Source organism: Momordica charantia, assembly GCF_013281855.1.
Source record: "Momordica charantia cultivar OHB3-1 chromosome 9 unlocalized genomic scaffold, Mcharantia_2.0 BLBB01000009.1, whole genome shotgun sequence".
NCBI classification, from domain to species: domain Eukaryota; kingdom Viridiplantae; phylum Streptophyta; class Magnoliopsida; order Cucurbitales; family Cucurbitaceae; genus Momordica; species Momordica charantia.
Window position 1 is genome coordinate 5,659,527 of NW_028275167.1, and position 284,505 is coordinate 5,944,031.

Genomic DNA, 284,505 nt, shown 5'->3' on the forward strand with positions numbered 1-284,505 from the left:
AAATCTAAACTTCAAGAGAACGCTCAACTATTTTATGGGTTGAAATTGTGCTGTCGTATGCTTTTTTTTTTCTGGATAATTTAGTCATATGCTTGATAAATAGGCTATTTATATTAGATAGTATTTTCAACCTATGTAAGTTTTTTAAACTAAAACCTACGGATTTCCCAATTACAAATCACCAAATCTACTAAACTAATCATAAATTAATTAAATTTAGATTTCTTGGGCTCATTTTATTTTCACAGCCCATCCTATAGATTATTGGAACTAAAAACTCAAATATTTAATTTAAAATATTAATTTAATATATAAATATATTACATTTAAAGCATAGCGCATCTAGTGTAGTGGTATCATAGTACCCTCCCACGGTACTGACCGGGGTTCGATTCCCCGGATGCGCAATTTATATTTTTTTTTGCCTAATATGCTTTTTTCTTCTTCCTAAATTCTATTTTAGTTTTTCTTTTTGTTATAAAAAATATTAAATATTTGCCTTTTGTAAAATTAAAAAAGAAACAGAAAAGTTATATTTAGTATTATACAAAATACGATAAAATAGAAAGGTAGATAAATAAATCACCAACAAATTATTTTCTCTATTTTTCTTATTTTGTAATTTTTTTACCAGAATTTAAAGATCACTATATATATATATTTTTTTAATTTTTTTTTTCAATATGTTCATTTATATTTTCGACCTTCTCTTTTAATTTTTCCAATAGCTTCATTCTTCAAAATTGGACTAACATTTACATTGGTCTTTTCGACAAAAAACATCAATAATGGTGAAGAAATGAATAATTTATTATTTTATTTATTTCTTTTGTTTTCAATTAATGTGATAATGTCTATATATACTAATTCTCTTACAAAATAATAATAATAATGGATGAATTGAAAGCTACATGTATACTTCTTGGTTGGAGGTGTATGTCAATTACTGCTGAACAATCAGATAAATATCATTGTATTACATTTATTGTTATATTTTAAAGTATATTCTTCCCTAATGGAAATAGTGGTAATTTAAGGCAAACATTAACATTAATGATTAAATGATAATATTTTCCTAAATAATTAAACAAATATAATAACTAATCAATATACTTATTGTTATTTAATTTTTAGATCGTTGTTCTTTGAATTTTCTTGAGTATATTATTTTTCAAGGTTTAAAGATTTAGGTTAGACTTTAAAATTTGGGGTTTATGGGTTTTATTTATTTAAGAGTCTAGAATTTAGGATTTATGGTTTAAGATTTTATTTATTTATTTATTAAAAATATATGAATATGGGTAGCTGTTAATTTCCATATGGGCTCCATCCCAACCTCTAACAAATATGCAAATATTAAAGTTTTTAGACATTTTAATAGTTAGATGCTTAAAAAGGTTTAATTGTGTTGTTATTCAAATAAAAAAAACTAAAGTAAATTCCTATTCTCATATATTATTCTAAAAAAATAAAAAGAAAAAAAAAAGAAACGAAAATGACCGTATTAAAGATGGTGCTATTTTTATTTTTATTTTTTTTAGCATCAAGATGGTGCTAACTACAAACAAAGTAAATTGAAACTTTGTTAACTATTCGTTAAAATATGGTGCATATTACCTATAAAAGCATGTGTAATTATTTTATTAGTCCATATTAAAATCAAGTTTTTGTAACTTGAATATAAATCCTAACTAAAAAGTCATGAGTTTGAACCTCTATTTCCACATATTATTATATTAAAAAGAACGTTTTTGTGTAGTAAGATGGTTCATGAGATCTAATAAAATATATAGAGACTAAATTAAAATATTTTTAATTATAAAGATCAAATTAAAACTAAATTAAACTAGAATAATAGGAACGAATTTGTAATTTTAAACTTTGAATTATTAAAATTGAATTAAATATCTTTGTTGTTTATGTACATAATAAATTATATTAATAATAACACAATGCAGTTTATTTGTTGGTAGCGCATCTGGTGTAGTGGTATCATAGTACCCTCCCACGGTACTGACCGGGGTTCGATTCCCCGGATGCGCAATTTATATTTTTTATATAAAAAGATGACGACTACTATAATATACGTTAAATTATTTTATAAAAGTTATTTGACCAAATTGTTTAAATTAATGTTAAATATATGTTTTAATTCCTATTATTTTTATATTCTTTTTAATTAGGCCACATTATTTTAAATTTTTTTTATTTAGTTAAGCTAGCAGGGGATTGACTGTATCGTTGTGTGACATGACAGATAAGAAAGAAAGTTAAAAAAAAAAAAAAGGATGGCGAGATGAAGAAACCGCTATAAAATATATGACAAATAATTCTGACTTAAAATTTCTTTCATCAATTCATCTGATACCATATTAAACATTGAGAGGTAAATAAAACTTGCATACTTTCATCATTCATAATAGTCCGTATAAACTTGTATTTGTATTTATATACATGATGTTACAATCTATAATGTATAATTTTCTGATTAATTCTTTTGGATATAAGCTTTAATTCAAGGGCTTGAGCTGGTTCTTGAATCAATAAGGTTAGATTCCTTCAACTTCCTCCTTTTTGAAGGATTTTTTAAGTCTTCGGCTTTGAGATTGTTGAAGAATTTTTTAAGTCTTCGGCTTGTTGATGAAGTTCTTAGGCTTGTAGCTTGATGAAGTTTTTCAGCTTGTAGCTTGTGAAGTTCTTTGGCTTGTTAAAGTTTTTCAGCTATGTAGCTTGTTAAAGTTTTTCGGTTTGTAGCTTGTGAAGTTCTTCTGCTTATAGCTTGTGAAGTTCTTCTACTTGTAGCTTGATGAAGTCTTTGGCTTGCTAGGTAAATTCGCAGTTTGATGAAGTCTTCAACTTGTTGTTTGACAAAGTTCTTCAGTTGGTAGCTTGACGAGGAGAAGAGTCTTCAATTCTGAATGCTCTGAGAGCTCTAAATCTCCAGTTCTTCTGGCTCATTCTGAATCCTTTGGTGGGTCTTATATGGGTCATGAGCAATTAGTCGATGGGTCCGAGTCGTCCAAATCTCCTTATGAGTTGACAGCTCAATTAGTCGATGTCATCGGATGACCATAAGAAAGACACGTGGCATAATTTGATTTGTCGATTTTAAAATTAATTTATGACACGTGTGATTTTATGATCGATCATAAATATAATTTTAAATTGTGACGTGATATTTATTAATGGTCAAACTTTTACCTTCAACAAACACATTCTTGTACTTTAATCATTATATATGTATATATAGATGGTTACCTTTTAAATATTTTAACTAAATTTCTTAAACTATACATAAAAGTGGTTATGAGTAGAGGTTTATTTAAGTTTTTGAAAAATTGAATCGGTTGATCGAAATCGAACAAACCGATGTCAGTCCACAATCTCCTTGTTTAAGTCATTAATGCCATGAGATTCTCCATGTCCTCTTCAAGATCCAGCTGAGTCAATGCATGAAAACTTTTTGTTTAGCACGACTTTCACTATCAATGAGGATGCTACAAGGGATGGGTTTAATAGTGCACCGAGCATAGAAGAGGTTGTCTCTTTGCTCTCTCAAGGTGTCTTGCTTTGGTTGCGCTGTAGGAGCTCTGAGCCTGTGTGCTTATCTCTGCATGAACCTACATGCCAAACCCAACCTCGCACCTCAATTCACTAGCTTGTTTTCCTGTTTCTCAAAGATTTACTCCTTCGAGTCGTATCGACCCCTAACCTTTGTACCTAGGGTCTCGACACTTCTCTAACTTACTCTTTCGAGTCGATCGGTTTAGACCATTATTCGATCTAGGTCGATTTTTCACTAATTAGTTAGTTGGATAAGTCAAAAAGAAGAAAAATTTGATAGACTTACCAGTTATTAATTAAAAACAAAAATTTGTTACATAATATCGTTTGTCGTGCACGCTTTCCTCTAACATTAATGCTTAGAGGTTTTGAGAAAACGAGCATGGCTACTTGATTTCTCAAATCACTCAATCAATTAGAGACACAACTAACAAACTTTTTCTCTCTCCTCTCCCATTCGCTTGAATCCCCTCTCGTTAGTGGCGGATCCAGATTTTAATGTCAAGGGTACAACATCCATATAAACGTTATGGAATAAAGTTTATCCTATATGTTGTCAATATATATCGAATTTTATCCTGAACTTTAAATTTTTATCAAATTGTACCTTAAACTTGGAATTTATACAAAAACTAGATAAGATTATTTGGTTTTTTTATCGTGAACTTTAAATTTTTATCAAATTGTACCTTAAACTTGGAATTTATACAAAAACTAGATAAGATTATTTGGTTTTTTTATCGTTAATTTATAAGTTTTTGGTAGAGTTACATAAAATTCCACATGTTGTACGCGTCAAAATTCGAAGCCAAGATTCGAGGGTCATTGGAGGCTAGAGGAACGTGCACGTTAGCCAACGAACCAAACATCAATTTCTCATTAAAACAATACAAGCAGAACTGTTTTTACCTGCTTCCCCAACAAGTTTTTTAAAATATGACTACTGTTGAATCAATATTGAAATGTTTATTAAAAAAAATAAATTAAATTAAAATTGTTTTATAAACAAATAATTTTTTCAATCGAAATACAGCACATCTAGTGTAGTGGTATCTTATTACCCTCCCACGGTACTGACCGGGATTCGATTCCCCGGATGTGCAATTTTTGTTTATTTTTTCTTCTCAAATTCTATTTTAGTTTTTCTTTTTTTTAATAAAAAAATAGTAATATTTGCCTTTTGTAAAATTAAAAAAGAAACATAAAGTTATATTTAGTATTAATTTATCTTTTTTATAAAGTTAAAGGTTTGAAAATTTAAGGGTATTATTGAAATTTACCCTAAAATTTAGGGACATTTGGTATAATATAACCTATTTTGTATGATATAAATTTTGTGTTAGCTTCTGGGGATGTGAGATCGATGAGCTATGCTTATGTTGGCCTATATAATCTCAAATTATTAACTATTCATTAAAGATGGTGCATGTTATGTTGAGAGTATGTGTTAATGTTGAATGATAAAATTTGGTCAATTTATTAAGTGTCACGTCATTATTTTTCAATTATATTTAGGACTAATAACAAATTTACATGTGTATTAAAATTAATTTTAAAAGTGTCAAATCAAATTATACAATGTGTCTTTCTTAGGACTGTCCAATGACATCGACTAATTGGACCCCATGTGAAGATTTGACTCATACCCATTAAGGTCATAAGGAGAAGACTCATATAAGATCCACTAAGACTTTATAAATAGAAGATGTCGCATTTTATTTGTAGCATTAAGAAGGATTGAAGGGGATTTAGATTCAAGGCTCTCGGAGCATGCACAAGCATTTAGAATCATCTACAAGCAACAAGTTGAAGACTTCATTAAGCTACGAGCTAGAGAACTTTATCTACCGTAAGCTAAAAACTTTATCAAGCTACATAATCGATGAATTTCGTCAAGCAACAAACCAGAGACTCCATTAAGTTGCGCAACCGAAGAACTTTCATCAAGCTGCATAGCTGAAAACTCCATCAAGCTACACAGTCAAAGAACTTCATAAAGCTACAAGCCTAAGAACTTCATCAAAGTTGTTAGTTGAAGAACTTCATCAAACTGCATAGTCGAAGACTTCATCAAGTTGCATAAGCGAAGTCTTAAAGCCAGATACCCAAAGATCCTTCAACAAGCAAGAAGCAAAAGATGCTAACATTATTAATTCGAGAACAAGGCTCATCAACCTTCAAATCAAAGTTCACATCCTAGAGAGAACATAAGAGAATTATATATTAGAGGTTGTAACACTTACCTACATAAATACAAATCAAATTCATTAAATTCGAGTTTTACTTCTCAGAAATTCCTCCGAACAATTACTTTTTATTAATCTATACTAAAATCAAGTTTGAAAAGAAAAATAGATTACATAGAAATAGAAAACTCCTAATATTTTCAATATAATAGTAACATGTATGATGTAACTGCAGAATGGTTAATAGAGTTCACTCAAATCATATATATTAAATTGAAACTTTTAAAACCGTAAATTAAAAATGATCACAAGATAGAAGCTTTTAAAACCATCCAAGTGAAAATAAAACTCAGCTTAAATAACACAAATCAAATTTGTAATTGAAATTAAATTATTAAATTATTAAAATTAAAACTTTTTATTCCATAAATAGCATTCATCATTCTCACTTATGTGCACGGCGCATCTAGTGTTGTGGTATCATAGTACCCTTCCACGGATTTCCTTGAATGCGCAGATTCTTTTTATTAATTATTTAGATATTAATTATTATCTTTACCTATTATATTGTTTTTAATAATTTCTTTTTTTTTTTGGTTGGAAATTGTTGACTTTGATAACAGAGTTCCACACTATAAAATAAAGTTATGAATATGATTGCCTACTTTGGGTTTCTTGGGTTAACATATCATTGAGTTTTTGCTGTATGTGGGTATAGTTTCGAACTTTTGAAGTATTTTAAGAGAAAAATTAAGTACGATCTCACATCATTTTTAGTACGATGTGGTAAGAATGGATGTTAAAATATAGGGTACGAGGATTTAGAACTCAGACTAAAAAGAAATAGTAGATGCAATTGGTAAGAATGGATGTTAAAATATCGGGTTGAGAATTTAGAACTTGAACTAAAAAAAATAGTAGATGCAATTCAAATTTTAGTAACACTGGAGATTATGGAATTGGGTCGTGTTCTACACTATGTAAGTGAAAAGTGGCACAAAGCAATTAATTAAATATACTTAACTTGATTAATTATACCCTTTTATGTTGATTGATGTTAATTTTACATCCGAAAATATGCCACGTGTAAATCAACAACCATTAATTAAAGACATAAATCATTAAGGACAAAAAAGGACAAAGAAAAAAAAAACCCACATAAGATTCCAGACAAAAAATTGTCAATTAATCGAGGTCTCTTTGATAATTGTAAAAACGAACATAGCTCAACAGTAATTAACACATCCTTCCAACCAAGAGGTTGTGAGTTCGAATTTTCTCCCCAACATATTGTACTAAACAAAACAAAGTTGCTTTGAGGCTTCTCAAATTGAATTCTCACTTTTATTTTTACTTATTTTCCTTTAAATCTATCTCTCTTATTTCTCTTTTCTTCTTATTTTTTTTTCTTTTATCTTTCTTTTCTTCTACATTCTAGTTCTTATACAAAGAAAATTTTCAATTTATCTATACAAAATAACATAGAATCACAAATACTATGATACTTTTCTTTCTTAAAAAATTGACATATTAATATAAATAAAATTTTCAAACTTAGGGACATCAAACCTGCTTGAGATAAGAATCACAAATTATATAAAAATAACAAAAGAATTGCCGCAATCTAAACATAGCTCAATTGACACCTATTTCAGCCCAAATTGTCTCGAACTCAACCTCTACCCCACATGTTGTACTAAAAAACGTGCTCAACCTCCAGCATCCATCAAAAACCAAAAAAAAAAAAAAATTATGATTCTATTGATCGAAATCGAAGTAGTCAGAGGCGTTGGTTGTTTGCTAAAACCAATGCCAACCGACATGCACCCCTAATATGTACTAAAAATAAAAGGTTCATATCTGTATCGATAAGAAGAAAACCAACTTCACATTTAACGTTCATAACATAATATGAAGAATTTCCAAGCAGATTCAATTACCTGCAAACCAATTCTACGCAAGATGGTGACAGTTCTAAAAACAACAGTGAATTAAAAGACAAAATCTCAAATCATATCATCAAATTCAGAACCACACAACCACCAATTTTTGATACATGTGATACACAGCAAGTGACAAACAGAACTCTCACAACACAAAAAAAAGACAGACCAGAGAACACAGCCTTTTATTCAAGTTCTGATGATATGGCGATCACCCATCTAGTGAAGAAACTCACCTCCCAAGGGCAAGGCTCTATTGGGTGCGCAGAGCAAGCACCTTGGCCCAAGCTGGCCTGGCCATGATATCAGCCACCCAGGCATTGACATGGGGGCGAGCTTCGAACAGTTTCTTGGACCGTGTCCCCATCAAGTAGTCTAAAGTAGGGAGATGGTGCAGGTCAGCCAAAGTGAAGGACTCACCAGCCAAGTACTTGGACTGAGGCAGCTTCTTTCATAGATATCAAGAACTTTGCCTAACTCAGCTTCACCTTTCTCAGCCACAGCAGCATCTGCCTCACCCAAACCCAACATTGGCTTTAAGCAGAGCTCCCAAATCACTTTCATGGCTGCTTGGTCCAAATGGTGGCTCTCCACCTCAACCCACGTTAATATGGCCACCATTTTCTTGGGGTCTTGGGAAATCAATTGGGTTCCATTAGTAGCATAAGTTGTCGAGATGTACTGCGTGATTGCCCTGGATTCTACACACAGGCAAATTATCAAACGCCTTGTGTGAAAAGACAAACTAAAGACAAACTACCACGATTTCTCTAGAAATTTAAAGTAGAGGCAAACAAATTTTTTACCAAAAAGCGAGAAATCTCCATCTTGGAACCCAGGAATTTGACCAAACGGCTGCCAAATCAACCACCAACCAATCAGGCATCGAGTGAAAACCCCACGAAAATAAGCTAGGGCATTGGAAGTTTCAAACTTACATTGAGTGAGAGGAAGGGCTCTTTCTTATGTTCCTCTTCGTGCATTTTGACATTAACGAACTGGAATTGAAGCTCCTTCTCGTACAGACAAGCTAGAACCCTGCAGGTGGCTGTGGAAATGGGGATTCTGTGGACTTTGATGCTGCTCGCCATTGATTCCAACAAGAGAGTATTTACATATACGAACACAGTTCCCTCATAGTGAAAGAAGTAATGAAAGGCAAGCCCTCGATGAAACTACCTTTGTTGTTGTCTGTATAGCTTTCTGGAGCAGAGATCTAAATCATTGAAAATGTGGCAGTTTCTGTATTCACAAAATTCAATCTACGACTTTGAAAACGATTCATAAACATCTTCCAACCTCTTGAAGCTCAACAGAACTCGACCCCGAATCCTTCTTCAGTCCTCTCTCTCTCATAATATCTCTCACTTCCTCAACCTCACCCCATCTCCCCATCTCTGCAAGAATATTAGACAACACAACATAATATGCACCATTCTCTGGCTCCATTTCAACAAGCTTCCTTGCTGCAAACTCGCTCACTTCCAAGCTTCCATTAGCCCTGCCACCAGCTAACAAAGACCCCCACATTGCTTTTGTGGCATCAAAGGGCATATCTTTTATCAACACAAAAGCCTCCTCAATACACCCTGAACGCGCCAAGAGATCTACCATACACGAAAAATGTTTGATTCCGGGAGAAAACCCATAGCTCCCATCGACCAAGGCTCGAAAGATCTCCCTGCCCTTGTTGACCAATCCGGAGTGGCTACAAGCACAAAGCACTGCCACTAATGTCACTTCATCAGCCTCAACTCCTTCTTCATCCATTCTCTTAAACCAGGCAATGGCCTCTTCTCCACTCTTGGCCAAAGCTAGCCCTTTAATGAGTGCATTCCAAGTAAATACATTCTTCTCTTTCATGGCCTGAAAAACAACCAACCCCTCCTTGATTCTCCCACACTTCCCATACATATCAATCAGAGAAGTCCCCAAAATCACATCCACTTCCCACCCTCTCCTCTTCACAAACTCGTGTATCCAAACACCCATTTCAATGGCTCCATAGCCTGCACACGCAGCCAACGCATTCACCATCGTCACGCAGTTCGGTTCGACACCCGCATATTGCATGTGCTCAAACGCAACCAAAGCGTCATCAAACATCAACCCACCTCGGTACCCCATAATCAGAACAGTCCAAGACACAACATCTCTCTGGGGCATTTCGTCGAACACCTTCCTACAGAGCCCCATTCTCCCACACGACGCATAAACATCCATCAATGAGTTCTGCACATAAACATCAGAAACAAAACCCCATTTCACAACATGGGTGTGAACAGATTGCCCACCCACAAGGTCGTTAAAGTCAGACAAGGACTTGAGAAGGAAAGGGAAGGTGTAGTTGTTGGGAAGAATCGAGTTTCTGTTCATGTGGGCGTATATTGAAAGAGGGGTGTGGGGGATTTTGGAGTGAGAGAAAGCTCTGATCAGGGAATTAAAGACGAAGACGTGGGGATTGGGGAAATGGGTGAAGAAGAGGAGAGCCGAATCGAGAAGTCGAAGGAAGTGGCAGGCGTTTATGAAGTGGTGGGCTATGGCGGTGCTGGAATGGAGGTTTTGAAGGATGAGTTGCGATTGAATTTGGGGGATGTGAATTGGGGAAAGAGAAGCGGCAAGAAGAGAGAGGATTCTGTTTGATTGAGCCCACAATTGTGCGGCAGAAGGTTTCATGGCCATGGCTCCACTGCTCGATTCTACATAGACGAAAAAGTCTTTCTTAAAAGTTAAAACCAACCCTACAGGTGCATTTTGGAACCCAGGAATTTGACCAAACGGCTGCAAAATCAACCAACCAACCAAACCAGGCATCGAGTGAAAACCCCACAAAAATTAACGCAAGCTAGGGCATCGAAAGTTTCAAACTTACATTGAGTGAGAGGAAGGGCTCTTTCTTATGTTCCTCTTCGTGCATTTTGACATTAACGAGCTCGAATTGAAGCTCCTTCTCGTACAGACAAGCTAGAACCCTACAGGTGGCTGTGGAAATGGGGATTCCGTGGACTTTGATGCTGCTCGCCATTGATTCCGACAAGAGAGTATTTACAGATACGAACACAGTTCCCTCATAGTGAAAGAAGTAATGAAAGGCAAGTCCTCGGTCAAACTACCACAAGAGGGCAATAGCAGTAAATTAAACACCAATTGCATGATAAAGTGCAATTCAGATCCAACCACAAGTACAATCAAAGCAAAAGCTTGTGAAAATTGGTCCCCCCTCCCCTCAATACCTAGAAATGAATTTTGACGCATCTTGGTTCGATGATCAAAATTAGGGAGCGCTCGGATGGGTGGTTCGTCACGTCGGCAACATCACTGTAAGGGAAAAGAAAAGTATCAAATACCTAGAAGCCTTAGCAATCTTGGAGGGATTAATAAGCATCAACAACAAAGGCCATCACTCCAAGAATTAGAACTTTTCCCAACGCTATAAAACGTTGGGAAAAGAGCAAAAAAGTGTTGGGAGTAGTTTCTCCCGACATTAAATATTCGTGGGTAAAGAAGTCTGCAAAAGTGTGTTGGGAAAGCACATTGCCAACGTTTTTTAAAAAACGTTGGCAGAACCATACTTTTTCCGACCTTCAAAAAACGTTGGTAGGGCTGACTTTCTGCCAACTTTTTCTAAACATCGGCAGATCACGTTGGCAGATGGAAACTTATTCCAATGTTTTAGAGAAATGTTAGAAAAGTTGCTGAAGTGATGAAAACGTTGGCAGAAGTTTCAATCTGCCAACGTTTTTCAAAATGTTGGCAAAAGTTTTCATCTGCCAATGTTTTCCAAAATGTTGGCATATCTACTATTCTCCCAATGTTTTGAAAAATGTCGGCAGATCTACTATTCTGCCAAGTGCCAACATTTTGCAAACGTCAATATATTTATAGTTTTACCGACGTTTTTATAAAAAAGGTTGGCAATATATATTTAATTTTTTTCTAAAATAAAATGCACTAATTTCAATCTCGACATTTTTGGGATACCTGATTTGAAAGTCAAATACCAAAATATTAAATACCAAAATATCGAATACCAAAATATATCAAGTACCAAAATATATTAAATACCAAAATATCATTCAGGTTCACATATTTCAAAAGTTTTTGGATTTACACGTTCAATATGTTTCAAAAGCTACATAAACCTAAGTAGAAGTTTCATGCATTTCAAAAACTCTACATGACAACACTTCATAGTAGCCAAATCCAAAGAACCTGAAAAATATAGTTTATGTAAGCACAAAGTACTTATAAGCCAAAATAATCACCACTTTATATATATATGTGAAAATAAAAGCTCGATAAAAACATAAAACATGGCTAAGAGAGAGAAATTCCGCACCCACCAACATAAAACATAAAACATAGCTAACAAAAACAAATTTCGCACCAACAAACATATAACATAAAACATAGCTAACAAAAATCACATTTCTCACCACAACCACAACGACAAACAAAATTAAAAATAATTAACCCCATAAAAATCCTCCCCTAAAGACACAATAATTACAATGCTTAATAGAGGCTACAATAAGTACACAAACCACCTCCCCTCAATGCTCGTAGCTTGCGAAGGCTACAATAGCTTTGTGTGTTCACACCAAACCATCACAAGCAGCTTTAGAAAAGATATATAAGACCATATAAAAGAAACCAAAACATAACACAAAACTAAATATAGAAATCATAACTATTAAGTACACAAACCATAAAATTGCATAGGAAAATGTCATTCTCAAACTCATGTAAGATTCTATAATTGATGGTACTAAGAGAATAAGAATCATTCATTTTCCTTCTATTTTTCGATAACATCATGAATGCCACCTCTTTGTTGCCTTCAATTTTTTCTGTAAATGATTGTGGCAAATGAACTGATAGATAACTTTCAAAGCGTTTTTTCTTCAACACCCCATTACTCAACAACCATCTCTCTCAAACTACAGTCTTATAATTTTCCTAAAACCTCCTTCTATTTATCTATTTTATCATGTTGGTCCTCCCCAGAAGCTTTATCTGGCGGTAGTGTCTATGACCATAAGGGGGTTGGGGTTGTTGATTGGAAAGGAACTGAAGCAATGGAATATAAGGGATATTTTATAACTTTATATACGGACTATGAAATGGAGGAAAGTAAATAATTGGCAGAATATTTGATGCTTGTTATAATTAATGCTGTTAAACACTTCTATCCATAAACTACGAGTGACATCAAGTGAATTTGTTGCTTTACCAAGATCTTCTATGATAGTAACTGCCTTCAAAGTAAATTTTCTACTGCTTCCATTTTCGTTTCTGCTGTCTTTCCTCCCTTTCTTATTCTAGTGATGTGTAGAGAGGTTGAGCTACTCAGCTTTACGTTGAGTTCCTTGTTAATAATCTTTTGATGAACATTTATTGTTGACTTGCAGAAAAGTCAGGCACAAAAATGTTGTACAGTTTATAGGTGCATGTACCAAGCCCCCAAGTATGTGCATTGCAACAAGTAAATCAAGCAAAGAGTTCATTATTATCTATTATAACCCTATTGGACAAAATAAACTAATACACATTATCTCTTTGGATTAATTTGGAAGTCATTTTTCTATTTCTTTACTTCAGAATTTATGTCTGGCAGTAGTATCTATGACCATAGTACCCTTGAAAACTTTTTTTTTCTAATAGATATCAGTTTCCTATAAAGGAAAGTCATTCTAAAATTTATAAAATCTCAGGACATCAAGCGGCCCTTTTGCTTTTAGTTACTTTTTTGGGAAATTGTTTAGTGAAAATATAATTCTTAATTAATGTCTAAATATTAAATTAGTTTTTGATCTTGAGCGTCATTCATATAGCATTAACTTTAGAATCAATTAATTTCATATATTCCTTATTGGGATATGTTCAACAGAAGTCTTGTCTGCTTCCATCATGGCTTTATTTCATTGTGTTTCTCTTGCATTGCAGGCAAATACACTTCACTTACATCAGTAAAGACAAAATATCAGAATGACAATAACCTCCTAATGTGCTCTCTTAACAAAACCAACCACTGACTAACATGAATTCTCAATCCCCAATTTCCAATACTGATCACTAACTAACGGAATCCAAATTCAGGAATTCGTACAATAATGAATTCGAATTCACTGATTTCAATTTTGAGACTTTCAATTGGGGAATTCAAACACTAATTTCCAGTAGAAATTTCAATAAGCACCATCTATCTAGGATTTAAATCCCGAATACAATTTACCATTTCGATGCATAAAAAAAAGGTAAACTGATGTGCTAGGTTTAACAGCACTTCCAATTCATAAATGCACAATAGAATAGCCAAGCAGAAGAAATACAGACGAAAATTTTCAATGCCGAATCCCAAAACTCACATCTTTCACCACCAAAATCGACATTTACACAATTTCTAACTTCAACATGGAAATTGAGCAACCAGTGAAGCAAACATTTTGAAGAATTAGAAGAAAATTATAAGAGATTGGAAAGAGCAGAGTGTTTGGCATACCTTGGAAGAAGTAAAAGAAGTTCGAAGAGGCTGAGGACGGTGAGCAACGTTGCAGAGACTCTGAAACGTCCAGAAACGATGCGGCGGCGGCAGTGGTTTCTGCGGGATGCGGCGACGGCGGCGACTTTGGTGGGGAGCGACCACAGTGGGATGAAGGAAGAGAGGGAAAAATCGACGGGTGGAGTCGCGGATTGAAATTTGTTTAAACAAAATAAGATTGCGCTGAAAACCACCAAGGAGATTATTATTATTATTATTATTATTATTATATTTTTGGAATTCTAAAACAAATTAGTTTGAAAACTATTTTATTTTTCTATTATATAATTTAAAAATTAGGCTTGTTTGCTCAAAAAAAATTATTTGCTATGTTTTTCAAATACATTTGAAATTTTAGTGAAATTTTAGAAATAAAAATAAGTTCTTGAATATTACTTTTTTCATTTTCTTAATTTAGTTTTGATTTAAAAAAGTTATTGAAGAATTATTAACCACAAATGTGAAAGTAATAGTTATAAGATTAATTTTAAGACGGTAAAAATAAAAAATGTAATAGTTATCAAACAAGTTATTAATAATATAATAATTTTTTTATAGTTTCACACCATACGTACACCTAACATTATTTATTTATAAAAAAAAAATTTTGAATTAATAAATTGGTACATTGATAAAAATAAATCTTAATAAAATGCTACAAGGGGTAACTCTTATTATTATAAGTATTCAAAAAATTGATGAATGTTACGGCGATTTTCAAAGTTTTGTTTTTTAAAATATAATTATTTTCAAAACTAATTTTTAAAATACTTTAAATTTCAAAATTATTTTAAAAATAATAGCCCCAACGTTTTTATAAAAAAACGTTTGGATAAGATTATTTATTGAAACATTTTTAATAAAGCATTAGGATATTTTATGTTATCCCAGCCTTTTTACAAAAACGTTGGGATAAAATTAATTCTCTCAATGTTTTTAGTAAAACGTGGGGATAAGTGACCTTCACCTAAGGAGGGATCTTTGCCCCACGTTCTAATTAAAACGTAGGAATATTTAGTGCATAATTTTGGTATGTTTGAACTTATCAACCCATATTTCCAACGTTTGTTTGCAAAACGTCAGAAGAAATAACATATATATCGACGGTTTTTATAAAACGATGGGGGAACTCATGACGTTTTATTAAAAATGTTACGAAACATAAAAACGTTAGGAATAAGTGATCTTCTCCCAATGTTTTTGTAAAAATGTGGAGAAAAGAAATATGTAGTGCGTAATTTTTGTATGTTTAAACTTATCAATTCATATTCCCAACGTTTGTTGCAAAACGTTAGAGGAAATAACATATATATCGACGCTTTTAATAAAACGATGGACGAATTTATCTCAACGTTTTTGTAAAATCGTTGGTATAAGATTATTTCTCGCAACTTTTTTAATAAAACGTTGGGATACAGTATATTTTTCTAACTTTAGGATAAAATTACTTCTCTCAAAGTTTTTAATAAAAGATGGGGATAAGTGATATTCTCCCATCGTTTATTAAAAAACGTCGGCAAAACTCATAATTGTCCCCATAATTTTATTTTCGTCGGGAGAAACTGACTTCTACCGACGACTTTTTTAACTTTGAAACAAATTTCGTTGGGAAAGCAATAAATTATTGTAGTGCGACCTTGGCCAATGAAGGCCTGGCGAGGATGTCGACCACCCAAGCATTGACTTTGGGCTGCGCCTCGCTTCTTCGTCGGCGTCATCAACAGGTAGCAGATGTTGGACATGTGGTGCAGCCAAGCTGAACTGGTCGCCACCCAAGTACTTGGATTTCCCCAGCTGTTTCTCGTAGATGTCTAGAACTTTGCCCAGCTTCCATTCGTGCTCCGCCACCACCGTCGGATCTGTCTCGCCGTACTCGAATATGGGCTTCACCATATCCTCTTACAACAGTGCCACTGTCGGTGGGTCGTAGTTGAAAGGATCGGATCCCGCAGTAGAAGCGTGCAAACATGTGTGCTTCGATCTTGTTTTAGAATTTCAACAAAGAAAAGACATAAGTACGAGTAAGAAGGAAGTTGGTGATACATACCTTTGAAGACACCTCTTCAATGTAGACACCAACGCCACCAAAAAGTCTTCCTCGCTATCCTGTAGATATTAATAACTCAGTTTGTGAGAACCGTCTTATAATTGGAAGAGAAACCGAAAGATCGAGAGAGAGAATTTCTCGTTGGAGTTTCGGAAACTCAACAACCAAGAGTCGGGAGGAAAGGGGTGGGTGGATGTGATTTTGGGACTTCTCTGATTGATATGTATGGGTAGTGTGTGAGAATCAAGGAGGGGTTGGTTGTTTTCCAGGCAATGAAAGAGACTAATGTCTTTACTTGGAATGCACTCATTAAAGGGCTAGCTTTGGCCAAGAGTGGAGAGGAGGTCATTGCCTGGTTTAAGAGAAGTGATGAAGAAGGATTTGAGGCTGATGAACTGACATTAGTGGCAGTGCTTTGTGCTTGTAGCCACTCCAGATTGGTGGACAAGGGCAGGGAGATCTTTCGAGCCTTGGTCGATGGGAGCTACGGGTTTTCTCCCGAAATCAAACATTATTCATGTATGGTAGATCTCTTGGCACGTTCAGGGTGTATTGAGGAAGCTTTTGTGTTGATAAAAGATGTCCTTTGATGCTACCAAAGCAATGTGGGGGTCTTTGTTAGTTGGTGGTAGGGCTAATGGGAGCTTGGAAGTGAGCGAGTTTGCAGCAAGGAAGCTTGTTGAAATCGAGCCAGAGAATGGTGCATATTATGTTGTGTTGTCTAATATTCTTGCAGAGATGGGGTGAGGTTGAGGAAGTGAGAGGTATTATGAGAGAGACGACTGAAGAAGGATTGAGGTTGGAAGATGTTTATGAATCGTTTTCGAAGTCGTCGATTGAATTTTGTGAATACAGAAACTGCCACATTTTCAATGATATAGATCTCTGCTCCATAAAACTATACAGACAACAACAAAGGTAATTTGATCGAGGGTTTGCCTTTCATTACTTCTTTCACTATGAAGAAACTGTATTCGCATATGTAAATACTCTTTTACCTGATTTAGCTTCTTATTTCAAATTAGTCTTACTCATATTTATTTTCTTGAGCATAACTCAATAAATTATAACATTAATAACTTTCTTGGTAGATAAGAGTTCGGATCTTCGCCCCAGTACCATGCTAAAGAAAATATAGTTTTTTTTTTTTGTTTTTGCATATAAAAATTAGAAAAAAACAATTGGTCTCTCTGTGGCATCTCTCTGTTTTGTTGAAACGTCAAACCCTTTCATATATTGTAACCAAAATCTCCCAAAAGCTTTCAATGAGTTGACATGGTAAAACCGTCAGATAGATTGACTTTTTCTTAGCTGTTAAAATAAACCATATTTTTCAAAACACTGGATAAAAAATAAAATAAAATAAAGGAAAAAAATGCCAAAGCTGATCTCACATAAAACCATAACTGAATAGACAAAAAGTTTAGAAAATGAAGACTTTCGGTCAAGCATAACTTAACAATTTGGCGGGTTTGTTTTATTAGGAGGGCAGATGCACGGAAATGTCTAAAATTTTAAACCTTCGGAATTTCAGATAATCGCGTTTGTATTATAAAAAAATTTACAAAAATGTTTAGAAATATTTATATTTAAAATTAACTATTGTAAATTAAATTTCCAATTTTAATTAGGTTGATGCTTTATAATAACATAAAATAAGCAATCACACAAAAACGGAGTACAAATATATATATATATATATATATATATATATATATATTCAAATCTGATAATATTACGAGGTGACACTAAAAATAGACATCATTTATTCTCATGAAAATATGATAACATTATCATACAGTTATATTTGATTTCCAGACATCTGAACCTATGAGTATCTTTTAAAACCTTGAACCAAATGTTCTCTATGTATTTTACTAAACTCAATTCAATTCTAGTTTCAAGAAGTACTAATTTAAACTTCAATCACATATGCTCCTAGAATATGGCCCTTCGAGCTTTCTATTTGATTGTCATTTTAGTATAACATGTGGGGATGAATGATCGAATTTACAACTTCTTTGTTGGAAATATATGCCAATTACCATTGAGTTATGCTCGTTTTTGGCTAATTTATCTATAACATGAAATTTATAACCTCTATAAATGAAATGGTTATGTTGGTTTTTGTCAAAGTTGAAGAAAATTAGATTAAGTTACTGTTATGGTTCCAACCCATCGAATTCCTTTGATTTGACTAATTTCTTCATTTTTCAATTTTAGCTTTCGCTCATAAAGTTTACAATTTTTGTCGATATATGAATTAATAATTATTACTTGCAATTTTAATTAAATTTATTTACTTATTTATTATTAAAATTATAATTAATTAATTTTCCAATTCGGTTAATATATTTTATTAAAAAGTTAATAAATTTTAGAAGATCGATTAAAGATAAAATATATAATGTAGCAATGTAAAATATTAATGATAAAATATTGTAGCAACTTAGAGAGTAGTGATAAATTATTGTAGTAACTGCGTGAGCGGAATAGTATTTAGTGTAACAAATTTGGGTTTATAAAATTAAACATGGATTTGTATTAATAAATCATACTCTTCGTTTTGAAAACAGGGAAACAAGCACCCACAAATTGACTCGGTACTCACCAACCTTATTAAAAAAGGAAAAAAAAAAGTTTTTTTTTTGAGAAAACCCTCCATTCATTAAACCTATGATTAATTATATAATAATTTCGAGTGTTCTTCTTTGAAACCGTAGTAGGTGGGAATCGGGCCACAATTCACGTTTCCATTAAAGAATTTCTTATGTAACCAAAACCAAATTCGTTCTTCTGTCTCAACTACCGCCACCCATCGCTCAGATTCGTTCCCCCGTCTCTTTTTCTGTATAAATTCGCACCATTTCCAATCTCTGTTACAATCTTCGCCATCAATCCATCAATTTCTTGTCGGTGTCAATGGCGAGCAGCATCAAAGTCCACGGAATCCCCATTTCCACAGCCACCTGTAGGGTTCTAGCTTGTCTGTACGAGAAGGAGCTTCAATTCGAGCTCGTTAATGTCAAAATGCACGAAGAGGAACATAAGAAAGAGCCCTTTCTCTCACTCAATGTAAGTTTGAAACTTTCGATGCCCTAGCTTGCGTTAATTTTCGTGTGGTTTTCACTTTGGTTGGTTGGTTGGTTGATTTGGCAGCCGTTTGGTCAAATTCCTGGGTTCCAAGATGGAGATTTCTCGCTTTTTGGTAAAAATTTATTTGTCTCTTACTTTAAATTTCTAGAGAAATCGTGGTTGTTTGTCTTTGCACACAAGGTGTTTGATAATTTGCCTGTGTGTAGAATCCAGGGCAATCACGCAGTACATCTCGGCAAATTATGCTACTAATGGAACCCAATTGATTTCCCAAGACCCCAAGAAAATGGGGGCCATATTAACGTGGGTTGAGGTGGAGAGCCACCATTTTGACCAAGCAGCCATGAAAGTGATTTGGGAGCTCTGCTTAAAGCCAATGTTGGGTTTGGGTGAGGCAGATGCTGCTGTGGCTGAGAAAGGTGAAGCTGAGTTAGGCAAAGTTCTTGATATCTATGAGAAGAAGCTGGCTCAGTCCACGTACTTGGCTGGTGAGTCCTTCACTTTGGCTGACCTGCACCATCTCCCTACTTTAGACTACTTGATGGGGACACGGTCCAAGAAACTGTTCGAAGCTCGCCCCCATGTCAATGCCTGGGTGGCTGATATCATGGCCAGGCCAGCTTGGGCCAAGGTGCTTGCTCTGCGCACCCAATAGAGCCTGCCCTTGGCATGGCAGGTGAGTTCTTCACTAGATGGGTGATGATCATATATTCAAAACTTGAATAAAAGGCTGTGTTCTCTGGTCTGTCTTTTTCGTTTTGTGAGAGCTCTGTTTGTCACTTGCTGTGTATCACATGTATCAAGGATTGGTGGTTGTGTAGTTCTGAATTTGATGCTATGAATTGGGATTTTGTCTATTAATTCACTGTTGTTTTTAGAACTGTCACCATCTTGCGTAGAATTGGTTTGCAGGTAATTGAATCTGCTTGGAAATTATGCATATTATGTTATGAACGTTAAATGTGAAGTTGGTTTTCTTCTTATGCATATAGATATGAACCTTTTATTTTTGGTCCATATTAGGGGTGCACATCGGTTGGTTGGTGTCGGTTTTAGCATAAAACCAGCATCACTGACTTTGATTTCGGTCGATAGAATCATAATTTTGTGTGTGTGTGTGGTTTTTGATGGATGCTGGAGGTTGAACACGTTTATTTCCCTTGTTATGACTTATGTTTTATAATTTTCTTTCTTTTTGTTTTTCGAGTACAAATATGTTGGACGGAGATTTGAACTCAGACCTTTAAGGTGAAAATGGATGGGTTATTATATCAAGTAGGCTGATGTCCCCTAAATTTGAAAATTTTATTTATATAAATATGTTAATTTTTTAAAAAAGAAAAATATCATAGAATTTGTGCTTGTATGTTATTAATTATAGAAAATTGAAAATTTTAATTATATAAAAATTTCAATTTATACATATACATTTAGCATCTCTTTGGTGTAATTGTTGCAGACAATTTCAATGTGTGTGTTTTTTTTTTAATTTATATGTTGTGATTACATAAAGGTAATGTCTTTTTTTATAAATTATAGTCCCAATATATTTTTTCTTCTTTCTCTATGAATCATCAAATTTTTATAATTCAACTGTTTTTATTTTATATATTTTTAATTTAGTTTTCATAATATGAAAAATTGTAAATAACAATTATGATGTATTAAAATAATAATTTAAATAATTTATGAATTTTGAGACTGTTAAATTGGGAACGATTTCTAAATTTTAAGTGAAGCTTCCTGAAATCTCAAGCCTCGATTCGTCACTGAAGATTAAGAGATAAGAGTGGGAGAGTTAAAAGAAAATAATTAAAGGAAAAAATTGTAGGAAAGAGAGAACTATAATGGAGAAAAAAATAAAGATGAAGAAAAAGAAGGAGAAAAGAGAAACGAGGGAGAGAGATTTGAAGGAAAATGAGGTAAAAATAAAAGTGGGAATTCACGTGGAGGGAAAGCAAAATTCTTTTATATACAACCTACAAACAACCCTCAATTCTCATAATTTTACTAGAAATAAACCTCAAAGAGACCTTAATTAATGGATTAATTCACATTTTTCGTTCTTAAACTGAGAATAATCTTTCCATCGTTAAGGGCTAATGCTTTGGAATCTGATGTGGTTTTTTTTTTTTTTTGTCTTTTTCGTTTTTATGATTTATGTGGCATATTTTTAGATGTAAAATTAACATCAATCAACATAAAGGATATAATTAATCAAATTAAAGATATTGAACTAATTCCGTAATCTCCGGTTTAACTAAGATCATCTGTTCTAAAAAGCAAAAGTTTGAATCTTCAACTTCAACCTCACGCTATTACATCACATATGACAAAAACTCAATATTATGAACTAAATGATATATTAACCCAAGAAAACCAAAATTAAGGCAATCATATTCATAACTTTATTTTATAGATATGGAACTTTGTTATCGAAGTCAACAATTTCCAAAAAAACAAAAACAAAAAAGAACAAACTACTCCAAGAACACCGAAGCTTAAGCTAAAATAACCAAAGGATTTATTTCTTAATTCTTACCACTAAGCCCACAGCAAAACAAAAACCAAATCACTCACTTCTGGCTTTGGTTGCGCAGAGCAACAACCTTGGCCCACGAAGGCCTGGCGAGGATGTCGGCCACCCAAGCGTTAACTTTAGGCCGCGCCTCGTACAGCTTCTTCGTCGGCGTCATCAGCAAGTAGCAGATGTTGGGCATGTGGTGCAGATCCGCCAGGCTGAACTGGTCGCCACCCAAGAACTTGGATTTCCCCAGCTGTTTCTCGTAGATGTCCAGAACTTTGCCCAGCTTCCCTTCGTGCTCCGCCACCACCGCCGGATCTGTCTCGCCGTACCCGAATATTGGCTTCACCAGATACTCGTACGATAGCGCCACCGCCGGTGGGTCGTAGTGGTGGCCCTCCACTTCCACCCACGTTGACACCAGCGCCGCTTTCTTTGGGTCGTCGGGTACCAACTTGGTTCCCTTCCCGCCGAAGTTGCGGACCAGGTATTGAGTGATGGCCCTCGATTCTGCAGAGGAATTTTGTCAAACACCTTGAATGCAGTAGAGCTTATTTCGGAATTTTATCAAACACCTTGTGGGCGAACAACATTTTGATAGCGGAAATTTATCAAACATCTTGTGCGCAAACAATATTTTGAGAGTGTAATGGAAGGGTAATTACCGAAAATCGTTAGATCTCCGTGTTGAAACCCGGGAACTTGCCCAAACGGCTGCAGAAATTCAATCAAAACGCATTCAGAAAAAGGAAAATCGACAACATCATCAATCGTGCCATGATTTCCGACTACTTACGTTGATGGAGAGGAAGGGCTCCTGCTTATGTTCGCCCTTTTTCATGTCTACATTAACGAGCTCGTATTCGAGCTCCATTTCGTAGAGACAAGCGAGAACCCTCGCTGTAGCTGTGGAAACGGGGCTTCCAACGACTTTGAGGGCCGCCATTCGGAACAAGATCGATCGGAAGAGTAAGATTGCAGAATTGAGGAGAAATTGAGATGGGTTTGCGGGAGAAGAATTGGCGGAAGGTACTTAGGATTCGTCGTTGGTGAAGCTTGATCGAAGTGTGAAATCGAGATGAACGCGCATTAATGGAGGTCGCTTTCAGATTCAACTTGTGATGAACTGTGGAAATGGCGGAGCAGAAACTTTAGCCAAGTCTTGAGGGGACTTTGTCAACCACATAAAATCATTCTTTTTGGGGACATTAGCAATTAATGTGGGTTGAATTACTATTTTAATTTCTTTGCTAAGTTGGGGTTAAATCTTTTTAAATGTGCCGGTTTCATCCCGGTTAAATTATAATTATAAGTTTAGTTCAAGTCTCTAATTTTGAAAAAATTAAGTCCGTGAAATTTTAACCTTGTTAGTTCAACATGTATTCTTGAGTCTCGAATCTCCACTTTTACACTTTGAATTAAACAATAAAAGAAAAGTGATTCGGTCTAGGTGAGGACGTATCTCTATCTTGATCGGTGTTAAAAGATTAATAGTTCATTTAAAAAAAAAAGAATTATCTTTTTGTAGTTCTCTTTTTTGTCAAACATTTAAACCTTTTAAAGTTTTCAAAAAGAAAAGGTAAGTTTTTGAACTTTTAATGTTATACCTTATATTTGGATAATGTTCGAATCTCTACCCTGGTATATTTTTTAACTCAAAAATAGAATAAAATAAAATGAGCTGCTAAACTTTGAAGTCAATTCGAGCATAAATAGATAGGACACCTTTATTATGATCCTAAAAAGTAGATGGTTTTATCTCCCATTTTACAACTATTGACCTAACTTTTAATTTTATGTGTAATGCCCAAGTCCAGGATTCGGAATTCGAATTTGGCCCTGATCTAGAGTCTAGGACGTTACAAATGGTAGCAGAGCGAAAACTCCACCATTACGTTGTGATTTGGGGACGAACCAAGCGTGGGCATGTGACGCTCGAGTAACGAGAAGAATTCTGAGATCATGGAAAGAATAATCAATAAATACTTAAAAAATTAATAGTCACTACTTATACTAACAAAATGCACCTTCCTTTTCGGTAACTCGATCGTAAGAATTTCAAAGTTAAATGTGTTTGACTTGGAGCAATCTCCAGTTAGGTGGGATAATCTACACTCTTCCAAGTAGTTCAGAACTATACGGTGATGTAGCCAGATCACAGCGGATGTAGAGGAATGCCACGATAATTAGGGTGAGTCTAGATTTCGAATCCTTGGCCTGGAGCGTTTCATTATGTCTAATGTTCTAACCTATTATGTCTCTTTTTATATAAATTATGGAAATTTACAAAAATTTAATTTTGTATTAAATAAATCACTTTTTTTTAAAAAAAATAAAAGTTGAGTCAGACATTTTCTTTTTAATGAATCCATAGAACTTGGAAATAAATAAATTAAAATGAAAAGCTAACATATGAACTTTCGAAAAAAGTTTCAACCTAGTTTAGTGTCCAATACTAACTTTTGATTTTAATAAGTAATTTGTTAAACTTGGGATCAGATTAAGAAGTCTAAATTTATATATTCTGCATTTTGTTTGTACAAAATAATAAATGATAAAAAAAAAAATTTGAGTTCGTCCAAGCTGATTGTGATTCGTGGGTTAAATTTATGATTTGTAAAAATATTCTTTCAATTTTTTTTTTTTTAAGTTTACAAGATTTGCAAATCATTAATATTTAAGATTAGCAAACCCACATCCTATAATATATTAAAAAAAACTGCCATCTTTGGAAAACTTCTTCTTTTTCTTCTTTTTTTTTCATATTTTTTCCCTTTTTAAATTTTAAATTTTCAAAACGTTTCATTTATAATTAATTACCATGAATTATATTTATTGTAAATCATAGATAAATGTGATTTAAAAGTTTAAGAATATAAAATTTATTTATATAAATTAATTAAATAACTATTACTTTAAAGTTTAATTGTATTATTATTTAATTGTCTACCTGTGAAAAATAGTAATAATAATTGTGTTTGTTGCCATTTTTAGTAAATAAGGGTTTGTCTAGCAATTTTTAGTAAATTATAGAGCTGGTTTATGTAGCAATTGTATGAACCGTTTTTTTTTCTATGTGTATTTTTGGCGGTAGGTCACTTGGTTCTTCCATCAGATTATTTTAAGTAGGTACAAATTCATCTGAACACTCACAAATATCAAAAATAAAAAGAATCGTTAATTTTATTTTTCTCAATATTATATGAAAATGCACGTAGCATCAAACCAAGTTTTAAAGTTGGTTAAAAAACACATTTGGTCCTTGTGCTTTCACTAATGTAACAATCTAGTCACTGAACTCCAGTTTGTAATGATTTAGTCCTCTAAAATAACAATTTAGTTCCTGAACTTTAACTTATAACGATTTAACCCCTGTAGTTTAAAATTTTTAACAATTCAGTCCCTATCGTAAAATTTTTTTATTAAAATTAAGTGTCAAATTTTATCATATAACAATTTAATATTTCTAATTCATAAACATATTTGGTCTCTCTTTAGTTTATCAATCTATACATACAATAAACTTAGCAAAAAAAAAAAATTAGATAAGGATTAAATCGTTACCAACTTTAAAATACAAGGACTAAATTGTTATATATTAAAGTTCAAGGACTAAATTATTATCAATTTGAAAGTGCATGGACTAAATCGTTACAAACTAAAGTTCAAGGACTAAATTGTTACTAAATATAGAGACTAAAATTATTTTAAAATACTAAAACGAGTATAGTTCATGATAATTGACATACATCTCAAGACTCTGAGTTGGATCCTTCTTAGCTGTTATACTAAGAAAACTATTTTGAAATGAGTATCAAGAGCAACAATGATAAATATTAAAGTTGATTTGACTCATGATTGTTTGTATTATCATTTTTTTTTCTTCTTTTTGATATCTTTAATAATAGCTTTTTAGAGAATATAATAGTGCTTTTTTAATTTTCTAGATTCTCTTTAACTTTTTTTCTCACTTCACTAAATTTGTGTAATATCTAATTTCTCTATTTGCCCATTTTTGTAATATCATTTTTTCTCCATATTCACTCACTCTCTCTCTCTCTCTAAAAGATTAGGTTGATTTCATATCTTTATGGGGCCACAAAGGTGTATAAATTTATGGGATTGAGTTATCTAATACCATGGTTAAGTTAAATTTCTCATTTAGTCAACTTTAAACTTTTTTTTTAATTTCTTTAAATTGTGTTTCTTAAATTTAAAATTAATATTTTTCTCTAAATATAAGAGAGAGACTGCACTATATAACATTAAATTAATATGGAAATACATATATATGTTATTTTCTTTGGATCAATCCCTTTTTAATGACTTAATTTCTTCGTTCAAGATTAGGCTACTAAACAAAAACTAATCCCTCTGGAGATATTCATTACAATATTATTAAGAATAAAATAACAGACATCACAATAATGATTCAGTCTGTGAAGACATACTCCACTCATAGATGTTAAAATCTCTTACTAGTCAATATTAACAGAGAGGTGAGATGTCAACATGAGTATAGTTCAGAGATAATTGGTATATATTTCTTCCTTCGAATCGAAGGTTCGATTCTCATATCTCAAAGATGTGAGGTTTATTCTTTTACAAGATACTTCAAACCCCTCAATTTTCGAGAGAAAACTTGGTTAAAGGAAATAGAGATTCTAATTACACCACCCAAGAACTTAACCTATATATATATATAAATAAATAAATTACGAATGTGGAACAAAATATTCTTAGTTTTAAAAACAATGTCTAAATTGTCGGTCTTATTTTTAATTGAAATTATCCACTCTCACATTGGTTTTCTCCTATATATAAGAGGTTTTTTTTAATATATTTGTTTAAGCATCGGAGCCCATGTGACTGAAGTCACATCGATTTAGGCCTGCTCGATTTTGCAGGTATCCGACCCCGTGATCATCAAGTTTGGTATGTATTTGGTGAGAACCAAGGAAGCCAAAATCAGAGCAGTAACAACAACATATTCTACCACATACAAAATCACATCAACGTATCAAACACCGTCTTATAAGTCAAGAAAACCCAACCCACTAAAAAATAATCATAAGCATCACAATTTCAAATCAACAAAAACACACTTAACCATTGAAAAAATAACAATAATAATTGAACCCCAAAGAAGAAAAAAAAATTACAATCAATCATTCGTAATCTCTTGCAGAAGTCGTCATGTCGTGGGCGACCTTGAGAAACGCGGCGCGAGACGATATGTCGTCCCACCAGACCCTAACGCGCGGCCGACCGTAAACGAGGGCGGCCCACGGCGTCTTCCTGAAGTGGAACGTGTAAGGAAGATGATGGAGATCGGCCAAAGTGTAAGAGTGGCCGGCCAGGTAGTTGGTGGCGCCTAGGCGCTGCTCGTAGACGTCAAGCACGGCGCCTAGGCGCCAGAGGTTTTGGTCGATGAGGGGCTGGTCCGGGTCGCGGCCGTGGAGGTGGGCGGCGAAGAACTGGTGGACGATGGGACTTATTGCACGGCTGTAACGGTGGGATTTGACCTCGAGCCAGAGCTTGACAATGGCGGCTTCTTTCGGGGTCCGGTCCGGCCGGTGGAGGAGCATATCGGGCCCGGTTCCTTGTACTTGTCCGGATGTGATTGCTCTTGATTCTGTAGGTGTTCATAACAAAGTCAAAACAAGTTACAAGTTTCCTATTTTTTAACAAACTTTTTATTTTGTTTTTTTGTACTCTAACGAGGTTTATAGGATATTTTTCGATTCGGGCATAATTAACATTCACGACTTTGCTTTTGATTTCATTTAAAAAATCTATACCAACTAGTATATACGCACTGTCTTCATACATGTACATACGTAAGCTATCCCTTTGAACGCAATTTTAGAAGTGGTGAGACACACTTCTTATTTCGAAGATCTACACGAGTATCTTAGAAAGATTTCAGGTGTGAGTTTCTAGGATTGAAGAAATATTTTGCATAGAGAGAACAGAATGATCTAAAGATTTTTCGATTTTCATATTTCAAATGTTAGCTTTGAAATTTTTTTTAGAAACATAGATTTATGTTTTCACGTTGAATGTAATATTTAAGGATTACATGATGATCGAGGTGGTTGAACCAGAAGCGTCCATTGACTAAGCAAACACAACTTTAAAATTTGAAAACTTATTAGAAATTTTTTGTATTATTGAGATTAGAGAATTAAATAAATATGATCTCAAAAAGTGAAGGGAACAAACTTATAATTTGAGGGGTAGAGGGAGAGAGAGAAAGAGAGATACCAAAGAGTAGATCACCATCCTCTGGGGTTGGAATTGACAAAAGGCTGAACAAGAAACAAAGTCAAAATTAATATAAAAATCAATCGTATTTGGGCAAAACCATTATAATTCCTTTTGAAGGAAAAAGAAACAGCCATTATAGTTCATTTTTTATTAAAAAAAAAAAAGAATTCTCGTTCTTGTGCAAACAAAATAAATTAATGAGCATTAAAAAATTATTGATACCTACACTCACTCATTGTCCACCACTAACATTATTTTTAATTTATAAAATATTTTATTTTTACATTTTTAATTTTAACAAAATAAAGGGGTTATAAATTATAATATGAAATATTATATTTATTGAAGTTTTTATGTTTTATGATATAATTCTACATTTTAAAGCTTAAAATCTCCATATTTATCGGGATCATTTCATCCAGTAGATCTAAAAACAAGAAATACAATCGAGGGTGGAAAAAGTTAAATAAACTAAAATAAATCTAATTCATCCGTAATTGACATCTACTAATTCTGACGTGGAAAGTTCAAACTCGTGGTGTCGGAAAGAAAAATACGAAGGGAGAAAATGGGAGAGAGAGACATTCTTAGCCAAAAATGGAGGTTTCTTGTGTGGGTCAGCGAAGAGGTCGACATGGAGAAGGTGGAAGGGAACTTGCTTTTCATGGAGGCAGATCAATACGCTACTGGTGCTGGTCGAAATCGCCATTCCGAACACCTTCATCGTCGCCATGGAATGGAGACCAACAAATTAGGGCTTTTCTCCTAATTTATATAAAATTTCTGGGGGTTGAGGCCGGCAAGTTGACGCCTATGTGAAAACGAGAGGAAGAAGAAGACGCCAATTTGATGATTCAACTTATCAAATATAAAATTAAACATAACAGAGACTTACTTTAAAAAATTTTAAAATACAGATATTAAATACTTAAAAATTTAGGACGTTTTTGTTTTATAAAAGAGTCGGAACTTTGCTCCCATATATTCCAGGTACCCACACTTGCCTCAGGATTCTAATATGCATGAGTTTTTAAAACTATGTAGTCTGAGTTATAACAAGGATATTAAATTTTCAATAAGGGATAAATAAGCACTTTCCGAGTATTCAAAACAAAAAAAATAAAAAAACCCATAAACTTTGCCTTTTGTTGGAAAAATATCTCGTTTAAAAAGTTTCCAATTGAACACAAAGCTGATATCATCCTAATTTTGCCCTAAAAAAATCAACCAAACTCGCTTGTCTATCCCGACACTCGTTTTAAAAATGATATTTTCTCCCACATTTCTTCTCTTTAGAAACTTAATCAAAGCAAACTTCAGCACTAATTGTCACGTCATTCCAAATTTAGCCACGAGTCAAGGACACTATTGAAACTTTGAGAGATAGGGGCATTTTAAACAAAGGGCGAAGTAAAAAAGCATTTTGGGTAACTTTCCCTTCAGACTTTTCTTAAAAGAATCTAAACTTAAATAGTAAACTTTAGTCATGCATCATATGCAGTCAACGCCAACTCAATTTCATAAGGAAAGTTCAGGAAGCTGATATTACACTCATTCAAATGCTGTTATATTCACAATGAATTTATCTCAAGTGGTTTCTACGAGTCATCTTTCTTCTCCTTCACCTTTTAGAAGTATAGCCCCTGTAGTGTTTACAAGGCAAATACAGAAAGAGCAATTATATACAAACATGAGTACCGATAGTAGCATTCTTTTCCTTTTTTTTTTTTTTTCTTTTTCTTGTTTTTCGACGAACATAGGCCAATCTGTACACATACATAGATCTATTTACAACATGCTTTAAGCACACAGGAAAAGAACATACACGTGACATAACCGAAATTAGTGAGAATATTCGGCTAGAAGGCTTCCTCAGGCATTAGAAAGTTGTGATATTCGAGCTGTGTCATCTCTCCTCCTGTCGCTGGATCAAATTGGCATCTATAGAAGCTGCATACAATAAGAAAATGACACATGAGGGAGTAAAATAAAATGCATCGAACAAGTTTAGGCAGTCTAGCATACACCCTTACAACTAGAAAGCAAGTGATGAAGATTTGAGAGGGAAAAAATGAGCCATAACAGGGAAGAATTGAGGGGGAGTCATCAAGGATACCAGAATGATCGATTAAGATAATGCTAAGACTTCGAGAGAGATTTACATCTAATGGAAGCTTTCACAATTTATGATAATGCTAATGAAAAGATGCCCCAGGGGCCAGTCCGATTGGCAAGGGCTTGGGATCTCCAAGTCAAACTAACTTAGAGGGGTCTCAAGTTCAAATCTTCCAGTGAGGAGCTTAATACCAAAAACCCTTGATGACTCTCGGGTGTCGGGTCCAGACCTTGGGGCAGGTGCGCGTGCCACTAGATATAGGGAGTAAAACTCCTAACTCTCAATTATCAAAGGGGGAAAAAAAAAGATATGCTAGTGAAAAGGTAATGTAGGAAGGACAAATGGATTCGAGTTAAACGGCAAAAGAATTATCCATTTCCAGCCTATGCAAATAAACATCTCAAAATTAGCTAGATATTTATCTGGTAACATAAAATTTGAATAAACAGGTAGTTAGGTTTTCCAAGCAATCCTCATCTTAATTGTTATTATGAAAAATAATCAACAATTTAAAGAGATGCTATCGACTAAGTTTCACCATTCCCATCCGATGACAACTTACCTTCCATCCATTCCAAGGATTACCACTGTATTCTTCTGGTGACCAAAAGCAACAACATACTGGGAGCCTTCATGCAAACGAAACTGAGCAACAGACCACTCTGACTTGAAATACTTTGGCAACACACCTGCAGATGCAAGACAAAATTAGATCCAGAGGCAAAAAAAGATATCAGACATTAGTTTCCATAACTAAGCTAAGCTGCAAAATAACAGGGATAATGGCAATCAGCAGGTTCTCCAAACTCTTTCCTTTAATGTAGAATTTCTGGTCTTATTCTGCCAGGAATTATTGAAAGAGATATGAAAAATACAAAGTACAAGCATTCTTTTCTAGAGGGTGCCAGTGAAATGGCGTTATGTTTTTCAATTCTCATTTTTCTTTATTATCATAGGAAAGGTTCAAGTTCAATTACCTTTGATGAAGGAAAATGAGGAGCCAGTTGGTGCAACAGAAAGAGAAGAATCATTCTGAGACATATCATTTCCAAGAGATCCAGAATTGACTTTAAGGCTGAATACATGGACGGTTCCCTTGTCACTGGAGACTGCCAGCCATTGGGCAGTCGATGAAAAGGCCAAACTGTAGATCTCCGCTCTATCTGCGCCTCTCCTTACCTATGCATCATACCCCAGATAACACAAAGAAAATTCATGGCCATGTTAAGTACTTCATAAAAGACCACGAACAATTGATTGTTACAAACTCAAGAATCAGATTGCAGATTATGAAACATCATTGTCATAACAAACCCAGAAGAATTAACTTCAATTCAAGACGATTAAACACACCTCTTGAAGCAGATTTCCATCAAATGTGTTGAATATCCGAACCAGAGTTCCCTTGCTGCTCGCCGTGGCAAGCAACTGCCCATTGGTCGTAAGCGCAAAGCAAGCAATCCTCGAGTCGTGGGCCATTATGAACTTGGTCCGTCGAGAGGCGTAATGCTCAACCCTAACCTGCCCCTTCTGCAGTCCGGGGCAAACGAGCACAAGCGACGTACTCAACTGGGAAACCGCACAAAGCCCCTTAGGGTTCGCAATAGTTTCGATCTGATGCAGCAGCTTCAAGTCCGCAAAATTGTAAACGAAAACCTTCTGCTCCAAAATCACAATAATCCGGTCCCTCTGCAGCCGCACACCACGAACAACAGAGCGAAACGACAGCTCCCCAATGCATCGGCTCTGATGGTCGTCCCAAATCATGACCTTATTAGGCGGGTATTGAGGGTCAGGCCCACCGCCAACAAGGGCCAAGATATTGCACCGGAAAAGCATCTCCACGACGCCAACGCCGCCCCCGCGATCGAAATCCCTCCTGAAAATCTCGCGGAACGGATCGCAGTTGTAGATCCGAAAGCCCCGGTCAGTGCCCGCAGCAAAGCAGCCATGATCTTGATTGAAGGAGAGATGGAGCAGCGAGGGCAGCGACGCGAGCGAGTCGCCCGGCGCCGGCAGAACGGTCTGAACCTTGGGCTCCGGGGGCTCGGCCGATGAAACGGAATCGGAATCGAAGCGGTCGGAGTTCTCCGGAAGCGGGGGGTTGGGATTAGGGCTTGGGTTTGGGTTGGGCCATGGAGGGGAGGGGAAGGCGGAGAGGGTCTCCATGGGAGGGGGAAATTCGAGGAATTGGGGATTTCAATTTACAGATGAAAACGAAGCGAAGAACACGAACAAAATTGGAGCTTCGAGTAATGGGGGATGGGGGAGAGAGGAGTTACGGATTTGGGTTCGGGATTGAGAAATGCTTCGGGAAGGAAGATGGGGGTAGTTTCGTCATTTCGTGACGCCTGTTGATTCCGCCATTATTCGGCGAGTGAGGGACACGTATTTGGACGCGACGTAATTAGCTTTCTCCCCAAGCGATGCTGAGTTAATCGTCAATCTGTCGGCTTCCTATTCTAAACTACAAGGGCAATTTTGTAAAATCACGTCGAATTTTAAAATTGTGTTTATTTAGTCTCCCGATCAAAAAATGTCGATGTCGATAAATAATTCTGTAAAAATTAGAGAAATTAAAAAATGGTAAAAAAATTAATATTTTTCTATTTTAAAAAAGTTAAAAATGGAATATTAATATTATGTATATATTAGTGATAGGTTGTTCTGTCGACTTTTTTATAGTGTTATGGAAATGTCGATTTACTCTTCATGTCGATGTCAAAACCAATGATACATAAAAATATTGATGTGTCGATGGATATTTAATATATTGTGTTTCTACCACTAACTTGATAGTTTAATGTTTACTATACTAACGTGAACCTAGCTCAATAGTAATTGACACCTATCTCTGATCAAGAAATTAGGTAAGATTGGAATGAATTAATAGTTGAATTAGAATTTTAAGTATGTATTAAAAAAATTTAAAGTAAGTAGACATAATATTGAAATCTATTATAAATTTTTTAGAGTATATAAACAAGACACAATTATAACATTTAAGAACAAGTTTATAATTTAACTTAAAATTTTATTTACTGTAAACGTTAAAGAAAAATAGGGTAAACTACTCAAACTACCTCTAAATTTTATTTAGTAAATAAAATTATGTTACGGCTAAATCCCAAACTTTAATAGTAAAAATCAAACTCTCGAAATTATGTTATTGCAAAAACTAGTTTCTTAATCATTCAATTGGTGACCTTTCCGCTCTATTTTTAATCAATTTTAGTTCTTTTTACTTTGATTTACCTAAAATTAACTTGAAAACGTCATTTGTGTATGAGTTTTAATCTCTCAAAACCCTTATCCATATGTGTAAGAACTAAAAAAAATTAACCTTAAAATAAGTTTTTTTTTTTGGAAAAAAAAATAATTTTCAAAACAACTTGAGTTTTCCCTTATGTTTAGAAAGATCTTAGGATTGTATTAACAAAATTAATGATAATAATATCATACTTTTAATTTGGTGGTGCAAGCCCTAATGATCACACACCAACAAAAGCACATACATTAAAACTTTAGTACACAAAAACTAGCATGAAAAAAAAAATTATTGGTTTAAACATCACTCCTTATTTAAAGGGAAAAAAAGAATCTATTATTGTTTTAAAAGTCACAAATCATGAATATTTATTTTAATTTCCACCATTTGCTTAAGAATGAACAAACGATCATTCGATCCAAAAGCTTAAGCTAATAGGTTAGGTAAATTTAATTCATTTTTCTCAACACTCCCCTTCACTTGTGCGTGAAACAATGCAGGGTTCGAATACAGGACCTCCCGCTCTGATACCATATTAAGGATGGATAAACCATCAGTCAATCCAAAAACTTAAGCTAATGTGGAAATCAATAATAAAATGGGGAGAAGACGATTATTATGATTTTCACTTGTTGGGTCTTGATGTAATTTTCCAAACCCACAAGCGAGCGAGTGTTAGATATCCATAAATGAATTAAATTTACCAAACTCATCAGCATAAGCTTTTGGATTGAATGGTTGTTTATTCCTCCTTAATACATTTTTACTAGTTAATTAACTACATTTTTCATCAAAAGGATGGAGAAATAACTCTCTTCCAAATTTTCATAGTATTTGATTAAATATCTAGAGTGTTTTTGAAAATTCTAAGAATATTCTTTTTTTTTTCAATTAATTAATGCTTTTTTTTCAAAGGGGCCTAATAAAAGGTGTTTCTTCTTAAAAAAAAAGAAAAACCTTTTCAAAAACCATTTCATCTTGCTTCTAAAATGAGTGGTTAGCTTATAAACATTTTGATTAAAATAATTAGATAATAAACAATTTGTTAAGTACATAAAAAGATTAACAAGAAAACAAAAAGTAAATAAAACAAAAGAAACATCCAACATCACCCATTATGAGAAATTGGGAGTTGTCTTTGAAACTGATGTTGCTTCGATGGAAAGAGTTTATTTAGACAGCTTCTCAATTAGATGATTCAAAGTATATTTTTATAAAATACGTAAGGTTTAATAATAAATAAAAACCACCTCTACGAAAATTAGATTCATCTAAAAACATTTATTTAAAAGTTGATTTATCTTGAAGCGGTTGACAGTGAATCACGATGATTGGATAGATGTAGAATCACTTTTAACGGCTAAAGATAGGCCGAACTTACCTTAAATATTTTAATTTTACTTCAAGTATTTAGACATGCTTTTGATCTTAAATTCATCTATTGTACATCTTTTTCTAACGACTTTGTAAATTCTTTGCCTTGGCTTGAATCGTCCATATGCGAAGGTCGTCTGTGTTGTTACGAGACTCTCGATAGATTATATCTAATAATCTTGATAATGATCAGGACCCTTATATCTAAAATTCAAAAACTTCAAAAGGATGATAAAGGCCTAACTCGAGGATAAATTTAAAGTGGATTTACCTGGATAATCAATATTAGAAAGTAAAGAAAAGTTACTTTGAACTCGTGATTATAGTCACTCTACAAGAGTTACTTATAATTACACTATTTGAATGATTCTAACATATCAGATCTAAACACAAGATAACATAAAAGCGAATATGGTGCTCTCGACAATAACTAGATAAACTCTCTTTCATCAATCAAATATGATTTATATTTGCAAAACAACTAACAAAGCTTTATACAGCATCCAAAATATAACTTAAAAATTAGCCAATAAGATTGATTTAATTAAATGTGTAACTTAGAAAATTTGAATGTCATCCTGGACCACTAGCTAAGAACGTAAAATGTCAATACCAGCATTACACAACTTGTTAATGAATATATCTCCAATCAAGAGGTCGTGGTTTTGTTGATGTAGAGATCTAATCTCATAACGGACAAACCGACCTATTAGAGAGCGAGGTATGTCAAGGAAGACCTGCATAAAGATAGTAGACACTTTCCAACATTCTAGTCAGTATTAGTCCAACCTATCACTCTGAAGATGAGGAACCAGAATTGTCTACATGTGTACGAAGTGGATCTCTGTATTTATAGGAGTAGGTTGATGTGTCCCACTTAGCACGAGGTTATAACTATCCCATGATTTGTGACGCGTTGGTGGAAAGACGGTTGAAAAGTCGTTTTGCGAAGGCCGAGGTACTCCATGGTCAAGCTATCAATTAAAGCAAAGGTATTGCTCTTCAAAAAATGGGTATGAGGCTCCGTATCTTCAGTCCATGGTCAACTATTCTAATTGGTCCACGTGTCACATCGTTTTTCATCACCTGAAACGTTCGAATCTCCACTCACATGTTTTTATACTAATAATAATACAAAAAAAGTAATCAATGGAATGATCTTGAAATTGAGAATTATCATAAAATTGCATTGTAACAACGTCCTTGTATAATTCAAATATAAAACTCTAACTAGAACATTGCTCAACTTGTTAAAATAATTTTGAATTTAACTAATCTTAAAGGAGACTTTGAGCTTCTTAAATAAGTTAGGTAGTATTTAACGATTCTCATCTTTGTAATTCGGCTACAAATAACTCTCCCTTTATATCACTAATGTTTTCTCTAAATTTCAATTAATTCATTGTATTATAATACGTTTACCATAAGTTAATCTAACATTCAATAACAAAAAATGTATATTTACACAGTGTTAAAACACGAGGGATTAAATTAAATTTTTTTCAAATAAAATAGACTAAGTTGAAAAAACACTTAAACATGACTAAAACATATATTTAGTTTTATTATTATTCTACATGGTTCAACAAAGGACAAAAACCTCTTCAAAACATTTGACTCTAAAGTACTTTACAAATACTTCTTAACAAAATCATTTAAGAAATCAAAAACACTTTCATATTATTCTCAAACATGTTAATCTTGAAGGAAAAATGTTTGTTCCAAATCTTACTTAATTCCTATATTTATCCTAATATTATCTTAAACTTACTTAATTAATAGTTATATTAAAGAGATAGTTGCAAATATCTCAAAAATATTTAGTAAAATTAGGAAAATAACAACCACATTTAGTTTTGAACGTCTGTGTACCTCTTGGTTGGAGGTACATGTGGAGGTACATGTCAATTACCGATGGGGGTGGGGATTCGAACTCATGAACTTTTGATCAGAGATAGATATTTTAACCAGTTATGTTCGTCAGAGATAGATATTTTAATCAGTTATGTTCAGTTTGACCAATTAATATATATTAATATTGGCCAATTAATATATATTAACATTTCAAATTAATTATTGGCCAATTAATTAAGTTTTTTTTTTGAAAGACAAATTCCATATCAACCCTCTAATAAATCATTTACCATACTCGAACAAAACATGAATGTCTCGTTCTCCTATGAACCAATCGTTTATAGAAAAAGAAATAAATTAAAAAATTTAACAAATTGGAAAAATTTAATAGAATATATAATCGACACAAAATTATTGTTACTAGTCACAGATTTTTTTATTCAATATCACATATATGGCAGATTGGCTATCACAATTTAATCATCGAGAGCTTTTGCACATTACCATTTCTTTTTTTGTTGAATTATAAAAATATTCACTGAAATTTGATGATATATCATTTTATATAAATTTTTTATTTTGTCATTTGAACTTCAAAATTTAAAATTTTAATAGATTTTTGCTGAATGAAAAAAAAAATATATAGAGTGGCATATGCTAAACCAAAATAGGATCACAATTTAAAATTCAATGAAATAATTAAAATTTTTTAAATTTTCTAGATGAATAGACAACATTCATTTCATATTTAAGTTTTTGGAAAAAATAAAAAAATAATAACCTACCATCAATTATTCTTGTAAAATTGAACCTAGGCTCAGACAAATGTCAATATTTTTTAGAAGTTCTGTTTTGTTGGGTTTAAAAAAAGAGCGTAAACAAAGTCCCACATTAGCTAGATAAGAAACTCTACGTTGATTTGAGGCATTTTGGTTGAAACCAAAGTAAAGTAGGGAGGACTATATCCAAAGCGGACAATATCATATCATTGTGGAGATATATGAGGTGTTTGGGGTACCGTTGTCCTAAAAAAGTGGTATTGGAGCCATGATCTAAATCCTAGCTGTGTTAGTGAAATCATCGAGTGTCGAACAAATAAGTGGTCAGTTTCAGAAGGCATAGTAATAGTGTAATTCGTGGGTATGCTCTATCAAGATCTGACAACAACCTTGGATAAGAGCAAAACTCTCATTCCTGTCCGATAGTAGACATATGAGTGACTACTTGAGGGGAAGGAAGGTGGTACTTTGTTCGATAGAGGATTGTTGAGTTTGTACAAAGAGTGCAAATAAAGTCGCACATTGGCTAGGGAAGAGACATTAGTTTGAGGTCTTTTTGGGTAAAATCAAAAGCAAGGCAGTGAGGGTTATGCCCAAAACATACAATATCATACTATTGTGGAGATTCTTGTGGTACTTGGAGTACAATTGTTCTTAACGCCGTTGCATCCACCCACCAATTATATATTAAAAAAAAGGACAAAAACCTTCCAAAACTCACTAAGTTTAATGAAAGCCAAGTTTCACACAGGGTTGAGCTCAGTCAAGGTTCAAAATCAACAATGGAATAAATCTCCCAAAATTTATAAATTTCACAAAATTCTAGTTGAAGTATTGTATTCCTTTGAAGTCCCATCAATTTTATTAAACCCATGTTTTAAAATTGATGGATATACACCAGCAACTTTACTAGTTAGAAAGGGAAATGAATGTCACGACACCGATCCATTTTTAACATGTTAATAATACTTCATATTAAAAATAGTTGAGAACTTGAAGTGAAATTTTTTATTTACCTTTTTTAGGGAAATAAGGGTCGAAATAAAAAAGGCATTATTTTATTTTATACAAAAAATGCATCTTAAGTGATTAGGCGGAGACAAGATTCAAACATATGGTCTTCAAGTTATTGGTCTAAAGGGTCGACCAATTCCTCTACCTCGCTTTCCACCTTATCTTTCTTTCATTATTCCTAACCTTGGAGTTGCATGGCCGGTCTCCAACACATGCTTGGTAAGTTATGCTAGCTCAACTAGTCGACACATATATTTTCAATTAAAATATTAGAAGTTCGACTCCTCACTCCCACATGAGATTTATCTCCATTGAAGGTTCAACGCAATGCAATTGAAAGTGTAAAATAAAAATTAAGACGACATTATTGAGTTTGTAGGAAAAATTTGATCATTTTCCTCGAATTCATTTTTTAAAAGATAACACATCATAATATAATCAGGGTATTCAATTTTCGTTGACATATCGACATTTTTATGTGTCTATGGTTCGACATTAACATTAAAAAAAAATTATTAACATAGACATAATATTAATATTAATCACTTTTAATTTATTTAAAATTAATGAAATGTCTATTTATTAATTTAAATATTTTTATAACATTTCAAAAAATATATATACATGGATATTCGACATTTCCGTCCCATCGACATTTAACATTTTCCCAAAAAAAACTCTACGGCCCACGAAGCCCAAAATAAATGTCAAGCTTACCAGGCACGCAAATCAAACCCACCCCCTCATCATCAATCTAAAGCCGTGGATCCGAATCGTCAACGTCCAATCAGTGGGGTCCGCTCCCAGCCCTGACAGAGCTTACCCTAGTCTCGGCTACACCCAATTATTACTCTCCACGAAACCCCGCGCAATTTGAATTGGAGTTCTGCAAACGACGCCAAAAAAAAAAAAAAAAAAAACCCTCCAAAATCCCCTTTATTTATTTACTTTTTAAATATTCTTTCCGTTCAAGATCATATATATATATATATATATATAAATTATTCAGAGCAGAGGAAGAAGAGAGGTTCCAGATTGATGAGAAGAAAATAAAAAACCCTAAGATCGACGATGAGGAAGAAGATGAAAGCGACATTGACGAGGCATTTGCAGGTTCAGTTGGGCCAGGTATCGCTCGTTCCTCTCAATCTCCACCACTCATCTTCCGCCGCCGCATCTGAAGCACCGCCCATGGCCGACGTCGACGCTTCCGACGCTCTGCCTTCATCGTCTCCGCGTGCCGTTGCTGCTCCCGATCATCCTAACTTGGAGGACAGAGATTTCATTCTTAGCCAGGACTTCTTCTGGTAGGTTCTTCTTTAAATTCCTTTTTCGTTTACGAGTATTTGGTTGAGCTCAATAGCATTGCGAAGTGGAAGTCATTTCTTGTGATTATGTAGTACATGCTTAATTTCTATTATTTTTCGTTTATCAGTTAATTTGAGCTGAATAGCTGATGTTTATTTGTCGGCTCACCGTCGTTTAAGTTGCTTAATAGCTACGAGATAGAAGTCATTCCCCGTTCAAAATAAACTCAATATACAGGATAGGTAGCGTAGATGATTTTCTAATCGTTTAACACTGTCTAGAAATTACTGTGCTTGTTGACATTGAGATTGTGGTATGCATTACTGCTAAAGGATAGCTCGCGAGATCGAAGGCTGCACTGTGACTGGCTGAATTACTATTTTTGGCGTTTAACTTTGGGTTGTGGATGTTTATTGCAGCACCCCTGATTATATAACCCCGGACAATCAAAATCTGTTGAATGGTGTGGATTGCAACAAGGTGAGCAGTTAATGGGGAAAGCTATCCAGGCCAAAAAACAAGGGTTTTTTTCAGAATAAAAAGCCAATTCCCTAATTTTTCTGGGTGTCTTGTCTTGGCAGGAAAACATTCCTTGCCCCAAATCTCCAGAGAAGATTACTACTGTTAAAACCAAGAGAAAAATACATGGTACGTTGGTAACAGTGTGGATCTTAAACTTTTATCTGACTGAGCTAATTAACCATTGAGTGCTACTGATAGAAGAGAATAGTGATCAGAGGATCACGATCACATGCATTACACTGATTTGCTATGTATCTTGGATTAATTCAGGGGCATGCACTCAATTGTAATCATGCTGAAGCTGAACTTTTCAAATCAATAATGTATATAGTTAATCATTTACATCAAATGTTGATTGGTGCTGAGTCATTTGTCAATGTGGAATATAAGATATACATTGGTCTGAAATCAAAATTTGACATCCACATATTTCTATTCAATATTAGCGATATTTGTTGTTAAGTGATATAACATAATTCTTTTCTTCATTTAATATCCTTGTTGTCACAGACAGTGTTTTGGTACATCCTCTGAGCCCAAGCTTGTCTGGCCGTCAAGAAGTAGTGGAGCTTGGAAATGACACTTTTGAAACAGATGATGTGGATATGGAGAAAGAGACAATGGCAATGCCGAAGAAACAAAACTATGTTTCTCAATCTGCAGTTGCTCTACGTTGTCGAGTTATGCCTCCTCCTTGCATGAAGAACCCATACTTGAAAGATGCTTCAGACATAGGTGTAGACCCATTTGGTAATCAACGAACTAAATGTGCAGGTACAATCCAAATAATAGATTATCTTTTGAAATCATCTTTTGTTATGGTAATGGATTTCTTTTCTGCTGTGGGAATTAGTTTCTTGGTTTCAATTTTGTATAGGATTTTTTCCCGCACTGTTTAGTGGAGATGGCCTTTCAAGATATCATACTGATTTCCAGGAGATAAAGGTATCCAGAAACATCTGCTTAGTTTGCAAGCTTCTGTAGATAGCGATTGAGATTTTGTATTCATATTTCTGGCTGTCAAATTTTGTAGTTAACCTCATTTAATTTCCAGCAAATAGGGACTGGAAATTTTAGCCGTGTCTTCAAAGTATTAAAGAGAATTGATGGTTGCTTGTACGCTGTCAAACAAAGCACAAGGCAGTTGCATCAAGACATAGAAAGGTTAATTATTTTACTGTTTGTGTCTGTAACCTGTATACGTTCAACGTATAAACACCGGGAAATGTGTATTATATTAGAAGTTTCTCCTTCCCTTTGCAGGAGAAGAGCTGTGATGGAAGTTCAAGCTTTGGCAGCTTTGGGTTAGTAAATTTATTTAGATATGATTTTGTTTTTGTTTTACTATATTATTGTAATTATTATGTTTTCTCTGGAGCAACTTTTATCTTTTCTTGATTGTTCTCTGTTGAACATGTAGGATCTCATGAAAACATTGTTGGATACTACTCATCATGGTATGAAAATGAGCAACTCTACATTCAAATGGAGCTCTGTGATTGTAGCTTGTCCATTGGCAGGTATTCTCACCCATTCTCTGAGACAGATGCGCTGAGAGCCTTGCATCAAGTGAGTTTCTGTCCTATCCTGAATTTTTATTTACTTTTACACTTGATTGGCTGCTTTGAAGAGTAAATTTAGTTATCTCTGGAATTTATTTGATATGTTACTTTTAAGTAAACTTTCCACTTGAGAAGTAATGATCGGGAATGCTTGGTGTAAATTATCTACTAATGTTCTATCTTAATCCATTTAAATCCCTATGTGGCTTTAATATTTGATATAGTATCATCTTTTCAAGTTTTAGAACTCGGGATTTTTTAAATTTCTGTTTCTTTGCTGACAAAAAAACTGTGAACAGATTTCAAAAGCATTGCTGTTTGTGCACGAGAAAGGAATAGCTCATTTAGATGTGAAACCTGACAATATTTATGTCAAAGATGGTTTCTATAAACTTGGTGATTTTGGATGTGCAACTCTTCTTGATAATAGCCTACCAATTGAGGAGGGCGATGCACGCTATATGCCTCAAGAAATTCTAAATGATAGATATGATTATCTTGACAAAGTTGATATATTCTCCTTGGGAGCTTCTATTTATGAGATTGTGAGAGGATCGACATTGACAGAAGCACATTTCATGAATCTTAAGGAGGGAAAATTGCCACTTCTTCCTGGTCATTCATTGCAATTTCAAAACTTAATCAGGGTATGTACGAGTACTGAATACTTATGTTTTTCTTTTGTTCTCTCCTTATTTTCGTTCCCACATATTTTACATTTCATTAGAATGTAAGATTTTATTATGCTGATGTCTCCAAATTATGTGAGCCTATGATGTGTATATATTTGGATGACAAATGTTCTTTTCATTTTTCAATCTTTTTCAGATTTCTTTTTCTGCAAATAACAGTATGTTTTCCAGAAGGAATATTTGATTGATTGTTTGAACCGTCTTAATATACAATTCTATGTTGTGGTTTTGAAAGATGAGATAAATAAACTTGACGTATGCCTATCAGAATTAACTAATTTTAGATTTTCTTTTAGCTGTCTATTCTACGTTTATATACTGCTAGCTTGTTGCTTCCATCCACTCCTTTATTGGTAGGAATATTTTTGTTGAGAATCTGATTTCAGAAGTTCAGCATAATTCCAAGTTTCTCTGTTTGTTCGAGCTCTTAATCAGTAAGCCTTTTTTTGAGTGCGATAACATATGGGGTGGGGATTTGAACCTTTCTCCTTTTGATTGAGGATATATACTTTAATCAGTTGAGCTATACTCAAGTTGGTTCTTTAAGTAGTAAACTTTATACTTTAAAGTCTGTAAGGGCTCTTGGAACTAGCTTTGGAAGGGTGATATCTTCCCGAAGATTACTAGAGTGGGTCATGAACACAATGCAAAGGAAGTAAATCTCAATATAGAAAATGTTTGTATCTGAACAGGAAAAACTTATCTCTGATTTGAATATTGGATGTCAGATTGACTTTGTATGACCATGAGAAAATTTTCACTATTTACCACATTACTTTGTATGACCATACACTTTCCACCTTTTATGATTAATCGATAACTCCAACAGGCCATGGTGGATCCCGACCCTGTACGACGACCTTCAGCAAGGGAAATTCTTGAGAATCCCATATTTGACAAGGTCAGAAGTAATCCAAAAGCCTAGGTCAATCTTGGTGTCATTTTGTTGTTTCATCCTTGTAACAGGTAACCCTTGTATCTGCAATCCACTTGATATCAGCCTGCTATTTTGTAAGATTTCATTCACCACTTTACAAGTTCATGCACCAAAATTTTGCCTCTACCATGGTGCAAATTTTGTAAATCCTCTATAATGTTGTATTATAAACTAGTAAACGCAAAATTAATGAAGCTCTTTTCATTTTTGAATATATGAAACTCACTCTCATTCTATGAACATCTAAATATAATTAAACATCTTGATCTTAGACTTTCTATTTTTCTCCATGTTTACCAAATTTAGTGGAAATAATGCCAATCAGAAAGGTCTAAGGGATGATTTTATTTTCTTTCTTGTATTATTTCTTTAAGATTGTTCAATTTGTTGCTACAAAAGCAAAGATATTGATAATTAAGAATACGATCCAACTGTGTTTGCTTGTGTCAAAAATGGCAAGAATAAATGGTTTCACACTTGTAGAATTTCTTGACAGAATATATGTTGAAATGAACCATTTTGCCCTTTATTTTTCTTCTTCGATGAAAATTTGTTTGCCTAACTTTTGACAAATTTGGTCGGTTTTATGGCTCGAAAGGAGTCTCTTTTTTTATGTTATTGTTAGAATTAACTACGGTTTGATGGCTGAGGAAGAGGAAATTATTAAGTGGAGTGAGATGCAGAAACTAAATACAAGTCTCGAAAGACTAACCAGTTTACCTTGAAATAGTCTCTAATTTTCCTGTGTTTAAAGATTAATTACGTAATTGACGTAGCAAAATTTTCGTATGTCCATGGATTCATTTACATGAGGAGTGAATCGACATTTTAATATTATCGAAAAAAAGTTGACAAAATATGAAAAACATCAATAAAATATATTTTGAGAAACAAAAACAGTTACCAAAGGGTTATGTTTCTCGAAACGAGATTTAGAACAATTTGTAACACATGTTTTGAATATCTCATTATTTTGCTAACATGAACATCACTCTAGCACGATTAAGACATATTGCTTCTTCATTAGAGGTCAGCGATTCAATCTCCCATCTTCACATTTTGTTGAATTAAAAAAGAAAAAGAAAAAGAACGTCTTATTATTTTAAGGTTTAAAATTTGCCCATGTGAGCTTTGCTTAGCTTAGCGATTCGTGTATCTTTCTCCTTCTAATGGTCGATATTCAATCTTCTATTTCCATCTTTGTTGTACTAAAAAAAAGTTTTAAAATTTGAATAATATTTAATTGAAATGTTACACTGTATCCATTATCTTTGGAATGTTCCTTATAAAATTTTATATATTTTTTTTTGTAAAGAAATTAGAAACCTACCGTTCTCGAAAGGTAAATTAAAAAACGTAAAATAAATTTGAAAATGACAACAATATTTAAATTAAACATGTTCGAATATTCCCTTGTGCAAACTTTGAAAATAACAACTTTCAAACATGTTCCAATCCCACGTGCAAGATGATTTTTTATTTTTTTCCCCTTCAGAAAGACTTTATACTCTTATAATGTGATAAATTTGTTTATGCTAAATTTTAATCATTCAAGAAGGACCTGAGAACTTGCAAACAGAGAAAAAAACCCTGACGTTCAAGTCGGTGAATCTTCGAGCTATTAGTTTGAGGACGAGCAATCAAAGTTTGTCTTTATATTTATAGACATGGATTGGTGGGCCTCACTTGTCATCCACTTAAAACGCCACAAGATTCGTGAGATTTGTAGGCGTGGTAGGTTGGTGGTTGAAGAGCGGTTTCAATATTATACCATAAGCTCAAAACTAAGTATCCCAACAAAATTTATTACTTATTAATCATTGAAAAGTTTTCTAATCTCACTCCCGTGCTTGTCAAATCTTTCTAATCATTGTAATCTAAATAAATAATAATAATGATATAACTTAAGTTTTTTTTCTCAAATAAAATCTCAATAAACTACGGAAGAATGGAAAGAGACAACACATACGTAAAAGAAGCATAATTTCAATTGAACGACATCGACAATATCTTTTTTCTTTCTTTTTCTATTACACCATGTCGAGGTAGGATGAGAGTTTGAATACATGACTTTTTGTCTGAGATATATGTCATAATCAGTTGAGCCAGACTCGAGTTGACAACACTATCTTTTCTTATGAGTTATATTATGAGTTATAGATTATAATATTTTCTATGATATTATAAAAAATATACAAACATTATTAATGACTAAGTTCAACGGGTCGTTTTTTTGTAACTTGTGGTCGATATTGAAGGGTTTGAAAGTCAAGATTTTGGAAAAGGAAGAAAAGAAAAAGGCAAAAGACTCCAAAGTTTTGGAAACAAAATTTGATCATTCTTTTGAACCAAACTCCAAAAAGACCAAACATTTTCATCAAATTCTCTTCAACTCCTCCAATGGTTTTGGGTATCATTTATATTGCTTGGGAATAATACTTTTTAAAATTATTATTATTTTTTATAATTATCATAGTTTTTGAAAATATTATATAAACTACAATAGTTTTTATCTAGAAATTAAAACCTTTTTTTTTGTGTGTGTATCAATTGTAAGAAAAAGAAATGTAAAAATGATGAGAAAGAGGACCATATGATCATAATTTTAGAACCGTAAAATCGTCTTACACAATTTCTCTCCATAATTAGTCAAACTTTTAAGTTGACTTGCCATTTATAAATAAAAAAAACATTAATTATTTAAAATATAGGACAAAATATAGGATAAATAAAGAATTTAACCATATTTTTCTTATCAATCATCCAAGTACAACATTTATTACCTTCTTCTAGTTTAAGATTCCATCCCCACTTTTAGAAATATATTCGTAATTGGTTATAAATAAAAAAAAGACATATACCAATAATTATTATATATATCTAATTTTTATTTCGATTGGGTCACTGGCAATCAACACATAAATGAGTGGTTGTCTGAGTTTCTCGACCTGGTATCCTGCACCTCGTATTCATGATACCTACATTCAACTATGTTCCAGAAACATGGTCGTCGAAGCACGCGCAGTGTGCTTCTTTCATGACATGCTCTGGTCTTAAGGTGTCTTCCGGTGATCTAGTGTTAGTTAAAAAGTTATGTCCGTCCTGGACATTCGCAATGTCATTTTCCACGCTTTTTTCGTCCATTTTACTAAAACATCAATTAATTTATTTATGTAATAAATTTTAAAATTTTTTTTTAGTAAACAACATCAAAAGAAATAATATTCTGGTCCTAATTCCAGTTAAATAACCCGGACCGAAAGGAAAAAAAAAAACCAAAAAACCAATTTTTCTCGAACCATTTTGTTTTTCATCTATAAATAACACCAGAATTAAAATCAACCCCATACCCTGAAAACTTCCTCTTCCTCTTCCTTTCTCTCTCTCCAAAGATTGAAAAATGGCTGCAGAAGTAGAAATACATAATCACCAACCCATCAGCAACAGCCCCAAGAAGAACCTTTCATGGCCGAAACTACGCCGTTTCGACTCTCTAGACATCGAGGCCACCAACCTCCATCGCTCCTCCAAGGTACTCAAATTAAAAAAAAAGTTTTATCAAATAATAATAAAAAGAAAAAAAAAATTTTAGAATTTGAAATTATAGTATTGTATTATTGTAGGCGGCGGTGGGGTGGTGGGTGACGCTGCAGCTGGCGTTTCAGAGCATCGGAATAGTGTACGGAGACATTGGAACGTCGCCGTTGTACGTGTTTCCGAGCAGTTTTCCGGCGGGGATAAAGCACGACGACGACGTTTTGGGGGTTCTCTCGTTGATTTATTATACTCTCACCTTCATTCCTCTGCTTAAGTATGTCTTCATCGTCTTGCAGGCCAACGACAATGGCGACGGTACGCTAATTTCATTTTTTTATTTATTTTTTCTTCAAATAATTAATTCACCGTAAATGTCATATTTTCTTCTTTCATTTATGTTTCTATTTTAAAATACATATAATAATTATATGTTATTTATGTAAATTTATGGTAATTTAAGCAAAATTTAAACGTGGAACCAAAATATCTCCTATTTTACATTTTAAATTCTATAATTTTGGAAGGAAGAGCAAATTCAATATATATATTTTTTAATTTCTGAAAAATGGGTCAATTATCCAATTCTATTTTACATGATTTTTTATAGTTAGAATAGTTCATGTAGTTTAACTTTATTTAATTTATTTTAATAATTAATAGTCTATGTACTCTCAAAACGTTGGTTTGAATTTTTATCTTTAAAAAGTTATTATTTTAATTTATCCCTTAATTTAATTTTTATTCCCAATCTATATCAGTAACTATGACTTTATATTAAATGATCTCTATTATGTGTAGAATTTGTATTAAAATTTTAAAAATAGAGATTAAAATGATAATTTTTAAAAATACAAATACTAAAATAAATATATTAAAAATATGTGTGCTATATTTGAAAAAATATATATATTTATTATATGCTATTTCTGTTTTTGTGTGGAAAGAATTACCATATTTAATGTTGCCAACATAAATGAGTCTGTCCTGTACTAAACGTGAACAGTTTGAATTCCAAGGCTTTGGACCAAATTTTTTTCACCCTTTTACCCATGGACGCCTCTACAAATTCTCAAATATAATAAATTAATAAAAACATTAAATCAATTTTCACCTCATCCTCCTTCAAAAAAAAAAAAAAGTAGTTTGAATTCTTAAAATTTTCAAAATGTTCGATTTATTTAATGTGAAGTATGATGATTTGAATCTCTAACTTCAGAAAAATGAGTAGATACCTTAATCACCAAGTTTAGGTATAATTGTTTTTCTAGTAGGTATATGTTAATTATTGCTGAGCTATGCTGGCTTTGGCGGTTTAGGTTTAGTTGTTTTTAAACTTCTTTAAAATTATTTTAGTTATTTAGATTCATTTAGAAATTTGATATCTAATCTACTACTTACTACTTATTTAGGTGAGTATTTATATATATGATTTTGATTCTACTTTCAATATTTTTTTTTCTAAACAAAATCAATCAGGATTTTAAAATAGACCTAATTAATGGATAACTTGAGAATTAAAATTTTTAGGACGAAAAGATTATACATATATAAAGTTATACCATTTTGCATTTAGCTCCAAAACTAAGTTGAAAGATAAAAAATGAAATAAACACTAAAGTCAAATTGAAATTATAATATAGGTTATTGAAGTGGTTTATAATTCTTTTAACACTATTAATGATGGAGATCATTAAAAAATTAAAACTTTAGAAGTATACAACAAAAGGTGTACATAATTAATAGTGCTTCAAAAATCGATATATCAATTAACAATTATCAATTATTAAAAAAAATTCAATAAATTTCTTATTGGTAAGACTGGTCAAGAGTATTGGTAATCAAGCAGTCCACCTTGCAGTCCACGTGGCGTGCATGCAGTCTAGATGTGTCTAATTGACCTCTTTCTCTTTCTTCACAATTAAAATTCGAAAGAGAAAATACTTTTATTTTTCTCCGTTAATGATAATATTTTCTCTTTATATCTTTCTATAAATTAGAAAAATCCTTATATTTCCCTTCCTTATTAATTTGAAATATATGATAATTATCGTTTGACATATATATTTTTTTATTTTATTTTTTTGTTTCTGGTCGGATTTTTTCCTCCTTTTTAATAAAAAGAAATATACATGTGGTAATTATTTTCTATTATTTTTAACCTTTTTTTTTAAGAAAGAGAAACGTATTTGACCCCTCTTTCTTATTTCTCCTTTTCTCATATTTTAAATTAAAAAACGAAAAACTTTTTTATATTAAAGATTCAAATTTTTTAATCTCATATTTATTTTTTTAATGTTTTTATACATGTATTTTATAAGTCAAGAATGTAAAAATAAAGCTTTTATTTTATATTTTAAAAAAATTGAAAACGAGAACAAGAAAGTAGAAACATACAACTAGGAACCTTTGGTAATATTTTCGTTTCTTATTTCAAATTTTATTAAGAAAACTAAGCATTTAACAACTATTTATAAAATTATATTGAAATTCTGGAAACCAGCAAAAACAAGTTACTAGACGGCCCTACATTCTTTTTGTTTACCAAACATCTTCACAAGTTTGAAAATATTTCTTACTAAAATTGATGAACAAGATAAATCGTATTTCTCAAAACATTAGAAAATAGAAACAAGAAACGAGAAACGAGAATATTACCAAACAAGCTCTTGTATAACGTTAGAAAGTATATAAGAGCAAATATATAATTCAACGTTTTTTTCTTTCTTTTTTGGGATTTTGAAATACATAGGAGGAACGTTTGCACTGTATTCTCTACTTTGCCGATATGCAAGAATAGGGCTAATACCTAGCCAACAGGCCGAGGATCGAGAGGTTTCTAACTACCGGTTGGAGACTCCGAACAACCGGATGCGGCGGGCGTCGAAGTTAAAGTCACAGCTCGAGAACAGTCGCTTCGCCAAGCTCTTCTTACTGTTTGCCACCATGCTCGGAACTTCTATGGTCATTGGCGATGGCATTCTCACTCCTTGCATTTCTGGTAAATTAATAACTGTTTTATAATATTTAATACAAGGATAAAATTTAGGTGAATTTTGACTTATAGTTCAAGAACGAATGTATAAAATAAAATAAATAACCGCTAATTTTTTAATAGTGGTAAGTAACAACCAAGTAGTTTTATTTTTACCAAAATTAGAAATTACTTTCATTTTTTGTTTTGTGTTTTTCAAATTGATGTGGGTCAATATTTTTGTTTGAAAAATAAAATAAAATATAGGATATTTGGAAATTAGAAAAGGTTGCTTCCCAGTCCCAACAAAATTCAAAACAGCTCTTTCTGACCAATTGATGCCCCTTTTTTTTTCTTTTTCTTTTTGTTTCTGTTTCTTTTTCAAAGAATTGATGTCATGTTTATAAAATACTTTTGTTTTTTTCCCCAGTATATTCGGAGTCTAATTTTTATTTTTTATATAGAAGAATGAATACATCAACTTGAATTTTTTTCAAATATCATATTTTTATAAAAATATTGGTTAATTTTTCCTACCTACTAGAAGTCTAATTTCTTATTGTCATATAAAAATCAATTTTTTTATTACTTTGCAAATTTTAATTAGAATAAAAGCCTGTGATTAATTTTGTCTTAATAGTACCTAAAAAGTCTAGGAAAATACTGGTACCTACGAAGTTAAATTCTAAACTTGTAAACAAAAATTCAACTTTTTTCTTTTTCAACGTGTTGAAATAGGGTACTAGTTCAATAATCGAATTTCCAATACAAGATGAGAACGATCTTGGAATTGGTAAGGAACAATCTCACAAGTCATAGCTATAAGTTTGTAAGTCATGTCACCGAATCGAATAAAATGGTATAATTTTTGGAAATTTTCCCCAAGTCCAAAATTAGAGGGACACAATTTGTTTAATTTATTGCAAATTAAAGGGGTAATTTGCAAGAATCTTAAGATTCTCATGGATTTTTTTTTTTTATTTTAAGTTTCATTACAAATTCCATTTCCTCCTTTAAGAGAGTAGGTGGAGTGTCAATATCATTAGTTAGTCAATTGCTCAGACCTTTGGAATTATTTTGCAGCAAATTTTGACCCAAAAAAAAAACAGAAGAAGTAGAATTGGCAATAAGTGTAAATATGAAAGAGTTTTGTCATTTTATGCAATTAAATTTTTGTAAATTAATTATTGCAGTTTTATCAGCTGTTGGAGGTATTAAGAGAGCTGCATCTTCAATAACACAAGGTATGCAATTATACCCATTTTAATTTAATTTCAATTTGGTAGTTTTAAAAGTTCCATTATTATTTTTTATTGTTTGCTTTTTTTTTCTTTTCCTTTTAACATGTTTATTGTTTGCATAAAACTTACCAGATGTTTTTGTTGTTAATAAAAAATATTAAATAATACTTTATTATGTACAAATATGAAAGAAGTTTGGTAAATTTTAATTTAAAGGTTGGATAAACCTTTTAAAAGTATCGAGACCACTTGATATTAGAGTAAATTATAACATTTTTTGAACTCAAAATTAGTTTTTAGTCCTTTTTCAGTTTTAAAAATTTTAATTAGAGTTTCGAAATTGTAATATAGTAGCTAAAATTTTTCCAATTTTCTTCAATTTTGTTTTTCGAAAATGTGTCTATTATTACCATACAGATATTTTTTATTTAGGAGGTCAAATTAATCAAACTTTTCTATGAATTGAAGACCAAATTATTCCTTTAAAAAAACAAAAAAAAAACAAAAAAAAAAAGACAAAAATATTTACGTAAGTCTAATCTTAATTCTTAACAAGATCTTTTTTTTTTAATACTTCTTGAAGAGAGAAAATTTACTATTAATAGTTGTGTTATTCTATTTTGACTCACATCCAATGGGAATCTTTCATTAAATACAAACAAAAATGTCAATCAATTTAATGATTTGATTAATCTTAGTAAATAATGGGTCCCATTTTATCCCTTTTGGTCTTTTTATTTATTAAATGCAGTCATACTTCGAAATATAATTTGAGAATTAAATTAATTAGAGTAAAGTAGATGCACTTAAATAATTAATACTCTTAATTTTTAATTTTTAATTTTTATTCTTTTACAAATTAAGATTCTTACGTTTACGAGTAGTGTAATGTTTTCATTTTTCTTTTCTATATTTCTACGTATATATATGCCATATTATTATTATTTTTTATTCCATGTTTTCAAAAGCATTCTCAAAATTATTTTATAAATTAGTTAAGTATTAAAAAATATTGAAAACAAAACAAGCCTCCATTTTTAAAAACAAAAACTAATTAAAACGTCTTAAGTTCTTAGTTCCACTTTATAATATTCTGATAAAATAACTAAAATTTCAACCATAGGGTGTAAAACTAAAAAAGAGAAATAAAGAGTAACCAAGAATATTTTCATATTTGTTCTCTTCCAAACAACTGAAAATAAGAAACACGAAATCGAAGAAACAAAAAATGAGAACATTACCGGTGACCAAACGAGCTGTATACCGAAACCGAAAACGGGTTTCCAAAATCACTACTAAATTTTTTTTCGGTTTCCCAAAATCACTACGAAATTTTGATGGGAAAGTTTGAAAATTTGTGAAACAGATACAATTGTGGGGATATCAGCAGGGATCTTGGTGTGCCTTTTCATGGCTCAAAGATTTGGAACAGACAAAGTTGGGTACACTTTTGCCCCAATTATATGCATTTGGTTCAGTTTCATAGCTGCAATTGGCTTCTATAATTTTGTGAAGTTTGATCCCTCAGTCATCAGAGCTGTAAACCCTAAATACATAATTCAATATTTCACAAGAAACAAGACCCAAGCTTGGATTTCTCTTGGTGGAATTGTTCTCTCCATAACAGGTAAATTAATTAACCCTTTAGTATTTGTTAATCTATTTTTGTTTAGGCATTATTGTGTTCATTTTATCCCTTTTATATTTAAAAAATTTTCAATCGAGTCCCCAATTTCGAGTTAGTAACAGTGCCTATGTGACAGGAGGTTTTAAAAGATTATGCTTGTTTTGTCACAAAATATTATATATATATATATATATATATATTTTGAATTTTGAATATGTTTTTAAAATGTTGATACGAAACTAAGGGAATATGTATACAGGTGGAAGCTTAATGATGGTAAGAGGGTTAATATTCAAACACAGAAAACCAAAACAAAATGATTATCGAACGAGGCCTACAAGTAGTTTAAATTATATTAGAATAATTTTTATAAATTGGCACCCCTCGAGATGGATGTAGTGTCAAAGAAATGAGGCTTGTGGTATTACCAACTATCAGGTTTTGTGTTCGAGTTGTACACTGGTCACTTAACGCATTAGTTATTATAGAGATCCATTGAGGGTAAGCCACACGGCATTAATCCTGAGCAATCACTTTTTTTTTTTTTTTTTTTTTTGAAAAAAATGGCAGGGACAGAAGCATTATTTGCTGATGTTGGGCATTTCACAGTGAGATCAATACAAATAAGTATGTGTTGTGTTACGTACCCAGCATTATTGCTTGCTTACACAGGACAGGCCTCCTTCCTTCGTGCCCACATTCATGATGTTGGAGACACCTTCTTCAAATCCATTCCAGGTTAAAACTCAACTCTATTATCTTAATTTTATTGTGGGATTATGTTTCGAGAAAAATCGAGATTTTGTGTAGTTCATGTTCGATTTGGGTCGAGAAATGAGACGTTGTTGAAACCCGAGTTAGGTAATCTCGATTCGTGGTGTTTTTTTTTTAGATTGAAAAACATTGGCCGCTTTGGGTCAGTAAGAACATCTTGTAGTCCAACCAACCCAATCTACGAACACCCTTATCATGACACTGACACTAGACGAGATGCCTAAATTCAACATCAACTTAAAAGGGGAAGAAAGAAATAATTAAAAATTCTGATATCTCTCATAATTTGATATTAGAAGGCAATGTTTAGAAATAAAATTAAATTTGGCATTGGTGATCATGATGATGCAGGTCCTTTGTACTGGCCAATGTTTGTGGTGGCTGTACTATCAGCCATTATAGCAAGCCAAGCTATGATTTCAGGGACATTCTCGGTAATTCAGCAATCTCTTTCACTTGGGTGTTTCCCAAGAGTCAAAATTGTGCATACCTCTGCCAAATATGAGGGCCAAGTTTACATCCCTGAAGTTAACTTTCTCCTCATGCTTGCTTGTTTGGCTGTCACTATAGGCTTCAAGGAGACTGAGAAGATAGGCAATGCTTATGGTAACTAACACTCTCTCGTAACTTTATTGGTAAGCTTTTGAGTTCATAAGTAATTTATGGACGGATCTTTCATCTTTGTCCAGGTATAGCTGTCGTGTTCGTAATGACTCTTACATCCTCGTTCTTAGTACTGATCATGATCATGATATGGAAAACCCACATGGTTTTGATAATCTTTTACGTTGTTGTCATTGGTTCTGTGGAGCTTTTGTACTTGAGTTCAGTTCTTTACAAGTTTGACCAAGGTGGATACCTTCCGCTGGCTTTTGCCTTTGCACTTATGGCCATAATGTACACTTGGAACTCTGTGTACAGGAAAAAGTACTACTACGAGCTTGAAAACAAGATCTCTTCTGAACAACTCAAGGAAATTGTTTCGAGTGCGAAGCCTTGTGGGGTTACAGGGCTTGCCATTTTCTACTCTGAGCTTGTGCAAGGGATTCCCCCCATTTTCAAGCTTTACATGGCCAATGTGCCTGCCCTTCATCAGGTCCTCATCTTCGTCTCGATCAAATGGTTGCCTATAAGCAAGGTCTCATCCGAAGAGCGGTTTCTGTTTCGTCGAGTCGAGCCGAGAGAACTTAATATTTTTCGATGCGTTGTGCGATATGGCTACACGGACGGCCGCAACGAGCGAGAGTCGTTCGAGAGGAGTTTGGTGGAAAGATTGAAGGGTTTTTTGAGGGATGATATTTGGGGTTGTTCCAACGTGGATGATGAGGAGGAAGATGAGAATGGGGTCGAGGAAGAGAACCAAAAAATTAGAGAAGTGGCATTGAAGAGAGACATTGAGGAAGTGGATAAGGCATGGGAAAACGGCGTCGTTCACTTGGTTGGAGAAAGTGAAATTGTTGCTAGGGAAGGATCCAACATTTGGAAGAGGGTTTTGATAGACTATGCTTACAATTTCTTGAAGAACAATTTGAGACAAAGTGACAAAGTTTTTGACATTCCTAACAAAAATTTGCTCAAAGTGGGAATGACATATGAGCTTTAGGTAAAATGGGTTTGATCAATTGGCATATATTGTGTATTTAAAGAGTAGAAAAGCTTTACATTTTGTAAGATGCAAGCAAAATGATGATTAAATAAATGAGTAATTTAAAGCTTACTGGTACAAGATCTTATATATATTTTGTCTCAATTGATCCCTTTTATGATTCATGTTGCTCCTTCCGGCCTTATTAATAATAGAGATGTTTGCCAAAACGAACATAGCTCAGTTGTAATTGACATATACTTCTAAGCAACAGGTTGTGAGTTATACTTTTGATCCATGTAATTTCCTTGAAGTAACGATTTAGTCCTTGAATTTTTTTTTGTAACGATTTAGTCCTTGTATTTTTCAATGGATAACAATTTAGTCCTTATCGTGAAAAATCTCATCAAAATTATATATCGATTTATATTATGTAACGACTCAATTTTTGTAGGTATAAACACTTTTGATTAGGTATATAAGAAATCCCACTAAATCTTAAAACCATTTTCATAATGACGATTTTTAAGATTGCAAGGATGCAAACAAAGTATCATATTGGCTAGGGAATTAAGGAAGTGACTTTTGGTATATAGGTGAGAAAAATTATCTCCACTGTTATAAAGATATTTTGGATGAAATCAAAAGCAAATCATTAAGATGATGCTCAAAGTAAATAATATCATACTATTATGAAGTACTTGAAAATACTGGATACGAGAGAAGAAAAAAACAACCTTAAAGGTTAAAAATATAAGGGCTAGATTAATATAAATAATATATAGCCTATAAATATTAAATTTTTTTTTATTTCAATTTAAGAAAAGGATGGGAGCGCTTACAAATTAGATAGATAGGTCTCTTACTTGCAAAATAAAATGTTCACAAGACAAAAGAAAAGGAAAAAAAAAAAGCTTTCACACAAATTAAAAAGAAAAAAAGAAGAAGAAGATATTTTTAGTACTTATGCATCATTGAATTGGGCAAAAATTGAACTAAAGAGTTGAAAATTTAAAGTCTTTGGCAGATCAAGTTGAGTCTAAAAGCAGCTCCCAATGGGACTAATATCACACTTCTTTTACACATTATAAGGCCAACACCAAGCTCCATTTTTTATTTGAAAATTTTGTTTTTCTTCCCTAGAAAACTTAGTAAAATTGAAGAAAAATAAAAAGGAAATACATTAATAATTATGATTATATATATATATATATACTTTTTTACATATAACTAATATTTTTCTTTGTGAATTATGGATTATTTATAATTGATTCAATATTATTAATACCCAACAAAGGAAAAAGGGGAATTACTACATTTAAATTTGTCAATCCATTTTATAAGTCAAGAAAAAAAAGAGTACAAAAATTTAAAGAAATTATTCATTATGGATGATGAAAATTGTGGAGGAAAACAAAAAAAAAAGTATTCAATATCATAAAAGTAATACTAAAAGTAATACTAAGTATATTTAATTCCTATTCTTATTTAGTTGGTCACGATCCCAACCAATTAAAAATATCATTTTTTAGTACAATAAATATAAAAGATAGAGAATTGGACAGTCAACTTAGGTAATTAATATCTTATATTCTCAACAGAAAGAATATTAAAATATCTTACTACAAATTTTGGAGCCGAGCCAAAAAATAATTATAATAAAAAAAAAATTTCCTTTGAAAAAAAAAATTATAATTGAGCGTATAATTGTGAAGAGGTGAGACCTGGGAGGATAAAGAAACAAAAACATCGTATTCACGGTGGGAACAGAGCGATCGCTATTGGCTGCGAGTCAAACGTATTATGTCGTGGCAGTACGTAATTGGGCATTGATTTATGACTTTTGCACTGTAGGGTGGAATTATCTTAGTATTCGCGGAGGGAGAGTCAAGGAAAGAAGCTTCCCTCTTGGTGTTGGAAAATTTCGAGTATCAAACAAGCACGTGCCCCAGATGACTTTCTCTCGAGGAAAAAAAAAATAATAATAATGATACCACTCTACAAGTATATATATAGAAAATATATATATTTTTTTTAATTTAAAAAAATTGTATTGGTGATGCAATAATGAGGTGATAAAAGAGGATTTTAATGGTAAACTATGTCGTCTCGAGAGTCTTAAAATTATGTTGTGTGTGGTTTATTAAAGAAACGATTGTATGATGCATAACAAGCACCGTGAAATTTATAAACTAATTAAGTTAAAGAGAACCATCAACAAATTAATGATGATTTAAATTAAAAGTTTTGTTTGTGCAACAAAAGCCAATCAAGGTCAAACTCGACCAAAGCTGGTTGATTGAGAAGAGTTTGTGTGTTGTTTGGCGAGGAAGGACTTGCACAAGAGAAATAAAAGTTCAACCTTAATATAAAACTGAGTTAGAATATGAAACCTGATGTGAGAGTGAAGTACTCTATGTATTCATAGATTGGGATATCTGACTGACGGTTGAGCATGTCGTGTTGAAGATCGGCCACATGTTATGGGAAGACTGGCTAAAAGACCTTGTGATCTTTCTTTGTCCTCCACGTGGCAAAGCTATTTTTATCCTCAAACAAACTTTTGTTTTAGAATAATATTTTTGGTTACCAAGTAGTGAAAAAAATTTACATTCTAACTTCTTTTAATGTAACATGGGAGATGGAGATTCGAACTCACGAACTTCTAATCAAATACCTTAATCTATTGAACTAAGTTTAGGTTAATTAGAAAAAGAAAGAACATTTGTTTATGAAATATTATCCCGTCACGATCGAAAATGAAATTAAGATTTAAAATAAAGTTCGTTATTTAAGAAAAACAAATTAAGAGGTCGGGTTCAAAATTTTATTAGGATTGAGTTTGTGTTATCTAAGATTAAAAATTAGATAAATTTCACTCTAGAACATATTTAAAATGTCATTATTTTTTATTTTTTTTCAAATATTGTACAAGTATGACCTTTTTTTGTATTGTTTTTTACTTAACTTTCTTTTTTTTTACACTATATTTAGAAATATTTTTTTAATATTGTGTTATTTCTATAAAAGCTTAATTGAAAATTTAATACATTAAAGATACAATCGAGAATTATCCCATATATTTTCGAGATCATTTAGTATATTTAGCTATCTCACATTTTGGTAGATGTCAAAAAAGAAAAAAAATTGAGACTGATGGAATCAAACTTAATTTTATGCTATCGATTTTTATTGAAATTAATGAATTTTGGGAGATTTTTTTCATTACTTCGTTGAAATTAGCTAGTGAGCGGATATAATAAAATTCTATCAAAAAATTAAAAATACAATACTAATTCAAGTTTAAGATTTAATTTGAGTAATTGAATACAAATTAATTAGTCTCCATCGTTGAATTCAAATAGGAAAATATAAATTTCCTTCTAAAATATATATAAAAAAAGGTTCATTTTATTTATTCACAGTCTGATGTCTTTTTCGTAAATAAGCTGTTTTTTCATGGGAGCACGCCACTCCAAATAAGTCAACTAAAGGCGGAATTTAATTGCCTTCAATTTTCAATTCTTCGATTTTTTTTATTATTATTATTATGTTTTTTGGGAAAACTTTTCAATTCTTCTATTGAAAAATTATAAAATGAGACCACTAAAATGCAGCTTGTCCATTCGAAAATCTTCATATTTTTAATAACTATTATAATTCCTCTCTCATAAATTTAATGGTGTGAAATTATCAATTTTATTACGACGATTTCTTCCAATAATTTTTCTTTTCAATGGTCTGATTTCCCAACTAAATCTAACCCACAGGTTTAGATTTTAAGTTTTTAATTTCTACGACTTGATATTCTTTTAGACGTTTGACATTGATATTGGAAAGAATTTTAATTGTGATAAAAAATATTAATAAAATATCAAGCATACGAATAATATTAATAAATCTGAGAAATTGAGAGGGAGTGAGAAGTTTTTGTTATTTTAATTTAAGACAAATGGTTTAGACATTAAGTGGAAATCACTGCTAAATTTATATTATAATACAAAATGAAAAGTTAGAAATTTATGTTATTAGATTAAGATTAAAAATGGGATGATATATGTGATCTAAGTTCAACTTGTTAATATATATGTTAATAAATTTTTCTCTTGTGATTCCATTCTTCATGCTAATATTATGAAAAGAAAATTGGGATAACGTTTTTTTAAAAAATATTTCTAAGCACGTTGTGAAATATTATTTATAAATTTAAAATATATTTTGATGTAGTTAAGAACGATTTAATTATTGCAAATATTATGTCATACAATAAATCAATTTAGGGTAATTGAGTTCTATTAAGATGATTTGAATATAACTCAATTACTTTAAGACAAGAATTATAGTTTAAAAGTTCGAATCGCCATATCTATAACTCTATTTTGATAATGTTTCATTTTTAATTTTACGCTTTAAAAAGTTATGCTAACTCTCTCATCATTCTTTCCATATATTTTTTTTACAATTTTTAAAGATGTATTTAAATTCTTAACAAAATTTCACTAAAAAAAACCTGTTGGATTTATTTTTCAAAATTTGGCTTATATTTCAAAAATTATATAATTAAAATAGTGTTTATAAACTTAATTAAAAAAAAACCACAAAAGATTATCAAATGGGTAGCATTTGTAAATGTTAGGCTTTTAAAAAAATATAAATGAGCCATATGCATGGGTATACTATCCCATGTAACTGGCAAAACATAAATTGTCGTTACATGAAAGTTGAGTGTCTCGATAAGAAAGCATTTTAAGGTGATCATGTAATCTTAAGACGAGTTATCAATCACATGGGTATCTGAATATAAGAATGACTCTCTTGTTTTTACACTTGGAAGGTAAGATTCACTTACAAGTTATCAGACACTTTCGTAGAAACTACAACTTAGGTTCTACCCGTGGGATGATGATTGGCAATGACATTATCACATTCGAGGTACTTCGCAACGCTTTAGTCATGTCCGAGATTTTTTACCTCGTCCTTCTCTTCCTAACATTTCCTCTTGCCCGTGGAGGGCCTTATTAAAAACTAACATAAATAGTCAAATTTTACTCATTTATTCTCTCAATCTCATAGTTAATTTCAAAAGAAATGCATATATACAATAGGATTATTGTAATAAAATTCAGTCCAAAAGATTCCTTCAAAGAAAAAAAAATATTTTATCTAGAGTCTTGAAAAAAAAAAAAGGAAAAAAGACTAAAAACAGTTCCAATTTTTCTCCAAAACAATTGGACGTTCGTGACAACTCCATATTAGACAAAAGTTAATCATGAAACGGAAAGAAAAAATTAAAAAGCAAATTATATAATCGTATTCTTATTTATATCTGTAATATAATTAACAAAAAACCAATTTAATGAATTCAAAAAACAAAAGAAAAAAGAAAAGTGCGGCAGAGTGGGGCCCACGCATCTGCGAGAAAAATATCTTCTCCTTCTTCCTCCTCCACGCCTCTCCAGCAAATCCCTATAAATACCCAATTCCGACTCCCGGACTTTCCCGGGTCAGCCCGAAAACCGAAACTCCATTTTCCCCCCCTCTCTAATCTCTCTCTCTTCTCCGATAATGGAAGTCGATCGGACGGCCGAGAACGCTCACGAGAGCTCCGACGAATCGAGCCAGAATCTCGGAGAAACGAAGATCTCCGAACGGAGGCTCCGGCGGTACGATTCTCTCGACGTGGAATCCCGCGCCATCCCCGGCGGCGGCCACCAGGTATATCTTGGTTCTCTTCCTCTTGCCTCGATTGAGAGGGCTTTTGTGTAATTTCGGTTGTTCCGGCAGGCGGCTGCGGCGGCGACGGCGAGTTGGGGAGTGATTCTGCATCTGGCGTTCCAGAGCATCGGAATCGTGTACGGCGACATCGGAACGTCGCCACTTTACGTGTTCGCGAGTACGTTCACGGACGGAATCAAGCACGACGACGACGTTTTGGGCGTTCTGTCGTTGATTCTCTACACGCTTACCTTAATCCCTCTGCTTAAGTACGTCTTCTTCGTCTTGCAGGCCAACGACAACGGCGAAGGTAAATTAATTTTGTCTATTTACCTTTAATACTTCTAAAATTTTAAAACTTTTTTAGAACTTTTATTTTTTTTATTTGGTTTATTTTGATTCCAATGTTTATTTATTATTATTATTATTATTATTTTTGAAAACATTCAAAAATGTTTATTTTAGTTTATATAACTTCAAATTTTATTAGCATGGGAATCGTAAGAGATGATTGAACTCAGAGTCGTCATTTGATTGGATATATATGTTAATTACAGTCGAGTGATGATCGCTTTGACAAACTTTTATTTATTTTTAGTTCATATTACAAAATTTTAACACAAATTTTATATCATTGAAAATTTAAATCTAGTAATGAAATTACCGTAGTAAAAACAAAATTGAAAATGAAATAACTAATCATTTTTAGAAGTACCATTGCCAAAAGTAGAGAAATAAAAATGAAAAATACAACCACTAAAATATACATTTTGAATTGAATCAAAATTAACAAAAGCAAGCAAAAAAAAAAAAAAATATATATATATATATAGACCAAAATAGTATTTAATTTTTCTTTTTGTTTGGTCTATAAAATTTGGTGTAGAAATAAAAAAGATGAGATTTGGGGGTGATTGAATTTTTTGATTTTGATGAATGAGTGAAGGTGGGACGTTTGCTCTATACTCTCTGCTATGCCGGTATGCAAAAATCGGGCTGATTCCGAGCGAGCAAGTGGAAGATGCGGAGGTTTCAAATTTTCAGGTGGAGCTGCCGAGCAACCGCCTCCGAATGGCGTCGTGCTTGAAGTCGAAGCTCGAGAACAGTCGCCCCGCCAAGTTTTTCTTGCTCTTCGCCACCATGCTTGGCACCTCCATGGTCATCGGCGACGGTGTCCTCACTCCTTCCATCTCAGGTATACCACTTTCTTTACTTGGGTGAGTTCTACGCATAATAACTAAATTCCGTCTTTTTATATCTATCACTTAAAACTTTAAGTTGATACGTTAATATATTGTGTAATATCTTTCCTTATAAATAATGTAGAATTAGTAACATCGGACCCATCAAATAAATGTCAAACTGCTACCATGTGGGGAGGGAGAGTTTAATTTAATCCCATATTAATTCTTTGTTTGATACCATTGAGGTAATACTAGACTTAAACCATGACAACTTAACGCATAATTTTAATTAGTCATTCAATGATTGAATATTCCCCTTATAGTATTATTATTGATTATATATATAAAGTCAATTAATTATTTGATTTTTTTTACGATGAAAAATATTCTTAACTGCTGAATATTATTATATCCATATAGAATGATTTAGATTTAAAGGCACAATGGTCAGAATGGGACATTAATTCCTATATCATAGGACGAGGAAAATAAAGCATTATTATTTGAAGTTGAGTTATTGGGGAGACAAAAATTAGGTTACAAATTTATGGCACCAAGTCGTGGGAAAGGAAACTAGGTGGAAAATACCTATTTAAAAAGGTTTTTATCTTTAACTCAAAAAAAAAGGGAAGAAAAAAGGGTTTTGCCTTAGAAATTCATTGAGAAAGAAAGTGCAAAAGAGACAAAGAAAAAAAGAAAAAAAAAACTCTAAAAATTCAATTTTGATGGCAGTTTTGTCGGCTGTGGGAGGAATCAAGAATGCTACCTCGACTATGACACAAGGTAATTTTTCAATTCTTTTTTCCTTTCTTTCATCTTTTTAAAATAAGGCTTTGGAATATAAAAAATAAATACGAGCAATTATATTTATGAATTAATGATATTTTAATTGCCAAACTTTAGTTGGTTGGTTTTATATGGTCATTGTAAATGGCTCTCTATCTTAATATATAAATCAGCAAACAACTTATTTTATTATAATTTTGTTTTATTTAAGATAATTGTTTTTTTTATAAAATTTTTCTTTAAAATTATTTCAAAAAAAAATTTCCCCGAAATTTAGCTTATATATATATATATATATAGAAACAAATAATAATAAAGCGACCTTGTTTTCTAATAATAGAAAACTAGAGAGAAAATTTCTCCTCAAAATGGGGCATAAATAATTTTATTTAATTTTGACAAATATTTAATGAAGTAGGGTTATATTTGAACTTTGGACCAAAAATATTTTAGAAAATGTCTACTTTTCCTTTATTATTATTATTATTATTATTTTGAAAATAAATGTCATTGATTGTGATTTCTAGGTTTTTTGGACACTTTTTCTGATAGATGATTGATATTTATACTTTTGTCAGGTCCCAGGAAACTTTTAGTATTAAAATTTTATCAATATATCAATACTTTCCTTAACATGTTCACGTGTTCAATATTTACCTAAAAGATGAATTTACATTTCTATTATATAGTAAAAATTTGACAAAATATAAAAAATTTCGTTAAAAATAGACACAATATTAATACTAAAATTTTTAACATTTTGTAATTTAGACACTTCTCGAATTTCTAGAATTTCTATTTTATTTTTTTGACACCTTATCTATTTTTTTTGGATATTTTTATAAAATTGAGACCTCAACATTTCAATAATACGAACATTTAAAACCTGAACTTAAAATAGAGAAAAAATTTAGTGATATTTTGAAATTTAATTTTTTTTAGATATTTGTCACAGAATATTTGACTTGTTTGTTGAAAGCACAGTAATTTTAATTTATAGTTCTTGGTTTGTGTTTTGTTTTTTGTTTGTTTTTTTTTTATTTGGCAGACAAAATAGTGTGGATATCAGCAGCAATATTGGTTTTCCTGTTCATGGTGCAAAGATTTGGAACCCATAAAGTTGGATACTCCTTTGCTCCCATTATTTGCATTTGGTTTGCATTTATTGGTGGCATTGGCTTCTATAACTTTTTGAAATTTGATCCTTCTGTCATCAAAGCTGTAAATCCTAAATACATTTTTGACTACTTCAAAAGAAACAAAAAGGATGCTTGGATCTCTCTCGGTGGCGTCGTTCTCGCCATTACAGGTAAATTTCTAGTACTATCGTGGTTACTATCTATTTTATTATTTGATTTAGCGAATTTTACATGTTCTTTGAAGATTAGTAGTCGATGTGGTTGAAAATTAAATTTGAATTATGACTAAAATTTTGAATATATGATGAAAAAATAGGGACCGAAGCTCTATTTGCCGATGTGGGCCACTTCACAGTGATGTCTATAAGACTAAGTATGTGCTGTGTGGCATACCCCGCCCTTGTTTCTGCCTACGTTGGCCAAGCCGCCTTCCTCGGCACGCACTCCGATCTTGTCTCCGACACCTTCTTCAGCTCTATTCCAGGTAACTTATTAAATTACTACTAAATCTAAAAGTATAATAAGTTGATAGATACGATATATTTAATCATTTATTCATATTCTCAAGAATCATTTTTCACTTCAGCGCTTGCCATAACTGACTTACCATTTTCGTTGCTGCAGGTCCTCTGTATTGGCCCATGTTCGTGGTGGCCGTGCTCGCTGCCATCGTCGCCAGTCAAGCCATGATCTCCGGCACCTTCTCCATCATACAACAGTCCCTATCCTATGGCTGCTTCCCTAGAGTCAAAGTAGTTCACACCTCTTCCAAGTATGAAGGCCAAGTTTACATCCCTGAAGTTAACTACCTTCTCATGTTTGCTTGCCTTGGAGTCACTCTAGGGTTCAAAGACACGACGAGGATCGGGAATGCCTATGGTAATATATTTCGTCGATTCTTTCATTTTCTACTGTGTCAATATTGATTGAAGAGAAAAGTAAGAATTCAAACCTCCGACTCTTGAGGCCCAGAGGAGACAATCAGAATTTAGTTTTTCACTAATGAAATTCATATAAATTAGTTTTATTCTCATAGACCTAACACTACTTTTGCTTTTTACAGGCATTGCAGTGGTGTTTGTAATGGCACTCACTTCAAGTTTCCTAGTACTCATCATGATCATGATATGGAAATCTCACATACTTGTCATAATCTCCTATGTCCTTACCATTGGCTTGTTGGAGCTTCTATATCTAAGTTCAGTGCTCTACAAGTTTGATCAAGGGGGCTACCTTCCTTTAGCTTTTGCTGGGTTTTTGATGACAATAATGTACATTTGGAATGATGTCCATAGAAGAAAATATTACTATGAACTTGAGCACAAGATTTCCCCTCAAGAGCTCAAGGACATTGCATCTCACACAACCCTCAATCGTGTCCCTGGCCTAGCCTTGTTCTACTCCGAGCTCGTCCAAGGCATTCCCCCGATCTTTAAGCATTATCTAGCCAACGTGCCCGCTCTCCAAAGGGTCCTCGTATTTGTGTCCTTCAAGTCCCTCCCGATAAGCAAAATCCCAATGGAAGAGAGGTTTTTGTTTCGACGAGTTGAGCCTGACGAGCTCAATGTGTTTCGATGTGTAGTTCGATATGGTTACAGAGATGTCGTCCACGAGCACGAGCCATTTGAGAGGGTACTAGTGGAGCGATTGAAAAGGTTTATAGCGGAGGAGGCGTGGTCGTTGCACGACGAAGAAGGAATGGAGGAGAAGAGGAAGAGAATGGAGGAAGAGATAGAGGTGGTGGATAAAGCTTGGAGAGATGGGATTGTGCACTTGATTGGACAAAATGAGGTTGTGGCAAGCAAAAAGTCAGGGTTACCAAAGAGGGCTTTGATCAATTATGCTTATAATGCATTGAGAAGAAACTTGAGACAAAATGAAGAGGTCTTTTATATCCCTCGCAAGCGTATGCTCAAAGTGGGAATGACTTATGAGCTTTAGGATTTTGTCTTCGAGAAATTATTCAAAGTGATTAGTATAATGTGCTCGTCTTTTCTTTATTTTTTGTACTTTTTTTAGTTCAATTGATGTGGAGTAGGATATTGAACCTTTCGATCAGAAAAAAGTAATAGAGGTCTTATCCACTCAATTATGAATGGGTGGATTGCTTGTTTTTATGTAAAACATTATGTAATGACAATCTATCCACATCTTGTTATCTACTCATCTTGCTTTTCTTCATCATGTACAAATTGAGAAGTTCTAAAGATATACAAAAAGTTGTATGAAATATGTATGTTGAGATGTATATTATCTCAAATTTCTTTGTGTTGAAGTTAGTGCACAATGTTTTCCACTCCCTCATTTTCTATGTAATTGTGATTTTGTGAGCAATATTAATATTTTAAAAATGGAAAAAATGAATAATTTTTCCCATCAAAATATAGCTAATAATTAAAATACATTAGTTAAACCTTTTAATCAGATGCACACCTTATGATAGAATATGATTCTACAATGATGAAGTTCTAGTCTAGCAGTACGACACACAACCCTCGAATTTCTACAACGAACTAGCTAGGGGGAGTACAAGACTTATAGTAGTAGGTCACGGGTGCAATGGCACCCACCCTATTTTCATCTCGAAAAACTACCCCAAGCCGCTTCCATATCACACGCAGCATCAGTGTTGATCTTGAATATCCAGAAGTTGATGGGTGTCATCTAACTTCTTTGCTCACGGATCGAAATAATGACAGGACTAACGGTACTGTTGATACATAATTTTAGCCTATAAGAATTACCAAATTTGTATCAATATTCTATAATAAAAAGGATTCGATAAAACTTACAAAATATGAAGATTACACACCGATATAGTGCTAGGCACACACACTATGTTGCCTAAGTCAAAATCGGTATTTTATATGAATGGTACCAAAGTGTAAGGTTCTATAGTGGCCTTTTATTCCATTTTTATAGAGAATAAATCTTAAGGATATTGGATATCTTTTCCTAAAATCTCCTCGATCTTTTCTCTTTTAGAACAACTCTCTTTTCATATATAGTTGAGCTTTCTAGACTTTCTTCTTTGGATCTGTCGAACTTTGGCATTCTATGGACCGTAATTGAGATCAAGATTCGAACTAAGCTGCTCAGCCTCAGGCTAGCATCGAGGCGCCAAGCTCGAGCTCTAAGGTAGCGCTTGGGACATGGTTTTGGCCAAGCCGACCAACATTCAAGCAGGTCGGGTTATTGGCTGGCCGAGCTGACAGCCAGCCAATTCTGGTTAGCTTCAACGTTGGCCTAGCCGACCAAGGCTGGCCAGCTACATGACTTGGACGAGCTGACCAAAGCTAGTCGGCTACAAGGCTTGGCCAAGTTGACCTGGTGAGCTACAAGGTCTACCCAACTGACCAGCCAACAAAAGGCTGGTTGCCATGGTCGGCTCGACCATGGCTAGCAGGTTGACTCTTGACCAAGTTGACCTTAATTCTTGGTTCTTGGATCGAGATCGCTTCTTCGATCTGGGTCTTTGAGTTCTCAAGCGTCTGTTTGATGTTCAAACTTGGTTTGTCGGAGTTTGATCCATCATTCTTAGTTTTGTTTTACTCCACCCATAAGCGACAAATTTGTAATAAAAAAAAATTATAGGTACAAATGCTACATAGAAATACATTGAATTTATACCAACTCTAATATCCCAAAAATTTCACCTATAGAGATAGCTGCTCCAAAACAAAAGACAGTAACCAACAGAGACCAAATAATTTAAAATACCAATTTTTTCTTCAGATTCAAATCTTTCACCTTTTACATAAAAAGAACAATAAAATGGAGACAGCAAAAAAACAACATGGTTTATTATGTCACCCAAAGAAAGAAAAGCAGGTGTGCTAGGTGTCACATGGAGAACTCAAAGCTGCACATGGCTTTCTTCCTAATTTCTCTATAATCTATGCATTGGGAATTAAGAGGCATATTAAAAAAACATGGCTTCTAAGCCAAAGTTGGCAGAAAAATTAAAACTTTACATATATATATATATATATATATTTGACAATAAAGGGCTCCCATTGAAGCTAACCCAATATATGGACATGGTGAAATATGGGATTAAAAAAAGAATTGTGTTTTTGAATGAATTAGTACATGTGTGAGAACTTGTGAGAACATCTAGGTTTTCTATCCCCTATGTCTTATTTCTTGTCTCCCTTGTTGTTGGATTTGAAGGGTGATTGGTAATTTTTATAATGTCCAAGGAGTTTGGACAAAGAATAATATATATGTATTTATGTGATTTTATATTTTTATTTTCAATTGGGGTTAGATTAGTTTAAGTGGTTAATTAGACTCTTCAATCTCCCACTTTTGTCCGAGTTACTCGTGGTAAGAATTAAACATAAATTAATTGGTAAAACATTAATAATGTCTCTAGGTGTGAATTCTGACCGTCCTCATTGGCTATGCTCAAGTTAGCTTCACCATCTCTAGGGTCATTCCTATAATTAACTTTCGGATTTATTATGACTTTTAAACTTTGCATATACAATTTCATTTTGGACTCATACGGTTAAATTTCTGTGGCGAGTACATCTAACTGAAATCCAATGTGATAATACATTAATTTGTAACTCTTCTTTTTTAAGGTACATTAATTTGTAACTAATTAAGAGTATCGAATTTGAAAACAAATGACTAAAAATTTATGCATTGTAGCAAGCGGTAATATAAATATATTTATGAAAATATAGATTATTTTAAGTATAAGTACCAAAATTAAATAGTTGTAAAAGTTGAGGAGAAAAAATAGAATGCAATTTTTAATCTTATTAATTAGATCTTCAAATCTTTGCACAACAAATCAATTGTATGTGTACAATCAAACTACAAAAGAATAGTTGATTTAGCAATTCTATAAAGTCCAAAGACTTCCACCATGAATAAATCTATATTATTAAATTTAATGTAGAGCTATAACAAATCAAAAATCACTCGTTATGATCATTGTTACATCTGCATCATATATTGGACCTAAAAATTTAAGCTATTTAAATCATGGGAGAAATTTAATCTTCATTCTTTCACACACACATATTATTTATTATTATTATAAATTTAAGAAATGCTATCCCCCTCCCAACAATTGTCGCAATACCCTCTGGTGCAACGCTGTGGGTTCTATACCGTGATCAATTTGATTGGAAATGAACAATAGAATCTTCACAGATGTTTGTAAGACTTTCAATCATCTTCGAGATGATATTATTATTCTAGCTTCCTCTTGGATATCCAAATCCAAGTTTTTTTCTTTTTTTTTTTTAATTAATTATGATATACCTTCCATTTCTCTAAATTGGAGTGCTTTCATTTATCCTTCCCTGTTTTGTATGTTTCTCACGTATCTAATGAAATGGTTCGGTATTTTTTTTAAAAAAATTCATTAGGAAGTACATGAGGAATATACAAAAGGGAGGCTAAATGACCCAAGCGGATATAAGTAATTGGTAATTGGCATATATCTCCAACCAAGAGCTTATTAGTTCGATCCCGGACCCCAACTTAAAAAAAGCTAAATAAAAGTGCTCAAAGATAGCAGAAATTAATCATAATTAAAAAAGGGAGGTTTTGTAGGACCAATTTGATGCTAAAAACTTTGATATCGGCCTCTCAAAGATGAGTGAATGTCAAATCACGATTATCTGAGAGAATACCGCAAAATACCAAAGAGTAGAGCGGCTGGAATTCGCTGAATAAAAAATAGTATTGGATATGAAAGAATCGATCAAGTCAGGGAGGGCAAATTTTCTTCCATTGAATCAAGAAGGGTCTTTAATTGGCATAGAAAACTTGAAATTTTCTTAGGAAACAAACAGAAAATCACAATAATGGGGAAGCTGTGAGAAATGGTTATATAATTAATTATTTTATCATTTTACATACTCTTCAAGGGGAAGACCCATCTGTTTTTTCATTCAAAAAAAGAAAATTTCATACCTTAAAACCCACATGCAATGAAGAAGAAAAAAAAGAAAACAAATTCAAGTAACAGAGAGATCATTAATTAGTAGTATCATCCAATTATACATCTCAAACCAAACCCTAAAAGTCCAAAAAGTTTAATTTTGGTTTCACACATCAACCAAATCTCAAGATAACTCACAATAATAGTTCATTCAAAGACAATACCCACAAAAACATATTTTTTTTCAGTCAGAAAATTAAAACAACATTCCCCAATTTCCCCATTTGAGCTGATCTTGGCTTCTCATCTCAAAAAACCCATTCAAGAAAGTCAAAAAAGAAAAAAAAAATTCATAACCCAATTGAAAAAAGAGAGAGATAAAGAGGACAGTTTCATCTTTTCATCTTTTTTTTTTTTGTTTTTGATCTTTCAGACTAAAATTAGTCTCTTCAAAATCTCTCTCATACATCAAGATTAGAACTATTGCAGCATCCCTTATTCTGTTGAGCTCTCTCCCCTTCCATCTCTCTATACCTAACCAAATACCTCCTCAAAGGCTCCGCGTAATCGTCGAAACCGAGCGTCGCCAAGGCCGAGCAGATGTCGTCGCCGTTCACCGTCTTCCTCTTCTCCTTATGGCACTTATCGGACGCCTCGCCGGTGACAAAGCTGATGAACTCTGACACACATTCCTGCATAGTTTCTTTGGCTTCTTTGGAGATTTTGGCATTTGGAGGAAGAATTTGCTTCATTATCCTCCCCACATTCGCTATCGGAAGTAGCCGATCTTGCTCCTTCACAACCCCGTCGCCGCCGGTGAAATCATACTTGAATTCTTCTACTCTCTCTGATTTCTCTGTGTTATCATCCATCTATCTATGGAAAGAAGACAGGGAAGAAGAAAAAAAAGTTGGAAAAAGAAAAAAAAAAGAGGCTTTTTCTATCCTCTAAAACGTAGACACGTTGCCCTTCCCTTTCAAGTGTCCCCAACTTGTCTCTCCCACTTATATATATTGATGATGTCTATGGTTAAAAAAAAAATTTAAATCAAATCTTGATCAAAATCTTTAATCGGGTTCGATTTTACTAGTAGAGTTATCACTACAAGGTATTTAAATTGTCTTTTTCTATTAGAATACCATCGATTTTCGGTTTCTTACAGTTTAGATCGTTTAGATTAAGATGATTTGTCCCTTTTAGGTTTAGGGTTTTGTTTGTATATTTATTTTGTATTGTATTGTTTTTGTTTTCTTTTTAATGAATTCTTGAGAATGTGATTGTGTGTTTGTTAAGTATGCTTTCCTTCCATTTATAAGGACAGTTTAGAACTATTTGTAAAATATTAAAGAATAAACTATTGCTTTAAAACTTAGGGAATCAAATAGAATCTTAATTCAATCACTAGGGACTGAACTGTAATTTATGTTAAAGTGGCCCATAATGTGACCATCCACATATAATCTTCTTCATGAAGAGCTCTCTAACTTTGTCTTCTCTCTTTTACCTATATGATGTGTTCAATCTTTTAATTTTTACACTTTGCTTTATCTTTAGACAAGATTAAATCCTCGATTTATTTCTGACTTTTTTCCCGAGTCGAAGAACTTTGTATGTTAGGATGTTTCTAAAAATATTGGGTCATATTTGAAAACGATGTGGTTTATTGACAATTTAGTTAGTTGGTTTATGAACCATTTCTTTTGTTTAATTTGTTCCGGAAACAAAATTTTGAAAACTATTTTTCATAAGAAGTATATATATTAAAATTTTTTTAAAATTTGGAAACTGAATGCGCATAGAATCTCAAATTCAAGAGTATCAAAATTAAAAGACTTCCTTAACTTATAACTAATAATATTATATTAAACTAACTACTACCCCTCAATAATTCAAATTCATTTGCGAACCTAGCTTAGTGTAGTGGTGATTGACACCTATCTATCTCCAATCATGAGTTTAAATCTTTCACCTCACTTATACTAAATAATAATAATAATAATAATAATAATCCAAGATCGTTCTATATTTTACCAGAGAAACTTACCATAACAAAGAAAATTATTCAATATGGCATCACCCTCGTAACCGTTAAATGTATAGATTTTTTTTTTAATTTCTCTCATACATCTAGAAGTATATAAATGTGATAGTGATTCAAATTGTGGCAGTCATATTGAATAAAAATGAGCCATAATCGATAGCGGATAGGGGTACAATAATTTTGGGACAAGTGTCGGCATAGTTAGGTTTTGATTCTCTCTCTCCTCTCTCTCTCTCTCCAAATATTTGGAAATGCTTTGTAGGGTTTGGCTGACCTCAAAAGCATATAAAGGCTATGGGGAAACTTCTCAATTATACAAGTGTTGTTTGAATATGGTCCCCCCATCCTTTGTTCCGTAAGGCAATAATAATCTCTCTCAATTAACTTTTAATTTTAAACTAATTAATGATGCATTGTTATTATTAATTTTTTTTATAAATTTGTGGACTCAAAGTTATGCACGTGTTATTGTACCACAAACACTACCAAATTTAGGCCTAAAAAGAACCAATTTTGATTCTATATTATAAAAAATTGGATTACCTACACCATGCCCACTACTTCTAGGGTTTGGTTTCTTTTCTTTCTTTTTTGTAAAGAAAACTTCAATTATATTACAATTTCTTATATATATATATATGAATTTCCCTTTGTAGATAAACATTCAAACATACCTATATAATATTACATTTTTTTAATGTTCAATTGATCTTATTATAAAATCTTTGCTATACTTAAAATTTTAGTAAATTTAGTATAAAGAACATGTGGGCTATTATATGCATGAAATAGAAAAGAAATAATATTTTATAAACACATTTAAACTTGCATTAGTTTCTAATATCGGTAATAAAATCAGTATATGTATATAACTATATATTTATGGTTAATCCTGAATCTGACTCAAGAAAGGATAAGTTCGAGTATGTCTGAGCTTGCAGAGTGAGTTTGGTGAATAAAGATCTGCCCAAAGAAAATAAATTACTTCAACGTTTAAGTTAGTAAAATGTCGATTTAAGATCGTCTCAAGCTGAGGTTCATATTGCATACATTGGGGTTATAATGGTGTCAATATTTATAGGATGTCAAGTGATGGTAATGTTCGATCGTTCTCTTATGTTGTCGGGAAATTCGTTACATAGCTGCAGGTTGTCGAGTCTCTGACCTTAGCGGCATGGCGTTATTTTCGACTAATGGAGACTAGAACGAGCTTACACATCACTTTTGGTCGAGTTTCAAAGATCGCCGAGATTCTAAGGGAAAGATTTAGCATATATGGATCTTTTCCTAACTCTCTACGTGGTCAGTCACATTTTACCTCCCAAAAAATTATCACATTTACAGCCTGTTAAATGCATGAGAAGAAACTCTTTTTTTTTTCCTTTGCATATATTTATGGGGAGAGAAATTTTCATAAAATTAAACATTTAAAGCAAATTTTAATATGATTTTGGCATGATATATCTTAGTGAAAATTAAACATTGGCATTCCCAAAAGAAGTTTGGCCTTTTTGATGACTTATATTATTGTGAGTAAAATATAATAATATATATATTCTAAAAGGGTTTTTTATCTATAATCTATATTGTTGATAGGTGCTTAGGAATGTATTAGGTTTCCCCATGAACAATTTAAAATTATATATTTCTAGTGCTTTCATGAATGGATTAGATTTCCCAATGGATCAGATCAATTCTGTTAGTCATGTTCTCTAATTTGGTTGGAAAGAAACAATCGATTTGTTTTGAAGAAATCTCGTTCTTTTAATTTATGATGATATTAAAGTCTTGACATCAATTTGGTCCTCAAAATTCCATTCTTTTTGTAATTAATTATAATATATCTATTATTTCACGACTGCTTTTATATATAGTCTTCTTCTTTTATAGGTTCCTCACATATCTTTTCAATAAAATTATTTTCCTTTTAAAGAAAACAGAGTATTAAAATATACATATATATATTTTTTACGAAGTTTAAAACTTAATAAAAAGGTTAAAATGCTGACAAAATTTGTCATCATAAAAAGATTTAAGTATTACTTTTCACTTCTTTTAACTAATATATGAAATTGAGAAATGAAATATAGATCAAGAGTGGAATTTATTTTCACCTTCGAGTGTTGGTGCAGTGGCAAGAGGCTTAATTAAGATCTAGGTTCGAGTCTTCCTGTGTAAGTAAAAAAAAACAGAGTGGAATCTATTTATTTATGGTTACTAATGCAATAAAATTAGGAAACCAAACAGCCATTTTTCTAGTTTTTGTTATATTACATATTTCAAGATCCACGTTTCTATATTATCGCAAAAAAATCAACAAATTATAATTAGTGGACATAATATTCATATTAATAATTTTTAACTTTATTAAAAAATGAAAAGTTGCACCACTTTTTAAACCTATTAAACACAACATCTAAAATGAAAACATACGTTAGAAATTTTTTAAGTTTATAACCCTCACAATTCAAGCACAAAACTTTAAATTTAACCCCAAAAACAACAATATATAAGACATTAAGAACCAATTAAATTTGTCTTTTGGATAAAAAAACAAAAACAAAACTTATGTTTTCTTTTGGGAAAAAAAAAAAAGAAAAGAAATAAATAAAACCATGCGATTATCCACATGAAAATTTCATAAAACTTCGAGCCACACGTAAATACAAACATACAACTGTCAAGCGAGTATAACTCAGCGGTAATTGACATATATCTCCAACCATTAAATTGTGAGAGATCCGGTCTCTCACTAACTCGACCATCCCTTTATTTAAATATATATATATTAGGTAAAATACATGTAATTAAGAATCTCTCAAAAGGCAGAGAAAATTTAAAAAAATCTTTTAAAGGGAGGCCCCCACTTTTAGTAATTGTATTTATGTTTGCTGTCATGAATTATTTTATTAATAACGACAGACAGTGTCGGCTGAAATGACATTTAACTACAACAGCAACATAAGATTCTGAAACATTTTTTAATTAAACCACATAATAATTAAATATCCTTTTATCTTTTATCTTTAATTATGTAACAAAGGGACAATAAAATTGCTATATTGGGCAGTTGAACTGAAACTGAAACTGAAACATTCTTCTGTCCGTACACATGATTTTAATCAACAGCAAAAAAATAGTAATAATATAAATAGCCAATCCCAACTTCAAATGAATAAGAAATTTATTACCATTTAAAAAAAATTGATGGTTCGATCTCTTATGGTCCCGTCTCACAATTATTGAATTAAAAAAAATCAACGAAAAGGAAAAAAATATATATTGGACATATATATAACATATTATGTTAATTTATAAATTCAATTCTTGAATTTTAATGATGTTGCGTATTTAGTTTAAGTTGAATGAAATGAGGTATTGTAATATTATTAACTAAATAATAATGTCATATATATCTATGAAAAAAAAAGGTTGGTTGCTTTGAATTTGATATAATAGATAGATTAATTAAGTATACGTTTTAGTTCATAATACTTGAGTATTAGTTTAATTTGGTCCCTATTATTTAAAAAGTTCCAATTTAGATAGTGATATTTTACCATTCTGCAAAAATCTGAGAAGTCATCCAAATATAAATGAACAAATCCATTGAATAATAAAAATTTTGAAGTTCAATAAGATCAATTCAAACATTAATTTCATCATGAATTTTTTTTTTATGACTTTGTATTTTGAAAGAACAAAAGAAAAAAAGAAAAAAAAATCAATTGTGAAATTAGATGTGGCATTTCAATTGCTAAATAAAAACTTCTTAATTAAGAGATTCTTATTAGGTCTCAACTTGATTTTTTGTGGATCAAGGTTTGACTTGCATCCAAAAGTCTTTTTTTTTTTTTTGGCAAAAGGAAAGCACAATTAATTAGAAATATAAAATTAAGTTGGTGGGGAGCATACTTTTAGACATCACTACACTCAAAGTTGGGATAAAGTTAATCTCTTTTTCCTTTTCCTTCTTCTTTTTCTCTTTTACACAAAACCCTTTCCATTTTTAATTCAATGGAATGAATTGAATTGCTTTTTTTTCCCACTTTAACAATTATTTTTTTTTATAATTAATTTCATCTCTTCCCTCTGTTGTGCCAATCTTTTTCTTTGATATAAAGGGCAAAGATACATTTTAAAAGTTGAAAAAAAAAATAGTAGTTTAAAAAACTATGTTTTTCTCGAAAATTTGATTAAGATTTCAATAAATATTTTCGAAAAGTAGAAAACCAAAAATATTGATAATAATTTATTAGTCTAATATTTGTATAATTTAAAATGTCCAACAAAAACTAAAACTAAAATTGTTATCGAATACTGTACTATTCAAAATCTATAATATAATTATTGATCGAACCTATAAATAACAAAGGCTCCAACTTTAACCTAGTACAACTAGTTAAGTTGTAAAATATATATCTCGATCAAAGAAATTTTCGAATCTCAACTCTACGTGTTGTTGAATTAGAAAAAAATACTTGAAAAGTAAACCTATAGGTAAAATGCATTATGTAAATGTTTTAACTACTAATATTTATTTCTTTCAAAGAATTTGTAATGGATTGCCGTAATATAAATTTAAAGAATTCGTTTTTAAATATTTACGAGAATAACATATTTTGAATTTTTATAATGTTAATATTTATTGTTTTTTAGTTGCTTAGTTATATGTTATTTTTGCAATACAATATGGTGTGAAGGTGGAGATTCGAGCTGACGAATTGTGTTGAGCTTCATATTACTGATTAATTAAATTTAAATATCATTGAGATTTTCATGATTGTTTTATTTTTTTAATCATTTTTATTATTTCTTGAAATGCAACCTCTATTCTCAATTGAAAATGAGAAACTCCCAAAATATGGACCAAGACTTCTAGGGCCCAACTTTTCTGCTGATTTGGAGCTAAAGCCTACTAAGATTTGAGGTGAGCCCACTCATTATCATTATCGGATGTTATCAAAGTAAATTTATTATTTTTGAGCAATTTTTAAAGAGATAATGTATTGGATAAGCTATTTTGCAAACTTATTTTCACAAATGTTCCCATGTTTACAAATTTTACAGTCTTAGGTTTTTGGATTTAAAAATTTTTTCAAATGCCAAATTTGACCTTATTTATGACATTTATATTTATTATAATTTGTCTTTTATTTAAATGCAAAAGATTAATATTCCAAATTTAATTTTGTAAACATTGTGGGACTTAAATCAATTATTCTCATAATTCCCTAATTTACTCAATATATTCTACTAAAGAATGAAATTTATTACATAGAAATAATTTATTAAATTATTTATTTGCACTTATATAGAAATATATATATATATAAACTATATCTGACTACCTTTTCGGCTATATGTAAATATAAACTATATCCGACTACATTTTCAGTTATATGTAAATATAAACTATATCCGGCTATAAACTTAAGCAACATACACTTAACAATGGTGATATAAACTATAATCATTATAACATACACTTATATAAAGATATAACCTATAAAGTATATACGACTATATCCATCTACAATTAACAAAGAAAGCAAATAACCTACAAACCTTCCGGTCGGCGACTAGACAATGGTCGGGATAAACGGAGGGCTGGAATGATCGATGGGCGGCCGGCGACAAAAAAGAAACCTCAGGATAAACAGACGGAAACAATGGACGAGCGGCTGGAGACGAAGGAGAACCTAGACGGAGTTTCGACGACGAAGAAGAACGGAGACAGCAGCCGGTGACGAAGGAACGCAGACGACAACCATAGACGAATGAATGGACGGAAGCAGAACGATAGAAGAAGAAGAAAAGTCGGAGGAATGAGGTTTTCGAATTTTTTCAATAATGGAGGATTTTGAGGATTTGATATTTTTCACTTTTGGAAGGTCAAATTAGGCAAAATTTAAGGGATTTAAAATGTAACCTCCCAAGTAGCCAATTTTGTATTTTTAAAATTAATTAATATTGAGGTGAGATACAAAAAGATATATTAGTAAATTGGGTGATGTGTACCATCCTAAATGAGGTTGTTTCATGACAAAAGTGTAAATTTTATACCATTCAATCTTTTCATGTAATTATAGTTTCTAAATAAACTATCAATATACTGATCCCATTTTTAAATGTTGACGTTGATGTTGATAAAAATGTTGACATCTCAATTTTAGAGAAATGTTGATGGAAATATTGATGTCCATATATTTATGAATAAAAAAATTCATAACAAATAAATAATTGATTATGTATATATTAGTAATATTTTGTTGATTCGATACGAAATGTCGATTCACCTCTCATATCAATGTCGAACCTATTGGCATGTAAATTTGTCGCTGAAAATATCGATATGTCGATAGAAATTTAATACCCCGCATATTTGAATACTCACTTTCTCCCTCTTTAGGAATATATTTAGTAAACTAATAGTGGTTGGCAACTAAATATTTAGTATAATCTAAAATAATATTAATTAATTTATTAATTTTTGTTATAAATTTTGTATAATTATTATTTTACAATATTATATCTTTTATAATTATATTATATTTTAAATATTTAAATTTTAACAAAAATAAAATAGGTTTATAACATGAAATATTATATTTATCAAAGTTTTTATCTTTTTTTTTTTAATAATTTTGCATTTAAACTTTCAAGTTAAATATCTGAAAACACTAAAAAAATATAAACGTTGTTTCAAGAGTTTCTCTTCCTCTTTTATTTACTTGTGCTTAATGTTTTTTGATTATACTATAGATGTAATGCATGAAATAAATATATGAACGTAAGAATAAAGAGACTTTGATACTCAAATTTGAATTTGCAACAACTACAAATGAAATACAAAGCAATAGGAAAATTCTATTTAGACTGATGGAGTTTTGTAGAGAATAGCTCTATCAAAACAAAAGTTAGTAAATTTCTACCATTATTATGATATTCCAATCTGATTGGGTACTATAAATAGAGCGGGGATTTGATCCGCAGAAGCAATATAGAATTTATTTGTATTTTTTTAACGACATGGAACTTTTTCGTGGATTCTACGGTTCAAAAATAAAATTACAAAAATTTCCTATAGACACATCTTATAGAGATAAGATACCCTATTTAGATAATAGTAATCATTTATGTTCTCGGATTTCACAATTTCTACTATTTAGATCACAGAATCGAAAGAAATTTTAAAAAATAAATCTACCAAACGTGGCTATATGTAGGTATCTATCTATCTATATATATATATATATATATATATATATTATTTATTTTCTTTTTACTCCAAAGACATATTTACTTAATCTATTTGAAAATAATAAAACAAAATTCGAAGAGCCAATCAAACATGCCCTAAATTTCTTCACTCATTAAATTGGTATCCACGTGATCACCACTAGGGATGTCCAGAAACGAAGGAACCAAATGGAATCGAGCCAAACGGGCTAGTTCGGTCTTTCTTCAAAAAAAAAAAAAAAAGAAAAAGAAAGAAAATTTACAATTCTGATCTAGATTGATCTTTGGTTCAGATAAAAATAAAATGTCGAATTCATGAACATATAAAAATATCGATGAAACTATTGACATGTTGATCGAAATTTAATATCCCTGCACACGCGTATATATGATAACTTCAAAATAATTGTAGCATAATTCTCAGGAGAGACCACCAATTCTTTTATGTATATTAAGATTAATAAAATATATAAAAATTGGCCAAAGGAACACCTTTATTTGTCTTTTATATTGATTTCATCTAAGATATTCCTTAGCTTATGTCGATTAGCAAGTGGGAAATTTATTAGAGAATTAATTAAGAGTACACTAATACCAATTAATTAATACAATTATTTTTCTCTCTCTATGATAAAGAAATTTGTTGGACAATTGTGTTTGTCATCATCAAATATATCGAAAATTGCCGTTTATTACTAAGCTTTATATCTATGACTAATTCCATAATGTTCTTTATGTTCTAATTCTTGTCTCATTTGCTGTTTTTTAATTTCTAATACCTTTGCTGATTGTTGCTCCCCTTTTAGCTAGTGGCAACTAATACAGTGTGTAAGAAAAATTTATATAAAAAAAAAAAACTCGATAATCCAAAAATTCGACCGACGTTTGAGATTTTGATAATGTGAAGACGATAAAAATGATTATGGAAAAATTTTATCTATTTTAATGAGGTCTGTTCGTAGAATCCGGTTAACGAAAGACTTTTGAGATTGAGTTTTTTAAGAAGTAAATTTAAATTTCACCATCCTTTTTCGTGTTTATACAATTGAAATATATCGAACACTAATTTACTTCGGATCGTAGGTGACAGAATTATTATTTTAATAGTCACGGCCAACCTCAAAGTAACCCTAGATTAGAATAAGTTTAATTAAATTCAGATGAATTTAAATAAATTGAATCGTTATGAATGGTCTATCAATTCATAGATTTGTTTAATTAAAATTAATTTGAGTTCACCCGAATCAATCTAAATTTTATTATTAATTAAAAAGTATCCATTTTATTTAGGATGAAATTACAGATGCATAATGCATGTATATATTTTAATTTTATTGCATTCAATTATTTTAAAAGATTATTTTACTTTCCAATCGTAATTTCTTAAAACTATTTCTCTCTCTCTCTCTTTTTGGAAAGGATAATTTCTTTAAACTATTTCGAATATGATTTTAAGTAAAAATAAACTTTGACATTCCACAACTTTTTTTTTTTTTTTGTGAAAATAAGTAAATAGAAACTTCTATTTTAATTTTTTAAATGAAAATTTGAATGACACATCAACCATGTGCCGTAATGAAACCAATCCAAATATTTCTCAATTAAGTTGGATTGGGACTAATTTATAAACCTACTAAATTTAGTTAATCATCAAAATGTCTATTAATAGCCATCTAAAAATTTTCAAATTATTTTTTATTAAGTTAAATGGAATACAAAATCTAGTATATCAAATAGCAATATACGAAATAGGTTTTTTGAGATACTAAATACATCGTAGAATATAAAATTCTAGAAATCAAATTTAGAAAATTGAACATCTTTTTAGTTGTAAATGCATATTGACATATTTTTGGGAAGGTCCACTCTCAAAATTCATAATAACAAAAATATAAAATACCTTGAATAATACCATAAAAATTAAAAATACAAGAGGATATATAAATTCTTGAATTGCTCGGTAATTACCTTTCTTGAAATTGAAATTTTTATTCCACACCTTATATTTATTGAACTTAAAAAAAATTTAGGTACATGATTTCATTTGTACCGCATCATTATTATTAAAATTGTTATACTTATAGGCAAAAAATCTCAAATGTTTTTCTGCAACCACATGGATAATTAGTTCAAAGAAAAAGTAATCCAAATGTAATAATATATGAATCTATATATATATATATATGTGATTAAAAAAAAGGAGTAGCTACACAATAGACATTGGTGTATTTCTAATATCCAATAAAACACTAGTTTGGTGAATGCTTTTAAAATATGAAAAATTCACCTTTTTTTCAAATTTAGCCATAAATTTAAATAAGTGATAAAAAAAATCAATACCCTTAATTAATAGATTAATCTCAAAAAAAAAAAAAAAATTGAGTTCATCGAGTGGACAATCGAACCAATCTTTGAGATGGTATTTAGTGCCGTATCAATTTTCCTTGAAGATGATTTATTGATTTGGTTTACAAATTATTTGATATTTAGTTTTGAGAAGGGTATTAAATATTTCACATTATTATTACCTCATTCAAATTTAAAGTTGAATAGAATAGAATGAAATTAAAAGTTCAAAATTAATATTGACTCGCTCAAAATTTTTGCCTAATAAATAAGGCCAAAGCAAACACCAACAACAGCATCCAACGTTTGACAAGTTTTATTTACATCTTCCCTTTGTTTCATGGGATCAGAAATGAAGGAGAAATTCTCTCCTTTTTGTCTTCCTCTTACCAAAACACATCCCTTGTTTTGTGTTTTGAGCTGAAAAAAAAACCAAGTTCCTTAAATTTAGTGTGTGGGGAACACCAAAAACAAAGAAATTAAGAAAAAAAGAGAGAAATAAATCAGACAAAACATAATTATTCTTGATCTCTCTTTTGTTTGTTTGTTTTGTTTTTATTTATGGGAATCTCAAACATTACAGGTGAAAAAGAAGAACATCATGGGAACTTGTCTTCCGGAAACAGTGTGGAAGGAGAAGAACAAGAAGTTGAGCAAAACAAACACCATGATCAGCTCCTCAATCACTTCCTCTATGGCTCTCCCAATGGAGATGATGATCAAACCAACAGCCATATTGGCTCAACTTCTTCACTTCAACAACAAAGAGTTAAGAAGAAGCGGAATCTCCCCGGCACTCCAGGCAAATTCCGCTCACCCGCCCTTCTTCTTTGTCGTTGAGAGTAGTAGTATATGTCAAAACGATTAAGGTTTAATTAAGTTTATGTAGGAGGTTCGTTTGGTAACATTATTGTTTCTTGTTTTAATGACCCCATTGTAGATCCAAATGCTGAAGTGATTGCTTTATCACCCACAACCCTAATGGCGACAAATAGGTTTGTGTGTGAGATATGCAACAAGGGGTTTCAGAGGGATCAAAACCTTCAATTGCACAGGAGAGGGCACAACCTGCCGTGGAAACTCCGGCAAAGAACCAACGACGGGGAAGTGAAGAAACGGGTGTACGTGTGCCCCGAACCGACGTGTGTTCATCACAACCCGGCTCGAGCGCTCGGGGATCTTACGGGGATTAAGAAGCATTTTAGCAGAAAACATGGGGAGAAGAAATGGAAGTGTGAGAAATGCTCCAAGAAGTATGCAGTTCAGTCTGATTGGAAGGCTCATCAAAAGACTTGTGGCACTAGAGAGTACAAATGTGACTGTGGAACTCTCTTTTCCAGGTTAATTTTAAAACTCTCCCATGCATCTTATGCAAATTGAAAACATACCAGCATATTCTCGTAACGATTTTGTTTTTAGTTTTCTGTTTTAAAATTTTAGCTTAGATTTTGGGAATGATTTTCAAAAGTTAATAACGAGACAACTGAACAATACGTATGGATGAATATGCGGTTGTAAGCTTAATTTCAAAAATAAAATATATTATCAAATGGAATCTGAATTTTCTAGGTTAAACTTTCCTTTTTCTTTTACCTCTTTGAACTTATACCAATTGAATTTTAATCACTAGCTCTCTCACTTAATGCTAATTTTGTTAAAATGGTAGTGAAATTTTAGTTCAATAATTTTTACATTTATGTGTTTTATGCTCTCTGTGGTGACAAAAAGTCAAAATTATTTCAATACTTGAGATGTAAGAGCTATTTTAAAGACACTAAAGGTTGAAATTCTCCCACCTCTATCTTCTTGTCAAAAAAAGTATAGGACTGAATAATAGTAATTTCAATATATGATGGTCAATTTAAACGTGGTTTAACTGAGTTAAGGTATATATATATCCTCAATGAAAAGGTAAAAAGTTTGAATTCTCACCTTCACAAGTTCTTGAACTAAAAATAAATAAATTACTATCCACGACTTGCGATTTAAAAATTTTTTTTACTATCCACGATACCAAAAATTTTCAAAAGGTAGATTATAAAACAAGTAATAACCTAACAAACTCACTTTTTTTTTTTTTTACACCACAAACTCACTTCCTAGCAACCAAAACAACAAAAGCAAGAAAATAAATTAAATACGTATTTTCAAATATAGAAAAAAGTGGGTCGAGAAAAATAAATATATAAATACCTCATATATTTTCCTCATGTCATTTATTTATTTATTTTTACAGAAGGGACAGCTTCATCACACACAGGGCTTTCTGTGATGCATTAACAGAAGAAAACAACAAACTAAAACAAGGAGTAGTTGTCAACAGTACTATAGAACCAATCTCAGTCTCCATTCCTCCAAAACTCTCTCAATTTGGCAAATCAATGATGCCTGAATTCAACCTCTACGACCACAAAAATCCTCTCAAATCCCTCCCTTGGCAACTCGACAACTCAAACCCGTTCCCCGCCCCGGTCGCCGCTACTGCCTCGGGAGGCTTGTTCATGGCTGGACCCGGAAGCAGCAACTCCTCCTCTTTCTCAAGCCTTCAGCTCAGTTCCGCTGCCGCTTCTCGTTTCAGCTACCTTCATGACAGCAAAAATAGCTGCTTTCAGGTAAGCCGAAGCAAAGTGGAAGGAAGGAGAGGAAGAGAATTGCACCCTTAGTTTGTTTTTAGATTAGAAAAAGTTATGAGTTTTGATCTTTAGGATTTTATCTATTTAGTTTTTAAGCTTTAAAAAGTTTTTAATAAGTCTAATTAACTTTCGAGGTTGTATATGTTAATTTGATGGTATCTTAAAAAGTTTTTAAGAGGTCCCCTGACAACTCTACTTGATTTTTTAACTTATTAGTCGAGTTGAGGGGTATACTTAAAACCTTTTAAGATATAAAAATTAAATAAGTAAAATCCTAAAAGTTCAAGCGAACCATACTTAATACTTTCATAGGTATAAAGTTGGAATATAAGAGTTTGATCTTCATTATCAAAGTTTCTAGATTTGCTCTTTCCTTCAGGTTTCTGGGTCGGGCACGGCAGCGCTTGTAACATCAGCCACCGCCTTGTTGCAGAAAGCTGCACAGATCGGTGCCACTGCAAGCTCCATAGGTGGTTTGAACTCACCATTGGAAGTGCAACATTCTGATCAACAAGACATGGTAGGGATCGATATGGGAATGTATGGACATATGATGACGACGAAAGAACAAGATAATTGTAGTAGTAGCAACTCGAGCTTTCTCGTCCATGAAAAGGGTCAGTGGTCGGTATCGAGGTTCTCCGATGGTGACGTCAGTGGCGAGAGTCCCATGATGACTCTGGATTTGTTGGGAGAAGGAGGGTGGAGGTTGAGACAGTTGCAGGAAGATCAAAATCGCCACCACCACCGTCAGACCATGCCGATTATGAAGCATTTTGAGCTACAAAACTTTGATCATGGAGATCCAAATGTTGACAAATCCATATTTGAGTTCTAAGTGAGAGTATTTCAGGTATATGAAGAGCTAAGTTTGGATACAAAGAAAGCTTAGATTTTGTTCTTGAGTTCCACCTTTTTAGTTTCCTATGTTAGTTTTTAGGTTTTGGTAGGTGAACTCGTTTTAGTTTTGTTTTAGATAAGAGACACATGTGTACTTAATTTATCTATCTACCTTCTCTTTGCTTCAATAATTACGAGATAGGGTTAAACCCGTCAACCTTTGAGAAAATAATAGATTTTAGATTGGCACTCATCTACATACTTAATACCACATTTTTGCACATGATTGAAACTCAAATTTTCAACTTATTCTCGAATGGGTGGAGTTTTTATATGTCTTAGCAAAACTATTGCTTTGCAATTATTAGAAGATAGACGATTGTTTGGCTATCTAACTAGGCTGTTTTATCTAGAGCCAAAGTCATATATGAAAACATCTAACGTTGATATTTCAGATTTCCTTTTTATTAAACATTTAATAGTTATGAGAGAAAGAACCACAATGTAAATTGAATAAGTTTTCAATCGAGAGAAATGGAGTGTGATACTTGAAGGATGGCGGAAGGTTTTGGAGCAGCTGGGAGGAAGATTTAAAAATTCTCAAATACTAATGAGTATCTATTCCTACCTTATATATTTTTTTGAATAGAGAAAGAAAAGAGAATATATTTTTTTTCTTTTTTTAATAGAAAATAAATACTCGTAAGCTTTTTAGTCCAATATATACCTATGTATTATTCAAAATTAAAAAGGACAATAATTGATGGAGGGAAGGAAGTAACTTTTGGAGGGAAATTATCTAGAGAGAGTCTTCTTATTAAAAATAAAATAAAATAAAAATATATAGAGAGAGAGAGATTGGGCCTTGTAAAAGTTAGGTTGAGGCCCAAACATCCAAAACGCACCGTTTCGAATCCGACTCGAAAACCCTAACCCTAAACCTTCACTATAAATACACCTTAATACCTCATATTATATCGTCAGCACGAGGTCTCTCTTCTTCTTCTTCTTCTCCTCTTTCTCTCTGAATTATAGCATTTTTTTTCGCAGTTAGGGTTTTTTGAGTTTTCGAGTTTTTGAGATTTGGAGGCAATGATGTCGAAATCTACCTATTTTCTGAAGGAAGTTCATCTTTCCGTGATTATGAAATCACCAATTGATCCTTCTGAGCCCTAAACTCTCTTTAACTTTTTTTCAGAAATTTATGAATGCTCATAGTTAACCATTTTCGTCGTGCGTTTAGCCAAAGGAGTTATTGAGGTGATGATCCTCTTTTCTGAATCTATGCTTGTTGACTTCAAAATTCAGACTACAATTATCTGATCAATGGCTCCATAAATATCCGTTATCCTTTTTCTCATCTGAAAGTTCCGTGGAATTTCTTGTTTGCCACATGTTCTTGAAAAGAGTGGAATCTGATTTCTGGTTTAATTGTTTTTTTTCAGAATTTCCTAAACTCTGTATTTATCTGTCATTGTTTCCGAATTTCTGATTATCAGAAAGAGTTTCAATTTGTTAAATCTGATTTCCTGTGAAATTAACTTCTTCACGTTTTAATATTGTCAAATGATTTCTTCAAAGATCTTCTCGTTCTTATTTTATTAACACTAATTAATTTAAATTATTCAAAATATTTAAATAAAATTTACAATTAATAAAACAATACTAAAATTTTACCTAAATTATAATAAATATGTATGTATTAAATTTTTATAGTAATAAATTAATAGGTTGAAAATGATTAATTTTTTTAAATACATTTCTTTTAAAAAATATTAAGATGTATGGTTTAATAAAATCAACTATTTGGATCCATTATTTATAACATATTTACTATTAAAACATAATTACTTAATGATTTTAATATTTTAACTTTATACATGTAAATTAATGAATTATTGAAAGTTAATTTTGATTAATTTTAAAATTTTATACGCAGATATAACATCATCTAAAAGTGAATTTTAAAAACCTGCGTTAGTGACAAATGTTGGTAGTCTTTGAGAATCTTTTAAAACTATTTTCTAAAAGATAATTATCAAAATTGAGAATTTTTGAAATTCTGTAATCAAATAGAAACTTATTGAATTTACCAAATATTTTCTTTACATTTTTATTAAATTTGATTAGTTGTTAATCAAATATTTACCATAACATAAAATTTTGAGCTACTTTTTGAGACCTTCAACCAAACTCTCTTTCTCATAGGAGAGATTCCAAGAAAAAATCTATAGGTAATGGGGTCAAATGATGTCACCCCCAATAAAAATTTAGCTATGAAACATGAGAAGTCTAATAAAAAGTCGCATTTTAAAATTTTGCCTGGTGGCTTAGCTGTGGAATTCTATGCCCCAAACGCAGCTGAATGCTAACATGAACTATGTTTGAGGCTGCCTTCAGGATCTGCATCTCTGCTACTCTTGCTACTTCCATTGCATTTCTGAGGACACAACACAACACAACACGTTTGCTTGGAGAATCAACAACGACAGACCAAACTAAGCAGTTTAAGGTTTGTCGGGTTTGAGAGTTTTACCGAACTAGCAAGTCGGGAGGCATGGAGACCTCGATTTCTAGCAGAATCTTGCCTTGCAACAAGTGGGGTGTAATGCGTTCAACAACCATTTTCTGAAACACGTTCAAAGAGAAATATGCTAATCAGTCAAATGAACAAAAGTTTCAGCTCAGAACGTTTACGGAATTCACCTCAGGAAATTGTGACTGGATGATTCTGGAAATCATGGATTCAATTTTCTTCTCGTTCAGCAGGGTATCTGTACTCTGATTTAAAGTTCCGATCGAGCCTTCTTGCCAGTCCGATAAACTGTGTTGGAAATGTGAAATTGAGGGATCTACAGGTGATCATTATTAGTGATGAGGAAAAAGGAAACGTTCCGATTCTGGAAATCGTTCAACTAGAACATGTGTGATGATCTGCAAGGAAAATGAACTGAGCAATGTACCTATATGTATAAAAACTTCAGATACTTCAGGATGTGATGTGTGAATCTTTCGACGAGCATTTTCACCTATACAATGAGCAGCACTGACACTCAGAAAAGGATCAACCTGCAAGCAAAAGCAAAGTATAAAACCGATGTCCATCAACCACATTTAGTAGTGAAATACTTGTAATTCAATCAGAGGTCGAACCTCAATATGCACATCGAGATACAAAGAAGAACCAGCTCTCCTTCCTCTAAGGCGATGGCAGCCCTAAAGATGGTTTTTCGACATCAGCAGGATCACAGAGACTTGTTTTCATAATGAACAAGACAGGAAAGCATGGAAATGGAGGCCAACACCATAAACTTTCAACTCCCCTCTCCCAATAACCAGACACCCAGAAGTCAAAATTCTATTTTACACATCATCTTTAAAGTTAACAGATAACACAAAACTTATAATAATTACCATGACACCCTCAACTTGCAGTATTGTTCGTCTGACAGGCTCTATCTGATCTGCTGGAATTGCAGCATCCACTAATTCCAAGATGCTAAAATTTATTACGAAGAACATTAGAAATATAGAAACCAAGAAAACGATTATGCATAAATTCTCTTCAACTAGTAACTGAAACAGTGGATTGAAGTTTATGGACAATAATAAATTCTGGAAACAAATTCATTATCCCACTGCAGTTTTACTTGGAACTATTCAATGTTTTGTTACAGTCATATTATTAGACATCACATTAGCAATTCCTAAAAAAAATAATCAATGTGATGCAGATCTGAAATAAAAATGAAAATTGAGTATTGTTTTCGTGACCCGTGTTTCTGACTAAAATGTATTACACACCTTTGGTGTCCACTTCCAAGTCCAGCCTTCAGAATCATGCCCGAGACAACGAGTCCAGCTAAGGGATCTAGAAACTTCACCCCGAGAATAGAACCTCCTGAAATAAAAATCATTGATCCCTGCCAGAGGAGCTGGAAGTATGCAGACTAGACTACTAGATAGCTTAATGCTGACTACAAGGACCAGAGTTCCTCACCAACGCCAATGAGCGCAACTACTGATGATATAGCATCAGCCCGATGATGCCATGCATTTGCTTTCATGAGTCCGCTACCTTGTTTTTCCCCAGCTCGCTTTGTTATCCAATAAAGCCTATCAGGGGTCAAGACGAGAACCAATTATCATAGTGTGGCAGCAAACTGCCAAAATAATGACCATTCTATTGTCTAGTTAAGGATGCAAGACATTAGCATATTTTCAAAGTTCGGCTGAATGGGAAGCATTATGACTATCAAAAGTACAAGATTGGATACAGCACTCATCTAAGATGCTTACTAATTAACTTGAGGTTTTCTAAACTATAAACTAATAAGGTAGCATAACAGGGAAACATGGTCAATGAACGAGCATTTCAAAGTGCTCCAGTTCTTAACAGAGTGAAACACGGGCAAGTACCCTTACCCTTCTTTGATAGATATTGATACAAGAGTCATATTCAAGGCTAGAATAGGATGGTCCATGTCGATCCCGTGATGATGTCCACCATGGCTATGGTTATGCAAATCATCATGTCCCAACGGCTGATTAACTATTTCAGGAGCAGCTGACAGCAAGCCCTGCTTACAAGGAAAAAAAGGAGGCTTAGTTGGCTACGACACGAAATTCGGATCCAAAACTTTTACCATGTAAACAAAATTTCCACAAGTTACAATGTGAAATTCCTCAAATCCTAATAACACCAGGATTATGTGAAAATGGAAGAGGGATTAGATTCTGAAGATTCAGATAACATCTGTATTACTCTGAGTTCAATTAGGAGCAAAATGGATAATCAAGCATACCAGTAAAAGTTCTGAAGCATGCCAAGCAATGCCACCAGCAGTTGCTAAAAGCATGCAAGAGATTCCAAGGGCTCCCAGAGTCTCAAATTTACCATGTCCTGAGAATATATGGCAGAGAAGGAGTTGTAAAATAATAGTATTTCAAAGCGAGAGAAAGCACGACATTAGCATCTCAGACAAACAATATCATTTTGACAATGTTATTTTTAACTGGAAATGCAGAGTAGGAGTAAAACCATCCTGAACACCTAGCTTTTTAGGTATACCAAGTATATACTAGATGGTAAGGAAATTCCCTGTATTAACTATTAACAACTAAATCTGTTTAAAATATGAGTTCGATCAGGATTGAACACAATACGAATCATTAAAAAGTCCACTCTCATGATTCATATGTTTTATAAACCCAAGAATCAGAAATATTTCAATATGAAGATAGTAGTAAACACACGCAAATGATTTTCTAAATGTCATATAAAAGCGCATCATTCTCCTTGGTTCAAATTTAAAGTGCTGAGCCTCATAAGTCTTACAATTGAAATGAACATAAACCCAAAGGATAGTTTAAAGAGATAGTTTAACATTTGTTGTCAATGGTCATATTTTTCTCACGGATTTGTAAACTAGATGTATAATCAACATGAGTTGATAACTTAAAGAAAAAAAAATGTTTTTCTACATGATACAAAACCATTAAGCTGAGAATTCATAATATAGGGAGAGAAAAATGGAGTAGCATGTAGGTACAAATCAAGAGTGACCATATGGGTGCTCCTTGTCTTTAGGAGCTTTTGCAGCTTTAAACGACCATAAAGCGATGCCACTAAGAACCTGTAGCGTACAAGAATAAGGCAAGTAATTGTCAAATATCGTTGGATTCAAGAAAAAATTAGGAAACCAAACACAATAAGTAGAAAAACAAAAGGCACAATCTATTCAATTCATCTTTAGAATGAGCAGAATTTCAAATGTTGTTAAAAGCTGAACTCGATTGAGGGATCAGGGCAGCAGCTTCAAGAACTCAACCAAGAAGACAACTTAAGAAATCAAAAGTTTCAGATAAAAATTACCACATCAGACACTGAATGAGCCGCATCGGCGATGATGGCTGTGCTTCCTGACAAATAACCCGTCACAGCCTTCCCCGCAGCCAAGGCAATGTCAGCGCCGAGACCCAGCTTGAATATACTCTCGCCCTCTTCGCCGAATCGATGGTGGTCGTCGTGGCGGTGGGCGTGGCCCAAATGCCACCGTCTGGAGATTCTGTTCTTCGGATCGTCGTAGATTCCCAATAGTGAGTTCTGGGGTTGAAGATTGAGGGATTGGATTGGCGGAATTGAATGAAATTCCTGGTGGGTTGCGGAGGAAAGCCTGGTGTAGAAGGATTGAAGTATTGGGTTGAGACGGTAGAATCTGTACCTCATTTTAATGGAGTTTGATGGGGAAGTGGTGGATTTTTTGATTAACAGAAACTAAGAGATTTATGAAGTTTGGTGTTTGATTTCTGAATCGCGAGAGTTGAAGGTGAAGAGAGAACAAACACTGCGTAGAACGGCAATGAAGCACCGATTCTGTACAAAATTAAAGATTCCCCAGTTGAGATTTGAGAACCTTCTCCCTGCACCGATCATGCAGTTTTTTTTTCTTTTTTTTTTTAATTTGGAAAAAGATGTTTTTAACCTTAATTCAGGTGTATTAATTTTAATAATACTCAGTTTTCACTCCATTAAATATTAGAAAATGTTTACCCAATCAAGTATATCTCAATGATGATTGACATGTATCTTCAACCAAAAGTTCGTAAATTCGATCTCCATTACATGTTATACTCAAATATATATTAGAACATGTGGTAATTACCGCTAAGCTAAACTCATGAATTTCAACAATGGTCCTAAGGATTAAAAATTAACATAACTCAGATTAAAACATCTATATTTGACATGAATTCGAATGAAAAGTTTATACATTACATTGAATGTTTAGGAAGACGACTATTCTTTGAAGTTTCAAGTTTTTAACAAAAACCCCCAATTTATTGTTATGGTTAGAAATAAAGGCAAGGCCACTGCGAAGTACAAACTCAAAATGACTCAGTGGCTCTCAACCAGCAGAAGGTAATATGATATGAAAATTATGCCCAAAGTAATTGGATCGAAAATGGGAAAATCACCTCAGCTCAGCACTCATTTTGAAGACAGAATAACACTAACAATAATTGATATAAAAATTTAAAAAGAAAAAATGAGAATCCTCCCCCCTACAAACCCAAGCTCCTCAAACTAAATTTTACAGGTCAAAAGCCAAAGCCCTCCCACCCCACAAAAAGAAACAAGAAACAGAAGAAGAAGAAGATGGATACTCCTGGTAGCAAGGAAGCCGCTGTGAAATTGTGTTATTTTTCACCTTTGGGGGAGCCTTGGAAGTATAAAACTTGCAATACAGAACACCAATCTCAACCCATTCTCACAGAGGGAGCCACATTTTCCAATGATTTTGAATCCATTTGTGAGTTCTTCGTCTTACTGAAACAATTTCACAATTTGTTTGTTTGTTTGTTTCTATCAATATTGCCGATCACGCCACCTTCTGCTGCTGTTGTTTCCTCCATGTCTGTTTTGCTCTCTATATCCATAAGGACTCCTCTGGCTCTGGCTGTGTCTGTGCTGCTCAGCAGGCCCATAGCTTCGTCCAGAGTTTATTCTGGGCTCTGAGAAGCTTTTATCTGGCCTGCTGTACTCCTGTGGCTGTGGCTGTGGCCTTACTGGACTGTTCTCTGGACTCCATGATTCAAATTCATTTCTCCCCCATGAAGGACCTCCAACCAATTTTCTCTCATTGTTTTGGTGGGAACCCGTATCCTGCTGCCTTGGTCTCCAGGAACCTAAGCTTGGGGCGGATTTTTCGATATTTACTCGAGTTTGATGCAGATGCTCTGATTGAAATGGCTGTAATTGCTGTAGTTGTGACTGCCTTTGCTGCTGCATCGGATTCAGCAGCATTCGTGTAGGGGTCGGGGAAGGAGGCGATTGGAATGGGATTGATATTACTCTTTCTGGTGTGTTGGATGAAAAAGATACAGGTTTTGCAACATTCCCACCTTCAATCCGCACTGAAGAGGGAGCTGCTACTGTAGATTGATTAGCCAAGGGTATGTTGGTGATGGGAAAGCTCCTCAATGCGGAGGCTGTTTCCGAGTTGAGTAATTGAACGCCGGGGAAGTTTGCAACAATGCCCTGGTGGTGAGAGTGAACGAGGTGATGGGGTTGGAGCCCGTCGATCGGAGTTTGAGGAAGTGAAAGTTGAGGAACTGATGAAGGAAGCTGATGGGACAATGGTGGCATAGCTGCGAGCTGTTGGTTTGCTGGAATTCGCGACACTGCAATGCTTGAAGTATCGACGGGCGGGGAAGCAAGCGCACCTCTGCTGCTTTCTGAAATGGAATCTCGCTGTGAAAAAGGATTCTTGAACACTGCTGGTTTCCATCCACTCTGTAAGTTTAAGGGAGAAAAAACCATCATCAGCAAATACACAATTTCCAAATAATTTTTACTATGTTCACATTCGCAATGTTTAATATGTTAATGGAGGAAATCACTGCTGTGGAGTGGGAAACTCAGAAGGAAGTTTCTCAAAAGTTTAATCGTGTGGTACCCAATTTATCATGAAAATAAGAGGTGGAGAAAGACCCAACAACTAATATTGATGTGACTCGCAGCCATATACGCACAGGGGAGGAGTTGAAATTTATACTGGACCAGAAAACTATAAATAAACAAAAGAGGTGCTATTTGCTCCCCAAATTTGATTTGATGAAACGGAGAATAATCTGGTTAAGCACAAAATATAAGCAACATTTTTGCATGTACTTGTGCGACAGCAGCAAAATGAGCCTAAGTCACGCACCGTTCCAGCATTGCTTGAAGGAGTTGGAGATGGAAGAGAGACTTCAACTTTCTCCCCCGTCTTCTCCATCCTGTTTACGCCAACACCTACGCTGCTGCCGCCGCCCATATTAGCTGCCCCACCTGCTTTGATCATATCCAACAGTTTTACTGTATCCTCTGCAGGCAAATTACCAGCTTGGCCAGAAGTGAGGGCATAAACTAAATCCGGGTTTTTCAGGAGTACAGCAAGCAACTCAAGATCTGGTTCAGCTGCAGTTGGCTTCAGATCTTGAGATGAAGTCATTTCTGATGGAACAGCAGTGTCAACTGCATGGTTACGAACCTCTGTTTCTGAAGTCTCATTATCAGGCAATTGCTCAGTCAGAATTTCAGGAGTCAAAGAGTCGTCATAGTCCATCTCCAGGTCCCATGGCTCCTTGGGATTTGATGGTATGTCATGGATGGTCTGGTACAAAGTCTCCTTCTCTCTAGAGTTCCTATTTTTTTGGAATCCAGCTTCTTTACTGTTCTCGCCAGCACCAACGCTCCAAAGATCATTCAGTTTCATTTCTGCATATAGAAATAAATAAGGCTATCTGTGAAATTATAGGCAGGATAGATATAAAGCCAAAGGAAAACTAGAAACTTCCCATTGATTGCAATCACAACAAAACCGGTAAATTGAAATCTCTTCAAATAACACAATTCAGTTGATTCGCTTTAACTTTTTCACTAAACAGCTAAAAGAGTGGTTCATTTCATTGATGGTTTGTTAACTGACAGAATGCTCTTCTGCAGATAAAACAGCCGTCACTCAGATTTAATGTCAATATGTTTCGCATCTGTAACTGCTGTTGGAGTTCAACAGCAGCAACATTGTGTGTGAGTTGAGGCCACTTCACAGGTTTCGCCGTATGAGTTTTAGCTTTTGACAGAGTCAAAACCACAACTCTATTTTGGAATTCTTCTCGCTTCTTTGACTGCTCAATTCATTCGGTTTGGTCCCACTTTGAATAGGATACACATATACACCTCAGATCCACATAAGACAGTTCAAAATGAAGTACAAGCTATGCTTCAATCACACTACATTTCAAGTTTAAGGAAGGAAACTAAAGCAGTCGATTATGAACACAGTTCTCTGTAACAAGAAAATATGATTGCTTTATTCCAAATTTTCATTATTGTTATTTTCCTTTGAGATTAATCAGCTGATTGTTGAAGATGCCATGGCCAAGATCTAGGGAAACAAGTGCCGTTAAAGATTGATTTTCAAGACTTCCATCAACGTGTAACAGAATTTTACTGGACCACCATAGCTAGTAGATTTGGCTACAATATACCTTCAATCCAACACAAACAAAACCCCAACACCAACCAAACTTGCAGTACTAAATCTGTGCCTGTTACAGAGAAGCATTTAGACCATTGTACTCAAAGGCCTGAAACATTTAGACAAGTCACAGCTAAGAGATCTCATAAGATGAGATCCTGATCTACTTGATAAAAGTGATGGGCATGTATATTTATTCGCCACTCTACCATCAAAACAATAAAGCAGCCCTTTTTTCCCTTTTGCCATCTCCTTTAGGTCGTTCTTTGTAACAAAAGAAGAAAAATTGTAGACTCTCAAAAAATTAAATGAATAAATAAACTTTCCATCACAGAAAAAACTAGTTACAATGTTCTGCAGTCAAGGACCAGCAGCAGCAGTGTTCTCAAACACAAAATAAGGAAGATATGTCCAAAATGCTACATTAACTTTTGTATTGAAACAGTTCTCCAGAACCAAATGCTACCAACTCAAAACAGATAAATAGAGAGTCAGCTCTTTCAAGAAGTCTTTGCAATAGCTTTTCTTTATTAAGATTTCGACCACCGTATTGGAAATCTGGTCTGCCCATTTGAAAGCCGTTCAAAGAAAGGTGCAAGTGCAAGTATATCAAGTGAGGGTAGAGTGACTTGTGTAAACGCCCTTATATAATTTCAGCCAGGAACAAAAAAAGGAACCAAAATGAAAATCTGCATGCATTATAATTGGTTTTTTATTTCCTTTTCGTACCATTAGCTAGCATCTGTCATCTAAATCTTACAGAATGAAGAACGTGATGTCACATGTCTATTAGTTCAATTCATACGTGTATGACTGATGGATATCCCCCTGGACAGGTAATCAAATAGCAAATTTTTTAACTTGAACGAAAACTTCAAAACAGATTGGCACCAAAAAGAAACGTCCGTAATACATGGGTCTAAAAATTCAAATAAAAAGTGCAAAATACAGAATCTATATCCAATTTATAGGAAACAGTGAAGCCTTCTTTAATTTAAACGTACTAATAGTATATAGGAAAAGGTAATGAGGCCTTTCTCTTCCATCGATCAAGGATAAGTATTTCCTGGGAAATTATTTGGGAGTTATTTATAAAATGTATATTTGAATAAATTGCCTCCAGCATACCCTTATCTATTTCCAGAAAATGATATTCCATCGTGTTCCATATCATATTGTGTTCATGGACACAGAAATTACATCAACACATGCTATGGTTCGCTAAGATCCTATCATTGAAACAAGAATAATACTCCATTTAATCATAGAACTTAAATTTTTAGCATTATATACAACACTAAGTGATAAAAACTAATCATATGAAATTTATATTCTACATAATTATGCGGACGACTTCTTTTTTTAAAAAAGCAACAAATTAGGTGCCTCTACAAAAAAATTTGAAATCGTCTTAGGAAAGAATAAAACAGCTCCAAACAAAATTTTACACAGATGTAGATTGCAAAGAGACTGATTCGGAGTATAGCAATTTCTCCATAAGGCCCTAAGACTTTGTGCAGACTATCTATCTATGATTATTACCATATATATATACCCGCGAGAACAATTAGGTCACCTACTCGTCTGTGAACCTACAAGGAGGAACCCAGATAACTCCACAACGTAGGTACTTAGTATTTGTTTGAAATAATCTTCGACTTTCATTTATATCAAGGCGCTGAGATATGGAACATTATTCCTCTTGTACAAGAAGACATGGACAATATTAAAATAATACCTTTAATTTGCTCGAGTGTTGGGAGACTTGAAGTAGCCAATTTACCCATAAGTGAGAGAATAGGAGGCTCTAACTTCTATAAATTACTAGACTTTTTAGCTTGGGTATCCTCGTTTATTTTGTAGGACATTTGGATTTCATTGTCATCATTGTTAAGCAATGTCTGTTGAGTGTCGAGGAGGGAGTCATTTCAATAGGTGGATTTCTAAGATGGTTTTCAATGGTATTTACAGTAGCCCATGAAATTCTGTTTTCCAAAATTTGACTTTTCGTTAACTTCATAAAATTCTCAGTTGGGGTAGGAGCTTTGTGAATCTTTGGGACGGTCACTGAGTCAACATTCGTCTTTTCAATCTTTATGCCTTTGTCTCTTACATATACGATTACTTGTAGAGTGAGAAAATTGAAAAGCTTTAAAATTTGTTTAAAAAAAAGCCTTTTTTTAAGAAAAGAATATATATTGTAATGAACACATCCAAATCGTGTCTAGTTTTCTGGAAAACAGCGTGTTACAGTGTTTTATGTTGTGTTTATATACCGAGTCGACAGATGTACTTTCTTAATAAGTGGCATCTCCAACTTTTTTTGATTCAATCATGCTCCATGTCCCAACTATCGTTTGAAAACTAAATATATAGTATTAAAGGAAGTGTAGGGTGTTAAAGAAAATGAACCTGGTGGCATCCGCCATTGGATCTGGACCCTCTTACATTTCTCCCCCAGCGAATCCTTGAACTCCACTTCAACCTTCGAATGAAGCGGGGTTTCGACCTTATTACTGCTTTTTGGAGGGGGCACCAAAGCTTTTCTCTGGTCCTCTAATTTGAGACTTAGAGAGATTTTAGATGCTGGAGACGAGGCACCGGAAACTAAATGTAATGGTTTATTTACATTCTCAGACTTCACATCCGAACGTCCATTTGGCGAACCAGCCTTCCCATACTTGCTTTGCATGAATTGTGCTCGCATTTTTGCTTTCTGAATATCATCAGTAGACATTGGCCGACCTTGACTCGCAGGAGAAGCTCTTGGAGCCTGCGAGTTTCTGCCCGCAACTTTCTGTCCTGGCTGCTCTACCATCTGAACTTTTCTGCGTTCTCTGAATCCTATAACCAGCTAAGGAAATTAACTTTAAACTTTCCGTTTGCCAAAATGGCATCATCAATGCAAAAACATTATAAGTTAAGAAAGGAAATGTTCTGTATCGGTACATCCAGGATTCCTCTGGAAAAATAAAACAGCGCAAGTAAGAAAATTCAAGCACATGTAAAAATATAAAATGGAGGTAAAGTGATATTTCATTGAATTTGTCAAAAAAAATACAACAAAGGAAAACCCTAAAACAGAATTACTAAAAACCCATTAATGACCCACATGAGGGGAACATTACACCCCTTCATGTCTAAAACCAATCAATCACCCAGAAGAGGGTGGATTTCTGGAAACAAATTGAAGAAGAAGCTTTGAGGAAATTGGAGAAGTGGAAGAATTTCAATTTCTCAAATGGAGGACGCCTGGCTTTGGCCAATCCACCGATGCAGTAACTTCTATTCCCCCAACTGGCCAACTCATTAAATGTCTTTTATTCCTATTCCAAGGAAGATTGTGTTGAAACTTTAAAAGAAAGTCGAGGGACTTTACTCGGGTTGGAGGAAAAGAAGAAAATATTAGCCTTCTTAGTTAACTGGGGAGTGGTATCTTTGCCGTTCAGAAAAGGTGGCTTTGGAATTGGCAACTAGAAAAAGAGATTAAAAGATAAGTCTACAAAATAGTTCTTGAAAAAAACATCCAAACAGCCCTTTTATCTTTCTGTGGTTCTTTCAATTGAAATTTTACGCTACAGATATCATAACAATTTCAAGTGTCCTGGGTCTCTGATGAAGCGGCTAGAAGCAATATTTAACAGATACCGTATAGTCAAAGATTAAGGGAAAGACAGATTTTGCGGGTCAACACTATAAAAGCTATTGCTTGGGGACTTTTTTTTTTTAATTTGAAAAGAAACTATTTCATTGATAAGATGAAATAAGAATACAAAAGGGGGTCCCATGAGTGGGCTACAAAAAGGCTCTACCATTAGATAAGAGAGGCAAAACTATACTGTTGAAAAAGTGGGGAACATTTACACCAAGAGAGAACCCAAAAAAGGCTATAGATTCAAATAAATGATCGAATTTGGATGGAAATAAACTAGCAAATTTTCAAAAGAAAGCAACAGGGTTGGGAAGAAGGCTCTAGTTAGCTAAAGTTTCATTCTGTTTTCTTTCTAAATCATTCTCTAATTATACTCCTTTTGTAACCAATTCTACTTGGAGGCCTTTTTGGTAAAGGTCGAGTAAGAACTCTGGTTATTCAAATTGGCTTAAGTTTGTTTAGGGGATGGTCTCCTTCACATCTATAGTTCGGTTTGAAATTTCTGGATTTAGTTTCCTCTTTGGTATTAACCGTTTTACTATGTTTCACATACAACCAGTCGTTGAACCTATTACCAATCTTAATGAAAAGGTTCCGTCATTAACAAGGAAACCTGCACTCCGATTATATTCTGATTGGCCAACTTAAAAGATCAAAGGCATAAATATGTAAAAACATCATATTGCATGTTCCAAGGATACTGGATGAAGATAAACTTAGGACATTCTTCCGATTCAAATCATCCGAAGAGGCCGGCAAAAGTTTCAATGCGTGATTAGATTCCAATTTCCTAAAAGGAAAAGAAGACAATCGTTAGCCAGCAGAAAATAATAATTTGAATTGAACTTCAAGGTTACTTGACCAAATCCATACCTCGTATTATCTACATTTACATTCGGAGAAACAAAATTTTCCTGTACGCAAGAAAAGTTGTTGAAATTCCAAAGCATGATAAGGTTTTAATAAAATTAAATCATGATAGCACAAATAACTTACAGGCATATCAATATTCGACTTCCATGATTCTTCACACATAAAGTCACCAATACTGCAAAAAAATATGAGAAAATAATGAGAAATTTTTTTCTAATTTCCACGAACGCATAGATAAGTTAAAGATATACACTTGCCTCTGTTTCAGAATCATCTCTGTTTGTGAATTGGTCAAAAGTTTCATGCCATTGGGTTTCTTTAATGCTTGAGATCTCGTCAACAATTTGCTCCATCTTGACAATAAAAACCTTGCCCTGTTTGATATGTCTGATCTTCAAGTCAGAAAATGAGACTCAAAAAATTTCACAGGAGCAAGCGCAAACATATATTATGAAGCTCATGGATTTTAGAAAATCTCCATATGAAGCAAAATTATCATAAGATACCTAATTCATTAGCAACTAAAAAAATGGCAATATAGCTATAAATATTTCTAAACAAATTCCTCGGTTTCCTACAAAAAAATAAATAATGATAATAAATAGGTTACAAATGCAATAAACGAGAAAATGGTCACACAAAGTAATTTATGATGCATGTATGGAACAACTAAGAAAACAAGTATCTGCATTGAGGAGAAAAAAGTAATTAACATGCACATAAAGGTGCCAATTGGAGTGTTTTAATGTAAGATCCTTGGCCACTTGAGAGAATCACTTGTCCTCCCTCTTGGATTCTTCCATTTTCTAAATGAAAATTGTTCCTTTTCCACACACACACACACATAATACACAACCTCATGTTTATTTGTGTGAGGATTCAAATTCAACAAAATAGAGACAGTAACTGAAAGAAAATCTAAAGGTAGTTCATAAAATCTCTCCCAACAGAGAGCAGAGGTGAGATAGCACACAAAAGCAACACCACACGACAAAATCATACCTGAATTTCTGTAAAATCGCAAGTTATTAACACTTTGAAGTATCGCTGAAATATGTACAGGAAGAGCCTTATGTAAAGGCAAATGACAAAAAACCTGCAAAATAATAACATAAATCAATTCTTTATAATGCAAGGGTTCTTCATTTAAATACAAAACCCCTCAACCTCTCCATGGTCACTGGGGTAGAAGCTAGTAATAAATTTTATAAATAAGATCTACTAACTGACCAAGATGCATTGAAACATTGAAATGTGGAATTATTGGTTTTTTATAATCAAAAGGAATGAAAATACAAAATGGTTGTACAGAAACTTAAATGAAGGATCCGAGATGCAAGAACCATCAAAAGATATTTACAAGCAATAATTTTTTGTTTTTTAACGAGAAACAACTTTTCATTGATAGATGAAAAGATACAAAGTGTTCATGGAAACAACCCCAAAAGGAGAAAAGCAAAAACCAACTACCATCCAAACAAACAAAAAAGCCAAAACATCAGCCCCGAAAAGAAAAAAGACCAAAAACAAACCAAAAAACCAACAAACTAACCAGAGAGACAACGTTAGCTTAACAAAGCCTAACAAAAGAACAGCAAACCAAAACCTTAAAAAAAAAATGTGAAACATAGCTAAGAATAAAGCGTCGTCTTGGAAATAGAAGCCAAGCTTTGTCTTCGTGTTTGATAGGAACAAAAGTAATGCACACTTTACTTGGTAAAATAACATTGTTGAACACTTGAACAATGAGATAATTTAGAAATAAACAAGCATAAGATTATGTCCAATTCCAAAGTTAGTTCTACTTTTACATACATCACCAGCAACAAAATAGATAAATAAAGCTAAATGAAGATGACATGAGTCAGCCAAAAACTTCGCAATGTGGACCAAATGGATAAAATGTGTGCTGCATGTTAGACAAAATACTTCCCGAATAGGAGTCCACAAATGAGTTCCACATACCTCAAGGACTACATGAAGGAGACTTGTTTGTTCTTCAACAGCAGCTTGACTTAACCAAGTCGCTAAAATAATTGCACCACCTTTAGTCAAGAACCTAACACAATGCAAACGAATAGCAGGATGAAGAAGAGGAAGTGGATATCAAAAAAGAAGGAAAAATAAAAAAATAAAGACTCCAAGACCAAATGAGTAATTTGAATAATACCAACATAGTACTGAAGAATTTTGTATCTGCAAGATCCATTCCATCAATTTAACCTGACCAGAAAACGTTTCTTCTTTCTGCATCAAACTAAATATAGTTTGAACAAAATGCCTATCTATACCATCTATGCCAAATAGATCACTATCCTGTGTTGAACAGGATGGTCCATTATCAACATTACTGGGTTCAATAGTGTTTAAAGGAACTGGTGTATCAACATTTAAAGGAACTGGAGCTTCAGAGTTCAACGGAATTGGTGCATCAGAGTTAAAAGGAACCACTGCATCAGAGTTCAAGGGAACTGCATCAATTGGTATTCCGGGATCACTGTTAGTAGCAATCCCTCCAACTTCAAGTTCTTTGCAAGAATTAGATTGGATGGATTTTTCTCGTGACAAACGGACTATTTTCCTCACCCTTGAACGTTGGCTATTAAAAAAATCACGAACCTATCAACCAGCAAACACAGAATATAAACGACCAAAAAACAATCAATTGTAAAATCATATGCAATTAAAAAAAAATCCAAGAACACAGAAGTGACAGCATGAAATAGAGAAACAAGTAATCAAACTGCTAAAGGGTCTCAATAAAGCTTCTCCGCCAATGCCAAGGGTTGGCTTAGAGGTCAAAATCCTAAGATACAAAAATAAGATCTCCTGCACTTATAACCTCTTTGGAGGTCTAACAATTTTTTTTTTTTTTACACAAACCGCTTTCCATTAAGAGATATGGAAGTGCAAAAAGCAAGGAACCATACAAAAACACAGATACAATTAAAACCAAATTACAAGAACTAGAAGCACATCAATTGTTGATGATTAAAAATAAGGGACAGTCACTAATCAATTATATTGGACCAACAACAAAATATTAGATACTTACAATTTTCTTAGGAACCAAATATTATACAGTTGAACATTAATGGTTGTTTCAATATCAGGTGAACAAATAAATGTTGGCGTGTTTCTAATAAATGAGTTCCCCACTACGACGAACTCCTATGAGATTCTCTCCGACAGGAATTCCACTTAGCTTGGTGCTTCCTTCCCATTTTCGGTGTCATTAGCCCTTGAGCAGTAGCTCTTAATTATTCACCTTTTTCAAGTAAAATTTCTCTGGAAAATGCAGCCAAATGGAAATGTACCCCACTACAACAAACACCTATAAGATTCTCTCCTACAGAAATTCCATTTAGCTTGGTGCTTCCTTCCCATTTTCGATGTCAGCCCTTGAGCAATAGCTCCTGATTATTCACCTTTTTCAAGGAAAAATTCTCTGGAAAATGCTACCAAAGGGATTTCATGGGAGGTGTGGATGGTAGAAAACAACAGAATCTTCAAAAACATCTTTAGATATAATAGAGAAGGATGGTTACAGTTCATTTTGTAGCTCTCTCAAATTTCATTTCTTATCAATGCCAACTGAAGGAACTTCTGTAATCTCCTAGATTCTTTTGGGTTGATTTATTATCACCTACCATGATATTGTCGAGGTTGTTTCTTATCCAAAAAACGAAACCATATAAAACCAATCAAAACAAAAAATTGGGATTACAATTTGGCACTTGATTAAAAGACACGATTTAAAGAAAATACGAACAATCAAAAACATGAAGCATATAGAACCTGTGTTACTTTGACACCAAATAAGGCACTGATCTCTCGGGATTCTTTCTTACTAAGTGCATCTTTAATAGAAAAAACAGTTTGCATATATTTTACAGCCTTGGGGTTGAGCAGGTCTCGGGGTCTTTTTCCTGAAAATGGAAAACAGAACTGAGTAAATATGATAAAACTATAATGATAAAGAAACTTGATCGTGGTGATACTGTAATATTCGTATAATTAACAGATTTCTTATTATATGAGTGAGTAAAAAACATCTTTGCAAAGTAAACAATAATACAGAGCCAGGAGTTACCAATTGTAATTGACAGAGCACCAGCAGCCTGCATGGACAAAAAAAAAAGCATGCAAGTCAATTATCAAATAAATTTATCATGCACCTAAAAAATGACCATGAAACCTTTAAGTTGTAAAGAATCATTACCATGTCAAAATGCATTGTGGGAGAACTAAAAGATAAAATGAAAAGACTAGGCAAGGTATATCTTGAGCTAATAAATGGCAAATATCTAGAAAGGAACCTTTACTTGACCAATGCAGGACCTATTTATATTAATTATAAGCCAATAAAAGTACATGAAACTCATAATGTCATCCTAAACTCAAAATGACAAAAAAGTGGCAGTGGAAATTAAAAACCCTGGATCATAGAATATAGGTAGGCTTTGAAAAAAAAAAATCATTAACAAAATATAAGGAGATTTGTGACAACATGTCCAATATCAATAAAATAGAAATACAATACTGAAGTTTTCACAGTTGAAGAGTAATGAATGCGATGTATTTTCAGTGAAGTCTTTAATTCAACTTTATATATCAGCATCAAGAGGCATGCAGATAATATTAACCAAGTAAGTCAGAGGTGCATTCAGTTTTGGAACTCTCACCAACAGCAAATATTACATTACAAGACACCTTCCAATCTAGGTCAATCAAAAAAGGGTATGATTTTCACAAAAAAAATATATTTGTATAGAGCACTCCAACAAGAAGCAGTAACATGTACAATATCACAAAGACTGTCAAGAATTCCCATTGTCTTGAAAGACTCTTTGCTAACCAAAGAGGCCATAAAAAAGCTTTAATGTCACACTTCCAGAGGAAGCTTAGCTTTTCCTTTCAACCACCAACGGGAGAGCGCTTCAAAAATCCCATCTTCTATAGAAAATACATAATACTCATACAGATTCAATAAACAGTGTCCGCGCACTCAACTATTTGGCTAATATTCTGAAAACTTGCCAACAAACCCTCCTATCCATCATGTCACCATAAATTGTTAACATCACCTGATAACTGATGAGTTAGAAACCAATAACAAATCAAACATAGACATACATGCCATTCTTTGGCTAGGACGAACGTGACCAATTACGTATATCCCAGAAAGTACGAGCGTATAGGAGTCAATAAACCTTAAGTTGAAAACACAACACATACAACTAAACTTCTCAATCTACTCCAAAATTCACTTTTCTATTTCGTTGCACGAAAAAACTACGATTGCACAGACAGAAATATACAAGATTTCATAATCATTATACCCGCCAAAAAAAAAAAAAAACCATTCGGCGTCCCTGTAAACTGCATCAAATTTCAAGGTTAAATTGAATATAAACAAAAAACGCACCATCTCTTGAGAGAGCGGGTTAACGCCAGTGAGTCTGCACTGGGTGACGACAATTCTCTGCAACTGATCGACCTGGGAGCGGAAAAGATCCTTTTGCGAGTCCAAGAAGTTCTGGAACGACTCGACGGAAGTCCCAATCTCCAAATTGGAGAAATCATCCTTCAAAACCTCCATTTTCGACCTGAAAGCCCGGATTTCTGAATCGAAATTCAACAAAAATAAGCATTAAAAACCACGGAGCGAAGGATAAACTGGCGCTTGAGGCAATAAATTAGGGCCTGGAACGAAACGGGGTAAGAAAGCGTTTGGTAATAAGAGAGCTGATCGAGAGAGAGAGAGAGGATTGCGAATGCTTACTATACTAACGGAGCAGCAAATTACAGCCCAAAATCTCACACGTGGGAACTACCCACACGCTTGTACATATTTTCGCGCCCTTTTTTTTGTCCAGATCCAATTTCATGAGTCAAAATCTTTTAAAAACCTAGGTTTTAGTTTTAGGTTAAATTCAATATCTTGACATGGGAAGTTCTAAAGTTAGTCTAGAGCTTAACGCTATTGTTTCTTGTTTTTATTTTTTTTATTTTCAATAAAAAAATTGAATTACATGTTCCAACGTACATGAATTTAAATATGATAAAATAATCTTTTTTACTTATGTTTTTGAGCAAATTGGAAATGAAAACAAAATAAGAAATTTGTTTTAGTTGTTCCTAAAATTTATATACAATTTTGGGAATTGTCCAAAAAAACGCTAGATTTTTTAAGAAAATTAGAAACGAGAAACAATAAATGGAAACGTTATCAAACAAATCCCTATTTTCTTGTTTCTCACTTTGAATTTTATTTATAAGTTTAAGTATTGGACAGTTATGTTTCTTGTTTCTCACTTTTTGTTTCTCGTTCCCGTTTCCAATTTATTCTGTTGGAGGTGATTTTCAGCGTCACGCATGGCATATCTCGATTGGATTAACAAACACACATGGCCCATCCCAAGGCCAAGTGTACTTGCCTTGGTATTAAACTTTGATAGAGAGCCGACGTCATCAAAGACTGAGCCTATCAAGATTCTTTTGGTACTGTTCCCATTCTATGGTCACACCAACCTGGTTCTACTCGACTCGGTCTTATATTCTGACATACTCCGTGATAGCACGTCGTGATTCACGACAACTTTAAAGAGTCGTTGAGGCCTTGTCGGGAACCTTGTCGAAGTCCCCACTTATATATAGATATCATTTACTCTAATTTCAAGTACGCGTATACAGTAATTTTCTCTAAATACTACTCGGATTCTTCTTGACTTAGGCGTCAGAGTATTTTCTGTCTTGTAGGTCCCCCTCTAGCTCGTCTCCAGGTCATCTTCCAGTCTGAGCCAGTGTTCGCGGGTTTGGTCATTTATGTGATCAAACATATTCTAACATAAATAAAATAAATAAACAAGAGCAATAAACGAAAACGTTAACAAGAATGACGATGGTTCGCGCTTTTGTATATATGTTATGACGGAGTGTAAAATGTAAGCATACGAGCTCTTTATGTAGAGGGCTATGGTGGCACGTAATCTATACGTGCTCTTTATGTAGAGTATTGGGCCAAGCTTAAAAATCACTCAAGGATGGGCCGAACTACTAATTAAATGTATAAATTAAATTAAGGTTAAAAAACACATTTGGTCCCTGCACTTTCACTAAAGTGACAATTTAGTTCCTGTTATTTAAAATTTGTAACAATTTAGTCCTTATTGTAAACTTTTTAATTAAAATTAAGTGTCAAATTTTATCATATAACAATTTAATATTTCTAATTGATAATCATATTTGGTCCCTCTTTAGTTTATCAATCCATACATATAAGAATAACAAAACGAATTTCACGATAAGAACTAAATCGTTACCAACTTTAAATTATAAGGACTAAATTGTTACATATTAAAGTTAATGGACTAAATTGTTATCAATTTGAAAGTACATGGACTAAATCATTACAAACTAAAGTTTAGAGACTAGATTATTATTTTAGTGAAGTAGAGGGACTAAAAATATTTTTTAACCTTTATCGTGGTAAATTGTTTTATTTTCCAAATAAATAAATCCCCAATTCCTACTTTTAGTGAAAAGTAAATTGTAAGAGATCCAAGACTTAGTCATCTAGTTCTAAGTATTTTAAACATTTTTAATCTAATTCAAAAGGCTTCCTAAATGATTAACGTTTACCTAATAACAATTTCTTTTGGTAAAGAACAATCTAGCATAAACATCTTACATAAATATGCATTCAACAATTAAAAGGCAAGTTTACTACAATCAAATGCAATCTCAAACATACCTTTGATCTATCAAATAATAATTAAAATAATAAAATAACAATAATAATAATATAAAAAATAGAGCTGCAATTAGAGTAAACACCGAGACAAAAGCAATACTTGAAGAAAAGATAATAAAAACAAATCATCGTACATCTCAATTACATCTAATAATGACAATAAGATTACATTCAAATCAAAAGATGAATTCCCTCCACCTTCTGGTACAAAATACTTCGTTCTCCTATCCTCAATCACCATCCTCAAGATAAATATTGTAAATCTATAAACAAAAAAAAGGACCTAATTTAACATTTATTTACATAGTATCAATTATTTGCACATTATTATGTCCACAAGTATGCAAAAGTATCATGAAACAAATGGTACCAACAAAAATTCTACAACACAAAGCTAATCTTCATATGAACTGTGGTGTTTGATGTGCAGAGTGGACAAGCATGCAACAAAGGATCAAATTAGGAAAAATGTGAAGCACAGACTATCTTGTACCACCAAATTATTGCAGTCAAGAGCTGGTGTTGTGCTCCAAATTGAATGTATGCAGCTGAGTGAACTTACTGTTTGGAAATACTATAGCCAACCAGCTCGGACAGCTGCAGTAGAATCTCGACTCTAGGCCAACTGTATTACCATCTACAGTTCATCATTATCAGTCTAAGTAATTTTTTTTATATTCGTGAGTATCCGGGCCAGTTTACGCGCACCTTGACTAATTTAACGGAGCAACCGCCTGACCCTACAACATTTGGTGTCGAAAAACACAAAGGAATTACTAATTCCAACGTAGGTGGTCATCATGGCCATCATGGGATTTTAGGCTCGAGGTATCCGAAGAAAGATTATTTATTGCCTTTTCAAGAAAATAGACTGGGTAGTCTTCAATTTCTTCACGATGTTTAGTTGGGTCTAGACATATGCTATAAAAGAAAAGGTGGCTAGAAATACACAAACATGAGTTATTTGGGTGAATGCTAAAAGAGTACTATGAAAAATAGGTCAAAAGTTGCTTAACAAGCCATAATGGTATCTGACGAGGGAAGCTATACTAACAAAAAGTAATTGTTGGAACTAGTTGCGACAATAATGTGGTTTATTTGCCATAAATCGGTAGCTTAAAAACAGTACACATTTATACGAATAGTTTGAGTGAATGTTAGAATTTGTCCTCGAAAAAGGGATCAATGATCTTTACGGGCCTAATGGTTCCCTTCAAAAAAAGTTAAACTAACCGATGCTTAACCAATAACTAAAGGATGTTAGTTTCGAAAAGAAAAAGACAAACAAAGAAGTAACTATTAGTACTTATTTCAGACCAACCAAAATATCGAACCAACAACCATTCTTTTTTAGGTTACTAGAACATAAAGGCAACAAGTATTTTAAGAAAACCATCCTTTCAAAGCAACAAACATTTTTGGACAACCATCATTTCGAGATCACAAAAAATTTGAGGCAACTATTGGTCATATATTTCAAAGAATAGCCAACATATCGTGACAATCATTGGTGCTTTATCTCGAGGCAACCAATAGTTAAGGACAACCGACAGATCAAGTCAACCATTGGTCCTGAATTTAGAGGAACCATTATTTAGGAACAATCGACATATTAAGGCAACCATTAACCCTATATTTTAAGGCAACCAATACTAACGGGCGAGCAACATATTAAGACAACTATTTTGAGACGACCATCATTTCGAATCAACAAACATTTTTAGACAACCATCATTTCGAGATCACAAGAATTTTGAGGAAACTATTGATCATATATTTCAAGTTAACCAATATTTAGGGACAAGGGGCAGAATCGAATGATTGCAATCTCGACAATGAGACAAAGCCAACGTATGATGACAATCATTGATGTTTTATCTCAAGGCAACCGTGTTTAAACAACCGACAAATCAAGGCAGCCATTAGTCCTACAAGAAGAACCAATATTTAGGGACAATCGACATATTAAGGCAACCAATATTAAAAGGCATGCAACACATTAAGGCAACTATTTTGAGACAACCATCATTTCGAAGCAACAAATATTTTTGGACAACCATCATTACGAGATCACAAAAATTTTAAGGTAACTATTCAAGGTCAACCAATATTTAGGGACAAGAAGGGACAAAATCGAATGATTGTGATCTTGACAATGAGACAAAGCCAACATATCGTGACAACCATTGGTGCTCTATCTTGAGATAGTCAATTTTTAGGGACAGCCGACAAATCAAGGCAACCATTGGTCCTACATTTAGAGGAACCAATATTCAGGGACAATTGACACATTAAGGCAACCAATACTAAGAGACAAGCAACATATTAAAGAAACTATTGTGAGACAACCATCATTTCGAGATCACAAAAATTTTGAGGCAACTATTGGTCATATATTTCAAGGTCAACCAATATTTAGGAACAAGTAGGGGTGGAATCGAATGATTGTAATCTCGACAATGAGACAAAACCAACATATTGTGACAATCATTGGTGTTTTATCTCAAGGCAACCGATATTTAGGGACAACTGACAAATCAAGGCACCCATTGGTCCTACATTTAGAGGAACCAATATTTAGGGACAATCGACGTATCAAGGCAACCAATGCTAAGGGACAAGCAACATATTAAAGCAACTATTTTGAGGAAGGTACATCGCAGATGGTAGATGTCTACCAACATGTTTTCAAGGTGTAGAAGTATGCTACCCTTTCTAAAAATTTTATGAATAGTTCCTTGCTAATTACCCGACGATTTTAGGCTCGAGGTATTCAAAGAGGGATTATTTATTGCCTTCTCAAGAAAATGGGCTGGATACTCTTGAATCTTCTTCATACTGTTTAGTTAGGTCTACACATGTGGCTAGAAATGCACATACATGAGTTATTTGGGCGAATGCTAAAATTGTACCGTGAGAAATATGTCAAAACTTGCTTCAGCCCAATGGGTATCTTACGGGGGAAACTATACTAACAAAATTAAGGATGCAAGTATAGCACAATAAAAGCTAACAAGAAAGTAATAGTTGGAACTAGTTGTCATAATATTGCAGCTTATTTGCCATGAATTGGTTGCTTAAAAAGAGCACATTTATACGAATAGTTTGAGTGAATGTTAGAAATGTACTTGAAAAAGGGATCAAGGATCTTTACTGAGACCTAATGGGTTCCCTTCGAGAGTATATTAGTTTCGAAAAAAAGGACTAACAAAGAAGTAACTATTATTACCTATTTCAAGCCAACCAAAATATCAAACAATCCATTCTTTTTCAGATAGCTATCACATCAAGGCAACAAATATTTTGAGACAATCATCATTTCGAGCAACAAACATTTTTGGACGACCATCATTTCGAAATCAAAAAAATTTTGAGGCAACTATTAGTCATATATTTCAAGGTCAACCAATATTTAGGGACAACCAACAAATTGTGACAATCATTGGTGCTTTATTTTGAGGCAACCAATAGTTAGGAACAATTGACAAATCAAGGCAACCGTTGATCATTTAGAAGAACCAATATTTAGGGACAATCGACATATTGAGACAACTACTAATCCTATATTTTAAGGCAATTAATACCATGGGACGACTGACAAGCAACATATTAAGGCAACCATTGATCATTTATTTCGAAGAAATCAAAATTTTAAGACAACCATATTTTTTTGGAGCAATTGTCACTTTAAGGCAACCGATTGGGACAATCGTCATATCGAGGAAACAATTATCTTGTGACAACCATCATTTTTAGGCAACATGTTAAAACTAACTTCTATTATTTATATTCAAAGAGGAGTTACAATATGGTCAAACCCGCCAACTTTCTTAAACTTACTTACTTGATTGTTTGTGTTGGGTTGGGCTCATTTATCTTCTATAAACTAGACCATCTCCATCATCTTCTTAAACATATTAGATCTTTTTAAACATGTTGAATCACCATAGAATTCAAAAGTTCCAGCTGATGTGTTAAGGTAAATATGAAAGGAAAACTAAATACCTTTTATTTTTTATCAATGAGAGAGGGAGAAAATTCATTTTTAGTTTTCCTTCCCTACAAAATGCATTTTTATCAATGAGAGGGGGAGAAAGAGTGGGTAAAGAGAGAAAAAGAAACCTTGATGTCCTTTCCTAGCCTGACCTTCGCTTCTACAGCTATATTTTAAGTGAGTCTAGATTGGTTCTTTTATTTATATAAAAAATAATCATACAACAATTAAACTTAAAGAAATCATAGAGAGATTGGGAAAGAGTACCTGAAGTCGAGAGAAAGATGGAAGGATACAAGTTCCTTTCTTTTAAACTTCTGTACGTATTTGCTATATGTATTTTGTTTTCAATCACTACAAAATGTATTTTTATCAGTGGGAGAGGGAAAACGAGTGAGTCTAGAGAGAGAAACAACCCTAGATGTCTTTTCCTAGCTTACTCTCCCTTCCATATATAGCTATTTTGGGTAAGTCTGAATTGGTTTCTTTATTTACGTAAAAAATAATCATACAACAATTGAAATTTATTTTTTTGAACAATCATTCAACAATTAAACAAGAAGAAAAGAGAGGGATTTAGAAAAATTAGTACCCAGTTGAGAGAGAGAGATGGAAGTGATTATAACTTCCCTTTTCTTTTCAACTTTTGTATGTATTTTCCATATGTATTCTGTTTTCCATCCCTACAAAACACATTTTTATTTGCGAGAGAGTGAGAAAGAGTGAGTAAAGAGAGAAACAAACCTCGATGTCCTTTCCTAGCATGACCCTCTCTTCCATAGCTATATTTTGGGTGAGTCTGAATTGGTTCTTTTATTTACCAAAAAAATAATCATACAACAATTAAACTTGAAGAAAAGAGATTGCGAAAGAGTACCTGAAGTAGATAGAGGAAGAAGATCGAGAGAGAGAAATGGAAGGAATACAACTTCCTTTCTTTTCAACTTCTGCACGTATTAGATATATGTATTCTAATTTCCATCCCTACAAAATTAATTTTTATCACGAGGGAGAAAGAGTGACTAGAGGGAGAGAAACAACTCTTGATGTCCTTTCCTAGTTTGACCTTTTTCCCATAGCTATATTTTGGATGAGTCTTGATTGGTCCTTTTATTTACATAAAAATAAAATCATACAAGAATTATACTTGAAAAAAAGAAGAGAGATTGAGAAAGAGTACCTAAAAGTCGAGTGAAAAAGAAGATCGAGAGAGAGAGAGATGGAAGGATTACAACTTCCTTTCTCTTCAACTTCTGTACGTATTTGTTATATTTATTTTGTTTCCATCCCTACCAAAATGCATTTTTATCGGTGAGAGAGGGAGAAAGAGTGAGTAGAGAGAAAAAAAAAACTTTGATGTCCTTTCCTAGCCTGACCTTTCCTTCCATAACTAACTATATTATGGGTGAGTCTCGATTGGTTCTTTTATTGACCTAAAATATAATCATACAACAATTAAACATGAAGAAAATAGAGAGGGATTGAGAAATAGTACCTGAAGTCAAGAGAGGAAGAAGACCGAGAGATAGATATGGAAGGATTACAACTTTCTTTCTTTTCAACTTTTATACGTATTTGCTATACGTATTGCATTTTCCATGCCTACGAAATGCTTTTTTATTAGTGAGAGAGGGAGAAAGTGCAAGTAGAGAGAGAGAACAAACCTTGATGTTCTTTCTTAGCCTGAACCTCCCTTCCATAGCTATATTTTGGGTGAGTCTGGACTTTGGAGTTGGTTCTTTTATTTACCTAAAAACAATCATGCAACAATTAAACATAAAGAAAAGAGATAGGGTTTGAGAAAGAGTACCTAAAGTTGAGAGAAGAAGAAGATTGAGAAAGAGAGAGATGAAAGGATTACAACTTCCTTTCTTTTCAACTTCTGTGCATATTTACTACATCTATTCTGTTTTTCATTCTTACAAAATGTATTTTTATCAATGAGAGAGGGAGAAAGGGTGAGTAGAGAGAGAGAAACAAACCTTGATGTCCTTTCCTAGCCTGACCCTCCCTTCTACAATTATATTTTGGATGTCTGGATTGGTTCTTTTATTTACCTAAAAAATAATCATACAACAATAAAACTTAAGAAAAAGAGAGAGGGATTGAGAAAGAGTACCTGAAGTCGAGAGAGAGATGGAAGGATTACAACTTCCTTTCTCTTCAACTTCTGTACGTATTTGCTTTATGTATTCTATTTTAGTATTTTTCATCCCTGCAAAATGCATTTTTATCGGTGAGTGAGGGAGAAAGTGCAAGTAGAGAGAGAGAAACAAACCCTTATGTTCTTTCCTAGTCTGACCCTCTCTTCCATAGCTATATTTTGGGTGAGTTTGGATTTGGTTCTTTTATTTACCTAAAAAGTAATCATACATTAATTAAACTTCAAAAAATGAGAGGGATCGAGAAAGAGTACGTGAAGTTGAAGGGGGAAGAAGATTGAGAGAGGTAGATGGAAGATAACAACTTTTCTTTTCACATTCACCTTCACCACCTGTAAATAAACCCTTATGTACGTATTGGCTATGGTGAGTAAAGAGAGAGAAACAAACATTGATGTCCTTTTCCAACACGACCCTCCCTTCCACTGCTAGATTTCGGGTGAGTCTGGAGCCTTGAAAAAATCATATGATAATGACTCTTTCTAGCATCATCCATCAATGTTTGACCCAAAGACCTGAAATAGAATTACATGCATGTTTCTTCCCAAAAAAAAAAAAGGAAAAAAGAAAAATGGAGCAAAACTAATGCAATGCACACACCCTTGGCTAGTAAGCATGTACCTGGAAGTTATTGATAACTAATTATAGCTTGCTTCTTACCTGTACATGATGCAAACCTAAAGGTACAACAATTAAAAAGTAAGCTAAAGTTATCTTACCTATCTCCAAATAGTAGAGACTTGAATTATCTTACCTATCTCCAAATAGTAGAGACTTGAATTATATCGTTCTTATTGAGCTGATAGTCAATTCAACAACATATGCACTCAAAAGCTATAACCTAGAGTTTTCAACAACCAGTACCTAGGGAATCAAAAGTAAAAAATCCATGTTAGTCTATTTTTGCTCATTTTGTTCACTGGATTTTCTTTTGGTATTCTCTGTATATATTCTTTCATTTAACTTAATGAGAGCAAAGCAACATGCTTACCATCGGTTTCCTACTCCACCTCGTCTCCATACAATATTTTTCAATCCAGCTGAGGGGTTATTATAGAGCTAAGAATATAACAGGATAATGCTGATAGAACTTTGTAACTAACAGATGATTATGTATAGCAAGAAATTAACTTAAAACATAGCAGGGTACCTAAATTATCATCTAGAGCATCATTCATTGACTGTTAGAGAAGCATAGAAATGTAAGTTGACACAATATTAAAGGAAGAACAAAGATAGAGCTGAATATAGAATCTCTTTCTCAAATATGTATTTCAATCGTCAAACCGATGTGCATTTTTTATTTCGTAGATGCTATAAATGTATAATGTATTCATTCGTACCTTGTGAATTTCTAAAATATCGCCCCAGCTTTGCGAAGCTCAACCATGTACAATGAAGGAGCAACCTGAAAAATCTGGAGACTTTTTAAGACAACTAATATCGTTTCCCATTATTTGTTTACTTGACAGGCATTAAGAAGACGATGGGGCAAAGTGAATAGGAGCACCTCTGTTGCCACTGATAAATGACCTTTACGTTCAATTTTTCCCCCTTGGAGCTTCATCTATGATAGACAAGATATACATTTTAAGTCAAAAAACAGTTTGGTAAGCTACGGATGATTCTATAAAGATTCAAATTATTTGGCCTTAAATAGTTGATACCTTCATCTAATAGCTAAACTCTACCTTCCATAAATTTTAATAAAAAAATACAAACCTTGAAGTTGTTATCTTCAACATCAAAACCCAAAGGAACTGCAGTCTTCCCAATCTTGGAAATGAGAAACGATCTCATCTGCACCGGCTAACGTTAACCCATGGCCGGCCCTTTGGAATTGATCCCTCTTTTAAAAACCAGCCATCATTCTTTAAGGGAGGAGACAGTAATTACTGGCAATTACTTCTCTCCAAAGCACTTCCTTTTCCATCAAGACTCTCCTGCCCCACTTAGTTAATATGGCAGTGTTTTTAACCTCCAAGCTCCCCACCCCTTCTCCTCCTAAGCTGGTCGGGAACATAGCCACTTCCTAGCAGATCGGGTTCGGCCTCCTCCTTCCTCTCCCCCTCTCCAGAAAAAAACCTCTAATAATCCTCTCCAACCATTTAATGATTTGAACAAGGGATTTAGAAAGTGACAAATAATAGAGCGGGATGCTAGTGAGTACTGAATTTATTAATGTCAATCTCCCCCCTCTAGAGAGAAGAGTGGATTTCCAGCTAGCCAATTTCCTAGCAACCTTCTCCACCACAAACTCCCAAAAAACAACAGAGTTTTAGGTCTTCCACCCAGGCCAGAGGCATGCCAACATAAGATAAAGGCCCAGGGCCAACCTTGCAGCCTCACCTCAAAGCCATGGACTAACCTTCCTCTTCTTACACATTCAGCCCAGTCACCACGGATTTTTCCAAATTAATTTTTCATGCCTGAAATTACCTTAAAACAAGATATCATCTCCTTAAGGTTGGCAAGCATCTCCCCCTTATCTGCTGAAAGATCAACATGTCGTTTGCAAACTGGAGATGGTTAACATGTGTTTCATGGGCCACCACTTTAAAGCCTCTCAAACACCCTTCACTGATTCCTTTTTCCAACATTCTACTTAACACGTTAGCAACTAGAACAAACAGAAACGGTGCCAGGGGACCTCCTTGCCAAGGCCTCTTTAAACTTTCCTCTTGGCCTTCCATTAGTTAGTATTGAAAATGAAGTATCTGATACACAAACATTTATCCATGAAATCTATTTTTTCCCGAAACCTTTTTTATAAAGTACTTTGAGGAAATCCCAATCAATCATATCGCATGCCTTCTCAAAGTCTAACTTGAGGACCCACCCTCTTTTCTTCTTTATCAAGTACTCATCTACTAAGTAATTAGCAATAAAAATGGGGTCCAGGATCTGCCTTCCTTGGACAAAAGTCGCTTGGTACTGATTGATTGTCATGTCATCACCTCTTTTAATCTTCTAGCCAGAACTTCAGCCACCAACTTGTAAATGCTTGTGACTAAGCTAATAGGTCTGAGCAACCTTGAAGCTTTCTTTGGGATAAGGCACAAGTAAGATTCATTCACACATGAGTTTAGGATGCCTCTTTGAAAAAGTCTTAGAACACCTCAAATATGTCTTCTTTGATGATGTTCCTTTCTTTGTAAAAAATTCTCCTATGAACCCATCCGGGCCAAGATACTTATTTGCTCCCAACTCGTTCACTACCTCTTTTATCTCTTCTTCAGCAAAGGGAGTTTCCAAATTTTGGCTGAAATCTTGTGAGATAGGCTTCCAATCAAGATTTGAGGGCGAAATCTTCTACCCTTGTTCTTGGAATACAACTTATTAAAAAAAAGATATGAATTCCTCAATAATCTCATCTTCCTCTGGAAGACTCCCTCCATCCACATTTTGGATTTCAGTGATCAAATTCTTTTTAGCTCTGGCACTAACATGCCCGTGAAAGAATTTAAAGTTGGAATCTCCTTCGACTAACACACTATCGAGCCAACCATTTGACATATTGACCAAACCATTGCTCGTTTATTTTGAGGCAACCAATATGTAAAGACAACCGACATATCGAGCCAACCATTGCTCTTATATTTCGAGGCAACCAATACTTAGGGTCAATATTGATTGCCTCAGAATAAATGACCAGTTTAGGGACAATTCCAAAATTCCCGCCTGCACCTTCCACTTCCCTCCTTTGACTATGGCCGAGAAGCGAAGCGATCCTGATTCTGAGTTCTTTGTCGACCATAATGACTGTGGCGACAACGACATTAAGCTCAGAAAAAACACGAAAAATCATAGCAACAGCTGTTACAACGGTAGAGATGACGCTGCGAACGGCCTCGAAGGTTGGAGCTCCACCTTTACTTCTCAACAATGGCCTTATTGAGAGACAACAGATTCTTATATAATCATAGCTTCACAAAATTTTGGAATGTTTTGTAGTCCAAGTTTATTGCAACCAAGCTTTCAGAATCATAGTACAAGTAGTCTAGACATGGACGCAAAGGCTTCTTTATTATCTTATTTTGGTGGAGCTGGTCAAAATGAGGATTTGGATAAGATCTCAAGAACGCAATCATTAAGGTTAGAGAGAGCCTCCTTTTCTAAGCAACTGACCGGTGAATTACCTATTGGTCACGGTTGTAGCTTCACACAAACTATCTTCAATGGAATTAATGTATTCGCTGGAGTAGGACTTCTCTCTACACCATATACTATAAAAGAAGCTGGGTGGGCTAATTTGGGAGTACTAGTTTTTCTGCCATTGTGTGTTGTTATACAGTCTCACTTATGAGGTACTGCTTCAAGAAGAGAGAGGGAGTCGAACATACCCAGAATTAGGAGAAGCTGCCAATGGAAAATTTGGACATCTTTTTGTCTCCATCATTTTATATGTGGAATTATATAGTTATTGTGATGAATTTATCTAGGTAGGAGACGGTCTAACCAAATTATTCTTGAAGCATCGTTGAGTGAGGGTGGTATCCAGTTAGACTCTATGCATCCTTTTGGAATTTTAACTACATCGATCATTTTGCCCACTATTTGCCTAATAGATCTCCGTGTGATCTCATAGTTGTCAGCTGGTGAGGTCCTTGCAACCATCGTAATAGTCCTGTGCATAATTTTTCTCGGTGCATAATTTTTCTTGGTACAATTGGAAGCATAGGGTTTCATCAAACTGGTCAAGTTGTAAATTGGAAGGGTATTCCTTTTTTCTACACAGTTGCTAGGTTCTCTTGAAATTCCACAGCATTCAAATAGAATAAGGCAATTAGAAGACTGAAATTGATCTTGTTGTAGTTTTACTTAACTACACTATACCACACAAATGAACATGCGGAATGTAGAGTTGAAGAATGCACCATGTTTAGCCTTGTTCTAAGAGTGTGCTTGTGCATGCTCTGGTTTATGCTTGTACTTGTAATCGTGATGAAACAAAGGCCCTCTCAATCTGTGGTAGGAGCTCGAAATTTTCCTGCAACGACTAGCCAATGTTGTGGGCCTCTTCCAGTGGCATGTCTCCAGGCAGAACAATGTCGACCTTGACAAAGTAGTGAGACCCAAATGTCGGACTGTGTCAAGCATCTGATGGCCTTGTGATGGTTCCAACATAGGTAGGTCAGTTTCAGCAGATACTCGGGGGCAACTGATCTTCCGACAAGGGAGTTCACGTTTTCCAATACTATCATCGACAAGGTGATAATGGTGTATAAAGCTAAATAATTGCTCCAAGAGGGTCCATCCAGCCATTTATATAATTGGCGAGGAGTGCGGGGACAAGGCTGATAGCATTGGTGACCACATCAAAGAAATGATCTTGTGCATACACTTTGATTATCTCATTGGTGAAAGCGCAGGCAGCAATAAACAACAAAGAGTAATTGCAATGAACAACAAAGAGTAATTTCAAATTTTCACCAAAGTAACTGAAAGCAAAATACCACAACCCGTCACTCTTGCTCCTTGGTTAACTTGAAATCAATATCATCTGATAATAGAGTTTGAGTTGACTCCAAAATTATCTGTAATCCAAGAGTTGCCATGACAGAGGCAAAAACAAGAATACCCAAAAGCTGCATACGTTCTTTCCCAACGGGATACTAGTACGAGTTTGGTGTTTGCATGGAAAATGCAGAAACCATAGGATGAAAGCAGATAAAAGAACAAGAAGGGAATCCAGTGTGAATGAAATTATAGCTAGGGATCCACTTCTGACAGATGCATAGCTTTAGCTGCAAACAAAACCATATTGACAACATTTGATATTCTGATGCAAATGTTTCACTCTTAGCTAACTTTTCACGTTCTTCCTTCAACATTCCAGCATCTCATTAAATCTCTCAAGCATTTCTACCCGCTGTTGATAGTACTCAGCCACGTAATCTTCAGGACTCAAAACACTAGCCAAGGCAATCATGGAGACCACAAGGTAGTAGTTTCCTCTCCTTGTGCTCTGGAGACAACTGAAAGCTATCGAAGTTCAAGCACCAATCGCCAGCGCTAGACTGCAGCAAGACGTGCTCTCCTCGTCCTTCTCGAGGGAAACAACAGGCTGCACCATTTATGCAATTGGTGCGTACAAATTTTGCAAGGGACCAATAATATGCTTCATTTTGTGTGTTCTTTTCTTTTCTTTTTTTTTTTGGTGGGGTTTGCAGTCGTGGGATTTTGTTGGACCAAAATTCGTTATCCCATATATCTTTGAAACATGCCAAAACACGCTGTTACCTCTAAAGTTGCAGTGCCGACAACAGTTTCACCAATGTTGATGAATCCATTGGCAAGAAGTATAGAGGAGCTACTACCACCTAGAATTTTAGATAACCACTGGTGTTTCATTCTTCTAAGAACAACACTAGAACACCACTTTTGTTTCTTCTACTGCATAGCTTTCCCTCTGCCCTTTTTTGGTCTTGTGATGACTTTAATTGACTCATTTCTAAGCATACTCGTGGTGGTAATAATATCAACAATGTGTTTTTTAAAAATCATGGGAAGGGAAGCTACAAAGCACGACCCTCTATACATATTCTTCTTTGTCAGAGATTCCAAGAGTTATTTATTGTATAATTCATGTCTGCAACCCTTTGGCATCAAACTTTTGGCTTTCGATATTGTATGTCATCATCTTTATTTGTATGCTTAACTAATACTTAAGGACAGCCATTGATCCTATATTTCGAGACAACCAACATTTCGAAGCAATCATTGCTCCTTTATTGTGAGGCAATCAATATTTAGGAACAACTTACGTAACGATGGCAATCATTGGTCCAATTACTTCGAGAGAACTAATAGTTAGGGACTACCGTTAAGGCAACCATTTGTTCCTTTTTTTGAGGCAACTAATATTTAAGGACAACCGACATGTTAAGACAACTTGGTACAATTATTTCGAGGGAACCAATATTTAGGTTCATTTGAACTATCGACACAACCATTGCTCGTTTATTTTGAGGCAACACCAATGTGTAGGACAACCAACTTACAAGGCAACCATTGGTCGTTAATTTCGAGGCAACCAATATTTCGGGACAACTGACATATCGAGGAAACTACTGGTTCGATTATTTTTATGAAACCAATATTTAGGATTATTAGACATCGACACAACCGTTGTCATTTATTTTGAGGCGACCAATATGTAGGGACAACCGACATGTCGAGGAAATTATTCCTCTTATATTTCGAGGCAACCAATATTTAGGGACAACCGACTTATCGAGACAACCATTGGTCTTTTATTTCGGGGCAACCAATATTTAGGAACAACCGACTTATTGAGGCAACTATTGGTCCGATTATTTCAAAGGAACCAATATTTAGGTTCATCTGACATATTGATGTAATGATTGCTTGTTTATTTTGACCCAACCAATATGTAGGGACAACCGACATGTCGAGGAAATCATTCCTCTTATATTTCGAGGCAACCAATATTTAGGGACAACCGACTTATCGAGACAACCGTTAGTCTTTTATTTCGGGACAATTAATATTTAGGGACAACCGACTTATTGAGGCAACTATTGGTCCGATTATTTCAAAGGAACCAATATTTAGGTTCATCTGACGTATTGATGCAATGATTGCTTGTTTATTATGAGCCAACCAATATATAGGGACAATCGACATGTCGAGGAAATCATTCCTCTTATATTTCGAGGCAACCAATATTTAGGGACAACTGACTTATCGAGATAACCATTAGTCTTTTATTTCGGGACAACCAACATTTAGAGACAACAAACTTATTGAGGCAAGTATTGATCCGATTATTTCAAAGGAACCAATATTTAGGTTCATCTGACATATTGATGCAATGATTGCTTTTCTTTTTTTAGCCAACCAATATGCAGGGACAAAGTCGAGGAAATCATTCCTCTTATATTTTGAGGCAACCAATGTTTAGGGACAACCAACTTATCGAGACAACCATTAGTCTTTTATTTCGGGACAACCGACTTATTGAGGCAACTATTGGTCCGATTATTTCAAAGGAACCAATATTTAGGTTCATCTGACATATTGATGCAATGATTGCTTGTTTATTGTGAGCCAACCAATATGCAGGGACAACCGACATGTCGAGGAAATCATTCCTCTTATATTTCGAGGCAACCAATATTTAGGGACAACCAACTTATCGAGACAACCATTAGTCTTTTATTTCGGGACAACCAATATTTAGGGACAACCGACTTATTGAGGCAACTATTGGTCCGATTATTTCAAAGGAACCAATATTTAGGTTCATCTGACATATTGATGCAATGATTGCTTGTTTATTGTGAGCCAACCAATATGCAGGGACAACCGACATGTCGAGGAAATCATTCCTCTTATATTTCAAGGCAACCAATATTTAGGGACAACCAACTTATCGAGACAACCATTAGTCTTTTATTTCGGGACAACCAATATTTAGGGACAACCGACTTATTGAGGCAACTATTGGTCCGATTATTTCAAAGGAACCAATATTTAGGTTCATCTGACATATTGATGCAATGATTGCTTGTTTATTTTGAACCAACCAATATGTAGGGACAACCGACATGTCGAGCCAACCTCTAAATCATAACCAACCACCTCTTACTGAAACTAGCGAGTAATTAGAGTATGCTGAAAGGTTTATCGAAAACATTCACCCATCCACGATTCCATAAAATATCTCAAAATGGCAATAAAAATTGAAGTAAAAACAGTCAGCACCATCATGTCCATCAATCAAAAAATAATTTGTAAGTTGATTTATTGATTTGGTTACTTTGCAACAAATCCAACAGGATGTAAGGGACACCAAAACGAAAATCCACCAGTTTCTTGTCCTGGGCAAAATCAATTCCAACGTTGCTCTCAGAATCCAACAATGCATGACCAAAACACGCATTCTAAATTCGAAACAAGATATTCGACTACCAAATTTGAAATTACCAAAGAGAGCCATGTTATTCTACCACCAATGTATAACAAATCATGAGATCGTTTGAAAGAAAGACGCCTTGAAAATAAAAGAACAAAAACTCGATTGAGGACAATTAACGAATAGACCCCATCAACAATTTGCCGATCGATAAACCCTACCGAATTAAACTTAAATCCATCAACAGAATCACGATGCCTTCAAATATTCTCTATATCCCCCGTTCGAACTTCTTATGCAATCACTCAGAAATCAACCAAACAAAGATAGGAGAATTGACGAACTGCACCCCAATATGTATCAAGAAGCGCAACAATAAGAGTGAATGGGGGAAAAGTACCTTCAAAAACAGAAGATCGCGGGGTGAAAAACCCTAGGGGTAGGAGTCGAGCGCCGAGGATCAATGAGGAGTCGGATCGAAATCGGAATCGGAAAAAGAAGAAGAAAAGGGATGAGACTGGGAGAGAAGAAGCGAGACGCAAACCCTAATCTTCTCCACTTTCCCTGATCTGATCGTTATTTAGGCTCTCACTTTCTCTCGATTTTCCAATTTTGCCCTCAAATTTCCCGCGCATTGCAAAGTTGAAAGTTCCCCGTACGCTCCACTGGACAAAGTCGTTTATCTTTTAGTTTTATTTTGGAAAAAGGAAAATATTTTGTAAAATATCTGATCGTGGTGAGAATAAGATTATTCTAATTAAGTATCTCTTAATAGTCATTAATAAGGGACAACTTCTTCCTCACTATCGTTACAACTAAAATAGATAAATATAAAAAAAAATTTAAATAATGAGTTTTCGAATATTAATGGTATTAAAAAGTTAAATAAAACAGTAAAATAAAGTTTAATTCTCTAAATATAAATATAAATATTTTTAATTGACCTCTGAAATAATTTTATAGTTGATAATTTATATGCATTAAAAATTAATAATATTTAATAAATATCTCCTATCCTTATAATACATATTCATGTTTACAAAATATATAAATGATGTATTTATAACAAAGATATTAATAGTAAATATAATATTAATTCATTGCAACATCTTTCTTGATGATATAGAGAAGTATATTGAAGTTAGGAGCATAAAAATTTTCATTATTATGTGTCATTTTTTAATTTAATTTTTTAAGTAAAACTCTTCAACATCATATAATATTTAAATATATAAATAAAATATTAGATAAAACATGGAAATGTATAACACGATATATTTTTTAAGGAAACAAAAACGTTGTTTTATAAAATTATTTTATATAAGTTATAAATAAAAAAACAAGAAATATGAAACGTAAAGAAGACCGTTACTGATTGCTCCCGATTATCGGACTTGATTTAAAATTTAAACCCTTTTTTGAATTTTCTAGGACCGACAATCGAAATGTCATTCGTATTTTATGTTGGAAAGGCCCTCATTTATCATGGGTGGTAAGTCGGATAATAAAAAGATAAATTAGCTCCAAAATTAGATTTAGTAATTAACTATGCAAATCATTAAATGGGCGGTCGAATTAAAAGTAGGGCTAGTAAGCTGGTTTAAATCGTAAAGGTGTATATATATATATATTTGAGATTTCGAAGTTTTATTTCTAGTTTGTTCCTTTAAATTTTTAGAATTATAAATATATTATTTATACAGGTCAAAACTTTCCCCGGTTAAATGATTATTCTCTAATTCTCATACTTCATACTGTTGTTTTTATTTTTATTTTTATAATCTATAATAGTATCTCAAATTTTAATTTTACCATTAGCCAATTTACCTGAGAAAAAAAATGTCTAACTTAAACCTAAGCAACTGACTAATAAAATATAAAGAAAAATATATTTATGGTTCCTGAGGTTTCGAGTAGGTGTCAATTTGTTCACTAAAGTTTCAAAATGAATAATTTTGGTCATTGAGATTTAAATAGGTATCTATTTGGTCTCTTAAGTTTTAAAATAGACATTTTTGGTCCCTAAAGTTTGAAAAATATTATAAATAATAATTTTGTAACATTTGAATGAGGTGACAAGTTAATAGATAACTGGATTTTTATAACTTGTTATTTTATATGAGATGTAAGGAAAAAATTAATTTTTATCTAATTTTATTATCCATGTAGCATTTTCTTTTTTTCTCCCCCTCTTTTTCCTTGTTCTTTCACCTTGTAGCCACCGACCGCTGGTGGTGCTGCCGCAGTCCCTCATCGCCCACTAGAGAGCTCTCCCCACTACCCACCATCGACTTCGTCGGAGAGCTCTCCCCTTTTCTCTCCTGGATGGCGAGGGTAAGCTCTCTCCGATGCCCATCGCCTGCTGTCGCTTTCGTCAAAGAGAGAGGGGGAGAGCTCTCTCCCCTTGCAACGAAGAGGGAAGTGCTCTCCAACGAGCGATGACGAAGTGCGGCAATGACGATGACGTTGGTCGGTGGGAAGAAGGTGAAGGAGAATAAAGAAGAAGAAATAAAATGGCACCTAAGATAACATATTATATAAAAATCTATTTTTTTACACCTCGTCTAAAAATATAATTTAGAATAATACAATCACCTATTCATTTGCCACATCATTGGACCAATCTTATAGAGCTTGAGCAAAAAAAAAAAAAAAAGCAATATGTTGTACATTTACGTATTTATATATTATCACACCATTTAAGATACAAATTCGTGGAGATGTATTTTCAAATTATATTCACAACCAAGAATATCGATTTATTTTTTACTGTAAGTACCCTTCTATATTCCTCATAATTATCACTCTTATCCCTTACCAATTTTTATCTTTTTTACCAAATATTCATAAGTTTCAAATTTACTCTCAAAGATATCAAATTTTGACTAAATCAAAGATTAAATGGTTCAATTCACCATCCTCGTATTGTTGACTAAAACAGACGTAATTAAAATTAAATTAATAACATAACTTTAGACATTAAATATATATTTCAACGAATGGATATTTGAATGTTAAATATCTACCTCACTTCATCTAATTACAAAAATTAACTCAACTACCCCTACTCAATTTTAATAAATTACACAAAATGTCGAGAAATTAAGTTCCAACACAACACATCTTTCTTACTCTCATTGTCAAGCATAATAAATAAGTAATCCCCACCAACCCGAACATAACTTAATCGATAAACATTACCCCCTAAAAATCAGAGGTTCAAATCTCACACTATTTTACTCTTGAAAACAGTTCATTATAAATTCTCCCTGTTTGGAAGAAAATAATGGATAAACATAAAAATTTTATTGACCATGATGATAATAATTGTTAGATAATGAATCAAATACCTATAAACAAAATTTTTTTTTTTTTTTTTTTTTTGCATTTTTCTTTGGGTGGGGGAGGGAGTTTACATTCAACCCTCAATGGCCATCATATCTTTTATTTTGTTAGAAGTTAGAACAACTAACTACACAAACATAGAGAGAAAAAAGGGCAGTGAAAAGCCTGCTGCTAAGTACAGCCATCTCCAACGACAACAAAAACCTGCAACCTGCATTGAGAGATATCAATCAGCACTACCAAATAACCGACCTTATATACACGCAAATGAAACGTTTTTCGTGTACAGTCACTTCCGCTACATTGTTCATTTGATACATCAGTTACTCCCGACTCCCAATTGAAAGTTCAAAGACCCACTAAAACTAATACAAGTATGATGGCCAACGGACACAACTCTAAAAGTTATGAACTTGATAGTTACTAACCAAACTAATAATTTGAACTATTTTATTGAAAAACAAAAGCCGCCCGAAAAGACTGCAGCCAAAGTAGATTACAGAGAATTACATATTTATACACCGGATTCCTAAAAGAAAGAATCGTATTGTTAGTTCAAGGGAAGGGAACCATTAAACATAGTCAAATTTCACACACCTCATCCCAAGAACTTTCTACCACTAAAAGCGTCCTCCTATTTCTCTCCCGCCAAATATCGTTTAGAACAAAAGAAACCGAATTGCATAAAAGCTCTTCCTTTTTCATAGAAAGGTGGACACAACAAAACTTCCAAAGAGAAGAGCAACTGCTGTCTAAAATCTCTCGAGGGTGTTGATTATATGGAGTTTGAGGTAATCCCATTGGAATTTGTGAATAAAATTTTTTCCATAAAAAAAAAATAGAGCCACAGCTTTTGTGGGAGGGTTGCTCTATATGAAAGGATAAATATGTCCTTTACGAAAGGTATAACTCTAGGTAAATATGTAACTATTTGAATGGCAATAGGTGGTTCTTTTCCAGTATTGAACATAGAAAAAATCCTCTCTCAACCTTCTCCTCTTTTGTTCTCGCTACGATTGCTCAAATACTAATGTTTGTTAATGCATTCATAGGTTAGTAATTTGTCCTATACTAGAATACAATGGTTCATCACCCCTTGAGCACCACAGAGGAACAAAATTGTCCAAAAAAATACTTCTATTGGGTTTGATTAGGTTTTGGATTAATCAAGTTATTGTTTTTAAATTTCTCCTCATTTTGCCCTAACAAATCCTTCCTACTAGTACTTCTACTACCTTTCAATTTTTCAAGCTCCAGCTTCAACAGCCAACAGTATAGACGAATCTTAAGGTATGGTTATTTAGGACAAGGTTAATTCTCTTTAAGGGCTTTGGAGGCTTCAATTCCTCTTTAGTTTCTAAGACTTCTTATTCTTTAGTCCAGATCTAACGTACACAAAAGTTCTTGGAAAGTTAAAAAAAAATCTTTCCACCCTCCATGTACGCAAAAAGTCCTTCGGGTACGCAAAGAGGTTTCATTTACCCATTTGTAATTTTGCAGATTTTGCAATTTCCCCAACACACACACCCACCCCCTTATTTTTGGTTCTCTCTAACCATAAGAGTCATCACACCTAGTTTCTTCAAAAAACATATCGGTTCTCAGACCGTTTAACAGCCTCTGAAGACACTCAGCTATCCGTAAAATTGTGACCAGTTGAATAGAGATAGAAGAAACAATCCTTCCTCTTTCCTCTAACTGAACTTTCAGCGAAAAAAGAATTTCCAAGAGATTCCGAGTGCAGTTCTTTTATCCTGGTGGATACCCCCCGGCCCCAAATTTTTGCAAGCCCTGACAGAGAGAATCATTAACTTTTTTGTTGTTCCAACTTTCAAACCAAAAGAAATTCAAAAATATCCTAAAGCGTCTAGTAACTTAGGGAAAAAAACTCAAACAAAAAACGTGCCTATTACAGAATTGAACCATGAACTTCCAGCTAAATGTAAGAAAGAGGGAGGGACTGTTAGGAACTATTGAGGGCCCAAATAGACAGTCCTAATGGTTGAGGGGCCAATTAGAAACTTTTTAAAGTACTAGAAATAAATAGACACGAAGTTAAGGGAGTTATTTGAACCAATATATTGATAAAAGCAAGAAGCTTAAGCATCAACATGAATTAGTAAGAAAGATAAAATTACCATGATTACTGCATGTTCCAGCTCATTGTGTAGGATGATAACTTCATAAGCTCCCCTCGTCCCCATCACTTTTTTCCATTCTTCTCTAGAAAAGAACTTTTTGCATTCTACCGAGTTCAATAACTTGTGCATGGAAATGTACAGAAACTGCCAAACAACAATGAAAAAGAAGATATACACTTTTGAAGCCAACATAAAAGAAAAACAAAATCAAAGTGTCCACAGCTCTACAAACCTGGAGTAAATTAACTCAAACGACATCGGTGCTGGGAGTAATACGCACGTACTTGACGCTATTATTACAATGTATCATATTATTTATTTATTCCACTCCATAACATAACAGGAAAAAAAAAACCTGCAATAGGCAGAAAAACAAAATCAGCATCTGAATATGAAGCAAAAAGTAAATAAGATTAATGTGGTTGATTATATTACCAAGTTCATAACCTTTCTTCACCCCCTTCCCTGGCATGCAAACACAAAAACTGATTGCAGAAGGATTACAAAGATCACCGGATACTTGCATGTATCGTCCTTTTAGATTAGCATGACCCGAGTTCAAGAATGACACACAAATCAAGAAACGAACATTAAGGTGTCTTCGAATCAATACGTCAGACAAACAAGAACTCCTTCTGTGGAAAACGGAGCCCCTACAGGCTCCAGCATCAGAACTCAAAATTCTCCCACAATGATCTCCAGTTCTTTTTATACATTTGACAGGATCATGACCTTGGATCACAAGTATTCCAGGTACATGTCTCGGAAGAACATCCATATACAAAAGCCTCTGCAGCGGATCATGCTTTCCTCAATTAGAGTCCTAAGTTTAAAATAAATGGCAAAGTAGTTTTACCCTGCCAACAGTGTTATATTCACCTAGCACCAGGACAACGATGTACAGAGAGATCCACTAAAGGCTGTAACCATGCTATCAACAGGGTTTTCGTGTAGTGAGGCTGGCCACTTCTCCTTCCCTCATCAATGCTTCTCAAAGCAATATACCAACAAGATGAGTCCCAAGTCGAAATTCATTTCTATAGTCTGCTCAGTTTTTTCAACGGCTAATAGCCTCCATTGCAATCCGTACTAGACCCAGTAGGCCTTCTACATCATGAAAGTTAAAATCAAGAGCCGTTTTTATGCAAGAGATACCCTCCCTATTGGTTGTTCCTCCCAAGCTTGCATTTGCAGCTGCAAACGCAATTCGCGATTTTCTTGATGCTTCCATGGCAGAATTTACATCCTGCGCCTGTAAATTACCGTTGTTGAAATCTTAATGCTCATACTATGTCGCTCAAGAAATGAATTGACTATTTCTAGCATGTAATGAAACGTGCTAAATATCGTTCAATAAAAAATGAAGAGATATGTAGGAAAAAGAAATTCCTTTTCAGTGACTATATGTGGTAATTTTTAATACCACCCTCCTTCAAAAGTGCACATTAACCCTATAAGCCCGCACAGCCCATTGAGAAAGATATGATTCTCTGATTTAATCTAAATATCCAGTATAAAATCTAAAGTATACATACATAGTTAAGCAACCGTGAAAAATTGGGACGGTGTTTAGGAGCAATGACATGGGACCCAGTAGCTTGGCTTGAACCGACACCCTTAGAAGGAGCAACTTTGTCGGCTGTGGTGGCGTTATTTAAGTTATCAACATCAGAGGCAGATGATGGAGATTCCCCTGATAAAAATGTATCACAAAACAAATATGAATAATGTTATTCGAGGCTTCTACACCTTTTAAAACAAGAGGAAGAACTCATAGTCATGATTAACAAAATCTAGTCTGTTGTTATACTGAAGCATTAGACCGAATTCTTTTTTTAGTAATGAAACATTAGACTGAATTCTGAAACACAGCGCAACACTCTTAACCATCATTTGGAGTATATTTTCTGTTCTAAACCGTTAAAATGATGGCACCAAATCTTAAGCAGGAAAGAAAATAGCAAAAGAAATAAATTTCCTCTGCACACTTTTAGTGAGTACCACCACACCTAAAAGGAAGCAGACTTTCATTCCATTTAATGACAAAAATCTAATTCGGTTCTCAAAAAAAAAAAAAAAAAAAAATCTAATTCAGCAACTCCACATTTTTAATTTAGTATTAATAAATAGGTCTTTACAAAAATAAAGTGAAAAATATGAGAACCCAACCATGAAAGATAGGAACTTTCAGAAAAATTAACAAATGGCGTGAGCATGTTTTAACTTTCAAATGTTCTGAGCGTCCAGAAATGTGATTATTATAAACAAATGAGAGGGAACTCTCTCTTTTCAACATATCTTTCCTCAGACAAAAGACTTTATGTACTTTGTCTGTTCATCCTTATTACCAGAAGGAGCCATTTGCAGAGCTGACTGCAACTCATGCCGATCTCTGATTGCATTGTTATGTGAAGAATAAATCACCTTCATGTATGCTACTTCCATGCATTTGTATGCCAAAGCAGCCGCAGCCATGTCTTTGATTTTCTCATATTCATGAGCACAAAACCTACAGATATTGAAAATTTTAGGCTTTGAATGTAAATTCAGAGCATCAAACAAAATAAAAGCAGCATACCGTTACCCCCTCATTTCCCTAATAAAAGAAGAGAAAAAATTGCAGGGAAGTGTAGGATAAGAAATCCCTATAAAGAAACTATACCATGACTTCCACCTCTTCATGTATTCACCATTCTCAACACAGTCAAAAGAACTCCTAAAATCTTTCATAATTGAAGCCCAAACTATTATGCATATACCTTTCCCACTAAGCATCTTAGCAAACTGGCTACGTACCAGTGATGCAAAGATCATTACATTTCCTTTAGAAAGTATAAGATGCATATCTCTGCCAATATTGTTTTATGATGGCAATCCATCCGGCAGCAGAAACCAGAAGATTGATATAATTTGCTCCACAAAAGGAAAAGGGGAATAATGAGAGATTAATAAGTGGGACACTTTATTTCAGAAAGTGGAGTGTTTTGTATATTGGTCACGTCGTATTCCAGATGCCAAGGTTTGGAAATTTAGATGCTTTGGGTACCTTACCGTGCAAATCCTTCGTCAACTACTTCGAAGTGGAACTATTAGCTTACCTAAAGCCATTTCCATCTAATTTCCAAAACCAAGACCCCCTCAAATCAGAGCAACCCTCTGTCTTGGAAAGACACATGGATCAATGATGAGCCTTTATGCCACACTTACCCTCTCCTTTTTGCTCTACATACCAGGAAACTTGGTCATGTTCGGGATTTCTGGTATTTAGAACCAATTCTTGGGATCTAAGCTATCATAGAAACTTCAAGGATGCAGAGATTGTTGAGCTGGCAGCTCTCCTACACTGCCTTTCCTCACAGAGGCCTTCACCGAATAGGGACTCCATTGCTTGGAGATTGGCATCCCATGGATCATGCACCATCAGTTCTCTCATCAAAGACCTCCAAAGTAACAACTCATCATCTCCCCCTCCAGATTTGTACAAAGCCATTTGGAAGGACTCCTACCCAAAGAAGATTAAATTCTTCCTTTGGGAAACTAGACTACAAGCTCTAACTACACACGACAAACTACAGCGACGTATGCCTTCTGTGGCCTTATCTCCACATCGGTGTCCTCTTTGCAAACAGCACAGTGAATCCATTGGGCATGTTTTCCTCACTTGCCCCTACACAACAGCCCTTTGGAACAAAATTTTATCCCTCTTTGGATGGTCGGTCGCCTCCCCACATATATGTCACTCCTGCTTGCTTTGACTCTTGCTGGCCATCCTTTTAGGAAACAAAAAGCTAGCCTTTGGAGCCACTTCATACAGGCTCTTCTATGGACTACATGGACTGAATAGAACCGCCGAATCTTTCAAGCATTGGAATGCACTCCACATGCCACTTTTGAATCCATTGTATTTTTGGTCATTACTTGGTGTAATTGCTCCCCCTCTTTCACTCTTATAGCTTCACCTCCATGTTATCAAATTGGAGAGCCTTTTTGTAACCCTCTTGTGGGTCTTCATTCTTTTTTGTACTCCTCCTCTTTTTCATCATATCAAAGAAATTGTTTCATTTCAAAAAAAATAAAAAATAAAAAATTTTCCTTGCTCTTTTGGGACCGAGGCAGGATATTGACAGAAAAGGAATCCAGCCACCACTTTTTGTGCTCATGGACAATAAGAATGGCAGAATATCTCTTTTTCAGCGGCCAGTCTTCTACCTATACTTGATCGTCCTTGTCCCGGATGTTTGATTTCAGGTTTACATCCAATATGCAGGGTTCAACAATCCCACGTAGGGATGTTAGAATCTGCACCCAACCCAACCTTGTGATAGTAATTGAGTCATCTATTCATTCAGGTTACGTGTGTGCATATATTATATCAAGAAAATTAATAATTCGAAGTCTTAAATTGATTGTAAAGTTTTATGAAGAGTAAAGAAGTCCAAGAAGTTAAATGAAACAACACATAAACTCAATACTTGTATCCCCAGTAAAAAATATCATTTCTTAAATTAATGAATTTTAATTGGTTTGGGCTAACGAAAAGTGAAAACTATTTTTTATTTAGATAACTGCAGACTAAGAAGAGTCAAACAAGTTCAATTTATTTGAACCAAAATCAACCCAAAAAGAATTATTGACTGTCAATTATTATGAGTTGCATTTTCTTCTTAACACTCCTAGTTCCATGCTCAATTATACTCAGTGATGGCCACCTTTGGTTGGCAAAGCCAACATCTTACGGATTAAAATATGATCTAGTCTAGGCCACATGTTCAGGAGTTCTGGTTCGTAGTAAATATAAACAAAAATCCTGGACTAGGTTACTCTCAAGCTGCTGGCTGCTAGATGGAGTTATTTGGCAAATAGTTTTGCAGTTACTCCCTTTTTTGATTAATGGCAATTGCAAGCCTTTTTGCAATTTCCTTTTAACTTTTAATGTAATGTTTGGGAAGATGTCTTGCTCCTCCTCTTAACCTCGGTACATACTTCTTCTCAAAGAAACAGAAGTAAATAATTAAGGACTTCTCCTGCTCCTGTATTCAGAGTACTATTGAGGTAGAAGCAAGGAGAAGGGTTTCTCCCTTTACTCCTAATGCTCACTGTAACTGATATCCCCAATGCCACCAACGAACAAAATAAAGCATTTCATCAAGAACATGAAAAAGAGTCCAGGGATTAAATATTCTTTTCCCCTAAACCAGGATTTAAAGATGTTGCATAACTACTAGCAGGAGACAAAAACACAAGCATCCCTATTTCGACTTACTCGCATAGTTTTGCAGTGCTACTATATATTTGCATTGATTGAATAATCTCACTATGTTTGGCAGCCTCGTTGTTGGACGGCTCAAGCAAAGAGGCTCCATAGAGAAACTTCAAAGCTGCTTGGAAATAAAACCCAATGCTCTCAAGATTGGACCCAGAATTCTGAGAAATTAAAAGAGTTAGAATACAAAGAACAGGAAAACCAAAACCAGATCGATAATATAAGAATTTAAAGACCTTAAAACGGTCGGCAAGATGTTTTAAATCTTTAGCTTCTTTCATAGCTTTGGTAGCAGCCTGGTTGGAGGAATCCCTTCTAGCTGGACTTGGCGCATCATTGGGCACCCGCCCATTGGGGGTGGAATGTCTTGAGCCATTGGTCTGAGTTTCCTTTTGACGATTCTTAATATGCTTTTTCCCCTTTGAAGCGTCATTGCTTTCTGAAGCATCTAATTGCAAAATATCAGTTGCATTTCCTTTTCCACCCCCTGCTGAAGGGGGGTAATGCGGCATTTGATTTCGAAATTCTCCTGAAGTTGGTAATGGTACCGGTGTACTTTTTCCAGAAACTTTTTCCAATTGATCATTTTTCTGAAAAAGGGACCTCTTTGAAGCAGTACCATTGCAATCCTGCTGCTGATTCTTCCTCGCAGACAAAACCATAATCTCTTTGGAAGTGCTATCTACCATAGATTCTGGACCTTCATGCCTGACAAAATTTGATTCACTATCTCTTTTACCCCTCTCAATGGACAGTTTTCCTGAACCATCCTTTCTTCCATCTCCAGATTTGATCCTATGATTTTCCTGCACCCTGTGTTTACCATTCTTAACCTTCAAATCCGAATGAGGAGGAGACCTTCCTCGCAAATCATTATGGGAATAAGGAACTTTGTCCTTATCCATGCCCATTTCTGGACAGTAGCCCCCACTCCTGTCCTTCAACTGTGAAGATAAATCCTTTCCACATTTAACTGGATATGTCTCATTACCCCTATATCGCATTTCAGTTGGTCTATCTTCATTCTGAACTTGTTCTAGACCCCATGGTTTACAAGGATGCTGATGATCAGTTCCTGAATTGCCAAGACTACCATTTGGGAGGTCGCAATTTGGGGCATCAGAAGCAGACTTCTCCTTTGCTTTAGCCTTTTTTCCTGACATATTACTAGCCTCTTTGTTCAACGTATCAATCAAGGGGGACTTTGAAGGCCTATGATGGGCCAGAACAGACTTCTTCTTGCTACCAGTCCCAGAGCGATCGCTACCACCATCATCTTCTCCATCTGAGCATCTCGTACGACCAGCATCCAGAAAATCCTTACCATCCCTAGATGACCGCAAATGCTTATCTCGGTTAGGGATTCTCATCGGCAATGAAGAAACAGATTCTACTGGTGATCCTTTCATCTCCTGGAGGCTGGATTTAGTTTTATGCGAACCAGATATCTTGGAAGAACTTGAAGTGGCTACAAGAGAAGGCTGTATCACTCCTAAATCCCTTTTCAAAGAATCGGCACCATCCAAACTACGATGAGAAAGAGAGCTGCCAACATCTTGTCCAAGTGGCCAATTCTTAGAATGGGAGCCTTTTTTATCTTTTCTAGCACTGGATTCTTTACCTGGAGGCTTAGATGGCTTAGCCTTTTTCTCGTTCCTATGGTCATTGTCACTCAACTCCGTAACAGGACCTCTCTTTTGCGGGAGATGGCCATAACCATTGAGGGACCCAGTATTGATTTGAATATCTGGGGATGCTTTAACTTTTTTCTTCTTTGAATTGCTTTTGGTACTACCATTTCCTCCTCCCAGGGAATCATCATCCAAGGCACCCAGCAGTTTGTTTTCTTTTTTATCATTGGGTACTCGGTGGGTAACATCCATGTTATATTTTGAGTCCTTAGAAGAATGGTCAATATTTTTATACTTATTATTCCCACCTGATGCAGAAGGAAATCCAATGTTCAAGTTTGGGCCAACCCTCACAACAGACCCACTGTGCACTGATATCTGGTCTTCATCAATCAAATCCAGACCATCAGTTCTGACTTTCTTAGAAGGTCTAGGGTAATCTTGTTCTTTATCTTTTCTGTGTTTAGTCTTTAAAATCTTGGTAGCACCTGTGCAAATTATTTATCCAAAAGTGAGATTCCAAATGTCAAGTAAGTAGAGCAACAGAACTCAGCGATAAAAAGAATAAAGAAACCCGTACCCCCATCAGATAAGATATCAACAGATTCCTGCTTCTCTTTGTGCTTATGCCTGTGCTTCTCCACAGGCATATCACCGGCCTTATTTAAATGCCGAAAATTAGCTTCATCTCCAATAGGCAACTGGTTCACGTCATCTAAACTCCTGCTTTTCATGGTTCCTTCATTCTTCTTTGAGTTTGATAGCTGAGGGGCATCCCCTTTAAGTGTTGTAATCGGTCTCTCTTTTCCTCCATGCTTCTTCTTTCCACCACCAGGCACAGCATGAAAATCATAATGACGATAATTTTGCTCAGATTGCCGAGCATTAGCCACTCCTGGCACAACTCCACTCAGGTTACTGCAAATATTACCCTCAGGAACAGCAGGCACTAGGTACCTTGCCCTTAAAGCATTTGTTGTCTCCTCCTCACTAAAACCACATTGGTTCATTCCAGGCCTACAGATTTCATAAAGAAAATAACTTTCAGAGAGAGGCAAATAACTATCTTTCTGGCATATAAACTCTATTAATAGGTTAAAGGTCATATAGATAATAGATCTAATATAGTAACCCTCTTTAAACATTTTTCCGTAATAGACAAGAATTGCAGCTAGATTCGAACTTACAGCCAGTCAAGCATGCTGCAAAGCCACTTCTCAGGTAGGTCAGCAGGATTTGTGCCCAATGGAAGAAGCCGCCATGTTTGACACCTGTCACAACAAACCCAGTCCTCTTGTGCAGATACATTATCCCCTGCAGCAGGAGCAGCAGATACTGTCCCACTTGCAAGGTTCATGACTACTGGAAATGCTTTTGGTGCCAATGACTTGCTAGTTTTCTCAACAGCTAATCTCTCCTTTGATGAAGGAACAGCAGGTGTTGGTTTTTCAAATACATCAGAGTGATTTAGTTGGCCCTCAAAAGGAACCTCTGATGTATCTAATAGATTATCGTCGTCTTCCAATTCTCCAAAGAACTCTAGGTACCTATCCTTAGATTTTCTGAAGTCCTTCGGTGGCTTGTGGTCTTCAATTTCAGGTCTGGTTGAAATATTGTCTGCTTTATTAATACTCTTAGTTTTGGAACCTGAGGAGCCAGACTTCATACTACGTTTTGATACTTCTCCATTGGGCATACAGTCAGCTGGACCAAACTTCGACTTCTTTTTTCCCTCAATTGAAGGATCCTTTCCTGAAGTATATTTCATGTTATTATGGACGTGTAGAGCGTTTTTATGACTGGCATTACGCTTGAGAGGATCTATTTGATCACCATTTGAAGTATTCTTCCCCTTTGAGCAGGCTTCAACCAAGTCAATAGTTTTCTCCCTCTTGCTTTCCCCAGATTTTTTTGCAGAAGCTGAAATATCGTCAAAAATATTGGCTTTCTTTAGCTCCCTAACCTTTCCAGATGAACCATTAGTTTGCTTCTCATCCTCTATAGTAAATGGAGGCTCTACTAGGCCCTCTTCCAGTTGATCAAAAGAATGCCTGCCCCTCGCCACAACTTTATCTGCCTCCATAAATGTTTCAGATGGCCTATTCATACTCTTTGTAGTCTCACCTGCAATGGTATATGAATTTCCTAGAATTGGAAGCTTCAACGCATTAGAAACAAGCTCCTCACAAGCTACTGTATCAACTTCTGAATTCTTTTTTGATGTATTTGGGCCATTCATAAAATCCTTTCTATTCGTGTTCTTTGATTCGGACAAGAAGCCATTTACATCTTTTGACATTTTCTTCTCAACTGACATTTGAGAACCTTTCAAAGAAGACCCCCCTGCCAACTGGCGATCCTGATTGTACTGTTGGACACGAATAGATTTGTTATCTCTTGCAGGCTTCCCCATCTGAGTTAGATGAATAAGATCATCAGGTAGAGGTGACAGCAAGAGACCTCCATGAACTGGAAATGATGTCATCATCTGCTCCACGAATTAATTGCATTTTGATCACTGAGGCACATTATAGCAGTAAAGAAAAGAAATACGGTAAACAGAGGAGGAGAAACTATGAGCAAGTTCTAGCAGATAAATTACCTGAAGAATGCTAGTTGGAGATTCAAACGGGCCATCCTGAAGCTCACGAGAGATCCCTTCACTTTCTGAGGGGCTGTCATCTAATGATGAAGATGGAGAAACATCTAGGCCAAGACCACTATAGATTGCATCATTTTTTCTTGTCGACAGGCTATCAGAACCCACTTTAATTCGCACCTTCAGCGATTTTTGGTCCGAAGAAGTAGTAGATTTATTCTTCACACATCCATAAGCAGAAGCAAGCTCTTCAACATGCTGGAAAGGCATGCATACTTCTTGCTTGGACGATTCATTCAGATTCGGACCTTTGATTATGGGCAGTGATGTAGAACTAGTAGAAGGGGGTCCAGGTCTTACTGACTGAGGTGTAGTCGAAGAAACAACAGAGTTATTATGGCCAGCCTGCGTCGGAACACGTCTTTGATACTCAATAAGGCCATCATTCATGACAACATTAAAAACTGGCCTCTCAAAAGTTATCAAAAAAGAAAGAAAGAAAGAAAATAAATTTACCTCCTGTTGAAAATTATTGGGAGATCTGGACGTGCTGCAATTATGACCTTTTGGTGGAGTCCTTGTATGAGACCAAACTGGAGACCGTTGATAGGAAGGCAAAAATGAACCATATCCACCAAATTTTGCCCCTGTAGTAAGCATATTAGCCTCCAAATTTTTACTACAGAAAAGAAAACTAAAGCTAATGTATCACAGGAACAAAGAAATGCCATCTTTCTACTTTATTTCAACTTACCTAAATTTTCTGCAGAGACTCCACCTTCAAAATCTTTCTGGAAGTGTCCCAGAACATGTTGAAGTTTCACGTCCTAAAGATCAAGCAGTTAAAATACCCTCAAACACATATAATAGACATTAAAAGACATATTGAGATCTTGGTCGAAGTGGCATGGTAAAAAAAAAGATTATCTATCCGGGGGATGAGTTAAACGTGACTAATGTTATTGTCTGATAAGGAATGATCATTATACTAAACCCATTGCCTTACAATCACAGCAAATAAATTCATTGCATCAACAACAATTTCTTAAGCATCGCATAGCATACATATTCTAGAATGTCCACTCAACTTCTCAGGTAACTATAACCCATTAAGGTATTAACTTCAGGACTTAACTTCCAATTCAATTAAGAGATCCAACACAGAAAGAATTTTTCCCTATACACGAAGAAATAACAGTCAAAATTCTTCCTTTGCCATGAATGGATCAAGTGGCCGGGAAGAGCTCCTTGGATCATTTGCTACCACTGACAAAGAGGACAGCAACCCATACTTAAATTACATCTCCTAAAAACAATCATTCTTCCCTGACATTTTTCTCTCATTCACTTTGGCCTAACTGTAACTATGAGCTGAAAACACATTGACTACAGAAGCATTAAAAAAGAAAAGAACAACTTTTTTAGAACTTAGAGCTAAAGACATAATAAAACCCAGAATTCCATAGTATCTCAGACTGGATCTAATTCACCACAAGAGGTCAAATCGAGAATCTAGAAGCTGCAATAGAAAAACAAGAAACACAGAAGGCTTACGATGTAGGAGAGAGCAACATCAGGGTCAATATTTGAATCAAAATCTTCATTGTTCTGGTAGGAGCAAGCTTCTCCTTCTTCAAGCTCAGTATCTTCCATCTCTCTCCTGGCACCGCCTAGCCCTATTTCCTTCCTCGCATCCCTACCCCCCACAGAAATCATTGAAAAACCATTCCAAAAAAGGAAAAAAAAAATAGAGGAAGAAGAACAGAAAACGAAGAACAAGTCCAACCTTTCGCAGCTACCTTAAAACCAAACCTCCGTCGCCCCCACCAACAAAATCCAAACCCAAATCTTCCCCAAACCCATCTTCCAGAACTAAAAACCCACAAAAACCCAATAAGGATTTTCCCCAAAAACACTACCAATCCCACCCGATCACGGATTTAGAATCAAATACCACACCGGGAATTAAACTACTACGCAAATTCTGGGGAGACCCAGAAAGAAACAAAAGAGAAAAGAATTAAAAACTGTTGTTCTTGGAAAATAAATCACCGATCTCCAGCGCAAGCAGGGTTCGATCTCTGTTGAGTTAACTCGAAATTCATTAATTGCGGATTTCGATTCTATAGCTGGAATTGCCAAGCAAAAACAATTCCCCCACCCTCTCTCTCTCTCTCTCTCTCTCTCTCTTCTCTCTCCCCGGTTTTTGGGTGTGAACAGCAGCCGGGTTTTGTTTTTATTTTTATTTTTCCTTGCTCTCTCTCTCTCTCTCTCTCTCTCTCTCTCTCTCTCTCTCTCTCTCTCTCTCTCTCTCTCTCTCTCTCTCTCTCTCTCTCTTCCTTCTCTCGCTCTGTCAAAAGAAAATTGTAAAAATTTTTAGTTCAACTCGTATACCAGAGGACGGAGGAAAGCAACAATTTTTATTGGATTTTTCTTTTGGGTTTTTTTTTGGTGAATTATCGATTTAGATTCCATTGTCTCTGCCAAATGGTCATCTGAGTTAAATTTTGAAGTAAATGTTACATCACGAGCTTAATAAGATTCATATCATGAACAACCTTCGATCTACACGTGTGTTCTTCATCTCCTCCTCCTTATTCTTTTTTTTTTAATTGGATTTTTTATTTGCTTTTTCCATAATTGTTTGAAAAATGAAAGATTTATTGAAAAGTTTTTAGGACCGTTTTGGTATGAATCTAAATTTATTGATTTAAATAGATTTAGTGAATATCATTTCACATATTTGTATTTAAAAGTAGATTTAGTGAAAATTCTAAAATTTGTTTTTTATTTTAAATTTGAAACTTAAAAATACATCATTATATTAAAATATAATATATTATTTGGTATTTTAAATTCATTCCATTTTTTCTGTTAAATAAGTAAAACATAATAATTATAACTTATATAATATTGTAAAATAATAATTATTATAAAACGTATGAAATATATATTATTAATTTTTTAGAAATAACATATATGTTAACAAATTAATTAATACTATTTTAAATTAGATTAAATATTTATCTGCAATTAGGTTGGTTTACCTATATATTACTAAATAAAAACTGAATAGTGATTCCATTTCCAAAACTTGTAACCAAACATATATTCAATAACATTATAAATTAAATATAACTTATATAATCATAATTAGTCTCAAGTCCTTAAAAACTACATCATGACAACAGCATAGCATCGTCACACACTCAACGTCATTAAGAGCATGTTAACTTTAGATGGAGATGCCTCATACTTGCACGCCTATGTTCGACCACGTACCTATCAGCATCGCCAGTTACCCACCAGTCCCTACCACTCGTGCCCCCTGTCGCGCATGCCTTACAACCCCGCACACAATGCCTATCGTCGCACACCCACACACCCATGCGACCCACCCTTGTCGCCTCACCCACCTGAACGCTTCCACCCCTTTGTGTTTGTTTATTACCCGAGTGAAACAAAATAAGGAAAATATTTTTCTTAATTTATTCTTAGTTTTATTCAATTTATATTTATTTTGAAAATTATTCATTTAATTTTAGGCAAGTAGTATTTTTTGAATTTCATGAAAGATCTTCTGAATTTTATTTTACGTTTTAAATTTAAGAAATAATTGTCATGGTTTGACGAGCAAGTTGTTGAATTTATGAACAATTTTACATTATTTTTATTCATAGATTTTAGGATTATTTTATTTTATAAAATCCTTAGCCTATAAATCTGCCGCTTGTAGTCTTTTGAAGATAGATTATTGAAGTAGATTTTCGAATAGAGAGAAGTTTCCCTCCAACTTTGGTCGAAGTTAGGGTGCATTATTACTGAACATGCTCGTTTAATTGGTCACCCAAACTCGTGGCGAAACAGCATAGTAAGTATTATATCTACTCGTCGTTTTGACTGTAAAGATAATTCATCTAACACTTTCCTTTCAAGTTGAACCAATTATAAGATTGGATTTAAGTAGCTATAGGATTGAGAAGTGCATACGCATTAGTTGTTGCATATGAATGACTCTATTTTTCATTGAATCTCTTAAATTTATGTTTTCAGACCATCAACAAAATATGCTATTAGTTTTTTTTTTTTTTTTATAACCAACCTGTGTCTTTTTTCATTGATTCAAAGTTTCAAACAATACCTTTGGATGTAGGCGCAAATTAGTTAGTTTAATTACTGTATTAAATAAATATAAAAGTTTTACGATGAATTTATATAAATAATATAAAATAAACATCTATCTTTAAATAGAGCATAAAGTATAAAAATTCTACGAAATATGACAATCTACATAAAAGTGAATATAAAATACACTAAGACTTCGTTTACTTACCTAGAATCATAATCGAAATGAATCAGAATGAAAATCAATTGGAATGGAAGGTTGTCCTTTTTTGTTATTTATAAAAAATCATTTGATGTTGTTTACTAAAACTGTCTGAAACCGAAATAGGAAATAGGAATCAAATATATAACAATTGCTAACAGGGGTGTTAAAAAAAATCGACAACTCGAATAATTCGAACAATCCAAGCAGGGTCAACCCAACCAACTCGTTGGACTGGGTTGAATAAAGGCTCAGTTTGGATTATGTTACAATTTATCTAAATTGAGCAATTTGGTTCGGTTCGTGGGCTAAACAAAAAATTGCAGTTCAACCAAATCGAACTGAAGAATGCGTCTAAATGTGTAGTGGTTGATTCTTCTTCTTCTTTTTTCACGTGTCTAAATGTCACTCGGGCAAACACGTGGTGTTATTTTAACTTAAACTTCTTTTGTTAAAGAAAATTTTATAAAATACGAAATTAATATCTCATTAAAAAAAATTAATCATGAACCAAATAATAACAAACCAATAAAATAATATTAAAGCGAGGATAATTCAGCAATAATGGACATATATCTCCTATCAATAAATTTATAGACAAAATAAATGTTTTGTAATAGATTTTAGCACGAGAACTCATTACAATTAATAGTATTTTAATTAATTTTACACATCACTTTCAGTTATTGATAAAATAGATGCTTCTATGGAAGATTTTTTTTTTCTCCTACGTTTTTTTTAGCAAGTTAATTTTTTTTTAAGATTAAAATTTAAACATAGTTTTTAACCATTGCTATTTTTTTTTTTAATGTTATTACTATCCCTACTAATGCATTTGAAGTTTGGGTCAAATTTGAAAAAATGAAAATATTAAGCTTATAAAGAATAATTTTACCTTCCTCGTTTTGCTATCAAATTTTTAAAAATATTTTTATAATCTAAAAAAATTTTGAAAACTAATATATGTAGCTTGAGGAATTTTTTTTTTTTTTTCATTTTGAAATTTGGCCAAGAGTTTATGTATTTCTTAAAATAAAAAGGTATACTAAATAAATTGTGAAAAAATAAGCCTGATTTTAAGAAATAGAAAAGTGAGACAATATTATTAAAAGCCAACTATTTTAGTTTTAAAAACTTACCTTACATTTTGAAAATATTTTTAAAAGGTAGATAACAAAACAAAAGGTAATATTTATAAACTAAAATTAAAAAAAAACATAAAATAAAAAACAAAATGACAACCAAGTGGGCTTAGTTTGGGTATAATCACAATTATTTTCAATACGTATACAAAATACCACAATCTTGTAATTTAGTCATGGTTGTAAAATTCACTAGGTAACAATTTAATCATATTAAATAAACTATTGAACGTTATCGTTTCTAATTTTGGAGACTACATTTAAGAGAAAACACGACCTTTATTAATACTTCAAACATCATGTAATTTTATACGATTATAAAAGACACGTTCTACGTCAATATTAATTGAAGCTTTTTCAATGGGTTATCTTATGATTGACAATAAATATGAAACATGTATGCATATTAATTAATTACATAAGTAGTTGTCAATTGGATGATGATAATCATTTATAGGTGAACAAAATTGGTAATACTTGATTTGGTGTGAAAAGTCAGGTTTGCCCCCGCCCATATGGTTTTTGTTTTCCTGTGGGTTTTGTGTTTGCTGCCACTTGCCTTTGTTTCTATTTGGCTTGATCCCACACGACTACCACGTGGATCATGATAACCATAAAATTAAAAAAAAAAAAAGAAAAATTAATTAAATAAATAAAAGAGATATATATGTAGATAATTATTATGAAGAATTACAATTTCAGCCTAAGGCTTGTATTTATTTATTTTTTGTCTGATAAGGTTTATATTTGATTTTTTAGAAATGTGTAAATAATATTTAGAAAGAGAGAGAAATATAAGTCTTTAGTAACAATTTTTTATTATTTTAATTTTTAATATAGCTCAAACGATAATTGACATATATCTCAAATCAAGAGATCTCGAGTTTCATCCCCATCCATGTACTTTACTAAAAAAACAAAAATTTAAAAAATGTATATTGAAAATTTTATTGATTTATATATCTAATTTTTTTAAAAAATAATTAAAGTATTATATTAACGACTTACTAAATGCATATTAAATATTTAAAAACTAAGTATGATACTAAAATATACACCTGTCAATTATAAAAATTTAGGAGAGAGAAAAAAAAAACCTACAAAGTCATCGTATATTTCGGTGACAAACCAAGAGAGGGACAATTGTCCCCTCATTTTTTATTTGCTCCACCCTTGGTGACACGTTTGGGTAATACTAAAGTTTTCAAAATATAAAAACTAAATCGAAATTAAAATAAAAACACACTTTTTTTTTTAAATTTGATTGACATTGATAGGTGTTGATGCAGGACGAGGTGAAGGAATGTTACTGATTCGAGGTGGATGTCCAATTACTCGAGGTAGTGAATTGCAATCAGATCATTGCACCAATGTGGTATTCGACCACATATAATTTGAAACTTAAGTTAGTACTTTAGTTCGAGGTGGTGGCAAGCCAAACTTAGTTAGGTTGCGTAAAAATTACGTATCTTTATGATGAGTGAATTCCGCCTTTTATAGAGGAACTTTGTGAAATGTTGCGCTACTATTATGACGCTCTATGCCTAGTGTTAAGCAAATTCTACACCGATACATCCACATTTTTAGGTTGGTGTTAAGTTGAGCTTCTGCTGAATCTGTCAGACATTACTCCACTTGACCCATCTCATCCCCAACTTATTCGAGATGAGGTTTAAACAGTATTTTCGGATCAGAGGAATCACATGGCAAGCTCTAATTCCACCTCCAACAATAGTTATAATTGGAAAATTACAATGGTATAATTTGCAAATTACCTCAATTATTTAATTAGATACTAAAGTGATTGAAATATATATATATATATATTTATACTTTTCAATGTGTAAAGAAAAGTTGAAGACTTTAACCGTTGGTAAGTTGGACCAACATTCATAGCATATGCTTATGTCATGTCTACAAACTGAAAAATAAATTAATTTTACCTTTTTTTTTCTTTTTTAGAAAAGTTTTGATGGTAAAGTTGTTATTATCCGGAAAATGAGGGCTAAATCACATGCATCGGTCTAATCAGGAACTTCCAGAATCATAACAGCATATACTGAGGCGAGGATATTAATTGAACACGTGACAAATAGGAATATATTTATTATATTTTATGATTTTTAATTTTCCTGAAAAAATAGACCCTATTTTCTTAAAAGTAATTCTAAAACTTGGTTTTTAATATTTTAAATTTCCCAATTTAATCCCAAGGTTTTTGAACTTTAAAATGTATCTCATTCATCAATAAATTTTTAATTCTATATCTAATAGGTTCATCAACTTTAAAAATTGTGTACTAGGTCACTAAACTTTATATTTTGTGTCTAATATATTATTTAACTTCCAGTTTTATATCTAATAGATATTTGGCAACTAATTGACATTTTTCAAAATTCTTGAACTTATTAGACATAAAATTGAAAGTTTAAAGTCATATTAGACAATTTCACTAGTTTTTAAAATGTCGAAAAAGATGCATAATAGACACAAAATTAAAAATTAATAAGTTTAGATACTTTTTAAATTTTGAAGATCTATTGAACACAAACCTGAAGATTATTAGGAGACTAAATTTGTAAAGTTTTAAGTCAAAACATTATCATTCCGTACAAAATTTGTTTAAAAAAAAATTGACGTAACATTAAATCATTGTTTTATTAACATATTTTGACATATCGACATTCTAATAGTGATCACATGAACCAACCAGTATAGTTCAACAATAATTGGCAGATATGTCAAACCAAGAAGTTGTGAGTTTGATCCCCAATAGATATATTTTTTCATTTGCAAGGACTTAATTGAAATTTTTAATATATTATGAACTTAATAGATCATTTTACAGGGTTGAGGATAAAATTTAGTTAACCAAAATAATAGACACCATTTTATATTTCATATGTTAAGCCATTTTTAGACTTTTAAATCTTCAGTTATAGCTATTTATATTTTGCATAAAAACTTATTTTAATTTCTGTCATTATTTTTTATAAATTATTTATCCTAATTTAGTATAGGGACATATGAATGTGGACAAGCATTTCAAAGTTCAAACCACGTGGTGTAGGGTGCCAAATATGAGAACAAATTCCAATTTTATTAATTGATTAACAAAATATTAATAATTACAAAAAAAAAGAGACTAAACAAAATATTAAAACAGAATAAAAGATTAAAGAGAAAAATATATATTTTTTCTTTGAAAAATTTAAAAATAAAAATTTTTTATTTTTATTTTTTTAACATAATGAAAAGATTTAAATCTATCAATTAGTTTTTGTTTTCATTGAGTGCTGCAAGAAGACAAATATTGGATAGATAAGCAACCAAAAAGGTATTTTTCAATTTTAATAACACATTTCTCATTTTATATGGTATAAGCAGTTTGGTTATTTGGATATTCCAAATTTATCCATAATTTATATTTGAGTTTTTGCATCAATGGCAGGTATTATACATAGAAATGATGATGGGGAGATTATGCTTGCTTACCTCTAGCAAGATTTTTTAATATATAGTTGATATTGATGCGATGGAGTTTGGTGGTTAGAGAGAGTGATTGTGGGTGAAGAAGCTTGCTTTGGTGATATGCTGGTCGAAAGGGACTTGATTCGGGTTGCCAACTAATTGACAAAGAAGGCAAGTGAGCAATGAGAAGTTGAGACGATAATCTAATAAAAACTATTGAGAGGTTTCATTGTTTAAAAGTTGCTTATTTGTTACCATTGTTATGAAAATTATCTTGCACATGCAACGACAAGATAAAAATGGAGAAACGAAACCAAAGAATATTTATGGAAGAGATTTAATCTCGTCTCCAGTTGATCTATGAAGGTAAAATAATGCATGCAGTGGAAAGTGAGTTGGATGGTAGAGATTTGAAAAGTTAATGCAACCAAGCGTGCTTTAGCAGTTTAGTAGCTTATTTTGTTTTGGGTATAAAATGTTACGAGTTCCAATATTATAATTTCTACCTACTACTTATCCTTCGGGTAGTAATGAAGAATCTACCGAAATCGATTAAAACATTCAAACTCTTTTGAATTGTGATTTATATGTCATAAGAAATAGAGCTCAAATTCATTTGACCCAGGAAAAGGTAGAAAAAAGGTGATAAAGGAGGTTTATGCATTCTGATAATTGATAATAGAACACTAATTCTATATTTTGATGAGAGAGGTAATGGACAAACACGTGGTGTAAGTATGGAGGCCAGAAGCTTCACTGTGTTTGCCTGCACAATGTCCCACATCGGTAAATATTACGTACCTTAACTTCATTATAAGGAACTAGGAATGTAATCGTGACTGCCGGGCCAAATGGCCTGTAACCCAAATGGGGGCATTATCCAGGTGGTAATATATTGTGGATTATTCGGGCCTGGGCCTCAAACATATTCGTGAGCAGCGCAGTTTGTTAAGCCGACCTAACCGAGTATCCAGGTGCTGGGCCGAACCTGGAAGGCCCAGGTTTGGTTTCTTGGCACGGTTACTGTCTTAACCAGAGCAGTTGCTGGCCTCGGTTACACCGTGCTTAACTGCTGTGCTGGTTCGTCAAATTCAATAATTAGGGTGGCCCCGGTCAAACTTTTTTCCTTCTTTTTTAGGAAATTGTTTTCCAAAATTTAAGATAACATTATGCTTTTTTTTTTTTTCCTCCTCTTTCATCTCATTTCTTCTGTGTGTTTTTCCAATATTTAGTTTAAATTTTTAAAATTATATGCTTCCTTTTTCAAAGTTTTTCACTCTCTCTCTCATCTCATTTCTTCTATTTGTTTTTCCAAAATTTAAGCTAAAATTTAAAAATTATGTTTCCCCCCTCAATTTTAGTATGTTTTTTAAACTCTCTCATTTCTACTATGTGTTTTTCCAGAATTTAAGTTGAATTTGTCTCTCAATTCTTTTGGAAATTGGTTTTAATCTAATTTTAAGTTCCAGACTTTAAATGACATTTTAATCAAAATTTAAAATATAATAACAAAAAATTAAAAATTAAATCACAATCTTGTTAAAAAAAAATATCATATCTTAATTAAATTTCGCAATATTAATAAAATAATAATATAAAAAATGAAATAAAATTAAAATTAAAAAGATAAAAAGGTTGAAGTCCAATAAAAAAGATGTACACGCGATTTTCACTTAGTCACCTGCCACATAAAATATTTACGTTTGCACATACTTTTGAATTTAATTTAAATATTTAAATTACATTTGTTTTTGTTATTATTTTTAAACTAGATTATATTAAAACTTTGTCCGAAATTCTCTTCTAAAACATAATTCCATAACTCATTTCATGAAACAACTACATCAGACCTTTATTTTCCAACTAATTATTACAAATATTATAAAAAAAATCCACCAACCCTCATCACAGAAAGAATCCAACTCATCATTTGCCAATCATCAAGATATTGAACAAACAAAATAATAATAATAATAATAAATAAATCACTTTCAATGATTGGCTCAGAATTTATTTTTAAGCTCCTTCAAATTGATCTCGCAGCTGTTCATATTTTTTAAGCTCAGCCAATGAGAGTGAGGGAGAGAGTTCTTTTAAGACCTGAGAATAAGTAAAAAGCCATTAAAATACCATTTATATATAGGAATAGAAACATTCACCATTCTCTCCCAAATAACAAAGACTAACTAATAATAGAAAAAAGATGATTAAATTTGCATAATGAAAGATTAAAAGTAGGTTGGCTAATTCTAAGCAAAAGTTGAAGTTATACTACCCCGAACTTTCAAACTTTATGTTTTTGTTAAATTTACCTACTAAATTTTACAAATCACAAACCTACCTACAAAATTGAGGTTCATATTGAATAGGAAATCATGCAACACTTTCTTTTCTGAAGATGAGATGAGGAGAAAAACAGCCTACGGATAAAAGAAAGAAACATAAAGAAGTACCTCCACGAAATCACCATATTCAACTATAACAGCATCATCTTGGTCATCCAAAGAAGAACTTGAATCTGAACTTATAACCTTGAAGAAAGCAACAAAAAGTAGAAAGTGTCTTAATTTTTCTCTCCACTTGCAGCCTCAGCAACTGCAGTCTATAAGCAGCGATTACACATTTATACAGACAAAAGCATTTATTCTTTTTTACAACAAACCATTATAGAAGTAACCTAGATTTTTGTTTAGGAAAAGTAACCTAGAATTTATGTACACAAGTCAAGACTGACCTTGCGTTTAGCAGCATGGAACCAAGCATCAGCACACAAGGCATACATGTCTGCACCAGTGAAGTTTGGAGGGCATTTTTTGGCAATAGACAGAAGAGAGATGTTCTCATCCAATTTAAATTTCCGAGTGAGTGCCTTGAGAACTCTAGAAAAAATAACCAAATTAAATATTGGACGGAGATCAGTTTTATTCATATAGTCAAATGCATGAATGTAAACTAACCGTTCCCTGTAGGATGCCTCAGAGTTCACTCCAACATAGAGCAATTTATCAAATCGACCGGGACGCAGAAGTGCGGGGTCAATCAGATCAGGTCTATTACTTGCTCCAATGATAAAGAGATCCTAATAAAGCATTAATCATAAAAATCTGAGAAAAGTTTCTTTTAATATATTGTTTTCTTAAAAGTATTGAAAAGTAAAATGATTGTAGAACTATAAATCAATTAGAATAAGATACCTGGCTTGAGTCGTTAAGGCCATCTATCTCCGCAAGCATCTATGATTTACAAAAGATGTCATCATGTTAAAAAAAACCCATAACTACTAAGTGCAGAACTATCTCCCAAACACATGGTCAAATTATCACCTGAGAAACTACTCTGTCCATAACACCCCCAGAATCTCCAGATACCCCTCGAGCAGGAGCAAGCGAATCAAGTTCATCAAAAAAGATTACACATGGCCGTGCAGACCTAGCCTGCAATGTATGCATAATTACAAAATGGAGTGAAATATTATGCTCCCAAAGTCAAGCTGCAATGTTACAGAAAATAGTTATGTTTTTCATTTTCCTCCCTGGAGAATATTTACTGAAACGAAAAGAATAGCTAACCTTCTGGAAAATGTCTCTAACGTTCTTTTCTGACTCTCCAATGTACATGTTGATTAGTTCAGGTCCTTTGACACTCAGAAAGTTTAAGGAACACTCAGTAGCGACAGCTTTGGCCAAAAGAGTCTAAAGAATTTTGAGTGACAAAATTGTGTGAGTAATTTGGTATCTTAACAGGAAAATGGAAAAATAATGAAACCACTGTCAACTGACAGACCAGAACATACCTTTCCAGTCCCAGGAGGACCATACAAAAGGACACCAGAGCGCTTGCGCAAACCTGATGAGAATAGATCCTTGTGCAACAGAGGTAACTGTAAAAATACATTAGAGGTTAATCAGAACAAGTAACAGTATAGTTGACAAGATGCATAATTTAAAACAATTTATCATCCACATAACAACAGCGACATGTGATCATTTACAAGTACTATCCAGTTAAGGTTCTTAGCCACATGTGATTCCCCAAGCCTGAAGTAAGTTCATGCAAACATATACTATAAACATTTATATTTCTGGCAGGTTGCAAAAGTTGCTTGCCAAATTATTAACCATGCCTTGGTTAATTAGAGAAGTAACCTAAAGAGCAAGTATAAATTGTAGTCTTACGGAGAATCAAAATGTCCCACCTGAACTGTATCCATAATCGATTTCTTCACGTCTTCAAGTCCCCCAACGTCTTCCCATTTCACATTTGGAACCTATAGGAAATAACAAGATCTCAACAACTTTTTTGAACACAATCAGGTAGGAGAAGACAAAAGCGTGTACATTGACTACTAATTCAGGAACCAATGGAAGGGAAACAAGCCGTACTCCAATATGGAAACCAACATACTCCCCTAGTTTACCTTTGGAGCACCCAATGCTGATGCATTTCTTTTTTTGGACCGATCCAATGACAGGTTGAAATCCTCTTTTTCCATTATAAGAGGATTTTCTTCACAGGATTTATCAGTAAGTATTCGTGATCTAAGTCGACTTTCGAATGTTTCATCCGCGACTTTATTACTCTGAGGATTGATCTTAGTCAATAAGTTTGCACCAGCATCAGCTATCAAAGCATGAAGATCCCGCGGCATAAAGCCTGATGTCTGTGAAGCAATTTCCTTTATGAAATCCTCCACATTAGTCTGCAAGAAGCATTACCTGGCAAATTAAAATAAGTGGTTGACATGAAAGGGTCATGAATCAGAAAACAGGGAAACATCCAAAATGAAAAAAAGAAGATAAAAAAAAAAGATAATGCTTTTAATATGAACCAGTCGATTTCACAGTTTATCACAAAATAGAAAAAATCACTTAATAGTTTTTAATAATTAATCAGTTACTTTCGATGAAAAGATTGTATCTTGTTAAAAATAAATAAATAAATAAATAATCAGTTACTAACTACCTTATTTTCACTCATTATTGTGTGCATGGAATAATAGTGGGCTGCATAGAATTTCACAATCACTTCTAACCTTTTACCCTCTGACAGGTTTTAGGCTTTTAGCTAAGGAAGAAAACGTTCCCTGTATTCTTAGATGGGTAGGCCAATACAATTAAAATGATTTCACATTAACAATGTTTCCCAATTTTCAAGAATAAGAAGGCAGGAACTGATCATTTGTCTACACTAACGTGCAACTATTTCAACAAATATTAATATAATGATTAATAAAAATAAATTTCATACACTAGGTAGAAATTCAGGAGCGCTTTGCAGGCACTGAGATAGAATTTCAATCCTATGTTCCTCAGTCAAAGGATCCATTTTCAGTTCATGACTGAAGCAACGCCTAATAGAAGTTGGTAGACCTTCACAACTGTCAGCAGCTGCAACTAAAAGTACTGGATGCCTGAATGCCTTACTTTTCTCCTGAAATTGCATTGTAACAGCATCACAGTGTGCATCCATGAAAGAGGAGGGGGATTGAAGTTATAAGTTTTCCTATTAGAAAATGCTAATCTCCTTCCCGTAGGCCGTATATTAAAAGGTAAATGAAAAATATTTAGAATTTATAATTCTGCATGTTGCAAAACAAGACTACAAAAGAAGAGTTGCATACAAAAATTTGGTTTCCTTCTCCTTGATAACAAGCATCCTCCTCGTCAGAAACTGGCTCAGTGAATTCCTTAATGACTGAAGCAACTTCAGTAGGGATGCCTAGTTGATCATTGGGCGAACCTTCATTAGAACCCAAATTCCGAAAAACGTCAAAGTGGCGGAGAAGAAGTATTGTTGGGGAGTATCTGATAAAATATCATCACATGAGGAACAAGAAGGTGACAAGTATTTTATCGGACTGTACGAAATATGGAATATCACAGATAACCACTATGCTGGCATACAATGCTTGGAAATCTGAAATATCAAATGTTCTTCCAAGTAGAAGAAAGGACTTGAGAGGATCTCTGGAAAATTGTTGATTTTTGGGTCTCCTCTAAGGAGCACCTTATCTAAATCTACCTTAATTCTATTATTGCCAATTGGAGAGTGTTTTGGTAGCTCCTAAGCTATTGCAAGGAATTTCCCCTCATAATTTCAACATCAATGAATTTTGTTTCTCATTAAGAAAAAAACAGAGATTGGTGTTGAATTATAATCTAAAGCTATAAATACAAAATTAATGTATTGTTTGTACACTAAAAAAAAAAATAATAATAAATAAATACAACAAAAATGAACGACACTATCTAAAGAACCAGTAAATAGTGGCAACTAAATAACAATCATATACATCACCTGACTAAGATTGTAAATCCATTAAACCACAATTAAGATTCTACTTTTAAAATAATAATTTTAATATGAAATGTTCATTGCTTCACCTTTGAGCCATTTTAAAAGCTTGAGCTAGAGCAGCAGATGCCCTTTTTTCACTCGAACCCATAATATCATGGCAGCTAAACTCTACTACATGAAGGCCCAATCTGCAAGCAACATATCTAATCACAGTCCTCTTTCCGCATCCTGAAACAGTTTATACTTCATATTTAGCGCAATCTACTTTTGGATAATAAACAACTTCATTGATGATATGAAATTAACAAAAGAATTGGGTAAAGAAAACCCCATCTAAATGAAGTTATAAAAAATAAAACTTCTCAAATTGGATAATAGAGAACTCATAATGTAATTGCAAAAGGGAGAGACATTTTTACACCAAGACAAAGCAAAGAAAATATAGTGACTCATGAAGTTTTAGTTCAATCTTTTGAATTGTGATTTCTCATATGCCATAAGCCATAGAGCTCAAATTCATTTGACCCAGGAACAGGTAGCAAAAAGGTGATAAAGGAGGTTTATGCATTCTGATAATTGATAATAGACCTGCTATTCCATATAATAGAACACTAATTCTATATCTTGATGAAAGAGGTGATGGACAAAGAGGTGGTGCAAGTATGGAGGCCAAAAGCTTCACTGCGTTCGTCTGCACAGGTGCAAACATTCTTGGTAATGCAACCAATAGATCAGGAGGAAGAGCAGAACGCACACTGCCCCCAAGCACGAGCGCAGTTTGAATGCGACTTATACGAAGGACTGGTTCTTCTGATGGCTCCATTGCAACAACCTGAAAATACAGTCTACACGCAGTAAATTTACATATGACAACATTCATTGAATATTTATGCATATATAATTCAGAGGTGGCACCTTAAAGTAGATGATACCATCACTTCTTTTCCCCATGCTTTTGTTGCATGGAATGCAAAACGTGGATCTGCAATTCTGATCTACTTGAACACTGAAAATATCACCTCTAGCTAGAAACCTGTCAACTTCAAAGTATGTTTGCAGTGCAAGATCAATTACTTCCTGACGATGTTCAGCTTCAATGGATGATCTCCCATTTATAGATTCAAGGATACCACATTCTGGCACTTTCACAAAAGAAACCCTCAAGTGCGAGGCATATCTTAGCAACTTAACCAGAGGTTTCAATCCTACTTTAATAACAGAAGCAACAGCGCCTTCTCCAGACGGCGAACCATCCACTTTTGCTTGAAAGTATGATGCCAAAGTCTCTTGTCCTCTATTTACTAGGCTTCCTAAGCACGATATGTGGAAGTCAAGGTTGAACGCCAAAAGAGGAGATATAAAGGCAGTATCAGAATCCACTGGTTGTTGACCATTTTGAGGAAAATTATATGAAGGAAAAACAAGCATGGCATGACCGGGAGAAGATTTCTTGACGTCGGAAGTGCATTCATTGGTGTTGGGGGGATCTAGAACAACTGCTTGAGCAATTCTCTGCGCATTAGATTCGAGATTCTTCACAAGAACCTTGAAATCAACGAAATAAGAAAGAGTTACTGGCTTCCGAAGTATCCAAAGAAATTTTATAATGTACAAAAGAAAATTCGCGCTGAAGAACTTTATATGCCTAGAGATAGGAAACTGTTTCCAGTAGTTTGAGAATGAACAAAACCCTAAAAGACAATGGAAATCAGTGAACGAGAACTTAAGAAGTAGATTAATACAATCCAACAAATAATTGGAAGTTTCTTCAATTCAAGAGCTATATTAGTTGACGTACCAAAGAGCCTGAAGTTATGGACAGCCTTTTCAGAACTGACATCGAGACCCCAACCACGGCAGAGTCGTCGAAGGAAAAGGACTTCCGAACTGAATTTTCATCTCTGTCCTCATCGAATCGGAGAATTCCCGTCTGCAACTGCAACTCAGGGGGCTCAGAATCGACGGAGAGCTTGTCTTCTCCGGCGACTCGGGATTTTTCAGTGAGTGGCGAGGAGTTAAGTACGGAACTGACGAGAGCCTTTGTTGAATTCAGAACCAGAGGTCTCCTCCTCTCCACCATGGATTCCTAAATCAAGAAAAGCACCCAATAACTCTATGAATTCAGCGAAGGATCGGCAAATTCATTATCCTTCACTGTGAAATGCCAGAAACAGAGCGAAATCCGGGACGTGGGCGGCCGGAGAAAGAGAGAGAACTCTATCGGGTAGAGCGCGAAATTCAATGTGAAAGTGAGAATGATCATTATACTAAACCCATTGCCTTACAATCACAGCAAATAAATTCATTGCATCAACAACAATTTCTTAAGCATCGCATAGCATACATATTCTAGAATGTCCACTCAACTTCTCAGGTAACTATAACCCATTAAGGTATTAACTTCAGGACTTAACTTCCAATTCAATTAAGAGATCCAACACAGAAAGAATTTTTCCCTATACACGAAGAAATAACAGTCAAAATTCTTCCTTTGCCATGAATGGATCAAGTGGCCGGGAAGAGCTCCTTGGATCATTTGCTACCACTGACAAAGAGGACAGCAACCCATACTTAAATTACATCTCCTAAAAACAACCATTCTTCCCTGACATTTTTCTCTCATTCACTTTGGCCTAACTGTAACTATGAGCTGAAAACACATTGACTACAGAAGCATTAAAAAAGAAAAGAACAACTTTTTTAGAACTTAGAGCTAAAGACATAATAAAACCCAGAATTCCATAGCATCTCAGACTGGATCTAATTCACCACAAGAGGTCAAATCGAGAATCTAGAAGCTGCAATAGAAAAACAAGAAACACAGAAGGCTTACGATGTAGGAGAGAGCAACATCAGGGTCAATATTTGAATCAAAATCTTCATTGTTCTGGTAGGAGCAAGCTTCTCCTTCTTCAAGCTCAGTATCTTCCATCTCTCTCCTGGCACCGCCTAGCCCTATTTCCTTCCTCGCATCCCTACCCCCCACAGAAATCATTGAAAAACCATTCCAAAAAAGGAAAAAAAAAATAGAGGAAGAAGAACAGAAAACGAAGAACAAGTCCAACCTTTCGCAGCTACCTTAAAACCAAACCTCCGTCGCCCCCACCAACAAAATCCAAACCCATCTTCCAGAACTAAAAACCCACAAAAACCCAATAAGTATTTTCCCCAAAAACACTACCAATCCCACCCGATCACGGATTTAGAATCAAATACCACACCGGGAACGCATCGGCAAATTCATTATCCGAAACAGAGCGTAATCGAGAACGTGGGCGCCGAGATTCCTTTCCATGTCCCATCCATGTCCCACATCGTTCGAATTATAAAGGTTGAACACAATTATATGGAAATGGTAATGTTTGGAACAGTGCCGGGCCTAGGCCTGTAACCCAATAGGGGGCATTCTTCAGGCGGTTTATATTGTGGATTGGGCTAGGCCGCTCTAAAATATATTCATGAATTTGGCGCAGTTTGTTCAACCGACCTAACTGAGTATCCAGGTGCTGGGCCGAACTTGGAAGGCCCAGGTTTGGTATCTAAGCACGGTTACTGTCTTGACCAGAGCAGTTGCTGGCCTCAGTTAAACCGTGTTTTACTTAACTACTGTGTCGGTTCAAATTCAATAGTTAGAGCGTTCTGGTCAAACTTTTTTTCTTCTTTTTTATTTTTAAATTGTTTATCCAAATTTAAGCTAAATTTTAAAATTATGCTCTCCTTTTTCCTCTCTCATCTCATTTCTTCCATGTGTTTTCCCAAAATTTAGTTTAAATTTCAAAAATTATATGCTTCTTTTCTCAAAGTTTTTCACTCTCTCGAATCTCATTTTTTCTGTGTTTTTCCAAAATTTAAACTAAATTAAAAAACTTGTGCCTTTTTTTTCCTCTCAATTTTGGTATGTTTTTCACTTTATCTCTCATTTCTATGATGTGTTTCTCCAAAATTTAAGTTAAATTCTTCTCTCATCTCTTCTGTGTGTTTTTTTTAAAAATTTAAAGCTAAAATTTTAAAATCATACTTTTTCTCCTCTCAATTTTAGCATGTTTTTCACCTTTCTCCGTACCACATTGAATTCAAGTTGTATTTACAAGCTTTCTTAGAATTGTTTTCTAATTATATGATCAAGATAGTGAAAATTATAAAAACAATATTTTTAAATTTTGAATTTGAAATTTTAAAACGTAAAATTACATAAAAAAGAATAAAGACTTTAAATAAATATATTCTTTTATGTTATAAACTTTTCTTTCATTTTTTTTAATAAATTAAAACACGTGAAACATAATATAATATAAATTATAGAAATATTATAAAATAATAGTTATACAAAATTTAAAATATGTTATTAGATTAATTAATAATATTGTAGATGGAACTAAATATTTAGTTAATAAACTACCCTACTAATAACATTTAAAAATTAAGCCAACTTCCCTAAAGTAATACCAAGAAGAACAAAGCATCAAGAGCGAAGAAGATCATGAACTAACCAAAAAAGGGGAAAAAAAAAACCTCTCCCAAGTTTACCTAAAAAATTCAAGCCAAAACTTCAGCCAAATTCGTCTTGCCTTGATACAGATTCATCAACTCAGGAACTTCCTCGAGATATTTGATCACAAATGTGTCTAGAAATCGCTTCTCCACCGGCAACAGAACCGTCGTCAAGCTCACTTCTCTCTTCATCAATCCTTTCGCCGACAGAACTCTGATCACAGAGCACCTCGGAATTATCCTCTTCTCCAAGCTGAAGAACAGAACCACCGGATTCTTCGCGATCATTCCCGCAGATTGCCCCATCTTGTTCGTGAAGAACTCCATCCCTTTCGAAATCTTGCTCTCCGATAAGATCATACAGTGCGGATGCTTCCGGAACGCCATCAGGATCTCGTCCTTGGACCATCCCCATTTTCTGTACACATCGAAGCATCGGTTCCAGATCGATTTGTTTCCTTTACCGGAAATGGCGTGCATCGCTAAAACGAAGGTGGATTTGTTCGGATTGAAGCCCATTCGCTTGATTTCAGCGACGACTTCTACGAATTTGTCGGTCTTCTGCATCAGAGTCTCGGGGAAATGCGTCAGTAACAGCGCGATGCACGGCTGCGGCACTCCTTCGTCCCGCAAAACGCCGATGTTCGGCATCAGATTCTTCGAGTGATCCTCGAGGAAGATCCAGGACGTGCGCTTCAGAGCGGCGACGACCTTCGCGTCCGATAGCAACACGCTCTTCAGATACCTGTAAGAAGGAACGATTTGATTCTCCAAGCTTCGGGTCAGAATCGTCGGGTCGGAGGTCAGGGATCTCGCGAGGTCCGGCCGGGAGACGCCAATGGAGTAGAAGAACTCGAGTTTAGGGAGAAGAGTTTGCTTGGCGTTGGAGAGGAGGAGAGACGGGCGCTTCCGGACGAGCTTCGAGACCTGCGTTTTGGAGAAATCATGGCTCTTCAGAAGCGCCAAGACGGAGTCCGGCCTTTCGCGGTTGTGGAGCTGGACCTTCTCGGAGGCAACAATGGCGGTTTCTGGCAGCAATCCACAGGTATCTACGAGGTAAGAGATGGTGAAAGAGTGATGTTCCGATGAAAATTTGGAAGTAATAGGTCTGAAAACGGCTTGATTTCTGCGGAGAGGGAGAGGGTTTTTGGGAATAAAGGAACGGAGAGGAGCGAAGAAGTCGGATTTGAGGCGGAGGCCATGGAAGTTCTGAATCTGGAACATGAGGAAATGGGGATTAGGCGGATGAAGGAAGACGATGAGGCGCTTCTTCTTCAGGTCAGTTCCTCAAAATCAAATTATCTTCTTCTGTTCAAATTTTCCCTTTCTAGGTTTCGAATATCGATTTGTCGCATTTTTTCTTCATAATCTCGAACTCCTTTATCCGACGGAAGAGGTGGAGGGAAATGGCCATAGATGGATTTTCCTTTTTTTTTATTGAATTTAATAAAATAAAAGTTCTAGTTTTTTTTTGGTAGTCAACTCCTTGAGATTCTTTATAGTAAAAGTTTCAAATGAATGTGAAAATTCACAAGACCTAAATTTTTAATGTTTAGATATTGTTATTTTTATAGGACACATAATATATTAATAGTTAGATATAGCTTTAAGGTTTCTTCCCCCTCAAATATTTGTTTTTTTTTTTTTGGGAAGACCGACCTTAAATATTAGTTTTAATCTTATATTACCATTTGAACTATCTAACTTTTACATAAATAAATAAAACTCCTATTATCATTTAAAAAAAAATTTGATCTTCTACTCCACAATGAGTGAAATTAAGAAAAAAAGATGAAGAAGAAGAAGAAAAACTTCTTTTGAAAAGTTGTAAAACTGAATATTTAACCATAAATTTAATATTTGTATTTCAAATATCTAGTTCCCACAATTGTATTTAGTCTTAGATTTTCTCAAAAAAAAAAAAAAAAGGTTTTGAACAATGCTTTAATTAATATCACAACAAAATATTGACAGGAATATTATTAGATAATTCAACCAAGTAGCCACAATAGACAACTGACAACAAAACAAATTAATGTAGAATAGTCCGCCCTACAACATTTGATTGATTTTTCCTCTAGAATACAATGAAACCTAGCACAACTCAACTATTTAAGACTTATTCTCGACCACAAGGTCAAAAGTTTTAAACTCAAAACATAAATCTCCATCAAATCTACCTTCCCTTCCCAACCTAAACTCATCTTGAGTAATCAAAACTAGAGATGCCAGACATGATTTCCACCACAAAAACAACCTCAATTATGTACACAGAAAAACATATTCATTAGCTTACCAGAAAAGATGTTGATAATAACAACATAGGATAATGCTAAAATCAGCCACAGAATCAGGAAGGTTTCTGTGCAAGCATGGCCTTCAGAGATTCAGGGTCAGTTACAGGGGCCTTGCAAGTGAAGTTTTGGCAGACTAAACCCACCACCTTATCTGCAGCAAAGTTGTTCTTTGCCATAGCAGCAATATTGCTGTTGTTTTCTTCCCAGAATCGCATTTCCGTCTCGTCAGTAGGATCAACGTGAATAACCTGTCATGACGGAGAGATAGAGGAGGATCAATTAGACCCAGTTACAGGATAGAAAACTGGGAGGAGATTGCAGAGTGATATGTTACTCACCGTTCTGTTGGGATCATATGAAGCATGGACTGCAGCAAGCATGGTTTCAAACTGTGCCGATTTCTTATGGCCGATCAAGACGACATGTTTTCGAGATGGAACTGAAAACATGTTGGCTGCACAACACATCAATGGTACAGCCATGGCCATGTCCTTTAATCTTTTCTCAAAAACGGCCTGCATTGAAAATGGCAGCCAGTCAGTATCCAAAATGTCGACGACCAATTCAACAGAATTGTTCATAGCAAGGAGTTGACTGACCAGAAGATGCTCAGCGTTTTGTCTGTAATGATCAGACCTACTTCCAGAAACCATTGAGGACAGCCTGACAAGATTGATAGCTGAAACTGAGTTCCCAGATGGCTCGGCCCCATCATGATCTTCCTTCACTCGTAGAAGAACAGACGGGTCTTCGCCTGCAGTATTATAGTACCCTCCGCCCTCTCTATCAAGAAATAGCTCATCCTACAAAGAGATCCAAAATCAATCCTGACATAACATGAGAATTCAAAAGCCAGTTACTTAGCAAAGCAGAAAAAACAGTGCTTCTTGCCTGGGTGGCTTGAAGTTCAATTGCCCAGATTAGCCAATTCAGTCCACCACCATATTCATAGAGATCAAGCAAGCCTCCGATTAAAAACGCATAATCGTCGAGAAATCCAGGTGCTTTGGACGGTCCGTTCCTGAAACTATGTTGTAACCGATGTGTTTGTTCATTGTAAAGCTTCGTCCTAATGAAAAGAGCAGCTTTTTCTGCAACTTCAAAGTACTCTTTGACCTGATAAAGACAGTAACCAAAAAGTGTGGTCCAATAAATCAAATTACTTGTGAGTTTTGTCTCTCCTTTTCTGGGAGGTTTTATTGATTTAATGAAAAGTTAAAGGCAAAACAAGTTCCATTATGGAAATTCATGCAAATACACCATTAAGCACCAAGTCTAGTTTTTTCTAATTATCACAAAGTTATTATGTTTGGTCCAACTTGAGACTTTAATACTTCACTCAACCAACCCGATCACCATTCACATTTGAAAAAATGTATCAACACTTGCCGAATTCAAATGATAATTCATTCTAAACTTACATTTTTTACCACAAATTTTTCAACCATTTCCTAACAGACATTAGAAATTGAGGGCTCGTCTGATATCGTTCATGTTTCTTATTCCTCGTTTCTCGATTTCCCTTTTTCAATCCAGAAAAAGAGCATCGCTTATATTTATTTTTTATATTTATTATGCATTTTCTTATTTTTATTTGAACAAAGAAACAAGAAACTCAATGTTGTTGTTAAATTGGAAATGAGAAACAAGGGACGGGAACGATTAATACCGAAAGGTCCTGAATTACCTAGAGAAGAAACCATACTTCTCATGGAGTTAATAAGAAGATAAAAGGTAATCTTACATCACAGCCAACAACTGGGAAGTAGAATCTTGTCCCCTCCTTTTCATGCCTGAGAATCTTAGAGGCTCTTGCAAAAGATGATATTGTCAGCCCATTCCATGAAACAATTACCTAAGAAGTATCCGGAATTAGAAGTTTTTGTATGACTAGAAAAAGATACGAAAACACATACCGTACGGTTGGTAGTTAAATCAAGTTGATGTTTTGTAGATTACCTTATCATCAAGGTGTGGCTTTGGTCGACTCTCTCGTACTTTAAAAAGCTTTTCCCTACATTCCCCCAAAATCTCAAGATATTTTTCAACAGGTATGCCATGTTTTGATGCCATCTCAGATGTACTTGTCATCTCAATAAGAACATTCTTTCCTTTAAATTCACCATGAGGATCACTCAATCTGGAAAGGTCACAATTCCCTGAAGGCTTTATGTAGTAGTGCTCCTTGAAGAAATCTGCATGCTCACCAAGTATGTCATCAACCTAAAAGAAACAAAGAAGAATGTTAAGAATTAATAACCATTTATTGAAATAATTTGATAAGAATGCTATTGGGATAGAATTAGGAATATTATTAGGGTATTAAAGGCGTATTATTAATTAGGTCAAGGTTGAGTAAGATTACTATAGAGAGAGGAAGATCCAAGTACCTTGAATTACTCGTTACTCGTTGGGGTTATATTGTAAGTTCTTATATCATTTCGATACATCTCTAGTTTTTTGGCCTCCGAAGTACCATTTCTAAAATTCCAAAGGTAAAGATGGAAAATTTATTTGTTATGAATAATTTTATCTTTAAAATTCAAGTCAGGAAAATCAAACAAAGGTTGGAGCCTGCTTGCACGACTAATCTTAGGAGAGAACCATATAACATTATTACACGTAGGAATTAAATCTTTGGTGATGTGGGTGGCTATGGACATATTTCTACCATCCTAGTTCAGCACAGTTTGTGTAGGTAACATAAAAAGGTAAATTAACGCCAAGATAAAAAAATGGCAGAGAAGGAAATGATAAGTTTCTACAAAATTGTATCGTTATAAAACAAAATAGAAGGTATCTTCCTCCCCTTCACAAACAATAAACATACAAAACACAATGAAGTTCAGAAAAGTGCAAACAAAGACAATGCAAACCTCTTTACTTGTCCACACATAGAAGGCCCCTTCCTTATTTCTTATAGCTCCTTCAGATTCAGCACTGTCAGCGTCCTCTGCAGAAAATATTTCGCCTTCGGGTCCAATCATGTCTCTCCTCAGATAATCAAGAATATCTCGAGATATACATGAATACAAGACATCCTTGGTTATGGAAAAAGCATCTAGATAGACATTTGTAATCTGTCCTTGATCGTAAAGCATCTTCTCGAAGTGGGGAACTGCCCAAAGAAAAAAAGGAACTAGTCATTTAGGCCCGTTTGAATTATTAGATTTGTGAGAACATTTTCAAAAGGGTAGAGAACAAAGCTAGGTAGAAGTAGTGTTTATAGGTTTAATTATCAGAATGATTATCAACTAAATCCTTGGAGATCAACTTAATTTACGTTTAGACTTCTTGCCCAAATTAATTCTCCAAAAAAAAAAAAAAATCTCACATGAGCAGAGAGACCTAACAAAAGGATATGAACACTGTATGATAAGGCAACTCGACATTTGCTTCACATGCTTCAATTCAATTTCATGATTTGATGAAAAAAATTAAAACCCCTCTTTGTATCTACTAAAAATGAAAAGTCAACTAATGCATACCACTTAATTGGTTCATTTAATTGAGTACAAGGATAAAAAACCCATTCTTCCCTAAATTTTAATCATCTAATTTTTTAAAATGGTGGTTGAATTTGGATTCAATCTTTATGTAACCCTTTTTGCCCCCTAGCATAATCATATAACCCAACAACCAAAACATAGAAAAAGAGAAATCACATCAATAAACAGCAAAAATGCAAGATTTTCCTATATAATAAAGTTAAGACACCCTGCTCCATCGAGCGGCCCCATTGGCAAAGACTTGAGATCTCTTGGTCATACTAACTTAGAGGTCTTAAGTTCAAACCTTTGCGTGAGCTTAATACCAAAAATCTTGATCTCTCCAAGGCTGGGCCTTGGGGCAGGCGTGGGAGCCCGATAGGGAGTAAAGCTATGACTCCCACTTATCCAAAAAAAAAAAAATAATAATAATAAAGTTAAGACATCCTGCTAGTTAAGGACAAGCACAAAATATAGTGGAGAAATGAACACAAGAACCAAATACTGACCATGCCAGCACTCATCCACACTATATCTGTGAAATCCACCTCCAACGTGGTCGTGAATACCACCTCTTGCCATACACTTCAAACCAAAACTGACCATATTCAGGTGTTCCTCTGAATCACCAGACTTCCCAGATTCCTCCAATTTTTTGATATAATAAAGCATAAGTTGAACCTCGACCGGTCTCGGAAATTTTGGAGCAGAACCAAACCCGCCAAAATTTGGATCATAGCTTTGAGAAAGCTACAATAAACATCAAATAAGTTTAGAAGGGAAATACATAATGAAGAATAGAGTGTAAAACAAGAGACATAATGATCTGTTATTGTTTCATTAACATCTTTATATTTCATATTCAGAACACACGTGGAACGTGGCCACCTTCCTTCTAGAACTTTGAAAATTAGCACATAGATATAAAACAAACAAAGACCAAATTCCGATGAAAATAAGAGCGTTACTTGTTCTGCACATAAACGTAGTGCATTTTGGGGAAGTTCCGTTGACAGTTTGTTAGAACTTGCAGTAGCAGACAAGGCCTCAGAAAGCTGTTCAATGGCAAAAGTTCCACTCTTGACAAGAACATCCCTTTTATCATCCCAAGCATCCTTCACTTTTCTGAAAACACAAAAATTACTAAGGCCACTTGGAGAAGAAATAAGACTGAAACATTAACGCCTAAAGATTGCAAATATGAAACTAGGATGCAACTGACTAGCAAACCTTTTAGAAGAATCCATAACATTTCTGAGCAAATATGATCAAGAAACCAGATGTCTAATGACTTCGTTACCTAAGCACTGTCTTAAATCCAGGTCGTCCGTATTTATCATCGGGAGGAAAGTAAGTCCCACCCATCAAAGGTTTCAAATCAGGAGAAAGAAAGACGCTGAGCGGCCAACCCCCACCACTATAAAGAGCCTGAACATATGTCATGTAAACCTGAAATGGAACATATCTATTTAGCTTATAAAATCAAAGAACAACTATTTCCTTTAATATAAAATCAAAAAACTACCATCATCAAATATAGTTCATTATTACAACATCTCTATGTCTAGTAAAAGCAACTTTAGATATCTCAAATGCAAGTCCATCCTCTAGGATAGCACATACATCTTACACACTCAAGAATTTAAAATTATCCTGCCAACTTTTTTTTTAGATAAGAAACATTTTATAGACAGAAGGCACAGAGCCACAAAAAAAACAGCCTAAGGGCAGGGGGAAGAGGGCTCCCCCTCCCACGAACTAATGAAGAAAAGCTCTCCAATCTTGCAAAATCGACGAGAGGCTGTAATTACGAAAGAGTTTTCTATGCCTATAACACCACCAAGAAGTGTGTAACTGAACTGTATTACAAAAGTTTTCAAAAGAAGAAGACTTGTCCTCAAAAATTCTATTGTTTCTTTCCATCCAAAGATTCCAAAAGAGGGCTCTAGCGGCACAATTCCACAAAATTTTAGCTTTTCCTTTGAACTGCCAACCCTGCAGAGCTTCATTCATCCACCCTTCAACATTCTGAGGCATACAACTGGAGTATCCAAAGATTTGAAGAAGAAAAGACCACCCTCGACGAGCAAACTGACAGTGAAGGAATGTGTGATCTATGGATTCCTCGTTCTGTTTGCAAAGAACACAAACAGAAGGGGAAATAGCCCAATTTGGACATCTTCTCTGGAGTCTGTCTTTTACTTTCTTAGGGACAGAGTATTTCCAAAGAAGAGAGGTAACAGGCGGACTCAAATGTGGAGTGTCTTCAAACAGAATTTTTAAGCCTGATTTCACCGTGTAAGCACCAGAGGGGTCTAGAAACCAGCCCACTTTATCAGCACCTTCTCCTATCCGAGTAGTATCTAATCTACTCATAATATCTGCCCATCCTCCTACCTCTCTGTCAAAAAGACCCCTCCTTAGGCCAAGATCCCAGGCGAGTTGCTCATCATTCCAACAATCTGCAACTGTGGCCTCTTTCTTCAAAGATAAGGCAAAAATTTCTGGAAAGTCATGAGCAAGGGTGGAATTTCCATTCCATCTATCCAACCAAAAGCGAACTCTATCACCATGCTTAACTTTGAAGGACAAGAATTTGAGGAAGAGGATGCTGTTCTTCGCTATTTCAAACCAAGGTTTACCAGCTGCTTTTCCTTTAGGCTTTTTTGTCATCCACCCATGAGGCTCGATCCCATAAATACTTTCTATAACTCTTCTCCAAAGAGCATCTTCCTCTTGAGTGAATCTCCATAACCACTTCAACAAGAGCGCATTATTTCGGAGGTGAAAAGCCCCTATGCCAAGGCCTCCCTTCTTCAGGGTCAGAGAAGTCGTTTCCCAATTTACCAAATTTCTGTGTGGGTGTACGTGTAATCTGTCTGATTTCCAAAAAAAATCTCTCACAAGCTTATCAAGACTTTTTGCAATTCTCATAGGAGCTTTTAGAAGAGACAAATAATAAATGGGCATACTGTTCAGGACCGATTACAAATAATAAATGGGCATACTATTCAGGACCGATTGAGCTAGGGTCAGTCTACCTCCTTTTGAGAGGACTAGGTTTTGCCATTTGTTAAGCTTTTGCTTCATTTTCTCTACCAAAGGTTGCCAAAGGGCAGCAGCTTTGTAGTTTCCCCCTAAAGGAAGCCCAAGATAGGATAAAGGAAAAGATTCCACTCTGCAGCCCAATCTTAAAGCTTTATCCTCCAATCTTTCTTCACTGATATTTAAACCCACAAGGGAAGTCTTGTCTAGATTTAAGGAGAGCCCTGAAGACCTTAAGAACCAGTTTACCACAATCCACCATTTAAACAGAAAGTCATTCTCATCAGGACAAAATAGAATAGTGTCATCAACGTATTGCAAATGGGAAATCATCACCTTTTTAGACCCCACCTCAAAGCCCTTGATCATTCTTTTTTCACAACAAAAATGGATAAGTCTACTGAAAGAATCCCCTACAAGAGTGAAAAGGAAAGGAGAAAGAGGGTCACCTTGTCTCAAACCTCTAGTCGCCTTAATTTTTCCCCTTGGTTTGCCGTTTACAATAATGGAGAAGTTTGAAGAGGACAGACAGCCCCTTATCCACATTCTCCATCGTTGACCAAACCCCTTTTTCTCCAAAACTGCATCTAAATAGTCCCAGTCCACCTTATCATATGCTTTTTCGTAGTCTAGCTTGAGCAGAAAACCTGGTTTTTTAGTGGACTGCCATTCTCCAACAGTCTCTGCAGCCACTAAAATAGCATCCAAAATCTGCCTTCCTTCCACAAAGGCTGCTTGGGCATCCGCAATGAAAGAAGGAAGAACTTTTTTTAATCTGTCAGCCAACACCTTGGCAATAATCTTATAGAGGGAAGAGACTAGACTGATGGGCCGAAAGTCACTAACTCTATTTGCTTCCACTTTCTTCGGGATAAGGCACACATAAGTTTCATTCGTGCGCGAATTTATGATGCGTTCTTAAAAAACTCTTGGAACACTCTAAGGAGATCGACCTTCAAAATGTTCCAAGCTTTTTTATAGAACTCTGCAGTCATACCATCAGGACCCGGAGACTTTAAGTTTCCTAAACTCTTCACTGCCCTATACACTTCTTCTTCCGTGAACGGGGACTCAATCCACTCTTTCCAATGCAGATTTAGAGGGGACCACTCTAGATCTTCGAAAATAAACCTTGTCCCATTTGCTCTAGTATACAAATTAGTGAAGAAGGATAAGATTTCCTTTTCAATTTCATTATCTGAGGAAAGGATCGTCCCATTGACATCAATCAAAGAATGAATGACTGCTTTGTTCCTCCTAGCCGAGATCCATTTATGGAAAAAATGGGAGTTCTCATCCCCTTCTTTCAACCATTGAAGCTTGCAAGACATCTCTACTCCCTCCTACTCCCTCTAACTTGAGGATAGCTCGGTGGGTAAGACATCTCTACTCCCTCTAAGGAGTTGGAAGGTTCAAATTTCCATATTCTTTATAAAAAAAACCATCTTCAAATTTACCTTATCAACATCTGGCCGCTCCTCGCGATCCACCTGCTCCACCAACACGGCCAAATCTTAAGAAAGCAGAACAAAAAATGGATTTCCACATCTTTAAGATAATCAAGCTATGGAAATTGGAAGGACCATCTAATTGGTACTAATTTGAGCTGACCTTGATACTGATAAACCAATCATTCAACAGTTTGGCTACCTCCTCGTTCTCAAAAGATTCAACTTCCATGACATGGCACCTAATACATAAATTTTCATCCAACAAGTGACAAGTCTCGGTTATTCACATTTTGCACCCTCAAGAAAAAAACCAGACATAACACTTGAAAAAAACCAATAAAAGACCTCTCACCAATGGCAGGTGCTGTATCCAACTTCAGCCACAACCAGCACAGCAAAAAAGGAAAAAGAAAAAAAAAAGAACAATGAATCAGCCTCACCATGAATCAACTAAAAGAACTTTGATCTGTAAGCAAGATTTAGATTTACTAGATAAGAAGATAGGCACGTTTCTCTTCCGGGCTTCCACAAATGCTTCTTCTCCCCATGGATACCAATTGACCTTAAAACACACAGTTAAAAGTAAAACCCATCATTCAAATCAATCAAATCCAACCCCATCTGGTTCATAACCCTAAAAAAACAACAAACACTCAACCCTCTACCAATCATCAAGAACAGCCACCGAGTAAAGAAGAACAGAGAAGCTGAGTTACCGGATTGTGAGCGTGCTGCAGAAGATAAGGACTGTGCTCAGCGGCAAGGCGATTGGAATACTTGTGAGAGTGAGAAGTAGAAGCAGGATGAGAGGAGTGTGCAGCCATGGGTGTACAGAAACGGTCGGTGAATGGAAATGGGCGTGTAATTGGTGGGATTTTGGAGGGGGTGGGGCGGCGGAGGAAGCGGTGGAGGGAAGAGGAGAGGGGGAGTTTTGTGAGCATAGAAAAGAAGAATCTGGAGTGAGAAACGGAAGAATTGGAGAAAGAGGGATTTGGGGGTTAAAGAGAAGGCGCCATGTGTGAAGAACTGGAGGCGATGACGATGACGATGCAGAGAAGCCATGCGCTTGCGTTGATCTGATGGAAGTCGGGTCCCTCCATCGCTGGCTTGCCAAGTGGAGCACTTGCCGGTATCGCGCGCGCAACAGAGTACAGGAAGATTTTTTTTCATACTTGTAGTCACAACAAAAGTTCTCTACTTTTGAGTTTTGAGATAAATATGTAATGTCTTAGGTTTAGTGAACACTTTGTACCATGAGACATACACAACTCGTCCTCCTTTAATATAATATATTATATCTGGAAGTAGACATTCGAACTCACGACCTTTTAGTCGGAAATAGGTGATTTAACCTATTTAGGTTGGTCATGGGATACCACAAGTCACACATTCATATTTTTTTTATAAATACCGAAATGTGTTACAATAACAGATATGTGACATCATCCTTGTTTAGCTCGACACCGCTTTGGTTTAAATACTAATTTAAGCATCGAGTAGGTTGGGCACAACACCACAATGATGTGACTTCTCGTAAAGTTATCTCCTTGAAAGGATGCTTTTCACCTTGGACTAAATGTCAGCAAACTCCACCTATCACGTTGGCAGTAAATGACATATGCTTCTTTTCGAGGTCGACGGTTCAATTTCTACGCTCCAGACTGAAGAAAAGTATTTAATTAATTAATGTAATGAATCACTAGTAGCATGTACGAATAAGACTTTGTTCTTTTTTTAGAGATAACAAAAGTTTAAAGTCCTTAATTTAGACATTAAACTATTAACACTAAAGTGTTAATAGATTCCTAAAACTTAAAAATGTCTGCAACAAATTTTGACTATTTTATTTTGTAATTAATAAATCTATAAGGAATTAGATATTTTTATAAAGTTATGGACCTTTTAAAGCACATACTTAAAAAGTAAACAAAAATATTTGTATTAAGTGGATTTTAAAAAATGTCTAATAGGGTAAGACCTATTACACAAATTTGAGAGTTCGAAACATATTTGACATCTTTATAATTCAGGGATCTATTAAACACAAATTCAATAATTTAAGAGGTATATTAAACATTTCATAAACTTCATGGATTAAATTTGTAATTTTACCAATAATATATCAATTAATTGAAAAAGTAAAGTTCTTGGTGTAAGCGCAAAATTATACCCATATGAGCATAGGGTCTAGTCGATCGTTGATATTTTTTTTTATATATATATAATTTAAGCACAACAAATGTGGAATGAAAAATTGAATTTCATATTTTTATAGGAGGAGCGAGATGTCTTGAACTATTTATTGAGGTTGAATTATAAATATGAGAAAATTTTAGAGTTATTAATATGGATAAAATTTAAAAGATGAAATAAAAAATAGATTTGTAGAGCGCATCTACAAACTATAAATATGAGAAAATTTTAGAGTTATTAATATGGATAAAATTTAAAAGATGAAATAAAAAATCAATTTGCAAAGCGCATCTACAAACTATAAATATGAGAAAATTTTAGAGTCATTAATATGGATAAAATTTAAAAGATGAAATAAAAAATCGATTTGCAAAGCGCATCTCAACTTTTTTCGGTTTAACATAACTAAAAATAATAATTAAATACTAATAACTATTGAAAAAGTATACCCTTTTAGGCTAAATCATCAATTTCATTAAAATGTCTTAAATATTTGATATTCTCTGAGTACAAATCCATTGGATTTGATATTTGTTTTTGCAATATTACATTATAGATTAGAGAAAAAGAGTGAAATACGACCACTTAATAAACTACGTCCAAACTAATTGTTGGTTTTGATTTTTAATACTAAAAGTCAATATAAGTATATTATTGTATTTGTTATTTACACCGTAATATTGTAAAGTAAAAAAAAAAATCAAGACTTAGTGATGCAAGCTGAAAGTGATAACATCAACCAGTCGAGAAATATTTGAGCCATTTGTCGATGATTCAGTTTTTTAATTATAAAACCAAAAATTAAATTTCTTTTGGATAATAGTTTTAATTTGTTTGCTTTTATTGTTTATTTTTTGTTGGTTTGGTTATTAGAGAATTGTTATATCTTGATAGTGATTTGGCCCTCCTAAAACGATCTACTAAATTCATCTGAGTTATTCCAAATAATCAAAATGCTCGGTTACTAATGAAATTTCTTGTAAACTCTGTAAAATGAAGGACAGCGATTATGATGTAATAGAGAGCATGTCTTCTCCCACACCCAAAATAGCGTTCGCGCATAACCTATCCTGGAGACAAATAAGAATATATGTCCATCGATAATAGAAGTTACATTGGTAGGAATGAAACATCTCTCGATTGGGCCTTGTAAAGCAGTCATTCTTCCTTCACCTAAAGGAGAACTACGAACTACGTGCCTCAATCTAGAATTTAGAGACTATTTTAATCCCTTTCATTTACATGATCAACCAAACCAGACCACGACCGATATCAACCAAGATGCACATGAGATTTACACACATCCCAAAACCGACAAAGATCATGCAAAATAAATCGAGATTGATCAAAACAACAGTTCACAAGCTATACATTCATGGAAGAACATGTAATTAATTTCATAATGCCACATCAACATCATAATCTAATCTTAGTGGGGATGGGTTAATTTTCTTTTCTCCCTCTATTTTCAGACCACTGGCGCCAAAAGAAAAAGAAAAGAAAAAAAAAACTCAAATGGGTATAATCTAGTACGTGTACAGAGGAAGCATGAATAATGGTGGATGATTTTTTTTTACCTCGTATCACATTTGATATGGCCCCTAATATTGGCAAGAAATGGTAGAAATTCAAGTGGCTGAAGCCACAGCAGACTGAGCCAGTTCTTCCAGGAGTTCTTTTTGTTCCATGGCAGCACATGCCTTGATTTGGAGGGTGGGAGGGAGGGAGGATTATGAATTTTCTCGCTTTTTCCATTCAAATGATAATTGAAATGGACACAAAAAGTGGATTAGAGAGAGAGAGTAGTGAGAGAATCATTACCTGAACTGCATTCTCTATATCACCCTCGAGAAAGGATGTGAGCTCGAAGTTCATCTTCAACCGGTGATCGGTGACCCTATTGTCCTAATAAGTGAAATCCAAAAGTTAATGACTTCTATAGAAATCATCAGACTATTTTCATCAAATTTTATGATAAACTGTGCTTCATTTCCTCCCTGAACTAGAGACTAATGATACTTTCACAAGTTGAATTTCATCATTGGCATAGTATAGGTTATATGGTTTCCGTGTTGATTTGTGACATAATCAGTGTTTCAAACACTTTTGCATAATGTTTATAACAAGTTAACACTTCTCATTAGCAATCGGGATAAAGAAATCTTCTCGTAATCACCTGTCTGATTTTTATAAATTCCAATGCAAAACGGTATGCAAGGTCATATTTTTACTGCGTTTACATGCACTTTTTTTTCCTCTTTTTCCTTTTCAACATCTTTTTGTTAACCGTATGGATAGCTTGCTTTATGACAGGCACTCTATTCCTTTCATCTTTTTAAAGTCAGAAAGAAAAATAATATCATACCTTGTAATTGTAGGTCCGTATTTTCTCAGCACGGGCTCCGGTACCAACCTGCAACAGAACTTTTAGAATGAGGAATACACAGTAATGAGAAGAAATTGATTGGCTAATCAAATTACATTGAGAAGCTACAATCAGATATTAAAGTTTCTTTAACAGATTCAAGTTGATCCAACCCCCTAGCAATAGTGTGCATGAAGTTTCATCATCCACAGACTCTGACAACCAATTTTGACATGTCTGTGAGGAGACAGAACAGAGGATGATAACAAATTCATAAGATGAAATGACTGATCAGATTAGCCTTGATTGCTTTTGTGAGTATAACAAAACATGAAACCATCTACTGCTGGTGGAATTGCCTTGCATTAATGCGGCAAATACTTACTTTCAGATAGAGAGTTACCGGGTTAGCATATCGTAAATTGAACAAAGGTTCAATGACTTTTGGTGTTATGGTGAAATAGATTCTTTAATTACAACAGAGAAAGACGAACGACAAAAGATTCCCATAATATAGAACAGTCGTATTTGTGCACCTAAGACTCCAAGTAAAGGATTGTTTTTATGTTTCATCCAAATTGCATCTTGCATAATGGACATGTCTCTATGCAATAATGCTACCGATGAAATTGTATGCTTAGTTAGAAATTAATTGAGACTGGAAATTACTTGAGAAAATGGAAAGTAACAGCTCTTTGTTTTCTAGGCAAACTTAAATATATCATGACAGACTGACAGTAATAACTTTAGAAACTACTGTCTGATGAAAGCGGCTCATACACAGCCCAAATGCAGAACCGAGAGGGTACTGAAAGGGTGTTATTTGCTAAGTATAGTTAAATATTAACTACAATTAAAAAAGAAAAATAAAAACTTCACAGCAATAGTTACTTGTAATTTTCGTTGATTCCTGATCAGCTCCTGCTGCTCCCTGACTTTGATCTCATAACTGGGAAAAAAAAGTATTAAATTCGTGCATTACACGATGTTGAATCCAGCAAAACTATCACTGTCCAGCGTCCACTATGAAAGCCAAGTTAATATAAATTAGGAAAATGTAATTTTCTTTTGAAAGATTAATGTAAAAAGATTAAATAGTAAGTTTAAGGAACCAATAACTTGGGTGAAAGTCAGCATAGATCAGGGTACAGGTAACCCTGATGCTGACTGTTGGTAGAGGTGGGGCCTAAAAAACCAACTTCTTTCTTTGCACAAAAGAACCAACCATCTGACAGGATCGGAGGTGGCTGGCAAATGGGAAATGACTGGCTAAAGCCTGAATGCATGGGGTGCAATCGTGACAAAAGACAGAGAGGAAGAGGTATGGGTGGGGGTTGGATGTGAACAATAGGTTGTGGTGGTGGGTGTGAGAGCGAGATGAACAGAATTATCTTTTCTTTATGCCTCGGCCTCAGTTGGTTTTAAGGACTGCGCAAAACTAAACTCCAACTGTACGAATGTTGGGTTATTCGGTTTTTTCAAATTGTTTTATTTCACCCATGCCAGTGACAAGCCTAACTACCTTGGTACATGGAAATGGCAATAAAGAGCCCTCGATTATTTGAGAAAATCATAGAGAGGCAGGTCCTTCAGTTATGTGTTTCCAGAAAAATACAGGTATTATATGAATGAAGTGCACTTAAGGTATATGGTATGATGGCAAATACTTGTGATGTAAATGATATGGATACTCACAGTTTGGCTCGCAGCAGCTGAAAAGCTCGATGCTTGTTCTGAAGTTGAGTCCTTTCTTCAGTGCAAAAAATGCGGATTCCTGTTGGCTTGTGGAAAAGATCAATTGCTGTCTCCACTTTGTTGACATTCTGCCCTGCACAACAATTGAGGAAAAAATTAATAAATAAATAAGTTATTTTACCATTTTTCTTGGTTTTATGAGAACATATAAAGCCAACCAAAATGTAATATTTGAGTCATTTATGTAGATTTATACCTCCAGCACCCCCAGATCTTGCAGTTTGTAGTTCAATGTCTTTTGGATCAATCACTACCTCAACTTCATCTGCCTAGATGCAAGTATACATAAGCTCAACCAATCAAGATAAAATATAGCTGATCAAGATGGCAATGCAGGGAGGACAACAGAGTCAAATGAATAGAAGTTATCATATCCAAATCAATGGTACTCCTAAAGAGAAACAGTATAGACACTACCAATATCAACTAATAAATTTAAAGGATAATTCTGTGATGTGTCAGAACTCCATGTTAAGGCTGTCTGTAGTATGTCAGAACAACTTAATTAGTGATCCCACATTAATCCATCTTCTATGGATTTCTAAAGCAGAGGTACGATTTTTTCACATTATAATTGCCAAAGTCTATAAAACTCGAAGACTATCCTGTTAATAACAGAGTACAGATCAGAGACCTTTAAAGGGAAAGGGAGAAAGGCAAACTCCAAGAATTAATAGTTGTCTAACAGTCCAGGATAAAATTAGCAAACTCACGTAATGTTCCTCCAGACACGTCTGATTGAGGCATCCAATTCCTCTTTTACAAGAATCAGAAAATTATATTTCAAAATTCAACAGTAAATTAATGAAATAGTTTACCTCGGGCATGATGGCTACTGTAGCAGTAGAAGTATGCACACGGCCCTGTGTTTCTGTTTGAGGAACACGTTGAACCCGGTGAACACCAGACTCATATTTTAATTTACTGTAGACACAGTTTCCTTTGATTTCCAACACATAAGTTTTGAATCCACCTTTTTCAGCCTGAAAAGTGAAACATGCAAGTTCTTTTACACATACAGAAAGCACTGAGATGTTTACTACTTCTGGGATGTTTGGAAACACATACCTCGGAACTTGAAATGGGGGAGAACTTCCAAGAATTCCGCTCACTGTACTTCTGATACATACGGACCTGTTATATAATTCGGAGAGATGAGAGGAGAAGAAATGATAACAGAGAAAAACACAGAGGATAAAGGGAGGGTAGAAACAAAGCAGTACAAGACGTATCAGAAAACTTCAGAACAAGTTAGTTTAAGCCTAACTATACCAATTTTATACAATTAAAGGGCCTAACAAGTTAGGAAGAAGAATATTGGAGGTAGATCATCCCAAAGAATCTGTTCACTTGGCATGACATTTCTTATAGAGATATCATGTGACTTTCTTTTATAACCAATATTTTTCATGTTACTCTATTGTATGGGCAACCAGAAAAGTATTATATGCACAATTTATCCATAGTTCTTTAAGGATAAAAGAAGCATGTACCTACAAGATCACCAGCCCAGATTCCAGCTTCATCACCACCTGTACCTGCCCGCACTGCATGGCAGGGAGGAAAATTGCAATTTAGGTTTAGTCGGAATAAACAAAAGCCATAAAAATAAGCAGTTTAGGTTTATCGAATTCTAATTGTCCAATAAGTATATCATGTGTTGCACAATGGGAAATATATAACCGTCTAAAAATGTATGTTAAAATTTGTCAATATTCAGATGGCATAAAATTTCAGAGGAAATTTAGGGAGACCTTCAAGCATAATATTTCTCGCATCAAGAGGATCAGATGGGAGCAACATCACCTGATAAAGAAAATTGTGACAAAATGTCTTCAGATTCAATTCAGAGAACTGTAAGAAGTAACTTACAAAATAACAGGAAATGACTAGATTCCCCAACAAAAGAAAACAATCAAACCATAATAATGAAAGAAAAAGCCGGTATTTACTTGTAAAAAACTGACCATCAGAAAAGAACCAAGTTAGGTCACCGCTTGTCCGTTTCAGGAATTTGATAATTTTATCAACATTAAGAAGAAGAAAAGGATAATAAAGTATTCATGAATATCCCTAAATAAATAAAAAAAGGACGCATTTAGACATGCATTGCATCGGAACAATTTTACTGATGGAATGAAATTACAAAAAAAAAAAAAAAAAAAGAAAGAAAGAAAGAAAGAAACTACTCCAATGGGATATAAGAGCGCTCAAGCTATAATTCAAAAGGAAGAAACATTCTTACACCAAAGATCAAGACATGGAGAAATAACCAGAATCTGTACATAAGCTTGTTAAAATCAGAAAATGAAAATTCTTAACCATGAACTGTGAAGGGTTGAAAATCAAGACCCTCCCCCCACTCCAATCGGGGAAACAAAATGACGACGAGAGAGAGAGAGAACTAAACACACATTAACATTAATAAAAGTTCATTTCTTATCCAAATTATACACACACATTATTGTCATGTTTATGAACTAAAAGCACCTTAAGCTTCTCCTCAAGATCTTTGAGTTGACTGGACAAAGAATTGATTTCTAAAGCAATCATCTCTGCCATATCCTCGTCATTTCCACTCTCTTTCGCCAAAGCTGACATGATAATCATGACAAAGAAGAAGAAACTAAGACCACGACAAAAAAAAACAAAAAAAGAAAATCACAAATTCTTTTAAGAATAAACACTTATAAGTCAACCTTTTGTCTCCTCTAACTGCTTCTCACATTCCTTGAAATTTCTGAAAGTTGATACCACCTATCCCGCCATCCCACACCAACCAACCAAGAGGAATAATGTAATGTCAGTGTTGAAAGGACAGAGGAAAAAGAAAAGAAAAAATAATCCCTTAACTGTTCCATATAAATCATAGTATTAGAGGCAGATGATCTTGCTATACCTCATCAAGCTCTGACATTGATTGGGCAAATTTTTGATACTCCGTGGGATTCGAGACAATATCTGGATCAGCCAGCTTGACCTAAATAATTATATCAACAATGATTTTAGTGGGGAGAATATTGTAGCAACAACCAAAAGCATAACTGGCGAATACACTACAGATGTAAATGCAAATTTTTAAAGGTGACTTTAGAGAATGCAAAGGGAAGAAACTGGAATACAATTAATACACCAAGGTCCTAGATTTTATGCATAACAAGCTTCATTGTTTTTACAATTAATACAGAGATTCCAGATACACCAAAAGTCCAAGTTTCAAGAGAAAAACAGTAGTTAAAAAATAATAGTGAATACTGAAGAATGTCCAGTCCAAATCTCAAGGGCAGTAGCAAAGCAAGGAATTATGAGTTTATAGTCAAATCCAAAATACATTTCTTGCATTTTGCCTTATAATCCATTTCAATATTGGGCATATAGATAGCGTCCCTAGAGAGGACGATCTCCTTCCTCTTCTTCAGTTGTTAGTACTCTAACAGGAACTAAGTGGAATGGTTGAGCACCCAATTTACTTATTTTAAAAATTTAGAAGTGCCGAGTAGACTTATAGTCATTGCAGAAATGATAAACAGAGTTAAGTATCGCCATAGTTTAACTAAACTGCAAATTATGAATCCTGACATCTTCAAAAAACAAAAACGCATAATTCAACAAAGCGTGATAATTCTAAAAGCTCGATTTTTCCAAGACATATCTTAGCTACTTCTCCCATTCCATCAATGTTCACTCAGGAGAAAACGAAGTTCAATAACACTTGTATTTAACCTACCAAAACTTCGAGCCAGAAGCTAACAATTATTTTCATCCTAAACTACACATTTATAAGCTCAAAATCGAGGAGAAATTGTTCTTCCAAGTACAATTACAGGATATTTGATAAAAAAAATTGATCGCACTTCCACTCAGAGAACGAATTAAAGTGTTACTGAACTACAAATCAAAGCGTACCGATAATTCTTTCCACGTCTTCTCAGCAGATTCCAGCTTCACGATCAAATAAGGCTCCTGAAACGAATTAAAAGATAAACATCATTTGCCACAAATCTTATCCAGGCTCGTTTCACCAGAAACTCACTTCCAACCACTTCAATGAAAGAAAAAGTAGTGAACTCGAGGCACGAAGAAACTCAAGTTCAGATAAATTCAGTCCAAACAATAAGATGGCATTTTCTTCTCGAAAAACAGAGCATTCCAGTAATCTATCCAAATTTATCGGTCGGAAATTGTACGAACCGCCATGCAAATGACTGTTGAAGCTCGATACAGAGGTGCAGAACGTTTGAATTCAAGAGAGCATCTTCTTGAGAAGTCACTGTGTCGCGGCGGAAGTAGAAAACAGCCCGGACACGTCCGAGCTGCGGAGGTCGGAGAGAAAATATTCATGGCTGCTACTGAAATTCGGAGCAGAAACAGAAGGGAGAGGATAAAAAGATAGATAGAGTGATGGATGCAGTGGCAGTTCCTGTGTGGTGTTTGGAAACTGGAACCAGAGGACCTGTTTGGTACGTTGGATATCGTATCCGACGCCCGGATACATCTTCTTTTTTATCTTTTTATTTTCCTTTTTACTTCTTAACGTGATATCCACCCAGTCAACTAACAAATAGTCGAGAACCTACTTCAACGGTTAAGATATTGACTTTTTCTTTTAAGATTGGAATTTCAAAAATTGTCTCTCTACCATTTATTGTATTAAAAAAAGTCATAAGGTTATTACTCGACATGAACATAACTAACTCAATTTCTTCTATGTGATAGATTCAGAAGAAAAAAAAGAACCTGTGAGTTACTAAATATTTTAACTGTTTGAACTATGTTCATGTGAAAATCTCTGTATTTCTTAAAACATTCATGATAATCACACTTGAATTAACAATTACATACTTATAATTAGAGATTTTCATATGCTTGATTCTATTAAGGGAATTTTTTTTATCTAGTTAAATTGGAAAAAAAATATATATGTAGTATGTCTATAGTATCATCATACTCCCTTTTTTTCTTTTTCTGAAAATTCATCCACTCCCTTTTATTTTCTATATAGATACATAATAATTGATATATTGTTTTATTTTATGAACCACATTAGAGTACCTGAATTAGGTTTTATCATCGACTTATTTGAGTGAGAGACTTTGTTTTGAATAAACATATTTAAATATATTACCTAAAAAAACATATTTAAATAGATACTAGATTCAACTTAAATATGAATTTATTTAAGACATTCAAAAGGGAAAAAAAAAATAGTTCAAATTCATGATTCAACTTATGAGAAGAGGCAATAGTTATTAATGTTTTGAATCAATTGAATTGGACACATCCATAAAATATTTAGATGAAGTCAATTTTGGATATTTTGGTCACTTGCTTACCATAAAAATATATACACATCAATTTTCCCACTAATTTTATTTCCAAGCCTACTTTATCTTATTGAATTTTACTACAAATATATTTAACTTACTAATTTGTTTATTTATTTTCGATAAAAATATTAAAATGACCCAACAAAAATTAAAAGAAAACTAAAAAACTGAAAGCAAATCTGAACTGATCTCACCATCCTCATTTAAAATAACATAAATTAAATTAATTCAAACATAAGATTGATCTCGAAACTTTACGAAATAATATATATATATATATATATATATATATATATATATATATATATGACATAACAAATACAGAAACTAAATTCAATGAGTAATAAATGTTCCTTAGAAAATAGAGGAAGATGGAAGAAAAATAAAAGACAATCAAATTAAAATAAGGATATTTGAAGAAGAAAATGGGCCTGATTTTCGGGCCTCCTTAAATGGGCTTATCCACCTCATATTTTTGGGAAATTTAAGTCAATTTTTTTAAAATATTTTGTAAGTATGTTTTGTTTAAAAAATAGTTGTAAATATTTTGTTCAACTTGGTAGGTTGCATAAAATTGATCATATTGATAGAGTTATATCATAATTTAACCTATTTATTTCGGTATTTGTTAATGTCATTGATAGAGTTATAATCTCATAGTCAATATTGGTATTTTTCTAAATACTATTTTTGGTTGATGTACTCTCAATTTTAATTCATTTTTATCGTCGTATTTTTAAAATATCTATTTTAGTCAATGTATTTTCGAAATATTCCTTAAGTCCATTTACTTTTAAAAAGTTAGAGAAACTGTCTTCTATGAGTCATATTAGAAACATATTTCACAAATAGCTTGTGTTTTTAGATTTTTACATATTTGAATTTCAAGATTTTAATTTGATATCTATTTCAGATTTGCTCTCAATTAATATGATTTAATAAAATCTATTTTTTATTTAAATAATTAGTTTTAATATTTATTTAAACGTTACCATATTTAGTTTCCATGTAATGAATATGAAATATTCAAAAAATTTAAATTCATTATCTCGTGGGACCCACCCGTTTTATTTCTGATTTTTCTCTAACTAATAATAATCTCTAAATCCTTCCATATACAACAAAAACTCTCTGATTCTCTGTTTACCTACTAATTGTAAACCGTCACTACATTTTTATGCGATGTCTTTTTTTTTCAACGTATTATTTTAGATAGTATGATAAAAATATACGACTTCAAAATATTCTTTCTATATTTTAATTATTTATTTCAATAGTACGATAAAATATATACTCAGTTCTATAATATATATTTTTTGTCGTCCCTAATGAATAGTTTGGGTGGCTTGGGGCTTCAAGGAATATCCTTGAGGTCTTGCTGCATATGTTGGGACCTCCTAGGTTGACGTCGCTTACGTTGGTTTCGAATGGATTCCATCTATAATGTGGCAAATTTTACTTTGTTCGATGGAAGGATTATCTTGGAGTGGCCTCTTGTCCTTCACTATTTATGCAAAAAAATTTAAATTTGAAAATATTGAAGATTTTAACTTTAATGTTTAATATTTGAATGAAGATGTTTTCTAGAAAGAAAAGATTTATCAATCAGATTTATAATTTTTTAAAGAAACATTATTGATTTTTTGATATTTGACAAAGATTCTAACAACATTTAGAACCAAAAAAAAAAAACTGTACAAAATAATCTTAAGTTTTAAAAAACAATGATAATAATTGATATTTGGTCAAACTAATTAATCCCGTTCAAACCTGAACTGGATTTGGTTTTGCAAGTGCCTTCAATGAGGGTGGAAGTCTAATCCAACAAATTTATTTATTTTATTTTTCTTTCTACAAAATGACAAAAATTGTTAAATGATCAAAATTGGGGTATTTATGTCAATATCGAGTTATTCACTTAGGCTGCCTACCAAATTTAAAGACTAGAGAGAGGGTGAAAATGTGATTAAATATTATCTTAGTTTTTATAATTTTTTCTTTTACCTATTTTGTTTGCTTATTTTTAAGACCCTGTTTTATTTCTTTAGTTTACTGTTTTTAGAAATTATTATTGGTTTTTCACTATTTATTTGGTAGGTTTTTCACTTGTACATATTTAAACTTTTAGTATTTTTTATGTTTTGAAAATTATTCTTTTAAAATTCCACTTAGATTTTTAAAATGTTTTAAAAAAGTTGAAAAAAATACATGGATGAAAGTAGGGGTTGAAAGCTTAGTCTTAAACAACATAATAGTTATCAAATAGGTCAATGTTTTGTTTTGAATATCGAATTTTCAAAAATACCCACTTTCATATTTTACATAACTAATGTACCAAATATCAAATATATCACTGATATACTTCATACCTAAAATAAAATATATCACTCATATAGTTGATAGATCAAATCTATTGATAATTAGTTGATGTTAAATTAGTTTTTTATTAGTTTTCTTACTCCACGTGTATACATGTGTACTCTATGAAACACATTTTCCCCTCCAACTAAGCTTTCAATAGGGTATCATCGATATATCACTGATATACTTAATATTAGATAGACAGTTTTTCTCGTTTTCATAAAATCGTCCCTACGTTTAAGACTATAATTGATTTTTCTATTTTTTTTTTTTCCGTTTGAGATGGGCCTCCATTTTTTAGTAATTAACTACTATTTTTTTATATATATATACTTGGAGAAATTTCTATATTTGCAAATTATTTTTTAATGTAACACAAAACAAATAAAAAAGGAGGGCTCCCACTTAGCATCCCATCCTCGGATATAGAATTCTTACAGAATCATAAAAACCGTGGGCTCTACTTACGTTTTCTTTTTCCTTTTTATTTTTCAATATAATTATTTCTTCCCCAGCACTATTATTTTCCCCACAACTTTTGATCTACTTTCATAATTCCAATGTCCCATTCATTCAATTCTAGGGAGGGAACCCAATCCAATGTTTTTTAAAAAATAATAACATTATTTTTTGCATATCATTCAATCAAATTGTGAAAAGATATTTGATTTATAACCCGAGATTAAAGTCGAGTTTATATTGGATATGTGTGTTATGGTCTATTATTGTTCTGAACTACGATTAAGTTTATCAACCTTGTGTTGCAGAAAATTCGTACTTATGAAACCCACTTCTTTTTATGTTAGATATTAATTACTTTTATACGAATATATCATAGACTCATGAGTAAAAAACACACTTTGTTACACACCCTCAAATTTTTACAAACATTCATCACTTTGTATAATAAAACATAGATTTGTATATAAAGTCAGTTTCCTCAATTAGGAGCTTATTAAAATGGTTAATCGAATCTCTTTAATTGATTTTAATGATGGAAAATATACATACATATACAGCGGAAGCGAGCAAGGATCGAAATAACAATCTAGATGCATATTACAACTTAAGATTAAACATGCATGATCATACATTATGATGCTTAGAGAAAGGTAGAGAAAATTACATACCTTTGTTTTTTTAAATAGTTCCAATGAGAACCACCAAGAGGTCTTCCTAGTTATTCTCAAGGTTTGGAATAGAGTGGTAGAACTCTTTTTAGAAAAGGAGCTAAAAATAGTTATGTAAGTTTTTTTCAAAACCATCAAATGACCAAAGGTTCCAACAGATTTCAATGTTTGAACAAAGACCTGTTAAATAGGCAAATTACATGCAACTTTTGCATGTCAAAGTTCACCGAAAGCTTACAACAAATATTCCACTCATGCATGGCGTGATTAAGTGTCAAAATGAATGTCTACGTTCATCAAAAGCTTACAACACACATTTCACTCATGCATGTCATGATTAAGTGTCAAAAAGTGGATTTTTTGAGATTATTTAAACGTTCCACTCAACAAGTTAGTGGAATTTTCCACCAACTTGGTTAAAAACATTATTTTAATTTTCTTAGTCAACCTTTGACTTTCTCTAGTAAAAGTCAACTATTTGACTTTTTCCGAAATCCGACTGTTTGACGAAATCCATGCCTCCGATTATGAATCTGCATTCATAATTTTAATATTTAAATCCTATTTAAAAAATTTTGACCAAATTTCTCAAATTGATATCATATATCAATTACTTAATCATATCTCATATGATTAACCTAATTCGTACGAATTATTCCTTCAAATTATTCCAAGTTTATTCCTATATGAGCTAGCTAGGGGACCTTATGGACCTACAGATCATGAGCTCCAACGATCCGAGATTAACCGGTTAAACTCTTTAACCTAGTTAACCAATATTCGTTAACTACCGGGTCACTCCACTAAAGCCCGTAGCTGCACTCTCCTCACTATAGATATATTATGTCAATTTGATATAACCATGATCGGTAAGTCGACCCTTCACAGGTTGTTCGTAATTACAGCTGGGTCAAAATACCTGGGTCAAAATACCGCTTTACCCCTGTAATTACCTCTTGTTCCTTAAAGTCCCACTGATCTTCTAATGAACAATGATTTGTAGTCCAACTATCAAATCAAAAAATCCTCTCAAACCTTTTGATGAGAGTGGCACCAAATTGTTCAAGACCTGGATTCAGGCCTTAAGAGAATAACCTCTCTACTATCCCAAAATTGGGTAGAAGTGAATTCCTTCTTGCACCCTATGTCCCTAGCTATCTACCTGATCTTACCCCTGAAATGGGAGGTTTATTGAGCCAGCACTGTTGAGCTGCTCTCACCCATGTAGATCTAAGGATAATCCCGAGTAAACAGAAGTTCATAGTTAGCTCAGGATTAAGATCGAGTTACCTAGGCCATCAAAGTCGAGATAGTCAGTTTCAAACAGTAAACGATGTTATAAAGTAAAAGTGACTATCTCATGGTCCGGTCTTATGCAAACTCTTTGCACGGGACGCCCCCACTGGCATGTCTTCACATGAACGAATTCTGATCACATCATTTGTACTAGCTACAAAGTGGGCTACATCCATAGTGTCCCCAGAATAAGGCGCCCAACCTTATTCCTAGCTATACTATAGACCATTTAGATTGTTAACTCAAACTTGATCCATATTTATGTCTCTACATAAAGTTTAAGTCTCATGTAACAGTCTAGGATCCTTATTTTATTGGATTTAGATCCAATAAGAATATTTTATTGGATCAATAACTACTTATTGATTAAAACCTTCAACAACAGCTTTATTGAATGATAAAAGTATATCTGACATTTTCAAACTATGAGTTTTAGGATATAAAACCCAACATTTAAAAGTTTTAATTATGCCTTGGAGACATTAAAAGAAATACCAACTTAATACCCTCCTAGATTAAATTATTCAAAATGTATTTGAACTTTAAGCTTAATTTCAATTATACTCCTATCATCTAAAAAGTTTACTTGTACTCTTGACCTTTAAAATTGGTAGTCGAGTTATAAATGGAGCAGTGACAAACGCGATATTTAAAAAATTGAAGAGCAAACATGACGAGTATTGATATCGACTGACAAATTACTTCTCGAGTCCTTTTATGGCTTTTTTTAACCAAGCCCCAAGTCATGTCTACTACTCTTCTATCATAATTCAGCGGCCATCAGTTTCCATCACTTGTTTTAATGATAAAATTGTTTAAGTTCCTATGTGAACCAATTTTAAAGGTTACAAAGATTGAAGTGAAACTTTTTAAATGATAAATATATAATTGAAACTAATCTCAAAGTCAACAACTTAATTTTATATGAGCTAGCCAAAGTTTTTTTTATGGTAAATACTCCACCCTACCTAAATTTACCCTTCTATAACCGGCTCGGATCGTTAAGAGGCCATTTGATAACTATTTCATTTTTTGTTTTCCGTTTTTAGAAATTATACTTGTTTTTATACCATTTCATTAGTAAAATTTTCACCTATGTTGAAAAAATATTTGAGTTCTCAGCCAAAATTCATAAATAAACAAAATTTTTAGACCACTTTTTTTTGTTTCCAAAATTTAGCCTAAATTTTGGAAATTTCAATATAAACTATATAACGAAAACAAAGAAATATATAGGTGAAATTAATGTTTCTAAACATAATTTATAAAAAACGTAAAACCAAAAAGAAAAATAGATAGTTATCAAAGCGGACATAAATGTTTGTTTTAGTACAACATGCAGGGATGAGAGATCGAACTCATAACTTTTTTATTACAGATACATGTCCATTAAGCTATGTTTACTTACATAAATGTTAACCCGGATAAGATATGATGGACATTTAAACATAAAAAATATATCTCATAATAAAAACAATAATTTAAATCTTTTCAGAAAAAAAAAACAATAATTTAAATGTTATCCACCATAAAGTAGGAGACAGACAAGAAACTGTGTTTTTGGCTAGTTTTGCTAAAAAGCCAAACACAAATTTGACACACACACACAAAAAGAACAAAATAGATTAAAGAAAGTTTTCTGTTTGAACCCCAAGTTGTGCACAAATTGATCTGTGGATGCTTAATTAAGGAAAAACAATTCCTCTGAAAATTAACTGCAATTTTTGGCCACATATTTTTAGATGGCAAAAATTAGTGGCTGAGATTTATCAGTTTGGTTTTGTTTTCTTTGGACTTAGACAGACAAAACCCTAACCTTCAACAACAAATAAATAAATAATATACAAAATATTAAATTTCCATCGACCTATAATATCACAAAAATTTTAATGATGAAATAATTTTCTTATATTTATAGGTTTTTTAGTATCGACGTTTTCGATGAAATTTTTTAATAAAAATTGAGATACTGACTAGTATTTAAAATATATATAATAAGAGGGATTATTTTATTTTATTTTGTGGCTATTTCTATTTTTGTTTTCTTGTGAGTTTAAATCATGTCCCCTTCCAATATCCATGCTGGTCAAGTACATGTGGCGTGTTCGTTAACAAATTTTCGGGGTTTTTTTTTTTTTTTTGAAGGAACAAATTTTGGGTTATGAGTTGACGTTATTTGGCACATAAGCCGATAAATAATTAATACGGGCATGTTGTTACTAGCCCGTTTGTTAATGTTAATCTAATTTTTTTTTGGCTTTTTTTATTTTTAAAAAATATAACATTTAATAATTATTTCTAATTCTCGTTTCTCATTTTTAAGAAACTTTTCAGAATTACATGAACATTTTTTGAAACAAAAAATTCTAGTCTTTTGGTTTCTAGTTCTTCACTTTTCAGTTTTTTTTTTCCGAAATAAAAATAAAAATATTAATTTATTATCTTTTGACTTATAAAACACATAATAAAGATTAAAAAATAAATATATATAGCATAAAAGAATTGAATATTTAATTTAAAGAATTAATTTTCACATAAAAGTTCAGGATTTTTTTTATTTAAAATTTTAGAGATAATAAACAAATAAACAAGAAAGGTTACACATACATGTTTCTATTTCTTTTTTTAATAAAAGAACAAGAACAATGATGGTTACTAGCAAAAGCGATCATAGCTCAACGATAATTGACATATATCTCAAACGAGGTTGAAGGTCGTGAGTTCAAATTCTCATCAGAGTTTTTATTAAAAAAAATAGAAAAAGAAAAGAGAAGACAACGAGAGGGTCCTAAATAAGAATAAAACTAAATTTGAGCCAATTTTAAATGATGAGATGAAATCAAGTAATTGAATAATATTTGAAGTAAAAGAAAAGTTTTGGGTTTGGAACTTTGGAGGTTTCCAAAAGCAAAAGGGGCAGAAAAAAGGAAAAAACATTGAGTAGCCTTTGGTTTTGGGATTCTCTCATTTTAGTTGCAGAATTGCAGCAAAAGATGCCAGCAGGAAGGAGTGCCAAAATCTTCTGTTTTCTTCCATAATCTTTCCCATTTTACCCTCCAATTACTCTCATTTCTTAAAAGCAACCCTAATTTAAATAAATATAATTGGAGTGTTTTGGTTGCGAGCCAGGTGTCTATTTAATCTTTAAATTTAAGAAACGATAACGTTTATCTCTTTAAAGAAAAAGAAAGGAGAGTTTTGTAGCGAGAGTTTCCAAATTTTTGAAATTACGAACAGAGAGAGTAGTGAGACGAGAGAACTTGGTATATTTGCACAAATGGAGAGGATGGTTGGATGAACAAAGTAGAAGAATGGTGAACAATAAGTGGAGTCGTACAAAATTGAAAATGAATGAAATTTTTTTTAGGGTGCCTTTGGTTGGTGATTAGAAAACAAAAATCTCTAAATTGAATCTCAATTTAAAAATTATTCATATTTGTAAACGGTAATAGTTACCAACTAAATATTTAGTTTAATTTAAAATAATATTAATTAATTTATTAAATTTTTGTTTTAAATTCTGTATAATTATGATATTACAATGTTAATTTAGAATATATTATATTTTACACGTTTTAATTTTAATAAAAATGAAATGAGTTTATAACATGAAACAACGTGTTTATCTACATTTTATCAAAATTTTTATAAGTTTTTATTTTTTTAATGTAATTCTACATTTTAAAATTTCAAATTTAAAATCCGAAAACATCGTAAATATAAGAAAAGTCGGAGTTTCAACCGTTTGAATCACATAATCTAAAATAGTTGTAAAGAAAAAAAAAAAATCTGCAAACATTGATTGAATTTTGATGCTCATTAAATCTCTAAGGTTAAACATGTTTGGCCAATTATTGGTTACATAGCCATAAACATTCTTATTTGAGGGAATCATTTTGCTTTCTAACTTTTATATATATAACATTTCAATTATAAAAATTTAAAGGAGGAAATTATACATAAAATTTTAAACTATTAACTTTTATTATATTTATTTTAATCCAAGATGAACCAAGAGCAATTTTTCACTCACTTCCTTTCTTATTGATCCGTACGAAATTTTCTTAAAAAACATGTGTGTAACAACAAATTATGATGAAATGACTCGAATTGATTTATAGAGACAGTCTCGCATACAAAAGCAGCTCAAATGATGAGGTGGGCAATTCCAGGTTAGAGATGAGAACATCAATCTAGTACTGGACAATTCCAGGTTAGAGATGAGAACATCAATCTAGAACTATCAAGTACTGAACGGAAATTTCAAATCTAACGCGTAAGAATATCTTTTTCCTCAGGGAGACAGAGGTTATATTAAACCAATTAAAATGATCAAGAATGAAATAGAAAAATATTAAATTATTAAATAGGAAGAGGAGAGAGAATGAAATGATCTTAAGCACTTGAGATGAGGCAATAGGCATAATCTTTTTTGGTTATTTTATTTTGATAGGCTTGAGCCAGCAATGATCAAGCCACAAATAGGAGGCTTCATCATGCAAGATAATTCCATCATTGCCCCCTGATCCTCCCAATCTTAGGCCATTATTGCCCAACAGTTGTCACCCCCCTCCCAACTCATATATTTTTACTCAAAACCCCCCTTTTTTTTTCACCTACCTTAATTAATCCCTTTTTTTAATCCCAAATTCAAATCCTTATACTTCTAAAATTATTATTATTTTATAGTGGAATTCTTAAAATGTTATTTTTAATCTCTTTTAACTTTTTTTTTTGTAAAGAATAAATCCTTTTTTTTTTGAGAAAATAAATTCTTTTGGTTCTTAAAAAGTCACAAAATTTGGTCGGATGAGTATTGAGCGGCAAAAAGGAAACATTGAGGGCCTTTTATAGCCATTTGATAATCATTTTAGTTTTTGGTTCTTGATTTTTGATTTTTCTTAGTTTTTGGTTTTTGGTTTTCTGTTTTTAAAAAACAAAATCCATATATGTTTGATAATCATTTTTTGCCTTTTGTTTTTAAAAAGTTAGAAAATTGAAAATACATGTTAGAGAGAGAAAATTTTATCTAGAGTAGAGATGACAATGGCGTGGGTGTGAGTGAGAATGCTCTCCCTCATTCTCGAGCTCATGAAAATTTTTTTAGTCTCCGTCTCGACCTCGTTCTTGGGTACGAGAGATGTTCTTGAGAAAAATTATCAGTTTTATGATTGTTTATAATTATTCTTAGAATTTAAGTACAAAAAAGATAATAAATATATATTAATTATTTAAAAAGTGGAATCATTTTTGGAACCCGACCCCTGCAGAAATTTTTGTCTTCCCCTAATGTAGAGACATGAAAATAGAGATGTAAATAGACTTTTTGAAGATAAATTTTAGAGAGAAATTAAAATATTTAGAAAAAAAAAATAGTGAAAGAAAAGTTAAAGACAGAAAGAGAAAAATTTTGAAGAAAAAAAATAAAATTGAGAGTTAAAGATATGTTAGAGAAAAAAAAAGAAATTATAAAGAAAGAGAAAAATTAGAGTAAAAACAAATTTAGAGATAAAAACAAGATTTAAAATATAATTTTTATAGAAAATAAATAAATACAAAGATAAATAAAAGTTACTGTCAAAGAAAATTGAACGATAAAATAAAATATAATTTTTAGAAGAAAAAATATATTACGAAGAAAAATAAAAGTTATAAAATATGAAATTTTAGAGTGAAAAAAGTCATGAAAAATATTAAATTTTCAAAGAGAAATGAAATTTGTCTGTTAGAAAAAGGAAACAAAAATATAGAAAAATTTGGAGAAAGACACATAACAATAAATATTCATAATTTGGAGAGAGAAAAATAACAATAAATATTGAAATATGAAAATTTTAGAGAGAAAACTAAAGTTTGTAGAGAAAAATTTAAAAATAAAAAAAATTGGAGTGAAAAATAAATTTTTTTAGAGATGAATATGGAAAAGAAAAAAAGTTTTTGAAAACTACATTTTTATTTTGTTTTTGAAATTTACCTAGAATTTCAAAATGAACGAAAAACAGAAAATTGAATTAGTTATCAAGCCACCTTATTTTTGAAAAACTAAAAATCAAAAATCAAAAACAAAAAACAAAATGGTTATCAAACGAGTGCTAAACAAAATGGTTTTTTTTTTTTATATTTTAAACTCAAATACTGAAATTGACAAAAATAATAACAAATGGTTATCAAACGTGTGTTCACAAAATGTCGCTTAAATTTTGACTAAAGTTGTAGTTGTGCGTTTGAGTGTCGCGAAATCTCTAAATATACTTTCAACGATCCACTCTAAAAACGTTAAATTTAGGGCTCTCTGATTTTATCATTTCGTCACGTCGCTTATCAACACTTTCTAGTAACTATTTTTTTTTGTAGTGAAAACATATGCAAATATGACATTTTCTTCAAAAACTCTATAAACATATCTCAACCCCACAAAATTGTGATATTTACCACAAATTTTTGCCACTAGTTAAAACTCTCCTTTTAAAATTTAATGATTAAAGTACGATTTCTATTTTCCCCTCATAAACTCTACTTTATTAACTCATTTAAACTTATGAAACAAAATCGTTTGATTCTTTCTTAATTATGATTACCTTTAAATAACATATTAAAATATTTTTAAAAAAACCACTCATGTCCTAGCTTGCGAATATTCAAAAATTATTCAATTTGATACTTCCAACTTAAAAAGAATGATATTTTAATTCTTTACGACGGAGGAATAGTTCCAAATTGGTTATCAAATTATTGTATTATTGTTGATGACACCATCCAAAATCTAACTTAACATGTGACATAATGATGTGACATTATTTGTCTAGCTTTTTTTAATTGGTGATTTAAATTGCCTATATTCATTTGATTTTTATTATTAAATGAACTAGTGAGGAGAATGGTCACACGAGCAAAGAAATAATACAATTCATAGATTTCTTTTTTATCATCTAAAATTGACATAAAGTTATCTTCAATTGACACGTTAAATTAATGTGATCTCATGAGCTAATTTAAACTATTTTTCTAATTCCACGCGTTAAAACTTAAAATATCGCTTTTAGAAATTCAGAAATAAAAATGAATAATTTCTCTTATTCGGAGAATAACACAAATTTTTACGTGCTATCTTATTTTTACTTAAATCCTACCTTCAGTTATAGCAAAATATTAATCATGTAGATCGAAAATGTTTGAAGACACATGTAATTATCACGGTATATTCAATAAAAAATTTACTATTTACACGTTTATATTCATTTAATTTTGATTAGTTTGTAAACTAGGTTGTTTTAGGTTGCAAGTTGAAATTTAAAAAATAAAACAAAGAAGAAATTTAATTTGAGCAATGTGTTCATAAAAAATTAAAAAATAATTAAAAATAATTAGTGAGTTGATTGAGTTTGGTTCACTTGATTACTATTCGGTTTTTAGAAAAAAAATCAAAATATTAGGCATAACATTTAAAACCATTTTTGTGTAAAATTCATGATCTAAAATTTAAAAAATAGTAATAACTAAAATATAATTTTAACATCAATATTCAAACAAAAAGAATGGCACATAAGTAAATTAATCACCATAGAGTTGGAATTAGTTAAAAATATTTAAGGTTTTATTTGAAAATAGAATAAGCTGATTAAAAAAATTGGGTTCTGTTTGGACTGTTTTCCTTCTCAGAAAAGTTGTTTTTTTTTTCTAAACATATTTTCAATAAAAAACAAAAAAGGTTTACGTGTTGTGGAATATATCCCAAAAGACAATTTTTATATTATGAAAAAATTAAAGTTATTATTGATTTAAAAAAATATATTATTAACAATAAAGTTTAAAAATACTATTTTTGGTCAATATATTTTCGGGTTTTGTTAATTTTAGTTAATGTACTCTTAAAACGTTCGATTTTGGTTCTTCGTACTTTTTGATAGGTGAAAATTTTGGTTCCAAATGTTAGTATGATACTTTAATGGTTAAATTTATTGAAATGTAATTATAAATGTGTATTTAGGAGTTTTTTTGTGTTAAAATTTCACTGACAACGATCACTTTTTAAAAATACAATCATTCAGACGGATGAAAGAGAAAAAATATAACACGTATTAATTATAATTCATCAAATATCAATTAAAAATGGTTTGAGAGGCACACGAGTTTTATAATAATAATAATAATAATAATGGAGGTATTTCTGCGTTTGCCCTCACACCACGCCTCTCATTATAACATTGTTATAAAATTTCTTCAAACTTTTTATTTTGTTTTTAATTTTTTAATTTTTTGGGTTCCTACTTTAATTAAGCTTTACACATAATATGCACTTTAAACTAACCTAACTTTTATCATTTTTCTTTATTAGATTTTTAATTATGTAAAAAACATAAAGTTTAGTGTTGTTTTTAATCGTAAATTTTGTTACTTTTGGTGTTTAGTTCATTAACGTTCAAAAGTCTTCAATTATTTCCGGTAGGTGTCATTTAGCGAAATATTGACACGACATGTCGATTTAATTAACATTTTAGTTCAATAATTATGAGGGTGAGAGACTAAATATTCGACCTCAAGAAAATTAATTAATATACTTTATCCACTTAACTATAGTTAGACTCTTTTTCTTTTCAATTCATCAAATGGGAAGCGTTTGAATTCCCGACATTTGTTACTAATATATTAAAGTAGTTGAGTCATGTCTAAATTGACAATAACTTTTAGTCGAGTTGTCTATCAGTTTCATTTTGATTAAATTATAGATTTAGTACTTTCAAGTTCGTATCTAATAATCCCTAAACTCTTCTTAAAATGTCCAATTAATTATCCATCAACTTTTAATTTCATGTGTAATAGGTTTTAGACTTTCAATTTTCTATCCAATAGATCCTTGAATTATAAAACAAATGTCTAATTGGTGAAAATTTTCAATTTGTGTCTAATTAATTCATGAACTTTAAAAGTGTCTAACAAACTCTTAAACTTTCAATTTTATGTCTAATACGTCACTGACTTTAAATTGTCTAATAAACCACTAAACTTTAAACGTTGTATTGATAGATCCCTTGCCTATTTCACATTTTTTAAATTTTATTAGATAATTTTGTGTTTAATAAGTACTTGAATTTTAAAATTACTTATTAAACACAAACCAAAAAATTATGAGAAATTTAACTATTAATTTTATATTTACTATAGGACCAATCAAACGTATCCCTAAGGGAAAAAAAGATCTAAAAAGTATCTTTTTTGAAAACATTTTAAAAATCGCAGCTTTTAAAATTACTAACAAACCAATTTGAACCTAACTCAATTGAATTGATGAAGATATTCAACTGATTAAGATATATATCTTCAAAGTCGTTGAAAATTAACTTATTATTTTGTTTTATTCCAAAATTTAGAATAAAATAATGCTTGATAAATAGACGTAGTTTTTACTTATTTTTTTTTTACATAATTTTTACTCTTTAGAAACAAAAATGAAAACATTGCAGGCCAAAAATTTCCGCTTTTCAAGGGTAAAGTGGAAGTGCAAAGTATGAATGATTCATGGGGGTTGAATTTTTAACTTTAGAGAAAATAAAATAACATTGAAAAAGAACTTTTTTTTTCATGTGGGTGGCTTTCAATCCGCCATGATTACCACTCCCAAAAGCACTGGCAAATCCCTTCACAGTTCCTGCAATTTCTCCAAACCATGTAACCAACAAACGAAGGGGGAAAAAAAAGGTGAAATGGTCACTTCCCCATCTTTCCTTTCACCGAAAAGTTCAATTCTAGCACTCCTCTGTTCTGTTCTGTTCCCCTTTTTTCTCCTTTCTTGACCTTTCGATTAAATTCATTATAATCACTCATTAAATAAACTAATGCTTTCCAAAATCCAAAGTCATCACCCCCCCTTCAATCCTGCATGAGTTCATGTGACTTTCCTCTCACTCCAGCCCCGCATCCCCACTCAAAATTCTCGTTCATCACAGAAGAAGAGTCTGTTATCGAACAATCTGTGGGCAGAATTTTGATTTTGTTCAAGAAATTTGAAATGGGTTCCGATTTCTGAGAGTGGGTTTTGGTGCTGTGGGGAGTTTCTTTTTTTTTTTTTTTGAGGAGGCAGCGAGAATGGGAGTCGTCACTGTGGCGGAGTTGAAGCCGAGCATTTCTGGGAAGAGATCGTTTCGTCCGAGTTCGAGCATAAGGCACGCGACTGAATGGTAATCTCTGCTCTAACTCTTGATTCCCATTCTTCTGAGAGTGGGTTTTTCCCCCCTCTCTCTTTCTTTCCTGTTATGTGTTTGATGAATTGCTCAAGAGACTGTTTGACCATTTCGGAATCTAGCATGTTGAGTGTTCTGTGGAATGGACAGAGCGGTGATTTTTAGGAGCTTTGGGATTTGAAAATTCATTTCTACATGACCATTTTATTTTTTATTCTTATAAACACTACTTCTATGTTTATCCATGTGTTCTATTCTATCGTTCTATTATTATTGTTATTATTTTTTTGTTTTCAATATCCAAGCCAAAATTTGAAACTACCAAATGTAGTTTCTAAAAACTTGTTCATGTTTTTTAAATTTGATTGAGATTTAAGAATGACGAAAGACATACCAAAAAATGGGTAGGAACGAGCATAATTTTTAAAAATAAAAAAATTAGAAATGAAATTGTTATCCAACGTATTTGACAAAGCTTTTTCATGGAAACAAGAGACTACAATTGAATAGTCATCTCCCATCACAAAGAGACAAACAGAGTGAAATTGATGGCATGCAGTTTCTAGGGAAAAAACTGTAAAATAATCTGAGTTCTTCGAGTTGTGTTAATCTTTTGTTTTTAAACTGTGTTTTGAGCATTTTGCTAGCGCTTGGGTGTATTCGTATATGCTTGATATTGTAGCTAGGTTTAAGTGTTTCCGCGGTAGGGTTTGGATGATTCATGGGTAATTTTGTCATTTAGGTCCGGTTTGATAAAAAATTTATTTTTTACTTTTAAAAGTATGTTTGCTGCTTGCGTCCTTACAAGTTTTATGGTATCTTTTTCATATTTCTTACCAACTTGGTCAAATTTCATAAATGAAACAAGTTCCTTTTTAGTCTTCAACATTTAGCTTAGACTTTGAGAATGTTATTAAAAAGTAGATAACAAAGCAAAAAACACGGTGAAAATGGTGTTTCTAAGCTTAATTTTCAAAAACTAAAAAAATAAAAATAAAAATAAAAGAAAAAAAAATATTAGTTTTTCTTATTTTTATTTTTTATTTTTATTTTTTTATAATATCTGTGAATGTCTGGGCACGTTAATGTGCACCTTGACTAATCTCACACTAATTTCATTGGACAACCGCTTGTCCCTACGATATTTTGTTGCCAAGTTAACTTGTAGAATTTAATTCTAGGTAAATGGCCTCATGGTTTGAACTCATTCCCTCGAGGCCTTTACTATTAACATGGGCTACTGACTGCCAACCCAAGATGGTCTGTCATCATCAATTCAAATGTAGATTTCGGTTTAATAAGACTGAAAGTTAAGCACAAGATTGTCTCACTCAGCTAATTACAGGGTAAACATGGTTTACATTTTTCTTTTAATCCCTCTCTCAAGGTCAAGCTTTCTTGGCATGGTATAAGGCATCTCATTCTCTAGAAACTGTAATTTTTTCATCAAGCTAAGCTCTGGTTCACAGAGCTTCAAAATTGTGGAAGAAAAACAAGTAAACAGTAGCGTTTGAAAATAACAGTAACCCACCTTTGAGGTTGACTTTGAACATCTTTCTTGAGCCCAGGGGACAAGTTCACGAGGCCTGGTGCTGACTGCTGTCTTTATTTGCTGCTTTATTTTCAATTTGGTGAACTGCAATTTATCTTCTTTTTATTTTTATTTTTCTAATCAATTATTTTTTAGCTTTGCTATCTCTTGTTACTCACCCAAGGACAGACAAATTGTACAACAGTGGACAGAGGATGACATATTTTCTGGCTTTATATTGTATAAGTTGATATGATATGCATCGATCTCATATACCATAAGGTTCCTACGTCTGGTTGTGAATCCTGTTGATCTGTTCTGTTTATCACATTGGTTCGTTTTGTTACCCCGCTTCGATGAACCGATTTGTTTCTTCTACCTTCAAGTTGAGATTTTTAACTTTGTACTGTCTATCAGTCTGCTCCATTCCTTAATAATAGATCCATCATTTTCAGAATGGGCCACTTTTTGTTTGATAATATCGAATCTGGTGTTTCTGTCCATAATTTTGAGGTGCAGATAAAATCCTGTCAGTTCTTTCATGCAAATGGAAAGTTTTTCTTATTTTAGTTTTATCTGGCTGATGATAATCTTGCAAGGTCCTTGCCAACTCTTGCAAGTAACAAGCATGTATGCTCGGTTTGCTTATTCGTTCCGATGAGTTTTCTTGTTTTCCATTCTCTCTCCATTATTGTTCTAATCGGTTGTCAAATTACAGGCCAATCTCTGATGTCTCCAGTGATCTTGCCATCGAAGTAGGAGGCTCAAGCTTTGCACTTCACAAGGTAAAGGAGAACTGGGGTTAATAAATCTAAGTCGGTGGTTTGGAATACCTTTATCTATGACATATATTTATCTGATTTCTTAAGTGAAATCCAACGTATACATAGGATATTAGGATTCACAATGCTTCTGGTTTTGGTTTGTTTCTTAAATAAGATATTTTTAGAAATATTTTCCAACTTTGTTTAAAGAACAAGAATGAATATTTAGAAGTTTTCAAGGAAATGAGTGATCAAACTTGAAGTTCCACTCTTATGATTGAAAATGTTTTGCAGTTTCCTTTAGTTTCTCGTAGCGGGAAAATTCGAAAATTGTTGTTGGAAGCAAAGGATTCGAAAACCTCCAAAGTTAACCTCTCTTATATTCCTGGTGGACCCGAGGCGTTCGAGCTAACTGCAAAATTCTGTTACGGTATTAATGTTGAGATTACATTATCAAATATCGCCATGCTGCATTGTGCTTCTCATTACTTGGAGATGACTGAAGAGTTCGCGGACCGAAACTTGGTAACCAGAACTGAAGCGTACCTAAAGGAGATGGTGTTTCCGAACATATCGAACTCTATATCTGTTCTTCACCGCTGTGAAAGTTTATTACCTTTGTCAGAAGAGATCAATCTGGTAAGCAGGCTTATCAATGCAATTGCTAGCAATGCGTGTAAAGAGCAGCTGACTTCTGGCTTATTGAAGTTAGACCATAACTTTCCCTCCAAAACTGCTCATAACATCGAGCCAGAAACGCCATCAGATTGGTGGGGGAAGTTGCTAACTGTGCTCAGTCTTGATTTCTTTCAAAGGGTTCTATCGGCAGTGAAGTCGAAGGGCTTAAAACAGGATATGATCAGCAAGATTTTGATAAACTATGCTCATAATTCTCTTCAAGGCCTTGTTGTCAGGGACCACCATTTAGTTAAGGGAAGTTCCTTAGACTTGGAATTGCAAAAGAAACAGAGGGTGATCGTGGAGGCGATCGTTGGCTTGTTACCGACTCAGTCCCGAAAGAGTCCAGTTCCAATGGCATTTCTTTCAAGTTTGTTGAAAACAGCGATTACTGCTTCGGCTTCGACTTCTTGCAGATCGGACTTGGAAAGACGGATGGGCTTGCAATTGGACCAAGCTATTCTCGAGGACGTTTTAATTCCTTCAATCACACATGGAATCAACCATAGCACTATGTATGATACGGAATCAGTTGTGAGGATCTTCTCCATATTTCTGAACTTGGATGAGGACGACGATGAAGATAGTCACTTGAAAGATGAAAGCGAAATGATGTGCGATTTCGACAGTCCTGGTTCACCGAAACAAAGTTCGATTCTCAAGGTTTCTAAGCTATTGGACAACTATCTAGCGGAAGTTGCACTCGACTCAAATTTGATGCCTTCAAAGTTCATAGCATTAGCAGAACTACTTCCTGATCATGCTCGGGCGGTAAGCGATGGCTTGTACAGAGCTGTCGACATCTTTCTAAAAGTAAGTATCTCTCTCACTCATCTCCTCTGTGCCAAAACATTTTGTAATTTCACAGCATGATTAATCTTCAAACGCATTGTTACCGTCCTTAACAGGTTCACCCAAACATTAAAGACTCGGAACGTTACCGCCTTTGCAAAACCATAGACTGTCAGAAGCTATCTCAAGAAGCATGTAGCCATGCTGCACAAAATGAAAGGCTACCTGTGCAGATGGCAGTGCAAGTGCTATACTTTGAGCAAATTAGGCTGAGAAATGCAATGAATGGCAACCACAATCAGTTCTTTTTCGGTTCGACCAATGGTAGCCAGTTTCCTTTACGTTCGAGCAGTGGCGCCGGGAGTGGAGCCATCTCTCCCCGGGACAATTACGCATCGGTTAGAAGAGAGAACCGAGAGCTGAAGCTCGAAGTTGCTCGAATGAGAATGAGGCTGACCGACCTGGAAAAGGACCACGTTTCTATGAAGCAGGAGCTTGTAAAGTCCCATCCTGCAAACAAGCTATTCAAATCATTCACCAAGAAGTTAAGTAAGCTCAATGTTCTTTTCAGGATCAACAGCATCAAGCCTATCGGGACGAAGAGCAGTTCCGAAAACCGGTTCCCGTTTCAAAAGAGAAGGCGGCATTCGGTTTCGTGACTCTGAAATCTAATGAATTTGGATGAGTGAAGTGAGAGTGTATAGTGTAACTTAGTGTGATCCTGTCTAATATGAGGTTTATAGTTATTGAGTGTTGATTCTGGCTGTTTCCCTGTTCATCCCAATAACTTTGATACTTTCTCTCTCTCTTCTTTTTTTGGTGGGCGAGTCTCAAATTCTCAAATGCAGGCATTCCAAACTTGTATTCTATAGGTAAAGCCTGAATGTGTCATATTTTCTCCAGTAAAATAGGGTTGAAAGTGAAACCATATTCTTTTAATTACATTACATGGATTCTAATTCTTTCTATCTTCTTTGGATTTATTCGTTAACTAGAATATAACTTAATTAATTAAAATATGTCAAAACGAACATAGCTCAGTGGTAGGAGATTGTAAGTTCAATCCCCACCCCCACATGGTGTACTAAAAAAAATTGGTTAAGATATCATAACCTCGATCAAAAGGTCAAATGATCGAATCCCCACTCATACTATTTAAAAGATTATGATTTATCTGTCAAGTTCAATAGGTTAAGACAAAAAAAATATAATATGTATAATCACACCTCTATATGTTGTACTACAAAAAATATAATATATCTAGAAAGAAGTTGCCAACCAAAAAAAGCATCCTAGAAAGATTATTTTTACTTCCAATCTAAAAAGCATCATAATACAAATTTACATGAGGTTTCCTACAAACTCTATAGATTTTATAATATGATAAAATTTAACTCTCTATTTTGTCTTACCTCAAGCTTCAAAATCATTAGAGGTCGTTTGTAGATGTCTGACATCTTCATATGCGAATTTTAAATGTCTGAAATTTTATACGAAGTTTCAAAAATATCATATTCATATTATTTTTATATTAATTTAATATAATTTACATTTATATAATAGATTTGTTTTCATTAATTTAATATTTTGTTTTTATATTAATTATGTGTATATATTAATTTTTGTATGTTATTAGGTAAAGTTCATATTAATACAAGATTTTTTTTAAAAGTAATTAATATTAAATATAAATTTCATTTTCAACTTTAATATCTTTTAAAAAAATACAATTATATAATTAATGTTATTTGAGGTGAAACTTATTTATTATATTATCAAATTATATTTTTTTCTATTCGTGGTCAACCGCATGGTTTGAACTCATTTCCCTTTAAGTTCTTTACTATTTACGTCGGTTCTCATTGACCATTTGAACCATCCCATGATGGATGGTTTAGAATGAAATTGATATTGATATTATGATTAATATGGTAACGCGGTGCGAGAGAGACAAATATTTGCTACAATGACAATAAAACTCAATATCTTATTTTATTATTATTAAATATTTTTAATCTATGGAAGGTGCCAAGTATTTGTCAAGGATTCGAATTGTTCCCAAGGCAGGACAAAAGGTACAAAGCAATTGACAACCCATGTGATGCTTATGTTTCATTTGAAAGTGATTGTGTTTGAATACATGTTTCTTTCCATACTCCCTCCATTTAGGGCAAAATTATATATATATATATATATATATATATATATATATATATATATTTTTTTTTTTTCAATTGGGATCCACATATTTATAACTAAATAAGGTTATACGATCCTACTTTTTCTCTCTCGTTTAATGATACAATACCTCTCTTATTAATTATCGTGTGATTTCATATTTTCCTTTATCTTTTTATCTTTTTTATTTTTCATTCTTCTTATTTTAAATTGGTGAGAGATAAAGGGTCAATTACAACTGAGCTGAGCTCACGTTTGACATTTGTTTTATTAAAAACAATTATTTTGATTTTAATATATAAGTAAAATGAAGTGATAGGTTTTGGGAGTTCGTATTAAATATCAGAGAAGGAGATTATTGGCTGACAATCATGTTTTCGAAAAAGGAAAACTAATAACAAATAGTTCATACTTTACAAAAGCTAAAACTAAAAATATGATGAGGGGAGTCTCAATAAATGTTATTTAAGAAGAAAAATAGGAATCAAAGTATAGTAATTTTAAAAATATGTTTTACCAAATAGGATGATATTGTAATTAATTCCATTATGTGATTTATTATCTTAAAATAGAAAACTTATTTATATACATAAAAGTAAGACGTGGGTCTCTAATTGATTCCATGGCCCAATGGATAATGCGCTGGTCTACGGTACCAGAGATTCTGGGTTCGATCCCCAGTGGAGCCGTTTTCCATTTCGTTTGTATTATTAGATTTCATATTATAAATAACTGTTATTCCAATCTTCAAACAAATGACTCCGTGGCCCAATGGATAAGGCGCTGGTCTACGGAACTAGAGATTTGATGTTTTATTTTTCCCCTAATTTAGTTATTTTACACTAAATTTATCGTTTTTTTTTAATTGTAAAATACATCTTTAGTGATACCAAATTGAAGTGTATTTTGCCTCTTTTTTAAAATTTTTTTAATTCTTTAAAAGTTTTAGTTTTCATCCATTACGTATTAATTTCTTGGAAAAACTTCAATTTATGCCTGTGAACTAGCTTTCCATTTTAGCTACTTAAATCCCATATACGTGGTATTCTAAATTAGGTACATTTTCATTTATTTGTGAAGATTTGTCACTCTCCACGGATGTCTTTATAAAAATTAGATTATTTTTTTGTAACCATTCATTCTTTTAATTGAATATTTTATGGTTAAGTCTGAATAAATGTTTAATTTAGTTCCAATATATTAATTAATACGCTGTATAAGTTATACCGTAAATTAGTTAGGTTTTATTACTAGTTGATGTGTTACTATAGATACACGACTAGTTTTTGTACGTATGGATTATTTTAGTTTGCTAAGTGTGAATTTTATTTTTTATATATTCATTATTGTTGCTAAATTTTAGTATTTCCGTTATTGGGTTCGAACATTTCTTTAATAAGCTTTTGGGTGTTTCCAAACCGAGTATAGTTCAACGGTAATTGATATATATCTTCAATCAAGAAGTTGTAAGTTCAATTCTCCACTCGCACATGTTGTACTAAAAAAATGTTAAATTCTTAATAAGGTTTTTCAGATGTTTAGTGAATTTAAATTTTTACGATATGTTGATTGGTTTCATGTATAACTTTCAATTTTAATTTTGAAGAAGTGTTAATTGCAATAATTATTTAAATTGTGATGTAAATGGATGACATTTAAAATTTATAAACTTTATCATTTTCTTAAAATAAAAACATATGAATTTAAAATAGTAATTTTGATGAAGTTATCAATATATTATGTAAAATACTTATTGTTTGTTCGAATCTAATTTAATAGATTCGATATTTATTATACTATATTAAGATCGATACTTCGACCCCTCGCCTCGAAGTAGAAAAGAAAGGCATTTTTTCTTAGTCAATTTTCTACACGATGAACTAAATAAACTATGATGTGTAAATCATATAAACAAGTAAAATTTTGTTTGTATGGGTGGGTGGTATATCTTGTCAAACTAAAAATATAATCATTTTCAATTCAATTAAAAGTATATTTTGACTACTCTAGATAATCATTTTGTCAATTAATTTTAATAGTGGATAAAAGAAAATTTAATTTGAAAAAATCAATACATTAGAGGATGATACTAAAACTTTAAAAAATAAAAAAAAAACTCCTCTTCTAATTTTAAAATAAGAAAAGAGGACCAATATTAAAATCTCTAAAAAAAACTCACTAATTTCAATTAAATCTAGCTTTGTACAAAAATTATATAATTCTACATTGATTATTTGAACAAAAACTCATCAGAAGACTCATGTCAGAAAGTGTAACTCGATAAAATAAAGTTTGGATAAAAAGTAATATACCTGATAAACAATTAAATATTAGGGAAAAATTAATTTCTTTTCCCATTAAAAAATAAATGACCAATTGATGGAGGCTAATTTATAAATTACAAGACAATAATAAAAATCACGACATAGTGTTGTATGACTCCATGGCCCAATGGATAAGGCGCTGGTCTACGGAACCAGAGATTCTGGGTTCGATCCCCAGTGGAGTCGATTTATTTTTCCCATTCCTATTCTTTATTCCTTAACTTTAACGTGAAACTTTTGAAAAGATTTATCTCAAACAAATATAAAAGTTGAAGATTTATTATTATTTTTTTGTGCGTTATATAATTTTGCCTTTTTTAAATGGCAGAAAAAGCAAACGACGTCGTTCATGGCGCTACATAATACTGTCCGTTAACGTGGCCATTGCCACCCATTACCAGGGGGACCTTGCTCTATACTTCCGAAAGAAGCCGCGAATTCCATTACCAGGGGATTCAGATATGCCAATTTCATTGTCTCGACTGGGAAATTCCATCCCCTTCTCCGGTACTTTCAGGTAATACCTCAAATCTAGTTTCTGTAGATCATATTGGCGTCGTTATTTGCTGAAAAGTTTCTGTAAATTCAACATTTTAGGATCGATAAATGATTAGTTCAACTTTCGTCATGATTTCACTGTGTTTTGTTACATCAGCCTTTACTGGTTCCAGTGGATAATGTTTCAGAAGCTTTGGTTTGTTTAATCAATACAAAATCGTGGGGAATGCAGGAATTGCTGCCTTTTCGACATTTTTTGTGTATATGTCTGTAATTTTTTGATGTTAGTAGCTTTTGAGAGTGTCGGTGGCTCTGCTCTTCCTTTGAACCGAGAGGTTCTGTAATTCTTGATTGGAAAGTTGTTGATGTTTTACTTATGCTGCCTAAGTAAGATTTTTATATTTAGGGGTTTGGGAAAGTAAAACTCTGATTTAGTTTGTATTTAGTTTTTATGACATATTGGATGTGGTGAGTTTCTTCTCTCAAGTGAGCTGAGGGATTTGAATTCCCAACACTTCCTAGCTACATGCTCTAATTACAGTTCCCATCCAGTGTTTAGTGGATCTATTTTTGGTCATCCTAAAAAAAGAATCTTTCATCTCCCTAGACATTTCGGGTTAAGAAGATGTGATGGGGTGTCTATATTTTGTGAGAATGTTGTGAAGTGAGAGAAAATAGTGGAGCAAGAGATGCGCAAGGCACCTAAAATTTATTTCTAAAAGCAGTTTGAAAAACAAAAGCATAAAATTGTTTTTTCAGGGCAACTCCTAATGTTTTTCCTTTCCCATACAGGCAACTGGAGCAAGAGATGGACACTGTCATAAGGGTTTTGCAGCCTGGACCTTTGGGAATTATTGAACACAAGTTTTCTGCTGAGGAGATGCGCCAGGCACAATCCACTGTTCGTGAAGCAGTAAATAATTGGCGAAGGAATACAAGTATTGAAAAACAAAGTAGCATTTCAAGTAGTCATATCTAGGGAATAAGATTGTTTCCATAACGATTTTGAAAGATATATTGTGTAATTTCTTTATGAGATTCTCAATAAAGATTAGATTAAATGGTGATATTCACTAAAATTAAAGTTGAACTCGTAGGTATGAAATTGATAAAAATAGTAAGCTTCCAGGGCATTTTTCTTGAACTCAAAGAAAGTTGCGTTGGCCTAGACAATGTGGTAATGGAGTATAGTAACAGCTATAGAAGAAGGGCATGTGGATCTTTTCTTTTGTAAATTCTGTTTTTGGATCAGTAACTTAAAAGTATATTTATAAGATGAAGCAGGAAAGCAAGAAGAACAACCTCGGGGCGAGGGTAGTTAGTTTGCTTAGTACTTGGTAGGAAAGATCTAGGGACTTCAAGCTTCATTATGAAGAGCACCAAACCTCTTGAATGTATGGTAGTTTTGTAGCTCTTCCTTGTAAATTCAATACTATTATCAAATTCACTTCCCTAGCTCTATTAGAAGAAATCTATATTGGGTTAGCATGAAGAACATCATGAGGGCTCTCCACTCTCCCACCCCACTGTTCATCCATAGCTCCCTTTCATCTGTGGCTTTATTTTTTTTAGTTTTTATGTCTTATGAAAATACTTCCCATGAGTCGTTTCAAATGGAGTTCAGTGTTATCCAAAGCAATCTTGAGTGGTTGAAAAGAAAAATATTCTCGTCAGAGTTTGGTAGTGCTTTTAGGTAAGTAGACAATTTCTTATTAAAGTTGGAAAATCATACTTCTTTTCCTTCTCTATTCAGTTTGTTCCCCTTTAGTGGTTGGGCGAAAATGTTAAAATCCTCGTAAGAGCTCCTTGTAGTAATAATTTCTTTAGAGAATTTAGAAGTATGCATTGGACAAGAGGAGTTGTATATCTGAAGCTTTTAAGTTGGACAAAAATGGTAGAAAGGGTTCTTTTATAATGCTTGAAGCCTGAAGGATAGGAGCCGGAAGGCTAGAATAAATTTTTAGATATTATAGACTATCCAGGGAAGTAATTTGTTAGAGTGGCTCTCCCTTCGACAACTTCTACTATCTCCTTTGACGTTTGCAGAGGTTTTTCTTTATATACACATTGTTGCCAAAAGCCCTCAAGTCTTATAAGGAGACGCCTTGTACGAAGGAAGTTGGAAGGATTCATAGGGAGTTAATGGTAGATAGAATGATTTTCCACCTTGACTAGTATGTGTAGGGAGGATTTTGTGAGAGAATTAGAGGATTTGGGAAAACCCAACTGATCTCTGCTGACTACCATCTTTCATCCCTACCAACCGACTAATAGTCAGTTTTGAATCATTTAAAACCAACCACCAGCTGCTTGTGAATGGGCACTGATCGTAACATCGGTTTTCCATTCCTATTTCTCCCCTACCATTGTTCATGAGACAGGTAACACCAACTTGGGCCCTTCGCTATTTTGTTTAGAAAACATGTTAATCCAACATTCTTTGTTCTTTACTTCGGTGGGATCATGGTGGAAGTCATTTATGTTGAAGGATGGCCTGACCATTTGTTAATGTTTGAAGCTGAAAGTGAAAGGGGTGGAACAAAGAGGTCTGTCTTCAGCAAAACTATCACCATTAAAGCTTAGCCTATCTTCGACAAAGAGTTTATGATCTGAATCACCTTGAAAAGTGGCTTGGATGTTGAACCTGTGCAGACCAAGATTTCTCTGAAGTTCAAGATTTTAATGTCATGTCAAAGGAGGAATCCTTTTGGAGACAAAGATGTAAAATGGGGATGACTATTCTGGGCTCTTAAAATTCTTAAGTGGGGGAAGGAAGGGTGGTCGTAGTTTAATTTCTGACTTGGAGATTGAAGCTGATTTCGCAATTTCTTTAAGAGCTTTATACCAAAGATAAATTTTAACCAATTTATTTTGAAGACTTGAACTGTCCCATATTTCAACCTTAGGAAGTCTAGTTCTAGAGCAGAATTTCAATAAACAAGAGATTTTCTGGTTATTTCTTTTTTAGAGTGGTACAGCTTCTAGCCTGAACGGCTTGATGTTTGTTTCTTTAAACTGGATCATCAAATTCTATAAATTGGAAATATTCTGGGACTTTTTTTTTTTCCTTTTTTTGGAAATGTGCTGTGAATGCTAGCATTAGCAAAAAGTTTAGAGCTCTAATTCCAAAGAGTAGCTATGTGAAAGACAGAGAGCTATTATAGCCAAGGTACTTTCATATGTTTTCTAGAACGTTAATGGAATCTAAATCTCATTCTCGTCCAGCAATTCCTTAATATGTTGATTCCATTTTGAAGGGATAGGTAGTGTTTTGGTTCAATGCTATTAGAGCCATAATTTTGAAAAGTTTGCCTCAAAGAAATAACAGAAATTTTCAAGAAAAGTTGTACATGTGAGAGAGATGTTTATACGCAGAATTATGAAAGAGGGATGATTGAACAGAAATGGGGATACAGTTTTAGTTTTGTACATATCAAACAATATCAGTGAAAATATTTTTCTAATTGTCATTCTCATCGAGTAAATGAATCCAGAGGGAATCCAAAAAGGAGAGAGAAGAAGATAATCAAAAGGATGTGGTGGGACATCATTTTCTTAAAATGACTTTTGTTGGAGTAGAAGATGGGAAATGAATGGAATAGTAAAGATGGAGCAAAGAATTGTCCTATTTATTACGAATGGAGGAAAAACAGAACTAAATTCTGATTCATCGTTATTGGGACCCAAAGTCACTAGTGTCAGAAATGTGAAACTGAGCTTATTTCCATCATCATTTTTCTTTCACTTCCTGTCATATGATTTTTTACTATGTCTCAAGTGCAGAAGTTCACATATTGGAGAAAGAAAATATGAGCCATTTTGATTCATTATGTGCCCTTGTAAATGCTATAGGGAAACCCCTCTTTATTTAACATGATCATTACATGTACATGAAGAACAAGAGGGTAAAAAGTGCTCTCAATTCTTAACTTTGCAAGTCAAAATAGAGTCAAGAGTCCCCCACACTAACCAAAAAAAGAAAGTAGAATAGAGAAAAGGATATGTAGTAATGAGCAAATTTCTCTGGGTATTTTGTAGTAATGAGCAAATTTCTCAGGTGTTTTGTGTTGAAATTTTGCAGCTTTTGTTTCAAACCCATATAGCTCTGGCACTCATGAGCAATGGCATAAGCTCATTCCTGACCTGCAGGCTCATCACCTCTCTGGCTCCACCAATTAACTTCTGCCCTATGAACACTGCAGGCACACATGGCTGGCATCCTAGTTGAAGCAGCAGTGACTCAATATGGTTCCCATTGGGTATCTCATCAAGTTCATACACAGTAGGGTTAGCCCCAAAGCTTGATATGAGTGACTTTATAGTGTAGCTCATTGAGCATTGGCTTCTGCTGAAGATCACTACGGGCCTCTCAGCTACCATTCCTTGCACTGCATTCATGTCCATGGCTCTTGGAAATGTAGTCTCTCTGTTAAGAAGGAAGTTTTTGTTTTTGGCTGTTAATGAGTTTGAAGCTCCCATTGTGCTCTATTTATACTGAGGTGAGATTTCATGTCATGGGGTTGTCTGTTCATTTTTCTGCAAGTTGGAATATCAGAATCTTTACCTGGTTTTTCTTTTGGTATTGAGATTGAATACCACAGCAGAGAGGAATATAACTTTCAGGAAGCTGTGTAAGCAGATTTCCAAAATACCCTTCCTGATACTTGATATTTGATGATGACAAGGTGGAGTCTCATGGAAAATGTAGAGACAGTTTAATGCACAAACCCAAGTTATAAGTAAATCTTTGGAAGTATGTATGAGAAGAGATAGGTAGGTGAATTTTTGGAGTCATTTCTTCTGCTTTTATCCATTCAGAATATTGGAATTTACCATTTGTCAAAGGCTCAGGCTTCTTATTTGGCATTTATGGTTCATTTTCATGATATTTGAACCACAACAGTGGTACCAGCCATGCCATCTTTGTACTTTTATTCTGTTTCTCTCTCCCTTTCCTTGAACTTGTCTTGGCATAACTCATTTTGGAGCATCTGCTTAGTTGGAGATAGAGAACTTGGGCTTATCCAATTTTAAAGAAGTTATGGATTTTCCTTTTTACTGATCAAGATTTGGTAGCCATTTATGAACAAAATAATGCAGGGGAAAGGCTAAAAAAGCCAGATCTTGGAAAGTAAAGATTCTTTGTTAAAGGTAATCTTCCAGCAACTGCATGAAGATCTTCCCAGCAGCCGTACATGAAGGAGATGACAAATTTGTGGTCCCACCAAATGATCTTCTTCTTACTTATTGCTGTACCTGTAGGGAAATGCTTCTAAATTTTGTTCCCAAGCAGATAAAAACACATGCAGGGAATATTGTTAAGTGTAGTGATGATTTACCATGGTAAAAGATGAGTTTAAAGCATGCCATTTATTGATTTGTAATATCATTGTCACTATTTCATTGATTCTTGTGGATAAAAAATATGTATTAGAAGCTAGCCCAATGGTTGAGGCTACTGAATCAGTACTACAAAATGTTGCTCGGTTCTTAAAAGGTTAAAAAACATTTTTGGTTCTTGTACTCACATTGAAGTAGCAACTTAGTCTTTGGACATTTGTTAGTAACGATTTAGACCCTAGACTTTCAAGTTGATAACAATTTAGTCCCTCAACTTCAGCATGTAATAATTTAGTCCTTATATTTTAAAAATTGTAACAATTAGTTCCTACCATGAAAAATCTCATCAAAATTAAGTGTCATTTTTTATTATGCAATGATTTAGTTTTTATAATTTATAAACACATTGGGTTCATCAATTTATTGATCTATATATATAAGAAACCTTATTAAATCTTAACAACATCAATTTATCAAGTTCCGTAAAATTGTTACTAATTTGAAAGTACGAGGACTAAATCGTTACTTCACTGAAAGTATAGAGATAAAGAGTCTTTTGACTTGTGGCACAGGTTGGATAAACTCCTCAAGCAAACTAACATGAAATTTAAAGGTTAAAATGCTATTTTGGCATTTGTACTTTCAACTTTTGTTCATTTTAGTCTCTATATTTTAAAATATTTGTTTTGGTCATCGTATTTTCAACTTTTGTTCATTTTAATTTCTGACACTTTCAATGTTCGTTTTAGTTCTTATACTTTTAAAACGTGATTATTTTGGTTCCTTAATTTTATTTTTAATCTTTTTTTCTATCACAATTTTAACACAAACACTATATTCAATATATTTCTTGAAAGGTAACCATAATTTATATTAAAAGGTTTCCATTATGGGTATAGTTCGTGTTACAATTTTGCAAACAGAGACTAAAATGATTACTTTTTAAAAGTATAGAGATCAAAACAAACATGAAATATAGTAGGAAGTACATAGACTAAAATGTAGGGATCAAAATGAACCAAAGTTGAAAATACTTGACCTAAAATCGTATTTTAACGAAATCTAAATAACCATTGGACCAAGGGAGGAACATAATATTGGCTTATAACAGATGATAACATGACTTCATCTTTTAATTGTCTCTTGTTTCATTGAAAGGGCAAATGAAACTGATCTGCAAATCTTGTAGACAAGTTTATCAAGATCAATTATGAGATGAGGAATAACAAAAATTCCCAATTCATGAAGACATGGAATTTTCTCTCTATCTTGGCCAAGTGGTACTCTACTTGGTGTTTCCTTATCCCAACAGCTTGATGTGAACAGTTGAACATATCTTCTTGCCCACAGTTTTCAGATGACAAAATTATAACAAGATATCAAAAATGTTCTTCTACACTGGATTTTCAATTACTTTTATTGATGCGTTAAATATCCGAACAAAAGTTCAAGAATCTATTAAATCTATTAGACAAAAAATGAAAGTTCAAGGACTGACTTGTTATTCAAAATTTTGACTTTAATCAACAATCTTGAGACATTCAATCCAGTAAAACCTTGTGTGGCACAGGATAAAAACAATAAATAACAGCAAATGAAAGTTAAAAGTTGTCATAACTAGAAGAACTCGATTTGGCTAATCGTCGAATAAATTCGAGGAAGGCTAAACAAAATATCATGTTGGAAGGAAACAAAAAGAAGAACAATCTATATGTTAGCAAAGTCTTGTCCTTTAGGTACAAACTCAAGGCTCAAAAGATATTGCAGAATAGATGCAAAAGCAAAGTAGCCCAATTGGGTCTCATACAGGAACCACAGAATTGTAGTGCTCCCCAAGTCCAAAGGCATGCTTATGGTACGACAGCCTCTTCACTAAGCCCTCTGATTTGTATTCCTTCCCCATTTCCACTTCTGGGAAGGATCCTGAAAATATCATGATATGTTTTTTAAGGCAATGGGTCAAAGCTCCGAGCTCCAGCTGCCCTCCCCACGCTGCTGTTGACTCGACTTCCTTGCAGTAATTTTCAAATCATCGGTGTTGCCATCTATGGTGTTGTCTGAGAGAAAAAATGGCATGTAATTAGGTGAATGGTCTCTATTAATATTCATGGAGTTCCATCTCAAAATCAATTGGCAATGAGAGGAGTAGCCAATGTTTATTATAAATCATTGTAAGGTCTCTTCTCTTTTCAATGTGAGATCCTTTACATGCCCCTTCAAGATCGTGACTCTTTTAGCTCATCGATCTTGGCCGAATCCCATTTTTGGATCGGTTGCTCGTTTAAGCGTTTTGGATTCTGATACCATATTAATATTCATGAGGTTCCATCTCAAAACCAATTGGGAATGAGAGGAGTAGCCCATATTTATTATAAATCATCGTAAGGTCCTTTCTTTTTTCAACGTGGGATCCTTAACAGTCTCTCATATAAACTGCCATCATCTTGCGAAGTTCTTGGAATGTGTATGGAGGCGAACCACCGGAAAGGAAGGTGAGCTGGTTTTCGACTGCTCGATAGAGGCAATGCCCATCTGGCTTGATTTCGTGAACAGTCAAACCAAGAGGTCCAAGCTTCTTTTCCAACTGCTCATTCTCAACCATTCTATTACTCACAATGTTGCTCTGCTCCTCTTCGATTCTTCTGTCTCTTTCCGCTTCTTGTTGAGCCCTCTTCTCCCTCCTCTTCGTGCTTTTGCTGGGCTTTGAATGGTCAGATTGAGCTGTCATCGACACTCCAGCTATGGCCTTCACTAGATTGTCAAGGTTATTTTTTTCATTTCCATTACTGTTGCTGTTCTTGTTACTATAGCCTAACGACGCAAGTTCTTCAGTGTGTTTCTTTTTTAGCTTAGCAAAAAGTTGAGATATCTCTTCCTCCACCTGTTTCTTCTTCACTCCTTGTTTAGCTTTGCTACCTCTAGCTGCTGTCTTTTTAAGTTCAATTTCTTTGTCCTGCAACTGTGATATCTCTTTCCTGCATGCAGATAATGTCATTGCAAAATAATAAGAACAACAACAAACATAAACAAATAAAAATTCTATGAGGACTGCAGAAATGCAAAATGCAAAGGTTAACAATACCCTCCATGCAGTTGAAGTCGAAGCGTAAGAAATGGAACGATATGCAGAAGTAAACAATATCACCGACCGGAGAAAAGACCACAATAATGATAAAGCCCTTGTCAAGGATCCCACATTGAAAAGAAAAGAGATCTACAATAGTTTATAATAGATATGAGCTACTCTTCTCTTATTACCAATTGGCTTTGAGATGGAACCGCGTGCAGAGTCAAAACGCTCAAATGAGCAATCGGTCCAAAAATGGAATCCGTCCGAGATCGCATGCTCATATTGAAGTACTTATAATCATGCAAACATACTATAAGCTCTGTTTCTATGGATTGAGCAATCGTAGTGAAATGTTTTGAGTGTATCTACTGCCCCCGATAACTTAAAGATAGTAAAAATCTGGTGAGGATTTTAACTTATAAGACTATGAAAATCAAACTAAAGAAATGGGAATCCAATATGGACCGGATATTGAGATGTTTTTCCTCTATTACTCTTGATGTCTTAGAGATTGTACAGATCTCGTGAATATTTTAAGACTGTGAAAATCAACTTCTCAATGTATTAAATAGCTTATTAGCCTAAGAGTTGGGTGCAAAAATACTCCAATGAATGAATTCTCACCACAATTAATCAGTAGGAATTTCACGTCTTAAGCTACTCCTAAATGTGGAAATTGAGACCTTATGAGAAGGGGGAAAAAACAATTGTTATTTGTTTATGGCTTTTTTTCCATGCAGCGTAAGAATTAAAGATTGATGAACAGCTGCTTCAATGTCATGAATATTTCCCTCAACGGCTTCAATAAAGCAAATTGGATCAGAAATACCAACGAGGAACTGTTTAAATTTTGAAATTATTGTGAACTCTCAAGTCTAACAAATTATACGCATACGTAAAATATTTCTTCTAGTAACTATGTTAGTCTAGTTGGAGTCCCGTTGAATCTGTTATGTCACATAGTTGATTAGAGCTAAAGTTTATCACCACCTCCTTCATTCCATCTTTGATTTTGCCACATTGGAGGCTATTCATTATGGTTCTTTGATTTTGCCACATTGGAGGAGGCTATACGATTGTGGTTCACTCTGGTTAGAAGAAGACAAAAAAGAGTTTTAAATCTATATATAACCTTGCTGGTGGTGGCGGCGGTGCTTCTCCCTCACATAAATAACCATTCTTGATGAGGTGTGATGATCTCTGTTCCACTTCCATTGCGACTCGAAGAAATCTCTCTCATAGACAGCTATGACAAGAAACTAAGAAGATGAAGAACAGATTGGAAGATGCAGTGGGCGACAACAAATATGTACAGTAAACAAATGCAAGTGAGATGACAAGCAGCTTCGAACTTCCTAAACCAGTTCTTCTTTCATCATTTAGGGTTTTAATGAAATGGGGTGGGCTAGGCCCTTTTTCATGGGAAGTTATGTTTTTTTCCTTTTCTCAAGCGTGTCTGGAAGAGTGTCACGAACATAACCCAAAGTGTCCAAAAATAAAAATTAATTAAAAAATTGGACACTCAATTTCAACGTGTTGGATACTTGTCCATTGAGTGTACGTGTCGGACTTGTGTCCATGTGTCCATGCTTCACAGCTCAATATGGGATCAGAGTAATAACCATTTCACTCATCAGATTCTACATTATTGAAGGGTTCCACTTTGTCTTCACCGAGTGGACAACACTGCCATTGATAAGAAACAGAGATAATGAATTCCATAACAAAAGAGCCAAAAAGGCAAGAACAACCTATTGGTGGAGGGTAAAGGGAACCCTTTCCACTAAGAAGCTGTATGCTTTATATTCACAACAAAAAGAATCTAAAGGGACTGATTTGTCCTAAAAAAGTCTACTATTTCTCTCTTTCCAAAGGAGCCAAAGGAGAGCCTTCACCGCATAATTCCAAAGGACCGAAACTTTTCCTTTGATATCTGAACCTCCACAATATTTTGCTATAAAATCGTCTATCTTTCTGGGGGACAAAAGCTAAAGCCCATAAGAGACGACACATAGTTCCATGCCCGTGTAGCAAAGGAGCAATGAAGAAATATATGATCCACCGATTCTGAATCCTTTAACCACAAACCACAAACAAAAGGAGAGAGAGCCTAATGTGGGAGCTTTCTTTGGATTTTCTCAGCCATGTTTGTACCCCGATAGAAAAGAGTCCAAAAAGAAGAATTTCACCTTTTTCGGGACCCTGAAATTCCACTTAATGGAAGCTATAGCCGTGTTCAATTTAGGGAGGCGGATTTCACTGTAAATATACCCTTGCTATCGACTTTCCACCATAAACTATCCCTGCCTTGACCAAGAACCACTGCATCAAGTTTTTCGGTAAAGGTTTCCCATCTGTCAAGCTCCCTATCAAAAAGGTTCCTTCTCAACCCTATGGCTATGTCCCAAGTTGAAGCCTCGAGAACCCAACAAGCTGCCACATATTGAAACTTTTTGGAGGAAAGGATATACAAATCAGGGAAAGAAGTGGACAGGGGAGATGAAGGGCACTTTGAAAAATGAGAGCTTAGTGAAGGCTGAGAAAGTGTCTTAGATGTCTATCCACGATCTGCTGTTGCGTCCACACAACCGTGCTGACAATACGTGCAAGTATATAAAAAATGTCGATTGTAGTACGAAACGAGGTCGAATCCATAGGGACTTTGGATGATATTTTAAATAGCGTTAACAGATACCAAAAGCGTAAAATAAAAAAGTATAGAAGTTGTTTCGTGACTTGAACAAGTAAACATAAAATAAACAAAGCAGTAAACAAAACACAGTAGCAGACACACTTCGTAAAGCTGATAACAAGCAGAAGAACCAGCACAGAATATGAAAACGGGGAGAATACAGATATGGAAAAGTGGGGGAGATTCACATGCATTCACAAACCTATCAACATCTCTCTAACTAACAAACATCTGTTAATGTCCAACTCAACTTGGTTCCCTTCCGAGACACCCGAACATGAAAACCCACAACTCCCGTTGCTAAGTTTCCAAGCAGTAAAAACAAGCTCTAGGCAAGATTAGGGGACCCCATTCCTGAGAATCCACAAAATACTATAGAAAAGTACTAATCTCAAATGAAGCAAGTCAACACCCATAAGCCCTCCCAGGTCAATATAGAAGCAAGCAAACAGAACAAATTGGCCAACAATGCTCAATAAGATATCAGAAATTAATACAGCTTCATTTAAAAATGAATATAGCAGTTAGAGGTTCAGTTTACAGTAGTTACAGCATGGAAAACTCCCTCGAAATGGGGTTTAGCTCATAAATGAAGAAGAAAATAAAATGGGTAAAAGAAGGAGACAACTCATCTTAGGGAATAGAAGAAAAACTGAAGAAGAAGAAGATAACAGTTCGAAATTGCAGTAGAATCTCCCCTCTGTCGTCAGCTTTCTGCCCCCCGAAAAATGGAGAGAATCCTTCTCCTTGTCGTTTCAGCTCTAAAAAATGTGCTTCCCTCCGGATCTCTCTATGGCGACTAGGGCAACATTCCACTTTTATATCGGGTTCCAAATTTCGGGCACCCAGCTGAAAATTGTACCGACACGACAAATCCCGTGTCTGGGCTGTTACTACGCAGCGAATCCATGCTCCAGTTCTGCTTCGCTCCAACATTTATCTGTTCTATCTCGAAATTATCCTGCCCACTATTCTCTAGATTTTTGCATTTCTTTTATGCTTAGTCTTTTGCATCCAAACCTGTGCATTTACAATAGAAATACGAGCATTTAGTGCAATATTTAGCTACAGCATTCAAGACCTGGGGCTTTTAGCTCGGATTCCATTTTATACTCTTTTTCTATGCTAATTGCGCACCAAAACCGACACACTTTGACAATTCCTTGTATAAAACTACCCAAATAAACACTAGAATAACTCTCTTTTAGAGAGTTATCACGCCTCCAAACTTAAAATCTTGCTTGTCCTAAAGCAAGAGCATGCATTTTACCTTTGTTCATAAAAGAAGAAGTTAGAAACCTGCACTTCAAGCATCCAACTCTATGTCTCACCCTTTCATTTTGATAAAAAAATGTTAGAACTTACATACTCTACTATAGTGCTTCAGTTGGAGCAAAGAAATGAAAGAAACCTAAGTTTGTTCACACTCTAGCTTCAGTTGGAAAACATTATTTTCTGCCCAACTCTAGCTTCCTTCTACTTCTCAACCTCAAGCTTAACTTCTCCTAGGGATTCCTTTCTCAAGCCCCTTTCGCTAGCCTAAACCTTTAAACCTTGTACTACCCACTTGGGTTTCTTAACCATGGGCTACTAGCCCTTCCTAATCCTGTAGCATCTTTATGCTCTGGATGTGGGCTACTAGCCCCTCCTTTATTGAGTTTGTTAGTTTTTTTTTTTTTTTTTTTGTAAGGGCTGAATTACATAATTATAAAGATTCATGGTTCTATACAATTGCTAATAAAAATGTAAGAACTGAACGTTCACTCCCCAAAACTTAAAAAGTTGCATTGTCCTCAATGCAGCTAAGGACATCTAGACTGTAATGTTCTAACACACCCCCAAACTTAAAGCGCGACTAATATGAGCTTGAGAGGAATGGTAGCTAAGTGTATACATAGAAGAGTAAGGGGTGCTTGCTAACAACTAGGGGGATCTTAAAGAAAGAGGTTCATGCTAGCTATACAAAGATAAGGGCGGCTTTGCATAGATAACCATTGAAATTCTTCCCTAGGTGATAAGCCTTGATTAAAGGCTAAAAAAGGGTAGGTTTGCATGTTTAAGTAACTTATATTTGGGATGAAAATGTATGTTCAAGCATATAATTTAAGGAAAATGTGCATAATGTGTGATTAGGGACTTTAGAATTCAGTTATAGCTAAATGAAGACTAATTTGTATAAATATGCTTATTTTGTAAGGAAAAATGAAGATTTATGATCACAATGCGTCAGACACATTGCAAGGCCAGAATTTCCAGCTTACTGGAGGAATGAGCCAGCCAAGTTACTTTGAAAGTTCCAGCTTCACAATGCTTCAGCCACATTCGATGTCTAGATTGTCAAAACGGGAATAACCACTTTTGACCAAGTAATTGGTACAAGATTTGGTTTTACTCCTAATATCTCTACAACAAGTGGTTGCCAACTTCCCTTGAATTTCTCAAATCCTTGTTACTTCCATGGCCTATAAAAGGAGCCTCCAAGCATCACTTCTTCACATCTCATTTTTCCATGCTTTGGTTTTCCTTTCTACTTTAGTTTTGTAGTTTTTTATTTAAGTTTTGTTTTCAATTATTTTTCTACAATTACTCTTGTTTATTTTATTGCAATTCAATTTGTTCCATTTTGTACTTTCTTTCCAATTCTATTTAAAATGCTTTCTTTTGTTATCTTCTCTTATGTTTTAATTTCTTTCAATTCCATGAGTAGGTAAATTGTTTCTTCAACCTTCCTACGAATGTTTTAGTTCTTATCATTATAAATTACATCTATCAGTGAGCACGATGTATTACGCTCTCTTGCTTATCTTAATTGATACAATTTATCTAGTTGATTTTTCTTGTTGGCCACTTGTTTAAATCACACTAGTTTGAATTTAATTCTGAGAAAGTTAGAGTCAAACGGATCTCATCAAGCTAAAACGGGAAGTTACTTAGAAATAAGAACTAAAACAAGATCCTAGACATAGGCTCTCTTACCCGTTAAACATAAGTTGGCACTTGATTTATTTAGGATTCTAGAGTTGCATAGACATATGTAAACACTAGCCTAAACTTCTAAACAAACCAAAAGCGGTATGGAATAGGAGTTGAACCAGCTTGCATAAATTGGGTGTAATTACGGGCACATTTGGTAGATGTAATTCATCATTTTACAGTAGTAGGGGGGTTGGCCTTTTAAATTCTGTTATTTTCGTGTGTTTTTCGTGTTCCCAACAATTCCACCAATTTTTATTCCCAAACTCGATGGCTCATTCCAACAGTTTGCAAAATCAATTTTAAAAGAAAACTAGTCCCTGTGGAGACAACTTGGAATATTTCCAGATTATTACTTGTGACAGTGTGCACTTGCACTTAACCTCTAGTTATTAAGCTGAGGCGCAACACTAGGGTAAGCGCTACCTGGGGCTAGTACTACCAAAGGGATGCTAGGGTGAACAAAATAAGGCTAACACTCATTAAAATGCTCGAGCATCAACAGATAAAACTGTGCACCAGCAGACTCTAGCATCAAGACTATTCACAAAAGGCAGGGCAAAACACAGATGTTGAGAACACATGATTGCTAACAACTTTCTTTTTATCATTACTTTCAGGGGACTCACATACTGAACTACAAAAAGAAAAATATGCAAAGACAGAAATTTAAAATGCAGAAATTAAAACTGAACTAAACTAGACTAAGGAAAATAAAAAGTAACAACAACCGGGGGGGGGGGGGGGGGGGGTCATTTTTCAGAGCAATCGTGAGTTAGGCATGTCAATGTTTTTTGCCTTCTTTCCCATCCAACGAGTCGCCCGTGGGATCTTCCTCTCTGGATCTATTGTCTTCTTCCCTCTCTTTGCAGGGGCATGCTCATGTGAAATAGCTACTGCATACCTCTTCCCATCAATTGGGGAAATGAAATTTCTCTTTTTTACCTTTTTGTTTTTCTTGGAAGTGGTGACTGGAGTTGCTCCCGCTTGCTCGATTCGTACCTTGGCCGATGTCTTGGAAGATTTTGTCTTTTTCTCTTTGCTGCATGATGCTTCCAGCTCTCTTTTCGGCCTCCTCATCCTTGCTTCTGAACCTTTTAAAGTCGGTTTGATGTCGGGTGGCTTCTTTTAGGTAAGTTTTCTGGCTTTTCCTCTACAATGATGTGCACTTTATCCACCGAGGCTGTAAGGCTCTGTTCTTGATTGATGGCACAAGATGCTGGAGCATCTACCATCTCTCCACTTGGTTGACCTTCACTAGCTTCTGCATTTTGCGCTGGGGCATCTGACGGTTCAACATTTTTATACTCTTCTCTCGGTGCTGGGATCTCTATCTCAGCGGTAGCATCTTCCTCTACCATCATCTCTTTATTCCCGTCACCAAAACCTTCTTAAGCTCCAACATCCTTACTTACACAATACTCGGTCAAATGGAGACTCGGTGCTTCCTCTGAAGGGCAATCAATCAAGAAAAAGTTCATCTTAAAAGAACCTAACAAGTTCGGAATGTTAACCTTCTAAAGAGTCCATGTGCTCATTCAAGTGGTTAAGCATCTATGCCTCCCCTATTATTTGTGATATAATATTCCTAAAAAAAAAAAAAGATGAAAGTGACTAAAGTAAGATCAATAAGAGAAAGGGCCAAAAATCTCAAGGGATTGATCTTAAACACATCCTTTGAGTGACAAACAAAAGGGAGGAAGGTTCAGGCATTTCTGAATCATATCACATAAGGTCCTAAACGGAAGCAGAGAGATGGAACTCCCCTGCAAAGTAAATGAAACATGAAATGCAGGAATTTTTAGACAGATAAATTGTTATGGTAGAGAGATCAAAATGAATCATTGTTGATTTACCAATTCTGTCAAGAATGGAATTTCATAAAAGCTAATCTACAATCTATTTTGAAAATATTAACCACTATAGGTTGGCTTAGTGAAATCCTCCGAGTTTCTTCGATAACTAATGTACGGTCAGCTATTTGTCTCCAGATATGCATGTGAAAATATTTATCCATTCAAATTCATAAGAACTTTACAAATACCCTTAGATTAACAATTCATAGATTAAATCAACAAGCAATTTAATGTCTCATACCAGTAGCATCATGATCTAAATAATGACTTCTCATACCTTTTTTTTTTCAGGCTGTAAAACTACAACCACAACCACAATCACAACCAACTTCAAATACTAGAGGCGAAACTCAGTGCAGAAAATTCAAATGCAATTATCACCACAAAAACAAATTTCATTACGTTTTGAGATAGAGATGGCGGGGATGAACACAACTCAAATATTTTTGGGTTTAGAAGCCAAACTTTACCTCAGCAACTACCTTCTGCAAGATGAACTTAACAAACGACCCACACGAAGCTTCCTTCTTTCTATGCCAACAATTTACCATCGAAATCGAATACAAAGAGCAATGCAGCAACAACTAGGACTAGCGAGAACAGCAGCAGGCAAACCGATCAGAAAAATGAAGGAAATCGAAGAGGAACTAGAACTGATAGAGCTAGAGCATGGCAGGGAGACGCACCACGACTATCGTCTCTTAAGTGGAACGGGGCGTAATTGTTACATAGAGGGGCCTACAGTTCCAGGATATTACGAAAATACCACTGATTGCTGATGGTTCGGTTCGGTTTGATTCGGGTTCGGTCGGGCGACTAGTTTATCGATTCTGTTTGGTCCGACCGGGTTATGCATTAATATCCCGACCCGTTTCTGTCGGGTCGGTACAAAGTTTCTTGGGCTTTTTGTTCTAGAAATTCGCGAACTTTTATATTAAAGTGGAAGATTAGTTCTGACTTTGGTTTATTTTGATGCTTTTAAAATGTTTTATACAATTCACATGTTTTTAATTTTTATTTACTTTAGTCTATATATTTTTTAGATATCGGTTGAAATTTATCTTTTTTGTCCCTTCATTTTTATTTTTATCTCATTTTTTCGACTAAAATTTTAGCATATGGATTCGCTCAATAAATTTCAATTTCATAAATTTGTAGTAAGAACTTCCATGGTATATAAATCTTGTGTTAAAAATTTGTAAATATATAATAAAATAGTCACTTTCAACAAATACATAAATCAAAATGAATATTTTAAAAATACTTAATGACAAAAAAAACACTAAAATTCACATTTTTATTTAAAGTACAAAACTAAAATAAATAAAAACTACCACCACAACAAACATTATACTTAATCAAAGAGACCATTTAGACAAAAAAAAAACCAATTCATACCATTTTTCAATACGAGCATAGTTATTTGAATAAGATATCTAAACTCTTCGAGTTGAACGTTCGTTCCTGCTCAAAGTTGGCACACTTTGTAAAAATTTAAATTTAATTTTCAAACCATATTATTTTCCTCGTGCAAATAGATCTGGGTGGTCCAGATTTGACCCGATGGGTTGTGAATTGGGGAAAGACGAAATCTTGACTCATATGGCTTGACCAAAGATGATGTGCACGAAGAAAATATGAGCTAATGTGGTTGTACCTCAATTGGATTGGGGTCTTTATAGTTATAGGCTTATGGGAAAGAGGATTCTTTCCCTCCAAGTAATCGGAGTGGTGGCTGTGGTGGGCACAAAGGGGCACAGTCGCATGGGCCATGCTCACTTGGTGCGGATAAGGGTTGCGTGGCCACGAAAGCTGCGCTCCCTTGCATTTAGAAGGGGCAGCTTGGCCGCATGGGTCGCACTCCCTTTGCATGAAGAAGGGTTGTACGGCTGTGGAGGGCATATGAGTGGAGAAGAGATGTTCGGCCATGGTGGTGGCGTGTGTGTGCCATGCTTGGCAAGTGAGTGGTGGGCCAATGGGCCATGGTGGTGGCATGTGTGCCACACTAGGTGCACAAATGATGGGCCGATGAAATGCAGTTATAGCGTGGGTGCCACGCTTGGTGCGCAAGGATTGGACTGATGGGCTGCGGTAGCGTGTATGCCACGTTGGGGGCACGTAAAGTGTATCGCATGCGCTGGTGATGTGGGTCGAAAGGTGCGGCCCTCTAAGTGGGAGTGTGACCACCATGGCGACGCTTGTAGTATAGGCTACACAAGATGTGCGATCTTTTAGAGAGGACGCGACCGACATGGTCGTGTTTGATGTATGGGTCGTACAATGAGGTATAGCCTTTCTAGTCACTCCAACAATTTATTTTTATCTTTTATAATTTATACTATAGGTAAAGAAAATGTATATTACTTCTGTTTTTCACAAAATAAATAAGTTTTTTTTGGAAGGTTCAAAGTCATTATTCCATTAAAATTGAATCATCGAGGCTTTCTTGAAGAAAAGAGAAAAAAAGGTATTGAGGCCACAAGTTGCTATTATAGCATATGAAATTAGGATAAGTTTACATTTGCTAATTGCCACATATGATAGACTAAAAATCTGAAGTTCAAATACTATAATGTTGAAGTAAAAAAAAAAAAAAAAAAGATTTGCATAGAGTTGCATTTTAACCTTTTGAATTGAGTTTTGGTAAGTTTTTTAGTACAACGTGTGGAGATGCGGGATCGAACGCCAATTACCGCTATACTATGCTCGCTTTAGTTTATGTATGATATATTTTAATTGTTAAGAAACCCTTGAGAATTGGATCTAATAACCTTGCTAACCAATAAGATCCATAGAACTCAATCCCAAAAACCATGAAACCGATTAAGGAATCAACCCAAGGAAAGTAAAAATCAGATTACCTTGATGATCAAATATCTCAAGGTAAGAAAACGTGTTCTTTGTTTGAGATCTGAATCACTCCACAAGCAAGATAGATCAAGTCTCACTTGAATGATCCTAAACATACAAGTTATCATTAGATTGCAAAGTACATTAGCTCTTGGCTAAAAGGAAGACTCAAAGGCTCATTTCATTACATCTTCAAATCTATATTCTATGTTCTCAAAGCTGACATACATGGCTATATATAACCTTCAAAATAGTTCTTAAAAGTAACATACGGGCATGTGAAGAGTTGGAAAACTTAAGTTCATCAATGCCATAAACGACCAAAAACTATTGTAACCTAAAAAGTAAATGAAAAGTCTTAAAACTTAAAATACTTAAAAATACACCATAAATCCGAAAATTAAAGACTAAATCAGCGATCCAAGATTTTTGTAACCATAAAGGATTAAACGAAGCATCATCTAATGTAGCATGAACATGAAATCCATAATTGATGTTTTTGTCTTGAATGATGCTTAAGTTGACTTGTATTTGATTTGAATATGTTAGAGATTCATATCATTAATAGATGTGACTTCATACAAAATGATGTTATGTTTTTTTAGTACAACAACTAGGAATCGAACTTACAATCTCTTAGGTTCTGTTTGATAACCATTTCGTTTTTAGTTTTTAGTTTTTAGTTTTTTAAAAACATAGTTGTTTGATAACTCATTCAATTTGTTTTTTGTTTTTTAAAAACCATTTTGAAATTCTATATAAATTTCAAAAAAAAAAGTTTTCAAAAACCGATTTCGGTTTTTCAAAATCTGATTTTTTATTCTAATACTCAATTTTTTTTATTTCTCATATTTATCCTTAACAAATTTCTTTATCACTCTAAAATTTACTTTTTCTAAATTTCTCTTTACAAAATTTATTTTTCTCTCTCTAAATCGGATTTTTTTTAATATATCAGTTTCATTTCTCCCTCTAAAAAATTAATATTTTTTCAAACTTTTGTTCTCTCAAATTTCGTCTTTTACAACTTTTCTTTCCTAATCTATTTTTTCACATAAAATTTATATATGTATTTATTTATTTGAATCTTGTTTTTATCTCTGAATGTTTTTCCATTGTAATTTTTTTAACATATCTTTTCCTCTCGACTTTACTTTTTTTTTCTCTAAAATTTTTCTCATGAACTTTTCTCACTAATTTTTTTAAAATCTTTTTATTTATCTCTCTAAAATTTATGTTCCAAAGGTTTATTTATATCTCTAAACTTGTATTTTCATATCTCTAGGATGACAAAAATTTCCGTAGGTCGGGCCCAAAAAATAGGAAATGCATGTCTCGACCCCATCCTCAATTCGATTTTTAAATAATTAATATATATTTATTACACTTTTTTATATTTTTTAATTCTTAAAATAATTAAATTAAAAACAATTATAAAACCAATAATTTTCCCCGAGAACATCTCTCGGATCGAAGAATGAGGTGAAGACGGGGATTAAAAATTTTCTGAGCACGAGAATGGGGAGGTATAATTTTCTTTTTATTTTTATAAAATATATTCTCTAATGTATCTCTGTATCGTTTACCCCTACAAAATACCAAAAAAAATTGAACGATCTTAGAAGGGATATAATTAAATTCCTTGATTTGTTCTTCCCTGAGAAATGATCCCTTTTATTTGATTTGACTGATGAGGACAACAAACAATTATAACAAATATCAAAATATCAAAATTTCTAACTAATACTAGCTACATATAATAGCTATATATTTATACAAAATATGAAAAATTTATTCATATTTGAAAATATAGGGCATCTTCACTCGCACCCACACCATTTTCGTCTCTACTTCACATGAAATTTTCTCTCTTTAATATGTATTTTCAATTTTCGAACTTTTTAAAAACAGAAAACTAAAAATGGTTACCAAACATGTGTTGGTTTTCTGCTTAAAAAAAACAAAAATGGTCAAAAACATAAATAATTATCAAACGGACCCTTCACATATGTCAATTACTGCTCAACTTTGGTAAAAAAAAAATGATCTTATGTTTAGTTTTAAAATAAAATAAAAAAATCTTTAAACAATTTTACAAACAAAGTATACGTTTTTTTAAAATTAATTGAGATTTTAAGAATACTTTTTAATTTAACGTAATTCTTCTTAATAAAACAACATGAATATTATTTTAATTAAAATACAATTAGCGAGGTAGATTGAAAATTAAAAATTATATAAATGATAAATATGTCTAAAACAATTCTAAATTACCCTACTACCTTTTTTTTTTTTTTGAATATTACCTCACAAAATATGAGTATCTTTTACTCTGCTAAATATAAATATGTCTCCATAACTATAGTTTATTTATCATTATTATTTTTTAATTTGGTTAGTATATTTTTATGTCAGACGTTTTTATTAGTTGAATTTTATATGATGTATTCCTCAACTAATATAAAATACTTTTAATTTTGATTTTACAAATATATCAACTTATTTATTAGGATGTAACTAGATCAATTTAAACAAATATTTTTTACAAAATTCAAATTGAACAAATCGACTCAAAACAATATAAATCAAATTCAACAAACGAAACTATTTTAAATATCATACCAATTAATAAAAAAAATCTATATCCACGATCTAGTCTCAAGTATACATTAATAGTATTGATTAATGGTTAAAAGAGTTATGCTTAGTATATTGTCATAGGTTTGAATAAATATTTATCCCAGGTTCATAAATTTAGAAATAATAAATTAATTTTTTATCGACAAGGTAGGTCAACTTTTATCATAAACTTTCAATTTTGGTAAATTGTACCAAACTTTGATATATATTACAATATTTACTTTAAAATTGAACCAACATTGCAAGTTTTACATTATGATTTATTAAAAAAAAAAATTGAATAGATTTTTGTTTGAAGAGTTCAATAATAAAATTGATTCTTGTTAATGAAATTTGTGAGTTTTCATATAATAATTAAATCCTCCTCGATCCTCTCTATCATTTAAATTTAATTTTATCCAAAATTAATGAATTTTAATAAACTTTTTAGTATTGTTGGAGGTCATTTTACACGTGGTAAAAGGCGGTTGGAGCAACGGGCTTATGTGTTACCTGTCTTGTTACAAAGCCTCATACCGAGTCGAGCCACCACGCACGCCAAGCTGATCCAATATCAAACATTGGTTGCCTCGGCTCAGCCAAACATCCGACATACCCCGCGACAGCCTGCGTGCTCTATGACAACCTTAAAGAGTCGTTGAGATCCTGTCGAGAATCCTGTTGGACCCCCGACCTATAAACAAGACCACTTCGCTTCATTTCGAGGTACGCAATCAGACCAATTCTCTCTCGAATTGACTTGAGTACTCTCTAACTTTAACATCGAAGTTTCTACTCTGTTTTGCAGGTCCTCTGCATGGCATTCGGAATTTTGCTATCCAATTCACCTCTGCTGAATTGAAGCTTGGAGACCTGATCAGATTCTTGATCAAACAAGTATAACAAATATAAGACGGGGATTTAAATATTCAGACTTTAACATCAAATAAATGAGAAGAATTAGTAGATATCTTATTATTGAGTTATAACTCTAACATCAAATTATTTTCGATAACGAATAGTTGTATGATTAAAAGGTTGAACAGGTACGTATATTAAAAAAAACAATAATATGAAAAAGAATTGATACCGACAAATATATTCAAATCTATCAAATCAGTTTCATCTGTTTCTTCCAAAAAAGAAACAAAAAAAGAAAACGGCTTGCATAATCATAAATCACTTCTTCTTTTTTTCTGTTTTTTTTCCTTTTCTTCCCGTATGATCAGACTCTAAAATTCTGATGAACAGAGAGAACAAGGCGGTGAAAGAGATTGAGAAAATTGGGGCATGAAAAGACAACGCCGCAGCATCTTGTTAAATGGAAGCTATTCGATTATTTCGCCCTCTCGATCACTCAATTTTACACATATATAATTCAAATGGAATCACTCTCCACAACGAATGATATCATGATCAAGCACGAAGAAGGTTCCGCGTCATATCAATCCGTAAGTTGAAATCTCTGCTCCGTTTTTATGAATTTTCTTCGTTATTTGACGTAGCTTGAAACTTATATCCTCAAATTTTCAATTGCGTTGATGGCGGATTTGCTGAATTTGACGGTGACTTCTTAGACACGGCTCTTTAATCTTGAGGTTCACGTTTTGCATCCCAATCCGTCTCCTTCACTCGTTGACATTCCCTCGTCCACATTAGCGTAACAGTTTGAAGCTGACTTATCTAGCTTTACATTATTCCTTGTATCAGGATGAGGATATGCGCAGTCTGTGCGTGACGCATCCAGATTAGTATGTGCGATATGTTTTGTGGGGGTTTTATCACATCATCAGTGGCTTCAACGCAATTAACTGCCAGCAATGTATGTTGTTCACTGACTTCGAAGATTAATTTTGAGAAATATATTAAATGATTAAATATACGATGGGTTCGAAATTTAGGTTTCAGTATTGATAATTTAGCTTCAGATTGAATTTCTGGAATGTTATTTACTCCTGATTTCATATTGTTAATTGACTGTCTCATGAATCGATGAGCTAATGTCAGTCTCATATTTGAGTAGGGTTGAGAATCTATTAAATAATTAGATTTTCCTTCTGTGTTTGAGAATATATTAAATTATTAAATTTTACCTTAGCTTAATTTTTAAGCTTTTAGGTGTGACGATGGTTTGATAATGATAGACCAGAATGATTAATTATTAGAATTTGCTTTTCAGGTCACACTCTATAATTTGGACATTTTGTTACTGAAAAAAACTATTCTATTCTTACAGCCGGTCTCTCTCTGTAGTTGATGGTTGCAAAATTGAAAGTCCATCCTTTACGTAGAGATACTTAATATACCTTATTTAAAAAAAAAAAAATATATATATATATATATATATATATATGTATGTATGTATGTTACCCTTACATAGGATATATGTCGGAGATTTGTTCAAATGCTAAGTGTAAAAATTTAGTCCAATGAGAGAAAGATTGGAAGTTAATGTTATTTATTACTTGACTAATGGTTACTTTGAGCCGAGTGGCATTTATGAATGCCATATTTTAAATGATCACAAGAATATTCTCAACTTGGAATGTTCATGCATTTAAGATCATGTAGAACAAAGATGAAGATGCATTAATATCTAAGATTCCATAGGTGAAATCAAGAGGGCATGAGAGGTGGGTGTAGGGGTTAGTTGAAATGCTGGCCTTATCCTCAATTCATGACAAGAAAAGGTTGCAGCAGAATCTTAATGAAGGAGAATCAATGGAAATGGTGACCCTTGCTTTTAATATACCAGTGAGCATCATGCATTTTATCTTTCATATTTTACTCGAAATAAACATCTTAATGTCTATAAAGTTAGTTTGATAGAGATATGTAAGAATCTGTCCGAGTTTCTTCATTTCAGTTTTTGTTTTCACATTTTCCTTTCCCTCCTGGAAGGGGCGGAGATTGTTGATGTCCTACTAAGTTGTTCTGATCCATATGTTTAATTGGGACCAATGAATACAAAGGTGGAAATGAATAGGCTAAACTCTAATCAATCTCCACATAAGCTGCAGACTTATATTTCACTGCCTTATGCAAGTTGCTGCCATGTCCAATACGAATTAATGCACCTCCTCAATGATTTCTTATTTTCCTACTTCTTTCGAGTATGATGAATCAGGGTTGACATTGTTTTTAAATTAGGATGACAAAATTCTCTTATTTCAAAGGCTTTGAGACTCGATCTATGATGATTGTATAAAATTTTTATTTGATACTTTCACGCACCTTATAATAAATGGAGTTATATTTCCATGCCTTATGCTCAAGATTTCATTACTGCTAGTTATGATATTATTGATATTCTTAATGGCTGATGCTATCACCCCGATTGGCCAAATAAAAGTGCTTTCTGGTAATATTTTTTGTGTGATGGATCTTATTCCAACCATAATATGGTTTTACATAGATTGAAGGACGTGTCTTTAGATTTACCATTACCATTCCACGTTAAGTGATGCCATATGCAACTTTGTTGTGAAAAGGAGGGTCACTATCAAGCAAATCATCGATAAGGGCCGTTTTCCTTATCCAAACAACTATCTGAAGGAACTTGCACTTTTCTATCCATTTACTTGTGTCTTCCAAATTGTTTTGATTAAACAATTCAATCCACCACCCCTTCACCAGCCTTTATAAATACATTCATTTATGCAAAGTCACCATATCCAAGCTTAAGCAAACGTACAAGCTTACCTTGTTCTTTCAGCTTCTTGTTTTCCGATCCTCTAAAAGCCTTTGGCGTTTTCCCCCTCCATCTTTTGTTAGTATAACTATAGCCATTTCATTTATCTTTGAATATTTGGTTATAAAATCTTTTGGAAGGTAGAAGAGTGATTGAATTTAATGGATACATTGAGAAACTTGGCATCACAGAAAGCAGTAGTGATTTTTTCCAAGAGCTCATGCTACATATGTCATAGCGTCCAGACACTTTTTTATGAGCTTGGTGCGAGCCCTGCAATTCATGAGCTTGACCATGAAGCAAATGGGCGAGAAATTGATTGGGCTCTTAGAGGTCTAGGGTGCAACCCTTCTGTTCCAGCTGTGTTCATAGGAGGAAAGTTTATAGGTACATCAAAAGATGTTATTTCTCTCCATGTTAATGGGGACCTGAAACAAATGTTGATAGATGCGAAGGCCATCTGGTTGTAATGCTACAAAAAGCAAAACCTGATGGCTCTTTCTTTGTTTCTTTTTTTTTTTTTCCCTGCCTTTACTAGGTTGAAAAGGCTCGTACAAAATGTTGTAAGAAGACTCTAATAGTTATGGAGTTTACTTGCTGAACTGTATAATATGAAGCCATGCTTACCTGAGACATCTAAATGCTAGGATAAGTTTCCTAGAATTCAATATTGCTTCCAGTTTTGTGCATTACAAAGAAAATAGAAATAACAATTAAACATTAGATGTGGACTCCAATAAACCTACCACACTGTCTGATATGTAAGATTAGCCTTTATCTACCGAAGTAGAATAAATTATTTATTAATTTTGTCCTAAAAAATGAATAATAAGATATGACATCAGCACATGAGAGGTTTCTGTGTATAAAACTGGTAGTTTTTGGTTTCAAGTCTACCATTGATTTAAAATATGAAGATGCATCAACGAGGAATTATGCACTTGCAATTGAAAATCTCTTTTTGCAAATTGAATTTTCTTCTGTTTGGAGTTATCATGGGCAATAATATGTACTTGTTGATTGTTGTGCATTTCATGATCTTCATACTGCTGCCAGACTGAAGCTGCTTATGCACATCATTGTTTAATTATTAGGCAAGGCCTGTTGATAAATACATGCACATACATAATCACCAGGTGAAAAACGAATGTGCTGTGGAATTGCGTTTTTAGAGCTATCTCATGGCAGTTAGGGAAAGAAAGAAACGATGGAGTTTTTCAAGATTCTTTGTCTACGGAAGATTTTTTGTGGAATAATGTACAACACATATCTTTCTGGTGGTGTTTGAACTATAAGATTTTTTTTTTTTTAAATTATAATCTCTTTATGATTTTGTATGTTTGGAAGGCCTTGCTTTAGTTACTTTTTGGGAGATGACCTCCACCTTGGCTCTTAGGCTGTTTGTTGTCCTCTTTTTGGAATGCATTTGTTATAAATTTCATATAAAAAAAATTAGATCTTATGTCTATGAAATACATGCCGGAATTGTTTCTGGATTTCCAAATCGAGCATCAGATCCCTAATCCTCTAGTTTTGAGAATTAATTTTGCTGGTTAAACTATTTATGGGATTAATTTGATCAATCAATTCGTAACATTTCAGATCTAGTTAGTTAGATCCTTCACTTGTGCAGGGACAACTAGGTGATACTACAACTTTTATGCCTGCCATGAACTTTTTCGTACATTTTGAGTCAAGACCAACTCTGGAGAAGCAAATTCAATAACTGGATTGGATTATGCTTTATTTTATATACATACATCCCTTAGCATATAGGTAAAGTGGCGAGCATGTGAGCTTAATCTAAAGTATAAACAGAGTGCGTATTGCACCAAAGAACAGGATATATTCTGTTGTGTTAACAATCATGGGCTTAGTTATATCCTAGAAATTATGGCGGCATTACGGTGGTAAGGTCTTTATGAAGCTAAAATTTTGAAGAGGGGGACTCTATCAATTGAATAAAGGGGGAAAGTTTAACCTTATTCAATTTTGTATATATGTGTGATCACCAGGCTGTGGAACATCACTCTGTTAGATTAATGAAGCTAAGCAAGCTCCACATACAAGAAGGAATCATACAAGTTGGTGGACAGAATACAAAGAATTACAGCCACTGAAGTCTTTCTGTGTAAGGATTCAAAGAAGGCGATTGCAAGAATCTGGTATATATTGACTGTCATTACAGAATTTTTTGCTTTTGTTTTATTGTCTCTTAATAGTTATATTCTCATTTCCACAAACTCTGCAAAGTAGAAGACACGGTTATTGTTTTTACACGTCAGAAAAAGATTGATAGGATCAATATCACCACTTGATTGTGTTACTAATACAAGTATGATTAACTCATAATCTACAAATCAAATGGTTAATGATTCATATAGCATCACAATATAATAGTCGTATCCTCTAAATTAGAAGACCTGTCAACTTGTCCAGCCTGTTGGAAACAGTAGTCCTCATTTTAAAAAGTTAAAAACTTTTATTAATTTGAGCATCTAACTAAAGCACAAGCTCTTTTGAACGTTCTTTTTTTTTTATAAAGAAGGCAATCTTCCTTATGTTGTCTCTATAAATAGTCTTGCATGAGAGAGCTCAAACTCATATAACAACAAGCTTCGATATTTGTTTTCTCTTGCACACTTTTCCTTCTTAATATTTAAAGCCTATATAACCGTTTGGACCAAATTTGAATAAATTTGGTCCAAAAAGGTTATAAGGTTTTAAACAAACTTGAAAAAAAACCTTATATATATCAAGTGTACTTTTGTTTCTTTGCTTCATATCATCTGCAAGGAAAACTCTATTATATTAAGAAGGCATGGATAAGGTTAAAAGGTTCGCTGCAGAGAGGAGTGTGGTCATATTCAGCAAGAGCTCGTGCTGCCTATCATATGCAGTTAACATTCTATTTGGGGAACTTGGAGTCAATCCTTTTGTTTATGAGATTGACCAAGACCCTGACTGCAGGGAAATAGAGAAAGCGCTCGTAAAGTTGGGATGCAATGCACCAGTACCAGCCGTCTTCATCGGTGGAAAGCTGGTCGGATCCACGAATGAGATCATGTCGCACCACCTTAGTGGTGATCTGACCAAAATGCTGGTGCAAAGTCATGCCTTGAATAAATACTAAATCCATTCACTATTCTGTTGGAGAAGAAAAAACAGTAATAAGTTGGCTCAAGCTTATTAATGCAATAATTTATGTCGTGTTGTATGTGTCGAGAATTATGTAGCAATTATTTAGCTGTGTAGTATTTGTAATGCGCTTTTCATTGTTAATGAAGTTGGCTCCTATTTTATTGTGTTTATATTTTGCCAGTTGGTGCCTAGGGCTCTGAACATGCGACTAAGTTGCATTCGATCTCTCCCCCTCCCCGCTTTTAAATCTTAAGACTGAAACCAAAACCTAAGTGTGAATATTATGCGGAGTAACAGCCTTGATTTTCTGACTAATCCTTCCTTATCAGACTCTTTGAGGACTAAAGTAGCTGGAAATTCTGTCTGCAAGTATTGAAGCATAGTCGACCCCAGGTACAACATACTTGTGATTATACTTTCAATACTTTAGAGATTTTGACTTGGTATGAGTATCCGAGTGCCCGACAACTCTACTCGCATTAATCGTATTCATAAAATTAGAATGCTCCATTAATCAGATACTATATTCTCTGGTCAAAGAACCAGTTGGACTACTTGCCGAGTCTTGGTAGTTTTCAAGAATATTGATCAGGAGCAAATGCAAATTAATCTGAAATATAATTTAACATAAAAGAAATGTTATTTTGAAATCATCTGCTGTTGAATTCTCCATAGCAGTCCTCCACATGCTATTGGAAAAGTTGAAGAGAGAAGAAATGCTCAACTTTTCCTGCATGTGGGGCTGGGATTCTTCAAACTTTCTCTCATATGAAGATAGGCATCACATTCCATTCCTTTTGATATTTATTCCCTTTTGATTTTCCTTCTGCTTATGTCTGTGATAATCCTCCCTTCAGCAGTCGGTATCATTAGTATAGATTTTATGCAGGCTCAGCTAAATCCAAGCTTCATACTTTTGATGCTAATGCCATATATAGTTTGTGATGATCGATCGAGCATCTCTGCGATACCCGTATACAGGTACTTTTACTTTTTTGAAAGAATATTGCTCAACTCAGTTCTTGGAAGTTTTTCTCTTGCAGTAAATCATAAGTTTATATCAAATAAACTTATGATACCTTTGCTGTGGACCAAAGGTTATTGAAAAACTTTTTGATGTTTTGCATGAGCTTTTCTGATAATAGAAGTGGATTTTAGAAATCAATTGTTCTAGTTGATATAGTAAATTTGGCTGATTTTGGAGATGGAAAGAAACCAAAAATATTTGATAGCACGAAAAGCATTTTGGACAAAATCCTATCTGAGAACATGCATTAGATTTTTTTGTTTTTTTGGTTCAATAGGGTGTGAGTAGATTCGGACCTCCGACCCATAGAGAAGAAAATATAGCCTTGACCAATTGAGTTATTATAACTAGGGAAAAAACCTAATCTCAATTATAGTTTGAACTATTGAATTTCTAGACCAAGCTGTTGTTTGAGGATTAAAATAAATCGAAAGGAAAGAGGAAATACATAAATACATGACTTGTTTGGAATTTATTTTTAAATCTAGTAAGAACATATTTGGATTATTATGTTGAGGAGTTATTCTTGTTTTGGTATGTTTTATGGATGATATGTTTCTTCTATTCTTTTTTTTGATATTCAAAATAATGGAACCTCCACTTTTTGCATTGGATTAAGCCTATGGTTGGTTTCTTTTAGCAAAAAAGGTTATTCTTTCTTTCATGTTTGTGAATATGAATAGATTTTTCCTTGTGCATAAGAAAAAAAGGGCTTGGGGAATAATTGGCTTGTGATCAAATTGTGGGATAGGTAAAAGGAATGAAAAGTTTTTTTTTTTTTAGTACGACATGGGTTCGAACACGTGACTTTTTAATCGAATATATATACCTTAATCAGTTGAGCTAAGCTTTGATTGACTCATGAAAAGTGTTTTTGAGATATCAAGCCAAAAAGTTGACCTCCCCATTTTAAACTAATTACCATTTTTGTTTTGTTTGTTTTTTTTTTTTCTAATGCTCTTTCTGGCTTTTGTTTAAGAAGGTGACCTTTGTTAAATTTTGTGAGACTTCTTAAAAATGAAAAGCAAGAAATAGAGGATAATTCTCAAATCTGCCCATTTAAAAAAAACCATTTAATTTCTTAAAAATGAGAAATGAAAAGATTTTTTTAAAAGCCATTTAAGTTTCTTCGAGCTTGATTGGAACGTTTCAGTTTTTTTTTCGTCTTTAATTTTGAGAAACACAAGCGCTTGGTAATTGTTTTTGTTTTTCATTTCTCATTTTAAAGAAACATATCAAAATTATGCAAAACTAAAAAAATGAATAAAATATAACAAATTTTGAATATTTAATTTAAAAAAGTAATTTTATATGAATTTGTTACTTTTAAAAACAAATTAATATTGTAATAAGGAGAAATAAGAAATGGCTATTAAACATGTTTTTGTTTCTTTTCAGAAAAAATGAAAAACGATAAAAGAACAGGAAACTGTTATCAATGTAGTTATGTTTTTCTTTGTGGGAAGAAATGAGAAATGATAAACAGAAAATGAGAAATAAGAAACAAAAATATTATCATCATATTGACTAGAAATTAGATGTAGGGACATAATAAAACGTTTTCTAAACATCTGAAAGCTTGCTTCTTCTAACTAAAGTGATGTTTAGTGGCGAAGAAAAAATTCTGATAGGAGAGAAATTTTACATTCCAAAATGTGTATAATCTTTTGGTTTTGAAAATTTAGAGGGAGGAGTTTTTTTATGTAATAATTGAAATTCAAGCATTTTTTTTTAGAGAAAAAAAAACTTGAATTTCAAAAATTACATAAAAAACTGCTCAATGAACAAGGTTTTAAGGTTTAAAATATAGAAATGTAGATTTATCAATTTTATGAACTGTCAACGAAAATGTTGATAAAATATTGATGTTGATGGATAATTCTAGAAAAAATATAAAATAAAAACTTCAAATAAATATTTAAATAAACAATAAATATCTCACTTTTTTAAATAAGTAAAAAATTATTGATATTAATATTAATTATCACCTAGTGATATTTTTGTTGATGATATATTTTTTTTTGTCAATTCTTTTTGTGATGTTATCAAAATGTTGATTTACCTCTAATATCAACGTCGAATCTATCGACATATGAAAATGTAAAATTTAACACACGTGTCAAAGAAAAATTGTTTGACAGATAAGCGAGAAGTTTATTTCAAAGGGTAGAAGAAGAGGGAATACCATGGGGCTTTGTGGGCTTAGAATAACAAAGTGGTCCAATACTAATAATGCTTTTAATCACTACCAATCGCTTTCAATCTCAATTTTTTTTTTTTTAAGAAAATGATGTGAATATATTTTTGTGTTTAGTAATTCTTTATGAAACTTTAAGACATGTAAAGGAATAAAGATATTTTAAAATAAGACAAATATATCTTTCAAATAATTTTTAAATTATTGCTTTAAAATATAATTGTTGAATTAAATATTGCAGAAAGAAAAATTTTGTTGGAGATATTTTTTTACATAATATTTGAAATAGAAGTAGTTCATTTTTAGCTCTGTCTCTCAAAGTTTTAAATGTCAACATCGATGAAAATTGATGTCTCAACTTTATAGAAATGTCAATGAAAATTTTGATAAAACATCGAACAGATAATTGTAGACAAAATTATAAAAACAAATTTCAAACAAATATTTAAATTAATAAATAAATATTTTACTATTTTTAAATAAGTTAAAAATGATTGATATTAATACCATTAAGTGTGAAATTGTTATATGAATGTAACAAAAAATCTAATATTAACGTCCAGCCTACGGATATATGAAAACGTTGATAGTATTAAAATATTGCATATTCTTAGAAAAAAGAATATGAGAAAAGTTTATTTCAAAAGGTAGAAGAAGAGGGAATACTCCATGTGGCTTTGTGGGCTTAGAATAACAGAGTGGTCCAATACTAATAATGCCTTTAATCACTAACAATCACTTTCAATCTCAAAATTATTTTTTTTTTTAAAGAAAATGATGTGAATATATTTTTACTCCAATTCAAACATTGCTTTGTTTAGTAATTCTCCATGAAACTTTAAGACATGTAAAAGAATAAAGATATTTTAAAATAAGATAAATATATCTTTCAAATAATTTTTAAATTATTGCTTTAAAATATAATTGTTGAATTAAATATTATAGAAAGAAAAATATTTGCTGCAAAATAGAGGTAATTAATATTGTAAAAATGAAACTAATTATTTAAATGTATTTATTTTAAATTTTATTTTGAAAATTATGCTAGTTTTAAATCCAGCAATACAAGTTGTCTTTTGAAGAGCCAGCCTATCTACGTGGAAGAGAAAGTCATTTCTTGAACTATAAACGTTACGTGGTCGTCGTACCTCTCACAAACATGAGCGATGTAGGCTAGAATGTTCCAATAAATTGTCACAATTGGAGGCGTATGAGAAAACTTAAAATTACAAGATACTCGGAGTAATTGCATTGTAGATCGAGGATAAGAAACACTAACAAATAATTTAATCAAATTATTTTTGGATTTTTTTTTTATTTCGATTCACGAATATCCTTCCTTTTGATCTCTTCCATAATATTACCAACAATATTACTAAAGATATGGAAACTTTGGAAAAGGTGATTTGGATAAAGATATAAATAGCTTTGGTTGGCTTTAATTAATGGCTTGTTTGTCTCTTTCATGTAAAGAGATGATTTTGCTCACTCAATTTAAAACCACAATATTTTTAAAATAAATATATTTAAATAATTAGTTTCTATTTTCACAATTGGGAAAAAAAAAAAAAGTCTGCCTAACTTTTATATTTATCTTCCTTTTGAAATCTTAACGTAAAAACCATATAAAAGATAAAAATAGATTATATTTTAAGGATATTTGCGGATTCTCACCTTATGTTGTACGGGAAAAAAATACTTTGTATTTAAATGTAGGATTATTTTAGTCGGCATAAGTTTAGCTCAATAGTAATCGGCGCTTGCTACTAATCCATTCGTGGTACTAAATACTAGTTGTTATGAGTGTTGGGTAAATACACATTGTATATGTAAACTGAATAATACTAGCAACAATTTACAATGTAACTGGCTACAAACAATTATAAATCTTGACAACTTGATGAACACCAAAACTTGATCAAAATAGTCGAGACACGCTTCAATAGCGCTGACCTGAAGACAATTATTCGCTCTGCACAAGTTGCTAGCAGACTACAACGATCTTCTCAGCAGGATACAACGACTAACTCCAGTAGAATTGCAACCTCGAACTACTCGGATATGGCAGAACTTTTAGACATTTGCTCTCAACACAAACAAGAACAACAACTCAAGAGAAGAGAGAACTCCTGAGAGAGGAGGAAGAACTCAAAAGGAGAAATGCTTCGATGTCTCAAAATGAAAGAAAGAAACAACTATATATAGTTGTCTAAATGTGTAACATCTCCCAAAAACTTAAACACATATAAAGTTTAAATTATAACTTTAATCAAATAAAGGAAAAACTTCTTATTTAAAAGATAACTTCATCTTTAACAAATATGTAACTTTAACAAATTTGATGTTACATGACACAAAAGTTGAAACATAAAGAATTTGTTACTCAATCAAATTCTTAATACACAAATTTAATTTTTCGGATGTTAAATTTGTATACTCAACGGTTTTCTCACTTTCTTTCACATATTAAACATCCAACAATGAGTTTAGATCCTATGAGTTCGAATCTCCCACACGTGCAATTTTTGTACTAAAACAGAAAAAAGTATGATTAATTTAATTAAAAACCCCACGTTTGGTCTAATCATAGTTCTAAATATCCGTAGACACGTCGACATTTCCATCGACATATCCATGTTTCCATGGATTCGACATCGACATGAGGGATAAATCAACATTTACATCATTGTAGAAGGAAATCAACAAAATATGAAAAATATCAACAAAATATCATTAATATATACATAATATTAATATTAATTACTTCTAACTCATTTAGAAATTGAAAAATGTTTATCTGTTAATTTATATCTTTTTTTAAGATTTTTTAATTTTTCTAACTTTTGCTCTCGATATTTTTATCGATATCTAAAATATTTTGGCCTAAATATGAGATTCATATTTTATTGAAAAGTGAAAGCACGGCGAAAAAGGGGAAGAATTCAAACGCAGTCTCCTCGCCGCCGGCTCACGGTCAATTGCGGCGAAACTGAAATCCATATATAAATCCGAACCATCAAAAATTTGTACATTCATCTTCAATTCTTCGATTTTCTAGCTTCTACAATCAATGGCTGCGATTAAATCCCTAGTTTCCGTAGTTATTCTCGCTCTCCTCTTATTCTCTGAATCCCTAGCCGCCAGTTCCGCCGCCGGTCGCGGCGAGACTTCGAATTCTCTTGCCGGAACGCTCCTTCAGACGGCGGCTCATCCGATTGCGGATGACAGTGGCGAGTCATCTAATTTGGGAAGAAAGATGAATGTTGAAATCAAAAGGCGGATCGGACGGCCAGTAGTAACTTCCGGCCATCTATCGGCGGCGGATCGGAGCCGAGTATCGTCCTTTGGCGTTGGATCTCTGCTCTCAATATACATTGTTTTGGGATTGTTCCTGTGAATAACTTGAGTAGAATTTTATTTATTTATTTATTCGATGAAAAACTCAACAGCGTGTTTTTTTCTCTATTTTTTAATGGAAAAAATGAGTGTATTTAGTATTGTGATTATTTGATTAAATTAAATTACAATTTGTTTTCTGGAGTAAAAAAAGTTCAATTACTATCATAAATACGAACAAGCTCAATAATTGGTACATATCTTTAACTAAGAGATCATGAGTTCGAATCTCATCCCACTTGTTGTGTTAAAAAAAATCACGAACAATTCAACAAGTTCGTGATTATATCTTTAATTAAATGTTAAGTTCAACTCTTACTGCATGATTATCACTTGAAATTTTGTTGAATAAATTTATTAGCTCCTGTCAAGCCGAAGAAGTTGCAATGGAGCTATAAGGATGTGGAGGGATTTAGTAGCAATGTGGTGCCGCCGCCGCCGCCGCCTGCTAAGGCATAAAAAGGAATTTTTAACGGAGAATTTCTACTATGAAAAAATAATAAATAGGGAGTAATTTTCTGTAAGGAACTGTTCGTCGCAAGTCCACCACAAGGAATCCCTCTCTCGATCTCCAAAAAATTGATTGGAAGAGAATAAAATGGGAGATAAGTGTTGGAAAGCCATCTTCATCCATGCCCCACCTCAATAACACTTCTACTATTAGGTTTCTTAATTATTAAATTTTACAATTTAAATACGTAATTATTAAAAATAAGTTAAAATCTAGGGTGAATTGCACAACCCACATCTAAAGTATGATGATCGTTACCATTACACCTCCAAACTTTCAACCCTAAAACTTAAACCTTAAACCTTTTACAGATGAAAAAATTACACCCATAAACTTTCAAACTCAAAATTTAAACCCTCAAACTTTAATAAAGTGAAAAAAATTGTACCTTAAACTTTCAATTTTAAAAAATTAAACTCTTAAATTTTTTTTAAACAAAACAAAAGATAAATTTATTTTTATTCTCTTTTCTTTTTTCTACTCTCTCTCTTCCTGGATTTTCCTCTCCACTTTCTCTCATGGAGAACTTGTGTTTCTCCTTCCCCTGTCTTGTAGTATATAGAAAATTATTGCCCTGTATGATCTTCCCAATTCCCAATTCCCGCAACAAATTCTCCAATTCCAAATTCCAGCATGCCGTTAACCAAAATTCTCTCCCCATCGTTACCATGGCCCCTAAGAACCCGAGTTACAGAAACTTTTTTTTCCCTATTTCAAGAGACCGATAAATTGGTCATGTTTTTCAATTTCTTTTAAAGGGTGAGCAAGTACAACCGCTCTTTTGGAAGAAGAAATGGTTTAGAGCCGAAATTTTCTACCAGAGCTCTGGGGACGTGTTGGGGACGTGTTCAAGAAGCTGGAGAGGAAGAAAGTTCTAAACAATATAGAAAAATCGGAGGAGCTAGAGTTTATGCTCTCTTCGATTGAGAAACTGAGGTTTTTTTTCAAAACAGAGGAACTAGCTTACGCTCTCTTGCCGTCTTCGTTGAGGGATAGGTGGTGGAGGCCGATAGAGATTGCAGAGAGTGAAAGAAGAAACCAACCAATTTTCTAGGGAGAGGAAGTAGAGAGGACGACAACGAGGAGAGGGAGAGGAAATAAATTTTATTTTTTCATTTATGAGAAAGTTTAGTTTAATTTTTTAAAATTGAAATTTATGGGTTCAATTTTTTCACTTTTAAAAGTGGAAAGGTTCAATTTTTACCATGGAAAGTTTGAGGGTGTAATTGCAATGATACTTTAAGGGTGATTTATACCATTTATCCTAAAATCTATAGTTTAAACTATATATCATCGACCCGAAAAGGTCAGCAATTCAAATTCTCATCTCTATAGTGTTAAACTAAATAAAAAAAAATAGATATATATATATTTAACTAATTTTCTTTAAAATAAAAATCACACAATTGTTTTGGAATAATACTTAAATTCTCGGTCGTTATAAAGGAGAAGAATATGAATAAATATAATTTCTTTAAAAAAAAACTAATGAGGTACCAAATTTTCAAAGACGTTTTCGTTTGGTTCGCGGATATAATCAAATCAAACCAATCACATGGGAAAAGGAAATTGAGAGGAACCAAAGAAAGTTCACCTAACAAACACGCAGCGAGAAGATGGAAGAATTCAGAGGCCCGCTCGCCAAATCGCCATCGCCATCCACGCTCAACTTCAATTCATCTTTCTGACTTCATCTCAAACTATAAATAAATATTTCCAAATCCTACCTCCAATTATCTGATCCATTATTCTTCGATTCTGAATCCCAACACTCAAATCAATGGCTGCGATCAAATCCCTAGTACTTCCGATACCCCTACTCGCTCTTCTCCTGCTCTCCCAATCCCTAGCCGCCGATCACGGCGGGGATTCGAATTCCTCCACCGGAATGCTTCGCCCGAACAACGTCCTTCAGACCGCTGCGGAGGACCATCGGCTTCCAAAGAGCGACGGCGAGCTCTCCTTCGAGCGAAAAATCAGAAGGCGGACCCGACGATCCGTAGTAAGAGCCGATGGTCCGAGCCCGTCGGCGGCGAATCGGGGCCCAACGTCGTCGTTTGGCGTTGGATCTCTACTCTGTCTCTGTATTGTTCTTGGTTTGTTCGTGTGAGTGAATCAATTATTCCATCCCTCACTTCGGCAAAATTTGGATTGATTCTTTTTATTTATTTATTTATTGATGAAAAACTTTGGCTGTATTTTTTTTAGTACAATTAATATTAATTTGATTTAAAATAATGTTTTCATTTCAATTTTAAGCAATTTACTGTTTCTCCTATTTTTAGCATTCTCGTAATTAAATAGAAATTTTGGAAGAAAAAAAAAGATAAGTTTCTTGTTTTTTATTCTAATTTTCAATTTTTTCCAAAACATAAATAATAATGTGAAAATTCAATAACGTAAAGATAAATTTTCCTACAATATATTTGAAAGATGGATCGACTAAAATATAGCATCTAAAAGTTTAAGGATGTATCTGCGAGTGATTGTAGAAGAAGTGATTCCGAAAAAACAAATTTAAAGAATAATTGATTTTCCAAAATAACCACCAAAATAATACCTTAAGAATCAATTTTAAGTTATTTTACGTTTTCCTAAAATCAATTTTTGTTATTTGCTAAACATGATCCATGGAAATAGAAGTGATTTTGATAACTGCAAAAGTGGTTTTATCATGTCAAAATCACTCCCAAACGCACCTTAAATCCTAAAATGACACGACCCCGCCCTAAACACCTACTAGCTATAGGACAAGCCGCACCGACCACAGACCCCCAACCAACTACCGAGTCTATAGTCAATTTCTTTCTAAATTTCTAAAACTAATTTAGATTATTCTTCAATATATAAAACATAAAGTGTAACATAATTAAGTTCAAAAATAACTATTCGACCACGATTTCTAAACATGTTGTACAACCACAAAAGGTACAACTACTCTAATATAAGTCATTCTAGATGTGATATGCAAGTTCTGAGACGATGAGTGGCAGTCGGCTATCCCTTTGAAACTCAGGTACAACCTGGTGGATAAAAACAATGATAAACAGTGAGATAGGAAGCTCAGTGAGTGACATTTTACTGAGGAAATAGTTTCGTAAAACTTCTTGCATAAAGACAACTGAAATTTAAACTCTTATAACAAACTTCTTTAAATTAAAATAATAAGCTTTTTTTCAGCAAAACTTCATATACTTTCAAAAACACTTTCTAAATACATATCAAAAATTCTCTTTCAAACCTGAAACAGGTTAAGGAAATTCAACACCACATATGTATTCACATTCTATTCTGGTCTACTGACTCAGAGTAATGCACAGCAGAATAATTCTATTTCTGGTCGACTGGTATACACAGCAGAATATTTCTCTCAACGCGCGGAGTAAAATGGTCTCAAAGACCTATTTCTGGGTATACTATAGAAACACATTCACATAGCATACGATTAATCACCTGGATACAAAAATATGGTGGTTTGTAAACTTATTTCTGCATAAAATTCTCAATCTCATAAACAGTTCTAAAATTCTTCTTTTCTTCTTTCTTAGAACATTTCTTTCTCAGATCACTTCTAAAAATATTTCTTTTTAACCATATTCACTAAGCACAACAGTTTCTCAGAAAATCATAAATCATTTCTAAATTCTCAACAAACCCAATTTCTCAGCAGAAATGATCAAACATACGTAATATATATTTTCTTGAAGTTCTATAATAGATATCTTAAAATATTTAGTAAAATAACCACTAACAAATCCTATGAACGAGGTGAATTTAGTTGGTACGATGCTCCAATTTCTGATCGTCCTGAAATAATAACCCATGAAATTTCAATTCATACTCACGTTCCCTTTGCTTCAATTCCCAATCACTTTCCTTTTTTTTTTTCTTTTGTCTAATTCCCAACACATAGTCTTTCTCTCTCCTCTTTGATATTCATCTTCTTCCCGAGTGGCTTCTTCCCCTTCCATTTCATTTTTTTTTTTGTTTTGCAAATACTACCATCCAAATCTGTGATCAAAACACATAAAAATCCAATTTCAACATCTATTTCAAGAAATTTCTTAAGCAAAGCAACAAATTCATAGACCATTTCATTCCAACCTCAAATAAACTTGTGATTCACAAACACATAAAGGAGTCCATATCATAGAAATTCACGGTTTAACAATTCCAAAACTTATCAAAGTCAAGCTCCCAAACTCAAATCTGTTTCAAAATCAACATCAATTTCTTCCTCCTTCCTCTGTTTCGATTTACGTTTCTTTCTTTTTTTTCCTTCTTTTCTTTTTCTAAAATCTCAAAATTACGAAAACACCCTTACATAAAATTAAATGAAACAAGTTATGAAAATTTAAGAACTAAAACATCGTGCAAATTGATCTAAAACAAAGACAACACACATAGAGATACATGTGGTAATATCAGTTAACTAAATTATTTAAAGGTCACTTGAACATATAACTCAATTTATTAAGATATATATGATTGGTAAGAAAAAAATTAGAAATTCAAATAATAATAATTATAAATGATAATACAATAGACCAAAACAATATTTGAGATAACAGATAAATTAGAAGTTACTTGTATTGTGTTTTCCGTCCAAATATACTTTGAGAAGCATTGGTCTAATTACTTAGCTACGAAATATTTCGAGGCTAAATATATTTGGTCTCTAATTTCTGTAGATTTTTAAATTTGGCTTTTATAATCTTTTAAAATTTTCAATTTTACCTTAAATGTATTAAAAAATTAAATTAGGTTAGTATTCCACTCCACAAGAAAAAAATAATAATTTTTTTGATTAGCAGGTCGAATTTTGCTCACACGCGTTTCATGTATAAAATAATATTGAAGTAGCATGTTCATGTGTTATTAAATACATATTTATCAAATTTTTGTTGACATATTTTTATGGAATGACTTAATCGATATTTTTTTTACATTTTAAAAGATTAGGTACAAGGAAGAAAGAAAATGACACATCAAATAATAAAATTTTGTAACAATTAATATTTTTTTTACAACTCATCTTAAAATATCAAGTTAGAAAGTTCGGTCACCTATTAATTGCTATGTCATTTTCCCATTAAATCAACTAATGATTAAATGATTCTGAGAGATCATGTAGAACAACTTTGTCAAACTTTAGGGACCGAAAAGGTATATTTTGAAATTTGAGAGACCAATTAGACATCTAGTCAAAACCTCAACTAAAGATGTTGAATTTGAAATTTCGATTAAATTGACACCTACCCCGAACCTTATTTTTCAGAAGTGTATTTCTTTCCCATATTTAACATATTTTTTAAATCTTAATGTTAAAATAATATAAATATAATTTTATCAACATGAACATAATTCAATTGGTTCAGGTATCTATGTCCGATCAATTAATTGTGAGTTTGAATCTTCACTCAATGTACCATATAATATTTATATAAAAATAAATTTTTATTTTTTAATATATTGACAACACAAGCCTAGCTCCAATTTGTTGTATTAAAAAAGTTTCTATGATTTATTAAATTTTGTCTACATTTTTAGGGGAAAAAAGAATTAGAAAACGTCTCCCCACGAAAAGGTCGGGAAATTTATTATTATTTTAATTAAAAACCCCACGTTTTCCCTGACCTGAGAATTTCACACGTAACTATCAAATTTATATTTTAACGAAACCACGGCGAAAAGGGGGAAGAATTCAATGCGCCGTCGCCGCCGCCGTCCATGGTCAATTCCGGCCGATCTTAAAAGTTAAATCCATCTTTCTAAGTTCTAACGATATAAAACTATATTCGGTGAAATTTTCATTCCATATTTTCAGAGTTTTTTAAAACGTGTTTGATAAAAGATTTGAAATTTCAATATTTTTTAAATTGACAGAAGTATTTAATAATATATTTATAAATAAGTGATCCTACCCATTAAATATTTAGTTTAATTTAAAATATTATTAATTAATTATATATGTTATTGATTTTACATATAATTATTATTTTATAATATTTTGTTTATAAATAACTATTATTTTATAATATATTATATGTATAATTATTATTTTATAACAAACATAATCTTAATCACATATCTTAAATTTTTCGAATCCACACATTATATACATTTCTCCAATTTTATTCTCTAATCAACAATCATTACTCAAATTAATGGTTCCAATCAAATGCCTAGTTCCGATACCTCAAATTAGAGACTAAAACATTACGTTTTAAAATTTAAGAACCAAAACAAAAGAAAAATGAAAATTTAACAACGAAAAATTATGATCTAAACTCATATAAAATAAGGGCGAATACACCAATACCACACGTCATCTATTTAAATAATAATTATTAGTTTGGAGTGATTAGTAAAATAATCAAAATTACAAGCAAGTGGTAAAGTATGGGATAATTAATTTTGCTATATTCTATAATTTCCCAAATAATATTCACGTTTGTAGAAAAAAAGTTTAAATACATCATTGATCTCGTCATTGAAGTGATGATTTAGTCCCTGCATTTTAATATGTAATAACTTAATCATTTTACTTAAAATTTATAACGATTTAATCTATATATATAAAAAATGTTGTTGAAATTAATAATTTTTTTTTTGTATGTAGGTCTATAAGCTAATAAATAATTAAATTTGTTCATAAACTATAAAAAATTAACAAATAGTATAATGTATAATTTTGGAAAGTTGAGTAAATTTTGAAAAACATTACCGGAAAGAGAAAATTATGTGGCCGCCGATTCCCATTTTTTAATATAAAAAAAAATATTCCGCGTTTTTGCCCAATTATTGAAGAGTCGACGAAAATACAGAGGAAATTCAAATTCAGCCTGCTGATGGTCAATCATCTTCCTAACAATCTGAAATTATATATAAGTTCGAACCATCGAAAATTTGTATATTCATCTTCAATTCTTCGATTCTCTAGCTTCGACAATCAATGGCTGCGATTACATCCCTTGTTTCCGTAGCTCTTCTCGCTCTCCTCTTATTCTCTGAATCCCTAGCCGCCACTTCCGCCGCCGGTCGCGGCGAGGCTCCGAATTCTCTCGCCGGAACGCTCCTTCAGACGGCGGCTCATCCGATTGCGGATGACAATGGCGAGTCATCTAATTTGGGAAGAAAGATGAATGTTGAAATCAAGAGGCGGATCGGACGGCCTGTGGTAACTTCCGGCCATCTATCGGCGTCGGATCGAAGCCGAGTATCGTCCTTTGGCGCTGGATCTCTGCTCTGTATATGGATTGCTTTGGGATTGCTCCTGTGAAGACTGAGGAGTTCTATTTTATTTATTTATTTCTTCGATGAAAAACTCGACTGTATTTCTTTTTTTTTTCTCTCACCTTTTTAATGGGAAAATTGAGTGTATTTAGTCTTATTTGTTTAAATAAAATTACAAATTATTTTTTAATTTTTTTTAAATTTGTATTACATGGTAAATATTTCAAATCGCTTTAATTATTGTATATCTATTTAATTATCAAATAAGTATCAAGTGAATAATTGATCTGCTTCAGTTCTAAGAATTCAATAATTTGATATAGTGATATAGTTTATATTTGTTTGTAACGTTTTATTGGAATATGGAAGTATATAGTTTATAACTAACTCACGAGTGCTGACGTATATAGTTTATAACACACAATCATAAAATAATTATTATTTGAATTGATTATATGTTCTTATAATTGATGACATTGTAGCTCGTAATTTCATTCTTCAATTAGCAAATTTCCTCTCATTCAACACACTGAAAGTGAAAGCACGGAGAAGAAAGAAGATAGTGGGAATTAGAATGAATGGAAGAAAATTGTGGGTAAATTTTGAATTTGAAATCGTTGATTGTAATTAATTTTGTTATTTAATATAATATATTACGGAGTAAATTATGAGATTATGAAAATAATTGATTTTGGACTACAATAATTAAAACTTTAGAAAATCAAATTAATTGTTTAAATTTTTTATATTTAAATAAAAAAACTAACAATAATGCATATAGATGTCATAAATAAGGATAAAATCGACGTGAATGGTCCAAGACATTGTCTCGAAAAAAACCGTAGTTCTAAAAAAAAAAATAATAATAATAAAAAAAACAAAACAAAACAAAAAAAAGCGTGCAGACAAATAAACCAGTGGATGCCAGCTCACCACCCACTTGCTCAAAATTCCTTCCACCCGCACTTTCACCTTACTAGTTTGGTAAATGTTGAATTTTTGTTCCGGGTTTTTTTTATAAATAAAAAAGACAGAATTTCGGTACTACTCTATCAATATTACTTTTATAGATTCAAAAATGATAAAATATTACTTTTATTTGTATTTTATAACAAATTAGAAAATGAAAACAAATAACAATAAACTTGTGTTTTTCCATTTATCATCTTCATTCCTACTACTCTATCAATACAGTAAAGTCATTTTTCTAATCAAGATAGTTGTTTTATTAAAAAATTGACAAATTCCGCGAATGTTGACCTGGATGACGAACTGAAGAGATGTTGAACAGGGATCCTGCAACACAAAACATACTCTGATGCCAAAATTAATAGCAGGCTACACTAAACTCAAGAAAGAATTTAGTGTTCGCGTACCTGGATACGGAGCAAATGGGTCTTGTTTATACGCAACTTCCCCAACAATATCCTTGACAAGGCCTCAACGACTCTTTGAGATAGTCGTAAATCGCGGCGTGTTGTCGTGGAGTATGTCGGAAACTGTGGCTGAACCGAAGTGAAGATAGTCGGTTCGTCAACTGAATGGGAACATGACTTCAGGGAAGCTTGGTCGACTCGATCATAGCAGACGAGACCAGGACAACGAAACTTGAGTCTCACAAGTTAAAGGCCACATATAATCTTCGTTATCAAATCAAAATTAGTCACATGTAAGCTAAAAATCACCGCTAATAATAGTAAATTGAAATTCCGTTTTCCTTCGTATTTAATTTTAGTGCATGTATGGCTAGAAGGTGAGCTTCCATGTTTCCATCACATTTTACCTGACTTAAAATTATACAAAATCTCTAATTCTTTCTCTAATATTATTCATTAGGTCGCCAATCTCACTAAAAATCTCCTTCCCCTTGGATGATGAGATGAAAAATTCCCATTTCAACTTGAATCGAGTACAGACCCAAATCTTTTGCTTCGTAAATGGTTGACCATATGTTTAAAATAATAATATCCTACATTTTTCTTTTTAATTTCAATAAGAATGATTAGCCGTTGGCTCGTGTGCTTCATAATGAAGTATAATTTTCTCTCTTATTTTAACAGCGTGAAGTGTAATTTTCTTAAAATAAAAACCACATTTTTTAATCCATTAACACAATAGTTGCATGGTGTACTAACAAAAATTAATCATTTAAAATACTATTTTCATCCTTTTAAAATGTCTATTTTGATTTATGTGGTTTGAACTAGTATCAATTACCGCTGAGCTATACTAGATTTGATTTTAGTTTTTGTTTATTCATTTTAGTTTTTGTCATCTCAAAACATTCCTGTCGATCTCTATATTTATTTACTACTTTAATTTCCCTTTACAAAATGTTGACTCATCATTTATATACCATAGAAATACTTTGATACAAATTTATGTCAACATATAAATATTTAGCAAATAAAATGCCACGGTAAATTCTGGATAGAAATAAATAAGATAAAAATAATAACCCAAGTTCGGACTAAAATGGAAAAAAAAATGAAAATATGAAGATTTTGAAAGTAGAAAGTAAGGATGGAAGGATTATTATTCTATTTAAACTCGCCTATCAAATGAATATTTATATTGAAAGTCAGCCAAAACAAACCTAATTTGGTATAAATCTTCCATTAACGTAATTATGAATTTTTTTTTTTATTACTCAGAAGTCGACCGTTTTTTAATCCCTATACTTGAAGGTACGTGCACTGTCCACCCGTATATATGCAAAGGATTATTATTGGGTAGAGTTGCAATCTTTGTGACTTGAACTTAATACCTCAACGATATTTCTTTTCAGTACTCAAGCCACCCGAACCATCCCGGAGACAATTAAATATGAAAGTTGAAACCACGACGAAAGGGGGAAGTTGCCGCGTCCAATCCATGGTCAATTGCGGCCGAAGCTGAAATTCATCTTCCTACAAATCCCAAAATTATCTATAAATTGAATCGATTGCACATTTTTACCCAAATCTCCGTTCTTCGATTCTCTTCTCCATAAAAAAACACTCAAATCAATGGCTGCCATTAAACCCCTAGTTCCGCTACTTCTTCTCGCTCTTCTCTTGTTCTCTGAACCGCTAGCCAGTTCCGCCGCCGCTCACGGCGAGCCTTCGAATTCCCCTTCCGGAATGGTCCGCCGGAACGTTCTTCAGACGGCGGCTCGTCGGATTGCAGATAACGGTGCCGAGTCCTCTTCCGAAGGGAAAATCAATGTTCATATCAAAAAGGGGATCCGAGGCCGACCAATAGGAATTCCCCGCGGTCGTAAATCGGCGGCGAATCGGAGCCGAGTAGCATCCTTCGGCGTCGGATCTGTGCTGTGGATCTGCGCTTTTTTCGGATTGTTCGCGTGAATGATTTTTTTTCTTTTTCTTTTGTAAAAATTGGATTCAGATTTATTTATTTATTTGAAGAAATACTTGAGTGTACTGTGTATGCATGCGTTTTATTTTTCTTTTTTTGGAAAGTTGGGTGTATTTGTACTCCGTTTGGGTCTATAAAATTCAAGAAAATATAGATTTTAAATTCTCTAATTTGAAACGTTGAGATGATTTTTTTTTATTGGATGATTTGAAATGAATATAATCATTATTATTTACTTTAAAAAAAATATGTTGGGTGGTGAATCGAACTCATAACGTCTTTGTTGGACATATATGAGACAAAACTTCTCCCTTGAAAATTTACGAGAAAGCTCCTCCTGAATTCATGCGTAGTCCACTAACATATAAACAAGTAGATTTTTTAATTTTGTATAATTCCTATGTAATCCACTTGTCTATATATTACTGGACCATATAGAAATTCATAAGGAGCTTCCTCGATGGAAGTTTTTTCCTATAAAAATTACATGCTCACGTTGACTAATATAATTATTATTGTTGACATATTAGTTAAATGCGAAGTGACTTGTTAATTGAACTAATAAATGATGATTTAACACAATATAACGATAAGTGAGTCAGATGGTATATGAGATATCGTGTACCAAATGATTCTTAAATTGTTTACCATTATATAATTTTTTTGGTACTACAATTTTATAATTAAATATATGAAAATGAGTCAATTTGAACTATCAAAAAGTCAAAAGTCTAAAAAAAAAAACGAGTATAGCTTAGCTGTAATTGACATATAAATCCCACCTTACAGTCGTACTAAAAAAGAAGTCAGAAGTCTCTCCACATGTTTTTTATACATATATATGTTGGGTGTGAAAATAAATAATTTTTTCACTAATTATTTTATAATTATATATACCTCAAACCATTACAGGAGCCTCTTTTAAAAAAATACTTTGAAAATCTTAGAAAATTAAAGAGAAAAATGGAGATCTATTTCCAAAATTGACTATTTTTAGTTTTAGAAAGTTTCCTAATATACTAAAAACCGGTTTTTTTATAAAAAAAAAAAAAAAAAAAAACTCCAACCTCAAGAGAAACTCACAACATAATTCATCAACGTTAATTTTTATTTTTATTTTTTTAATACGAATGAGGGATCGATATTCTCGCTTTGACTCGTTAATTTTGATTATTATACTAAAAAAATAGCCAAAACAAATATTTCCAAGAACTCAAATGAAAAAAAAAAAATAGAACGTTTTGAAAGTGGCCCAGCGGATTATTACTTGAACCAAATTTCACCTATCGAATGGATGATATTTATAATGAAACCACGGCTCAAGGGGGAAGCGGCGGCGTCAAATCCATGGTCAATTGTGGCCGAACCTGAAATTCATCTTCCTACAAATCCCAAATTATCTACAAATTGAATCGATTGCACATTTTTACCAAAATCTCTGTTCTTCGATTCACTTCTCCATCAAAAAACACTCAAATTAATGGCTGCCATTAAAGCCCTAGTTCCGTTACTTCTTCTCGCTCTTCTCTTGTTCTCTGAATCCCTAGCCACTTCCGCCGCCGCTCACGGCGAGCCTTGGAATTCGCCCTCCGGAATGCTCTGCCGGAACATTCTTCAGACGGCGGCTCATCGGATTGCAGATAACGGTGCAGAGTCCTCTTCCGGAGGGAAAATCAACGTTCATATCAAAAAGGGGATCGGATCCAGACCTAGAGTAATTCCCGGCCGTCGTACACCGACGGTGAAGCGAATTCCCGGCCGTCGTACATCGGCGGCGAATCGGAGCCGAGTAGCATTCTTCGGCGTCGGATCACTGTGTATCTGCATTTTTTTCGGATTGTTCGTGTGAATGATTTTTTTTTTCTGTGTAAAAATTGGATTCAGATTTATTTATTTATTTGATGAAATACTGGAGTGTATGTATGTATTTTATTTTTTATTTTTTATTTTTTTGGAAAATACTGGAGTGTATTTGTTTTTTTTTTTAATTACATAGTCTATAAAAATTTCACTAGTGTCCATTTTAGACAAATATTTAAATATCTGTACTGGCCCATTTATGATACATGTCCGTAAGAAAATATGTCCCAATAGATATCTTATATCTGTGATGGTGGACTGGTTAATGTATGTATTTTCAATAAAATAGATATCTTATATTTGTGATGGTTGACTGGTTATTGTATCTATTTTCAATTAAAAAAATTTGAGTTTGAATTTTTATGTACAAGTTGTATAAAAAAAAAAAAGAAAAAATAGGTATTTTATATTTTTTAAAAATGAAAAAAATTGAGAAAGAATCGAGAAGAGAAATTTGGGAAAGAATGGAGGAGAGAGATTTATTTCCACCGTGAGATTCAATTGCCATAGAGGCCTCCGATTCGTGGAATCTCTTCACTAATGTTGAATCTGTGGGAAAAGATATACGAATTTTTGAATTATGGCAGCAGTAAAAATGTTTGATATTAAGATTTTATCATTTAATACGAATATTCTATATTAATTAATATTTATACATTCTAAAATATACTATTTATTGAGAGCTGAGAACCACAAAAAAAAAAATCTATAAATGGCGATTACACATTTTTACCTCCATCTCCGTTCTTCGATTCTCTTCTCCATAAAAAAAAAAAAACACTCAAATCGATGGCCGCCAATAAAGCCTTAGTTCCGTTACTTCTTCTCTAGCTGCTCTTGTTCTCTGAGCCGCTAGCCAGTTCCGCCGCCGCTCACGGCGAGGCTTCGAATTCCCCTACAGGAACGCTCCGCCGGAACATTCTTCAGACGGCGGATCATCGGATTGCAGATAACGGTGCTGAGTTCTCTTCCGAAGGGAAAATCAATGTTCATATCAGAAAGGGGATCCGAGCCCGACCTATAGGAATTCCCGGCCGTCGTACACCGGCGGCGAATCCAATTCCCGTCCATCCTATTCTAATTCCCGGCCATCGTAAATCGGCGGCGAACCGGAGCCGAGCTGCGTCATTTGGCGTTGGATCTGTGCTGTGTTTCTCTATCTGCATTTTCTTGAGATTCTTCGTGTGAATGTTTTTTTTTTTCTTTTTTTTTTTTTATAATCTATTTATGTTTTTTTTTCTTTTTTTATAATCTATTTATTTTGAATATTTTGAAAAATCTAAGTAGTTTTTCTTAAATGGGATTTTGGGGGAAAAGGATAAGCCAAAATCAAGGAATCAAGAGAAGAATCCAGAGAAGGAGATCGAGAGGGGAACAAGAGAGAAAAACTAATGAAAGTAATTTGATATTTATGGTCACGTCAAAAAGATTATAAAACATAAGTTTTGATTTGGTAAAATTACTTTTCAGTCCAATTTCCCGTTTGACATCGGATAAATCAATGTTGAATAAAATATAAAAAGTATTAACAAAATTTCACTGACATAATATTAATATTAATCCTTTTGAAATTATGAAATGATTATTTATTTTTTCATAAATACCACATATTCTCATATATTTCTATATTTGAAGATGTAATTAAAAATATTCAAAGTTCAAAGATTAAATACCGGTAATGCCAAAACGAGTATAGCTTAGCGGTAATTAGCATATACCTTCAACCTAGAGGTTGTAAGTTTGAATCCCCTCCCCAACATATTGTACTAAAAAAAAAGATTAACGGTAATACTTGAAATTAATCCTTTTCGTGAAGTTCAAAGTTCAAATTTCTATAACGTTACTCCTTTCCCTGAGATCTAAAATTCAAATATATATATATATATATATATATAACGGGGTTATTATTTGTCATAACAACAACATGTATCCCAGTTAAGAAAATTACGTCATCGTTAATTTCGAGTATCCATGCACATAGAAATCCTTTCGGCAATTTGAAATCAAAGGAACAACTCTGTCTTCAACAATAAGAGAGTTCGAAAGCCTCATGCTGAGATGTTGAACTTTAAAATAAAAGTTTTAATGATGAACTTGAGTAATCAGTTTATGTAAAGTTTACCAATTAAAAAAAATGTCAACTTCAATTAGGTAGATTTCTTAACCAGATCTTAGCTTTGATACCATATCAATACTCATGGTTTCTATCTCAAAATCAATTGACGATGAGAGGAGTAGTCCATGTCTATTATAAATTATTGTAAGTCCCTTTTCTTTCCAACATGAGATCCTTAATATTAGACACTTTCCAAATACGGATCTATTACCGGAAATAAACCTTAAGCCCATGATTCCATTAAAAATCAAATTGAGATTTAAACATAAATTGTTTCTATTTTAGATGTTAAAATAAAATTTTAATATAAAAGAGAGTAGACGTCCACCTAACAAGACAGGCATTGCTCTTTACAATAATGTTTTTTTTTTCTTTTTGCAAAGTATTTACAATAATGTTGGTTGTTTGGAAAGGATAAGATCTAAATTAATTTAATGTGGAAAAGTCAAACCCTTGTTTAATGTAAAAAACTTGGCAGATTTAAAGAGCAATGGCTAATTTTTTATTTTTGAAAATTTAGATGCGTTTAAATATATATGAAAATAAATCATTTTATTATTTATATTTTAGAATATTGAATGTTTAATTAATTGTAACATCCTCAATTTAATTTACAGCTCCTCTCTTGTAAAATTATAGCAATAGTACTAACAAAAATTATATCATTAGGCTTTAATAGTAATGATTTAGTAAATTTAATAGATTAATTGCTAAAATTACAAATTAAACAATGATATTGTAATAACTTGTTTAAATGTGTTTTTTTAACAAGTTTTTTTTTGCCAGGTCTAAAAGGAGGGTTGAATGGGAAAATTAAATAGAGAAAGAATTTTCACTTTAATAGCATATGTAATATGTATTTTAAGAAAATATCACCGCTTGCAAATATAACATAAAATTAATTTTTTAAATATATTTTACATTTGATTTTGAAGTTGATTTTGGACTATGGTATTTTGTATAAAATTTAAAAAATTTTCTATATTTAAAAATACACATTTACTTTATGCATATGAAATTAGGATAAGTTTACATTTGCTAATTGCCGCATGTGATAGACTAAAAATCTGAAGTTCAAATACTATAATGTTGAAGTAAAAAAAAAAACAAGATTTGCGGGATTGAACTCACAGCCTCTTGGTTGGAGATAGATACCAATTACCGCTGAACTATGCTCGTTTTGGGGTGTAACCTTTATTTTTCAACTAATCATCCCATTCTATTTTCATCTCGATTTGGAAGCTACCGAAACTGTTTTGAAAAAATTTCAAAAGTTAAATGTTAAAATAAACGATAAGGGTATAACTGAAACCTACCATAAAATTCAAGGGTATAATTGGCACGTACTGTACTACCATTTTACCGGTCACGATCACTTATCTTTTCTATTAATTTCTTTTCATTTTAATGGAAAAGTTAATTTCAATAAATCTAAAATTTAAGGGTAAGATTGAAATTTTCAAAAAGTTTAGGGCATCGAAGAAAACTGTCCTAGAGTTGAGGGGTATTTTATACAATTTAACGTAAAACAACTTAGAATTTTTTGGTCCTGTGATAATTCTTCTCAAATCGAGGAGCACGAACTGGGCGGTCTCCAATGGAGAAAGAGGACTCCTCTGTGCCTCAATCTGCCAGGAGAGAAGATTTCGGAAAATTTCAGCACGGGTATGAAATTTCTTTCCTCCATTGTTGTCTCAACTCGAGGTTTCCTTGGTTTTTTTGACCGAGTTATTGTTCTTGCTTTCATGACCAGTAAGTTGTTTTTGATTTCTATTAGATGCGAGCATTACAGGAGACGATGCAGAATCCGAGCCCCATGCTGCGACCGAATCTTTACCTGTCGCCATTGCCACAACGAGGCCATGGTATTTCTCTCTTCTCTGTGTCCTTGCGTTTCGTGCGTGTGTTTGATATAGAGAGATGCATTAGAAAGGATTGCGTTTATGTTTGTTAAAGTGGAGCTTTGAGTAATTCTGTAAAGAAGTTCTCTGAATCTTTCTCTAATTATCCCTGATTTTAGAGCTCGCTGAGCAATCCGAAGGACCGTCATGAACTTGTTCGGCAGGACGTTAGACAAGTATGTTTCTTATAATCCTTTTAAGTACACTGTTTTATTGATTTTTTTGAGTAATCGTATCTGATGGGATTTGTTTGGTTGATCAATTTTGCTCTGGAATTGATGTTTTAGGTGGTTTGCTTGATTTGCAATACAGAGCAAGAGGTTTGGGGGCTTTTTTTCTGGCTAATTTTGTTCCTTGCGTTGATTTATTCCTTTTTTTTCCATTCCTTTTCTTTTTCTGCTAACCGTTTCAATTTTGTACATTTTAGGTTGCCAAGGTTTGTCGAAAGTGTAATGTTAATATGGGAGAATACTTTTGCGACATCTGCAAATTCTTTGATGATGATGTAAGAGAAGTTTCCATCAACCTGTCTTTTTTTCCCCCTTCTCTTTCTTGAACAACTTTAAAAGTTTGAAATGTGGAATGGAATGATTTTTTTATCCTATATACTGATAGTTTCTGTTATGAATGCAGACCAAGAAGAAGCAGTTTCATTGTGATGCATGTGGTATCTGTAGGTTAGTGTGCTGTTTGCGTATTCTTATGTAATTCAGCTGTTTCTGTTATGTTTCTCAACACAAGTTTTTTTTGTTATACGATTTTTAGAGTTGGTGGCCGAGAGAATTTCTTTCACTGTGAAAAATGTGGTATGTTATTCAACTATCTTGATGTTTTGTTATAAACTAGTATTATGTTATTGTTTGCAGTATGTAGCAGAAGAGTGTTGTGTGTTTGTCTGTAAAGTCCTCATTCGTATGTAATAAACCACGTTCGCACATTCACATAAGATTGATATGCATTGGTAAAAGGTGAATAATTGAATTGAATGGTTTATTTAGAAGAATGAAAGTAGTATTGTGCTCATACTGCATGCAGTTTCCATCAGTTTTTTGCTTGTGATGTTTTCAGTGTTAATGCAACTAATTCGTTCCTTCTTGTGATGTTTTCAGGATCTTGCTATTCCACTCCTCTGCGTGATAACCACTTGTGTGTTGAGAATTCAATGAAAAGTTTTTGCCCTATCTGTTATGAGGTTTGTGATTTCAGAATATATGTTTTCTGTGGGAGTACAATCTAAACTGTTCTCTTCTAACAATTTTGTTGATGCCTGCAGTTCTTTTTGACTCAATAAAAGACACAACTGTTATGCGCTGCGGTCACACAATACATTTGGATTGTTTCAGGGAGATGGAATCGCAGAATCAGTAATCCAAACTCTTTATTCAAATCCAGTTTCTGAATCTACTTTCAAAATATTTCCAAAAACTTGGAAAATACAAAACACAACTCAAATTTTCTATTATATCCATTGCCTTCTATTCTCAAACCAAAGAGGCTCTAGTTTCTTATTTTGAATATTACAGATTTCCACTTCTTCTCCAATTCTAATGTATTAACATTTGTCTCTCAGATACCGTTGTCCTATCTGCTCGAAGACAGTTATGGACATGTCTGCAAGCTGGGCATTGCTGAAAATGGAGGTGTGCAGTTTCTCTTTGTTTCACATTTCTATAGGTTTATTTGTAAATTCTTAGTTGTGCAAGGCAATTAGATAACTTTCATTTTAATCCTTAGAGAGGTTTCTGCAGTTAGCGAACATGGTGGAACAGGTGGCTTCACATAAGTTTTAGCAAGTTTAGAATCTATATTTTATCATTATATATTGTACCCACTTTTCGACCTCCTGACTGATCCTTTCATTTCTTTCTTTTCATGATTTAGATGTATGTTTATACGTTACCCAAGTCTCTGTCTATAGCATTGGGTTGATTCTTAGAAAGTTGGTGGTTGCAGACTTATTATCTTATTAGAAATTCCATGAAGTGAGAGAAAAAAAGTTAAGATAGGAGTGTAGATTCAAGGCTTTAGTTATATATTCCAGTTGGGTTGAGAGGGATAGAGAGACAGTAACATACAATAAAGATGAAAGAGGAAAATAGCAGGCCAGAGCTAAATACATTCTGTTTCGGGCGAATATGTTTTTGACTTGCTCTGTCTACGAACTTAAATTATGTTCTTCTTTGAACAATGGTTTCTTCGAATTATTTTCCTCATATCTTATTTACCCATTACCTGTTAGCTAGTTGATATATTATGGTATTCTATTTCTTCTTCTGTCAAGTTCTGGTAGTGAAATTCCAAAGTTTCTTTGGATTCTGAATTATCTTTACTGTACCTTACATCTTTTTTTGCTACATATGGTCTTAAATTTTAAAATCTTTCCATCTTATCTATAGATTGACTGCACACCAATGCCTGAAGAATACAGCCATGAGGTAGTTTCTTGTTTACACGTTTAGATTACCACAAGCTATGTGTTCTTCTTTATCACTCTGCATGTTACAAGTCTTCTAACTTAAACCAACTACCGGGTTAAACAGGTATCGATTCTCTGCAACGACTGCAGCCATACGAGCAAAGTTCGTTTTCACATTTTGGGACACAAGTGCAGTCAGTGCAATTCATTCAATACTAGGAGGATTTCTACTGGAGATCATTAATGAAAACTGAAGGTAAACAACAAATATGGGGCTCTCTTAATCTTAACAATTAGGTTTTTTGTTGAAAGTTTGATTATTGGAGTCATTTGATCCATTTAGGAAGTCAACCCGTTTTGTTCAGAGGCTGACTAAGATTGGCTAAACCCATGAAGGGAAGTTTATAGTGCAACATGAAGTGAAATGGTGTTATCTTCATTAGGAAGAATCCCAGATTTTTTTTTTCTTTCATTGTATCATTTAATATTCATATTGAAAAAATATTATATCATATTAGATACCTTATGCCGATGTGAGTATATCATAAATCTTAATGAATCCTGGTCTAAAAACTTGAACCTCAAATATAGCAAGAAATAGATAGTTGAATGATTATTTATTTCTCTTAAAAAGGATATAGTTCGGGGGATGGATGTTAAGGGCCGTAATGTTCTCGTTTCTTACTTAGGACATGAGAGTGTACAGATATATGGTAGTGCCACCGGTTCATAGTTTTATCACATACAAGTTAGCATGCGATTATTATTTATCTACCTAGCATCTAGAAACAAAAACAAAAACAAAAACTACTTTTTGTAGTTTCCAAAAATTGGTTCTTTTTTGGAAACGTTTCTCAAAATTTAGGAATGAGAAAAAGATTGGTTACCAAACATGTCTGTTTTTGATTGAGAAGTAGAAACAAGAAACAGTAAAAGGGAACGTTGATGTTAAGCCTCTAGTTGTGAGAGTTTATGGTAGAAATAGGAAAGTGTAGTACTGAAAATTAGTTCTTTCTCGTTTTGACGAGTTCCTAACCCTGTCGAACGTCGGATTCGGTATTCTCATAAGTAAATAAACTCTAGATACCTAACAGATTCCATGTGATTGAATGCAATTAATGGTGATAGGTTTGAAAGATGATCAATATTCTTAGCACTGTGTTTACTAAAATTTAGGAGTTGGAATTATGGTATCTTGTTTATTTAACGTTGAGAATAGAAATAAGTTTAGATTTGATGCAGGTTGCATTGCAAAGATAGAGATGAACAGAGAGTAATTCCCACAATTTAAAATGAGAACAATATCCAGGGTCAATTTAAAAAATTACATCAGCTATTTTCAATTTAAACTAAAATGATTTTTTTTTCTTTTTAAATAAGAAACTGAATTTAATAGAAAACAAATATGCATGGACATACAAAAAACATAAGTCCAGGAATAGAATAGAATCTAACCGGTAATTACAAAACACTTTCGAAAGAGAGCTCCATAATTTAAACTAAAACGATATTTAGTAACCAATGTTTATACCCAAAAACCAACATATTTGGTGTATTTTACTTTATGTAATTCAACACTTTATCAAATGTAGTCTAATGTAAACTAAAATCAAATAAATAGTCCGGTGGTTATTAAAATATATGCAAAATTTATGCTTTTTGAACTATTTATCACCCAATCTTTTTCCAAAGAGAATGTTGTTCCTAAATTAAAAACCGTCTGGATCGTAGTATTTAATATAAGATTTGATTTCAAGTAATGTGGAAAGTGGAAATAAAGACGAAGAATATGCGACGAGAATGGACTCATAAGATGGGCAATAGCGATCTCATTTGTGATCATTTCTTTTTACACGGTTGAGAGATGATTGTATTATAGCACATCCTAAATAAAGTACCGTAGCAGTTGCATAAAAAGGAAAATTAGCTTGACTACGAGTTGACCTAGTGTACCGTAGAGTAGCATGAAAAAGGAAAAAGAAAAATAACGTGTTTCAAACTAGGGTGTCCCACTTACATATGATTTAATATTCTACAAATTTTCTTATCAACCATATGTATAGATTCAAACTAGGAATATCATTCGAGATTTGTATAAGTTGACCTAAAAATTCACGTCTATGGAAAAACAGGGTGTAATTTCTCATCGTGCACAAGTTTGAAGGTTAATTATCTTTATAATAATAGTTAATAAAATGCACCAATCAGTCAAAAGGAGCATATTTACTTCAAACCATACACTTCTAGTACAAATCCAGTAACACCTACCAAAAACAAACACATTCAATCTCCTAATTTCATTTTTTGTGAAGATTCAGAATAGAAAGCACAACCAAACAAAGAAACATGACAGAACCAGCAATGGAGATGACAAGGGAAGCTGTGAAGTGGTGACAGTAGCCTTCAAAGAAACCACAGACTTTTATCCAGTGCATGTGTGAGTTCCCGGCTCGACCGATGACTCCTATGGCTGCAGCAGCGCCATCGGCTGAGGACAATAGCCCCACCATGATTAGGTCGAAGGTTATGAGCAACAATGATCTCGATGGATTATTCTCGTAACCTCTGGTTACGAACGAGTACACCAACGACACAGCTGCATACGCACATGCTATGCAATTCGACACCACGAAGTACCTAAGCAAATGAAGATTATGAGACTTAATCACCGCAAACAAATCAAAAAGTGAAAAGAAAGGAGTTTGAAGTAAAAAACAAGCCACATAACATAACATATAGCATATTGTGTAGGCATTTTAGAAGGAGATTATGAGGCAAAACCATGAACAAAAGGAAAGTGAAAACAAAGCGGTTCCGAAACATAAAAAGACGTCAAATAACATATAACATGTAGTGTTGTAGGCATCCGTAGAGGGTGTTTAGAAGAAAGTTACGAGGCTCGACCATGAAAATAACGAAAAATGAAAAGAAAGCGGCTCCAAAACATAAAAGAAGTCGAATAACACAACATAACGTATGGCGTCATGGGCATTTCTTCAGGGTATTTAGAAGAAAATCATGAGGCTCGGCCACAAACATAACGAAAGTGAAAAGAACGCGGTTTCGAAACATCAAAGAAGTCTAATAACATAACACATCGTGTTGTAGGCATTTTAAGAGGGTATTGAGAAGAAGATCACAACGGCTCAGCCACAAACAAAGCCACAGATACCGTGTAAAAAAACCAACTCATGTTTTCACTCTATTTTCAACACAAAACAGGGCTAAGAACAACATAACATAATGCATAGCGAGACACTACCGTCTACCAAATGGCTTTACAGCGAGAAGTTCCATTCAGGCATTTTATCAAACACTAAGAAGGCAGAGAGAGATTGAAGCTTACTTAAAAGCAGACATGTATTGCCATTTAGCAGAGGCATAAAAATGGAGAGGAGGCAAGCTTTTGATGAGAGTAACAGAAATAATCTTAGACTCATTATCAACTCCCACAATCACAGCAGCAACCAAAGTAAAAACCAGACCCAAAAACCTCACAACCCCATCAAAAGGCCATCTCAATCTTCTTCTTGCACTCTCAATAACTTTCACATTGCTTCTCACTCCATCCATGCCCATGGCTGCTGCTTTCTGCTGCATCTTCCCAGCAAGAAATTGGAGCTTTTCAAACAGAGACACAGCATTTGGAGTGAACAAAAAGGGATTCAAAATGGTAGTGTGCTGTGTTGGTTAGGAAATCAGGGAGTTGGGGCAAATATTTACTCCTCATATTTAATTCCTCAGAGAGAGAAATAAATGCCAAGCAGTGTGTGTGCTGATCTTTCATTGGTCAAATGGCTTGAGTGGTTTGAAGAGCAGGCACTTCAATACTTTCCCGAGTGCCGCGAAAAATGTCTAAGAAACTTCTTTTATCAATATGAGATCTTTAACATGTCCCTTCAAATCATTGTTCGAAGAGTAGCTCATGTCTATTATAAACTTAAGATCCATTTTCATATCAATGAGGGATCCTTAACAAGTTTGACATCGATATGAGAGACAAATCGACATTTCCATCATGGTACAAGAAAATCGACAAAATATAAAAAATATCAACGAAATGTCGCTAATATATACATAATATTAATATTAATTATTTTTAACTAATTTAGAAACAAGAAAATCTTTATTTGTTAATTTAAATATTTTTACCATTTTTCAATTTTTCTAACTTTTATAGAAATATCTATCGATATCGACATTTAAAACCTTGCGCAGTACTAAGATTTTTCGTAGATGTCCATGTGCTAATCCTATTGTTGGTGGATCATTATTTTTAATATGTGCTGACGTAGCAGATGCTAAATGGAAGGAGTATCTATACTTTCATAGTACTAGAAAATTTTCCTTTAGATTTTCTAGTTTCAAATCAAATTATTTTCCGTACACGTCTCTACAAATCCTCATTTATCATATTGTTTTATTTTATAAATTATTAGTTAAATAGGTCTCGGTGCTTCTTATTTTGCATCTAATAGATTCCTCATTTATGAGGCAAGTATTAGATACAAAATTAAAAGTTTGGAGATTAACTAGACACCTTTTTTTAATTTATAGATATACTTGACTCAAAAAGTCAAATATTTTGAGTCTAGGACTTACTGCAAGTACTTTTTAAAGTTCAATTACTCACATTTTAAAATTTAGGGATGAAGTTATAATTTACTAAAAAAGAAAACAACAAAACAAAATTTTTCCTTACATGATACAGCTACAAACATGTCAGTATTATTAATGTTGTAGTATTGAAGTTTTTTATTATTATTGTTATTATTATTATTTTAACGCATATAAATATTAACAACAAGAATATAGTTGAGACTTGAGAGTGAGTTTAATAATCATTAGAAAAGAAAAATAAGTTTAAAAAATATTTAGGGTTGAAAATGTAGATCCTAACCAAACGAGTCAAGTCATGTCACTTCTTCGCTAAATATTTCAAAAAAACCGTTATTGAATATAATATGTATTAAACTTTTTGGGAGACTTACGTTGTTCGAAAGGATTTCTTGTTCTTTTATCAAATGTTATGTTTTTTCTCGGATACTCAGGTTCAAATACTCATAGGCTCGTTGTTTGCTATTTAAAATATTTTTTTAGTTCAACGATGCATGGGGTGGGGATTTGAATCTCTCACATCTTGGTCGATAATATGTGCCTTGACTATTTGAGTTATGACAGGTAATAAAATAAAATTAGCATATTTGAGTTTTTTTTTCAATGTAATCCTTAGTGGGGATATATTTTATAGTAAATACTAAATTGGACGATGATAAACTTATTTGACATAATACTTAATGAACCAATAAAGATTGAATTTTCCGCATATCTCAACTAATCAACTATATCAGGCAAGCAACTCCTACCTTCTAAGGATGAAGGATCACTGAGTTTGATGTCTATCAAGTTTTAAAAAGGATATTATCGCTCCATAAAATTTTATAAATAGTTATAATAATGGGTTTTTGAACCTAATTCCTCTTAACTAATCCTAGTTCTTTTGGACCAATAAACCACCCATGATAGTTATAAATATAGTTTAGTTAATTAAGCAATAATTAGAAACCTCTCCTTAAGTTAGAGGATCAAAATCATATCTCGTCCTTATTGAACTCAAGAAATGGAATTGGTTAATTTCATGAGCTATGTAAACTTTCATATATATACTTTCCTTATAACTTTTGCATATCATAAAGGTTACACGACACTAGATTTCTAGCTATTGTTCACTCTCTTGTAGAAAAAACTAGGTTTTCAAGCTAAACACTGACGGGTTAAGTAGGTATCTTCTTACTCACCACCATTAAAAAATCACAAATCTCATAGCTCAAAATAAATTACACTACTCTAGATTTCTATAATTCATTCTTCTTTTGTACCATTCAAACTCGTGCTACACATATCTAGATTTTCTAGCATAACATATGAAACTCACTTTTTTATACTACGTACTAACCTTTATAAATCACAAATTCCATAAATCAAACATAAGTTCTACAACCCTAAACGTGCGTGTGCTATACAAATCTAAATTGGATAAAACTTAGATGCTTAGCGATAGGTAGGGATATCATGAACCTAACCGTTATTACTTTTCGAATAAAACGAAAGTACACACCAACCACTTCTCCTTTTCATTAACTATATGGCTCGTCCTTTTATTAATTATGCATTCTTCAGAATTTACTTTTCCCTCTCATGACGCATTAAAGGAAGCCATCAACATTCAACCAATTCCATAGTTTGTAGTCTTCCTTCTCAACTTTGAAATATTATTTTGGTAACGGTACCTTCGACTTTAGTTTATCTTAGTTCTTATACTTTCTACTTTCATTTTAATCCATGTATTTTCGAAACGTTTGTTTGGGTCCCTGTACTTCTAAAAAGTAACCATTCTGGTCTCTATTTGCAAAACTTTATACACAATGAACATTTCTTAATGCACATGTATAAAACTATGTTTCAAGAAATTTAGCTAGTAAAGTGTTACATTAAAATTGTGATTGATACACAGAAATGAGATAAATGAAAATAAAATGACTAAAACTGTCACTTTTTAAAAGTACAAGGGACCAAAACAGACGTTGTAAAAGTGAATGAACTAAAATGAACAAAAATCGAGATTACTGTGATCAAAATACTATTTAAACCCGACACAATCAAAATTTCATAAATGCTTTTCCCACCAACCTATTCTTTGACTCAAATTCTTCTTTCTTAAGATAAATTATCTTCGATTGGAGTGGTTGTGATTGAAGTGTATGTGATAAATATGGAACATGTCTTAGAGGGCATGCCACGTCATAAGTTATGGAAGTTTCATTGGTAGAGTCAAACGCTTGCAAAGACTTGTCTATTTAGGATTTAATTTTCTCCTTTGTTGAAACCAACCACTCTTTTTATGGCTACAATATTTTCTATTTAGTTCTTTTGTAGAAAATTTTCTAATATTTTAATACTTGGTCTGTTCGTCCTACGAATATTTCTTTACAATTCTTAATATTGTTAAACCTCGAATCATTTTAGATCTTTACCGATCTCAATGGTAAGACTTGTTATCATTGCGAAAATTTCTACGATTATAAAAGACTCTATGAAGTAACATTTTTTTTATATTGTCTTCTAACCATCATATTTAAGAAAAAGACACATGTTGAATATAAATTTCTTGTCAAGTCATGGATGAAAGTATTAGTTAACATAGGTAAAATTGGAAGATTAATCCCCAATAGTTAAAACTTTAACTTTAGGGGCCGTTTGTTTTTTGGGAATATAGATGCCCAACATCTACAGATGCCTGGAATCTCATATGTTCGAAATTTCAAATAACCACGTTTATTTTGTAGGGAAATTTATAAAGATATCTGGGAATATTTGATAACCACGTTTATTTTGCAGGATTTATTCGTGAGAATATTGTAAATTTATGCAATGTTCCATAAAAGTCCTTATCGGTCATCATATAATTTATATGTTAAATTTAATATTATTTGAATTCATATAAAAATTGTACTTTATTAGTTTAATATTATATTTTTATGTCAATTTTAGTTTATGTTTAATGCCTATTGAAATAGTAAAATGAACGAAAGATTGCACCCTAAATTTGAATTAAAAACAAATTAAGATATCATACCAATGTTTATTTTATATCTAAATGTAGCATATAAATAAAATTATATTTAGACATTTATCATCTAATTTAGGATAATAAGACAATGGATTAATTGGATCGGGTCTAGAAAAATCTGTGGACATAAATTCAATCCCACCTATAAATAAACCTAAAATTTAACCATTTAAATGAAGGAAAGAATCGTATAATAATGACGAATTTTTCTTGCAATTAATGTTTCACTCAATCAAAATTTTGACCATAAACGGAGCCACCAATCAACAGCAAAACAAAATTAAAAGAATATTATAAATTAAAGATATATTGTCGTTATGTATTAAAATAATAATTAAAAATGGTAATTTTAATTTCCTCCTCGCCATTCTCCCTTAATTTAAGTGGGAGCTTAATTAAGCTAATTATCTAAATCTCCATTTTGTAATAAATGATAAAATCGTCTCATTTGATTTTATTTGGGAATTTATTTTATTACCATAACGGTAAAAAACTTCTCTCTCTAAATTCTCTACTTCTTTCCTTTGAAGCAAATCTCCTCCCTTTGCTCTTCCTCCTCCGCCCCACCGCCGCCGCCTCTGCCGCCGCGGCTCGCCGTTCCTGCCTTGCCACGTGATATCATTGCGCTGCACGTGATCTTCTTCCAAAAAAAACTGTAAGTACCAAGTTCCTCTGTAAATTGCTTGATTTCAATATCACTTTTTGTGATAAAGTTTGTGTTTTGTTAGAGAAAAAGAACAGAGAAGAAATTTGATTTGTGGAATAATGGGGAGAGGGAAACTGTGCATGAAACTGATCTCCAATGAGAAATCTCGGAAGACGACTTTCTTGAAGCGAAAGAAAAGTTTGATGAGAAAAGCGTATGAACTCTCCACGCTCTGCGACATCCGCACCTGCGTTTTCATCTACGGCCCCAACCAGAACGACCGGTCTCCGGTCGAGGTTCACACTTGGCCGCCTTCTCGAGACGATGTCGATGACATGATCGCTTCTTATAGAGCCAATTGCCTCCATAAACGAGCTCGGAAGCCTTTCGATCTCCTCGACTTCTTCTCCGAGCGCAAGAAGAAGATCGAATGCGACATCTCTAAGCTTCACAAGGACCTTGCACAAGCCAGGTACGGCACGTGTCAACTATTAATTTGTTTGAGTACAACACGTGAGAGTGGGAGATCCAACTCATAATCTCTTGGCTAGAAATAAAAATCCATTACTAGGTGGCTTTGGCATGTGTCAATTAGGAAATAAATCACATTTAAATTACAGTTAAACCCAAAAAATTTGATTTAATGTTGATACTAGATTCCCGAAGTGGGACGAGCGCTTGGACTATCTATTGGAAGACCAGTTGCGGGTTCTAATGGCAGAATTGGACTCGAAGCTGGACGCGACAAAGAGAAGGATCGAGGTAGCGATGGAAGAGAATCTCGAGGAGGGGACGTCCTCGGGGAGCGGGCAAATAACCGTCAACGCAAACATGAAACAAGAACAAACGATGATGTTTGGGAGCTCCATAGGAGTGGAAACACAAACACATACCAATCTTATACCATACCAAAATCTTCAAGTCCAAACAATGGATCATCATGAACTTGTTGATCACAATAACCTCTCTCAAATTCAGTTGAATTATGGGAGTTTCCAAAGCCAAAATATTTACAATAATTTTCCAACAATGACCATGGAGAAGAGCCAAAATTATTACTCAATGTTCAACTATGGAGTTCCTCTTCCTGTTCCTGCATACTCAGTTCTTCCACTGCCATACATGCAGCTGAGTGATGATCAAGTGATGATGGCCAATGCTTCTTCAAATTCTCATCAGATGGGTTTGGCCAATAATATTAATGCTGCCTCTTCTCAGCTCAATAATGATCACTTTGATTATGTCAATTATGATCAGTATTTCATGAACACTAACAACTTCTAATCCATTACTAGAGCTTCATGAATTTTGTTTGTAGGGTTATTTGCTATTATCTTTTGGTTAGATTTGATGGAAGTTTGGACATTTTTTGGGTTAACTTTATAGATATATCTTTTTGTGTAACTTATGTTGACCAACGTAGGACTCGAATTCAAGACCTCATGGTTGGTGATACCACAAGATATAGACTCTTTTGAAGTTAACTTTATAGATATATCTTTTTTTATTTATTTTTTGAAATTGAATATCGTGTAACTTACGTTAATGAATCCTTAGTACTGGAATTCATTGTTTGGGCTAACAACATAATGATTAGTGTAGGACTCGAACATAAAACTTCATAGTAGGTAATACCACAAGGTTTCATGTCTTTGCTACTACATCATCTTTAAGACACAATTTTATAGATATATCTTACGGATTGCAAATATTGAATAAGAAGATAAGCGTGTTCGCCTTTGTATGTAGTGTGTTTTTATTGCATTTAACTAATAAGTGAGAAAAGTGTGTATAATAATAAAGATATTCTTTTTGAAGTTCAATAAATACAGGATTGAAGATTAAACCTCCTAACTTTAGGAAAAATAATATAAGTCTTATTCCTATGTTTTGGATGAATTATATCTCTTGTTGGTATCTACATGATTTTTCTTTTTAATTATTTTAAAAATTTGGACCCAAAACAATTAACTATCGTGATTAAGATGGTACCATTTTTAATAATGATTGTAATTATAAGACTGTTCAAGAAATAACTTGAAAATTAATCTTCCAAGTTGGATCGGAGAATTTTAAAAGTATAGAAAGTAATTGGAAGTTTTATTTAATAACAAATTAGATCCAAAATTTGATGGGAAGGGCACAAATACACATAAATATAATATAAAAATATCAATTTTAAATGTGAATTTAGAAACGTATATTTATACTTTGGATAACTGTTGCAATTTAGTGTCAAAATTTTCATTTAAAAAATTGTTAGGAAAAAATATTCATCAAATGTGTTAAAAAAAACATAAATTTTGATATGAAATGGATAGGATTTAAACAAAAAAGACCATTAAAGTTAAATTTTTTACTCTCTTAAATTTAAATATTTTGACAAGGTTATTTAATGGGGGATTTTAGGAATTAATTAAAACTTTAATTTTTATTTGTATTAAATTAATAAATTTTTTGTAGAATTTTTTTTGTTTAAATTAATAGGCCGTAAATCAGCAGAAATTGAATAAACAGATAAAAATTATAATATTTATGTAAGTTTGAAGTTATGAATTTAAATTTATTTCTTGAAATTCATGTTCAAATAAAAACAAGTCAAAATCTGGATCATGGTTCTAAATATCTATTGACATGTCAACATTTACATCAACATATCCATATTTTTATACGTTCGACATCGATACGAGGAGTAAATCGACATTTCCATTATAGTACAAAAAAATTGACAAAATATAAAAAAAAAATCAACAAGATGTCACTAATATATACGTAATTTAATATTAATTATTTTTAACTAATTTTAGAAATAGGAAAATGTTTATTTGTTAATTTAAATATTTGTTACAATTTTTTTAATTTTTCTAACTTTTAGAGAAATATCCATTGACATCGACATTTTATCCATATTTTCATCAATGTTTTCAATAAATTGAAATTTTGATATTTTCACATTTGAAATCTTGATCTGGATTTGAAAAAAAATATTTTATTCCAAAACTTTTATTTTAAAGGGCATTAAAGTACAATCTATGGGAAAAGTAGACAACCAAAAAAAAATTATGTTAACAAGAGTTGTAACGTTTCGAATTGTAATTGGACGTGTTTTAAACTTATCGAACATCCGACCGCAGAGAATCACTACCCGGCCTTCCCCTGGTCCTCGGCTTCCGTCTCTGATTTGCCCTAATTGTTCACAGTTGCAGTCAATCAACGATGAAGAAGCGCACTGGAAACGACGAACAGAATGGTCCGAAACCAAAATTTGTGAAGAACAAGAACAAGATCAAGAACATGAAACGGTTGGGTGGGAAGGGCCTTTCGCTAGAGGCGTTTGCGAATGCGAAATCGAGTAGCGATTACTATAATCCAGCTTTGATAAGTATGATATTGCTTAACTTTACTTAACTTTTACTTCTTTCTGTTTTGATTGCCGGTATTTAGCCCTGGGTTTTTGTTATTGCTCGCTCTTCTGTAGTTCTGTGAAACCTAGGTTTGGGTTTCTATGTTTAATCGTCTAACAAGTGGCGTCGTGAATTTGATACGTGCTTTGAAGTGTTTTGGGAATTCCGATTTTGGGGCGGAAAATGATAATTGTAGAGAAAAAATTGCATTCGTGTGTTCAATCTAAATCTAGTTTGATGGTTTGTTATACGGAATTTGATATTTGGGTATTACAGACTGAAAACATGTGAATTTGTTCTGGTAATATGCTGGGTTGTAAATTTAATGCTCCTTCTGAGTGCTTGACTTTGAATCTCATATATGTAAATCTGTGTGCAGAAAAGCAAAGAGAGTTCTATAAGAATGCTAAACATGTTGGCAAGTACAAGAAGTTAGTAAAGAAACAGAATCAGCAGAATGAGAAGTCCTCTAGCTCAACTGTTGGACTTGTCCAGGTAGGACCATTATGATAAGTTTTTAATACCTCCTAAAATTTCAATTATGTTTGTTTAGCTACAATTATTGGTGAGCTTTTTTTTTGGAACATTACTTGGTGAGCCTTGAGAGCCCTTTTTTCGGAAAACTGAAATATTTCATATGACAATCTGCTGCAAGTTTTCCTGCATAGAGAGAGAGTGGAGCCTTGTTTCTTTTTGTTTCTTGAAGTTATTTGAGGTGCCTCTGTCACTATTTTATGAGTGTGATTTGAGTACAGACCATGAACCCAATGGAAAAAGGATTGAATGAGAGATGCATATTCAAAATGTGTATGTCCCCACGGGTTCAAAATACATTTTACGATTTCTCTCTCATACATCCAATCATGTAGAATTAACAGCCACACTGTTCCTATCTCAAATAATTTCTTGAACCCAGTGAGCATCTGTCTTATTCCATTATTGTTATGAAAAGAATAATATGATGTGTATAGAATGTTCTTCCGCTTGAACTATGGAGTGATTCTTTTTCTTACCCGTTATTAAAGGGTGAAGACGAAGCTCAGTACAAGAATCATACGAATGGAAGATGTGGGAAAGAAAGGAATAAAGGCGTACCTAGTCTTCAGGGGCTGTATGAGAGGAAGCATCAAGAGAAAGAGAAAGCAAGAATGGAGAAAGAAGCTAATATTGCAGCAAAAAAGGAAGAACGAGAAAGGGCTAAAGCTAGACGAAACTCCACGAGGGAGAAATTGTTCAAAAGGACACAAAAAGGTCAGCCAGTTATGAAGTACCGGATCGAGCATCTTTTGGAGACTATTGGAGCCTCAACGAACCACTGAGTTCGGTTGTTTCTTACTCGAGTTTGTGAAAGAAGTTTCTTTTGTCGCTCTAGGGTGTATATTTCACTTTTGTACTTTTCTAGTTTGGTTTATTGTATACAATCAAATTCTAGAGTATTAATTTACAATGGAATCCAAATGAGATCCATATTATATATGCTTTGATATGATCATATTGCCGGCCCTTGGTTAAGGTTTTGGATTTTAGTGAAATGTTCAATAAGAAAATATTCCTATCTTTTGCTGTTGGTGTTGAGACACGTAAAGTCTCTTTGCAGAGCAGTTGGGTGGGGCATCCAATACTATAGTTGAGTTATAAAAGAACCTTAAAAACTTTTTCATATTCTATTTCTACACTCCCTGCTCGTTTTTAACGCTATGTTGTTACCTTTTCAGGATCAATTGTGAGGTTGAAAATCGTATCCCGAAGTTCTCCTGACTTCCCAAGAATCGAGCTTCATAGGATGAAAGAATTCATGACAAGACATGGATGACTTGTGTTACCACGTAACTCTCTCTCTCTCTCTCTCTCTCTCTCTCTCTCTAAACTCATTAATATACAATTACGTGGTTTGATTAGAAGCTTTTGAAAACGCTGTGCACCCAAGTAAATAAGGAAAGAGATGTGAATACAAAGGTTAAACGAGCATTCCACAACGTAGAAAGCCACCGGAATTGTTGGATGTTTGAGACGCATCAATCACATGAAGGTTTTTAGAGAATGAAACAATTCAGTATCCTCTCTTATTATTATTGGTTTCTGATGAAAAATTAAGATTATCTAACATATTACAGTATCAAATAAGATTCTGAAATGGAAAGTTGAATCTACAATCAACATACATATAACATATCATAAAACAAACTTGGAAGGTTCAGGATGATCGGATCGGAGTTGAATCTCATGGGCAGCGTGGCACGAGGATAACTCGGCGCGGTTGAGGCTGGCAGATGACCATGAGGGTTAAAGCTATAACAATGACCATCAGAACTCCCGTTAGATCCAATCCATCATCACCACCATCTGCGCAACAAAGCTTCCCCATCAGATTTACAGAGCAGAAGCCTTCTTCTCCAACAAACCTCAAATGTGAGCCTCTTGAATCCTTTCCTCTGGTTAATAAAGAAATAATTATACTGATAATGCCAATAGCTGACCTAAAAGGGGGGCCCTATATGACGAGTGGACTTTAGAAAAGTCTTGGTCTTTGTTAATTATTTTCAAGTTTTTTAGCGTGGGAATTGGGTGTAGTTGCCTTATTTTTTTTTCCCTTTATTCTTCATTGTTTTGTTTATGAAGGGGAAAAAAAGGGTCACCCTTTGATTAATAGGGTCCGAACTCGAGTTTCCTACTCGGCTTTGGCTCGGAGTTTATGTAGGAATGAGATGTTTAAGAATGGATGATGATTTTACTTGAAATTTTACAAATATTTACGAGAGTAAGATTGAAATTGGTGATTAATTTGAGGAAAAATTGCATAGATCAAGTAATGCAAGCTGAAATTGTAAATTTGATAAGGTAAAATCAAACCCATTTTGTGTTTATAACTTAACTAATTCAATTAAATTTACCAAAAGTTTTTTATTGAATTCTTTAATTAGTGAAATTGGAATATAATATAATGAAAACCAACTTTGATGGTTCTAGGAGGAGCTTGATTTTTCTTTTCTTTTCTCCCACTCTCGAAGGATTTTTAATTAGGAATCTTTATTAGGTATTGAAGATTTTTGAAGGATTTTTAATTAGGTGTTGGTCATTTTTAAAAGGTTTTTAATTACAACTCTTAATTGGGTGTTGGCAATTTTAAATTTGTGTACTTACACTTGAAAAGAAAGTTTAAACGATTAAGAAAGAATTAGTTTATATATAGTTTGAAATTGTGTTTTGACAGTAACGAGATATTAAAAAAAAAAAATTGAAGTGTAATAAATTTTTAAACCTTAAATTAGGTTTCGAAGTCTTTTTATCTTTCAATTTTGTGTCAAATAAAAAATATGACTTAGAGACATTTTTTAGAATTCAAATAACTATCAGACACAACAAAATATGATTTTTAAAAATGTACAATAAATTAGGGACCCGTTCGGCACAAAATAAAAAATTCATGAATTTATTAGAGAATTCTATTGAACGAACGTAATATTGAGGTTGATGGGCAATTTGGATGTTTATTTAGGTTTAGAACTCTCTCTTTTTTTCCCGAGATATAAACCAAGACAACAAATATCGAGCATACGACGATGCTGCCCGTTTTCATTTGGTGGAAGTCCCTGATAGAGGAAAGAAAATTTGAAGACTTGTTAAAAATAATATTCAAACACGAGAATGGGTAAGAAGCATAATAGTAAATCATGAGGTAGGTATTAATGTGGAAATGGATATTTCATATGCATTTCCTCCCAAGAAAACTGCTTTGGTCTCATTTAGGTACTTTGTTCAACCATTGGTTGATTGTGCTTCATCAAATTCTCCCTTCCAAGTTTTACAATATCCAGCAATAATTCAACGAACCTAAATATAGTTCAATTGATTTAAGTACCATACATCCATTTTATAGGTTAGATATTTAAATTCATACCTTACATTTGTTCGGCTAAAAAGGAACTAAATTAACAAATTTCACTATTCAATAATGATAGATTTAATTGTTAAATGATATGATAGTAAATTAATATTTAGTTTTGAATTAGTTAGCATTACATAGGATAAAAAAAAAAAAGAATTTTTGGGCATCCCTAATAAAATCGCCATCGAAAACAATTCTCATTCAAGGAGCTTTTTTATAGAGAAAAGGTAGAGGATTATTAAAATATGTTAAATTATAAACTTAGATGATTGTTTGTTCAATTATTCAACTTTAAACGTTTTAATTGCGTTACTTAACTTTCAATTTTAATTCTAATAGATGCCGTTGGCGTGCACCTATTGAACCGGCAACAAATATTACGGTTTATAACGTATTCTTCCTTCCCATCCTCCCCATCAGAGCTTGCTTATCTTTATTTTACTCAATCTTCTTCTATATCACAATCAACTAAATCATCAATCATCAATTGTTAGTCCAATCAATGCATCAAAAGTATACTATTTACTCAACAATATTAATAACGGACTTATTAAAATCAAAACAAAAGTTCAAAAGACACAGTCAAAATGGTAGACAAAACTGCCAAGTTCAAGAAATGATTTAGTCCCCAAACATTAACTTATAACGATTTAGCCTTTCAGCTGTAATTTATAACAATTTAATCTATAAGATTAAAATTTATATCAGTCACTATCATCAAAATTATTGTTAAGATCTGATAGAATTTCTTATGTGTAGATAGATAAATCGACAAGGTATCTATAAATTACAAGTGCTATGAGATTTTTTACCGATGAAAATTAAACTATTGCAGTTTTAAATTATAGAAACTAAATTATTACATTCTAAAATTCAAATCACATGGGGTTAAAAGCACATTAGTTGTCATCTCTTTATCATTTCACTCCTAAAAACCCACTGAGTATACTAAAAATGTAGTAAAAAATTAATTTGTTCAAGGCAAAATTTCTGTTATCATTAAAAATAGATAATGATCATATAAATTTGCTAAGTGTTTGAATTAGAGTTCTATTTGTCACTGTTTTTATGGGACAAAAAAGCGTACAATGATCATATAAATTTGCTAAGTGTTTGAATTAGTGTTCTGTTTGTCACTGTTTTTATGTGACAAAAAAGCGTACGCATGAGTTAAAAACACACTAGTTTCCATCTCTTATCATCTCTCAAAAGCACTCTAAAATTTTATAGGTTAAAAAGCACTTTTGGTCTTTGTATTTTCGCTAAAGTAACGATTTAGTCTCTCAACTTTAATTTGTTACGGTTTAGTCCTTGTATTTAAATTTGGTAACAATTTAGTCCTTGAACCTTAATATGTAACAATTTAGTATTTGTAATTTAAAGTTGACAATGATTTAGTCCTTATCGTAAAACTTTTTTATTAAGTTTCTTATATATATAGATTGATAAACTGAAGAGAAACTAAACATGTTTATAAATTTAGAAAGCTTAAATTGTTATATGATAAAATTTAACACTTAATTTTAATAAATTTTTTATGATAAGAACTAAATTGTTACAAATTTTAAACTAGCGGAACTAAATCATTACAAGCTAAAATTCAAGGACTAAATTGTTACAAACTAAAATTCAGGAACTAAATTATTACTTCAATAAAAGTGCAAAGACCAAATGTGTTTTTTAACCAATTTTATATATAATACGCAGTTACCAATTTGAAAGTATATGAATTAAATAAATTATTAGTTCAAAAGTACAATGATAAAAAAAGGTTCTTTCTCACTTAATTAGCATTTGACGACTTAAGTATAACTTAACTAATTAAAACATATATCTCTTACTAGAGATCGTGAGCTCGGATTCCAACCCCTACTAAAAAGAAACATAATCAGTATTTAAATGAGATAAAGAACATTAAGTTAATCATTTAGAGAGGAAAAGAGAAGTATAATGACTAATGGAAAGTGTATAAATAAATATATATAAAAGAAAAAGGGAATTAAGAGAATGAAGAAGAGAAGAGGCAACGTGTGGGCATCATCAACCAATAAATCTGTCTGCAATTTGACAAACCACAAACCCACTTTTTCACAGAAAACAGATTCGTCTCTTTGACCTGCTTTTTCCTTTTTCCCCACATTTAAAAATCTGCCCCTCTCTCTCTCTTGCCCTACTTTCAAATTTCTCTCTCTCTCTCCTCTAAATCCTCTGCTTGTTTGGAAATCTCATCAGGTGTTTTTGCTTCTTCTGCTGCTAAATACAGAAACCCATCAACCAAAATGAAGAAAAAACTGAGTCAGCTTCATGAGAAAAAGAGACCCAAAAAGAGAAGATTCCAAACAGTCTCAACAGAACACATTCTTTATGCCTTTTTGTTTACCATATCATCACCACCTTCTGAAATCTCTGGTTTTATCTCAAAGGGTTTGTAATAATCCATTACGGTATTCGGGATTCGACCGACAGAATAATGAACAAGACAATGAGAAACCAAGAAGGATTTAGAAAGGACAAGAACAAAGAGTTCTGTTGAGATCTGAAATGAATGTCTAATTAACATACAATCAAAGGGCAAAATAATCTGGCCATAGTATACACGGCAACTACGAATTCACCATAAATCAGTTTCGGGTGCGGTACAATTGAAGAAAAGGAAGAAGAAGAGGAAAAAGAAGAAGGAACTTCACTATCTTTATTGATGACTAAATGCTGTCTATTCCCCCCACAGCTCAGCCAAAGTATAAAATGAATGGCAATGGAATGGAATGGAGTTGCTCTGCCTCTGAAAATGGTAAATGTACCTCCTCACTCCATTTAAATTAGAGCTGCAAATTAGGTTATTGACACAGAGAACTACATTAGGAGCAGTAAATAGCAGGAAGGGCCATATGTACCTACCATCTTTCATTCCCATTATGTGAGCTTTCACTTACTAGGGCTTCGATCCCGGGTTGGCGAGAGTTGCATCAAGCCTTAGAGCAGAATCTCCGTCCAACATCCATACGAAACCAGGCATGTCGAACCGATGCCCAGCAACAGTTCGGTATATGTAAAGTCTCTCAACGGGACAACTTTCAGGCCTTGTATTTGGGGGACCCCTCTCATCTATAACTTCGACGTTAAGTTTGGGAAGCTTCTGAGCTAACAATTTGCATGCTCCAAAACTCACCGAGCAAGAAGACATCCAAAGGGATCGCATTGTCTCGAGCTTTGCAGCATTGGCCAAAAGAGCTTTATCGCCAAAAGGACAGTCCCTAATCTCCAGCTTGCGGAGACTATCGCATCCTGACAACACATGGTGAAGTCCTAAATCAGTATCGCCAGCAAATGCCACAGATAGCATCTCTAGCTTCTTGCCATAAGTTCCTATAAGCTCGAAAACTCGATCAGTAAGAAGACCAGAAAGAGAAAAGCGCTGCAGATCTTTGCAATGCTCAACAATGGCACCAAAGCCTACATCAAGTGGCATATTTGTGAGGTAGTCAGGAGTTCCTGGCTCCATAATACATAGACGAAATCGAGTCATGTTCGGGCGATTCCTGGCAATGGTCACTAAAGCAGCATTTGTCATTTGACGACAGAAGTACAGAACAGATTGTAGCTTTGAGCAACCTTCAGAAACAGAGATGAGACCCTGTTCTGTGAGAGAGACATTTGGTTCTCGTCCATAAGGTTCGGAGGGAAATACTCTTAATTCCCGAAGATCCTTGCATGTATCTGCAAGTACTTCAAGGCCAGCGTCTTCAATGTAATCCAGCACCTGCAGTTACAATGCATCTTGAATTTAAGAACATAATAAAGACTAAAATGCAATAATAGAATGGGAGAAAAGTTGTAAGAAAAAAGAGATACCCAAAGCTTCTGCAAATTATGACATTGACTGATAAGCTTGGTAAGATCGTCACTTTGAATTATAGCTTCACTTAAGTTTAAGGATGTTAGCCGAGAGCAAGTCGGATAAACAGAAGGAAGGTATGCAGGGACGACGTCCCAAAATCCAGATAGACACTTCAGTTCTGTGCAGTTTGAAAATGCTCCAATTAAGTTGGAAAAAACATCAGATCTCATGTCTGCTGTGTAACATCCAGCACCAAACTCAACCAGTTGAGGTGCGTGACGAAGTAGGTTAGCTTGCCTAGCAAGGGGAACAGGACGATTGAGCCGCAGTGTCTGTAAGTTTGGACACCTCTCCACGAGACGCTCCAATGCAGAAAAACTCACCTCAGACTGCAAACAAGTAATATTGAGGGATACTAGTGACGTATATGAATCAGGAAAATGGCTGAGCCAATGTCCATTCAGATCATCAACATCGCTATCTCGCAAGTCCAAGACTTTCAAATTCCTGAATCAGCCAACAACGAACCATATAAAAACACATAATAGAAACTTCAAAAGGTTTAAAGACAGAAACACTTACAAATAAGCAAAACCCACCCCCCTTCAATGATAAATAGGAATAGCGAAAAAGAAAAACCTCTTCCAAATTGCCACCCGTCTCTCCATTTTCAAGAACTATGCAACTAAAAGAACTTCCCAGTTCTTAACTCTGAACTCGAGGATACAGTAGTACAACCTATATAACAGATTCTATTCAAGTAAGGTAGTTCAAATTACCCTAACCATTATCAAAACATTTCAATTAATAAATAACAGTCTCCTAAACCAACTAACTTATAAGGCAAGATAATAGATGTGATACGACTTTACCGCAAATTATCAATTCATTCATCTCAGATCTTCTAGAAAACAGAAACATGAAGTCCAAAACAGAATTAAAGGTCAAGGAAGCAACAAATAACTAGATAAGATTTATAATATCGTTAACCATCACAGTATACCTAAACTGATTGAGGGTATGATTTGGTAAAAAGCACAGAGAAGTAAACCGGACCGATGGATCCAAAAGCCGGATGAAAGCAACAGCTTCTTATCCTCCTCAACCTCCCGCCCCTCCTTCCAAAACCCCAAAAAGTGGAAAGAAAAATCAAATGGCGAAATGACTAAATCTACTCATCCAAGTAATTACAGGGCTACCGCACATAGAAGAACCAGTCATTCCCAGTGAGCCCAGCTCGAGCTCAGCCCAATGGTGTTCTTACTCATCCCACCCAAAATAAAATCTGAGCGACAAGAGAAATTCTGTATATGAGAAAAGAGAACCAAGAGCAAGAGCAAGAGCAAACCAAAAAAAAAAAAAATAAAGGATTAAACTGAGGAAAATCCCTGGGGGAGGCACCGAAGTAAAAGCCCAAAACTTGGAGCTCTCAAACACAATGTTCACTCCGACTTCCTTTTGCCAGTTTTAAACCCTCATAACAAAGCAAATCAACCAAACGTAACCCAAAACCAAAACCAAAATCAACAAACCTGCAGTTGGCAGCAATGACTGCAAGTCCATCAGTACTGAACCCCTCACACGTCGACAACACAAGGACCTTAAAATTCTTAAAAGACTTGGAAATGAGCTCCAAGCTCTCGTCCGTAACCACCATTCGCTTCAACCTGATCTCCTCGAGCCAAGGGTACGCAGACGCCATAGCCACGATCCACGGTTGAACATACCCACCCCACCCCTCCGGCACCAAACTGAAGTCCGCGAAGTGCGGCTTCCCCTTCAGCTCCACAGATCTCACCTCCGGGAACCGCCGTATGACAATCCCAGGACTCACCGCGTAGCAGTTCCCAACGAAAATCCGCTTCCTACACCACCTCTCAATCTCGTACCACGACTTGCACACCATCGAGATCGAGTTCCGGTCCTTCTGACACTTAATAAACGAGAACACATGCTCCATCACATCCTCCGGAAACGCACTCGCCATTCTCAGCATATCAGAAACTTTTTGCCCTAAATTTCCTTCCCTCACCCCCCAAAATGTCGCAGCCCCCGCCGCCGCTTCCTCCAACCCCGCACCAGATTTCGCAAGAACAACAACAAAAAAGGTAGAGAGAACGCGCGCGCAACAACAGAAGAGAAGCCTTAGCTTAGATCTGGGAAGACGCCATTGACAACCTCAACAGAAGTAGAGAGAGAAACAGAGGAGAGAGAGGATAAGGTCTTTTTTTTTCTTTTCTTTTTTGCTCTCTTTTTTAATGCTGAGCTGAGCTAGTGAGGTAAAGAGTTTAACCAGGGTTAAATAGTAGCGGGCAGCTTTGTGGGGCAGGCGGAGATATTCATCGACGAACCAGAAAGAGCCACGTCGGTTTGAAGGGAATCGGACCGTCGGATGGGACAGAAATCTTATCCGGTGGCGGAAAAAGAGTAGCCGCAGAAAAAATGGTGCGGTGGAAGGCAGGAACTTGTCGTGTCGCGCCAACGAGAAACTGGAGGCGGTATCTCGGGAGAGAAAATATCGGGACGAGAATAACGGGTTTTGATAAAGTGTTACGTTGACGTACCAAAAGGAGTAGTCGAGTGTGCGGGGGGAAGGAATCTAATGATTCGGATTGCACGGCTGGATCTGAGAGATGTGTGGGGCCCACACACGATAACCGGGCAAATTTTGATTTTGATTTTAATTTTAATTGTAAACTTTTTTTTTCTTTTTTAATTTGTTTTATAAAATAAAATGATTTTTTAAGAAATTGGGTTGATTTGATGTGAACTCTGGTATGATGACATCAAGACCGTCCAATCATGTGGATTGACTGTTTCGTCCGACGATTCATACCATTGATCATCACTTCATTAATTATATATAATAACTATAATGATTTTTTATAAAGAATTTCAATTGAAAGTCGATTTTTTTTAGTACGATATTGTGGAGGTGGGGTTCAAACTTATAACCTTCTAATCACAGATAGGTACCTTAACCATTTGAACTATGCTCGATTTGGTATTGAAGGTCGATTTAAATGTGAGAAAAATATAAAATAAAAATAAACCCCTCTTGTTTTGTATTTCTTTTTTTTTTATTTACATTTTCATTGATTCAGTTGTAAATAAAATTTGATTAAATATTGTGCTCAAATGAATTTATTGAATTATCCTGCCAAATTCGAGGGTCTAGTTTGATATTGATTGAAATTTAAAATGGAATTAAAATAGAATATTAATGGGTTAAAAGCGAAATGGATATTTTGTTGGTGTGGAAATGGTTGTTTTTTTAATATAAATTTTATTTAAAAAAAAAGAGTATGAGTTTTGTGAAGTTGTCATTTGTTATTCAAACAAATTAATTTGTTTATAAATTTAAATAATCCCAGTCTACACTTGTGAAACAACAACAATCTTAACCAACCATAAAAAGGCATGAGAAAATGAAACAAAAATAAAATCCTTCCAATAACATAGGAGAAATTAAATTTGTGTTTTTATTTTCTTAAAGAATGATGAGAAAATGAGAGAAATAATAGTGGACTACAATAAGGGCAAAAATATAAAATAACAAATAGCAAAAAAAGAATATTTGCAATATGATAACTTGATAAGTCGAACAAAGACAAGCACGAATTTTAATTTTTAAATTCCAATTCTTGCACTAATTTTCTAGATCCAATATAGAAATGCTTTATTAGCAATATTTTTATAAAAAAATAATTAGAATTTAAAAAGTGTACAAACAAACAAAAAAAAAATATATATATATATACCATTTTATTTTGTATCATTAATAATAAAATGGATATAGTTCAATATATTAAGATATTATTCACTTTCGAGTTAAAAAATTCAAATCTTTTCATCTTTGTTTAACTTTGAAAATATCATTAATATCATATAACTAAAAACTGTGGAGTAGAAAGTAAAATCAAAATCATAACAAAATATATTCGACGTCCCCATCCCGACCCCGACCCCTCTACTCTAACTAAATTCAGAATCTCTCATTTGAATTAAGGAGCCACCATATCATATAATTTTGTCATCTCTTTATAAGACCGGATATTCAAGGCGAAAACTATTATTTTCAGAATTATTAATGAAACCTGAATAAATAAATAAAAAGTATATTATTATTATTAGTATTATTATTATACAATTCACGACACCTGATTTTACGTAAATTACGAAAAAGCCCACACGTTACATCTCAATCAAAGCCCCTCCCTCCCCTACCCCTTTTTCCCCGCGTTGTACGGACGAAAGGTAAATATGCAGATTTCGAGGCTGCAAATGGACAAAAATTAAAAAATAATAATAATAATTCATTAAATTAAAAGAAATATATTACTATTATTTTTATCTTTTGGTTTAAATTTGCTTTTCTTTTTCCTTTTTCACAGTTAACAGTTAAAAAGCGAAAAGAGATCCCCCATAGTTACTGCAGGGGCAGGCGAGGGCGATAAGGAATGACGAAAATACCCTCGCCACGTCGCTGTAGACGGAGGGTAATTTGGTCCGTTGGAGAAGAGGATATTGTATTATGGAGCTGCGATGGTTCAGCATGGAGTGCATGGACCTGTCCCTTTTATGTCCAAAAGCTGAGAGGCTGCGATCGACGGTCCAGATCGAGTTTCGCTTCGATGGATCATCTTGGCCGTTGGATGCTCCCTTGGTGGGCGTCCTTATCGATGGCTACCTGGAAGCCTTGTCGCTATCCTAAACTGTTTTTTAATAGAATTTAATTCTTTTTGTAACCAATAATATATATCAATATCTCTTTTTCTAAAAATACATATTATATTTCTTTTTCATATTTCATTTTCATGTTTCCAAATAATATCATTTTAAAATTTTTTTATTGGAATTTTGTTTTATTAAATTATTTATTTGTTACAACTTATTGGGGAATAGTACATTTATTAACTAAGAGTTGTGATTATTGTAAAATTTAGCTATTTTCTCTTCTTTTTTTTCAATTCAATACACAGCATTCAAATTGGGTTTTAATTCTTTATTTATAATCTCATATTCAAGTATTTATTAGAAGAGTCTAGTTAATTATATCTTAGATATTCGTCAGAGCTTATTTAATAACATCATTGTCGACCAGCTCTTTTCTATCATTTAATTGAGTATGAGCACAACGTCTCTCAAGTTTCAACCACTATGTTGTCAAGTTGAATTATTTTTTTCTTTTTCATTTCTTAACACAATGACATCGACTAGTGAAATTCTACCACACACAAACGAATAACAATAAATAACGAGAAAAAAAACAGATTACATCAAAAGATTAACAACGACAGCTTCTTTTATAGTTTCTTTATAACATCCTTTTGATGGGTCTCTTTGAATTCTCTCTCTATTTTTTTCCTTTTTTTACTGTCGGTAAAAAATGAAAGAAATAGAAAAAAGAAAGACATTGACCCTTAAGTTCTACCGCAATCAAACAAATAGCAAAAAATGACAAAAAATAATTAAAAAGATTAATAATTAATTTATAGTGAGTTGTCTTGCACGTAGGGGTCAATATTTAATTAGTTTTTAAAACGATGATTAAGACCTAAATTACGCTATTTTGATTAATAAAATAGTGTTAGAAATAATATTAAAAAATAAATTAAGTGAAATTAATTAACATCCCCACGCATGGTTTCTCCGGGAATCTCTCTTACACTCGAACGCAGAAGATTACTTAAAAAAACACATTAAGATTGTTATTTTAATTTTGTAAACTAAATAAATTATAAATAAATGGCTAAATGTTTGATTTTGTATATAATGTCGGTTCCATTTTCAACTTCCTTTTAGATCTTTTAAACTTTTTTTTTTTCAATCTAAGTCATTAATTTTCCTTGTATTACAATTTTCAAATAAATTGTACCTTCTAACTTTCTTTATGCGTAATATTTAAATTTAAAAAACTCAAAAAAATAAATTAGAGAAGAAAAAAAAATTTATAGTCTCTTTGCCCTGACTTTTAACGATAATGATTTCAACCTATAACATTTTTAGAAGGTATTTTATACTAATTAGTTGAACTACTCACATCAGCAAATTTTCCTATAATTTCCTATAACATAATTTAATAAAAATAAATATATATACCTATAAAATAAAAAACATGGTCATCACATATTACATTTCTCATAATAAACTCAGCCTATTGAAAACGGCTCATTGTTATATGAAATGAACCATTCAAAATGTTATTATACTAACAATAGTCAGGAGAATAGCATTATTTTTGGTCGTAAATGGACAAAATTTTACTTTCTAACTTTTTTTTTATGTATAATCTTTAAATTCTAAAAATTTTGTTTAAATTGCAAGAAGGTAAAAAGAGAGCTATGATCTCTATCCTTCTTTCCTTGCCTGGCCTCAACAGTAGTCACCTCTTATATATTCTGGTAATTCAAATAGAATGACTATCGGTAGTCATAGGCTCGAACATTTTATATGTATAATATTTCTATTTTAAAAGTCTAGAGGAGCAAATTAGAGAGCACGGCAAACTCTTAAGTATTTTATGTACTTTTTGAATCACGAGGATGTAAGAAGCGGACTATGACATCCTTCGTTCCTTCTCTTCGCTGTGACCTCTTCTTAGGCTCGCAAATAAAAATATTTAATGGACAAAATAGTCCATATATAAAAGATGATATTAACATTGTTTCAAAATTAGGGACCACGTTAAAAAATGGAGGGATATTAGAGACTAAATTATATATTAAAAGAGATATTAGACTCTAAATTATATATTAAGTAGAAATAAAATAAATGAATAGAAGTAATAAAATAGTGTGGCATTGTTGGATGTTGTGTAAATAAATAGATTTAATAATCCTAGGTGATGACTTTGTAATAATGTTTTTTGTTCAACTGTCAGAATTTTCATGTTTTAAAAAAAGAAAAATGGGGAAAAAAATTGTACGAATGGTTGGCTTTGATTTGCAACTTTGAGACCTGCCTGCACGTGAAGTGGTATGTCCAACGTTTAAAACTTTGAATTATACAATTAATTATTGGAATTAATTGCAAATTATTCGTGCCAACCCCAAGGGTTAAAACTTTAAGTTTCAATTAATATAATCTAATAAATTATATATATATATATATATATATATATTATAATTACAATTTGGACAACCTTTTTTTTGTCTTTAATATAAAGTTTTTGGTCAAATTCACCGTCTTTATATATCTAGGTTTAAATATTATTTTACGTCAAACTCTATATATTTTACGTTCAAGATGTTTATTTTTAGTATTTATACTTCTCATTTTTGTCATTTAATTACCATAGTTGATTTGTTGGTTAAATATATAAAATTTTACTTTTCTTTATAGATTAAAGAAAATAATATTGTGCCTTTGGTGACGAATTTATACTTTTGGTCAATTTTAGGGGGAGCTTTTTTTTTTTTTAAATGTTCTAATGTTTGGAGTAAAAAAAGAAAATACAAAAATAATAATGTGGTTATAGAATAATTAAGTATATTGTTGAATAAGATCCAAATTGACATTATTAAAAACCAAAACAAAACAAAAAATGAATGGGAAAAGTTTGAATGATTGTATCATGATATTTATTATTTGCTTTAAGAATTTGGTTCAAGTGAGTTGTTGAAGTAAGATGGGAACACTTAAAATTCGGAAAATTTGTTATTTTCAAACGAAGAGCAACAACTCCAACTTCTTTCCTATGAAAAAAAGAAGAAAAACAATTAAGTTAAAAGCTATATATTTAATTATGTTTATCTCTCGTCCCATCACTACTCTTGATTAATAGAATACAAACACGACACTCCAATTCTAAAGTTAATAAGGTGTCATGATTGGATAGCTAGTTAAACAAATTAGAAAAGAACGGGTAGAATCTTATATTTTAAATGATTGATTTGGGTCGAAACCATTAAGATTCACTATCTTAAAATTGAGTTAGAGTATAACATTGACCTATATATAATCGGATGGAAATTAGACTATTTGAA

The 284,505-nt window shown here is 33.4% G+C and overlaps 29 protein-coding genes, 2 long non-coding RNA genes, 5 other non-coding genes and 3 pseudogenes across 65 annotated transcripts; 19 read left to right on the forward strand and 20 right to left on the reverse strand.

Moving 5' to 3' along the window:
• Nucleotides 1-336: 336 nt before the first annotated feature.
• Nucleotides 337-407, forward strand: TRNAG-CCC (transfer RNA glycine (anticodon CCC)). The gene has a single exon. It is a non-coding gene; the product is annotated as a tRNA-Gly (tRNA).
• Nucleotides 408-1,972: 1,565 nt separating this feature from the next.
• TRNAG-CCC (transfer RNA glycine (anticodon CCC)) lies at nt 1,973-2,043 on the forward strand. The gene has a single exon. It is a non-coding gene; the product is annotated as a tRNA-Gly (tRNA).
• A 5,698-nt stretch (nt 2,044-7,741) lies between these two features.
• On the reverse strand, nt 7,742-8,784 carry LOC111018228 (glutathione S-transferase PARB). The gene is given in 4 exon segments (XM_022294248.2): nt 7,742-8,143; nt 8,146-8,394; nt 8,500-8,548; nt 8,632-8,784. Coding segments are annotated over 4 exon segments (648 nt in total). The 3' UTR covers nt 7,742-7,946.
• LOC111018217 (pentatricopeptide repeat-containing protein At5g56310) lies at nt 8,767-11,011 on the reverse strand. Of its 2 annotated transcripts, XM_022294227.2 has the most exons (3): nt 10,927-11,011; nt 10,566-10,802; nt 8,767-10,474 (listed from the first exon to the last, which is right to left on the reverse strand). In XM_022294227.2, exons 2-3 carry the CDS (start codon nt 10,716-10,718, stop codon nt 8,975-8,977), a joined length of 1,653 nt encoding a protein of 550 aa, XP_022149919.1. In that variant the 5' UTR covers nt 10,719-10,802; nt 10,927-11,011; the 3' UTR covers nt 8,767-8,974. The 2 variants fall into 2 exon arrangements, with proteins under 2 accessions (XP_022149919.1, XP_022149927.1); XM_022294235.2 differs by lacking the exon at nt 10,927-11,011 and having other exon boundaries at nt 8,973-10,392; nt 10,566-10,707.
• Nucleotides 11,012-18,952: 7,941 nt separating this feature from the next.
• Nucleotides 18,953-20,238, forward strand: LOC111019568 (glutathione S-transferase PARB). Its single transcript, XM_022295965.2, has 3 exons — nt 18,953-19,356; nt 19,441-19,489; nt 19,584-20,238. Exons 1-3 carry the CDS (start codon nt 19,204-19,206, stop codon nt 20,030-20,032), a joined length of 651 nt encoding a protein of 216 aa, XP_022151657.1. The 5' UTR covers nt 18,953-19,203; the 3' UTR covers nt 20,033-20,238.
• A 1,524-nt stretch (nt 20,239-21,762) lies between these two features.
• Nucleotides 21,763-23,085, reverse strand: LOC111019578 (glutathione S-transferase PARB). Its single transcript, XM_022295977.2, has 3 exons — nt 22,698-23,085; nt 22,567-22,615; nt 21,763-22,411 (listed from the first exon to the last, which is right to left on the reverse strand). Exons 1-3 carry the CDS (start codon nt 22,845-22,847, stop codon nt 21,954-21,956), a joined length of 657 nt encoding a protein of 218 aa, XP_022151669.2. The 5' UTR covers nt 22,848-23,085; the 3' UTR covers nt 21,763-21,953.
• A 3,834-nt stretch (nt 23,086-26,919) lies between these two features.
• LOC111021055 (glutathione S-transferase F13-like) lies at nt 26,920-29,527 on the reverse strand. The gene is given in 4 exon segments (XM_022297894.2): nt 26,920-27,536; nt 28,169-28,206; nt 28,208-28,212; nt 28,755-29,527. Coding segments are annotated over 4 exon segments (660 nt in total). The 5' UTR covers nt 28,905-29,527; the 3' UTR covers nt 26,920-27,069.
• A 308-nt stretch (nt 29,528-29,835) lies between these two features.
• On the reverse strand, nt 29,836-32,589 carry LOC111016737 (autophagy-related protein 18a). Its single transcript, XM_022292237.2, has 4 exons — nt 31,641-32,589; nt 31,265-31,466; nt 30,850-30,976; nt 29,836-30,121 (listed from the first exon to the last, which is right to left on the reverse strand). Exons 1-4 carry the CDS (start codon nt 32,454-32,456, stop codon nt 30,031-30,033), a joined length of 1,236 nt encoding a protein of 411 aa, XP_022147929.1. The 5' UTR covers nt 32,457-32,589; the 3' UTR covers nt 29,836-30,030.
• A 6,989-nt stretch (nt 32,590-39,578) lies between these two features.
• WEE1 (WEE1-like kinase) lies at nt 39,579-43,825 on the forward strand. Its single transcript, XM_022292226.2, has 10 exons — nt 39,579-39,883; nt 40,304-40,364; nt 40,466-40,532; nt 40,917-41,180; nt 41,284-41,351; nt 41,461-41,570; nt 41,670-41,710; nt 41,827-41,975; nt 42,268-42,615; nt 43,490-43,825. The coding sequence occupies exons 1-10, from the start codon at nt 39,648-39,650 to the stop codon at nt 43,583-43,585; spliced, it is 1,440 nt and encodes a 479-aa protein (XP_022147918.2). The 5' UTR covers nt 39,579-39,647; the 3' UTR covers nt 43,586-43,825.
• A 3,103-nt stretch (nt 43,826-46,928) lies between these two features.
• Nucleotides 46,929-55,464, forward strand: LOC111015563 (potassium transporter 5-like). The gene is made up of 8 exons (XM_022290637.2): nt 46,929-47,129; nt 47,221-47,449; nt 49,884-50,132; nt 51,299-51,349; nt 52,713-52,973; nt 53,544-53,711; nt 54,099-54,353; nt 54,437-55,464. Exons 1-8 carry the CDS (start codon nt 46,998-47,000, stop codon nt 55,348-55,350), a joined length of 2,259 nt encoding a protein of 752 aa, XP_022146329.1. The 5' UTR covers nt 46,929-46,997; the 3' UTR covers nt 55,351-55,464.
• A 5,350-nt stretch (nt 55,465-60,814) lies between these two features.
• LOC111014129 (potassium transporter 5) lies at nt 60,815-66,322 on the forward strand. Its single transcript, XM_022288758.2, has 8 exons — nt 60,815-61,047; nt 61,117-61,357; nt 61,994-62,242; nt 62,964-63,014; nt 64,066-64,326; nt 64,473-64,640; nt 64,781-65,035; nt 65,220-66,322. The coding sequence occupies exons 1-8, from the start codon at nt 60,898-60,900 to the stop codon at nt 66,095-66,097; spliced, it is 2,253 nt and encodes a 750-aa protein (XP_022144450.1). The 5' UTR covers nt 60,815-60,897; the 3' UTR covers nt 66,098-66,322.
• Nucleotides 66,323-70,136: 3,814 nt separating this feature from the next.
• Nucleotides 70,137-71,048, reverse strand: LOC111014138 (nuclear transcription factor Y subunit B-5-like). The gene has a single exon (XM_022288769.2). It carries the CDS (start codon nt 70,931-70,933, stop codon nt 70,523-70,525), a length of 411 nt encoding a protein of 136 aa, XP_022144461.1. The 5' UTR covers nt 70,934-71,048; the 3' UTR covers nt 70,137-70,522.
• Nucleotides 71,049-82,251: 11,203 nt separating this feature from the next.
• LOC111021044 (zinc finger protein GAI-ASSOCIATED FACTOR 1-like) lies at nt 82,252-85,161 on the forward strand. The gene is made up of 4 exons (XM_022297884.1): nt 82,252-82,492; nt 82,631-83,030; nt 83,927-84,302; nt 84,703-85,161. The coding sequence occupies exons 1-4, from the start codon at nt 82,252-82,254 to the stop codon at nt 85,159-85,161; spliced, it is 1,476 nt and encodes a 491-aa protein (XP_022153576.1).
• Nucleotides 85,162-86,246: 1,085 nt separating this feature from the next.
• Nucleotides 86,247-86,338, forward strand: LOC148208872 (small nucleolar RNA R41). The gene has a single exon (XR_015787497.1). It is a non-coding gene; the product is annotated as a small nucleolar RNA R41 (small nucleolar RNA).
• A 78-nt stretch (nt 86,339-86,416) lies between these two features.
• On the forward strand, nt 86,417-86,492 carry LOC148208873 (small nucleolar RNA Z155). Its single transcript, XR_015787500.1, has one exon. It is a non-coding gene; the product is annotated as a small nucleolar RNA Z155 (small nucleolar RNA).
• An 854-nt stretch (nt 86,493-87,346) lies between these two features.
• On the reverse strand, nt 87,347-91,596 carry LOC111019455 (Cation efflux family protein). The gene is made up of 12 exons (XM_022295852.2): nt 91,039-91,596; nt 90,730-90,799; nt 89,969-90,066; nt 89,589-89,743; nt 89,164-89,279; nt 88,968-89,064; nt 88,578-88,662; nt 88,317-88,379; nt 88,127-88,232; nt 87,870-88,015; nt 87,700-87,791; nt 87,347-87,603 (listed from the first exon to the last, which is right to left on the reverse strand). The coding sequence occupies exons 1-12, from the start codon at nt 91,390-91,392 to the stop codon at nt 87,474-87,476; spliced, it is 1,512 nt and encodes a 503-aa protein (XP_022151544.1). The 5' UTR covers nt 91,393-91,596; the 3' UTR covers nt 87,347-87,473.
• A 575-nt stretch (nt 91,597-92,171) lies between these two features.
• LD (Homeodomain-like superfamily protein) lies at nt 92,172-105,475 on the reverse strand. The gene is made up of 13 exons (XM_022298292.2): nt 105,142-105,475; nt 103,807-103,834; nt 103,512-103,642; nt 101,884-102,332; nt 101,679-101,772; nt 100,716-100,809; nt 99,971-100,100; nt 99,837-99,888; nt 99,714-99,754; nt 99,542-99,630; nt 97,601-98,032; nt 93,875-94,425; nt 92,172-93,459 (listed from the first exon to the last, which is right to left on the reverse strand). Exons 1-13 carry the CDS (start codon nt 105,313-105,315, stop codon nt 92,533-92,535), a joined length of 3,192 nt encoding a protein of 1,063 aa, XP_022153984.1. The 5' UTR covers nt 105,316-105,475; the 3' UTR covers nt 92,172-92,532.
• A 2,094-nt stretch (nt 105,476-107,569) lies between these two features.
• LOC111015287 (uncharacterized) lies at nt 107,570-123,125 on the reverse strand. 8 transcript variants are annotated; one of them, XR_015787205.1, is made up of 10 exons: nt 122,907-123,125; nt 115,136-115,192; nt 114,380-115,033; nt 114,247-114,302; nt 113,949-114,140; nt 113,742-113,819; nt 113,446-113,520; nt 113,128-113,212; nt 112,959-113,065; nt 107,570-112,752 (listed from the first exon to the last, which is right to left on the reverse strand). XR_015787205.1 is itself a non-coding variant. In XM_088117494.1 (9 exons), exons 5-9 carry the CDS (start codon nt 114,015-114,017, stop codon nt 113,022-113,024), a joined length of 351 nt encoding a protein of 116 aa, XP_087973620.1. In that variant the 5' UTR covers nt 114,018-114,140; nt 114,247-114,302; nt 114,380-115,033; nt 115,136-115,192; nt 115,348-116,322; the 3' UTR covers nt 107,570-113,021. The 8 variants fall into 8 exon arrangements, 1 of the variants encoding a protein (XP_087973620.1); XR_015787206.1 differs by having other exon boundaries at nt 114,380-115,042; XR_015787208.1 differs by lacking the exon at nt 122,907-123,125 and adding an exon at nt 115,348-116,325 and having other exon boundaries at nt 107,570-112,410.
• Nucleotides 117,335-119,600, forward strand: LOC148208874 (amino acid transporter AVT1A pseudogene; annotated as a pseudogene).
• Nucleotides 118,504-122,797, forward strand: LOC148208875 (amino acid transporter AVT1A-like; annotated as a pseudogene).
• Nucleotides 123,126-125,793: 2,668 nt separating the features above from the next.
• On the reverse strand, nt 125,794-139,796 carry LOC148208876 (CW-type Zinc Finger). Of its 10 annotated transcripts, none has more exons than XM_088116876.1 (15): nt 139,285-139,784; nt 139,040-139,181; nt 138,240-138,312; nt 138,002-138,132; nt 137,489-137,890; nt 136,074-137,374; nt 135,467-135,903; nt 133,492-135,374; nt 133,256-133,416; nt 130,341-130,501; nt 129,528-129,685; nt 128,428-129,244; nt 128,225-128,347; nt 127,990-128,136; nt 125,794-126,062 (listed from the first exon to the last, which is right to left on the reverse strand). In XM_088116876.1, exons 2-12 carry the CDS (start codon nt 139,136-139,138, stop codon nt 129,050-129,052), a joined length of 5,001 nt encoding a protein of 1,666 aa, XP_087973002.1. In that variant the 5' UTR covers nt 139,139-139,181; nt 139,285-139,784; the 3' UTR covers nt 125,794-126,062; nt 127,990-128,136; nt 128,225-128,347; nt 128,428-129,049. The 10 variants fall into 10 exon arrangements, with proteins under 10 accessions (XP_087973002.1, XP_087973000.1, XP_087973001.1 ...); XM_088116874.1 differs by having other exon boundaries at nt 128,428-128,782; nt 128,872-129,244; nt 139,040-139,784; XM_088116875.1 differs by having other exon boundaries at nt 139,272-139,783.
• An 8,455-nt stretch (nt 139,797-148,251) lies between these two features.
• On the reverse strand, nt 148,252-156,040 carry PEX6 (peroxin 6). 5 transcript variants are annotated; one of them, XM_088117862.1, is made up of 18 exons: nt 155,801-156,040; nt 155,556-155,697; nt 154,521-154,808; nt 153,638-154,267; nt 153,311-153,554; nt 152,809-152,950; nt 152,046-152,229; nt 151,673-151,855; nt 150,843-151,124; nt 150,621-150,692; nt 150,219-150,305; nt 149,995-150,117; nt 149,749-149,859; nt 149,620-149,658; nt 149,383-149,504; nt 149,160-149,304; nt 148,879-149,020; nt 148,252-148,525 (listed from the first exon to the last, which is right to left on the reverse strand). In XM_088117862.1, the coding sequence occupies exons 1-17, from the start codon at nt 155,845-155,847 to the stop codon at nt 148,922-148,924; spliced, it is 2,940 nt and encodes a 979-aa protein (XP_087973988.1). In that variant the 5' UTR covers nt 155,848-156,040; the 3' UTR covers nt 148,252-148,525; nt 148,879-148,921. The 5 variants fall into 5 exon arrangements, with proteins under 5 accessions (XP_087973988.1, XP_022147360.1, XP_087973990.1 ...); XM_022291668.2 differs by having other exon boundaries at nt 148,879-148,956; nt 155,801-156,039; XM_088117864.1 differs by having other exon boundaries at nt 148,879-148,956; nt 155,788-156,039.
• A 1,003-nt stretch (nt 156,041-157,043) lies between these two features.
• Nucleotides 157,044-158,577, reverse strand: LOC111021035 (Mitochondrial transcription termination factor family protein). Its single transcript, XM_022297873.2, has one exon. The coding sequence runs from the start codon at nt 158,435-158,437 to the stop codon at nt 157,259-157,261; it is 1,179 nt and encodes a 392-aa protein (XP_022153565.2). The 5' UTR covers nt 158,438-158,577; the 3' UTR covers nt 157,044-157,258.
• Nucleotides 158,578-159,167: 590 nt separating this feature from the next.
• On the reverse strand, nt 159,168-168,799 carry LOC111016275 (catalytics). Of its 3 annotated transcripts, XM_022291595.2 has the most exons (15): nt 168,211-168,791; nt 167,984-168,056; nt 167,847-167,868; nt 167,655-167,733; nt 167,501-167,533; nt 164,299-164,447; nt 163,967-164,123; nt 163,508-163,748; nt 162,387-162,628; nt 161,470-161,733; nt 161,255-161,365; nt 160,402-160,626; nt 160,110-160,313; nt 159,849-160,025; nt 159,168-159,758 (listed from the first exon to the last, which is right to left on the reverse strand). In XM_022291595.2, exons 1-15 carry the CDS (start codon nt 168,433-168,435, stop codon nt 159,564-159,566), a joined length of 2,397 nt encoding a protein of 798 aa, XP_022147287.1. In that variant the 5' UTR covers nt 168,436-168,791; the 3' UTR covers nt 159,168-159,563. The 3 variants fall into 3 exon arrangements, with proteins under 3 accessions (XP_022147287.1, XP_087973993.1, XP_087973994.1); XM_088117867.1 differs by having other exon boundaries at nt 159,849-160,313; nt 168,211-168,797; XM_088117868.1 differs by lacking the exons at nt 167,501-167,533; nt 167,655-167,733; nt 167,847-167,868; nt 167,984-168,056 and having other exon boundaries at nt 159,849-160,313; nt 168,211-168,799.
• A 2,229-nt stretch (nt 168,800-171,028) lies between these two features.
• Nucleotides 171,029-178,222, reverse strand: APG3 (Peptide chain release factor 1). The gene is made up of 15 exons (XM_022295721.2): nt 177,999-178,222; nt 177,714-177,770; nt 176,707-176,787; nt 176,507-176,564; nt 176,298-176,401; nt 175,562-175,613; nt 175,305-175,354; nt 174,876-174,941; nt 174,626-174,790; nt 174,004-174,076; nt 173,748-173,880; nt 172,944-173,001; nt 172,053-172,100; nt 171,509-171,592; nt 171,029-171,387 (listed from the first exon to the last, which is right to left on the reverse strand). Exons 1-15 carry the CDS (start codon nt 178,146-178,148, stop codon nt 171,316-171,318), a joined length of 1,251 nt encoding a protein of 416 aa, XP_022151413.1. The 5' UTR covers nt 178,149-178,222; the 3' UTR covers nt 171,029-171,315.
• A 15,281-nt stretch (nt 178,223-193,503) lies between these two features.
• Nucleotides 193,504-198,832, forward strand: LOC111020527 (Phototropic-responsive NPH3 family protein). Of its 2 annotated transcripts, none has more exons than XM_022297224.2 (4): nt 193,504-194,096; nt 196,349-196,415; nt 196,689-197,885; nt 197,981-198,832. In XM_022297224.2, the coding sequence occupies exons 1-4, from the start codon at nt 194,005-194,007 to the stop codon at nt 198,521-198,523; spliced, it is 1,899 nt and encodes a 632-aa protein (XP_022152916.1). In that variant the 5' UTR covers nt 193,504-194,004; the 3' UTR covers nt 198,524-198,832. The 2 variants fall into 2 exon arrangements, with proteins under 2 accessions (XP_022152916.1, XP_087974227.1); XM_088118101.1 differs by lacking the exon at nt 193,504-194,096 and adding an exon at nt 195,539-196,260.
• Nucleotides 198,833-202,479: 3,647 nt separating this feature from the next.
• TRNAR-ACG (transfer RNA arginine (anticodon ACG)) lies at nt 202,480-202,552 on the forward strand. The gene has a single exon. It is a non-coding gene; the product is annotated as a tRNA-Arg (tRNA).
• Nucleotides 202,553-202,723: 171 nt separating this feature from the next.
• LOC111017642 (zinc metalloproteinase aureolysin) lies at nt 202,724-208,248 on the forward strand. Of its 2 annotated transcripts, XM_088117807.1 has the most exons (3): nt 202,724-202,883; nt 203,657-203,802; nt 207,067-208,248. In XM_088117807.1, the coding sequence occupies exons 1-3, from the start codon at nt 202,828-202,830 to the stop codon at nt 207,090-207,092; spliced, it is 228 nt and encodes a 75-aa protein (XP_087973933.1). In that variant the 5' UTR covers nt 202,724-202,827; the 3' UTR covers nt 207,093-208,248. The 2 variants fall into 2 exon arrangements, with proteins under 2 accessions (XP_087973933.1, XP_022149155.2); XM_022293463.2 differs by lacking the exon at nt 207,067-208,248 and having other exon boundaries at nt 203,657-203,954.
• Nucleotides 206,954-207,343, reverse strand: LOC111017633 (monothiol glutaredoxin-S1 pseudogene; annotated as a pseudogene).
• A 2,026-nt stretch (nt 208,249-210,274) lies between the features above and the next one.
• On the reverse strand, nt 210,275-212,706 carry LOC111018459 (OVARIAN TUMOR DOMAIN-containing deubiquitinating enzyme 5-like). The gene is made up of 2 exons (XM_022294554.2): nt 212,407-212,706; nt 210,275-211,179 (listed from the first exon to the last, which is right to left on the reverse strand). The coding sequence occupies exons 1-2, from the start codon at nt 212,487-212,489 to the stop codon at nt 210,618-210,620; spliced, it is 645 nt and encodes a 214-aa protein (XP_022150246.1). The 5' UTR covers nt 212,490-212,706; the 3' UTR covers nt 210,275-210,617.
• Nucleotides 212,707-217,525: 4,819 nt separating this feature from the next.
• LOC148208877 (uncharacterized) lies at nt 217,526-219,729 on the reverse strand. 2 transcript variants are annotated; one of them, XR_015787002.1, is made up of 2 exons: nt 219,266-219,729; nt 217,526-218,527 (listed from the first exon to the last, which is right to left on the reverse strand). It is a non-coding gene; the product is annotated as an uncharacterized LOC148208877 (long non-coding RNA). The 2 variants fall into 2 exon arrangements; XR_015787001.1 differs by having other exon boundaries at nt 217,526-218,705.
• A 5,710-nt stretch (nt 219,730-225,439) lies between these two features.
• LOC111018473 (monothiol glutaredoxin-S11) lies at nt 225,440-231,266 on the forward strand. 4 transcript variants are annotated; one of them, XM_088117510.1, is made up of 5 exons: nt 225,440-225,715; nt 225,842-225,862; nt 225,975-226,086; nt 229,589-230,120; nt 230,752-231,266. In XM_088117510.1, exon 5 carries the CDS (start codon nt 230,777-230,779, stop codon nt 231,086-231,088), a length of 312 nt encoding a protein of 103 aa, XP_087973636.1. In that variant the 5' UTR covers nt 225,440-225,715; nt 225,842-225,862; nt 225,975-226,086; nt 229,589-230,120; nt 230,752-230,776; the 3' UTR covers nt 231,089-231,266. The 4 variants fall into 4 exon arrangements, with proteins under 4 accessions (XP_087973636.1, XP_087973635.1, XP_087973634.1 ...); XM_088117509.1 differs by having other exon boundaries at nt 229,971-230,120; XM_088117508.1 differs by lacking the exon at nt 225,842-225,862.
• Nucleotides 227,025-228,590, forward strand: LOC111015770 (glutaredoxin-C11). Its single transcript, XM_022290921.2, has one exon. The coding sequence runs from the start codon at nt 228,117-228,119 to the stop codon at nt 228,423-228,425; it is 309 nt and encodes a 102-aa protein (XP_022146613.2). The 5' UTR covers nt 227,025-228,116; the 3' UTR covers nt 228,426-228,590.
• A 6,622-nt stretch (nt 231,267-237,888) lies between the features above and the next one.
• Nucleotides 237,889-240,522, reverse strand: LOC148208878 (uncharacterized). The gene is made up of 2 exons (XR_015787069.1): nt 239,822-240,522; nt 237,889-238,161 (listed from the first exon to the last, which is right to left on the reverse strand). It is a non-coding gene; the product is annotated as an uncharacterized LOC148208878 (long non-coding RNA).
• Nucleotides 240,523-254,303: 13,781 nt separating this feature from the next.
• LOC148208879 (E3 ubiquitin-protein ligase MIEL1-like) lies at nt 254,304-257,645 on the forward strand. Its single transcript, XM_088118031.1, has 12 exons — nt 254,304-254,461; nt 254,574-254,661; nt 254,817-254,873; nt 254,985-255,017; nt 255,125-255,202; nt 255,331-255,374; nt 255,463-255,503; nt 255,807-255,893; nt 255,971-256,061; nt 256,268-256,337; nt 257,094-257,132; nt 257,238-257,645. The coding sequence occupies exons 1-12, from the start codon at nt 254,394-254,396 to the stop codon at nt 257,355-257,357; spliced, it is 816 nt and encodes a 271-aa protein (XP_087974157.1). The 5' UTR covers nt 254,304-254,393; the 3' UTR covers nt 257,358-257,645.
• A 1,674-nt stretch (nt 257,646-259,319) lies between these two features.
• On the reverse strand, nt 259,320-260,781 carry LOC148208880 (CASP-like protein 1E1). The gene is made up of 2 exons (XM_088118030.1): nt 260,460-260,781; nt 259,320-259,750 (listed from the first exon to the last, which is right to left on the reverse strand). The coding sequence occupies exons 1-2, from the start codon at nt 260,711-260,713 to the stop codon at nt 259,411-259,413; spliced, it is 594 nt and encodes a 197-aa protein (XP_087974156.1). The 5' UTR covers nt 260,714-260,781; the 3' UTR covers nt 259,320-259,410.
• Nucleotides 260,782-265,260: 4,479 nt separating this feature from the next.
• On the forward strand, nt 265,261-266,798 carry LOC111018474 (agamous-like MADS-box protein AGL103). Its single transcript, XM_022294577.2, has 3 exons — nt 265,261-265,398; nt 265,472-265,861; nt 266,046-266,798. The coding sequence occupies exons 2-3, from the start codon at nt 265,509-265,511 to the stop codon at nt 266,671-266,673; spliced, it is 981 nt and encodes a 326-aa protein (XP_022150269.1). The 5' UTR covers nt 265,261-265,398; nt 265,472-265,508; the 3' UTR covers nt 266,674-266,798.
• A 1,752-nt stretch (nt 266,799-268,550) lies between these two features.
• On the forward strand, nt 268,551-270,279 carry LOC148208881 (rRNA-processing protein). Its single transcript, XM_088116848.1, has 3 exons — nt 268,551-268,771; nt 269,173-269,288; nt 269,819-270,279. Exons 1-3 carry the CDS (start codon nt 268,606-268,608, stop codon nt 270,110-270,112), a joined length of 576 nt encoding a protein of 191 aa, XP_087972974.1. The 5' UTR covers nt 268,551-268,605; the 3' UTR covers nt 270,113-270,279.
• A 4,365-nt stretch (nt 270,280-274,644) lies between these two features.
• On the reverse strand, nt 274,645-278,694 carry LOC111018428 (protein TRANSPORT INHIBITOR RESPONSE 1). The gene is made up of 3 exons (XM_088117755.1): nt 278,050-278,694; nt 276,532-277,024; nt 274,645-276,439 (listed from the first exon to the last, which is right to left on the reverse strand). Exons 1-3 carry the CDS (start codon nt 278,511-278,513, stop codon nt 275,612-275,614), a joined length of 1,785 nt encoding a protein of 594 aa, XP_087973881.1. The 5' UTR covers nt 278,514-278,694; the 3' UTR covers nt 274,645-275,611.
• Between the last annotated feature and the right edge of the window lie 5,811 nt (nt 278,695-284,505).

Bases quoted from the DNA above. Each gene is read 5' to 3' on its own strand.
- LOC111021044 (XM_022297884.1), top strand. From the start codon at position 82,252: ATGGGAATCTCAAACATTACAGGTGAAAAAGAAGAACATCATGGGAAC. The intron at 82,493-82,630 runs GCAAATTCCGCT...ACCCCATTGTAG, and splicing joins GAATCTCCCCGGCACTCCAG to ATCCAAATGCTGAAGTGATT. The intron at 83,031-83,926 runs GTTAATTTTAAA...TTATTTTTACAG, and splicing joins TGTGGAACTCTCTTTTCCAG to AAGGGACAGCTTCATCACAC.
- APG3 (XM_022295721.2), bottom strand. From the start codon at position 178,148: ATGAATATTTTCTCTCCGACCTCCGCAGCTCGGACGTGTCCGGGCTGT. The intron at 176,788-177,713 runs GTACGCTTTGAT...ATAATTATTTAG, and splicing joins AGACGTGGAAAGAATTATCG to GTCAAGCTGGCTGATCCAGA. The intron at 171,388-171,508 runs GTAATGATTCTC...CTCCAAATCAAG, and splicing joins ATATAGAGAATGCAGTTCAG to GCATGTGCTGCCATGGAACA.
- LOC111016275 (XM_088117867.1), bottom strand. From the start codon at position 168,435: ATGCTCACAAAACTCCCCCTCTCCTCTTCCCTCCACCGCTTCCTCCGC. The intron at 168,057-168,210 runs GTAACTCAGCTT...GTGTGTTTTAAG, and splicing joins TGCAGCACGCTCACAATCCG to GTCAATTGGTATCCATGGGG. The intron at 163,749-163,966 runs GTAACGCTCTTA...TGTTTATTGTAG, and splicing joins TACGTTTATGTGCAGAACAA to CTTTCTCAAAGCTATGATCC.
- LOC111015770 (XM_022290921.2), top strand. From the start codon at position 228,117: ATGGATACATTGAGAAACTTGGCATCACAGAAAGCAGTAGTGATTTTT.
- LOC111018459 (XM_022294554.2), bottom strand. From the start codon at position 212,489: ATGGAAGTGGAACAGAGATCATCACACCTCATCAAGAATGGTTATTTA. The intron at 211,180-212,406 runs GTTATATATAGA...ATCTGCATGCAG, and splicing joins CCGCCGCCACCACCAGCAAG to GAAAGAGATATCACAGTTGC.
- LOC148208880 (XM_088118030.1), bottom strand. From the start codon at position 260,713: ATGCAGCAGAAAGCAGCAGCCATGGGCATGGATGGAGTGAGAAGCAAT. The intron at 259,751-260,459 runs GTAAGCTTCAAT...TCATTTGCTTAG, and splicing joins CAATACATGTCTGCTTTTAA to GTACTTCGTGGTGTCGAATT.
- LOC111018428 (XM_088117755.1), bottom strand. From the start codon at position 278,513: ATGCTGAGAATGGCGAGTGCGTTTCCGGAGGATGTGATGGAGCATGTG. The intron at 277,025-278,049 runs GTTTGTTGATTT...TGGCTGATTCAG, and splicing joins GTCATTGCTGCCAACTGCAG to GAATTTGAAAGTCTTGGACT. The intron at 276,440-276,531 runs GTATCTCTTTTT...TTGTAACTGCAG, and splicing joins ATAATTTGCAGAAGCTTTGG to GTGCTGGATTACATTGAAGA.
- LD (XM_022298292.2), bottom strand. From the start codon at position 105,315: ATGGAGGTTTTGAAGGATGATTTCTCCAATTTGGAGATTGGGACTTCC. The intron at 103,835-105,141 runs GTGCGTTTTTTG...TTGTCCATGCAG, and splicing joins ACCCGCTCTCTCAAGAGATG to GCTGCTGGTGCTCTGTCAAT. The intron at 100,101-100,715 runs GTATGATTTTGT...CTTGAAGATCAG, and splicing joins GCGATTTTACAGAAATTCAG to ACATATCAAACAGGGCAAGG.
- LOC111015287 (XM_088117494.1), bottom strand. From the start codon at position 114,017: ATGTTTGTTTCTCTCTCTTTACTCACCATAGCCAATACGTACATAAGG. The intron at 113,820-113,948 runs GTGAATGTGAAA...ATTACTTTTTAG, and splicing joins TTTATTTACAGGTGGTGAAG to GTAAATAAAAGAACCAAATC. The intron at 113,066-113,127 runs GTTTGTTCTCTC...AGCATTTCGTAG, and splicing joins GGCTAAGAAAGAACATCAAG to GCATGGAAAATGCAATACGT.
- LOC111019455 (XM_022295852.2), bottom strand. From the start codon at position 91,392: ATGAGGTACAGATTCTACCGTCTCAACCCAATACTTCAATCCTTCTAC. The intron at 88,380-88,577 runs GTAATTATTATA...AACCATCTTTAG, and splicing joins TGCAAGTTGAGGGTGTCATG to GGCTGCCATCGCCTTAGAGG. The intron at 87,604-87,699 runs GTAAAACTCTCA...TTGTGTCCTCAG, and splicing joins CCTCCCGACTTGCTAGTTCG to AAATGCAATGGAAGTAGCAA.
- LOC111019578 (XM_022295977.2), bottom strand. From the start codon at position 22,847: ATGGCGGCCCTCAAAGTCGTTGGAAGCCCCGTTTCCACAGCTACAGCG. The intron at 22,616-22,697 runs GTAAGTAGTCGG...GAATTTCTGCAG, and splicing joins AGCCCTTCCTCTCCATCAAC to CCGTTTGGGCAAGTTCCCGG. The intron at 22,412-22,566 runs GTAATTACCCTT...ATTCCTCTGCAG, and splicing joins CGGAGATCTAACGATTTTCG to AATCGAGGGCCATCACTCAA.
- LOC148208881 (XM_088116848.1), top strand. From the start codon at position 268,606: ATGAAGAAGCGCACTGGAAACGACGAACAGAATGGTCCGAAACCAAAA. The intron at 268,772-269,172 runs GTATGATATTGC...ATCTGTGTGCAG, and splicing joins CTATAATCCAGCTTTGATAA to AAAAGCAAAGAGAGTTCTAT. The intron at 269,289-269,818 runs GTAGGACCATTA...CCGTTATTAAAG, and splicing joins CAACTGTTGGACTTGTCCAG to GGTGAAGACGAAGCTCAGTA.
- LOC111017642 (XM_022293463.2), top strand. From the start codon at position 202,828: ATGCCAATTTCATTGTCTCGACTGGGAAATTCCATCCCCTTCTCCGGT. The intron at 202,884-203,656 runs GTAATACCTCAA...TTTCCCATACAG, and splicing joins CCCTTCTCCGGTACTTTCAG to GCAACTGGAGCAAGAGATGG.
- LOC111018217 (XM_022294227.2), bottom strand. From the start codon at position 10,718: ATGGCGAGCAGCATCAAAGTCCACGGAATCCCCATTTCCACAGCCACC. The intron at 10,475-10,565 runs GTAAGTTTGAAA...TTGATTTTGCAG, and splicing joins AGCCCTTCCTCTCACTCAAT to CCGTTTGGTCAAATTCCTGG.
- LOC111014138 (XM_022288769.2), bottom strand. From the start codon at position 70,933: ATGGATGATAACACAGAGAAATCAGAGAGAGTAGAAGAATTCAAGTAT.
- LOC148208879 (XM_088118031.1), top strand. From the start codon at position 254,394: ATGGAGAAAGAGGACTCCTCTGTGCCTCAATCTGCCAGGAGAGAAGAT. The intron at 254,874-254,984 runs GTATGTTTCTTA...TTGATGTTTTAG, and splicing joins TTCGGCAGGACGTTAGACAA to GTGGTTTGCTTGATTTGCAA. The intron at 255,504-255,806 runs GTATGTTATTCA...TGATGTTTTCAG, and splicing joins CTTTCACTGTGAAAAATGTG to GATCTTGCTATTCCACTCCT.
- LOC111021035 (XM_022297873.2), bottom strand. From the start codon at position 158,437: ATGTTCCAGATTCAGAACTTCCATGGCCTCCGCCTCAAATCCGACTTC.
- LOC111014129 (XM_022288758.2), top strand. From the start codon at position 60,898: ATGGAAGTCGATCGGACGGCCGAGAACGCTCACGAGAGCTCCGACGAA. The intron at 64,327-64,472 runs GTAAATTTCTAG...ATGAAAAAATAG, and splicing joins CGTCGTTCTCGCCATTACAG to GGACCGAAGCTCTATTTGCC. The intron at 64,641-64,780 runs GTAACTTATTAA...TCGTTGCTGCAG, and splicing joins CTTCTTCAGCTCTATTCCAG to GTCCTCTGTATTGGCCCATG.
- WEE1 (XM_022292226.2), top strand. From the start codon at position 39,648: ATGAGGAAGAAGATGAAAGCGACATTGACGAGGCATTTGCAGGTTCAG. The intron at 41,181-41,283 runs GTACAATCCAAA...AATTTTGTATAG, and splicing joins TCAACGAACTAAATGTGCAG to GATTTTTTCCCGCACTGTTT. The intron at 41,711-41,826 runs GTTAGTAAATTT...TTGAACATGTAG, and splicing joins TCAAGCTTTGGCAGCTTTGG to GATCTCATGAAAACATTGTT.
- LOC111016737 (XM_022292237.2), bottom strand. From the start codon at position 32,456: ATGGAGACCCTCTCCGCCTTCCCCTCCCCTCCATGGCCCAACCCAAAC. The intron at 31,467-31,640 runs GTGTGTTTAATC...TATGATGCATAG, and splicing joins ATGGAAATCTGCTTCAAGAG to GTAAGGAGAGGCGCAGATAG. The intron at 30,122-30,849 runs GTAAGTTGTCAT...TATTGTATGCAG, and splicing joins ATCCTTGGAATGGATGGAAG to CTTCTATAGATGCCAATTTG.
- LOC111020527 (XM_022297224.2), top strand. From the start codon at position 194,005: ATGGGAGTCGTCACTGTGGCGGAGTTGAAGCCGAGCATTTCTGGGAAG. The intron at 194,097-196,348 runs GTAATCTCTGCT...GTCAAATTACAG, and splicing joins ATAAGGCACGCGACTGAATG to GCCAATCTCTGATGTCTCCA. The intron at 197,886-197,980 runs GTAAGTATCTCT...CGTCCTTAACAG, and splicing joins CTGTCGACATCTTTCTAAAA to GTTCACCCAAACATTAAAGA.
- LOC148208876 (XM_088116874.1), bottom strand. From the start codon at position 139,201: ATGATTTCTGTGGGGGGTAGGGATGCGAGGAAGGAAATAGGGCTAGGC. The intron at 138,313-139,039 runs GTAAGCCTTCTG...CTTGATCTTTAG, and splicing joins ATGTTGCTCTCTCCTACATC to GACGTGAAACTTCAACATGT. The intron at 135,375-135,466 runs GTACGGGTTTCT...TAATTTGCACAG, and splicing joins TGATATCTTATCTGATGGGG to GTGCTACCAAGATTTTAAAG.
- LOC111018473 (XM_088117510.1), top strand. From the start codon at position 230,777: ATGGATAAGGTTAAAAGGTTCGCTGCAGAGAGGAGTGTGGTCATATTC.
- LOC111019568 (XM_022295965.2), top strand. From the start codon at position 19,204: ATGGCGAGCAGCATCAAAGTCCACGGAATCCCCATTTCCACAGCCACC. The intron at 19,357-19,440 runs GTAAGTTTGAAA...TTGATTTGGCAG, and splicing joins AGCCCTTTCTCTCACTCAAT to CCGTTTGGTCAAATTCCTGG. The intron at 19,490-19,583 runs GTAAAAATTTAT...GCCTGTGTGTAG, and splicing joins TGGAGATTTCTCGCTTTTTG to AATCCAGGGCAATCACGCAG.
- LOC111015563 (XM_022290637.2), top strand. From the start codon at position 46,998: ATGGCTGCAGAAGTAGAAATACATAATCACCAACCCATCAGCAACAGC. The intron at 50,133-51,298 runs GTAAATTAATAA...TAATTATTGCAG, and splicing joins TCTCACTCCTTGCATTTCTG to TTTTATCAGCTGTTGGAGGT. The intron at 54,354-54,436 runs GTAACTAACACT...ATCTTTGTCCAG, and splicing joins GAAGATAGGCAATGCTTATG to GTATAGCTGTCGTGTTCGTA.
- PEX6 (XM_022291668.2), bottom strand. From the start codon at position 155,847: ATGGGTTTGGATTTTGTTGGTGGGGGCGACGGAGGTTTGGTTTTAAG. The intron at 155,698-155,800 runs GTAGCTGCGAAA...TGTGGGGGGTAG, and splicing joins GACGGAGGTTTGGTTTTAAG to GGATGCGAGGAAGGAAATAG. The intron at 148,957-149,159 runs GTCAGTCTTGAC...GCTTTCTTCAAG, and splicing joins TCCATGCTGCTAAACGCAAG to GTTATAAGTTCAGATTCAAG.
- LOC111018474 (XM_022294577.2), top strand. From the start codon at position 265,509: ATGGGGAGAGGGAAACTGTGCATGAAACTGATCTCCAATGAGAAATCT. The intron at 265,862-266,045 runs GTACGGCACGTG...TGTTGATACTAG, and splicing joins AAGGACCTTGCACAAGCCAG to ATTCCCGAAGTGGGACGAGC.